Source organism: Argiope bruennichi, chromosome 6 (genome assembly GCF_947563725.1).
Source record: "Argiope bruennichi chromosome 6, qqArgBrue1.1, whole genome shotgun sequence".
In the NCBI taxonomy this organism is placed as follows: domain Eukaryota; kingdom Metazoa; phylum Arthropoda; class Arachnida; order Araneae; family Araneidae; genus Argiope; species Argiope bruennichi.
This window is the reverse complement of record NC_079156.1, coordinates 35,861,253-36,118,579: the sequence shown is the minus strand read 5'-3', so window position 1 is coordinate 36,118,579 and position 257,327 is coordinate 35,861,253. Positions and strand designations below refer to the sequence as shown.

Genomic DNA, 257,327 nt, shown 5'->3' with positions numbered 1-257,327 from the left:
CGACCTAGGTAACGACCTAGCCGATCAATAGTCATTTCATTTCAAAAATTAATCAGCCGATCATTTTAAAAATTAATATACTTGCATCGTATTCTTGCATAAATTTGAAATCGCTAGAGATTTTGCCAAAGTTTCACATTGTAGTTGGAAGAGTATGATTCGGAATCAGGGAAAAAGGCCAGAGAATATGAGCATTATTTGGATACTAAGCTACTAATTAATTGTAAATGTTTAACATTTTTTTCTTAACAGCACATAGCCCATTTCCGTATTATCTATACAAATAAAAATAAAAGAACTGGAACTGGACTCGCCTTTATGAACATGCGTTCGACTGGATGATGGTTGACCATTACATGTTTAATCCTCCAACTCTTATCCTCCAGCTCTTATCTCGCGATTTCCGCGAGTTAGTACTCAATCCAATTTCTGTTGCATCTCGCGTTTTTCGAAGTTTAGAGTGTTTATTTTTATGATTAGAGTCTTTTATTGTACCATATTATTATAGTGTAACATATTGTTACGAACCTGCGATGCGGCTTCCCAGCATAGTGGGTTCCATAGGAGGTCCCTGAGCTTGGCGACAAACTTGGCGGCCATTTGGCGACTTGGCGAAGAATTTGGCGACTTTGGCGCCAAAATGGATTATACCCGAAACATCGAGAATTTTCCCGATCCGTCCAGTAGCAACGGAGATACGCCTCGAACGTTCCTGATTGGTTGAGAGGCTTCTAGCCCCGCCTCCTGAGACCTATAAAAGGAGCAGCCTGTAGCTGCCGGAGTCGAGTCGTGACCCAGCAGTGGTGGGTCGACGGTGAATTGAGTCGTCGTAGTCGGCAGCGACAGAGAAGAGTCGTCGTGAGCCAGTGGAGTGCAAGGAGAGTAGTCGGAATCGACAGAAAGAACTGGCCTTCCAGAGATTAGCGGAGCAGCGACGGTGTCAAGTGAGTGCCGAATTAAGCTGTGCGCTACGGTCTGCATTGGAATCTGTTGTGGGCTGTTGTCTGCACGTCTCGGCTGAAGATAATTGTTTGCTGTATATAGTTGTCGTCTTTGTGTTGTCCTGTGTATCTTCGCGCAAATAAACGTCGTTGTTTTATTTTCTACTGTCGCCTGCTGATTGAGTGTTCTCCACACCATGTAACTCCCACTATCCAAACGAACCCCGGAAATTTCGTAACAATATAGTATCAGTTCACTTTGTTTGATAAATATTTGAACCTGTTTGCAAACCTCGCATCTAAATAGTGACTTTAAAATATTGCGCAGTCGGAGGGTTTAAATTTTCAATTATATATTTTATGTATTTATTTTTCTTGACTGTGACCTAGGTGATGAGCTCGCCCATCTTTTACCACATTGCAAGGTATAGAAATTAATATTAAAACCCTTTATTCTTGCAGGAAATTCAAAATCACTACATATTTTGCTAAATTTGGGAAATATAGGGGGAAGTGCTTGACTCGGAATCAGGAAGAAGCGCTTGGGACACAAAGTTTTTAATTAATAGATTTTTAATTTTTTTTTCTCAACAACGCACTGTCTATTTCCCTATTACCTATACAAATTTTGAAAAATTGGTGCTCTTATGCTCACTTATGCTCATGCGTTCGACTAGGTGATACGTTTAAATGTTTATTTACTAAAGAATTTCATTTGAAAGAGTTTACAGTTCAACACCGTGTTGCCAGGTTTTAAAATAATGTGTATCTAAAACGTCTGAAGGAAAAACTACAGATTCTGTGAGAGTATGTGTAACTGGCTGAGTCAAACCAGAGGTGTTTTAACTTACAGTTCCCGGATGGGAAGTTGTGATTTTGATTCTTTTTGAGTGATTTTGTTTTTAAGGTATTTTTCTAGTACGAGTTGAACGTGGCTGCTTTATGGCCGTTCTTTCACTCTTTTTATATATATTTACACGTCTAAAAAGGTTATATATACTGCACTTCTGGATTTGTATTATATAAAACCAATTTTATTATGATGTTTTACAATTATTTTTAATACATTTCACAAATTTTATACTTTATACATTTTATATTCTAAAAATTTAATAGTACACATTTTGATATAAAAATAAGAATCGCTAAGTCTAGACAATTAAACCTTCTGCCAAAAATGCTAGTATGTCTATTGAGCTGCCCCAAGAAGCTGCTTTTTTGAAAAATCCATCCCTGTATTCAGCTGAATGATACAGAAGCGCAGCGAAAAGCAAAAGGAATTTTTCATGACGATGTTGCGATATCAATCGAACGGCAGATTTTCTGGTAGAGATTTCTACCAGCAGTTGAAAAATAAGATAGGCTTGCTAACACATGTACTTTGTAGCAAGCAAATTCAAAACAGAAGTATCTGCCAACTGAAATTATTAATTATATTCCAACTCTGAAATGTATCTCTAATCTTTTCATCCTTCATGAGATAAGAGAAAATACGTGGATTGAAGCTAAGCAATTTGCTATGATCTATAACTGTATGATTTCCTCCAGATTCTTTAGTAATGTCTTAATGGAATGAAAATTCACTGTGATTAAAATTTTCTTGGTATTTCTCATTTAAAATGAGTGAAATCAGTATATTAAGTTTTCAAAATGAAAATCAAATATTCTCCATCTCAATATCAAAATTCTTTCGTTCTCGTATTTTTCTTTTACTACTGTTGAAGAATCCACTTTATTCTGGTTATCTTTTGAGTCATATTTTTTATATTAAGAATTTCAAATATAAAGACACATAAAAAGTAAAAATTATGTGTTCCTAAAATTAAAATTTTTTTTACGAATAATGATTTATTTCCAGAACCGCAATTTCAAACCAGAGAAATTGGTCTCACCAAAGCATTCTCGCTGTTCTCGAATAAATGTGTCATCCCAATGAACTCCTTGCATAACATTGGGGTATAATAGCTATGAAATATTAATCTTTATCGTGAATTTAACAATTTTATTGAATCTATCGTGTTATCATTGACTAGTATTTTGATGATTAATACATGGTGTGCAGCCAAAAGTATCCGAAATTCAAATTTAGATTGCAGACGCGGTCTTCCCAACCGACTGTAACACAAATTTGACATAAAATTACACTTAATGTCACAAAATCACGTGCAAAATTCGATATATTAATGTATTGTATTTTTGAATAATAGCGTTTAAATATTTCTGAAAGTACAGACCGACAAATGATCAACCCGTGGTTGGATTTCGTTCAAAATTTCATAGCACCTACACTAAAAATGCCGAATTCGTGTACCGAATTTTATCTATCTAGCTCTCTTCGTTTCGTAGTTATCATACTAACGTATATTTGAAAAGTCGGACAGACAGACTTCATCCGAACGAATTTTGCTCAAAATTTGATAGAAATTCACAAATTTCGTTTTAATCTTACATATCAAATTTCATCCGTCTAGCTCAGAGTTTTTGAGTTGTATTTGCCACAGACAAACGGGCATTTTTCCAAAAATGTATTTTTTGATCTCAGGGAGGTCTAAAACGTGAAAATTCGTCGAAATCTCGATTTCGATTTTTCCCCCCTCGATTTCTATACTTTCTCTATACTACATGTACGAGAAAGAAAATTAATAAATGACAAAAAATAAAATAAAAATAAAAAATAATTAAACTAATTTTAAAAAAAAACAAGAGTAATGATGGTTAGAACTTTTCTATTTCTTCTTGATTTATCTTTTCGCTTGTTTGTGGCGTGGTGTGGAGGGGGGGGGGTGTCAGCTCAGGTGTCGTCCTCGTCATCTAACCGCGGTTCAAAATTACGAGGTCCGTCCCAAAATATCCCTTGTGTTGCTTTAAACGGTACGTTATTATAACTAAACCTAAATCATTAATGTGTGGCCCCTCTTTTAGTGGCAACACATTAATGTGGCACATTTTAGTGGCAACACTTCTTTCTTAATATTCTCGGAGTATTAATTGTTCGCAGAATTACTTTCATAGCTAACTATTATCTTCTCACAAGCAAGTGTTAATAAATGCTTTCAAAAGTGAAAATATTTTATTTATTAATATTCCAGTGTTTTCATACATAATTTTTATAAAATTCAGATATCCAATGTAACTAAATGTTTTTTTTCTCTTTTTTTTTTCGTATCAAATTATACAAGCTCACTGTGCCATTAGTAAGCATGCGATCGCTTCAGGCATCGTCACTAAAGAGGTGCAGAAAACCTTGGACAAATCCGTAAATAAAATTATAAAGGCATATCAAATACATAAAAAAAAATCCTTCAGGAAAAGTACACCCCCCTCCCCTCCTCTCCAAAAAAAAAAAAGCAAAGTAGAAAGAAAACGTAAAACAGGTTCAGAGACATCTATGCATTATTTATCTAGCTTCTGTTTATAAACTGCTTGCTACATTTTATGTTATTTTGTATCGTTATTATTTTATTTGTATTTTATTCTTTGAAAAATGATTCTTTTTTTATAAAACTGTATCATAGTAAATGCTTTTTTCCCTTTTTCCTCTTAAATAATACTGATATTAATGCTCTCAGTTCCAAGCCTAAATACCATTTTTGTTTTCTATGTTTTAAGAATTAAGTGTATTATATTAATTTTTGCAACAATAATTGTTAATTTAAAAAAATTTTAATATTTTTTCCTAAAAGCTATCATAACTTAAAGTAAAACTTAATTAATTGAGATAATAAGTACTTAACAGTGATACTTACTTAAATAGAGATAAAAAAATAGTTTATCTTTGTTTATTAGAAATTATTTAATGATTGGAACTATAAATATATTCCCCATAATTTTCTTTTCATTTTTTTTTTGTATGCATGTATGGTGGGGAGTGAAGAACAGTTGTTAGCCAGTGAGACAGAGGGAGAGTCTCACTGGTTCACACACAGAGGGAACAAACAGAAGTTTGTTTTAGATACAAAATTTTTTTAGAGTTTTCTTTGTATCTTTCTTGGAGATCTTTTTCAAAGCTTTTGCAAATCCTTTTTCATTGCATTTTCCAAGCTGATATATTATTTTCAAATTCATTTTGAAACCTTTTTCTAAAAGCACCTACTATTTTCTATATCTGGCATTCTTTTATTTATTTTTTTCTTTATTTAAAATAAATACTGGGCGTGGATTGATATGGCACATAAAATAACTCCAGTTCAAAAAGATTCTGTAGTTAATGTACAAATCTGAACTTTTTTCGTCGGTCAAGTTTCGAATTAATATTTATTTCTAAAAAAAAAGAACGGTCAAGTCATTGTTTTATATTTAATATAAAAATTTTTCATCAGACCTTCAACTTTACAAATACATCAGTGTAATTAACTGATTACCTCTTAAAGATTATAGTAAAATCGCACAATTGAAAAATTTATAATTCCTTCTTCTTAAAAAAGCAGCTGGCTTAATTCCCCCGAAACTTTCCAGCATATTCTCTATAAAAAAGATGTTAACCCCCTACCACTCTCGCATAAAATTGTGGCCTTGGGTAAGGCGATGAATACTGCAAGGGCTCAGTTTTAATACTTTCAGAATTTCGAACATGAAAGTTGTAAACGTATTCGCGGTAAAAAAAAAACAAAAAAAAACAGGTATTTATTTATTATATGCCATTGGCGAACAAATATAATTACAAATATAATGGAAAAGTCTAATGTGTGATTTTAACGGGGTTCTTTTTGGCTGTTAATCTGACATGCGGTCATAAGAACTGAATATGCATCTTTTATATATGTAGTATAAATATATATATAGTATGCGGCATATATTTAGTATAAATATATATTTAATATGCGGAACTGAATATGTATCTTTTTTATGACCTATTAAAAACCAAAATTTAGTATAGCTACGAATGTAATCGCAAGATAACATATTAAATTTCATTTATTTTAGTCATTACATTTGAGTTATCGCGTTTAAGTGCAATTAAAAGTGATCGACAGATGATCAACCTCTTGATGGATTTGATTCTAAATTTTATACAAATCTACATTATAGATAATAACCCTGTATACCAAATTATATCACTCTAACTCTTTTTGTTTCGTTAAATTTGGCTTGCATTCTGAAAGACTTGGCATGCAAATATCTTCTGAATGAATTATGTTCAAAATTTTACACAGAAATCTACGAAGTTAGCATAAATACGAACCAAAGTCCACTAAAGTTATTCTAAATTTTTTCTTTCCAAAGCAACGCATTTTTGAATTATCTTATTCATAATCTGACAGACATGATTCCAAAAAATGTGTTTTGGGGCTGAGGAAGGACCAAAATATTACGATTCATCAAAATCTTGAGTTAGAATTCTTTGAGGATGGCGTCATTTTTGACAATTACAAAATAGAAATGTAGCTGTATATAAATTATGAATTATCATACTAATGCATTATTTGCCCATTATTGTACATAAGCAATCTTTCCCCATATTGTGATTTGCAAAAAAATAATTCACAATAACTTTATAACGACAATACTTGGAACAAGAATATTTTTTAAAAGAAAAGGGACAAAGCAAAAGTAATCACAAATATTAATTTTTCTGTCAAAAATGATTGATTAATTGGCGAATGGAGCATTAAAAATGCACAGAAAGAATGATATACAGATTTCACACAATATTATTTTCGAACTGAAAAGATGGCGTTGAAATGTCAAACGATTTCTTCGTGAGATTATTTTATTCTTCTGTTTGCTATAGTTGAAATAGGGCAATGTAATAATTATTTCGGAAAGCATTATTCGACGAAGTAATTGCTGCAGCCAGAGGAGAAACCTCACAAGGAACAGGGAGAAATGTTCGCGCAGGTGTTATAAGTCATCCGCCAGTTCGTGACAAGAGAAGATTAGTCCTTCATTTTTGACAGAAAAGGATGGAGAGGATCGTGACGAGCCATATTGTTCCGAGTTCCAAACAATATGGCCGACGCTGTTTCTAGCTGTTGCCAAAGCGTATATGTTTAATACAGTTGAAGCTATGATGGTTTCCTTTTTTATTTATATTTACGAACCCACAATTACGAATCATTTCATGTTGCCTTTGAATAATCACAAAATGTAATGAAATAACAACATTCTGTCCTATTTTTAGCTTGTTTTTATTGAAATATGATGTATTCACTATCCTGCGAACAATGAATTGGAAATGACTCATAAATATTTATTTTTTAGTTAAATTATATCTAAATATAATTTGTATTAAATAAAGATGGAATGATAGAAAATTTCATTATGGTAAGTTTCGCTTGTATATTTGCATCTAAAATATTTTATTTGTTCGTTGTTTGTACACAGAAGACTTGTATTCTAATAATAGACTGGATATCAAAACTCGTTTGTAATGAATATATCCAATGCCTGTCTCAGGTAATAATGAAGATGAGTGTATATGTGTTTGTGTGTTGGCGCCTTTAGAAGTCGTACTATTTGATCTGCAGCTACCAAATTTGGCACTTATACTCTTTAGAGAGTGGAAACGTGAACCTCGAAGAGAATTTTTGAAATTTTAATTAATAAAAAGATTAAGCTGAATTTTGGTGTTTTAAGCGATAAGTTCCAAAAATGATTTCAAAGTATGAAAATAAATTTTGTGTCGCTTTAAAATGTAAAAAGTTGTCTTTTAAATGTACCAATTTAATAGTCGTACAAATCTTTCCTAAATTTTGTCAATTTAAAAATATGTATATAATCCAATTTCCAACAAGAGTTAACATCCTTGCTCTGAAATTCAAACATTTTCATTGTTTCATCAAACATTTAAACCTATGAATTTCTTTCACTGTTGAAAACCAAAGAGAAATGATTCCGTTTAATATTTGTGTTGTTTTCATGACGAATAAAAATGTAAAGATTCTATGTAGTGAAATTTAGAAAATAGATGAATTACGTATTTAAACACATTTACGCATTTAAAAACTATGATAATATGGAACTAGTTTGAATTAGAAAGGAATGTATACAAATTGAATAGAACATATGTGTATCATTTAAAAAAACAGGGCTTTAACGTCTGGCAATTTCACGGAATTCTGAAGTTATATGTAAGTAATTGAACTGAAATTAAATATTACAATATCCCCAACGAACAATTTGATCAACAAATGCGATTACTTTATAAGAGCACTCCACTCAACTGTATTATTACTCGGTTCGGTTGCTTTTTTTTTTTTTGGTAATTTTTTTTGATAATTTTATCGAACTGCTTAGGTATTCGGCTTTTTCCTTTTACATTCCTTCACTACAAGGTTATTTATTGTACTTCTGCTTGCGAGCTTCATATATTTAACAATAGATTTTTTTTAAAAACATAGTAAACGTGAAGAGTGTAACAAAATCTCAGTGAAGATACATTTAAAAAACGAAAATTACATTCCTCATGAACGTGGGCATTGTATAAAAAAATACGCTGAAAAAATACTAAAGCCTTAGAATTTAGGTTGGGCAATTTTATATTCTTGGAAGGAAGTTTTTTTTAATTGATTAATTGTTCTTCGACTTGCATAAATGAAGTATAAGTATCGAACCATACGCAAATAGAAAAAAAATTGAGATTTAATGCTGATCAAATTTGAAGGTAAATTTCAATGAACTAAAAATGCCTGAATTTTACAAACTGTTTGGAGGTGAAATAGAAAACGTCCCAAAATTGTGTATAAAATTATTTCCAGCACAGATGTATTTATAATTGATAGCAATTATTTTCACCTAAGGAAGGAAATAAATTTTAGTCAATTCTACAGTTACTGATAATCATTTTAGAACTGTTTGAAAGAGATCTCAAAAAGTAGTCCGACAAGATATCCTCGAAATAGGCAAGACGGTTGTAAAGAAGAAATGTAAGGAAGAAAAAAAATTTCCTTAGTCCTTATTCTTTTTTACTTTCTCATTTAAAAAGAAAAAATATTGCAACTGCCAAAAAATTCGGGCCCAGATTTCGACTAATATTAACATTTCAGATCTTTCCAGGGTCGAAAATTATATTTCCGGAATTATGCCTATTTCAGCCCTATATGTGCGTTTTTGAATACAATAAAAATTCTTTGACTTAAGCGGATGTAGTTTGTTGTATGGTATTTACAACGAATTTGTAGATTTCTCTCCGTCTTTGAATGAAATTCATATAAAGGAAGTCTGTCAGTCTCATTATCCGAATATATGACAACTACACGTCGAAAAGAGACTAATTGATGAAAATGCACAGATTTAACATCTAAAATATAAATATTTATCAAATTTGGAATCTAATCCATCAAAGGGTTAACCACATGTTGATATTTACTTTCGCATGCATGCAACATAATTAAAAAACGTAGCTACTTTGGTAAATTGCTGGTTCACAATCTTAGCATCTAAAGTGTAGATTAAATCTATCAAAGGTTTATGTACGAACCTTTGTGTAGATCAGTGTAGATCAAATCTGTCAAAGGTTTATGTACGAACCTTTGTGTAGATCAGTGTATATCAAATCTGTCAAAGGTTTATGTACGAACCTTTGTGTAGATCAGTGTAGATTAAATCTGTCAAAGATTTATGTACGAACCTTTGTGTGGATCAGTGTAGATTAAATCTGTCAAAGATTTATGTACGAACCTTTGTGTAGATCAGTGTAGATTAAATCTGTCAAAGATTTATGTACGAACCTTTGTGTAGATCAGTGTAGATTAAATCTGTCAAAGATTTATGTACGAACCTTTGTGTAGATCAGTGTAGATTAAATCTGTCAGATTTATGTACGAACCTTTGTGTAGATCAGTGTAGATTAAATCTGTCAAAGATTTATGTACGAACCTTTGTGTAGATCAGTGTAGATCAAATCTGTCAAAGATTTATGTACGAACCTTTGTGTAGATCAGTGTAGATCAAATCTGTCAAAGATTTATGTACGAACCTTTGTGTAGATCAGTGTAGATCAAATCTGTCAAAGATTTATGTACGAACCTTTGTGTAGATCAGTGTAGATTAAATCTGTCAAAGGTTTATGTACGAACCTTTGTGTAGATCAGTGTAGATCAAATCTGTCAAAGGTTTATGTACGAACTTTTGTGTAGATCTAAAGTGTAGATCAATCTTTACTCTCGGATGCATATAAATGCAATAATTTAAAAGAGCAATAACTTAAATAAATCTTGTGGCTTGATATGTAAACTTTATGTGATTTAAAAAAAATAATCTAAAATAATATTTGGTTTTCCGGCTCTTGTGTATTAACTACATGCTGGCGATTAATGGTTAAAAAAAACTTCAAAATTGGCCTGCTAAAAGGCTTTTTTAAAGCCTAGTTCATTAGGGGAATGTGATTAATGCACAAATACCTATTTCCTTAATAATAATAATATAAAGCACGCAACTTTCACCTGCGGGGTTCTGAAGATGAAAGTCTAAACATTAGTGACGTTCTCGGCCTTGCCCCCCAACCCCCAATTTTATGTGGGGAAGAGCAGTATGTGTAACATTTTTACTACGGAGTATACAAGAAAAGTCCCATGGAGACCAATCACTATGTTTTATTTTTAATGTATTTTTTAACCCTTTTTAAGGCCATGGGAAGTATGCTTCCCACCAAATTTATCAATCTATGTAGGTTGGCATAAGTTCTGACAAATTTTTTTAGAAAGACAGAAACTTAGAGGCTTCAGTTCTTTATCCCACACAAAATGATGCGTCTTGGTTTGTCACTTAATTATTAATTAACCAAATTAATTAATTAAATTAAATTAAATTTATCTAATAAGCTAAATGAATCCCTTTTGTTATTCTAATTTCAAGCCTAAAAATATTTTAACATGACTAGAAAAAAATGGCCCTTTAAAGGGTTAAATAAAGCAACATTACTGTGTGTATATATATATATATATATATATATATATAATATATTGCGACCTACGCATATTTTTTAGACCCTACTTAATTTAGTCCGTACTAGTATTTGAATACTACATCTTTATTTCGCTACTTAATTAAATTTAAAATGTGAGTGTACTGTATTGATTGTTGCCAAATACAGAATGAGGATAGTGAAATTGCAAAGAAAAAATATTTCAACTGTCAAAGTTTGCAAATATAAATTCTGACTTTTAAAAAACTAAAATTCTACTTTTTTATGCCCATATTTATCACCATTAATGTAATCTCTTAGTCAATATAATAATGAGGCTGTGATTCTTCTCGTATATAATAATATAAGAGAGCTTTCAAAATCAGCTGGCTCATTCCGAAAATTGATTGCATTTCATTTCATTTGAATCATTTCAGCGTGACTTGATATTTATAATTGTCTCGACAGAATTTCTGTAAACATCAAATTGCGATAGATATTGAAACCATGTTATTTTAATAGTATGCATTTGCTCTTGTGCTTATGAAATATGTTTATAGACTTAAGTTGTGTGACATCTTAGGATCACTATACATCTAAGAGCTTTATGTTACCCATCTTTTATTTGCAAGTTTCCTTTCGTTGTACTGATTACGACATCACTTTCTTTAGAGAATCATTCTGTTTCAATTTTCAGCATTGGAAGAAAATCACATGATTACATTTTGGACTAAATATTGAAAACAATTTGAATTAATTGCAATAAACAAAATTATTGACAATTAACAAAAAATATGTTAGAATTCAAGAAAAATTGTACAACTAAATCGATGTTATATAAAAGACAATTTTCTAGATTTGAAAATAGTGTAAAAAATTTGATACATTCCTGAAAGTAATGCGGAAAAGGACAAACAATTCACTTAATTTTTAATTAATAAAAATTCTAATTGAAATTTTGAAAAATCGATCTGAGGTGCACATGCCTATTCTCCAGATTATATTTATAAAACTTTGTTTCCCAAATCAAACAGGCTTTGTTGTAAAACGCTGAAAGTTTCTATAAATGGAAAGCAAAAAATTGCTATTGATATTAAGAATCGTTGCATATTTTTCTGCAACATATCGTCTGGGTCAGTAAGCTTTGGAAGTAACGCACGTCAATCATTTGTGAGACATGCCGCAAGCATTTCGAAGAGCAGGATATTGCAAAGAGTGAAACTGTTTATGGCATATCACGTCAAGTAAACATCGCATTTTGGAAAAGTGACAATACATTCGTTTCAATTCTTCCTTCATTAAAAATGTTTAATAACATGAAACAAATAAAGCCCAAGCAACTAACATTTCTGTCCTTTGTTTTAAAACAATGAAGAGATTTTAATGCTATTTTGAAATGTAACAGTATTTGGTATAATTCACATAAGATGTCAAAGATAAATTCTTTAAAAAAATTAATTTACTTCAAAAATTCTAAAAAAAAAAAAAAAAAAAATTAAAAAAATCACATGTTTCCGAAAATTCTTTGTTTTATTCAATGGATATTTTATAAAAAGGATAATCGTATTAATTAATTAGATTTTTAAAGGTTTTTGTAAAATTTCATTTTTTACAATGTCGATTTATTTTCGTGAAAAAATATTAAAAATTTTGAAGAAAAATATGATTGATCACTTTTTGCCTTACTTTTCAAAAAATGTAAATTAAAAAATTTTTTGAAAATAATTACGTTTCTAAAAAAATAGTTTTATTGTAATGTGCGATTATATTATTGATTATTATTTTGTATAAAATCTGAATGCATTACATGTTATAAAAAAGAAAACAATCGATTACAAAATTACTTTTTGTCCCATTTAAAATTCATTGATTGCATTGAAAATTAAATGTTTCTAAACAACAACAACAAAAAAATGTTTCTCACAGTTTGAGCCTCAAGACAAAGGTAGCCTTAAAATTTGCTCAAATATGAATGATTGAATGAAACAGACAAAATAATAGCATGAATTACTGGTCAATAGTTATGAGAGGCAGTTAACAGAATCATGACTGATATAAAGCAATTTAATGTATTAAATAGTAAAAAGAAATATTGTTCACTATTTAAAAAAAAATCTTAACTTTAATCATAGTAAAAAATGTTTTCGAATCAAACAAACAAAAGTACAAAAATTCTAGAATTTTGAAATTTTAGAAAAAATATTTTTACAGGACTGCAATTACATTGAAACAACGAAAATTAAAATAATGTAAAGTACTTAAATTGCAAAATTATATTACTTAGACACTTCGAAAGCAATAGTTTTTATGTGATACGGTAGACAAACCAATTAATTACCGAAAAAATAGTATAAAGTGCAACTAATACAAATATTAGAAAATAAAAGGTGGAAATTAATGAATTAAGATGACTTTATTATTATTTGATAAGCTTTTTTTGAGAACAGACGAGAAAATTCTTTGCACAGACCATAAAATTCGAATAAAGTAAAGTAAATAAGCGTATGATTTTTTTATTTTATTTTTAAATGCTTTTATTTAGCCTCTTTATAAATTTTAAGTCATAAATATTAATATTAGATGAATCAACAAACTTTAAAAAGTATAATCTAGAAAGAGAGTTTTTACATATGTATGTACTACTTTTGATCTAGGCGTCCCGGGTTCGAGTCCTGGTTCGGGCATGGTTGTTCTCTTCCTTGTGTTCTTTCTGTGAGGTGCATGAATGAGACCCCCTGTAAAAAGGGGTTGTGCAAGCGAGTGTGTGTGTGCTATCTTCATTTGAGCTAGAAGTCAGACTTCTGGCCTCGGGTGCTCAGAGGTCTTTACCCTCAGTCTCTTCAAGAATTTAATTGAATTATTTTTCTTATGTATGCTAATCTTCAATTTTAATGTAAAAGCCCGAATTCATTGAAAAATAAAATCTTTATCGTTTTTTGTGCAACACAGCATCTGATTTTAACTAGATTTCATTATAATTCTCATGGAATGTTCCATGGGAGATATTTTGTTATTAATCCTTATAAAATATTTAAATAACGTCGGATAACAATTTTTAATTAAGTATGCTATTGCATGGAAAAACTAAATTGAAAGTGAATTGTCATGAAGTGTCTTTCATATTTCATCTGAACTATCAGATTAGTAGTTCAGATTAAAATTCAGTGACTAATATTTAAATAACGATGAACTAGGAGTCGAATTAGTTGCATCTACATTTACAAGGGGATGCTTCGTTTGTGTTGTGTAAAAGATAACAGAAAACCTATCGAACATTTCGACACCAATAACATGAATAATTCTTTCATTATTAATCTGATAGAGCATCTTTTACATGTGTATTAGTAATTAATATCATTAAGATACATTCGAGTTTAATGAATTAAGATACCTATGCTAATTCTCTATATCACAGATTCTTCTGTGAATTCAAGAAAAATTCACTTTTCTATTAGATATAATTTTGTTAAAACTTTCAAACGGCAAAATATTCGCTTGCAAAATTTTAAAAAAAATTCTTTAGATCTTGGCAGCTGTTTTTAATAACCTCAATTTTTCAATGAATAATAAACATTTTTTATAACAACTAGAGAGGTTTTAGATTACACCTTTCGTTAGAAAAGCGAGATGACCATATTTGTCCCTCCAACAATTATCTTGCTCTCAAGAAGTGAACAAATAAAACAAAATTTGTAAAGAATTGTGATGGAACATTCATGGAAGATTTATCTCCGATTTACTTCGTAAGATATAATGGCAAACTTATTAATCAAACGATTCGCACATATAAAAGTAATTGTTTACTCGATAAATATAATAATATATAATGTAATTTCCAAATAATAATTCTTCCAATCGAATGTTGAAAACGAAAGTTCATTCGTCCACACCCGTTGGTTTATCCAAGATGCGAGGCGTTATACACAAACGCTAATCTTCCATAACTCCTACTCAAACATGGAGAAGAAAAAAATCAATTTATGGCAACAAAATATCGCCTTCACCCATCAACCCACTCAGTTTCCCGTTTTTATGATCCGCGAAAACGAGAGAGAGAAAAAAAAAGGACACCACCCGAATGCAAACAATGAACTCGTCTGTTCGTCGATCTCCTCGGCCAATGAGATGGCTGTTCTGCCGCGATCGCGTGCGCTCTCTTGACGCATGGCTGGTTCTGAGACAGGAACGAATTCGCCAATTCCATTTGAGCTTCATTTTCGCGCGAGCTTTCGTACCTCTGACATCTGTCACCTGTATACTCTCGAATTGGATACTGATTATTTTGTTTTGTGTTTGGATTGCTCGTGGAATTACTTAATTCTGGGTTATGCTGCGTCCTTCTCAGGATGGACAGGTAAAATTAATTTGATTTTCGAATCATATTTATAATATTTGTTTGGAATTTTCGATCATTTTTATAGCACTTCCAAATTTTATCGAATTTTATTTTCATATTATCATATATTCCTCTTAAGAATTATATGCAGCGTGGATAATTTTCATAGCATTTCTATTCATGTATTTATAAGATATTTTTTTATGAAATCAATTATCTTATAATTTGGAAATCTGATTTTAATTAAATAGACATTTCACATTATTTAAGTATTTATTTATATATGATCTGCCATGAATTTCAAAATAAATAATCTCAACTGATTTCCATCGCTTATATTTCTGTAGTCGAAATTTTAAACCGATTTAATCATCCTTCAACTATTACAAATTTATACATTTTGATTTATACTTTCACTCATTTTATTTATTTTATGGAAATGTTTCAATCTATTAAATTACCACACATATACTTTGAAGAATTTTTTAATAATTTTATTAAAATTTAAATATAAATAATCTTTATTTAGGAATAATTAACAAAAGTATAATATTTTTCTATTTATTTTTACTTTACAAATATGAACTGCGCTGATTTAAGCAAACGATTTTCGATTATTATAATTCGATTCTTTATAAATATCGATTCGTCAATAAATAAGCCAAAAATAAACAGGTACCACATTTCATAATCAGATCAGAATTTTCCCTGGTTTATGGAAAAAACATGTAAAAACAATCTACTAATTAATTATTTACTTAAAATAAGAAATTTCAGTTTCACACATGTGAAGAAATCATGATATCCAAATCACTGTTTTGGTGCAGAATTCGCGGAAAAGATATCAAGATGCATTCTATATGATAAAACAGGATGCATCAAGTGTTGTTGTCCGTTTTTGTTGTCGTGCTATTGCATAACTGATTGTTTTGCACAGTATTCGTTTTATCCCAAAAGTTACTTAGAATGTATAGAGATTTCTGCGAATTTATTATGAAGCTATGAAGTGCACTTTCAAAAATTTTATTGTAATATTAGAAGTTTTCATTTAAAACTGTAATGAGAAAATTCCAGTTTTTATTTTCTGCGAATTTTTTTTTGCTAATAATATATCAACTGCTCTGATCTCTATTTGTATGGGTCATTTAAGGTAGGTTAAAAAGTCGATTGTTTGTGAAATTATGATTTTTTAAAAATTTAATAATATTAATGTTTGAGCAAGTGTCTTTATAAAACCATTTGAATTTGGTTTCTAAATCTATTTTTGGGGAAGTAAAATTGAATTAATTGACTATTTTCGCAAATTCTGATCTTCCGTAGAAATTTTCGTACGAAAAATCTCATAAATTAAAAAGTAATGCATATTTTTTTTTGTTCAAATTTGTTGTATTAATTTTTCAATATGTTCTGCAATTCCTGAACTAGATAATAAGTAATCTATTCATTTAGAAATATTTTGTAGTTATATTAATTCTTCACAATGTGATAAAAATTGAAAATTTCGTATTATTTGTCAGTTAAATCCCAATATTTAAAAAGTGGATAATACATTACATTACAAAACGAGATAATACATTTCTTAAGCTATCTGCAAATGGTTAAGCAAATCATTTGATAAACCTCTAAACTAGAAGATTTGTATTTTATACCTCTTTTTTCGTAATTGAAAAAAAATTCATCTATTATATTTTGATATAAAATGATATATTTTGGTTTCGTAGATATTTGTCCAATCTTTTTTATGCATAAATTCAAAATTTTAACTGTCTTAAAGCCCAACCCAAACTTAGTCAAATACCTTTAAAAATTCCGTTTTATAACTCTTGCTAGCCATTTCGAATTTTTATGCTTAAATAAAGATTATATGCTGATTAATTTTGTCGGATGTTCTAAAATTACAAATATTGAATATCATAGATATTATAAAGATTTTAATTGGTTGTAACATATTTTCACTACTGCTTTTACATCCTATTATCGATTGCAACGAATCCCTTTCTCTCTTACGAGATTCGTAAACTCTCGTCGAACTAACTTAGATTCTCCCTCAGTTCCTATCATAAAAATCATCTTACCGAATCCTATCCGCCCACCTGACTTCGATCTGTCCTCTCAGCTGCCTCGCATCGATCAATAGATAAGGTAACCGTGACACAGGTGAAAAAGAGGGAGGGGTACCCACTGTGAGAATACACCCCCATCACACGTGCAGTGCCATTTCTTTTGAAGATAAACACAAGAATGGGGTCTTCCACCGGAAAAAAAGGAACGTGAATGCATGAATAAAAATGCATTTGTATGAGAGAAATGGGAGTCTAGGTTTAGAAATATAGATCTGCATACTGTGTATGTATTAACTGCGTACCCAGTATGCATACTGTGTATGTATTAATTTAGAACTTCTTAATCGACTGAAATCCGCTGAATTTTTTGGCGCAGTCTGCTCCTTTATTTCGGTCAAAAAAACCTTGCCCCCCTTTTCAAAAATTAGACAAAAGAAAAAACACCTAAATATTAATACCTGCGTTAAATTCTATTCAAATAGTTATTTTAATAAAACATTTACATTTAACATAACATTACATTTTAACAATACATTAATAAAAAATTTTAACACATTAACAATACATTTTAATAAAATCTTGTAAATTAAGATAATTTTCTTAACTATGTTTATTTAAAGAATCTAAAAGAAGTACAGTTCTTTCAACCCCCAGTGAAGGTACGACCGACAATTGAAGCTGTGCTTTGACCACATGCTGGAAGAGATGAGTCGCAAAATTTAAAAAAATATATTTATTTAATGTACATCCATTGAATTCGCATCTCGTATAGTATATCCGCATCAGATATTCTTCCGGTTTTATTAAGAGTTAAAAAAAAAATACATGATATAAATTTTGACGACTATCTAAATATTTAATTTTTTTCATTCGTTTATTTATTTAGGAAGTTTAAATTACGGTATCTTATTAAAAAATACAAAGCAAATTTTTAAAAATTTCCAAGATTTTCAGAATTTTTCCTCTTTTGAAAACAAACCATCGATTTTTTTGAATTTGTAAAGTGCATAAAAATAAATTGCACTTTAAGCTGATTTGATTATGATTAGTAATTCAATAGGACCGACTGGAATGCAAAAAAAAAAAATCATTTTGTACTTGCTGTTGATATCAAAACAAAAACAAGTCTTTAAAATTATTATCAGATACAAGGATAGTTTAACGCACTATCAGTTATTTACATGCATTTATACAAGTAAATAAGTCTCTGATATGTTTCAGAATTACTGTCAATCACTTGAGCTACATTTTGAAACTTATGAATATTCTTATATTCTTCGATAACAGAAGTATTCTAGGTAAGAAGTAAAATATTCTTCGATAACAGAAGGTGTTACACCTCAGCTAACTAGTTAAAAATGTTAGATACGAAAAATAAAGATTATCATCGTAATTAGATGGAAAAACTATTTTTTCGTCCGTTCCGTATAAAATATTTCTCAATTATTTTATCTTTGTTACATAATTATTTGAATATGATATAATGCATTTAATATCATATTTAAGACTCTGGAAAGTTTCCGTATCTTTTATCTGTTTGACAAACTGTGCAACATCACTAGATGGAATTTGTATTTTTAAATTTTTTTTCTTGAATCATAACTTAGTAATTAAAATATATTTAAATACATATCTGAGATAAATACTTTCTATATGCGCTAAGTAGTCATATATTTCCATTTATCAAGGAACTACATTTCTTTAACCATCTTGTCAATATAGAAATTTTATAAGATGAGTTAATTTGATGGAATGCGCTGCTTTTGTTTTGCACATAACCATTCGATTTTTTTCCACAGGTATTTGGATTTATTCTCAAATACGGCATATAATTAACGATTAAAAATTAGAAAAAAAAACATTATAGGAATTAAAAAAGAGTTTAAAAAGCATATAAGTATTTAATATTAATGAGCAAAATATATTAAACATCTTTAAAATTGCATTTAGTGCTGCAAAATGTTGCGTCATTAAACAGGAACTAAATAAATAAAGGAAAAAAATTACACGATTTTTAATGTTCCCATTCTATGAGAATTTCCCGGAAACTTGACACGTCAAGGCGATAAATGGGAAAGAGAAACCCTCGTTTTTTTTTTTTTTTTTTACATGATTTTTTTTGTGTTTCCGTCTAATAGAGATCTCTCTCTTTCACTTAGTATCATGGGTTTTTTATATCATGGTTTTTCTTTTGTTAATTTGTGCCTTCAGATCATTAACACTTTCTGGTCGAAGTCAATCATCAATGACTAATTCCAGAGATTTCCTATGAAAGATACGTATAGTGTCCTCCAAACTTGTATAATTCGCGCATTATTCCTTGTTGTCTCTTTCCTTTTCGAATTTTCTTTATAACTATTGCTAAATGTATGAGATGCTAACCAGTGTGTTCACATGGGAATGATCAGACTTGTGATTTATTAACATTTTTTGAAAATCTGACATTTCTAATTTAATCAGAAAATTCTTTTTATAAGGCTATTTTGCGTATCGAAATATTATGAAAACCAACGGGAGTGGTCTCCACGAAACTTTCTCGCATGGTCTCTAATTAATTTGTCATGCCAGAGAACGTTTTACATGCATTGGGGTGAAATAGTTACGAAAAATTAACTTTTGGCGGGAAATTAGCATTTTTGCTGAATCTAACGTGTGATACTTGGCGAGTTATTTGGCGATTAATCTCTGGCATGCGTTAATAATATCCAAAATGATAATTCGTATTTTATGCATGTTTTCCTCAATCGATTGAAACAAACATTTGATACAAAATTGAACTTGTAATCACAAATTCCTGTGCCAAACTTGATGTATTTTAGATACTGTTTTTTGAATTTTTGCATTTAATGTTTTTGAAAGTACAGACAGACAGACAGACAGTCTTCGGATTTGACTTGAAATTTGATATATGTCTTATCTATAGATGTTAATCCTATGAATTGAATCTATTTAGCTCTCTTTTATTTGTAGTTGTCGTGCTAAATTGTATTTGAACAGCCTGACAGAAGGACTTCCTCTGAATGGATTTTGCTCAAAATCTGATCGAAATCTACAAATTTGATATAAAGATTGTATATCAAATTTTGACCCTCTAGTCCAGTGTTTTTGTGTTATTTTTGTCACAGACAGACAGACGAACATTTTGAAAAAATGTATTTTTCCAACACAGGGTAGTCTAAAACGTGGAGATCGTCAAACTCTAGAGTTCGAATTTTTAACGATTAATGAATTATTTTAGAAGAATTTTTAAAAAATCCAATTATATATTTGTTAATTGTTGACTGTATAGCTAAGATAGATGCAACGTCCCTCTATTTTATACATAAGGTTTCTTTTTTCTTAACCATTGGATCCCTTGGATTGTTCAAATCGACTCATCATGATTAATAGTAAGATTCTTTTATCCTGGAAATTAAATGTACTTTCATTTGACTTCTTATTTTTGTCATTCCAAGCGTTTTGGCGTTTTTAATGAGTATCGCTTCTTTAAAGAATTAAGAATATGCGACATGTTGTCCCCGTCGGATCTTTTGAGGAGAGGAAATTTGAAAAAATCTCAACTGCTTGAGTTCAGATTTTAGGTGAATTCCCTTTTGAGATTATAGAAAGTCTCCCTTATTGTCCAAAGTTTTACTTCTAATTCATTAGATAATTTATGTTAAAATGATTAGTGATATTGAATGTAATCGTTAAAAAAAATCTGCTTCTTAAAAAAAAATTTTCACCATATTTCTCTTTAAAATGAATTTGGTCGGCCAAAAACGCTATGTGCGAATGAATCCTGCTTCTAGAAAAGTAGTAAGAAAAATGCGTTGTTTCTTTGTCTCGTTTTTTTAAAAATTTGCTCTTAATGTTGAATTACCAATAATTTTAAACGATGTTTATGCTCATTTTTTTAAAAATCAATTTGCTTTTTTTCTCCCTTTTTTTCGGATTTAATTTCTCAACAACTCCTTCACTCTTGCTAGTGCACAACTTTAAAATGTTTCTGTCACAGATTCAGCAGCTTTGCAATTCTCAATTAAACTCCAAACACCATTAAAAAAATTAATAATTCAATGGTGATATCCGCGCTTATTTTCACGGGCCGTTTGAAAACCCTTCGGCTCGTCAAAACATTTATTTGCTTTAACCTAACGTTTATTTCTCTTATTAATTTGCAAATTTATTTCTAACTTTCCTTTTTGAAAAACAGTGTTGATCTAACGAATCAAATTATCATATATTCCTCTTAAGGGTTATATGCAGCGCGAATAAGCGGATGATTCTTCTGGTAACTGTATCTCCACCAAACGGGCAATTAACTCGAAGCATGAATGTGCCTTTTGTCTGGGTGCCTCGACGTTTCACGGCCAAAGGCTCCGAAAGTCACACGGCCGTTTAATTGGGCCCCCACCAACCGTTCACCTGATGCCTTCTCAAACGGTTTTACGGTCCCCGATTGCATATTTATATCGACCACACAGAGAGTGCGCAGCGTCCCGATGGGAGACCCTCTGGAGAGCTGAGACCATTCCACTTGCTGAAAATGCTATAAAAAGGTACTTGATTGAAATCTAAGGGTGAGACGGCACATAGATTGAAATTTTAAAATGTTTCGTTATGTAAAAAAGTTTATTCAAATGAGACATAAAATTGGAGAGAAATTCGTATCGAACTTGTTGCATGTCTGAACATGAAATATGATGGGTCAGAGGGTTGAGGACCTTTTGACTTCTGGTCTCAGAAACGACTTCACCGACATGTGTACATTGTCGCATGTCAGTGTGAAAAAAGCTACAAACTCTTGCGAAGTCAAATCTAATGGAGAATGAGAACTTTTAATATTTCCTGGGGAAAGGATTCGATAACGATTGAGATTGTATGGTATTTCGAAAGTTGATTGAAAAATCGAATTTCTTTAGAAAAAAAATCGTCCCATTGTAATTGCGGGACTGATGAAAAAAAGCATCAGACATTATATTTACTTTTGATTCAAAAACAGCCTAATAGTGAATTTTTTTTTTTTTTTCAAATTATTATAAACCTATGCCGTTAATTTTGGAATTGATATACAGAATAAGATTGGAAAAATAGGAATCAAGGATACTATACAGTATATATTGGTAATTCTTTTGTGTAGTAAAAATTAGTTAATATTTAAGATTTTCAACCGTGTTTTGTATTAGTATTTTTAATTATTTTTGGTTTAAACTATTATCTTATTTTTTACTTTTATTATGTGATCCGTTTTATATTTATATTTTTTTTAATTTAGCTTTGCATTATTAATCTTTTATCTTATTTTTGTTGTTCACATTTCATATTTCCTTTTTCTGTTCTTTAAACTTCGCCGTAACTTTTAAATTTCGTATAATTTAGGTTTCCTAAATTATTTAATAATTGTAAATTTTATACTTTTAAAATGCTTGCTTATATACAAATTTCGTTTATTTTATTGATACTGTTAGAAGATGTAAGACACTACGAGTTTGAATACTATTGTTGAACGTCTGCCTTGTTCTTGTCTGTGCGGACGTTCGCCCGCTTGTTTGAAACCTACCCGCATATCTGCTTTATCCCGCCTGCACGTTCTTTATCTTGTATCTTGGATTTCGAGAATCGGTAATTTTTGCTAATCAGTTTAAAAAAAAAAAGAAAAATTAGTAACAATAAACATTTGATAATGAATAACTTTAAACCATACACGATCATTGAAAATAGCACGCCATAAAAAATAAAATTTCACTTGTGAGTTTTCACATTTCAGTATGTATTCATTGCATATTTTTACAATAAAAAAAGCGAGATTTAATATAAGATGTATCACTTGACCATGTATTCTTATATTGAACTTCAATGTAAAATTTAGTAGCATGCATTATCCAAACATGTATAGGTTCGTACTTTTTAATAAAAAAATTAATTTCTATCTTGACTATTAATAAAGATGTGTGCATTTGCTTTTTACAAATCGGATCATTTGGCCTATATCTACCAAATTTGGTATATATATATATATATATATATATATTGGACGAGAGGGGTATAAATCTACGATTCAGAACAGTTTTAAAAAATTTTAATTAATTAAAAATTAAGCTAAAATATGGCTTTTTTCTAGCAGTTTTATTTAATTTTTCATACCTAGATACCATATTGACAAAAAACAATTTTTCTGATAACTGTATCACGATTTCATTGTGTATATCGCGTTCAATAACTCGCTTCTCATCGAGTTCGGCAGTGCGAGTTTCAGGAAGTAACTATACATGGTCACAGCTGATACATAACTGACCTCCTAGTAATTGGACATCTAAACACTTTCGCGGCTCTATCTTTCATTCTTAATTTCAGAAAACTCCACGATTAATATTTGGCTCTCGCCTCTCGTCTCATGGGAAGAGAGTACGTGAAAATCGAGAATGATTTGAGAATGACGTAAAACAGCACTGAAGGAATCATTTTCGCATGCGCACGTACTGATCTTAAGGTGATCTGTTTTCAAATTCCCCAGAACACATATGATACAAAATTCAGTTTCATCTGAGCTACCAGAAATGTTCTTTCTTCAATTTTCTTGTTTACTAATACAATATGGCGCGCTTTGGAAATGCTTTCTACTTCATAGAGAAACGGTTTTTACTCTTTAGTACCACTAAAGAATTCGCATTTTACCTCTTAGGTCGATTAGATCCAAAGTCTTATGAATTGATTTGATCTATCATTTTGGTTCAAGAACACTTCCAAAATTTTGTCCATTTATGAGTCATTATTTTCATATCACAAGAATAGACAATCAGATCAAATATAAATGTCATATGAAAAAACTCGTCCATTTTTCCAGTTATTCTGAGCTTTCATACTCACATAATTAGGAACAGACGATTAATTGATTGTCGGATTTCAAATTAAAATTTGTTGCCAAACTGCTTTTTTGATAAAACCATATATCAAAATGTATAAGTTTAATTTGAGTTGGTTTTGAATTGTCACGTTTATTTCTTGCACTCGGTCGGGCGTACAAACGAATTTGTTTTGACATATTTAGTTTGTAATTTGATACAGAACTGTAGTTAAGAATGAAAAGGGCACGTACCATATTTAATTCGTCAATCTCTTTCCGTCAGCATGGTCACAGGCAGTAGCCATACTTTTAATGGAGGATTAAAAAGAAATATATCGGTTTATATCGGGTGTCATCGTCACACATCTCATTATTATAATTTAATATTCTATCCTTTTTGATAATGCTGCGCGATAATATTAAATGTAAGGATGGTCCATACTTAATATTACCATTATAGAGTAAAGTGACCTTTTAGCTGATTGGGCAAGTCAACCAACTGACTCTCCGACTCGCCACGAAGGCACACGGATTTAAACCCTAATGCTGAATGACCGGACCGCCGCAACAACAACACTGGCAGGAACTGTGGTTGAGTCCTAAAGGCCATCACCGGCTACGGTACAACCTTTCCCGAAGGAAGTACGTCCCGTCATCGATGGGAGGAGTCAGATCTCCCACCTATTTGTGTACCCTTCAGGGTGGCGAGATCCAACCACCATGCCGGAAGCATCTCATCCTCATTCCGAGATGCCCCCCGGGGTTTTTTTGATGATTGGGCAGGTCATAATATCGAAATCTCGCTTCTTTCTCACCACATATCTTCAGTCTATGTCATTCAAGTTTGGTTTGGTTTTTTGTGGCGCAAAAGCCAAAATGACTATGCTGTGCCAACTTTCAAGATGTCAGTCAAGATTAAGTTAAATATATTCCAGAATAAGTGCTCTGATGTGATAGGTCATTTGGAAAGTGAGACTCTGGATTCAGTGTTAAATATATACCAGAATAAGTGCTCTGATGTGATAGGTCATTTGGAAAGTGAGATTCTGGATTCAGTGTTAAATATATACCAGAATAAGTGCTCTGATGTGATAGGTCATTTGGAAAGTGAGATTCTGGATTCAGTGTTAAATATATACCAGAATAAGTGCTCTGATGTGATAGGTCATTTGGAAAGTGAGATTCTGGATTCAGTGTAAAATTAAGAGAAAAGGGATACAATAATCTTCTTTGAACATCAAAAGGAGATGTGAATCTAGCTAATCAATTCACATATTGTATCGTATCTATTCCTAATAATTCTAAACTTTGTGACGAAACAACTGAACTTTCGGAATCAAAGTTCAAAGTGATTAATTCGAATCCAATTATTTGCCTGATTCATTATTATAAGATCCCTTATGGAAATCTTGCAGTCACTGAAAGGATACCTAATCTAAAAAACGAAATAAAATCTCTGGTTTGCCATCAATCACCCAAAGTATCACAGCCTCTCAACAGCAATCATTCTCAGGCGCTGTCCAATAACCCGTTGCATTTATTCCATACCCATTTTTAATTCCCAAGAAGAGCTAACGTGCTCATGGCCTGAAGGCAAGCCACTTTCTAGTAAGCGGTCTGCAGGGAACCCTATCTCGGCCCAATCTCTCAACTTCAAAATCCAGAAATTAAAGAGATCTTTTTCTTTTATGCAAATCTGCGATTAGTATTTCTCTCTCATTCCTCCATCGTGAGAATCAAGAGGGAGAGTGAATTGTGAATGGCATAAAAGAAGAGTGAATGGATGGCTTCCGAGCGCACACGGGACTGGTCGGACGGGTGTGGTTGTGGGAAAAAGACTTGGGAGAATTAAAAAACCGTATTGTGTTTCTCTGGTGATGCTGCCCAGAGAGGTGTTTAACCGGCTAATTGAAAGAGTGGAGCCTGTTTTAATCAGTAGTGCCTCGAGGCAAACAAATAATGAATGTCTTTAGTGTGTGAAGCTTACTGTGAGTTACTCAGCTCGGTGGAATGTAATTAGAAGTTTTTCTTTTGGGAGGAAGTTAAAATATAAGGGAAAATTATGGGGATTTTAATAGATTTAGTCTTGAAATGTTCTGTTATGAACAAAACATATAAGCAATTGAAAATTTGTTTTTCTGAGTTTATTAGTTTTATGTGAATGTCATTCATATTACAATCAAAAATTAATACCAGATCTTAATTAGCCTTTTTTATTTTTCCGTATTCGTATATATAGTAAAAAGTATAGTTATCAACAAAAAGTTCGAAGTTGAGATTTTGAAAATTCCCCGCGTATTAGACCTTCCTGAGTTCAGAAAACACATTTTTGGAAAATGTCCATCTGTCCAGGGCCGCCGCGATGAACATATATCCTATTAAACAGTTTTATTGATTTCTCGGGAGCCCCGGTCTGTCTCTGTGATAAAGGTAACTCAAAAATGTTTTGAGTTAGACGGTTAAAATTTAGTGTACGATATTTATACCAAATATGTAGATTTCTATCAAATTTTGAGCAAGGGAAGAAGCTCAGAGGAAGTCTATCTGTCCGGCTGTTTATTTATATAATTTAACACGATAACTACTAAACGAAGAGAGCTATATAGATGAAATTTGATACACTGAATTAACATCTATAGTGTGGACACCTATTAAATTTTGAGCCAAATGAATGACAGGTGGACGACCCTTTGTAGATTCTGTATTATCATAAACATATAAACGCGATAGCTCAAAAACTCAATGAGTTAAATATATTAAATTTGGTGTGGGATTTTGTAACTTCAAGTGTGGTTTTTTGTGTCAAATTTTGGTTTCAATCGACCAAGAAAAACGCGCTTAGAACACAAATTCAATTTTCGAATGCTATTAACTGCATGCCAGGGATAAATCACCAAAAAAACTCGCCAAGGATGGCACGATAGATTCAGTAAAATTGCTACATTCACGCCAAAGGTTCATATTTCGTAACTATTATACACCAATGTTATGCAAGACGATCTCTGGGATGACACTTTTATTAGAGTGTACGCGAGAAAGTTTGGGGAGACCACCCCCTCTAGTAATGAATTCAAAAGCAATTTTTTACGGTGAAATTTTGCTTTGATTAATCTCTTTCATAATTGAATTTTATTTAATCAGAAAATATTAAAAAAATGAAAACTTTGGCATGCCTATTTCTAATATATTTTCCCTGGATGAATGAAAAGCAATTTTTATTTGCACTATTGCAATCGTTTTTGGATTTCAATTATATCAATTGGAGCCAAAATCAAGAAAGTCAATCTATCGCTGAATAAAACTTTGCGCCTCGTTATCAGAGTGTTCCGAATTTAAAGCTAGACGTCTCCAAAATTCTAGTATATGTAGGTGTAACATCGATATATAAATCATTGATGACGAAATTTCGAATACATCGAAGATAACTGATAACATCGAAGACGAAATTTCCATCATTAAATGTGACGATATAGCTTAGAGGGAAATGGCGTTTCAGGGGTCGTATTCATCTCCAAATCGTGGCTCAAAAGATCACGGCAACATTTGTACTGATATTAACACCCTTTGTACTCTATCTGTATGTGAAAGGGGGGGGGGGTCGGAGAGGAGAAACATATTAACTTGCACCAGGGCCGTGCGCGTTGTAGATCTTTGTTGAAATTGTGATTAACTCATAAACATTCGGTCCCACATCCGAGACAGGGGCCACGGTGGCCTGGTGGTAAGGTCTCGGCTTCGGAACCGGAGAGTTTCAGGTTCGTGACCCGATTCCACCGTCGTGTAAGGGGGTCTCTTGCACGTTAAATCCGTCATGACCAAACGTCCTCCCGCTGGTGTAGTGTGGTGTGGTGCGGAGAGGGGGGTGCCAGCTCAGGTGTTGTCCTCTTCATCTGACCGCGGTTCAAAATGACGAGGTCCGTCCCAAAATAGCCCTAGTGTTGCTTTAAAACAAGACGTTAATATAACCAAACCAAACCCACATCCGAGACATTGCTATTACTCCGAAGAAATGTCTTGCCTTTAAGCTTTATAGATAATCAGTTTTATGGGTATCTTATTCTTCCCCTTGCTTAGAAAATTCATCGCTATGCTTAAGTAATATTCCACTACATAAATGTCTCGCTTTGCTCCGTGAATAGACCACGTTAGACTATTGGCAGAATTTTGATTTTCGATAGGTTCGAGATCCGGCTGTGTCCATAATCCGATGTTTATGTAAATTTGTGGTTTTGAGCCAAATGTCCCCATGAGGTGCGGGAATTCGATGAGAGGAATGTCGCCAAAGGATCCGCCTTTGTTTGATCTTCATTAGAAAAAGAAATATAAAGTCGTTGTCCTTTTAGTCCTTGGCTCTCTCCAAAATTTGACTATAATTTAACAAGGCAAATAGGATTATTAAGATAATTTCTTTTTGAAATTTTTTAATATATATCGCTATTTATCAGCTCAGCAAATAAATAGTACCTCAAATACATTAAGAAAATAGTTACGCATATTTATATGTAAATGAAAAGAGGTTTAATTACAAATAAATATGTGAAGAGCTTAAAAATTATTTATTCTTGGCTTAATTTTTCCTTTAATTTTTGCTTGGATCTGTTTGTTATGCCTCTTTATGTTTACCTCTTCCACATATTTTGTATTTAACCCTTTCTAGGGCCGTGAAATAACCTTTCTAGTATGCTTCCCACCAAATTTATCTATCTTTGTATAAATTTATGTAGGTTGGCATAAGTCCTGACAAATTTTTTTTAGAAAGACAGAAACTTAAAGGCTTTAGTTCTTTATTTTACACAAAATGATGTGTCTTGATTTGATACTTAATTATTAATTAACCAAATTAATTAATCAAATTAAATTTATCTAATAAGCTAAATGAATCTCTTTTCTTATTCTAATTTCAAGCCTAAAAATAGTTTAACATAATATGACTAGAAAAAAATGGCCCTTTAAAGGGTTAAAATTACACTTTTTACAGTTAAACTGAAAAAGAAAAAAAAAATCAACTTATTTTAATCAAATCATTTCCGAATACTAATTTATATTTTTGGAAACAAGTTTTCACTTTTCGGTAAGTTTGTGAACAACTTGTTAAGAAACATACACGCTGTTTCATTATTGCAGAAATTAACTGTATGTTTATTTTTGTGTGTGTGTGTTTCATTCTACAAGGAAATGTTTCGATTTCTGTTTCTTTTTTTTTTTTCTCGTAACACCTTTCATTCTCTCCTGATGTCTTCTTCTTCAAGGCTATGCCAAGAAAAAAGTAATTATCCATTTTTTATTAGTGTTTTTTCCGATAACGTACGTGACATACGTCTCATAAATCACTTTAGAAGTCACAGTCAATATCAAGTATACAGTGTGCATTGGTGGAGCGCTTAAAAAAGGGGAAAAGTATTTTTAAGGTCATCTTTTATTTATTTTGTCTTTTTAACATTATTCAATGGATCTGATAAAGGAAGTACTGACTAAAAAAAGACAAGGAAATTTTTGGTTTCCGAAATTATAAATTTCATAACATGTCGGTTTATGTTCCGAGATTCACACAATATTTGTTATATTTGTTTTAAATTATCATCTACTTTTAATCGATAGTAAAATCATTTTTAGTCAAATTGTGCGCCTCTGATCAAAAGCGTTGTTATGCAGTCTATGTGTGCAGATAAACCAAAAAAGTTTGAAATTAAAGCGAAATTTGACTGAAGGATGTGGAATAGCTTTAATAATTTTGATGATTTTTTATAAACTCGTTAATAAAATACAGGTCTCAAAATATTTATTCAATGGTATTGTAAGGTATAAGGAGTCTTAGAGAAGTTTCCTAAAAATAGCCAATAAATTATATACTTCTCTTGAAATACACGATAATGACATAAAAAAAAAAGTTAGCTGGTTAAAAGTTTCGGCTCAGTTGGCTGCAATTTGTTAACTTCATTAAAAATGATTTTGATGAAGGAAGTCTTTTATGAATGAATAATGATTCTATGAATGATAATGATGGTATGAATAATTTCTTTATATATAATATGGTAGCTGCACTTCGGGACTTAAGAATTATGACAGTTTTAACCGATTGATAACTATAACCGATTTAGGTAAAATTAGCTAAATTTTTATCATATTAAGGAAAAAGAAAAGTAAAGGAACACTTGCTTCTGGTCTATCTATGATTTATTTTTAAAGTATCAATTAAAAATTAATTGTTGCTTTTAGACAGTTATTCCTTAATTTATATATTGTTCGTATTTGTATTGTTTTTTATTTGCTGAATGATGTAATTATGAAATATCAAGTGCTTGACTCATTTCGGCGTCATTTCTCATTTCAACACATTCATTCTTGTCCGAACAATAAATGTTTACTCCTTAGTTTTGCATATAAAAAAAAAAAAGCTCACGGTTTTCCAAAATTTTACAAACAGGGTTTGGAATTTTGAACCGCACTGCGATATGGCATTGATTAATATGAACAAAATTTTCATACTTATAATGAATTTCTATTTGATCTTTAATATTCAAATTCTCTCTCTTTTCCCCATTCTTCTTTCGTAATTCAGTCATATGCAATGGTTCATAGTTGTTCAATAGATTTCAAGCAGGACTGTCGGTTTAAGTCAATCTAGTTCTTTCTACTTCAGACCAAAGAATATGAAACCCATTCCATGGTGGAAATGACTCATAAATCATTGGCACTGATTGAAAAATGAGGGAGATCACTTCAAACCTGATAACTTTAAACAATGAAGTGATCACATCTCACTAAATTAATATTTTTGTAAACATTTGAATACTTCGGTTCGAAACCAGAATTTTTCGAAAATATTAAGCGAGTGGTAAATTGTATTCTATTAAGAGGCGTCCAATACAATAAACATCTATTAATTATTATTTATTTTGACTTATTCTGTAAGTGAATTTGCTCCATGTGCCATTTCAATAAGTCTTTTTTTTTTATCAAAGATTATTGTTCTTACAAATCACCAATTTCACATTTTTCAATATATATGATCTAATAAGTGCATCCTGGTGAAAATTCAGTTTTTATAAGGCCGTCATATTTATCTCCCCTTTTCTTTTCCATATTCTATCAGCAGGGTCAAGGAAACACAGTACGCCAAATCGACAAGGAAAACTTACTGTTTCCGGAATCAAAGCACTTCGTTACACTTCTTAAATCTATTTATCGCATTTTATAGCCTGTCAGCTTTGCCTAAGAATCTCTTTCAACGTGTTTAGATTCCATTAAAATTCATATCTCGTAGGAGGTTTATTCGATTGGTTTTTATTTTATACCATTTAATTCATTTCATGCGAATGTTGCGATGCAGGATTAGGCTTCGACTTGACTTCTCTTCGTGTCGTTATGGGAGCTAAGTACCTTGATTTTCTGGAGCAGAAATATCAAATTTAGAATATGCTAATTTTATTGGCTCTTATATATTGCATTTCAGAGAGATTTTTTTCCTCCTTTCCTAAATTTCTGGCTAAAGTGGCTAGGTACGCCCTGTTCTATTACTTGAAAAGAAGATATAACTGGTTTATAACCTTCATACAATTCTAGAAGTGACACAAAGGAAACCTTTGGAAAACTCCTTCACCCTCCAGCTGCTTATTGCATGGGTTGGCAACCAGTCCATTTTCTAGCTTTTTTCGCAGTTTAGTATGTTTATTTTCACGGTAACATATATTTTTATCGTGTACCATATCGTATCAGTTCACTTTGTTTGAAAAATATTTGAACTTATTTGCAAACATCGCATCTAAATAGTGATTTTAAAAAATTACGACGTCAGAGGATTAAGAAAATTTTCCATTTTTTTAAGGAATGTAAAGGAAAAATTTTTTTTATAGAGAAAATTATAAAAATTGACTGAAATACGCATTCCATCTAATGATTTTATAAATGAAAAGTACTGCAAAATTCCTACCAGTATGCTTCTAGACCCAGTTGTCTCATTTATTTTAACCTGCACGCTATATTAAAATATCAGTCCTGGACAAAGATTCAAAAACCTTAACTGTTTCAGTTCAGCTTTTCATTTAGCATATATGAATTTTATGAAACAAAAATATATAAAGGAATTTTTATTGTTCCTTAAAATATGATCATATTTATCTACACCGAAACTTTGAGGACTTTTCTGAAACTAATTTTCGAAAATAAATCTTATGATTTTTTTTTTTTTCTTATTTTCTTGAAAGTAATAACGGTACAACCCGAGACATTTTATTAAAATTCATGTTAAACCTGATACAGTTCTCGAGGTGTACAAAGAGTAAATAACGGGTTTCACCAGATTATAGGGAACCTCAAGTCTCTTTTTAAAAATTTGTTATTATTATTATTATTATTTAGTTCATAGATATCGCTTTGAATTTATTTATGTTCTCAGAAATCATCAATCCCTAAAACATTCTGTGCTTTACTTCTTTAAAACTTAACTAAAGACAATACATACGATCAACTATAAAAGAAAAAGTTAATAGTTTTCATTTTTAGAAATTATTTTCCATTATATAGTATTTGCTATATGTTCGTTAAGTGTGTGACCGTTCCGTTAATATATGTGCATGCCCCCTTAGCTTTTGCCGAGAACGGATGGAAAGATACGCATATACATTCACATACTAGGAACATTTGACATCACGTGCCCTGTCGGCAGTGCTCATATGCCAACGTCCTTAAATTTTCTGTTTATTTGAATATTTTACTCATTGATCGGATGGTTTTTAAAGGGATATTTTTTTTTGTGATGATGGTTTATTGCTTTTTTTTGTTAGTACAATTTCTTATTCCTTTTAATGGAAACTAGAAAAAGATTTAAAAAATGATAATAATTTAGTGAATTTTATCTGTGCAAGTAAAAACCCCGGTGGCCTGGTAGTAAGGTCTCTAGGCTTCGAAGCCGGAGGGTTTCAGGTTTGAGACGCGATTCCACAGAAGAACTATCGTGTAAGCGGGCATGTTGCGTGTTAAAACCGTCGGAGTCAAAAATCCTCCCCCTGGTGTATTGTGGAATTTTGGAGAGGGGCAGCAAGTTCAGATGTTGTCCTCGTCATCTGATCGTGGTTTAAAATTACGAGGTCCATCCAAAAATAGCCCTATTGTTGTTTTAAAACGGGACGTTAATATACCTAAACTTGATATCATATATAAACTATATATCAATCGTCTGTGCTCATATGCCTAAGTAATTTAATGAAATATTTAACTTCTTGATCGGATGGTTTAAGAGGGATATTATTTTTGAGATGGTGATTTATTGCCTTTTCTTAATACAATTTCTCACTCTTTTCATCAAAACTAGGAAAAAATTTTAAAATTATAACAAATTTGTATGTGCATACTACAAGAAATTAATTGGTTCTTCATAATACATTTTATTCAAGGTAACTCGAATATTTTTTTTTCATAACTTAATTTTAATATTTTCTCAATCTCCTTTATTTCTGAATGAACAAGTTATCAATCAAATCGATCTCTTCAAAATTCTCACATCGAATAGAAAAGCGTTTTGTGCCTTTTTTCTTTTTTCTTCTTCTTTTTCCTTTTTTCCCCCTACCTTTTCCCTCGGGAGTGATTTGTGTAAATCTGCGCCACTCGAGTGCGCGGAGATGGAGAGTGATTTACGCTATAGTGCCTTTGTGAACACAGATAGGAAACTCAGATAACTGCGATTTATATTTCGTCAAGATGTTATTTAACCATCATAACATGGATAAGAGTCATAAATTGTTTCTTCCTTTCAGTTAGATGAAGCCCGAAATGTATACCAAGAATACTTAGTTTTATGTATGTAGTAGTATACAGAGATTATTAAGAGGGGAAATAAAATGGATTCTGGAATGTAACTTGAATTATTAGCATACATGTGTGTTTCTTATAACGTTAAACAAATATTTCATGCGCTGTAGCGTAATAAAAGTCAGTTCGCATGCATTTATCTTCTTCTTATTTATACATAAATTGTGTTGTTTTACGAAATTGCTATCGATTTATCTTGAGTTAATTATATTGACTAAATGATCCTGTCAACCGAATTGCAAAAACTCTCTGAGATTACAGATTTAAGCTGCAATTTCAATAAAAAATATTTTGATTAAATAATTGATTAATAAAATTCATAATATGGTCTGAATCATTCAGTGTTACTTTTATAAAAAAATTTGTGAATTAAAAAAATTATCTTCTTTCGACTGGGGACCTTCCTTCAGCCAAGGCTCTAGCGAGCGACTAATGCGAGTGACATTTAATCCCCTGGTTCAAAAAATGTATTAATTATTAATATTAGTGCTAAATGTGTGCTGTACAATCTGACTTTGAAAACTGACAAGCTTATCAAATATTTTTAAAACGTTCGTAAATTTTCTTTTTTATTTTTAAATTCATTTTAGTTTAGCTTAAGTTTAAATCGGAATATAATGCGTTTGACTTTTAATACACTAGATCACTGTATTATTGATAAGCATGTAATTATTAGTTCTAGTGATAAATATGAAATGTGTAATATTGCTTTGAAAACTGACTCGCGCGTTATCAATATTAATATATATATATATGTTACGGTGAAACACCGAAATCTGGAGAATGTCGACATTCACCGGTGAATGTCGACAAACACATAGTCGCTTGGTGTATGTCCGAAATATTTGCTAAATACCCTTATTTCTGACTTTCACCATGCACTAATGTTGAATGTTGAACATGTCCGAGATTTATATTTTTTCTCCGTAATTCAGTCACGATAAATTTTTCGCCTCTCTTTCTGAGAGGAATAACTAAGAACTTAAAACACACAGTACTTTCAAAATGAGAAAGGACAATAATAGAAGTAAAAAACTTACTTAATTATACAGTACGTTCTAAATGAGAAAATAAAATAATAGTAATAGAAAACTTACTGAATTATATGAATCAAATCTTATTTATTGCAACAACTTAAACTGTTCGCCAGGATTTGGCGGGAGACTCCACCGGAACAAAGGATTTGGCGGGAAACAGCCAGTCGCCTCTTTGTCGGCTCCTCTCTTTTCGATCTCCACCAGATCATATCTGTGATTGTCGACATAAACCGGTGAGGGTCCGAATGTACAAGAATGTAATGAAATATTCGATCTTTCACCGACGTATTTGGTGTTTGTCGACATTCTCTGATTTCGGTCTTTCACGGTAACATATATACAGGGTGGCCATAATTAAACTGACAGTGCTCACAGTGTTCTGTAGCGCGATCTATTTGCGAGAATGACGCCACATTTTGTAGGAAGATTAAACAAGACGGAGGACGAAGGATTCCGCGAAAACAAAATTAGTTCCAAAAGTCACCACTAGGGAAATATGTGGCGCTGTGTAATAGAAAATAGAGTGTTAACAAATACAAATCAATACGGAAATAAAATCACCTTTTATTTTGCACATTCAAATCATGTTCAATGTGGCTGCCGTGTTTGTGGACCACGTATTGCATTCTGTGCACACTATTCACAACAGCAGAAAGTAACGTGTCTGCAGGAATCTCCCGTACAGTCCGTGATATGCTAGCCAGGTCCTGGACAACTCCTTGATAGACCTTGGACTAAAGGTAACCCCATAGAAATTGAATAAAGAACTTCTTCTGCTCAGCGTTCTCTGTTATCCAGTAAGTGAAATTGCAGATCAGACTCTATATAAATTTTTCGCTTTTTAAAAAGTGTTGCCATATTGCACTTGAACTAAATCAGCAAATGTGCAAAATAAAGGGTAATTTTATTTCCATATTGATTTGCATTTGTTAACACTCTATCTTTTATTACACAGCGCCACATATTCCCCTAGCGGTGACTTTTGGAACTAATTTTCTTTTTTTTTTTCGCGGAATCCTTCGTCCCTCGTCTTGTTTAATCTTCCTACAAAATGTGACGTCATTCTCGCCAATAGATCGCGCTACAGAACACTGAGAGCACTGTCAGTTTAATTATGGCCACCCTGTATATCTTTAGTTGGACTTTTTTTCAGAAGTCCAACTAAAGAAGTTGATTTTAAAGAAGTTGAACGATTTTACACATCCAATTTAATGTGTTGGTTTGTAAGCATGTTTTCCAACAGTGTAATATTAATAAACATGTTAATATTCATACTAGTAATAAATATATACTGCGTAATATTGTTTTAAAAACTGACTTTCTATCAAATTTTACAATGTTTGCGAATTAAAAAAAGGTCTTATATTTGGTGCCTTTTTTGTCAGTCTAGACTTTAACGAGCACCCAATGTGTCTGACTTTTAATCCACTGGTTAAAAAAACATGTACAATTTTGCTTTGATTAACGGATGAGCTATCAAAATAGATGCGTGAAATAGAATTATACAAATAAATGGTAACTAATGAATAAACTTCTTTTTTAACTCTGCATTTTTTTTTAATCTAATGAATTGAGAGAGAAAACAGTTTGACGTTAAGTTTTCAGACATGAATTCGGTGACCTTAGTTTTAGTCTTGGAAAACGTTAACTGCTCTCACATTTGATGTAATCTATGATACACTTGACAGTAATTATTAACAGAAGTTTCATTTTATAATCTGGATGTTTTTTTGATGCAGTTGTTTCAGAGCCTTTCTAATCAGAGTAAGACATCTGAAAACTCCTCACTGACAAAGGTACTTGTTAAGCTAAATCACTTTTCCAAGAAAAAGGAATACGGCAATTTAAAATAAGTTAATGTTTTGTTTTGTGTTTTAATCATACTTTAATGATTTCGATACTATGATATTATCAGTGACGCCAGTTTTTTTTTATATTTCAAATTCGTAGCACTCGTCGCTGGCTTTTTTTAAAGTGTTAATAGTATGCAAGTCTAGACTGAAAGCAACAGACATAATTTTGAATTATATTTCTTATTTTAGAAACTTCTTGTGTTGTTATATGAAGTGTATATAAGAGATTGTTTTAAACTGGCGTCACTGTTTGGATCTGTGAAAATGTTTTTAGTCAATCAAAACTTATGAAGGTCGTGTGAAACTACTGCTATCGCCAGTATTCGGTATAGATAATTTTTAAAATCCATTATTTTTCGCTAGAGGATAGATAAACAAAAAAATTCAAATAAAATACTAAACATCATTTTTTTTTCGTCCCATACATATAAAGTATTACAAATAAGGTATATGAATATTAAGACATACATATATTAAGATATATGTACAATACAATATATCTTACAATATGTACAATAAAGATATATGTGCAGATATATATTAAGATATACAAATAAGATATTCTTAAATAATGAAAATATGGTTCTGATATTTCACTCTGCTTCAGTTTGATCTTTTGATTTTTTTCTCTTTTTTTTTCATTCTTTCATTTATGAAATATACAAAGAGAAAGTACTGTCACACACACAAAATCAACTCTTAAGATTTTGACGAATTTTCTCGTTTTAAATTTTTCTGAGTCCGGGAAACGCATTCTTGGAATTAAGTCTATCTGTGAACGCGATAACTCAAAAATGCTTAGAGCTAGATGGATGAAATTTGGTATGTGTTCTTAACACATCAGTTTTAAATTTCTATAAAATTTCAAGCAAAATGCATTCTTGGGAATAATTTTTTTGGCTATCTGTCCTTCCGACTACAAACGAACGCAATTGTTACAAAACTTAAAAAAAGCCAGATCGATAAAATTTGACACACAATTTTAGCTACGAAAATGTAATTCCAGATCAGATTTTAAACGTAATGAATGATTTAAATTTTTTCATACCTATTGACTGTCTGTTGGTCTGTAGAGTTTCAAGTACATAAACACGATAATTGAAAAATCGCAATGACTTAAATAAATGAAATTTGGTATGTGTTCTTGGTATTAAAATTTTAGACCTGTATAAGATTTTGGTTCCAATTGATCAAAAAAATTCTGTCTGAAGTGCATATGGAGTTCTTTACTGTATTACGAAGCACAAAACTCTCATATTTGCAGTAGTACATCTTACCTTAACATTAGTTCTAAACTGGGCTTTTCATATTTGGCATTAGAATATGTAGAGCACAACTCAATTTTCGATTCGTCTCGTGTTAGTAGCTTTCGTATCAAATGACCAAAATTGTCTATTGTCATTGCCTAGTGCTGACCTTGAACTGCAAACGATTTCGATCCCTATGATTCAGCGTCCGGCTCTATCCGGCCTGCTGTCACGCATTCGAATGAGCAGTTGTTATTCCTGTCAACGCACTCGAGCATTCACATCGTGCGAATTATGGCCCTTTTATTGCGTCCGTCGCCTATTGAACAAACCTGCTCTGTAACACAGTCATGTCTATTGCCCATGTTTGTGTAATGAAAAAAAAGACTCCCAATTTTTTTTTTTTTTTTTTTTTTTTTTTTTTTTTTGCAGATTATGGGGAAACCGAAAAATAGTAAATGGAAAATTTAGAATCTTTATAGATACGTGATCTTCCAGCATTAACGACAAAATAAATCGCGAAATATTTTATCAATATTGATATTTTAATGTTCTAGTTAGTGGTAATTTTTTTCCGATACACATAATTAAAGAATTTCAGTAATGATAGTAATTAATAATTTTATTCAGTAAATTTTCAAATTCCTTCTTTTCTTTAATGCGAGATATTCTTTGCACTTTATTTTGTATAACATATCTGTGCCAAATATAATTATTTAATGTGGGATTCTGCATATTCAGCTGGTATTGCATTTTTGCAACGTATATACTTTGTTGAATGACACTTCATTTCGTTATTTTGTGTAACATTTCTGCGCCAAATATAATTATTTGATATGCGATATTTCATATTCAGTTTTTATATTGTATTTCTGCAAAAGAATGTTCTTCTTTTGAGTACGATACTTCGTCTCTTTAATTTGTAGTATAATATTTCTGCCCCATATTTCCTTGACTTTATTGATATGTGACATTTATTTTGTATAATGTCTAAGCGCCAAATTTACATGGCCCCTTTATTGTTCGAGTTTCATATTTTTTATTTTCTATAACATTTCTGTTCCATATTACCTTGTGAACGACTTATTTTCCAGTTAATGAGTGATTCGTGATGCATATAAAATTTCTTAATTGTGGCCCAATATTTAATTACAACCGTTTAAGATAGGCATAAGAATTAAATTTTATCTTATATGAGTTTAATAAATGTATTGTTGAGAAAATAACAAATTTCTAATATTTCCATAGCCCTTCGGTTCTGTTGGTTCTATTTAAAAAAAAATTCTTGGCACTTTATTATTTTAGGCGGTACAAATTCCACTCTTCTGACACTAAAACCAATAGAGTTATGAATCATTGATTTTTTTTTATTTTAAGCCAGTCAACGGCCGCCTTAGCAAACACTGTCCATTGAGTAGGTGGTCTTCTTCGAAGTGACCATTGAAGTAGTTTAAAACCTTGTAAAATAGTGACATTACAAAACATTTAATTTTATGTTTTCATACATTGTTAATTTTAAAATGTTATAAATTTTTTTGCATAATTTTTAACATTTTTTATCAGTACAAAGATATTTAAATCCTCTTTATTGTTTCGTAAAATGTTTAATCGAACCAATTTTTTTCTATTGTTGAAAGCTGTAGAAGAGCGATACTATTTATTATCTCCGCAATATGCATGCAGAATAAATGAATAAAATTCTTCCATCGCGAACGACAACGAGCTGCAAGAAATTATATTGTGACAGTTATGTTTCTAAATGCCCCATGATATCATAGGAAGTAACTCTATTAGAAAATTCATGTACTCAATATATATAGAACAAGTGTAAGGCTATTAAAATAACGCAGAGTATATCACAATCTGATAATTAGGTATACTTTGTTGAAGGAAATCATGAATATCAGATTATGCCAATCAGATTTTGTAAAAATCAAGCGCAATCAAATACTGTTCGTTTCAGAATTCTGAGACTAACAGATTTGAACGATTGTACTTCGCTAAAAGGTGGAATGTAGAAAGGTGGGCTGATATTATGCAGTTGTTATGCATTTTCCATTTGGCAGTTGTTGCTCAAATGGACAAGCTTGTACAGAGCCAATATGTACACACACATTGATCTTTGTTATTAATAGAGACGAAATAAGTTCCAAAATTTGAAATATTAAAGGCTTATAAAAACAGATTTTCACAGATCATAATAGCGCTTAAAATTGGTTATTAACATAACAATAAAAGCTTTGATGATTACAATTGTATAACATGACGATCATTTTTTCTATCAAAATAGTATGAAATAAGGCATTTTATACATTCTGAAGTTCGTTCATGTTATTTTATGGTTAAATGCGCAGGGGAAATATTTCTCGGTGTAACACTTGTTTTCGATTGTGTAACCTGAACGACTACGGTCAGTTCACGATGGAAAATGATCGTGAGGGATCCTCGTGATCATGCCTCACGAAGCACCGTGCCTCAACTCAAGGTCGCTTTCCAAGGATCCCCGCTTTTTTTTTTTTTTTACACCTCAAAAAAAAAAAACCACTCTGGGTAGCAATCTCAATTTCCGCCACCGCTTTCCTACAAACAATATATCAGAAATCATTGTAAATTGAGGTGCAATTATCAATAGATTCAATTATATGAACATTCAATTTACGGTTGAATAGAGAAAAAGGCGTTATGTCGATGGCGAAAAATGATAAGTGTAAAAACAATCGAGTAAGAAATTGGACTTTCTATAACAGCTATTAACGCCGTACTTGGCGATAATTTTATCCAAAAGCAATTGACGAGGCGAGGTTTTCTTACAGAAATTTTGATACTATTTAAATATTAAAACATAACCAATGATCCCATTCAATCTGTTTTGTACAACGTAATTATCAAAATTCACTCATTTTCAGCACGTATCATTTGAAGATATCTGAGATAAGAAACATTCACATTTGGAAAGTATCAAAATCATCAAACTTGATATTAAAATAATTGTATCTGAGATAATGCTAACCGAGATGTCACTTTCGGGAAACCATTTTGAAAAGGGCCAAGTTAATATGGATGATAATGATTTTGGGGATGATTTGTTTCCTGTTTTCGTAAATCACAGTCGAATCAGGAATAATAAATAATGGCCCAATTAAGAGAAAAAGTTATTTGAGAATTATTGAATATATTACAAAATTGCATTAGAAATGAAAAAGAAAACACGTAGTAATACAATAATTGTACTTTTTAGTAACTCGCCGCATTTGGCAATTATTATTCATTCTCGAACTCCTAAAGATCCTCCGGGCTTTTGTACATGCTGGGGTTGAAAGGAAAGATGAAAAAAGGAGATATTTACATTTCGTAATAGGGTGAACGCAAATTATTCGTGGAATTAGCTGTGAGGTTTGAACCTCGTAGATATATTTTATTTGAAATTTTAATTGAATAAATTTTTATTGAATTTTGGCAATGATCTCTCGATAATTTCCAAGAATACTATAACAAGAGAATAAATTTGGCATCGTTTCAAAATTTAAAAAAATTCTTTTTTAATTATATTAATTTAAAAGTTGGTAAAAAAAAAATTCTGGATTGTGGAAATGTTTTGAAATTTATTTTCCCAATTTCCAACAATAGATCAGGGGTGTTTGTGCTCCGGGGAAACCCCGGAATTCCGGGGATTTTGAACTTCGATACCCGGAAATTCCGGGGATCGTCGTTCAAAAGGAAGTAGGAATAATAATGAATTATTTATTTTGATCTGGGTAATTTTGTTTGCTTTGAAAGCAGAAAACGCAAGGTCAGTGTGTGTGGTGAAAACTTTTCCTTTCTTTCTCCAAAGGCAGTGATAATGCGTGAAAAGGGGGAAAAAACTTCTTTTTTGTTCTTTCCTTATTGCGAGTTATGACTCATTCCTCCGGTTCTCGGACATTCTCTTTTGGATTCTTTTCGGCAAGTAGGCGCGGCAGAAAAAAAATGGAGAGACTTCGTTCGACCAGATGTGCGATCACGTGACCTGGGTTCAAAGGTCTTAATTTTGCAAAAAAAGTAATTCATTGAACTTTTATAATTAGGTCATTCAATACTTCATAACTGTAATTTTTCCTCCCCCCCCCCTTTCTCGAAACTCCAAAATGTCGGTAGTAAGTCCGTAAAAGTTTCAGGGGATTTTTTGGGGTCCCACAAACACCCCTGATAGATTACATTTTTCACCTAAGATTCACCCCGTTTTCCTTGTCCTGTTTAAATCTGTATAGTTTACTTGACAAATAAAAAAAATGAAGTTGCTGTATCTCGAAGGTTCGAAGTTGGATGATCCTGACATTTATATTTTTTTATATAGCTGTGATATCATGGGACTGGTCTCTATTTAAAAGGTTCACATACAAAATGAATAGACCACATATGCGACAATAAAAATAACACCACTATAATGTCTAATAATTTGATGGTATCAAATTGTCAGAATCCATTGAAACACCTGATCGCAAAGGTGACTTATATTTTATGAATAAATGCTTGAATATTCGAGAGGCATTTTTTTCTAGCACCAAAGGGTCATTAAAAAGATTGTTAATTTAAAACAATCTTCATCAGTTTCTTTTCTGTAAAGGAAAAAAAAAATTCACAATATTTGCATACATTTTTGTAAAATTAATGAACGATAAATAAAATTAATAATTGCTGATTAATTCGTAGGAAAGATGACTATATTCATGATTTTAATATAAGCGTCCCTTGCTGCCGCATAATTATTCATTGGATCATGTTCATTTTCTTTATCAAAACGTTGTTTGAAAGAAAGAAATCCGTTACATATATATTCCAGTTTACTATTTCAAAACTGACACTGACTGAATACATCAAATAACATGGTAAAAACCTTGAAAGGGGGGCGTGAGCCGTCATTCTTGATCATAAATGAAAGCGTGTGACTGAAAAATTGAATCTGGATGTCACGATTCGAGAATTTCTGTTGTTTCTTTTCCATTATTTTTAGTTCTGTTAAAATCTATATCCGGTGCTCTGTTCGTATAAAAGCCTGAAACATTTAATTGAATTGGATCTTAGTGAAGGACATTGCACTGAAAAAAAGCCTCTAGGTGACGAAATTTTCAATATCCGGACCCGCCCTTCAATTGTAAAGAAACCCGGGGGGTAGAACATTTTTCTTTGTCTCTTTGGCTAATTTTCTTCGTATTATGAACAAAATGATCTCATACTCGGCATGTTTATTAATTACCATGAAGTCTTTTCTATGTTGATGATTATCTGAGGTAACTTTTGTTCTGTGGGCCATCTAGGATCTCTTTTGTCACTTAAATTCTGTTTTAGATTGTAGCCTACTTTAGGTCTCTTTTAGTGTTGTTGGCCATCTAAGATCTCTTTTGTCACTTACAGTCTATTTCAAATTGTTGGCTAATTTGGTCTCTTTTAGTGTTATTGGCTACTTTGGTCATTTAAGATATCTTTTGAGTTGTTGACTACTTTGGATCTATTCTGTGTTGTTGGTCATCTAAGGTTTCTTCTGTATTGTAAGCCGCTTAAGGTTTCATTTGTATTTTCCACTTCTATTTGTCACTACTTGTATTATAGACCACCTAAAGTTTTTTTTTGTATCGTTGTCATTATCTGTCTCTCATCTGTGTGTGATGGTTTGTATGTACAGAAATCAACAATAAACAAGTAGCGAGTCGCTACCACATAACTGCAGCAACATAAAACGTTCTGGACGAACTGGCTGGAAATCAACAGAGAACTACTTCTTGCATTTTTGCGATTTCGCTCATGTTGCTCCCGTAATAGGACATCGAATGCCTGAGAAGAAACTACGAATCTCGAGTCGTAATAGAGATCTCGCCAAGAATCCCGCATAATAGGGCCAGATTTATCGCCTTTACCTAGCGTCAGTAATCCAGCATCCATTAGTTATCAGCAAGACTATCTTTCTTACTTTGAAACTAACTGCATAGGGAACTAATGTTATAGATTCGTAAAGTTATTGAAAGCATTACACGAATTTAGGAATTCATTGCATATTATTGTCAAATTATGATTTTAATTTAACTAGGGAGATAGAATTTCTCAGACCGGAGTTCGTGTCTGACTTTTAGATCATTACCTTTACGATTTTTTTTTCTAATTAATTATATTTAACATAGAAATATACAATTATAATTTAATAGAAAATGTAATTAAAGCATTTGTATTTGCAAACTTACTTCAACCATATATATTTAGTTTTTCTAATTTTTATTTATTTTCTTCACAAACCAGACACACAATAGATTTGACCAGTGAGAAAAGTCGCGATAATATTTTAATATTGCTCAGTATAACTTGCTTAAAAGATTATATTGTTTTGTTGCGTCGCCAGATAATCTCCATTATCAAATGTTCGTGCACAGTATGGTAAGCAACTATACTATCAAAGTGCAAGTCTAGCCGCCAGTGCGAACGTGGGAACTTAAAATTTCGTTATTATCAGATGCAAACATAGTATTATTTTGGGAGTAAGTTGACGATAAAATCGATGCCGTTTCTGTTTATATGTGTAAAATTAATCTAATTTTCTCATAAATTAAGTTAAAAAATTTTGTAAAAAAAAAAACGCACCTTTTAAGCATTTTTTTTTTTTTTTTTTGAAAATTATGAAAAAAAAATTACTTGTATTTTTTTTTTTTGAATTTTTTAGAATCAAATTAAAGAGATTACTCTGAAAAACTTTACAATAATGAAAGCAAGAAGTGTTCTGTTCTTCTAGAAGCCAAAACTCAGACTTGTAAATCGGAATTTTCCTGGATTGCAATTCATTTCTTTGTACTAGCCGAATTTCTCTGTTTAATTCTTATTTGTTGTCAAGACCAGCTTATAATCTGAAATATAGTCTCTTACGTGTTTGAATGCTGTACTACTTTGAAAACTTCTGTGTCTAAGAAGTTCAGACTTTTTTTACTGTAAATAGTGCTGTCGGTAAAAATCTCATAGGACAAATATAATTTCATTGCAGAACATCACGTAATTATAGTACAAATTAGAGATTTTCATTTTGTATTTTAAATGGGCACATAATGAACTTTAAAAAAATCGTTATTTATGTAAAAATTGATTTAAACAGTAATATACATAAAATAAATGAAGTTAAATTAACTATTAAAAACATTCAAATGAAATTTAAATATTGAGCTTTCCAAATAATATTTTAAAATATTTTATCTGATGTCTCGATTGCAGTGCAAGCTGTTCAAGAAATAATATGTTGTAGCATAGCTAAGCATGGCTGTAGCGCATATAAATAGCTAACTAAAACCGAAATTAACTGCTGTTATATTTGAAAAGTAGCCCAGCATCACAATTTTGATATTTTTACTTTCTCGTAATCATAATATAGAGAAAGTATAGTAGTTGTCAAAAAATTCGAATTCGAGTTCTCTACGTTTTAGACCTCAGAGTTCGAAAACTGCATTTTTGGAAATTGTCCATCTGTCTATGACAAAGATAACTATAAAAAAAAAAAAAAAAAAAAAACGATTTGATCTAGACCGTTTAAATATGTTATACGGTCTTAATACCAAATTTGCAGATTTTTAACAAATGTTGAATGAAATCTGTTTAGAGGAAGTCCATCTGTCTGGCTGTTCGTATATAAGTTAATGCGACAATTACAAAACGAAGAGAGTTAGATTAAATTTGGTGCAAAGATTTTAATTTATAAAATTTTGTATGAGAATTTTGTGACTACACGTGTAGTTTTTGGGTCAACTTTTTTTGTTTTAATCAGTTGGAAAAAAAAACGCATCTAAAATACAAATTTGATTTTCGGATATTAACCACATGCCAGGAATTAATCGCCAAGAAATTCGCCAAGGATGGACACGATAGATTTAGTAAAAACGCGAAATTTACGTCAAAGCTTAATATTTTATAACTATTGTATGCCAATATTATGCATAGCGTTCTTTGTAATAGAGATTTAATAGAGACTTGCGAGAAAGTTTTGAGAAGACCACTCTCGCTGGTATAATTATGAAAAATAATATTCCTCTCTTTAAAACGGCAATTTTACGAGATTCTTAAAGGTATTGTACATTGTTAGATTCAACTTCGTATCTCGTAAGATTTTGCATGAATGTAAGTACTAAAACTTTGCTGTATGTGCAAAAATATAACATAAGAATTCCTTTTTGTGAAATAAATCGCTGATTCCTTTCTTTTTTTAAAGCATATGGCATTTCCGAAGGAGAATTTTCTATCGTTTCATTATGTCTTCTTTTCCAACATCATTTATTTCAAAATGTGTTCTGCATTTTAGAAGAATGGTTAAACACTGTTTCGAAACTTCAAGTGTTGATTCATACAAAGTTTAGCAGAGTAACCATTAGCGTAAGTTATACAAAGCCTCTCTCCAAGCTATTGTCCATTATAGATACATATATTCACGGAGCATATCATTGAGTCCGTCAGGCAACCTGTCGAGAAGATAGATCTGCATCTCGTTTCCACTTCATTGTAAAGGCAAAGGTTCAGGCAAGTTGCGCAAGGCTAGGCCTCGTGTCTTCCAACTCCGGGGACTGTGGATAGGCAGGCGATCGCGGGCGTTTGTTTTATCGACAGCAGGGCGTGTGTGTTTGCACATAAATCGTTTTCCAGTTCAGCACACCGCCCCTACTATCTGCAGGCCGCATCGCAGGGCGCTGCAATGAGAAGGTCATATGGTGACCTGGCTTGGTGATCGCACGCATGTTTTATCTGCCCTTTACTAAAAAGGAAAGTGTTCTTATTTTTTTATTACAAGGGCATCAAATAGGCTCAAAAATGAACCTTATGCCTTATTGAACAGATTGAGATGTGACATGTAGTTTTTATTCTATGTTTTAGAAAGGGGTTGACTAGAATTGACCGATATTAGAGTTTGGAAAAGTGTTTAGCCTTTTATTGCGGAAGAATTCAAACTCAGCAAACAATGCTGGAACAATGGTTCTCTTTTCATTCTTAATAGACTATTTTGCAGGAAAGCATTCACTCTTTAACTCGCAACTAGGTGCTGTTGTGTAACCATAGTGTCTGTTACTTCTCACGCATATATTATGTCTTTTTATTGTGCTCATTAAGTTGTAAAGTCTGAGGGACTTAAAAAAAAACGTTGAAAGTAACTTTAAAATAAATGGACCGTGTATAGCATGTCTAACAATGTAATCAATGCCATGTCATTGGTATTTGAACTGTTTGTTTTCATTAATAGCTGAATTCCCTTCCCATAACTATAACAAAATAAATAAAATAAATAACACTAACATAAACTTCATATTTTTCATTGATTTTTTTTTTTTTTTTTTTTTTTTTTTTTTTTTGCTTTGCAATAATACTTATTCTTAGCGAGTACTTAATCTTGAAGACATGAAAGTGCGAACATTTAGCAGTACTTATATCAAAGTTTGCAACCATTAGTTTGTAAAAATAATTTATTGTCATCAGGTTTTTAAGCTATATTAATTAAAATGACTTAAAGAAATGTACTTGAGTGTATTTCATTGCTGCCATTTAATGTCTCTTTTTATTTAAGTCCACGTTTAAAGTGACAATTTTTTTTATCATTTTTCTTTCTATCATTTATTTACTTAAATAACCATTTTTTTCATGATGAAATCATGATATGAGTGGAAAAAGTTTAAGGAATAAGTTTGAATCCTTCTCAGCTTTAGAGAAGGATTCAAACCACTAATCGAGTTAAATTTGATGAAAAATATCTGACGTTAAGATAAATGAGTGGAAATTAAAATATGCATTTCACTTTAAAACAGCATTACGTACAAAAGACTTGAGAAAAGAATTACTAGGGGTGAATGATCTAGTTTTATAACGTAGTTTAGTGGCAGTTCCATCATAAATTGTGTTTATACAGGGTGGTCGTATAATCTTTTCCTGTTTACAAGAAAAGAAAAATAAGTTGCAGAAAGAACTTTTGAATATAATTTAAATATTTTACTGTGGAATAATCGTATTTTTAATTTTTACTATCTGGTATACGTAGTATAGAGAAGATATAGTAATTGTCAAAAATTCGAACTCGAAATTTTGATGAATCTCCACGCTTTGCTTAGCTATCTTTGTCTATTTGTGACAAAGATAACGCTTTGAGCTAGACAGTTGAAATTTGGTGTGCGATCTTTGCTCTAAATTTGCATATTTCTGTCAAATTTGTAGTAAAATCTGCTCAGAGGAAGTTCATTTGTATGGATATCCAAATATAAATTAACACGATAATCACAAAACGAAGAGAGCTAGATAGATAAAATTCGGTACACAGATTTAACATGTTCAGTATAGATACATCTCAAATTTTGAGTCAAATTCAGCTACAAATTGACTGTCTGTCGGTCTGTATTTTCAGAAATATGTAAACACGATAGTTCATAAACTCAATGACTTAAATATATCAAATTTGGTATGGTATTTTTAACGGTATGGGTAATGTATTGTCAATGCAAAATGCCTGAGTTATTTCTAAAGTCAAAGCTGCTACTGATTAAGAGAGATAAATCGAATCAAAAGGAGATTTCTTTGAATTTATATATCAATTGTATGTTGAAAAAAGAACAAGGAACAGCGTTAATCAAACTGAAAAGAAACGAAATGAAAATATTAAGAATTCATAGTTTTATAACAACTGCTTACATATAAAATCTGTAGACGGAATTCCATTTTTGTTTCCAAACATATCACTTTGTTAGTAGCTGATTGCTCTTTGATTCATACAAAGACTTTCAGTTACCAGTAATTTCTCATTCCATTTTAGATTCGCCCGTTAATATTTCATGCTTTGGCTTCTGTAACGCTTCGATAATGACATTTAATTGTAACTAATTGTTTTTCTGAAATAGCCTTAGTTTGGCCATCTAGAAAACGTGCTTTGTTTACATTATCTCTCTGCATTTTCAAGCAATTTTTCTACAGCCTAAGGCGCGCAGGCTCGGATAATTGAAAGCTTGCGCAGTGTTTACATTGCGACCACAAGTATAATTCGTCCTTGTAATGATTGTTACGCTTCCACGGGTTTCCTTGGTCAGCGACATGGCATTCATAAAACATTTCATTGAAGAAAAAAAATAGAAACATATCTTGCATTCCTGCAGTTACTGGACGTAATTTTTTTATCGCTTCGGGTCTATTCGCTGTTACTTCTGTAGTTCATTCTCGTTTATTATAATGTATTGTAAAAGTTATACTCCGTTTTTCCTGGAAAAAGAGTAAACAAGTGCAAAATAAATACCAAAACGTTTTTCTGTGAAATTCTTTTTTAAAAGAATTGTTTTTGTTTACATGCGGCAGGGTTATTTATATTGTGAATTTTAATCAAACGTAAGATGGTGTAATTGAATTTTGGAGCCAAAGAAAGACTGAAACGAAGTAGTTTGATAAAATTCTTCTTTATTATAAAGCATACTCTGTTTGAAAAACTATTAAAAATATTTAAAGTTTTAATAGTGCTCTTCAATTTTTTATGAAAACATCAATAACATATACTGCTCGATGAATTTACCTTTGATGTTAATTTAACATCCCCTTCTTTATTCGATATCGATGAGCAGTTGCAGATTTGATTTGATGAATCTAAGAATTGCAGTCCAATTAAATATGCTGAATTTTAACCAAAAAGCCTTCGGAACTTTGCTGTTATGATTGACGATCCTTTGATTTGTTGCTTTTTCATAGCGCCAGGATTCAAATTTGACCTAAACAGCAATTTTTTTCAGGATTCGGATGAAATATTATGAAATGAAAATTATTTTTTCATAATCTGTATCAACCTTTTAGTCCTGAACCGAAAATGTCAAAACTATTCTGCTGATTAGTTGCCGAATGTTTTACAAGTATTGGCGATTTGATGCTGTTAATTCTACAAACTGAAGATGGATTGGAAAGGTCTCCAATATTGTTTTTTTTTGGGGGGGGGGGAATGAGCGATATCAAATTGATAAATACTTTTAACGATTTTTTTTTTATCAAATTGATATAGAGGTCTTTTAGCAACGCTTAAATCCTTTAGACGGCTATTGTGACTTTATGTGAACATTGGTTAACTATTAATTTCTACATTAAGTTTAATAAACCTTTCGTGTTTATTAAGCTTAAAGCTTAATGCAGAAATTTTGAACTGATAATACACTCAGTATATCAAACGCACTTAATTTTTATTAAAGAGGGTGGATAGAACAACTGTGACATCAAAATCATGTTTATATTAAATATCATTACTTAATGTGCAAAACGTCGTATATAAAAGTTCCATTTGGCTGAAATCAGTTTGTCAATTATATCTTCATATCGCTAAAGCATATCGAACTTCCTTTATCGAAACATAGGATGATTGCTAAGATAAACAATGTAATGAAGCATCATTGTTTTAATGTATAAATTGGACGACTTGGCATACCTTGGCGATATAAGTTTTGGATTGCAAAATAATGGCTTTCTAAATATGCTATACTTTACACTTCCGATTTAACTCGCCAAATTATCATTAAAACTCCACTTCTCATAGTGTCAAATATTGCTTCATTTGTGTTTGTAATTTCCCTAGGAGCATTTCAGAGCTGAGAAACATTTGTAAATGAAAGTAGGGAGATAAAAAAAAACTCCATCTAGAAAGTTACAGTTACAAAAATCCTATTATGAGTTGACATCAGAAAATATCTTAAGAAAGCTAGTGATGTATTCATTTTTGTTATGCAATCTAATTTCTGCAGTACTTCATTAATTAGTACAACATGATTTGATTGCGTAAAAATTTTTTTCAAGATTTGTGAATGTGTACGTTTTTCATGATATATTTACGAATTGTACTAATAGACTCTCTTATTTTGATACAGAGATATATAATTAACTAATAAATTGTATATATTATTAATTTGCGATTTTGTAAGAAGACATGTTTAAATAAGTAGAAGTAAACTAACTGATAGATACAGAGCACTTGAATTTTATTACTTTTTTTTTGGAGGGGGAGGATTTTTTTTTTTTTTTTATTAATTTGCTTATAAATTGTAACTAAAAATGACAGAATGAGATGATATTATGAAGCGAAAGTTTTTTATATTTTTTTGTTCATGGGTATAAAATGTTCATTTTTATAAATAAATTTTTCCTGAACTATTTATCATTATATTGATGAATATCTCTACAACTAATATATTGAACAAGCTCTTAAAAATTTTTTTCGAGACAATCCACTTCTCCTGAGTGAGCAAAACAAAGCAAAAACATTTTCTTTAGATTATCTGTTTTAAATTTATATATAGCTACAATCTATTATAAGAAAAGAAAGTGCGATTTCTACAGATCGTTTTTTCGTCAACAAATTTAATGTTCTTTCAAACAAAAATCATTTCAAAATTCATATAAATGAAGCATCAAAGAACATTTCCTCTATCGAAATTCTAAATTTAAAAATAACACTTAATTCCATCGTTTCAAAGTGAAAGTGCAATCCGATTTGTTCCTAATTCGCAATCAATCGCAGTTATTTTGGACGCGAAAATAGCGGAGCGCGAGATTCCTGCGCAAGCGTTGACCGCCGCTTTATTGTGTTGCCGAAGCGTGACCAATCAGCGGCGGGCTTTCTTAACCTACATTCGAGCTGGAGATTTGTGTCCCGCAATCCAATTAGCTGCGGAAAAGTGTTTTCGGGCGGGGATTTAAACCTTGGACGTTTTGTGCGCTAATCCCTTCTGATGGTTTGGGGAAGTATTTATGGATGGGGTTGTTTTTGCATATGTTGACAATGCTTCTCGGAATAATATGTTTACAATTGAACTGCTTCCTATTTACGTCACAAAACTATTAAGACCAAAAAGAAAAATATACCAGAAATCCGATGTACTGAATGAAAGTAGTGATAATAAAAATTTAATTGTGAAATAAATAAAAAAAACATTATATTGGTTTATTTTCCTGTTTTAGATTGGAATGGTTATAATTTATTCTCTGAGATTTCGATTTTATCCTTGTACTGATATCATATGAGTTCTATCTACTTCCTAATTCTGTACACTAGTCTGTACCACATTTCTACTTAAGTTTTTCTCACCGATTTTATACTAAGATGCAATCTTAGAAAATTTCAACCATTTTTTTTACCGCCTAAAATAAAATGATTTTTTTATAGTTGTTTAATATCAGGAAGTCTTAAAAAATTTTATTATGGTATATAACTATTTGAAATAGGCTAACAGATTTCTGAAAAATTTTGTCTTTTTTTTCAAATGCTGGCAATAAGATTTATCGAAAGGTAAGCATAATTTTTCCGTCATGTTTTTCTCGTTAAGAGACGTCACTTTGTGAGGAATTTTTCTATATTAATGCTCCACAGATCTTAAAAAGCATATAATAATCTTTTGAATGTAAATAAAGCTGACATTGTGGTTTAGCAGTAGCTGTTGATGTAAATTTTACTTACTTCAAATTCAGTGATGATTTGATTTGGTTTCATTTTATTTATCTTATTATATTTATATCTCGTTTTTAAATTCGATTTATAATTTTATATCTTAGCTGCAAGAACGGTAAATCAGTCAAATGTATGGCCATTTATTAATTAAAAGATATTTTCATAGATTCCAAGATATTTTTTTAAATATGATCGTTGTTACTTAAGATATGACCAACAGATTGTAAATAATTCATTGGTAATTCATTGCTGTACTTCTATCTTAACAAAAGGAACATCGTACTTGCTATTCCCCATCTTCTCTTCAGGGACATCTGATACAAGAACGATAAATATCAGAATGGTAATTGATTCTCGTCGCCCTGGTGAGTGCAGAAATGGTGCGAGGTGGCTACCCTCTACCAATGATGGGCGAGCCGCTTACGGAAGAGGTTGTACCGTAGCTGGTGATGGGCCTAAGAATTCAACCTTAGTTTCAATGCTTTCAATTCGATCATTCAGATTTTTCCGTGAGGTTTCGGGCGTGTTAGAGTAATTAGTTGTGATGATTCGATTCTCCCCTTCTTTTCTGTTTTGTTTATAATGCCATGCAGATGTTGGTATATATTATATATCCATTGTCAACATAAAAATGTCTGTGCTGTGGACAGCTTTTAAAATATTGCCCTTTTTACTTTATAATAAATTCACTGACATCTTAATACACTTTTGAAGTACCGGTATCCTTTTCCCCATCTTTAGCTAGTTGTTATTGACTTCGTATGTGCATGAATCTATTTAATGAGTAAATGCATTTAAAATATTTTGGATGATGATTGCTATAAAATAACTGTAAATAAAATTCTTCCCATAGAGGACACTTAAAATATAGCGGATATATGTTTATCTGATAGTATTAAGCAGCTTTTTCGTTTTTGAATAGTTGTAATCAGCTTTCAAAAAATTCATAAATTAACAGATTCTTAAATTTTTTTAAAAACATGTTTCTAAACTGTTAAACACTTCGACACTTTTCTTATATTTTAACATTTTTAAACATTATGATCATTTACTCTTTATAATATCGAATCTATAAAGAGCTACCTTATCCTTAGTACTTGAAATTTATTTTCGTTTATAAACAGCACATGTTCTGTCTGGCAAAAGTTATTGATTACCATTTATAAAAAATATTTCTAATGTATAGTTAAATATCAATGATGATTTCAAGTCCACATCACAATTTTACAAATTTTGGAAATGTATATTTATTTTCAAAATCTTGTCACGATATATCTGAAATGGACTCGCAACCCACAGTTTGCGAGCCCATGTTTTAAATACTAAGAATGGAATGTTGTATAATTGTATTAATTGCCTATACATATTTCATGTGCTCATCGTATTTAATCATAAGTAATGTATGTGACAAAATAAATTTTTAAATAAAATTTTAAAAAATTCCTCTCGGTAATCGAGAAGGAAAAGATAGATTCCTTTACATCTAAGTTACTATCCAGCAACGTAGATTACTGATGTTAGAAGCAGTCAAAATTAGGGATTGAAAGTCACTTTTCAGCCCCTCGCATCTAAGATATTGCTGCTATTGAAAAACTTTAAATACAAAAATTGTTCGTCTTAATGAGGCACTAATTTGGGTAACTGAATTTATTTTTCTCTCTTCAATATTAAGAAAGCTATAGCGAAATGAAAACTTCAACTCCTCACCATTTCCGCCCCCTTTGAGCTAGATGGGCCATTTACGAACTTGTCCGTGATTTTTACATCCCAAGTCAGTTGAAATCCAAACAATAATTACACTGTTCACAAGATAAAATGGGCAAAGCGTTATACGCATATATATAAACTTTTGAACTAAGGACCATGACTTTTGGGTTCTAAGGACCATGATCGGTGAAGAACTGAAGAAATTTCCCGGAAGTCTTGTCATGAGAACCATTGCAATAGGTAATCTTACTATAGGAATCTACCTAAAATAACTGAGTACTGTCTCTAGAAAGAAATTTCTTATTGAATCTTATCACGTAACACCTTAGCAATATAAAGTAAATAAACACTTGAAAAGTAATAAGCAAAAAAAAAAAAAAAAGTATTTAAAGAGAATATTAATTAAATAAAAAAAAGCGAAAGAAAAATACGAGATTTGGTGCACTAGAAACAAGTTTAATAATACAACTCACGTTTTTAAAAAGAATAAAGAAACGAATAGAAAAAAAATTGCTGTTAATACGTCTATAAATAACCACTTTTAAAATCCTTTACTACCAGCAGTAGTATTACGCATGTTTCCCATGACAAATCTTGATTTAATGCGATTTACTGTCTTTTAAAATATATTTAAGATCTTTTGTCAAGCAAAGAGAAGTCTCTTTCTATCAAAAGAAAACAGTTTTTTTTATTCTTCCGACGGTTTGTCATTTCAATGCCACTTAACTCTCCTCGGCGAAAGTTGAGGAATGAAGGGGGGGGGGGATCGAAACCACCTGACAGCTGAAAAGTCACAATGCGTCTTCCTTGAGTGTAAGGCGGGAAAAATCAAACATCTTCATTGCGTTCATTCATAGTTCAATGTCCCAGACGGTGGCTGCTGAGGATCAAAAGCGCCGATTCGATTTGCAGCTGTTGCGTCCTTAAATATCAATCGATAATAAATACATTTTTTATTCCAAAATTCGAATTCCAAAACTTTCTGTGTCGTCCTTATATATCATTCAAAAATGACTCCGTTTTTTAATTAAATTCTTTTCGGGTTTTCTACGAGTAAACGAAAAGAAATAAAATAAAATAAAATGGAATGCAATAAGGACCATTCTTACATTCTGTAATAAGGGTATTATCTCTTTCCGCCTGCATAAAACTGAAAATATTGGAAAAAGCCCTAAATGTCACGAATTCTAATTTTTTTTTTTTTTTCACATGATAGTTATGTGCCTCACAGCATAGTAAAACAAACTGGTACTTATGTATTAATTACATATCATTGGCTAAAAAGGTTTATTAAAGGACATCTTTGATGTGAATCTAGCGTTTTTACTAAATCTAGCTTGTTTTTTGTTATTGATCGCTGACATGCAGTTAATCCACTAGTACTAGAAAGTCGATTATGTGTTTTTCTATGTCTTTTTTTCTTGATTGAATGAAACTAAGATTTGACAAAGAACTGCATTTGTAGTACCAAGAACAGGTACCACATTTTATTTATATGAGTCATTTCATTTTTGAGTTACGTTCACATGCTTGCGAAAGTACAGATTGGCAGATATTTAACCCTTTAACAGATTTAATTCAAAATTTGATCAGATTCTACACTGGTTAAACTGTGAGCCAAATTTCATTTTCCTAAGTTATTAAGTTTTTAATTATAGCGCTTATTTGTGAGCAAAAGTACAGACAGACAGATGATCAATCCCTTGACGGATTTGGTTCAAATCGGGTGTTGATCTATATTTTAAATGTGTACCGAATTTAATTCATCTGGTTCTTTATATCTGGGAGTTATCGTCCTGACTTGCATTCAGACAGCTGGACAGACAGACTTTCTATGAATGATTTTCCCTCTAAAGTTAATAGAAATCTGTAAATTTGAAATTAAGACCTATACCAAATTTTATTCTTCTAAGTTAAAGTATTTTTTTTTTTTTTTTACTTATCGGTTTTAAAGGCAGGCAGATATAATTCCAAAAATGTGTTTCTCAATCTCTGGGAGGGAATGACTCGTAGAAATTCTTCAGAATCTTGGGTTCGAGTATTTTGACAATTATGGTATTTTCTTAATTTACTTCGTGTACAAAAAAGTAAAAAATGGAATGCAGCTAGGAATTTTTTTCCATTTTCTCAAATAAATGTGTTATTCCGTGTGTCCTCTCCCCACATAAATAATTGTACACCCTCAAAAAGTCCTTGAATGCCAAAAATGCTCAGACTGCCATGCTGAGTGTTTCGTACATCGGAATAATCATTACTTTTAATTAATAACCAGTTAATTAAAAAAGAGGCGTCATAGTGCACTCTGCCATGGATTGAAAACCGTATATCTGTCTCTGGATCCATCTATAAAATTTATATTATTTAATAATCAAGTTTAAGCTATTTTTTTGTTTCTAAAATATTTTCGTTTTTTATATTCTATTGTAAGTTTATTATACGAGATTAATAGATTCCATTAAATCTGGAATAAGTTAATTTTTTAAAAAGAATTTCGATGTTCTTGTAATATTTATCTATGTGTCCAGTTTAGATTGGAGATTATATATCGATTATCAACAATTATGATATCGATGTAATAAAATGTTCATTAAATAAATTTTATTTATTATTGCTATTTTTTTGGATAAAAATAAAGAAAGCAATAATAATAATAAAATTGTGATCAGAATATGAATTATGAACAACTCCACTGCAGGAGAGTTAACAACGACATTTTTTTTTTTTTTTTTAAATATTTCATTTGAAGCACATGGAGTCATGTCGATTTGCAAGCAAAGATCAGCGACAGAGAAACTAGCAATGGCGTATGCTTCAAATGTGAATTAAAAAATAAGGCCTTTCTTTTACAACTAATAATGCAACATTCTCCTGCAATAAATATCGATTTATAAAATCATTTTTTATTAACTTTGCATTCGATAGCTCTTCTCCAAATGATGTAAAACGAATTTAAAATCTTTATTTCATGATCAGCCTGAATTATAATGTTATCAATAAAAAAAAACTCCATTTAATATATGAATTTAGAGTTGTAGGAAAAACATCCTCCTTTCAAAAATTAAAATATTTGTTATGATATATACTAACCTCAATCTTTTTTATCTCAATCATTTTAAAACATCATTTTCCTTAAGACCTTTTATAAGCTTGATGCAAAGTAAAAATGGCGTTTAACTTTTTTTCTTGCATAAAATATAAATGAAATGTTTTATAACAGATGCGAAATAAGAAATATTTATCTTTTGGTGACCATTCTATTATTAGTACAGCTGATATTTTCTTCATTAAAAAAGAAACTGAGATATGATTGAATCAGTTGTCCTATCAATATAAAGGATCAAAATTTCGAATTGTCATTAATATTTATAATGTAATTTCATTTTGTTTGTATTTTTCGGAAATGCTAATCCCGTACTGTTATCATAAATCTTCTTTGCTCTGCTTTTTGATATCTTAATTTAAATGTCAATTTTGTTGATTCAACAAAAGAGGTTGAATTCTGTTCCGTTTCGCGTCTATTTTTATTGTAATAAGTAATTAAGATGATAACTATATTGGAATAGATGATGAATATATGGTGCATTCAGACTCATTCGCAGTTCATCCTCGGTACAAGATCGAAAACGAAACGAATGGTTTGTACCTCTTTATCTGGAGCTGGAATCTTGCCCAGAGAACAATGCTTTTTGGGCAGACATCTGTTACTGGAGTGTCGGTGTAGGCCACTGGGTTAGGAATCATTATCCCCACAATGGACTTCGGCAGACAAGAATAAAAACGTTCTCTATGTGGTTCTATCTTTGCAATCGGAAACTGAACATGACGTTTCAATGGAACAAATAGCACTTTTCTGACATCGTTCTGTAATCCAAAATAACTCGCCACCAAGCACTGACACTGGATGGGGTTTATGGTATGAAAAAATGACCATTTTTCTGAAGAGAGGCTGAGAGTGATTCATTTCTACATGAATGTCACTCCTAACATGTTGGCTCCTAATAAGATGAATTTTCAGAAAAAGCCTTAATTTTAGGTGTGTAACTCAAACTTTAGTTCTATTTAACTGTGTTTTATCAAACACCAGGAAAAAACCGCGTTGATTTGTGTAAAGCCTCGACTTCTGAGCAAGCGAGTTAGAATTGCCAATTTGAGGGGGAGTGTCACGGAGTGCTTGAACTCACAAGTTGTTATTTCTAATGGCACTTATCCTAGACAAGCCCACTGATTTTAAGAAGTCATTTTTAAACCAAGGGTACGTCTCTTGCTTTTTCAGTAGCGCCATTTAGGGCCAAGATAACGACTTAGCTACACACACGTCACAACCTTTTTTACGGGGAGACTTCATTCATTCATGCATTTCATTCATTCAACCACAGACCGTAATTTAGATCTGAATCAGAGAACGATCACCCCTGATCCAGTACTTCCAGTGGTATTACTCTCGACATGGGGGACTTTGTGACCTCGACAGATTTATACGCGCGTCAGTCACCACACACGCTGGAAGTTTTCGGCCGGCGGGGTTCGAACTTTCAACCCAAAGGACGCAAATCCAACGTCCTACCAACCAGGCTATCCCGGCTTAGAACTCAAAAGTTCTTGATTTTTGGACATAATAGGTTGAATAGAGTAAAGACATGACAATGAGAATACATAGTAAGTTGCTATGCTGGATAAATTAAGAATTTCAAAACTCGATTTCAGCAGTGATTTACCACGTATGTTGGTGAGTGCACATTATATCCGACATTGCAGATAAAACATCCTCTCGCTAATGTGATGCAGAAGTTTGTAGAGGTAAAGAGCCAACTATGATGCTGCCCTAGTCACCTTAACTTGGTTCAAAATTAGATTTCCCAAAATAAATTTCAACTCCCCCCACCATTTTTAAATATGGAACATTATTATACTTAAACTAAATTCAAACATCTGGAAAAGATTTTTCTTTAAAATTTTGGAAGAAATATCTTAATTTTGAGGACTTTTTAAGCTAAGAAGGTAGAAATATCTTTAAATTGAGGAAAATTTTCAAAACAAATATAAAAAATTTTCGAAAATATCTTAACATTTTAAGAATACTAAAAGGAAACAAAAGACAATAACTTAAGACTTCTTTTTTATCAATAAAAGAAATTTCAAAAAAAAAAAAAAAAAATCTCACTTTTTTGGGAAATGTTCTAGAACATTCCGAAGTGTGCATCTTTAGTCGCAAGCAACACTTGGTGTCGGTAAGAGATTACTAACTAGGTTCTAGGGAACATTTTAGAATTCATTTATCATCATGAATTCCGTGTGCAATTACTAAACTGTCAGTCTTGAAGGTGGATTGTATTAGTACGAAAATTTACGTTTCACCCTCGTTTATAGATTTAAATTCCATAAACCACGGAACAACTTGCGCTATTTCGTATTATACCATATTGAAATGTGCGCTGTAATAACAATTATTGATGTTCCAAATTTTGCTCATGAAATTTAAATAAAGATTTTGTTACAATTAAATAATTAATTTTCCATTCTTTAAAAACAAAAATAACATAAACCATCACCGCTGTGTATTTAGGCTAATTATTTATTATTGTTATCAATAAAATGTGTTTTAAAAATAAAAGAAATATCATGATAAGCAAATTATGCTTATTTATTTTAATTTTTTCAGCCTCCATCTGAGCAAAACAACAACGTTTGCTATGTAAACAACTCGGCCTGTTTTACTTTACCCCAAAGCGTCATTTCTTATGATACTAGAGGACCAGTTCCTGAATATTACGCACCAGTTCAATCTACAGCTACATCTACAGAGACCGAATCCAACAGATCGTTATGGAACCAGACTGAACCTTTACAGTCCATGGAGACGCAGTCAAGTACTCCACAGACTTCTGAATCCGGCTATGGCGTCTTGAAACGTCGCCATAAGGTAGCCAAAGGAGTACAGACAGAAGAGGTGCGAAAGCGCTGTTGGCGGCATAGGCGCGATTCGCTCCTCGATAAGAGTCGCCAAAATGAAAATGATGGAACTCTGTCCTCACGCCAAGAGTCCAAACTTGATGTTTTATCGCCGAATTCATCATCTAAGTCAGTTTTGCGAAGAGCACTACCTAATGTAAATTTTTCAACATGGTCCAGGGCAAGCAAAGTAAGTGCTGCGATTTTTTTAAAAAAAATAAATCTATAAGCAAACTTTTAAAGGGAAAAAAAAACTGCTAAGTGCTTAGCCAAATTTTGCATTCTTCAAATTTTGTGCAAAATACTATTAATTTATCATGTACTAGTTTTAACACACAAATGTTGTCTGGCAACACTGTATTTCTTAAATGTTTTGACAACTTAGAGAGTTTCAATTTTCTTATAGGGGCACTATGAAATACTGTGTAATTTCCATTATTTTGTTTACTTTTTAATACAATATCATTGGTCGCGATCAGGGTTGTAATAAGATATGCGCAATGCCATGCGCAGTTTTACTTACCACCCCTCTTATCCACCGCCACTTTTTTTAAAAATTAAAGCCAGTCACTCCTTTACCACAGAATTAAGCACTTAATCATAAATCTTTAAGTGCTGAAACCAAAAATTCTGCTTCAACAAATTCCCTTGTAAAACTATATAAGTTCAAAATACTTTTACACTGACATTTTCCCTGATTTCTCCCTTCTTATTCGTATTACGTCTGTACTGGGTCATGTTTCTATTAAAAAACTTTTCAATGCATCTTGGAATGCAAGTCTTTCTTTAATCTTAAAAAAGAAAAATTCTTTACCATTAGAAAAAAAAAATTCAAAATTTATAAGAAAGAAATTCCCCGAATTCCATTAGTAAAGGAGAATTTTATTTATAATTTTTCTTCCAATTATATTCTTATTTATATATACAGTATATTCCCAAGTATCTGGTCTAATGTGGCTGATAGGCAGATTGAATAACAAAACAAATGGGATAGGCCGGAGTTCTGTGAACTTATTTCTTTACCCACCAATATCAGAAGGCAATGTTTTGATACCAAAATTCACTGTTATAATACGTATTTTCCCACTTCTTATTGAATACTAAGCCCTCCATTTATCTCAAGCCACGCAGAATGTGAACGCGGTCGCGGCTCGGTGAATGATAGAAGCAGTTGCTGGTAACGCATCGAGTTAAAATGGAAGGCTCTGTACTGATAGTTTATATACTGCACTGCACGTTTCAACAATTGTTTAGAGAAAAAGGAAGTTAATGAATATAAACTATTCGCATTTTAACATAAATTCTGTAATATATAACTTAAATGCAGGAAACATAAACAACATTGCCAAGGCAACGCCTAGCCGTTCTCATTTAATTATGATGAAAGAAAACTAGGCCAAATAGTACGGAAGCCAGAGAGTCGGGAGTGCGAATCGGATACTCGGGAGTGTAGTATGTATAATTATTGAAATTTATGTATTTAAACAGGAATATTAAATATTCTATCATAGCTTCAAGAAGTGACAAACAGATTTGATTTGTTGGTTAGTATAGGCGACTGAATGGAGACAAATATACATAGATTTAAGAAAAATATATTGCAATTTAAACTTTATCCTTAGCAATAAGGGTATTTACTCTATTTTATAACAAGGTTCCTGACGGCGGACTTCTGTTCACGCTGAAACCTTATTCGTGAATCCGGCTCGCGACTATCCGGCTTCCGTACTTTCCAGCCTAGTTTCATTTCATCTTAATTAAATGAGGAAGACAAGTTGTTGTCGCATTGGCAACATTATTTATGTTTCCTGCATTTTAGTTCGCCGTTACAGAATTTATGTTAAAATGTGAACAGTTTATATCCTTTAACTTACTTTTTCTCTAATAAATTTTAAAAGTTTGCAGTACAGTATTAAACATATACAAATTATCAGTACAAAACCTTCTGCTTCTATGATTTACCGGGCCGCTGCCACGTTCACGGTATATGTGGTTTGAAATAAATGGAGTGCTTAGCATTCAGTAAGAAGTGAGAAAATACGTATTATAACAGTGAGCTTGGGTATGAAAACTTTGCCTTCTAATATTGGTGGGCAATGAAATGAATTCGTAGAACTCCGGCCTATCCGGCTTTTTTCTTATCTGGCCTGCCCTTCCGCCACATTAGGCACGATACTCGGGAGTCCACTGGAATCCTTTGGCATAATAACTGTGCGGCCCATTGTTTATTTGTTTACAAGTTATACCTTCTTATCTAAAAGCATATATATAGTATCGGAAAAACATTTTGGACTGAAAGAGGGTCGCAAACGGAATAAGTTTAAAGAAACCTTGATCTAAATGATTTATTTTTCAATTATAAACTCTATGATTACGGCCATAAATCAGTGTTATCGTTCTTAAAGACAGTCTAATTGTTTTAAATTTTAGTTAAACTTTTTCCTGCTGTCGTATTAGGTAATGATAGATAACAAACTATTGTTATCGTTCCTCAAACATGACAGTTAAAAGTTTGCGTGATCAGGAATTCTTTTTTTTAGTTATGTTTTTACTTTTAATTTTCTCCTTCCTCTCGAATTTGTTGTAACAAATGAAGCATGAAGTGGGTCGGCTTTATTTAGCGAGTAGATTTTAAATTACATTAAGAGTCTTTTTTTTTTTTTTTTTTTTTTGAAAGGATGATTAGTTGTTTGCAAAGCTTTTAAAACTGACAGTTTTGAGAGGTGAACAAAGACATATTCCACATTAAGTTTAAGCTTGAAGAATGTAAATTAAATTTTTGTTTATATTTAATGTCCCCCCCCCAACCCCTAGCAATTGTTTTTTATTATTGAGGTATAAAATGCACGAAGATATATAATTTTTGACATCATCATAATAAAAACTGTTTCGAATATATTTTATGAATTCTAATCACTATATTGATCTGCTTGAAATCCTAATTACCATACTGACCTCTTTCGTTTATTATCTAAGAATTTTACAAAAATATTTCTTACCATTTTCTTATTTAGAAAGATAACCTCTGGTATCGTTTTTATTATGAAAATATGGAATTAATATTAAAATAAGAATTAAATAGTTTCTCAATTTGCTTCTTAAAAGTTTTATCCTTTCATGTATGTCAACCAATAGTTGAGATGCGGTCTATTTTATCTCATACAGATAAGTACAATTTTTTGGAACAAAGTGAATTTACACTTTTTAAAAATATATAAAAAAAATTTATATTATTAAAAATGACATTTTTAATAATGAGATAATTATATTATTATATTACTGTTATATTTATTCAGATTATATTGTAATAATAATATCCTATATATTATCATATTATCTCATATATAATTATATTATTATCTCTGAATTGATTCTTTTTAATGTACCAACTGTGGTTATTACTCGAACTGTAGATGTAAGTCAGTTTTTGGTGATTCTCGACAAGATTTTGAACATATATCTTGCGACAATGTGATTTCTGCTTAAAATCTTTATCAAACCGGTTTTTTCGACCAGTCAGTTTCTCTTTCATTGACGATTGCTAAAATTTTCTTTTATATATTTTATGTAGCTTGCTCTTATTGCCCTCTTCAACAAATTACTTTTAAATTCAAAACGTACAACACACTCCGCTCCTTAGAAAATAGAAAAACACTCAATAAGCAATTTGTGTCGAATGACAAGAAAAGAAAAACAAAACGCTATTTTTTTTTTTAACTTGCAGATGGTATATATAAAGTTCCAACTTTTAGTATCCATCAGTCACGTTGCCCGTGATTCAAATCTATGGCTTCGCTTAAAGTTACGTTTCATGCTGTGCTTCACCCCATCTTTTTCGTTCTAAACTTTCAATCACGTGTGCATGTATTTCTAATTGATTAGTTACCATTTGTGAAAATTTTCATTTTATTTCAGAATGAATGTTTTTTCCCTTCACAAAAGCTTCACTTTATTTATCTATTTTTTTGCCTATCGATTTATACCAAAAGTTTGTTTTTATTTAAAGTTAAATATCCCCAATATACGTACATTATTCTAGAGAATATATGTCATCCTTAAAAGGATGTTAAAATTTAAACAAAATGTGCTGCATTTATTATATATATACGAAACTCATTCTGTATTGCTCTTCTTCGGATTTTTTTTTAAACAGGAAAGCTAAATAAAGTCATTCATTCTTCGAGAATTCTGTGTATATATTGTGTGTATTTATAATAGTTGCTTTTTTAATTTTGGCGGTTTAAAATTCAAATGATTGACTGGTTTTGAAAGCTGAATTATTTTTTCCCAAGAGTAGTTATCTGCTGACTGTTGTCCCATTTAACCCTGTATCCTTAAAACAATCACATAGAAACTGTGGCACACATGAATGAAAAAGATTAACCGTGTCGTAGAAAAAGGTTTCAAATCAGTTATTATCTACATATTTTAAAAATCAGTGATTGTTTATATATCTACATATTTTATTTTAAACAACTTCCATTTATTTTATTTCCTAAAATATAACAAAACCACATGAAAAATATTGCGATTGATATATGATGTTTGGAATTTAATTTGATCTGAAACTAAATATACTATTATTATATCACTATCTATGATAGCAGATCTTCTTCATAAAGTATTTGGTGAAAATAGATAGCTTCACTCTTTCACAGGGCAACGAACTTTCGTTATATCTCAGGATTAATCGATTTCATTGGCGAAAGATTCTTTCGAAGTTAATGATTAGATCACTCATTTAAATATCGATTTATCTTCATCGCATATTTTTGGCATTTTATAAAAGCAGACGATTCTTTTATCTGTTGGTAGACTTTTCTAGTGTCCAATTTAATTTCTCTATTTCTTTCAGATACTATTTAGAAAAATAAAAGCAATTTATTAAATATTGTGAAAATCAAAATATTTTTATGCTCATTGCAATCGCGATTTGTTATTTTCATTGCTATAAAGTTAACAGTTTTTATAAGTATATTCTTCATGGAAAAAGTGCAATATTTTGTGTTATGACGAGTTTATTCAATGACAACAATAATTGTATTATTATTATTATATTTATAATTAATTATTATATTTATATAATATAAATATATATGTTTATGACAATTAGATACGCATTTTCCGAAGAGGTCGAAACAGTTAATTAGTTAAACGTTATACAACGCATAAAAAGGCAACAAGTATAATTGTATTTTGTTTCTCTCTAGTCATTGCATATATTTTATAGAATAATGCCATCATATTCATTATAATTATTTTTCTTCTAATTAAAGTATAAACTAATTAAATTTTCTCTTAAATTATCATGAGCTCTTATGCAGTTTATTTTGTTCCGGCTTGTCTTTCCGATTTCATGTTGGCATTGCTCTAATTTAACATTCTAAAGAACAAGTTTTTCTAAAAATGTGCTTTGTTTTAATTCTTTAATGAGCCAATTCTTTGGAAAGAACAATACTCTGAATTTAATCCATTAAACACATTTACCTCTGTTTTAAAATTGCGCAAGGCCGTTTACATTGAATCAATATATTGCTTTTTTTTAACTTTAAATAAGTTTCTATTTCAACAAACCTATTTTTTCAGTGATTAAAAAGTAAAAACATGAACTAATTGTTACAACCCAGGTTACTTATAATAAGCTTGGAAATCCCCCCTTCTTTCGTTCTTGTTAAAGGAACTTTCGACATTGGAACGATTGTTTGGGAATCTCTTTTTCTAGCAACGCGGTCAAATGAATCGGTGCACGGTAGCAGGTAGCATGTTCAGCATTTTCACTCGTTTTAATTCTTGGATCACTCTTCTTTTCCTTAAAAGAAAAGTAACAATGGCCAATTATCCGGATAAACCCGTCACAGTGATTCCTTGGAGGGCAATTAATATCCCTTGTCCTACGCATCCTACAAAAACATCTGACCGTTGATCAATCGTTTGTCACGGAAAACGCAATGCCACAGGAATTAGAGTGGAATCGTGAGGAGAGAATTGAGTGTAACGGCCAGAAGTAACCGATGGATAATTAAGCCTCTTTAATTAAAGTGGGAATTAACTCTTTCGAACCCTTGTTGACCTCTGGATGGTAGAAGATCTTAAGAGCGAAAAATCATACTCTTTTTCTGATAAGGTGATATTTTTGATTAGATTAGTAGCCACAGTCTTTTAATACTTATGTTTATCGATGGATCAAAAGGCTCAAATGAAAAGCATGAACTGGCAAGTTAAAACCATTAGAAGGGTTTCATTATATAGTTGTATACGTATATAAAAACCTATTATATGTTTACAAATGGACCAAAAAGCTCAATCGTCAAAACATGAACCGATGAGTTAAAACGCCACAAGGTTGTCGTTATAGAACTTTAATAAGGCCACAGCTTTATACTCAACAAATATTGTAGTAATTACTGTATTAAAAATACCTGTATATTTTCCAAATAGATCAAAAGACTCAAATCGAAAGCATAAACTGGCAAGTTAAGACCATTAAAAGGGTTTCCTTAGATAGTTGCATTCATTTAAAAAAGACTCATTATATGTTTGTAGATGGAAAAAGAAGTTCAATTGTTGCCAAAACATGAACTGATGCGTTAAAATATCCCCAGGTTGTCGTTGTAATGCATTAAGAAGATCAAACTTTTTACTCAACAGTTATTGCGGTAGTTACTATATTACAGGGGTGTTTGTGCTCCGGGGATTTTGAACTTCGATACCCGGAAATTCCGGGGATCGTCGTTCAAAAGGAAGTAGGAATAATAATGAATTATTTATTTTGATCTGGGTAATTTTGTTTGCTTTGAAAGCAGAAAACGCAAGGTCAGTGTGTGTGGTGAAAACTTTTCCTTTCTTTCTCCAAAGGCAGTGATAATGCATAAAAAGGGGGAAAAAACTTCTTTTTTGTTCTTTCCTTATTGCGAGTTATGACTCATTCCCCCGGTTCTCGGACATTCTCTTCTGGATTCTTTTCGGCAAGTAGGCGCGGCAGAAAAAAAAGGGAGAGACTTCGTTTGACCAGATGTGCGATCACGTGACCTGGGTTCAAAGGTCTTAATTTTGCAAAAAAAGTAATTCATTGAACTTTTATAATTAGGTCATTCAATACTTCATAATTGTAATTTTTCATTTCCCCCCCCCCTTCTCGAAACTCCAAAATGTCGGTAGTAAGTCCGTAAAAGTTTCAGGGGATTTTTTGGGGTCCTACAAACACCCCTGATATTAACCAATGGGAGTTGTCTTCCCAAAACTTTCTCGCATACATTCTAATGAAGATGTTATTTCAAAAAAAAAAAAAAAAAAAAAAATGCTTTGCATAGCATTGGCGTACAATAGCTACGAAATATCAACCTTTGGAGGGAATTTAGCATTTTTATTGAATGTATCTTGGCGTAGTTTTATGCATCCTTGGCGAGTTTTAGGGCGATTTATCCCTGACATGCGGTTAATAGTATCCGAAAATTGAATTTGTGCTCTTATCGAGTTTCCCACACCAAATTTTATATATTTAACTCATTGAGTTTTTGAGTTATCACGTTTATTTGTTTTTAAGGGACAGACCGACAGACAGTCAATCCCTTCTTGGATTTGGGTCAAAATTTGATATCTACGCTAAAGATGCTAAATCTGTATACCGAATTTTATATGTCTAGTCTCTTCGTTTTGTAGTTATTGTGCAACATATATTAGAACAGCCAGAGAGACAGTCTTTCTCTTAATAGATTTTGCTCAACATTTGATAGAATTCTACAAATTTGGTGTAAAGTCCATATACCAAATTGCATCTGTCTAGCTCAAAGCGTTTTTGAGGTACCGTTGTCACAGACAGACAAGCAGACATTTTCCAAAAATGTGTTTTTCGAATACATGGAGGTCTAAAACATGGAGATTAGTCAAAATCTCGAGATTCGATTTGTTTAATGCTTACTATACTTTCTCTATACTACGTACACGAGAGAGTAAAAGTGCTGTAAAACTGTGCGAAGATATACAGATGTCGATCTTGCATTTTACAAAAGCATTGTTTATTTGGAAATGTATGCAAAACAAAGCAACTAAAGTAAAATGCAATGACGCACTTAATGTTATTTCATTCAATTATCCATAAGAAATTAACCTATTTTCGTAACGAAAAAAAAAAAAAAAAATGTCACTCACTTGTCAGACAGGACCCAGTCCTCGTTAAACACCTGTTAATTGAAACCGGAATTGCGTAATGCCGCTATTTTCAGAAAACAGCAGTCTATTTATCTTTCAGCTTGCACGAATGAAATAGTTTTCAGAAGAGTGATTAGGTTTATTTTCTGCTCCTATATACTATAATCAATCTTTTATATGTTCTAAAATCTTGTGACTTTCAGAAGACAATATTCTGATAGCGATTTCTTCCTACTTCCGTGTATCCATTCATTCGGAAATGGCGTTGTCACCCTGAAGAAATTTTTAATTTATTTGGAATGAATGTAAGTGTGATGGACTTTAAATATCCAGTGGCCCAATTTAATAATTTATTATTTTTATTTCTTAAAAAACAATTATAACTATGAAAATTTTCACAGATCAAGAGTTGTTATGAAATTTGTTACAGGAAGAAAATGTGCAAAATCTTCTTCAGGATATGCAAAATCTTCGTGGTACATTGGACATTTGCAGGGGGATTTTGCACAAAAGTTGCGAGTTTTCAACGGATCGTCTGACTTCTAGTTTACAATCGGTACAATCCTTTTTAGCTGATGTTTAATAACGAACTCCTGTTCACTTTGGCTGCTAAGCATCATCAAAATAGTGCAGAAACTCTCTAATGGAAGAAATTACCTCATTAATTTTATCAAATATGGATATTTTGTAAATGAAATTGATCTTATTCTATTCTTTTTTCGTGATTGTTTACTACCTTTTCAAAGTATCTATTTTCCTTAAGCGAAGTTTTAGATACCAGAATTCGTGAAGAATGTAGAAAACACAGGCATCAATAATTATTCTTTTCTACAATAACTTTACATGCTTCTGATCTTCATTTTATTGTAAAACAAGAGAGATTAAGAGTAAGAAAATCCTCTCTCCTTCTGCTTCCAATAACAGCCGATGATCAGATTTTTTTCTTTTCCAGTGCATGAAATCGGAACAGATTTATTGACAGAGAATGCTGTGACTTTCACTCGTATTTGTTTCTCTTTTCTCGCAATATAAATAGATGACAGCTTCCGTTTCGGGTCCATTTTATTAATTCAATTAAGAATACATTGGATATATGAAGTGTTTTTGCGTTACACGACATTTTTTATCTTTGCGTCTTTATATAGCATCTTTGAATGATTTAATTTCAACTTATAAATTTGCGAAGCGGTGGTTCAATGCCCGTATGACGCACATGCACGACGATTAAAGAGTTATTAAAGCAGCCATCCCAGTAACTTGATCACCAAATGAGAACAAATTGGCCATTTTTTATTACTAAGATTATGCTCTCAGGTATTTTTTTTTCCAAATTCATTTTTTCAGGCCCGCTAAAAAGAAAGGAAATTCCTTGAGCTGCGCCCAAGCAAGGGACTCGACGTCCTGGATAAGGCAATGGGAGGGGATATTAATATTTTGAATGTGCGTGGGAAGTACGTTAGGATTTTGTTTCGGCTGTATGTGACTAGTTTCAACAGAATTTGATCGTCATTAATTAAAATAATCTAAACTAAAACATTAAATAATTACTCCGGAAATGTATTCGAATAACATACATATTATAATTGCACCATATATCCTGGAACGACAACTTCGATCCACTTTAAGGCACATGGAAAATTCTGATTGATTGCATAGCCGCGACAGCAACACTGGCAGGAACTTTGATTGAGTCCTAAGGACCATCACCGGCCACGGTACAACCTTTCCCGTGGGAAGCACGTTCTATCATCGATAAGAGGCATTCGACCCCCACTATTTTTGTACCCCACCAGAATGGCGAGCACCTACCACCATGCCAGAAGCATTTCATCCTCATTTCTGAGATGCCCCCGGTGTAAGAATAACAGCAGATATGATTTTTGAAGTATATTTTACTTGGTTGCCCCTTAATGATATCTAAAAATAGAAAGGTATTTTCAAAAGGGAAGTTTAGATAACACTTTATTTATTAAAGATCATCATGAATAAAATCATTATTGAAATTCTTGACTGATTAGATATTATTTTATTATTAATATTATTTTTATGTGCTACTTTATAATTGTTTGATTTCCATCCTAGCTATATTTGGTTCTTTGAGAAAATTTTTATTTTCCCTTGAACCAGTTATATTCGTCTTATTTTCTTTTCTCCAAATCATCAAAGTTATAATTTCCGTTATGTTGGGTTCTAAGAAAACTTAGACTGCAAAATTCCACCTATAAGGTCTAGAAGCATATAGTTCAGCAACGGATTGTAAAACCCTCTGCGTTTTTGCGCATGCGTTAGGATGGGTTTAATTATTCAAAATAGGGGTGAAAGGAAAGATGAAAGGAGGAGATGTTTACATTTACTAGTATGTAATAGGAAAAATCCATGGCCAAAGGGAATACCGGAAATGCCCTCATCGTTCCGCGTCTCAGCCCTTAATGAGATGGAGTCGTCGAAATGGGGTCTTCTCAGGATCCGTTGACGAACTATAATAACTTTTTTGCTTATGCTAAAACTGCTAATTTTAATAAATCCCAGTATGATATCCTTTAATTGTGCATGTATGTTCAAGCGATACTCACTTTCATGTTATGCATATACGAGCACTTGAGGAGTTACAGATTGAATTGAATAACAGCTGTGATATAATGTTTTAAAATGGACCTTTTCAGATACACATAAATTTTTCATGTTTCCTGATGGAAAAAAAAAATCTAAGAAAAACAATTTTGAAAATCGCATGATGTGATTACTAAATGAATTTTTCTCATTAAATCATCATCAGGCAATACATAGCGACATCTATTGGGCTGAAAATAGAAATATTGTGAAATTAAGTTTTATGAACCATTTTAGTCATGTGTAGTAAAGAAGAAACACTATTACTCCTAATAATTCTTTTAAATAACATTGTAATATGTTAATAATTAATTATAAGAGTTCTTGGCCATCCTGTACTTGAAAACTAACACTCAATGGATATTAGTCGATTCTCGATGGGATCTGACAGATATGAAGTTTTCCGGACTGTGAAAAACAGGAAATCAACTCGAATTAACGCTGCAGGAGGGAATTAGGAAACCGAGCCATTTTATGTCATAATATACTTCCCCCCTCCCTTTGTAAGGGGAGGAGGGCACATCTGGAGGAGGAGTGGGAGATGTAGAGCAACTGCCTCCCCATATTTAACTCAACAAGCAGGAAACAGCCGATTAACTGTTATTCCATCATACCCTTGCTTGTACAGAACTTGCAGAAGTTAACTCAGAGAGCTGATTTTTCCCTGCATTCATTTAAACAGACGACACGTTGTTTTGATAAGATCTGAACAGTTCAAATCCTGCTCAAGATTTGTTAATTCATTTCCTCGGCTATTTATCGCTTTCATACATAATAACGGTTGTTAGTTTCTTTTTAGAATAGCAAATATATTGTGAATAGTCAGGATGAATCATTCACAAGGCTTTATCGATACATTTATTTTTTATTTTTGTTAACGTTTTCGTTATTAAATTGATTGCTCGTTTATTTTGGATTTGGAGTAATTCAGAAGAATGAGAAATTTTGCTGTTAAAATCTTGTGTGGTTAATTCTTAAGATAGAGAAAACCACTTCTAGGTTGTTTTTTTTTAAAGTTAAAGCCAAAATGATCATTACATTTAAAAAATAATTACATCCAAAATGCCTTAAATATAATATAAATATATACGTACACAAGGATAGCATAAAAAGCAATCAATCATTTTTATGTATTCATTCATGTTAATAAAAAAAAAATGAAATGCTCTGAATTAAAAAAAAAAAAAACATGATTTAAGTTCTTTAACCAGATAACTGTTTCGCCTTCTTCGGTATCTAAACTATATCACAAATTTAGCGATGACCAGTCGATACTCGTCAAATATAGAGTATGTGTAATATGAAATTATGTTGTAATGAAATGACTTTTATTTTTTAATTTCAATAATCACATTTATTTATTTACTTAAACTAACATACATTATTTTTTGTGTATGAACGAAAAGAAACATAAAAAATTAATTTATTATTTTAATTTGCTGTTAGAATTGAGCAAAGTACGGTACAACGCATAATAATCTTTTATTTGTTCCTTTGATTTCAACTTAATCTCAAAATATTTTAAACATTTTGAAATTTACGATTATGTTTGAATTTTTACTAAAATTGTAATTCAAACTGCAAGTTGTTACTATTTATTACTCCTGACGAATAAACTCGTCACAACGCAAAAAGTTGTACTTTTTCCATGACGAGTATACTCGTAAAAAAACAATTGACTGATTAAAAAAGTTATCCAGCGTCATCTGATGTTTAGAGTTTTCTTAAATATTCGATGGATAAACCATTTCATATAAATAATGCTCATCAAAAGATTCAAGATGGTATTGAATTGAACTTTTAAAGTATGATAGGTTTGTTCGAGGGACTTTTAATCCATCTGCCAACCTTGTACTTTTCCCATCCGAACTATTAAAATCTATCTTTACAAGCAAATCATCTTTAGAACACTGCTGATTTTCTAGGTGCACTGTATTTTAATCAATACAGCCAATTGAACATTTCACATACGATCACTGCAAGCGACAGCTATTGCACATTTAAAATTAAATCATGTAATAGCATCTAGAGTTAAAATATTAAAAATATTGGACTTTTTTTTTTCAATTCTGATTAAGAATCCTTCTCATTTTTCAGGCATCAGCTTTGTATTAGTTAAAATAATTAATTCTTATAAATTCTTAAAATTAATAAATATGAAGTAATAGTTCGCATTCATAATCTGTTTAGTTATAAATCATTAATGCCTCATCTCAAAATGTTGACATATATATGTAATATGTGAAGAACAAAAAGATTGCGAAACTTCTCTAAAGGATGTAAATTTTACAAATTTCCGAAACTTTCTCTCATAAAATAAAGGTTTTGTTTCCCTTTTTCTGAATACAATTGCGAACCTTGAATAAGATCACTTGCATGGCATTGGAGAATGATAGATACGAAAATGCAGTTGAAAAATTTAATGCGTGAATCTAGAGTTTTTGCTGAATCTATCGCAAGAATATGCGTTTTGCGTGCACTTTGGCCTATCGATTGGGTACTTAACACGAAACTGACATTGTAGTCACAAGATATACCGAATTTCATAGATTCAAGTCATCGCTTGTATGAGTTATTGCTTTTACATGCGTGTGAAAGTATAGACTGGCAGCAGTATGACAGATTTAGTTCAAATTTTGTAAATATCTATATTTTAGGTGCTAAATCTGTGCATAGTTCGTCAACGGATTCTGAGACGACAACATTTCGACGACCCCATCGCATTAAGGGGTGAGACGCGAAACGATGCGTGCATTTCCGGTATTCCCTTTGACCTTGGATTTTCCCTATTACATACTAGTAAATGTAAACATCTCCTCCTTTCATCTTTCCTTTCACCCCTATTTTGAAGAATTAAACCCATCCTAACGCATGCGCAAAAACGCAGAGGGTTTTACAATCCGTTGCTGAACTATACCAAATTCTATGTATCTAGCTCTTTGTGCTTTGTAATTATCTACTTCACTTACATCATTCAAACTGCCGAATGGATACATTTCCTGGATTTCCTACAGAATTTTATAGAAATCTTCAAATTTAGTCATAATTCCATATACGGAATTTCAGTAGTGTAACTCAAAGGGTTTTTGAATTATTGTGTTTACAGACAGACACATATAATGCCAAAAATATGTTTTTCGGACTCGGTGGAAAATATGTTTTTAGGAAACATGGAGATTCATCAAAATCCAGTCCTAAATTTTTGACGGTTACGATATTTTCTCTATACTTCATATATGAAGGAGTAAAGAGCAGATAAATCTTTAAAGCTTGCATTATTTATCTTATTCTTTAGCCTCATTTTGAAAGTATAACTCTAGACTTTTCCTAATGACTTTTGCGAGGAAGGAATCTCATAATCTCGCATGCATCGTGGGGGCGCCATTTTATGGTTGTCGCGTGTGAAGTATAAGGACACCTGGTTACACGCGCCTTTGCTTTCGGGTGGAGAAAAATGATATTATAAAAAAAAAGGAAAGAAAAAAAAAAGCTCCGTTTGCTGTTGCTTTTCGGCAAACCCGGTCGCAGCTGGTTTCCATTACTTCAGCTGTCCTCAAGCGTCGCGCGTGCCAGCTGTTTTGGACGTAGTGGCTGATTTAAAGTTGGCTAATCCACAGAGACTAAGATGGCATTTCTGTCACCAAATCTTTCGTTTTCTTGACGCTCCTGCTAAATGAATGTGAGTTTCATCTGTTTCGTTAAAATTTTGTCAAGGAGAGGGAAAACCCATAATATTTAGAAGAAAATATGGTAAATACAACATATCGAACATATTATTACAATTTATACTTATTAAGCATACGCATATAATTATAATATTCATATATTACGCATGTAAATTCAATGTATTATGCATATATTTACAATACATTACGAAAAGAATAATTTTTTATTTATGCATAAATGAAAAATTAAGTGCAAACAGTAGCTATATAAAATAGTTATACACTGTCAGAGAATAGGGTGATTCAATTCCTATAGACAATATGTATGAAACGGTAAAATTGTGTGTAGCATTTGCAAATGGAAAAAGTCAGCAATTTGAAATATTTTTCAAAATACAGAAAAATAATAATTCAAAAAATGCACAATACATTGTATTTATCAGTTTAGCGCATTTTTTTTCTCGCTACGTTAATCTTTTCTACGAAATAGGTTTAATTATCGATTAATTTAGCTCGCAATCATTTAATTTTTTAAAAAAATTAGGCTGAAAGAAATATGGTATGTCACAGTATAATCATTGAATGAGTCTTATGCCAATAAATCAAATTAAACTAACCCAAAATATCTATAAATGTGTTTCTTTTTACCAATAGATTCTTCAAATAGGATAATATAAGACAATTACTGGTATTCTTTCCGAAATAATATTCTTTCCTGCATCTAATTTTCAGTATTATCAGTATTCAAAAATAATGTATACTGATGATAACCAAGTTGAAGTTCACCTAAACTTTATTTAAATATTTTTTTTAAAGCTGAACAAATGGTTTTTGATGAACATTTATTCCCCTAAAAAAAGAATCTTGAAAAATTTTGTATAATTAATGTCTAAATCTAGTTATTGACACTTTTGATTGGGTATTTAACACCACAGTTATTGACACCCCCTTCATTCATATTTGTTATTTTTAAAGCTGAAGAGAAAAATCTGATAAGGGGGGGGGATCCAGATTAGGATGTCATTAAGATTGTATCAACAATTGATTTGTTTATTTTATCTAACATAACAGTAATTGATAAAAGGTACAAAAAAAAAAGCTTTGGCTTTTGAAAGTTTTACCTATTTTTTTAACATGTCATATTGCCGGCAGTTTCCGCTTGTTGGATTATCTGCTTCATTCTGGGTTTAGATCTTGTAATTAATTTATGAAAACGGACTTCTTTAATTTTGGCTCCAAGTGAGGTAGCGTAGAATAATATTAAGTACACGCAAACATTTCATTTATTTATTTGTTTCCTGAGAAAGGACACTAAGGCGGTTTTTGTAATATTTGCAAGCTAAACTTTTTGAAGATATCACTTTGAATTTAAAGATTTCCTCAAACTTGCGAATTTGTTTTTTATTTCAATACTCTTTTAAACTACCTTTTACTAATATTTCATTTTCTTATTTATTTTACAGTCTTAAAGTCCTGTAAAACTATTCTAACGAAATAAGAGATGCAAAAACTGTTTTCATTAAAAAAAAGAGGTGAAAATGAAAAAAAATCGGGGAAAAAAAACTTGCTGTTAATCATATTTTATGTTCAGGCTTCTTCAGATTTTCCCATCATTCTTTTTATTGAATGGCAATAATATTGGCGACATTATTTTTTGCTAATTTTGTTACACCTAAAAAAACATCATTATTAAGCTTTAATGAATAAAAAATGGAAAATTTATTTCAAATTGATCCTTTAGCAACTTTTAGGGAAATGTTCGTTATTAGAATAATTTTGTTAGAAATCGATGTTTTAAAATATTGAAGAATTCCACGGAAGCTCTCCCTATAGACAAGGCTGGATTAACCGTTGTAAGTGCTTAGACAATGTAAGCATTTACTTCAGTTTGTCGTAAAATAGCGAATATTACGACAAACTGAAATAACGAATTACTTCATTGCAGTTCACCTTCCAAAGAGTTGGTTATTCTATGGCACGAATAAAAAAATTAAAATTTAAAAATGGTTCCAAACAAAAATGTAAAAATTTTTGAATTAGCTTTAAACATTTTGCAAATGCAAAACTTTTTAACGCGTTCTAAATATTCAAATGCAAATTTTTTTCAAGGTTATCGAATTGCTGGTCATTTGGCCAACTGAACAAATCAATGGTCTAACATGATCTGCATGTGAATTTTAAAACTTAACAAAATCATAAACATAATATTTTGAAATTCAAAGGATGGTGAATAAGAATGTGGTTAAAGCGCATTTTACATCAGCGTGAAAGCCTCTCAAAAATATATCTAGGTTTAAAGGTGTATAGTTTTGGAACTTCCTAGGTAGCTGCCTACTTTGACTGCTTGATAGCTTCCCCAATTAAAGTTTACTTAAAAATAGAACAAGAAAGAAAAGAAAGAAATTAAAGAAATCGTTTAAGAATTTAAAGAAATCGTTTCTGCATATTTCTTCTTGGAACTTCATTAGTAACATTTCATCAGTTCAAATTTTCAAAACTTTTTCACTTTTAAAATATTGCCAAATAGAGCTGAGCACCTGTTGATGAATGAACAGAATTAAGTGATAGTTTCCATTTGGTCTTTTTGGTGACATGCGAGTTATTAATGTACCCTGCTGTTGAACAGATCAATTTCCTGCCAGTCTGCCATCATGTCCGCATGGATTTATCTAAGACGGAATACAATTCTATATATTCTGTAATTAAGGGGAAAAAATTAAGTACACAAATAAATAACTGCGCGGATGCCTTATCTGCGTTAAATTATTTCATAATAAAAGGTCCCTCTCTTCTTGTTAAGAGAGCACCGCACTCAATACAAAACACCACTGAATTATTCACTAAAGAATAGCATTATTAGCTAAATCGAATGACTTCTCGTGACTGCAATCATTTTAATAACCACCAACCAATAATCCTTTCATCCCATCCGGATGCAAAGAGCTGTCATCAAGGACCGGACCTGAGTCCATGTGTGTCATTAGTGCAGTTCCAAAAAAGACTGATGCAGAAGAAGGAGGGGGGTGGGGAAGAAGGTCGATCGCCGCTTTCTCAGGACCCGATGAGTCGTCCGTCGAGTAATCGATGATCGGAGGTACGAATCGATAATGGGGATTAACATCCTTTACACGCACTGAATGCTACTGGAAAGAAAGAAACACATTGAAACATTTTTTATTCGTGTGATCATTGTCAAGTGTAGTGAAAATTGCGTCCATCTACATGTAACTATTCAATCATGCCTTGAAAGATACAATTTTTATGGACGCATATCTTTTCAATGGGGTCAATTCTTGTGATGTCATAGCTCGATGTCAAGCAGGATTGTCACAGAATATGTGACCTTAAATATCTAACTGGACATTGTCCAAGAGTCATCAAGTTAGCATAAGTTGACAATTTTTACTCCGTGGTAAATTTTGATGAAGTAGTATTGAAGATACTGGACTGATACCCACTGAAAGCAGTTATTTTCCGAATTATATGGAATTACATGGCATGCATTTGTGAAATTTATTATAAAAGGTTTTGGTACAAGTCACTCAATTCTTCTTTGAAAACGATTATTTATAATTTTATTTATTTTTTTAATTAATTTCTGCCCTGTTCTTGCTGATGAAAAATATTTTTCTTTGAACTGACTTCAGCTAATTACTTTTATATTATTATTTTTTTGTACGCCAAGAGAAAATCTTATTTTCATCAAGAAAAATTCGGCCTCGAGATTTCAATGGATCTTCACATCTCAAAAGTTTTTTTTTTTTTTAGTTTTTAAAAATTATGTTTTGCATTGTATCCTATCTGTGAATACAATAATTCAAAAACTCTTTGAGCTAGATGGTTGGAATTTGATATATGGCCTCCAGACCAAATTTATTGATTATTTTCATATTTTAAAAAAGATGCATTCAGAGAAAATCTGTTTGTTCTACTGTTTGAGTACAACTAAACAAAATAACTACAAAACATATAGAGCTAAATGGATAAAATTTGGGTGGAAGTTTAAAAATCGAACATGCAATCCATATCAGATTTTGAAACAAACTCTTCTAGAGGTTGACCGTCTTTCATTTTGTACTTTCGCATGCATATGAACACTTAAAAATGTTGTAATTAATGCTCAAAAATGCTGTATAAAACATGTAAATGTTGTAATTCACCCTCAAAAATGCTGTAATGTAAAAAATTCAAAAATGTTGTAATTTGTACACATTATGGTAAACAACCTCGTACTGAAATCCCAATTTATTTAGTATATAAGTACTTAAAATTTGCGAAAATAGATATTTTGCTATTAATAAATATTTATGATGGATATTTTTTTTGAGGATGTAGATCTCAATAATAACTAACTTATGATGGATATTTTTCAGAGGATGTAGATCTCAATAACAACTAACTTATGATGGATATTTTTTCAGAGAATGTAGATCTCAATAACAACTAACTTATGATGGATATTTTTCAGAGGATGTAGATCTCAATAACAACTAACTTATGATGGATATTTTTTCAGAGGATGTAGGTCTCAATAACAACTAACTTATGATGGATATTTTTTCAGAGGATGTAGATCTCAATAACAAGTAACTTATGGTGGATATTTTTTTTGAGAATGAAGATCTCAATAACAACTAACTTCCCTAGCATTCAAAATTATTTGCCATCTAATTAATCGTTTCACGAAAAAGAAATATAAGAAGAAAAAAAAAGATATTTAAAGTAAAATATTTCATAATTAATCGATTTTTAATTTTACGAGAAGTTTCTTATCTGCATCAATATAAACATCTGCATTTGCATATCTCAAAACGACCTTATTAAAAACTTTTATTCTAATGCTTTATGAAGTGGTAATGAACATTCCTGAAGCCATTTGATGTTTATTTCATTGCATCTACCCCCCTCCCCCTCCAAAAAACAACAACAACGAACTGCATTGTTTCCAATACATAATCGGTCATTTGCCTTTCCGAATATCCTATAATTTCTCAATCGCTGGTGATTTACGAAAACAAATTAAAATACCTAAACTGTCCTGTTGAGCAGAGTGGTTCCTCTTCACATCCGTCTTCTCAGTCTTGTCCTCGTCATTTCTTTCTTTCTTTCTTTCTGCATGCTATGTATAGATTCCATTGTTAATTGGACTGTGTTTTTCTAATGCCACTATCGGCACTCAGAGTATGATGGATTACATGGAGTGAATCTCTATGGAGATGACTCAGTCCTGCTGCGCCGGCAGCATTTCCATACATAACAATGGAAGCTTTCGGAATTGTTCCAGATTCCAGAGCGAGTAAGATGTTATGGGAAATATCTAGAACAAACAGTGACTTTACAGTACGATATGAATCTTTGCAGTTCAACACTTTAATCTGGTTATCATGACCATTTTGGGTTCAAAAATTTAAATGGTTGTATTTATTTTAAATTTCAGGGTGATTAAAATTCGAAATGATTCGTTCTCTTAAATGTCCTGATGCCCTCAATTAGATTCAAAAATCCCCCCCCCCTCCCTTTTTTTAAATAATTTTGTTTCATTCCGGAAAATTTTCTGTTTTTTGTCTAAAACTCTGTAGCTCGTATTTAATATTCATTAAGTACAATGATTAAATTAAGAGAACAAATTTGCTTTCTTAATATTTTTTCAGCGCACTGTAGTATGTAAAATATAATTTCTCTGTTTTAGTATATCCCTTGTAATTTCTTTAGAATATCTTAATTTTCCTTTTTGTTGTTGTTGATTCGCTTTACATTTGTGTCAATGTAAAGTGACAAGACTCCTAAGATTAGACAAAGTACTGTTTTTGAATCTTTATCCCAACTACCAATAGTGTCAAATTTAAAAAAGCCAGACCAACCCCAGTTTTTGAATCGGTCCTCTACTTAATACCCTCTATATTTAAACAATTCTAATTTGAAATTAGAGAAAGCTGACTTTTAATGCTTTAAACCAGTGTTTCAACCATATGAATAACGTCTTATTAACGGAAGTGAATTGATTCATTCAAAGTTTTGTTCTATTTTAGAAAAAAACTTCAAATGCTTTTGCTTGCGCTGATTTTTTGAGTCAATGACAAATTTTTAGATAATAAAAATAAGTCCAAACACTAAGCAAAATTTTTCAGCTGTGATAATGTCAAGAAGAATTTGGCCGTGAAGACTCCTATAAATATTCGACTTTTTATATTCTGTAAAAAAAAAAAAAAATGTTAGTTAATTAAATTTCCGATAGAATCGAATATCTACGAATAAATTTCTCTCTTGAGTGATAGACATTCCAAATGACAGTTCATCTGCAATGTCTATCCAGATGTAGTGTCATCTGGATGGATCCAGATGACAGGATTTTAGACGTTGCAATTTTGACTACTAAAATTAAATATTGACTCTCTTTGTTGTTTTAACTTTCTTATATAAGTAGTATAGAGAACGTAAAGTAATCGACAAAAAATTCAAACTCGAAGCTTTGAAGAATGCCCACCTTTTAGACCGCCTTGTATTCGAAAAACAAATTTTTGAAAAATGTCCGTCTGTCTGTGAGAAAGATAATTCAAAAAAGCTTTGAGTTTCATGGATGAAATTTGGTATAAGGTTTTTATATCAAATTTGCCGATTTCTATCAAATGTTAAACAAAATCTGCTCAGAGGAAGTCTCTCCGTCCGGATATTCGAATATGACTTAACACGATAACTACAGAGAACTAGACAGACAAAATTCAGTACAGAGAATTAACATTCTAAAGTCTAGACACCTTTCAAATTTTGAACCAAATCCAACAAAGGGTTGACCATCTGTCGGTCTGTACTTTCATGTAAACATGACAATTCAATGAATGAACGATTTAAATATAGCAAATTCGTTATGGGATTTTGTTATTACATTTATGATGTAGTAACAAATGTATGTTCTGTGACAAGATTTTGTTTCGGTTGACTGGGAAAAAAGCGACTAAAACACTAATTCCATTTTCCTATCTATTAATCGCATGCCAGGAAGTAATCGTCAAAACACTCGCCAAGGTCACATGATAAATTCAGTAAATTTGCTATACTCATACGAAAGGTTAATATTTCGTAACTATTGTACTTCAATGCCATGTGGGGCGTTCTCTCGGATTAATCCTTTATTGAAGAATATGCGAGAAAGTTTGAGGAAGACCATTCCCGCTGGTTTCAATTAGAATCGCAATACATGCACGGAAACAATAATATAGTTTCAGGAAATTAAATGGGCGCGTTTGTTCAATATAAAGAAGCGGTATATAACTGTATTTTAAGAACAATAAGAACAGCTGCATTTTAGTATCGCAGACTATTCATATTAACTTTTAAGTGTTACATAATTTATCCTGGCGTTAAACATCAATCCTGAAAGTCTGACCCTCCAGTTTTTATCGCATAAACGCCGTATCTGGAATACAAACTATATTTTTGCTGCAGGTGGTATAAATCAGCTGTACTATCTTTCTAAAAATGGTCGGGGCCTCTGAGCTGTCTAAAATCCAAGGGGGCCCCCTCAGCGGTTATTTTTTAAAGGCATATATAAATTGAAAGGCGGCGGCCACCGGTGTGCTTATCGATAAGATGTCTCGTTTTCTCAGACTGTGACTCGAAACGGAACTGGATAACGCAATTTATATTCTTGAGGAACCTTATCGCTCCGCGCACGTGAAACGAATACCCAGAATAATTGTTTTACTGAGGGGTCCAAAAGTGAAGAGATAAGTCTGGTAAGAGAGATTCGATCGAAAAAGCTGTTTAATTTAATGGAATTATAAGAAATATCATTTGTGCAATTATATTTTGTAATACATTTCTTCAAGAAGAATATAATAATATCTATATTTCGCATTGCAGTATGCCTTTAAAAGAATGTGCCACCATCTACAGAGTAAACAACTAAGTGAAATTAAAAAAAAAACAAAAAAAAAACGCAATTTACATGAAGCAACCATGCGCTTTGAATTTTTTAAAAAAAATAGATAATAAATTGAGTTAAATTTTAAGTAAAATTTGTTATTCAAATGAAAAATTTTTTTAAAACAATATTTTCCATTATAAAAAAAATTGAAATTTTATCATTATTTTTACTTTTTATATACTATAAAGATCGAATAAAGATCTATTATTGTATGGAACAAAGACATTTAATAATGCCCTAAAGAATTTGTTTTTTTTAACAGCTGAAATGATTTCAAAATGTGATATACCAAAACTGGAATTGTTTAACATTTTCATAATACTTTTTTACTCTATCTGTTGTTGAAATTTATTGACGAATTGATATTTTAATGGAGTTGTATATGAACCGTGACAAAATTCAGTATAGATATAATTTTTTCTTAATTATGATTATTTTACGAATTATTCATGCGATTTTTATTCAGGTTTTTAAAATTAACTCTTGAAATCAAAATTAATATTTCCGTATGTTATTTCATGTTTGATTGATGGAAAATTAATGACTCTTTGCTAATTCAGGCCTTTATTTCAAAAAGTTTAACAATTATAATATTAAAAAAACTAAGGGAAAAAAAGCATTACAACCTTTAAGGCCTTGTGCTCATTTGTGATTTTCATTGATCTTTTATTCTTTTTTTTTTTTTCAAATGGGCTCTGCGTTCACGCGGAGCGTGTGCGTTCGGCAAAAGGGGGCTCAACCCATTATATGCTTTTGGGGTGGTCTGGACATTCATTGTGTATGCAAAAAAGTGAACTCCCACAAATATTAGCTGATTAAACAGTCCACTTCCTGCCACGTTACTGTAGAATGCACGCATGGGCGCAAATGAAACGATAGGGTTATGCTCCCTTTATGTTATTTTGTTGTATTTTTTTATATTCTAATTCCTACCGCATTTTGCACTTAGTTAAATCATATGCTGCTACAGATTAGTCATTACATTTTAAATCTAAATGACTGAGGACGGTAATTAACTGAGAGAGTAAGTTTGTACTAAATGTTTATCATACACATCAATCTGAACTGAATGATTATCTGCTCCCTCATCGCTGGGACTGACATAACGAATAGTTTGAACTCACTCTAGTTTTAGATGAATCAAAGTTGAGATTTTATGATTTGCTATTCAAAATGGCATGAACTTTAAATTTAGGATGGAATGACTTATTACTTTCCCTGTTAAAAAGTGTTATTATGAAGCATAAATAGTGTTTTCTCATCATGCTTTAACTTAAAAATTTAAAGAAAAAAAATATTTAAAAATTACCAACAAAAGAATATTTTCAGTGCAATTTAGAAAGCTGACATCCAAACGTAGAGAAAGATGCCAAAATTGTCGCAAATTTGTTGTTAAGACGGGACGTTAATATAACTAAACTAAACCTAAACAAAAGTTTCTTTTTGCCTCCCTCCCTCCTAAAAAAAACCACCTCTTTCGGAGAGAACGTGCGCTGTTTGTCTCTGAAACTATTCAATGCGCCGAAGATAAAGTGAATCGCTACTGATTTTGTTCCAAAGAATTTGTTTGCACTGTTTAAAAGTTTGGAAATACAAGAACTTTTATTATTTTATGAAACTAATTAGTGCAGTATTTGAAAAAGGGATGCAAATTAATCAATAAATTTAATATTTTTGATGCAAATTCTCCCAATAGTAAGCTATTGGGTGAAAAATAATTGTTCTTTTGAATTATATCTATCGTGTAATTAAAATTGTGAATGATTGAAGCGATGCCGCTGTGAACAATAGAGGTGTCAGAACTACTTACTTTATAGAACTTATATATAATATTTGTAAGCATAATTTTGCAAATGCATGACCGAGAAGAAGAAACTTCTGAAATTAACTTCAATTTATTTTACACGAGAGTCATATTATGTAAAAAAAAAAAAAAAAAAACGATGATAAAATTATGTCTGTTTACATGTGATACAAGTGCAAAAGAGACATAAATTTTTCCTTTCAGTAATTTTACTGTGAGATTTTGATAGGGTTTTCTTTGGCACGTGTCGACATAGGCAAAGGAATCTTGGGTGTCTTTGAAAAGTATGTGTAAATGGTAAGGATTTAAATCCCTTCTTTCTTAAGATGCGAACCACGGAGTCACCAATTTTGTTAAACGCATGTTAGAAATAATTAAATAAGAATTGGGGATTGGATCAGGAGATAAGAGAACATTTTAGAATGAAGTTAACAGGGAATAATTTAGGATAAAAATTAAAACATTAAGAGATTTAAATTAGATTTTAAAATATCATTATGTGTGTATGTAATGATATCTCTTAATCTAATTTAAATTTTAAATTCTAATTAATTTCCTAATTTTTATTTCAATTTAGCACATATTAATTTCATTCTAAAATAGTCTTTTTTCCTGATCCACTTCCTTCTTTTTATTTGATTGATTCTACACGCTCTCTATAAAACTGCTGAATTCAGCAGTTTCTGAATGCATAAAAGTAAAGTAAATGCATAAAAATCCCTAATGCTTGCAACATTTTTTTTTTAAATACCAACATTTCCCTTTCCTAAAACAACACGTGTCCAAGTAATCCCTATCAAAATCTCATTGTAAATGTACTGAAGGGAAAAATTTGTCTTTTTTGAATTTGTGTAACGATGTAAACGGACGTCAATTTTGTCATCGCTTCATCACTTGTACATAAAATGTCTTCCGTGATGAAATATCGAAGTTTTAAAATTTCAAAAGTTTCTTCTATTTGACCATAGAATAACCATACACTTTGTATGATCAAATATCATCGTAAAAAATAATTGATGCATAACCTTTTTTCGCAAGATTTATTATAATAATTTCCAGTTTCTCTTAATGCAATTTTGATATTTGCCATGCGCTCTCTCTAAGGTTTAATTAACTAACTACATTAATCAAGATTTTCCCCTACTGCTCTTAGGATTAAAGCAGGTAGCAATTGAAGAGTGAGATGATTTTGTCTGACCTCCAATCTGCATTCGAACGAAGGTCGACCACACAGGCTGAGGTTTTTCCATGGCGAGGGTGGTCCTTTTTTCTCCGACAATGTCTCGGACTCTGGGTGTGCGATAGATGCAAAATTGTATACATGCAATTAGGATTTTATTATGCTCGAAACTTGTCTCAATCCCAAGTGATTGTTTTGTCTCTGGAACATAATTAATGTCCCATAAACCACTTAAGGGTGCGTCGTGCAGGAAACCGTCTGTTATTTTACATATGCGTCGTGGCCCACCTGCTGTGTTACGCTCTTGTGCTTCTATAAATTATTCGCTTTATTTAATTGCGGCTCATTCACAGCGTGTTGCCGGAATTGAATTCTGAACATCAATTTTAGATAATACTAAAAAATTTTCAGAGCATTTACTTTCTGGTTTGATGTGACTGGAGTTGGATATTTGCATTTCTATTCATGCTATTTGTATGTAGAGCTTTTTTGTGTCCTTTTATTTGAAAGTCAAAGAAGAAGTTGTTTTTTAGTTAGTGCCTTTTAATTAATTCTTTTGAAGTAATTTTTTTTAATTATCAGAATTGCAGAGAGAACCTAACTTTTTCTCAATTGTCCATTTTCTGAGTTTTGAAAGGCTGACTCATTAGGTGTTTTTATATCTAAATAGAGCAGGGCGTTTTTTAGCGAAAAAAGTAATTTATTTTTTAGCTTTTTTGTGTGACGAAAAAAGTGGGGCATACTTTATTCTTTATGCTATTTAATTTTTACTTTAAAAAAGACGACGATCAAATTGAATTTTTGATTATGATCTTCATCTTCACAGAATGCAGAAATAATATTTTTTTAAGCACATTTGCATTTATTATCAGTATCAGTATTTATTCAGCTACTTTTTAAACAATGATAAAACTATTAAATAATAAATAAAAGTAATACTATTATTATATTAATAATAATATTATTTAAATAATAAATAAAATTTTCTTAAATAATAAATCAAAGAGAAAACTTTTCCTTCATTTTTTATTTAAAAAACTTTGATGAAACTGATACAAAAACTAAAAAAATTAAATGCATAGTGATATATCAATAAGTTAACATTTAAGAATTTTCATAGAATCATTCCATAAAAGACTTTCAAAATACTTACAATTCTAAATATATATAAATAAAAGTTCCCAATAATCTATTCCGAGTTTTCAAAATTATTTTTTTTATTAAAAAATCTTTTTTGAATCATTTAGTGATGATTACTGTCAATTATAATTGTGATAAGAAAAATACATACTAAAATATTAATTAAAATTAAAGATGTAAAAATTTTTAATGCAATCAAGCATTTGTAAGATTTAGCTTGCTAAATAACAACTTTGTACAGTTAATTTAAAGGACATAATTTTAATAAATATTATGTTTAGAAATTATTTAAAATCATTATGAAAACAGCTTGAACATCCTGTACTGCTTCGAACTCTTATAAACTGTTATCATTGAAATAGCTGTCACTAGTATTGAAAAGAAATTATACGGCAATTTTTATTTAGTTTCTTATGTAATATAATTGATTTAAAATGGCTTTCCAAATTGAGTATGCATTTTGTTTCTTAATTGTGAAGTTCTTGTTTGCTATGTGATCCATTATAAAAAGAGGAATATGTCGATGGAAGATTTGGGAATAATTTACTTCATATTTAAAGTACCATATTAAGTAAGTGGACCCAGTTTTAATGTTTTGACAATTTTTGCAGCTCTAAATTAGCGATGAACTCTTTAAATATTTAATTTTATTATTTAATTCGCGGCATCTGCTTTTTTGCAAATGATTCGTCATATTGATTCAAGCAAGAGTCCATTGAATGCTTGCTTTGTTTATCGTTTCACATCCTTTTTGCAATAAGTTATTACGCCTATGAGTAACAATATTTTAGTTAATAATTCCAAAAAAACTGTAAATCGGTGCACGTGACAAGAAGTGTGTACCCTATATGACAAGTAGTTATAAAAGGAAGGTGGGTCATGGCGGTCATGACCCCCCACCCCCCGCCAAACCTTAGACAATACTTATAGTCGGAAGAAATGTTGCATATGGTTGATCGTTTAGTAGTTGATCGGGCTGTATATGATTAATTGATTGTTTGAGATCTGACATATCCAATCTTTTTAAAAAAAATTTTTTAAGAACTATTATGAACAATCAGTTCGCTGTCGGGGTCTGACGTATAAAGTCATTATTAGAAATACTAGGCATAATACATTCTGAACAGTCGGAACAAGATAATATATTAAGGAATGCCCATTAAGGGATATTATCAAAGAAGATTAAATATACACTATATATTATAGAGTTTTATATGTTCGAAACTAGGGTAAATTTAATGCTAAATGTTGGCAATCATGGAAGCTTTAAGTAACGATTTGCTCTAATAGTTCTTTTTATTTCTTATGAAATTAATTAACTAAAATTTGAAAATATCATCTCTAATCTTGCATTTTAAATGAGTTCGTATTGTTTAATCCCAAATATCTTATTCTCTGTCGATTTGATACTTTTTATTCAATCAAACCCGTCCAAAAAAATTCCGTATCTAAGATTTCCTTGAAATAATACTCCTCCCCTAAAGTGTCAATCTATTTCCGCTCTGCCTATGTATGAGACATTTAAGGGGTAAATAATGCGCATTCACGTTACATAGGTAAGTCATAAACGGAATTGTAATATTGGATCATGTGTGAAAGCGCCATAAAAATCGTTTTATGTCAAATGTTCCGGAACTTCGGACCACCTCGGCTTACCTGCAGGTGTCAGGTGAAAACGAAATCGTTTCGCCTCTTCTCATTCACCTCAGGAAAATCAACCAACTATTAACCTAGAGGCACTATTAAAAAAGTACATAGGATGGTCGAGAGAAACGAGCAGACGATCTTTTTGTCTTGAGCCAGGTGGGGGCCAGATAGCATCCCTCGAGACATGACACACAGGAATGTCTTCAGAGATTAAGGCGGAAGTTTTATGCAGCAGCAGTGCCTTAACTTTTCTCGTAATGAGGTCTTTTGTTTGAGCGGAAGAATGCGCCCCCACTTGTTGATCTTATCAGAGAGTGTCATCGTCGGTCGATGGATCGATTGGCGATTCGCTTTTCTTTTTGCTGCCGGACACAATTTTCTTTTCATGAAAAGAATGCTGAAGTGAAACTAGCTTGTTAGCTATCGTGCCGTTGACATTTATAAGTAGGTGTCATTCTTGTAATTGCATACAATATGTTCTAATGAAGAAATTTTTGAAGAGTCATTTTCAAACGAATCTGGCTTGTTTTTCAAGGTTTTTCAAAGCCTTGGCATTTATTAAAAATGTAAAATTTGTTTTTTTTATATCATATGTAAATGTTTATTAGGAAGAAAAAAATCGGTCATTAGCGGATTGTAACGCGAAATTAAGAAAAATAAAAGTAGGTGAAATCTTAACAAACTCAGAAAAGATTTTAAATTTCTTGGTATTTTTGGACTGGCAATTGTGGTAAGATGACTTGCAATTTTAAATTTCGTAAATGTTTACCAGATGTGAAATACAAATTTAATCAGTTAATTACAAATGAGATACAAGCAGTTTTTTAAGTTTACAACATACCCTTATTAATGAAGCATAGTTAAAAACAACTTTAGAAATTAAGATTGCTTTTACAGATACTTGAAGATTACTTTTACAGATTTAATACTTGAAGCATAATATATTTTCGAATTTACGAACCTTGATTCAGTGGCGTTCGAATTTGAAGAATGAAACGTGATTAACGTTGTCACACTTGATTAACATTTTTTCGTCCTTATGCGCAGTAGTTAAAAGAGAAATATAACAGCCAATAATTAAAATAATTAGAATGTAATGAAAAAACAACAGAAATAAGAATAAATGAAATGCAATAAATTATTAAAATGAGCAGGAAACCGGTAATAATGTAATAATCTAATTAAAATACAATCATTAGAAACAGTTGAATGAAAATTTTCTAAAGTATTTCGAGAACATATTTTTTATCTTTATGATTAATGTGGTATATACATTTTTTAAGTCCCAATTTTTAAATTTAACATCCCATTTTAAATTTTGTCCGCAGCAATATTCAGCATTTAATAGATTTTCGATTTCCTGAACATGTTTTCTCTCCAATCAGTCCTTTAAATTAAGAGTTTACTGCAAAAGAATTTACTAGTACTTAGCAGAAAAAGGATTTTTTTTGTTGTTGTTGTTGTTTTGATTTTAAGAAGTCTTTGACATTTTAAAACCTGATATTCAAAATAGGAAATTATTCCCTTTAAAAAACTGAAACTCCACTTCTTCCGTAATTTTTGTGTATTATTGTTTGATTTGTAATTTTCTGATTTTTTTTTTGCTGTTATTTATTTATTATTATTAATGTACCATCTTCGAACAATAATTTTTAGAAGCACACTCTTTAAAACAAAGTTTTTACTAAACTGAAAGGATTTTTTTCACATCCACTTTCACATGAAATGCAGGTGATCACGAAATATTTCCCTGATTACCAAAAAATATTGTAAAAAAGCTATTATAATTTAACATATGGTTATTTCGAAATGGTGTAAAGACGTTTATAAAGTTTGTAATAAAACCACTACAGCAATAAATTTCATTGCGTGCTCCCTTGGTAGCTCTATAAGGAGAAAGTAATATTTCAGTTCTCGCCAAACATTATCTAACATTTTGATTGTCATACTAAATATGGCATTCATTTACATCCTGTTTCTGTGACTTTAAGAGTATCCGTATCTTAAACTGGCGTGTCAAACACTGCGTCCTTCATGCAACCCCAAAATTGATATTGTATAGTACTGGCCGATTTGAATTAACGGAACCAAAAAACATATTGAGTGTTTTCATTCGTTATTTATTAATGTTTTGCGCTTTTGTTGGACTAAAAGAAATATATGAGCATTACTATACCATAGTAAAAATTTTACTGTATTATATACAATGATTCTTCTGTAGTAATTTTTTGTAATCTGTGAAAGAATTTATAACCAAGCTGTATATATCATTATTTGTGAAATAGAGTAGGAAATTTTATTCAATTGAAAATTAAATATTTAATCTTCATCTCTATGTTGTTTCAGTTAAATATTATTTTATTAATTATTATAGTAATCAGTGGCAAAATAGGCTGCTCCATAGGGCCACTAGGTCAATAGAGACTGTAAATAAACTTATTTTCATATGATGACTGTAAATAAACTTATTTTCATATGATGACTGTAAATAAACTTATTTTCATAGTTATTAAATAAATAAGTTTGTAAAAAATATTATGATAATATTAACACTTTAACGAATATAATAGATATTGTTCTTTCTAGTTGTATTATCTTCCCTTAATAATTAGGATATTCATTAACATTGAACATTTACTTCTATAATTTTGTCTACATACATGGAATGTCGGACAATGGGAAGTGATAACAGATAAATAAAAACTAGTGAATTTTACTTATGTTAATAAAATAAAAAGAGATTAACCTAGAATACAACATTACTAAAAATATTATGAAACATGGAAGTAAATCGGCCAGTTTATAAAATAAAACAGGCGCCTTATAATGGGTATTGCTTAGGACAGCGAAATACCCAAATCTCACTTACAAAAAAGAAGACCTAGCAAAATGGAAAATGCCGTAGATACTTATCTTAAAGGAAAAATTGGCAAAATTGTAATACGTTTATTTCACTTTATAAGTTCTAACAAATGGCGAATAAAGCATTAAAAAAATATGCCGTGTTCGCCACGTATAATTGCTGAGTTACTGAATTGTTACTCTTGCTTTTAATGCCGAGATATTTCCCCCTACCAGTTCAAAAACATATCTGATTGGAAACAAACATTTCTCTCGTGCCGAAAGTGACTTGATAAGGTATGGATCTTTTAATGATGTGTTGGATTGTTTATATCAATTCAATTCTTCCGTCCAAAGAACCCGATTGTCGGAGGGTCAGTGTCCAAATAATCCCGAGAGGGGATCGCGTGCCCCTAACAATGGCCAAACGATGTGGGTCGGTTGAATGGCACGCGAGGACTTTTACTGCCGCATTTTGTTTCTCATTTTCGCCCGTCATTAAAAGACTTCGCGTGGAGCGTGTCTAGACAATGATCTGCCATCGAGCATCTTCGGTTCGAGGACTTCCCCTTTCAAGATTCGAAATGGAACGTTGCAAGGCTACCCGCCTCTTCTTGAACAACACTTCGACTTCTGATTGAATCGCCCATGCAGTTTGTCACAATCTAAGATTGGATCCAGAGATCATTCGATTTTCAGATAGCCAAGACCTTCATGACTCACCGTTTCATTTTGTAACCGTCATTTATTTTTGTGACTTCACAATCAGAACTATTTGTGATGGGTTCTAAAGTGATTTGGTGATTGATAACCTCTTTGATTGACAGGTGGCAAACTTTCTCGAATTCAGAATGCATCAGAGGAGCTGTAGGATGTTATTATAATGATATTTTGACCCTGGACCACTTTCAAATGCACTTTTTTATTGTTGTAAGTCCAGAAACATTGACAGATTAAAGTTTCTATAACTTTAGTGTGTCGATTCAGTGACGATGACCCATTTTGATCAAAATCTCATGGACAATAGGCATAATTTTAGTTTGTAACAAATTACTCTAAAAACATAATCGATTTTGTGATACAGGATGACCAGTTCATTCTTTCTATGTATTTCAAATTTTGCTTATTCTTTAATGAAAGAGTTCAACCATTTTTATTCATTAATGTCTTTTCCTTTCCCGCCGCTCCTCTCCCAGGAAAAACTGACCAGAGAAGTCGCTATTTTATTGTATAATTTTTATTTCGCCTTGAAAATTGTGAAACTTTAAATATATATTCTACATTTTTTTCTCATAGGTTTTAGGAAAGGAAAAATAAAATTTTAAATCAGTAAAACTAAGTTGCAATCGTGTTATATTGAAAGTCAAGACCAACTTTCAAAATTTTACTCAAAATCGTAAAATAAATAAAACCATTATGGACCCTTTAAAATTATTTTTATCACAATTGTCAAGCTACATTTTACCAAGGATCTTCCTTCTTGTGGTCTGTTTCAACTTTAAAATCATTTAAGTAGTTGAATTGGAATGGGTATTTGAGAAAAAAAATACACAAAAACTCGAATTTTGGTTATTATGGCGTCGAAAATCTGCCCATTATTTATCAGATATTCAGTAATAGTTTTTGAACTCAGCCATTACCAGTTGATATAGCTTAATTCGCCATCTTGCCACGGCGATGTTATGAGCATATGTGGGATTTTTTTAACCATATATAATACATCTACAATAATTTCACTTTAACTTATATGAAACGTGCACATATTATTCAAGAATTCACATTTTTTCCTACACTACCAATATCAGTCAAGCCTTTCCTTTTCTCTTCTCACTCATCCGTCAGTCACTGCCAAAACCAAAACCCCCAGCTTATCTTCATCAATACTTCTTCCGAAAAAGAGAAATCCCAATTTGAAATCACATTCGTCACTCAGTTACCAATCTCGGTGCAAGTACGGGAATCTATACCCTAAAGTACCCGGTTTTATACTGATGGAGGGGGGATGAATTACTATATGTATTAGGCGCAAAGATATCATATACAAAAATATAAGATAAAATTGACTATCAGTATCAATCTGATGGAGTAAAATCTGGTATCAACCAATTCTACTAAAAGTTGGAAACTTAGTAATTATGCTTAAACATTGTTACACAAGCCTAACACCGAAAATGTTAATCTTTTCTTGTTAATGTTAGTCTAATCTTTAATGTTAATCTAAATCTTTTCCATTAGAATTTAAAACAGCAAGAATATTGCTTATGTTCTAAATAATTTTAATAATGCGAGATCCATTGCACTAAAACTATTTTAATCGCCCTAAATTTCTTGAAGCAATTAACAGTGCAATAAAACTTCTCTAACGAGATCTGCTGTATTTTTAAATCAAACAAAATTATGTCAAGAGCTCTGCATAGGAAAGTTCAAGCACAGTTGGGAGTTTTATCAACTCTGAACACACCTTAATCTCAGGAATGCGCGGGATTATTGGCGCGGTAACGAAAGACACAGGTCCGCACCAGAGAAGCTTTGGGAAAAATAGTTTCTGGGGAACGAAAATATGGGGAACAAGTGGTAATGTCAAGAGGAGGAGACGACAAAGGGTAACTAGGTCTTGGGAAAAGCCTTATTGGTGTCGATCTCTTTCAATACATCGCGCATACCTTCCACCTGACACTGCTTTGACCCGCAGGACCATTTTCCCTTTGTGCAGATTGTTTTATTTTTATATGCGCCCATTATGTGGAGTAGTTATCCACATTTCAATAGCACTGGGATTGTTTTTTTTGCGGCAGTTGACCTTAACATCTTCGAAAGTTCTGAAAGAAAAATTATGTGCTTCCTACGAGAGTCATTTCACATATTGCTGTTTAAATTATTCATGTTTTTTTGTTAATATCTCGGAAGATGCCCAGTCTGTTCCGTGTCACGATCCCTTTTTTAAGATTTGAATGGAGCAGGGAATGACCAATATCTTCTATTTAATTATCATTTCCGTCCCATGTAAAAATGATTATTAACGCCTGTTTATCTAAATATGGAACCGGTTTCGGATAATTTGAATCCTTTGGTTGTTGTAGGTTTGTCTTGATAACACTTCGAATATTCAAAATCCGACCTTGGAATTCTTAACCAGTTAAAAATGACATTGAAGACTCTTTATCATTTGTTTACGGTTTTTAAGATATGTACTGAAAACAGTAAGTTTCGAATTAGATGAATTACCTGGGATGAGTTTGTGAAATTTAGAGTAAAAGGTTTAGGTACAAGTCACTCGAATCTTATTTGAAAAAATTACTGATAATTTTAAATATCATTATTCTTTTATTATTATTATTATTATTTTGCATATGTTGATGAAAAACATTTATCGTCGAACTGACTGCACTATCTATATTTGACATCATTATATTTAAATAATTTATATTTGTTTTTAACAGAAGTCAGCTCGTATCTGTTTTCATAAGATATTTTTAAGACATTTAACAAAATAATTTGAAACCATTGAGATCTGATTAGTTGGCGAAATGGGTCCAATGGATGCGGTTTTATTTTATGATTTATTTGGGAAAGTGGGAGCAGTTTATAACAGACGGCCATTAATACAATGCGATCAGAATGTAATTTTACAAGAAATAAAAATTACCGAAATCTGTAAAAAGTTGTGGCTGGGGGATTTTGACCCTGCTTATGCCAAGATTTCGCTGAATGGACGTCAGTTTATTTTCTAATGCATCTCGCAATTTTCGCAGGTTAATATGCATTTTTTTTTTTTTTTTTTTTTTACTGTGCCAAAAATGAATTATATCATACTAACGAGGGGACTATATTTTAACGAATATCAGACTCCTCACAGTAAAATATCCCTGGTTTGAATCTCTGCCTGAGGACCCTTTTAAGGATGACCCTTGAAAAAGTCTTCAGGCCGAATTCATCATTTCATTTTTTTTTTGTTCCATTTTTACATTTAAACTTAATATTTATTTCTGATTTAGTTAAGTTTAATTCTAATTTGCATAAGTTCATTTGTGTTGTAGATGTAGCCGCATTAGTGCTTTCTAAATATAATGTATGTTTTATTACTTTTGATTAAGGAAATATTTACTTTTAATTTAATTTCATAACGACTGTTTTTTTTGGTTGATAGTTTCATACAATTATCGAGTTGCTTATAATAAAAGCTCGCTTCATTTAAATATATTTAACTTGTTTATAAACATTGCATTTAAATATGATTATAAAAAATAAATCGGCAGTCATAAGTTTATAAGATGAAATCTGTTTTACATTATGTATATAATATGAAAAAAAAATCATTGTCAGACAGTTAAACATCTGCTATTTGTTTTTTATTTATCTTTTTGTATATGTTAAGTGATTTAAAAAAAAAAAAGAAATTAGCAACAATTTTTTTATTTATATTTTTATATATTGTATGGATAAATTTTTTATTTCTTTGAATAAAAATCTCGGATAAAAAAATATTATAATATTTTATTAAATTGTTTCGGTTGACTTGTATCGCCTGACAAGGTGAAAATACTTCTGGAAATGTCCATCAGATCATTTCATTGATAGAATCGCCATTTATGAACTCCTAAAGCCAATTTTGCCAGAAAAAAAAAATAAACATGTACTCTTCCGTCATTAGGTTGCGCACGCGAGGATTTCCGGTAATCATCCATTGTGATCCGACATCCGGGATTATCATTCTCACGGACTATGAAAGTTTTATTGGACCAAAAAGTGAAATGGATAGTTTTCGTTTTCATTTTGGATCTCTTTTCCAACATTTATGATGTCTCCGAATGTTTTATATATATCCCACTTACATTTTATTTTTTAAAAAAAGGGTTTTACAATTTAAAAATAATATACAGTTTTAAATAACTTTCAAATTCTGTTACTTTCCTAGTGGCGTGTTTTCAAGTAGGCAGACGTTTCTAGGGTTTCTCGACTAATAAGTATCACAATCAGGTTTGTTAAAAAGATGTTAATAGCCTAATTGCTAAATTAGTAGATTTCTAAAAAAATTACATATTCTATTAATTATAAAATTATGGTGACGATTTTATTATATTTTGTTACATCTTCATTACATTTTAATTTTAATTGTTAAAAATACCTAAAAAAGGGCAAGAAGATGTGAAAAATAATGCGGGAAAATATAAATTATAGTGGGTGCGTTGTGGTTTTTTAATGAACTGCCCGGTTTTAAATATACTATTTTTAATCTACAAACACAGCTACACTACAAAATTTACAAACACTTATTACTATAGACACACATATAATATTAGGTTAAAGAACAGAATGGTAGAGGGATTCCACGGTTACCAGCCGAAAGCATTCGACGTTAGCGCAAGGGTTGCGCATAGGGAAAAAGTCGACTTCAGGATGCAGGTCTGCGGTACAACTGCTTGTCTTTTGTAAAACGCTACATGGGGACGCTCTTTGCTCAAGGGGACAAAGAATTGCTACAAAATTAAAACAATTATATAAATATTTATTTTTCGAGCAATGAACAAGTCCTTAATTAATATGCGAGCGAATTAATATGCATCAAATTACTTTCCCGAGCGCAAAGGGTTAATATATAAAAAAAATTATGCATATTCCTAAATAAAAGTTTTTAATGATCATTTTCTGACATGCCATTATAAAAATATTAAATGGCCATTTTCTGAAGGACTTAAGTAAATTATTAATATATATTTAAAAATAAAATGAAATATGAAACCAAATTGGTCATTAGTCTTTGGACAAAATTATTAAAAGAGGAGTCTCTTAGTATGTACGTCCTGTGTTCATAAATTCGCCACTGCGTTCTCTTTGCTCACCATGTTTATATAGTATTAATTTAATCATGTCTGCTAATATTTATGCACTATATCTTATTACAATAATTGAAAATATATTTTAAATTAAATTTGCACAATAAACAATTTAATAGATCAAATGCATTTCCTTATTAGAGAAATTAATTGTCGAAATCGGCCCAATTGCTGAGGCTAGTGGTTCTGCTATATTTTTATTGTGATATTTCTTGAAATTGAGGGCAGTGTGAAGTGGACGGCTCAATGGACTTCAATGAAAATTTTCGAAAAATTATAAAAATCGATATCCAGTATACTTGGTTCATTATATTCGATTTATTATATTGAGTTTAATATTGACAAAAAATTAGGGCATGTGGCTATGAGTTAATTTTTATTATTATTTTTATTAAACGCTTACCTGCATACGTAAAAATCGTATAAAATAATAAAAATTACGTTAGTACACTCTACCAGTGATTCTCTGAGAAGAAAATAGGCCGCGGTTTCCTGGTGGTAAGGTCTCGGCTTGTGAGCCGTAGGGTTTCAGGTTCGAGACCCGATTCCACCGAAGAACCGTCGTGTAAGGGGGTCTGTTGCACGTTAAATCCGTTAGACCATACGTCCTCCCGCTGGTGTGGTGTGGAGAGAGGGGTGCCAGCTCAGGTGTCGTCTTCGTCATCTGTCCGAGGTTCAAAATTACGAGGTCCGTGCCAAAATAACCATAGTGTTGCTTTAAAAAACAGGACGTTAAAATAACTAAACTAAGCTGAGAAGAAAATATGGAAAAAAAGAATAAATTTACTGCTTGATTTTTCTTATTTATATTTTTGTTGAGAGTTATGTTATTCATATTGTTATGAAGATGCAAAAGATCTTTGAACACAGTTTAGCAATAAAGTAAATTCACTAGCTCGAAGCAACTCGTAACATCATAAGAATTGGAATTGTGCTCAAAACTTTTGAGATTCAACAATTATACAGTTAATGAATATTCTAAAATGATTCCCCAGAGCATTAAAGAAAATTTTAAATTGTCTAGAATATATATAGACAACAAATATTTAGAATTATGTTGACAGATCTTAGATTTTGTTGATAATTCTTAGATTATATGGCCCAAATTTGAACAGAAACGAGCAAATTAATAGGTCGATTCCAACTGATAGTCGGGAATGGTTGGCAGGACTTTCTTTATGTATTAATATATTCATATTTGTTTTAAAATAAAAATATTTTTTGCATTACAGTCCTTGATTTATATGATTCAATTGCTTTACATATTTGAAATATTTTGTTTGTTGAAATTGTTCCAAATTTTAAACTACTTTCCATGATATTATGATTTCAACGGTTCCGTTTTATTGTAAAGGAAAGGGTCAAAAATAATTCTGAGATATTAAACAATAAAACGCCATTATTATAAATCATGAAAGAATCGAATCATAAATTTTTATGGAAAGCAATTTAACATTCGACTTGAACAATCCCTCAGACCCCATTTAGTTGACCAAAAACTCGACCACTCGGTACAACAGAGATTTGCACCGAAAGCCATATCATATCGAATTGAATAAATATCATTCTAGCCGGTCATAAACATAATAAGAATTAGATTACATCAAAATTAGAGTGTCTTTCTCAGTTTATTCAGCAACCGGCTTGAGATGGGTGTTTCGCAAGAACGTTTGAAAGTTCAATCTTTGAGGGGATCACTTTGTTTGCAAATAACCCTGGCAAAAAAAGAAAAGGAAAAAAAAAAAAAAAAAAAGTTAGTATCAGTTTTTCACAAACCGTTTGCTTGCTATTGTGTTCCGTGCTCTCTCCCATTAGGGGGTCAACCACAGGGATTGTGTCATTTCAATTGTTCATCGGTCAGAGATATTAACCTGGCCTCGTACAGAAAATGATATAGAAAACTGAATTATCGCAGAAGCAAAAGAATGAGGTTAAATTATTAGACTTGGCTGATGGAGATGAAAAGCGAAATAGTTAATGTTAGTTATGTTTCTCTAGGTGATTTAAAATGGGCTGGGGACCTTTCTAGGCAAGATTATTAAGTTAACTGTTGCTATCAGTAATCATCGCTATCTTATGCTGAACTCTTGTGTTAGAAATGCGACAAGTGAAAAATATTGCATAATTTTTGTGATATTTTTCTTATACACTTTTATCAAACTTCATTTTCTGTATGTTTTCTCAGCTAGAATTCCGTACTATATTTTTCACTCTCTTCTAGATATGTTAGATTTTATATTATGAAATTATATGCTACTATGACAGTTCATTTTAATATGTTCAGAATTATAATTAAGTAAATGAATTGGATTGAAATTTTTATTATGTATGAGTGGTGCCATCTGGTAATGAACTTAAGAAACTATCACTTTCATGACTCCATTAATATTTTAATAATATATTATAAATTAAAAACTAAAACGTGAAAATAATGGTTTAAAAATGATATTTTTTTAATGCGCTGATAAAAATGTAAGCTTTAAAAAACCTTTGTTTTTTTATATTTATTATTTGATGTCTCCTATTGATGAATTCCTTTGATTACATTCCCTCCCAACATATTATTAATAATATGTTTCATAATATCATCCGTCAGTAAAATAATATAATATAAAATCATAATTATCTAATTATTGTTGCAGATGTTTTCATATGCGCGTTTACTAAAAATTTAATAGTCATCGCAAACAGTTTTTCATTTTGTATGTTCTTAAAAATATGAATTATTTTGTGATATGGGGAGTTGACGTAGTTTCTATAGTTCCAGGAACTCACTTCAACTGAAATATAAGTAATATAACAAATATATTTAATATTTTTTTCAAAAATTAAAAAGTCACTCTAATTAATTAAAATTTTATTTAATTTTTTGCAACAAATCCATTCTTAAATATAATAGAAGGTTAGGAAATTCTTTGAACCTTCTGAGAGGCCATTTAAGGTACATAATATCAAATCCATGATATTTTTATAACTTGTTTTTAAATATCACAAACTCAAATCCCATTAATTAAGTTAAAGAAGACCTCATTAATAATTTAAATTGACAAAATCGCCGAACGTAGAGGTTCCCACAATTTTTACCGTTTGTGTATTCATTAGAGATGAAATATAGCAAAAAGTATGACAAATAGATAGAATTGTGGTAACATGATCGTTAGTTTGAAAATCCCACTTTTAAAAAGATTAAATTGCTAATTTGCCGAATAATAACTATGAGAGTTGCATACAGTACGTTTGAATTGATAATGTTTCATGTATATATTCTTGTATATATTTTCTCCCCATTTGGAATTGTAGTAATCCAAAAAAGGGGATTCCTATAGGCTAGTGGATAAAATAAAATGGATTTTACTAATGTTGCCATTTTAAAAACTGGGCGAGAATTATTTTCACTCTAGCCTTGTTATTTTGAAACGAAACCAGTTAATGAGAATAGTATCTGAGCTGGGATCAACTCTCACCAAACTTCTACTCCACACTAACTGGAGAACAGTTCACCTTGATATCAGATTTAACTTTCACCAGATCCATACACATGGCAGATGATAAATGCAATTGGATTTTAAACTCACGATCATCTAGTTTTGAAGCCAAGACCACCAAATTATTGTCTACCTCTATTGTTCTATGTTATTTTAATACATAGAATAATAGATTCTATGTTGTTCTATGTTATTTTAATACATAGAATAATAGATTCTATGTTGTTCTATGTTATTTTAATACATAGAATAATAGATTCTATGTTGTTCTATGTTATTTTAATACATAGAATAATAGATTCTATGTTGTTCTATGTTATTTTAATACATAGAATAATAGATTCTATGTTGTTCTATGTTATTTTAATACATAGAATAATAGATTCTATGTTGTTCTATGTTATTTTAATACATAGAATAATAGATACATAGAATAATACATAGGAAGATATTCTTTCTTTGTAAAAGTTACTGAGTACTTGATATATTTCTTCAAAAAATGTTCTCCTTCTTTTTATTGTGAATAACTTTTAACACTAGAATTACCGATGTTAAATATATTCCTAATTTTACCACACCCGTCAAATTGACGGGGTTTTGAATCTTCATAGCTTTCATTGTAACTTTTGACTCTGTTTAAGTAAATAAAAGAATATAATTTCACAGAAACAACATTTAATATAATAATACATTAATTATTAATAAAAAAAACAAGAAAAACAGTTTGTATTTGCATTTATAAGATATCCAAGTAGAACTTTTAGTTCTAAATTGAATCATAATCGGAATAAAATAGATTCCATTATAACGCCTATCGAATACTTTGGATCAATCAATATAATTTCATATAAAAAATGTAATTCAGTTTTTTTCAGGAAATATCCTAAAGCGATGTATAAATGAATGTAAATACGTATCGATATCCATCATAGCATAGATGATCCACAGAATATTATAAACTTTGAAATTTCTAAAGCCGTCACTTTGACGGGTCTTGGTATAAATAGGTATAGGTTATACTGATTAGAAGTTAAAATGGCCGAGTGGAAATTGAATAGGAATATGTAATTGTTCTTATATTTCATTAAAAGTCGTTATGGAGTTCTAGAACAATGCATGAATTATATCAAAATTGTTAAGCATGAAATCTGAAAACCGTCAAAATGACGGTCTTGGTAGTTCTAGTGTTGATATATCAATGAGCTACCAGCAATGATTCACGGCAGTCGTCTCTAATTATTGCATTTAGTTGACAGTCTTCAAATAAAGAGAAGATCTCAATCTTCCTCTCCTACTAGATCTTCCCCCTGATAGCCTAATCCTTCCTGCTCTTTCTCGTGTCGCGATTTTTCTTTCTCATGTTCTCGGGTCGTAAAATCCATCTCCAAAAAGGAAAAAACAAAAATCGTAAATCAGCGTCCTCGTTTTGGAGTGCTTAAATGCTGCTATTTCGGGCTGATTAATTCCCAAGAGGGGGGCAGCACCCTCTCGCCCAGCATTTTTTCTGTTTTAAGAAGAGAGATCTTGAGAGCACTTCGAATATTAACTGGATCTGTGACCTTTGACGGGCCAACTCCCAGAGGAAGTTTTCCATTCACTTTATTACCCCTCCCTCATGTGTGTTTATGTGAGCTCTTACATGAGTATGGATGGCTCCTGTTGAGTAGAACATTAACCCCGCTTATGTACACAAGGCTTCCTCTCCGTAAAGACTGCGGCAATAAATCCATTTGGAAAAACTGTTGCTAGTAGCGAGTCGCACCCTCTAACTGAGGTTAAACTTTCACAGTCGGCTTCCTCTGAAGATGAGAATTTCCGAACTCTAAATTCAGATCACATTGATAGGTATTTCTATTTTTAAGGATGAGATGTCAGATGGTAAACTGAGATTTACTGTCGGTTCATAAGAACTATCATCGACAATGAGTCTGCTCACGTCTGCTACCGTAGAAACGGGCCTAGCCCATTTGGCGTAGGTGATACTTGGAAGAAATTCATTAAATATCAATGTACTAAGCGATAGATTAAGGAAGTCATTTAACTACTTATCTCTCCTACTTACCATAATGGAAAGATACCCATTTCTGTAACACCCTTCTCAATTCAGTTATTTATGTCTATGCATTTTCTTGCAGATATACCTAGATTTACAGATATGTAATATATATTCTGATATACTTGATATCTGCAAATCCCGAAATATTAGACATGTGGCTATATCTAGTGTGCGTGTATATATATATATATATATATATATATATATATATATATATATATATATATATATATATAATATAATATGTATGTATGTATGTATGTAATGATATTTTAATTCTAATTTCAATTTAATTAATTTCCAAGATTTTATCTTAATTTAGCCCATAGTAACTTCATTCTAAAAAATATTCTCTTATTTCGTGATCCGATTCCACTTCCGGTTTAATTAATTCCTTTGTAAAAATAATGCGCCATCGATACTACGTATCAAATGAAAGTGATCCCTTCGGTGCCCTTGCAAGGTGTCAAACGTCAACACATGTATTGAATTGGCGCGTGGTCGGAAATCCCATGTTATATGAGACTAGTGATCATTTGTTTCGGCCCTTTTTTGCCTTTTTTCTTACTTCTGCTTTTGTGTCGTGCTGCGTCTGCTTGTAAATAAATTGCTTTCCCGGAATGGATATTAAAATGAAATTAAAAATACAACATCTCGTCTATGTCTTCAAACCTGCCTTCTGTTGATACCAAAAATAATGTTACATATATATATAAATAAATTTATTTCGTGTATCTCGGAGATGTCTCTTACGATTTGGATCAAATTTTATATTTAGATAAGGTTTTGCTTTTGAAATTTATCTATACAGGTGTCTTTCTTGAAAAACCGCGAATTTACAGAAAAAAAATATTTTTATAACTAACTATTAGAACCTTTTTCTATCTCCTGTCATGCTGACAATGTCATAGCGCTATCCCGTAAATTTTTGTGGTACTTACATTGTTGCCATAGGAGATGGTAACCTCAAAACTTTGTGAAATGGCGCTATATGATATTATTCGAACATGAATACATTCGACTCACATCCAGTATCAACAATGCAATTATTGTATTAACCAATTCCAGTCACAAGTTAAACTAAGTGCATTCATGATTTTTTTTTTAAATTTAAATGACCAGTTCGTATGTAGGTGAGATTGAAAAATATTCATATGTAATCAGTACGTGATTGGTATCTAAATATTTTCTTCCAAAAATACACAATTTTACAAAATAATAATAATAATAAAACATTTTGAATGAAGCTCGATTTCCCAAATATTTAAGGATATATGTGAAAGATATCGCCAAAATTAACAACAATGCTGAAAAATTGATTGAAAACTTCTAACACTGTATATTCCTTCACGTGAAAAACATCCAATGCTGTCTGTTACAACTCTTGCTAGCGTATGATTTTGTTTAGGCATTTCATGTGCTGTAGGCAGCAAATAGTGGTGAATTTCAAAATGTTACTATTTTTTATTTTAGTATTACATTATAATGAAATACATTAATTTAATGTAATTAGCTTTCCTTTGACAATTAGAAAATGCTGAAGATTTCTTTAAAAATATAATTTGATCAAATGCTGAAGATTTCTTTAAATATATAACTTGATCAAAACAAAGCAATGTATTTTTATTTTTAAATACGAGATTTATATTTACAAAATTGACTTATTTTATGAAAATAAAAATAAAAAAGATATTGATTTCTTAAATTTTGTCTTATTTTGAAAGTACATATAACCTCTTCAGAATTTTTTTTTTTTAAATTTTATTTTATTTTGCTGGTGTCCTGGCTTAGACACAGCGCGTCTTCCCCGTGATCTGGGAATCCCGGGTTCGAGTCCTGGTTCGGACATGGTTGTTCTTTACCCTGTGTTCTCTCTGTGAGGTGTGTGAATGTGCCCCCCTGTAAAAAGGGATTGTGCTAGCGAATGAGTGAGTGCCATCGTCATATGAGCTAGAAGTCAGACTTCTGCCCTCGGGTGCTCAGGGGTCTTTACCCTCAGAAGCTACTGCACCCCTCTTTCGCCGATCTCTTCTCTTAATTTGAATTGGTGTTCAATCCATGGGGGGAGGGGATAAGCAATAACAATAACATGATCTGTAAACAGTATTAATGGCAATAAATTTAACAATGAAGTCATTCGATATTTGTCCCCCGATATCTTGAAAGTGTTTGATTTTTTTTTTTCCCAAACATGTTTTCAGAGTAATTTTATACTTAACACTCTATCTAATCTTCATATCGAAAGGTCGCTTTTCATCTTAGCATAAACTCAACAATACAGCATATTCTCCCGTCTGCTTATACCAGTTAACCGAATTTCTTCGAACGGCGAGGCCAGAGTTCAGTCCTTGCAACAGGTGGATGCGCAGTCACGGAGCCGCTGAACGTGTCAATTAATAATTCGTTCTTTTGTTCCGCGTGATGCCACGCGGGCAGGTGCTCATGTGCATGCATGCATGCATTAATGGCTCTCTTACTCGAATCCAGTATCGTGATACCTGTTGAACGGTTGACGCGACAAAGTTTACAGCGATTCGTTTGCGGAAACACTCCTCAAGAAAAAATAAACCTAGTCGAGTTCGAAAGAAAACATTCAGAAGGTAACTAGTTGCCGAGATTAATGGAGCTACTGCGAACTGATATCGAAATTAAAGAATGTGATTGACAAATTATTAGATTTTAAAAAAAATTAGAGCAATTAAGTTTAAGAAAAGCGAGTGTGTCCGATTTGATCAATTATCGATACCCGAATTCATGACAGGATGTTATTATAAATATTTGTTCCAGAAAAATGGAACAACGCAATATACTAAATCGTTTATCATCGGTTCATTTTTCCCTTTTTTTGCTAAGGAATGTCAGCCTTTTTTTGACCTAGTGAGCAATGATTAACCAATTCGTAAATTTGTTTACTGTGAGTTTATACTAAATTAGGAAAATCAACATTAGCCTTTCACCTTATAGTTTTACTACGACTTCTTAGTTTTAAATAATACATATCTCGATAATTGTAAACAAATTATATTAAAAAGCATAGATAATTGCATAAAAATGTTGTAAAAAGTCTTCTTTTATATATTTTTTTTTATATTTTCGTATTTTGCATCGAAAACTTGTATATCTCTAATTTTTCCATATTACTGTTTTCTATTGTGTGGGTTATAATTTCTCTGTGATGCTCTCTTCCCTTGGAGATCGCAGGTAAATAGTTCTAAAAAGTAAAATGTGTATGCTTTTATTATTTTTTGAGATCTTCATGCATTCATAGTAGAAAACTTTAAATATTATTGAAGAAACTTTTTATTATTGAAATATTAGATGAAAATATGAATGGTTCTTCTATATTGAATTCTCCTGAGAAAACCTTTATTATTTTTTTAAGTATTATTTATATGTTGATCAAAGAAGTGTTTTTCTGTATTATTAATACAGGATCAGAATTTTAATTTGAGGGCAACGCATATTAAGTTAACCGAAGTTAATTTAGTGATTATATATTGTGCATGTTACTGTGAGGACAAATATCGATATTCTCCGATGAATCTTAACATTCTCATAGTCCGAAGTGTCTTCTAAATATCATTATTTCTTACCTACGCCGACAAGTGTCGATATGCATTCACTAATGGTGAATTCTGAATTTTTTTTTTTTTTTTTTTTTGATTAAGACAAAACTGCAACTTTTTAAGTCATACTTTATTATTGTGACATATTTCAGTGTGCATCAAAATAAGATAATTCTTAAATAACAGAACATGTAAATAAACTATTATACCTAAAAAGAACAATGCATTCTAAATTAGGAAAAAAATCCAATTATTAAATTAAAAAATATCATTTGATTGTTGTTGTACAGTATTTATTGCAACAACTTAAACTGTTATGTTTGCTCCTCTGGCTGTGTCTTCTCGGAATCTTATTTCACCTCTCACCAGTGCTTATCTGCGCTTTTTAACATAAACCGACGATGATAATAATGTATAAGAAAATATCCAAATGTTCTGCCTTTCATCTATCGATTTAGCATGTGTCGACATTCACATCAGAACACCCACCTTCTTTAATTTCAAGCTTTTGTGGTAGCGCATACTTGTGATATAAAAGATAGTGATATTAAAACGACATTTCTTTGTCTTTATTAAAACACCTGCTCATGTAGTCTTCCCGAAATTTTCCCGTATCTCGTTTAATAAAGGTGTCATTCCCCCCCCCATAAAATTATAGACCTTGGACCGAGTCGTGAATGCAACAAGTGATTCTTTATTTTCTAACAGGAGAGTAGTGTGCTTCGTAGTATAGAAAAATAAACGGTATTTGTGTATTAAATACATGCCATTTGCAAACAATAGCTATCTTTAGCATGAAGCTAGTTTGCAAATTTTGGTGATTTATCTTTGGGATGCGATTAATACACAAGTGCCAGAAAATCGAATATGTATTTTTGACGATATTGCCTCCAACTTTTCCGATTAAAACCAAATTTTAGCATAGAACTACAACTATAGGCATAAAATCGCATGCCAAATTTCATTGATTTAAGTCATTGCGTTTACATGCATGTGAAAGTACTGACCGGTTAAACGGTTAATACTTTGTCTGATTTGGTTCGGATTTAATAAGAATCCTCTGTGAACCAAATTTTATCAGTGTAGCTCTTATTGTTTTGTAGTCATCGTGTTCACTTGTAATGGGATGAGCAGTGTGAACGGATTTCGTTCGGAATTTAGCAGATATCTACAAAATTTGCGTTAAGATCTATACCAAAATTCATCTGTCTAGCTGGAAGAGTCTTTGGGTTATCGTATTCACAGACAGAGAGGCATAAGGGTAAAAATTTGTTTTTCGGTCTCAGAAATGTTTGAAACGTAGAAATTTCTCAAAATCTTTGGTTGAAATTTTTTGACTATTATAACAGTTTCTGTTTTTATGCTTATCCCCCTTTGGATTGAACTCTAATTCAAGCCAAGTAAGAGATCAAAGAAAGAGGGAGGCAGTAGCTTCTGAGGGTAAAGACCGCTGAGGACCCGAGGTCAGAAGTCTGACTCTATCTCATACGATGGCACTCGCACACTCGTCTGCACAACCACTTTTCACAGGGGGGTGGGGCTCTTTCACACACCTCACAGACAGAACACGACCATGCCCGAACCAGGACTCGAACCCGGGACGCCTAGGTTCCGGGGAAGACGCGCTACATCTAGGCCAGGACGCCGGCTTTCTCTTTTTATAATTCCTATATGTGAAAGTAAAAAAGCACTACTGTTTGTTTTTTTTAAAAAAAAATAAGTTTTTAAAAAGTTGCTGGGTATTATCAAAGGACAAATTTTGCGTCAGTCAACTCCCTAATAACGTGGTGTGTTTTTTTTTAACTGTCATTTTTAATGAAGTTCTCCGTCTGTCTAAATAATTGCAAGTGTTCAGGTCTCATCACCGAAACCACCATCGTACTTTTATTTTTCTCGAGAATTTATCATGTCTCGTTCCCCAAACATGTTCTTGACCTGAAACAGGTTCTTGGTATATTTTTTTTGTTTAAAGAGATAACTCATGCTAAAATACGAGTGGCATTTTATCACCTCATACTGACTGAATAAAAAATAAATCGGGCTGTTAAAATTGCTTGGATCTTGTTGTAACTAAACGATTGCGAAACCTCAGCGACTACTAATAATGATCAAAAAGAGCTGGTCTGGTAATTTATATTCCTGATTCTCGCGTGATAAAGTCATTGTGTCTGAATAAAAAGGTTATTAGTCATGTCACGAGATAAGTGTGCTGAAACTTTTACTGACTAAATTTCACTTAAAAATTATTAAAGTGTGTTTTAACTGGTTTTTATCTTTAAACTCCTACACGTTTGAAAAGGTAGAAGTGTTAGTGAATTTAGACATATAAGTTGGTAATGCAATTCAATTCCTTATTTGTGTTATTTACTCTATCTAACTAGATGTGATTTTTTTTTTGTTATGTAAATTTGTAATTATTTGAATCAACTGTCCACTGAACACTTAAATTGGTCATTTTTTATTTGAATTATAACGTATGTTAATGACTTTATTTTAGATTATAAATGTGAAAATTCGATGTACAAGTTACACTGGGACACTGCAGATAAGGGTTAAGAACAAAATTTTAATTTAGTAACCGGCTTTAGCGACCAGTTGGTTGGCCGTGGATATTGGCTGCTTTTCCATTAAATATTCACATAATTTTGATGTTCATGATTTCTTCAAATACGTATTTTTAACCCTCTGGCTGCGTAATTTTTAAAAATCTCCATTTAGATGCGATGTCTGCAAATAAGTTTAAATATTTTTCAATCAAAGTGAACTAATACTATGTGTTACATGATAATAATATGATATTATGAAAATCTGTTATCGTAAAAATAAATACTCTAAACTGCGAAAAACGCAGGAATGGACTGATTGCCAACCCTCTGAAATTGCGGGATAAGCAGCTGGAGGGTTAAGCAAAGAATTGTGATATATATTAGAGTTGTATTATTTTAATAGCCTTACACTTATTCTGTTTATTGTGTAGATGAACCTTCCTAAAGAGCTCAAATCCCATGACTTCCCAAAATATATATATCATCAAAAGACACAGTTATTCTCTTTAATTGTTAGTAAGAGAACAAGACTTTTTGAACTTATTTCATTTACGACCACTTTTGAGACAAAAATTTCGCGAGCATTAAATTGAAAATAAGTTAACATGTTTGAAGATAAAAGAAGAAAACATAGGGGAAACCAAATGAGAATACTTATTGGATCCATCAGCGGTTATTTTAAATTGGAAAATAATTTCAGAAAACTTCGGAATATATATTTGAAAGCAAGATAACCATGGCTTTTTAACTTGAGAGCGGTTACAACTTTTATATTATTTTGAAATGAATGTTATGAAGTTCATTCACTTTCGCGTACATGTTTTAAGAAAATGCAACATTAATTAGAGAAAGTGAAGGCAATAAACGAAAACATGTTATGCCATTAAATGTTAAAGAATCTGGAAGAATTCAGTGCAATTTCTCAGCCAATTTTGAGACCATTATTATTACAAGCTACTCTCTTTTAAGTTATAATATGCAGTATAAATCTTTGTGTATAAGTATTCTAAAAAGATTCGATATTTTTTCTTTAACTTAGACTTTGAAATTGTATAAGTATATTATCTACGTCAAAAAGTGTAGAGCAAAATTAATCTAAAAACAAAGATTTTTTAAAAAATATTTTCATCGTGAGTTACTGAACAAATTTGGCATGAGAAAAATCTATTAAATAGTAACGGCAAAAACTCTTTAGCCTTACCACTGATTTAATTCCATAATACTAGTGTTGAACTGTATTCATAAATTATGGTAAGGGCCGTGGTGGCCTGGTGGTAAGGTCTCGGCTTGTGAGCCTTAGGGCTTCAGATTCGAGACCCCATTCCATCAAAGAACCGCCGTGTAAGGGGATCAGTTGCACGATAAATCCGTCAGGGCCAAACGTCCTTCTGTTGGTGTGGTGTAGGGAGGGGGTGCCAGCTCAAGTGTCGTCCTCGTCATCTGATCGCGGTTCAAAATTACGAGGTCCGTCCCAAAATAAACCTAGTGTTGCTTTAAAACGGGACGTTAATATAACTAAACCAAACTAAATTATGGTATTGTTATTATTCCCATTTTAGATCCACATTTTATGAATATACTTTAAACTTCTAAGTAGAAATGCTGCAAATATTGTTTTGAGAACTTCTTAAAAATGTATCGTATCCTCAAATATTTCGTTCAAATTTTTTGGTATAATTTTGATTTATTCATAGCTATTCTTTTTCTTGACGCACTGGATTTTAAAATCTTATCATTGCCACTAATTATTACTTATAAAAATGTTTTAAGCGTTTTATGTGTTGTTCCACTCTGGCTTTTAAAAAAACACTAATATTATTAATTATTTTTAAAAATTTTAAATCCATTTTAAAGTTCCGAAATATAAGGAATTGTATTTCTACCATACAACACTAACACTTGTTTCTAGGCAGTACAAATGACTTTCAGGAAAAAGATGAGGATGCCGGATCCTTATTTAATGACCATTATTTCTATAAAAGGCTTGATTCATAAAAATTTTAATGGCGCTGTGCGTTTTTAAGTAACAGTATCTGTTACATTCAACCTCCTGTATCATGACTAATTCCTTTTATGCTGTGTCAAAATCGGGCCTAGCAAATTGGTAATAAAACAAATTAAGAAGGAAATTTCATAAACATTAAAATCGTTTTATGATATTGTAAATGCTGTATTAGAATCGTGTAGTGGGCAGTTTGATAGTAATACCGAGTAGGTAATGTGTTTTGCACTATACAGAAAAAAAAAACGGTTAAACTGTTATGGTATCCGAGTGAAGATAAAGTCCCGTGCACAAAAGATAAAAATAAAATTATCGCGAAATTTTTAATGATTTCATATTTAAAATTAACAGAATGATGATGATGATGATGTCGTGTCCGCGTTACCACGGAAAGAGGGTGCAGTAACTTTTGAGGGTAAAGACCCCTCAGCACCCGAGGGCAGAAGTCTGACTTCTAGCTCATATGAAGATGAAACACACACATTCGCTTGCACAACCCCTTTTTACAGGGGGGCACATTCACACACCTCACAGATAGAACACAGATGAAGAACAACCCTACCCGAACCGGGATTCGAACCCGGGACGCCTAGATCATGGAAGATGCGCTACCCCTAATTAACAGAATGGTAAAATTAAATTAATTCATGTGAAAATTAATCTCTAAAAATACCAAGTGGAAGGATTAATTATAAAATACCAGATTTTTTTTTTTTTGTTTGCATCAGACACTTTTATTAAAAAAAAAAAACCAAATCAATAACTTGTAGAAGAATTTGCCAGAACATCTTGGTAGTGTGTAAAACGTATACAGAACATTTTCAATTTCATTCTAAGGCAAACTCTACAATTGTCTATAGATAACTGCTTGTAGATTTTACTATCAAATCCTTTGACTCTTAATTTATTACTTTCTATTCAAAGTTATTGCTTATATCAGAATTTCATTTTTTTTTTTTTTTTTTTTGAATGCATGATGAATGAAGTTATTTGGTTATCTGATTGTTATGTAACAACCGTCATGTCTGTTCTTTACAGAAGGCTTCGGGCGTGGGCCTGCTTGTGGAGAGCTACCTGGGAGGCCTGTACACGCCTTTTTCATCAGTGCGGCGGCAGCTGACAGAGCAGGCCTTGCTTAGGTGCAGGGACATTGGACAGGAGCATTTTGAGGCCCATCATCTGAGTCCCACGGCAGGAATGCTCAAGACAGTCAGGGACTATGTGAGTATTTTTTTCCCCCTCTTTTACCTTGAGTGCAATTTGGACATAGATAAGTGACATGTCTCTGTGAATTTTCGGATACACCCTTTCAAGCTTTATTTGGTGCGGTTTTGTATATCAGATTAGACATGAACATATCCCTTGTAAAAACTTATTTCAGAAAAATTAGATATTTTTATGGAGCTAATGTCCTTGCATTTACTCCTAATGTTCGATGAAAATGGCTATATCTCAAAATAAGCAATGATTTTAAGCAACCGACTTTTTGTTAAATGAAAAAAAAAATGTTTTACAGGGCATTGTCAGACATCGATTAAATTGCTGGGAAGCTTAAAATTTAATTGCATTTCATTTCTTAATAGAGTTTTATATAAAGATTTCAAAGGGTTGAAAACGATATAGAATTCACTGGCAGAATTCTGAAGGGCAAAAAAATTGTGGCAGTAAATAAGAGCAATAATCTTAAGTAAAATATCTCTTGAAGCAATATGTATGCGATTTGAAATTTTGCATCTATTCGGTAGATGGGTCCTTAGTTCTACGTTGGAAGTCGTATATGGAAATCTATTTAAAATTCCGTTACCCATCAGTTAAGCGTGTTCAACTTATTATTTGAAAGCTATTCGATAAAAGTATATAATAGATAAGTCAGCCATCTGATTCTCCGACCCGCCACGAAGGCACACGGATTTAAACCATAAAACGGAATGACCGGACCGCCGCAACAGCAACACTGGCGGAAACTGTGGTTGAGTCCTAAGGGTCATCACCGGCCACGGTACAACCCTTCCCGAAGGAAGTACGTCCCGTCATCGATGGGAGAAGTCAGATCCCCCACCTATTTGTGTACCTTCCAGGGTGGCGAGATCCAACCACCATGCCGGAAGCAGCTCACCCTCATTCCGAGGTGCCCCCCGGGGGTTATATATAATAGATAAACATAATTATGTATGTATAATAAAAAAAATCCTCTCGGCAAGCTGGAAGGCAAAGATAGATTCCTTTACATCTCAGTTACTATCTGGCAACATAAATTGTTGATGTTAGGAACAGTTAAAATTAGGGCGTGAAAATCACTTTTCAGCCCCTAACTTATACGATATTGCAATTATCGACAAACTTGTTGCAACTAACAACTAATGCAAAAGTTGTTCGTCTTAATGAGGCACTCATTTGGCTAACTGAATTTTTCTATCTTCAATACCAAAAAAATTATAGCGAAAGGAAAATTTCCATCCCTTTTGAACTAGATGGGCCATTTACGAACTCGTCGGAAAATTTTACATTTCTGACAATATATTTCAAGCCAGTTAAAATCCAAATGAAATTACTCTAATTATTCTATTCACGGACAAAGCGTTATAATCATATATATAAACTTTTCAACGGAAGGCGGTTTTGGGTTCTAGGTATCATGAACGTTGAAGAAATTTCAGTAGGTAATCTTCCTATAAGAATCTGCATAAATCATATCTGAGGGACCGCGGTGGCCTGGTAGTAAGATCTCGGCTTCGGAACCGGAGGATTTCAAGTTCGAGATTTGATTCCTCCGAAGAACCGTCATGTAAGGGGGCCTGATCTATCTAAATCTATCGGGCCAAACGTCCTCCCGCTGGCATGATGTAGGAGTTTAGAGCGGGAGGAGGTGCCAGCCTAGGTGTCCTTCTGTTGGTGTGGTGTAGGGAGGGGGGTGCCAGCTCAAGTGTCGTCCTCGTCATCTGATCGCGGTTTAAAATTACAAGGTCCGTCCCAAAATAACCCTAGTGTTTGTTGCTTTAAAACGGGATGTTAATATAACTAAATTTACCTTAAATAAATCATATCTGTCATTATAATTACCGAATTTATCGGGTAATGTTTTGCTTACGACCAGATTAGAAGCAATGCCTGTTTTGTGCAATGAACTGTGTTTCTGAATTACAGGAAAAACTTCCAGATGTCAATCGTATATGATGCTATAATTATCAAGGTATGGAATTCAAATTTCGCATTCATTACGAATATCTACATCTTCTATCTCTCTGAAGACCCCGCCACCACATTTTCATAAATCATAATGGGAACATTGAACTAAGACCCATGTCGTTTCTTAAACTTACCCATAGGTTTTTATGGGGTCTTCGTAATTTACACCATTACCAGAATAGCATGTTCCAATCACACTCAGACCCATTTTTGAACATTGCTTCTGGAAGAATCATCTTGAAATCTTTTCTTCCTCCTCTGGGCAATTAAGCCATCGAAGCCTCCCCCATCTTCCTCCTGCAGCCGATTCGTAAATTTTATTCCACCCTTTTTCGCCCCCCCCCCCCTCTGGCGGCAGGAAGCAAGTTCGTATTTATTTAACGAGTTGGGTGGGATATGTTATTCGAAATGGAAATGAAAACACTTTCTCTGTTTCTGAATAAAGTTATTTTTTCTTTTTTTTAAAACCTTTTTCTTTTTGTAATAAATGTCACAGCAAGAGACGGCGGCAAAAGAAAAGAACGAGGCGTGACGGTGGGGAGCAGCTCATAGTTTTTTATTTTATTTATTTATTTTTCCTGGAGACCCGCTGTTCCGTTCAGGTGGACAGGTGTATGAAGTTCGCAACCAATATGCTGTACAAGCATATTGGATATATTACAGTTCTCTGAAGTCCTCATATTTTGTGGAGTATTTTTATAAACCTAATATTGCGAAAGTTACCCCATTATAGTCTTTATTGCTTTCCGTTAGGCACTTTTTTTATTTGTCTAAAAATCTGTCCATGTACTTTTTATAAAATGTGAGCTTCGCGCATGCTATAAAGGGATGTTGTAACAATGTCACTCTATGTTTGTAGTGTTTTTGCTTCCCTGCTTTTTTTATGAAAGCTAGTCACTTAATATATACGGTTAATTCGTACCATAGAAATGCAACCCGTTACATTTTCTTCGGATCTGCAATCTGTACAGCACCAGAGGATTGGCGGGGAAGAAAAGAAAATGTTGCTACCAAACATAAAGAAGTGTAAAAATTACTATTTAGTATAAAATATAAATTCAATCTTGTATCTCTATCTAAAAAGTCTTTTGGTATCTAAAAATGAGGGGGACCAAAATTTAAGCGTATTGAGTGTCTGAAAAAAGACTTGAAAACTATTAAGATGACAAATTGGGAAACCTAAGCCAAGACCAGAACGTCATGAAATGGAATTCTGAGAAAGGCCAGGGTCTGTCCGAGAATTGTCGTGCTATTGAAGAAAATAAAATACATGTTTAGGCATCAGACACCTTATGATTATAATTAGGATTATCTGATATATAATTCTTACTATCGGGATTAGGTGACAAAAGGTTTGAGACCAAATTTTACCAATCTTGTAAATGTATATGGATCAGATGCAAGTAAAATCTGTTATCATGGATAAAAGGTTTTCACTCTGTTGTTAATGATTTCTTTCAAAACAAATAGAAGGAGCAACAAAGGGCATTATAGTTTTGAACCATGATTAGAAGAAGAGTGTAAGTGCTGAGCTATTACCTTACTTTTCAATCATGCCCCTTGATGATAAATTTTCTTAGAGCCGTGAAAATTACGGCCATGTCAAAAAGAAATTGCACCTGAGGAAATCTGTCGTTGAAAATTATTTTTTTATCAATTCATTTACATTTAAATTAACTTAATCGTATTTTGAAATCGATATAGATATACCAAATTAATAGTTTATTATTATTTATCTTCATATACCTATGTTCCAGAAGTTGCATTTATATCAGTTACCCATTCTATTAAGCAATCGATTCTTCCACTATTACACTGTGATATGATTCTTCTTTCTGTTCGACATATGACTCTTCCATTTAACTACTCTGTAATTTGCAGATCTCTGTCTTATTCGACATGCAATTCCTCCATTCAACTGCTCTGTGATAAACAAAGATAAAAAATTTAACAGCGGCAACATATTATTACATCCATTACAAAATTTGCATTGGCTACTTTTTATGTCTTTCCATGTTGTCACCGGCTTTGTATGCGCCTTGTTTTCAATGACGTGGAAGCCATAGAATAAATAAAACAGCATCAGTTTTGTCGATGGTTCGGATGGGACGGCCTATCGCTTTAATTATCTCTGTGACATCTCCAGAACAAATGCCTCTAAATGGTTCTTTATTTTTCTAAATTAAAAAATAAACACGGGGCTTAAATTCTCTTAACCCGAACGAATAAAGAAATTGTACTATTGTTACTTTTTAATTGCGAATCTGTATCATTGCTTCTCTGTACAATTAATCTCATAGTAAGAAAGAGAATTTTGAAGATATTTTAATGAATGTTGAATGGATGCTAGGCCAATGACTCTCGACACCTTTGCGACGAATTTGGCTGGCGAACTTTGGCAACAAAAATGGAGGTTCTCGAAAATACAGTATTTATTACAGTATTATTATATCTATTAGGACTCGAAATGCAGAGTTATTTTCAGAAAGGTATGTGGCTTATTCAAATAATCTATCGAAACTCAAAGGGATAAAGCGAGTGAATCAAATGCATTCTCTCTTTAAAATGTTGATTGCAGAACAAACTCGCCTGTTGTTTCCACTGAACTGTTTTCTATTTAACGGTCTGTTATCTGCGTGTGAGTTGTGGATTTTTTTAAGTGCTGTTTTATATAGGCTCGGCCGATATTTTCTTGCGGAATAAAATGTCATTATTCGTTATCGAGCTCGGAGGACTTCTTCCCGTGCATTCACCGATTTTTTGTAACTGTTTTAGTAATTTTTTTTTTTTTTTTTTTTTTTTTTTTTTGATCGCTTCATCGAAACCATAAACGGAACTGATGCTGATTTAAGTGTGATTTTCATATCGCTGGAAAGAAGTTGCATAAAGCGATGATTATACCAATGTTGTCTCAGTGGTAATTATACGATTGCTGTTAATATATGTCTAACCTTTGTAGCTTGTTTGATTTTAATGATTTCTTCTATATTTAGGAGGATGTGAAAGCGAATTGTTATTTTTGTAAACTATTTACTTTAAATTGTAATTTTTTTAAAAAATATATATTAGATTATAAATACGTCATAGATCTTTAAAAAAAACTTCAAAAACAAAACACACTGCTCTTGAAAATATATTACAAGTTTTAATTTTTTGCTTAAAATATTTTATTTTTTTAATATATATATACAGAAAAATGTTTGTAAATATATATAAACACAATATAAAAACACATTTGAAACAATACTAAGTATTATTTCGCGATTCCATTTAAAAGATAATTCTTTTAGACATATTGTTACAGGAAGACACTGAGTTTTCATTAGAATTCTATCCTTTTCTGACAAAGATTAAAAAAAAAATCATATTAATCAAAGCAAATTGATATTAAATTTGCTTTAAAATAATATCAAAATAAAAAAATTAATGTTATTAAAAATTGATATTATTTAATAAATAAATAAATTGATGAAATTGATTGATATTATTTAAAAACTTTTGTTACATAAAATGCATTCCCATTAATTTAATATTTGGCATGAATCTTTATTAAAAATTTTGTTATTCCTACAAAAATTAAGACATCTAGCACGCTTTAAAGATATTTAGGAAAAAGGAGAATCACTTTGAGAAGAAGAATCGTTTCGAGAACAAAAAATAGATTTGCTCCTCTAAAACCATTAAATATTAATTTTACTTAACTATAATTTTGTATTGCATATTTAGTCATTTATTTGCATATATTTTCAAGATGTGATGTTTTAAAAAAAATTTCACATTTCACTTTTTTTTTTTTTTTTGCTAATTGCAAAGTCTACAGTCCCTTTAATCGGAATAATGTTAAGGATCATTGTCGCGCACCCTTTCATCCGTCGATTAGGGTCAAATTCATTCTTGAACCATTTTTGTTCTCTGAGACCCTCCCCTTGACCGAGGAAACTCCCTCCCCACCCATATGAAGGGTGAATCACTCTTTGCTTTCACCTTCCGTGGGTGTGGACGCTCTCCAAAAATCTCTCCGTTTCGGCAGATATTTTTTTTAACCGATGAAAGATTTTCTTACACCCCTCATACCTGCAAAAGATGACAAATGGGTGAAAAAAACAGAAGTTGCAGTTCAAGGCCGGCTCATAAATCTGAAATAAGCTGATTTTAAATGAGTAAAACACATGCACTATTGGATAATAACAACAATGGGAAAACAAATATGTGCTAGGGCGTGATCCCTCAAAAAGATAACTGGTAACTTATGATTATTTTATTACCCTCTTTTACACCCATTCTTTCGTGAAATGGAATAAACGTTTCTGACGTATTTCGCCATACTTCCCTTCGTAGGTGTTAATAGCGCCTAATCGTGAATAGAAGCCAAGATGCTCATGTATGCGAATTTTTTCACATTTTGCAATACACGTTTTCTACATTTAATTCTCGTAACCTTGTACACACGAAGGAAAATGAAAATACGGAAGAATCTTGATTATTTTAATAAGTTGGGCCAAAAAATTTTGAAAAAAAAAAGCCTGAATTTTTTTATATACTTTTTATTATCAGGGCCTGACTAAGGCAGTTCTCCGGGCCCCCGCATCAGAGTGGACCCCCAAATCGAATAGAAAGTTTACTTTACGTTTCCTTCTTTAATGAACTTGCTTCATTACTGAAGTAGTGAAGCAGAGGGGGCCCCCGAAGATGCTTTTGCCCCGGGCCCCAATTAGGCTAAATCGGTCCCTTTCTATTATACTCCCTAATAAAGATGCTACCTCCCCATACTCGAATAAAAGCTCTGTTTATTCCCCCCCCCCCTCACTCTAACAATCCTCTGACAAGGCCATGAACACTATAAGTTCTCAGGTTTTTATTTTCAGAAGCACATGAGCGTTTTATGCTTAGTAGCATAGTGAAGAAAAATGAATATTAACTTTGGACGTAGCTTTATTGACCGATCGAAGCAAAAATTTAACATAGAATTGGATGCTAACGTACCAAATTTCATTTATCTAAATCGTTGCGTTTTTGAGTTATAGCATTTATATGAATGCGAATGTATAGACTGACAGACTTTGCTAAAACAGTGCAAAAAATTTTATTCATCTTGTTCTTTGTATTGTGATATTACTCTATTCACTTGTTTGCAGACAATCAGACGGACAAACCTTCTGTGATTGGATTTTACTCAAAACTTAATGGAAATCTACAAACTTTGCATAAAGACCATATAACAAATTTTATTCTTCTAGCTGAAAGCGTTCTTGGATTATCTTGTTCACAGACAGACAGGCGTAATTTAAAAAAATTTTCAGACTCGATGATGATGTCGTGTCCGCGGTACCACGGAAAGGAGGGTGCAGTAGCTTCTGAGGGTAAAGACCCCTGAGCACCCGAGGGCAGAAGTCTGACTTCTAGCTCAAATGAAGATGAAACACACACACATTCGCTTGCACAACCACTTTTTACAGGGGGGCACATTCACACACCTCACAGATAGAACACAGTAACAACCATGCCCGAACCGGGACTCGAACCCAGGACGCCCAGGTCAACGGGAAGACGCGCTACCCCTATGCAAGGACGCCGGCTTTCGGACTCAATTAAGTCTAAAATTGGGAGATTTATCAATATATGGTTGTCAAATTTTTGGACAATTTCAATACTTTTTCTCTGTAAATTTCGCAGAAAAGGTTAAAAATTTTTTTATTATATATCTTGTATGTGAAATTGTCCTAGTTAAAAAAAATTGTACATGTATTAACTCGTATTTCTTTCATAAATTTCTTTCAAATCTCTCTGTTATCTCATGTATATGAGAAAGCCAGAAACAAGTCTCGAGGAAGAATGGTACAGGAGAATTGCATCGAATACCCTTTCACGTGGCAAGATCCACTCCATAGTAAACCATATTCATAAATACCAAGACCTCTTCAAGACTACACAATAGCTGAGACCAAAATGCCACTTGTCAAAATTAGCCGAAATTATAACTTCAAAAGTCCCTCAAAAGTGCAGTTCCCACAAAGGAAATCAAAACCACAGGATTCAGACGGACGCTACAGATTTCTGACTCTTTAGTGATTACTTATATGCTTATACATGTCATACAGATGTTGTCAATGTAATTTATCAATTTTTCAGTTAGTAATCTCATTTCCCTGTAAGTTCAACTCAAAGTCACCATTTGTTTAAGTATTCTTGTCCCATCTATCCAGTTATTACATCACCAAAAAATTGAATATAGTCATGTAGGATTTGACACCAATGGGATTCTCTCTGGAGAACCCTGGATGGTCTGTCGTCTCTTTCTTTCTATCAACAATTTTCTTTCTTTTTTTTTTTTTTTCCTTCCATCTTGTGCTTATCCAACTGGTTAGATAACTTAGTGTTATAGGCACCGGAGGCACAGGATGGCGTTATGTTATGTTATCTCATGTATTATATTTGCACATGATCGCATTGCACTAATGACTTAATAAGTAAATAATAACAATACATGAAATATTCTAGAAACATCACAAATGATCTTAAATTATACAAAAAACAAGTCATTTATGTAGTTAATATGTAAACTACAGGGACTTTTTCATTTCATATGTTTATCACATTCAGTATGTAAAAGAATTACAAAAGTAGACAAAATCATTATATTTAAAGAAGTATAGTTAATATGCGCACTTCTAATTCATATACTTATAATAAACAATATGTATAAATATTTCAAAAATTGTCCAAATTCATTGATCATTTTCTTTTAAAATTCAATATCTTTCTCTAAATCAAAATTCAATTTAAAATTTCTTTAAAATTCAAGATTTTTCCTTCTGTGCTCGAGGACTTCAAACTGATAACCCGATTTTTGTCGTATATGTGAATTTGGTGTATATTAAATCAGACATCGTGGGTCAAACATTTTTCCATAAGTGTGGTGTGGAAGTTTGGAGAATGGGAGGTGATACTAACCAGATGTCATCCGGCCGCTGTTCAAAATGGCAAAATAGTCCACGAATTGCTTCAAAACTGAGTGTTAATAGGGCGAGACACAATTGACCCTTCTTTAAAAAATGAAATAGAAAGAAATCTTATATTTTATACTATATCAATCCATCCCTTATACTTCTTTAATTCTAAAGATGCCTGAATAATTAAAAGTCGGTATTTGATTGAAATGCCGAATTTTTCGAATTAAAAGGCAGATGACCCCTAACATCCTGTTTACTGATTTCAGAATTAATTTTTTTTTCTGTTCGTAAACAATCATAATCAACCATTTGTAATATTTTCTTAATAATCAAGTCCGTGCCCTCAGATTACTATAATTCTTTTAGACATAATATTTTATAACTTACTGAAACTTCCGTTTCACGCCAATCTTCGTGTATGTCTCTCCTAAATGTAGTTAGCTTTTTCTTAGTAGCTTAACGCTTTCTTTTTTATGTATTAGTGAATGAATCTGTAATGATTTTCCAACAGTCCATTGTCTGCCAATGAGTCGACAGATATAAAGTCTTGCAGACAAAAAAAAGAATGGCATAAACTGAAAATGATGATAGCTTTTTCGTGATGGATATCTTTGGCGACTTTCCATCACGTAACAATTGCAAATGAACATTGGATCATTAGTTAATCGGCTTAACTATCTAATCTAGCATTAGACTTTCTGTTGCTCTGCGTTGTGTCAGATGGTTTTTCTTAAATCGAACTTCAATGATAGCTACTTTTTACGAATAAGGAAAAGAGTTTAAATAAAGTATAAGAATATATACAGGGAAGAAAATGCTTCATTAATTGGTGAGATTTTCATTTCAATATCTTAAAATTCCTTTCAATGATTCTTAATAAATTTTACAATGACGGTTTTCATATCCTATTAATTTTGCTTATGGAAAATTTTATGAGGATCACAGTTAACATTTTTCTCTGTTCTTAAATATTTTGTAATCCTTATTATTATTAAATAACATAACTACATAATTCTGTGCCAATATTTTGGAATTAACAATGTGATTTGATAGATTTTACTGAAATAATTTAAATTAAAAATAAGAGTTGGGGAATTAAGTTGAATATTTCGGAAATTTGGTATTATTTATCAAATACAGATGGCACCACCATCGCAAGTTCACCCAAAGCATTTCGTTTTAAAAATGCATCAAACATAAAATGTTTGTTCATTTACTCAGGAGTTAACACTTCTTGTTCCTACATATCCCATTCTTTTTAATTTCAAATAGTGTTTGTTCTCTTTTAAGATGATCTATAATGTGTTCTTGCATTAAAAATTTTTAAGTAGCATAAGTAATTTAAAATAACTTTATTTAAATATCTTTTTAAAATTTCAAAATTGTACATTTTTTTAAAAAAAATGTCAATTTTTAAAATTATAAATTTTATTTGACTAAATAAATAATTATTGATATCCAAACTGTATTAGATTAGATATGTTTTTTTTTTTTTAAATATATACTTTTTGAAAAAGAAGCAAGGCTTTTGAAAAAAATTCCCTATATCATTTTATTTTAATGTGAAGTAAAACTTTTTTTAACTATTAAAATAATTTCGAAGAATATTTTGATATTGTTTTAGCTAAATTAATATTCAAAATCACCCGGATTAAATTTTGAGAAGCTATTTTTTATAAGACAGATATATTAATAATAGATATTTATAATAGATATACTTAATAATAGATGTTAATAATAATAGATTTAATAATAGATAATAAACACTGTGCAGTGGAATATTCTTTACTATATTTTTAATTAATGTATCTTGATTAAGCGTTGGTGTTGAAAAATATTGAATAAATATTACTATAAATTCCATGTTTCGCGACTCTTTTTATTTTATTACTGTTTTTTTACTTTGTCATATACAAAGAGAAAATATTGTAATAATAAAATTCAAGCTCGAGATTTAATGAATTTCGTTTGTCTATTCGAGTTCAAGTGAGCAGAAACACCACAAAATGCATAAATTAGGTAGGTAAAATCTCGTACGCAATTTTATCGTTTAAAGTGCAGATATGTATCAAATGTTGAACCAAATTCGTCAAAGAGTTGACTGTCTGTCAGTCTGTACATTCGCATGCGTGTAAATACCATGACTCAAAAACACAACGACTTTAGTTAATCAAAGAGGATATATAATACTGTGATTTAAAATCATTATTATGTGTCAAATTTTGATGTCAATAAAATCGACAACAAGACATCCAAAATGTATATCCAGTTTTCTTTATACTATTTTGAATACTATTATTACTTTATACTATTATTCACAAAATAATTCTCTAGGTCACTGAAAATAAAAATCTGAGCACTCATGGCGTCCTCTGACTTGTTTAATATCCAGAATTTTTATATTGGTGTGGGGGGAATTATCCATTTATTAGGGATTTGCTAAAATATTTTAGAGAACTTCCTTATGTTTATTAGTACTATTACCATCATAGAGGGGAGCGGTAGGTTGGTGGTAAGGTCTCGGTTTCGGAACCGAGAGCTTCAGATATGGGGCCCGATTCCACCAAAGAACCGTAAGTGAGGCTGGGGCACATTAAATCCGTCGGGGCCAAACGTTCTCCCGCAAGTGTGGCGTGGAAGTTTGGAGAAGAAGGATGCCAGCTCATGTGTCGCCCTCGTCATTTGACCGCAGTTCAAAATTACGAGGTCCGTCCCAAAATAACCATAGTGTTGCTTTAAAAAACGGGACGTTAATATAACTAAAATAAACTTAATTTATATAATTTTAGATGTGTAAGTTCACAGCAGTAAATCTTGGTCGACAAAATAGCCTGCCCTTTTTAAATTACCTAAAAAAAAAACATATAATCTGTTTTGAAAAATAGACTTTGCATGATAATGAGTCTTGTGAGTGGAGCTCAGGTTTCTGTTACATGCAAATTTGGCTCCATTTTCAAACCCTGTTGTTGGAATACAGCGGAACATCGACCTCAGTGTGTTTTATCCTCCATAGGTACCCAGGGTGGAGTGTCTGAAAAGCTATACCTTGCTAAAGGTCACAGCGCGTTCGATTCTTGAGAGCGAGCAGCCCTCTTCATCCTGCTCCGTCAGCTGACGAAGACGGATGCGTGGCTGCTCCCAGAAATGTTTGAAGAGCTCAGTAACGCGATACCCGAGACTGTGTATACGATGTTTCATATCAAATGGTCGATGACTTTCGGTCGTGAACTCCGACCCTGGACGTGAAAAGTAATTAAATTCAACAAGAATTGAGATTGCAATGATTCCATTTCGAAGCACGTTCGACGCCGAGTGAGATGTAGAGAATTCAGACAAAGCTTCCTTTCTTATCAAACTCGTAAAATCGTTGTTATTTTTCGCTTTTAGCTTGAATGAAATACATTCAAGTCGAATCGTTTTTAGATAGCTGGAATAGGGAAATATTCTGATTGTAAATAAACTATTAAATTTTCTTGAAGTGTTTAGTGGCGGCAGCTCTTCATACTTTTATACTTTTCTAGGATTAAAAGCAAATATGATCTTTTTTAATCCATCATGGCAAAGCTCATTTCCTTTTATTTTGTTGAAAATATTCTATACTAAATATATTTTTAATGTTCCATTATTTAACACTTTTTTAACTTTCTCGTATACTTAATATAGAGAACGTATACGAACGTTTGACGAATCTCCACGTCTTAATATAGAAACGTATACGAACGTTTGACGAATCTCCACGTCTTAATATAGAAACGTATACGAACGTTTGACGAATCTCCACGTCTTAGATCACCCTGAGTTCGAAAATAACATTTTTGGAAAATATTCGTCTGTCTGTGACAAAAAGAACACAAACTGTTTGAGCTAAATGATTGAAATTTGGTATCCGGTCTTTACACCATATTTGTAGATTTCTATCAAATGTTGAGCAAAATCTATTGAGAGGAAGTCCGTCTGCCCAACTGTTCGAATTTAAATTAACACGATAATTACAAAACGAAGAGAGCTAGATAAATAAAATTCGGTACATAGATTTAACATCTATAGTGCAGATACCTGCCAAACTTTGAGCCAAATCCAACAACGAGTTGAGTTGTTGGATTGTCGGTCTGTATACTATCAGAAGTAAGTAAACGCGATAATTCGAAAACCTAATGACATTAATATATCAAATTTTTTATGGGAATTTGTGGCAACACTGCAGTTTTGTGTCAATTTTTTTGTTTCAATTGGTTGAGAAAAACGTGTCTAAAGCATAAGTTCTGTTTCCTAATACTATAAATTGCATGCCAGGGATTAATCGCCAAATAATTCGCCAAGGATGACGTGATTCACTAAAATGCTAAATTCACACCAAAAGTTAATATTTCGTAACTATTTTACGCCAAAGCCATTTATTAGAGAATATGCGAGAAAGTTTTGGAGAAACCACTCCCACTAGTTTTTTTTTTTTTTTTTTAAGATTTGATCTGAGTGAAAAATCATAATTTTTTTTTTTTTTTTTTTTTAAGCAGATCTCCTTATTTTCGATTCCTATGCTTTGCAGAGTATGTCTGCTTTTATTAGCTTAAATCGAGATACAGACGCGATGTTCCATTTAGTATTGTAAAATTTATTCTTAATCGGGGTTCCTCGATTTTTTTTTCCCTTTCCTTAATTAACTACGCAATTGATATTAAAATGCGATGATTAAACTAAAAAATGAAGCATTAAGGATAAATAATAAAATTAATTTAATTATTAATGACAAATAATAATAAATAATAAACGGCTTTTGATCTGGATTTCATTGAAAATTTCGTAGATTTTACGTATAATTATATTTACTGATAATGAAAATTATGAGAAATGTATGGCGCTTTACAATTCTTTTGCAAAGGCCCCTAGCTTCGCATTAAGATCTGTTGTTTAGAAGTTCCAGTCTAGATAGCAATTTTTTGAACCCTGATATGATCATATTAAAAGTCAGTGCATAATGTTTTCGAATCTACCCCAAAAAGTTTCTTCAGAATTTGTTTTAAATTTTCATGAAAGTTGGTATTTATTTTAGGAGTAATTAAACGAAACTTTTATTAAAAAATTCCTCCAAGAGAAAAATGTGACACATCGGCATGTGTACCAGTGAAACATCAATGGTTAATGTTGTGGCTATTTATATAATTGAAATTTCTGTACAGAATTTGTAAAAATCGGCTATTTTAAATTATAGCGACTCAAAAAATGCATTTTGAAGGAAAGGAACAAAATTTAATTGATGCCAAACTTGAGAAAGAAGTTTGCATATTTTGATATCGAATATCTGCTACTGTCAAACATCTTGGTCGAGCTAATAATAAATAACTAATAAAAATCTTTGAGATCAGAATTATATTTCTTTTGTCATTTATCTCGGTCAAAACTCCAGATTCACAAATAAAGAAAAATTGTATACAAGCATTTTAAACTAGAGTTTCGTAAATTATGGATTGAGTTTCTGAAACTATTAATCTCGCGGAAATTTCCATTGTACCGTACATTGTCAGATTGCTCAAAATTTATTAACGGAAATAACTTATAAAACATTTTGTTGAAAGTGATATAAATAGGATTTGCTGAGTAACGATTTTAAATTGTTCTTTCTCTCCTTTTTTCATATTTAGGTTGGTTACATACAGTTACAGTTACGATTCTTTCTTTTGTCTTAAAAGAAAGCATGGATTAATTTAGTATAAATTATGGAAAAAATATTCTTTATATTTTAAAATGCCTGTATGTATATTTACGTCTTAACATTCTGCGAGATATGTATATTCACATATCTCGCTTCTGTATGTATATTTACTTCTTAACATTCTGTCATTAAATTGAAGTGCAATCTAGTTTCTTTTCAATTTATCTCCTCTATAAATGAAAACAGCGGTGACTTGGTGGTAAGGGCGCTGATTTGGAACCGGAGAATTTCAAAACCAACACTAGAATCTACCGAACGTTTAAGCAGAGCTGGAATAGCTAAAATCCATCTAGATTGAATGTTTTTCTGCTACTGAAATGCTAGCACAGATGTCGTCCTCGTCATCTGATTCAAAATTACGAAGTCCGTCCCAAGATAACATCCGTGTTATTTCAAAACGGGATGTTAATATAATTAAAAACTGCTCGATAAATGAGTATTTTTCTTTAAAAAATTATATTTTTATATAGAAAAAAAGTCCAAGACTTAAAACAATTTTTGGACGGTATTCTTTACATAGAAAAATCCTTGGACAATTTTCTCTATCCTTAGTATAAAACTTTTTGCCCTCTGTTGATCAGAATTTGGGGAAAACATTTTATAACTAAAGTTAAAACTTCCTTCTGAAGTGAAAATAAATCTCCACTTTAAATAAGCTGACCACTAAGATGATAAATACGTCAGAAATAAACAAGAACTTCCGGGAGGAAATTCCGTGACTGTAAGTCTCGTCTCTTCTTCACTCCTTGATTTAAATCTTCGTGATATTTTCATTTCGTGCCTTAAAAGCACAATTTCTGAGTTTCAGAGAAATGTTTCTTATTTTAATGAGTTAATGAAAGTCGGACCTTTCGGGAATGTTCTGGCCGAAGTAGTGGAGCATGAAATGTTTTGTACGTGTTTGGATTAAGGTCAAGGTCAACAAACCCTTCTGTTCGAATGTTATTAATATCATATTTTGAAGAAGAGGATTATTGTAATCTTAATTTAAAACTCTATGGCACGCGAACATCGTACTTTCTTCATTTAATAACGAATGCGAGTCATTAAAATTGTTTCTGTTATTAAAGAGATAGCATTTCGTTAACAATCCTTCGCTATTTAAAAATGTAAGGTATCTTTTCATATTAAATCATAGCTACAGTTTACCTGAAAGTTGTTAATATTATACAATTATTTTATTGCGGAAAATTAAAATTTAACTTCCTTATAAATTATTTTTAAGAGAAAGAATTTTTTATATTATTTCTGTTATTAAAAATTAATAAATTTGCGATTTATTGAGCTAAATAATTAACTAAATAATCAGCAGCAAGTATATTAAATTCTAAAATTATTAAGTTCTTTCATTTTTTACCTGATGTAGTGCGGAAGTTTGAAGAAGAGGGTGCCAACTCAGGTGTCGTCCTCGTCATCTGACCGCCGTTCAAAATTACGATGTCTGTCCCAAAGTAACTCTAGTATTGCTTTAAAACGGGACGTTAATATAACTAAACTAAATTAAACTTTCATTTTTTAATTTTGTCTGTCTGTCTCTCTCGAGCTCTCTCTCTCTTTTTTACTAAGAATTTCAATTATGCTTCTCTTTATTAATTTGAATTTCGATGCGCTTGTGTCGATCGTGCTAACTACACCTGAAACCGATAAATGGATTTCCTTGAAAATCAAACAAGGGACTCTGCTCAAAGTTATCCTGAATTTAGTCGTGCTTTTGAAATCGTATCGTTTTTATTAAATACAGATATTAACAAATTATATTGTAAACATAATAAAATATATTATTTCATATTTCAATTATTTCTTCAATATCACTGCTTAATTTTCTACTCTAATAAATAAAGTACACAAAAAAGACTAGAATTAAACGCGGAACGAGCAAACAACACACACATAGATACGCGAACGCCCACAAAACAAACAAGCATTGGCATTGTCTTTGGAAGTGAATGAAAAAGCCCGCTTATAATTATTCCAGTCGATGTAACTGTGGGTTGCCATTCCCATCCAAATAATATATTGTATTTATTTTTAATTTATACATTTATTAAGTACTGGTTGTTTTTCCATTTAATCAAATTATTTATCAAATCATAAATCATGCTCGATTAAATATAAATAAGTTTTGAGTTGACGTCGCGCTGAACAGTTCTTAGTTTTGTTTTTTCACTACGGAGGTGTTTTTTTAATTCCGTAATTCCATCAATTCAATAAGTAATGTGCAATTTTATTTTTGTCACACAAGGTTATTATATTTGATTAAATAATCATTTATCCTCTTTTTGATTTAATTTTAAATATACTACAATAAAAAATTAATAATATTTATTATTATTAAAGACGGTACTATATTTTATTGGTGGAATATATAGAAAGTCGAAGGAAAAATTCTCTCAGTTTTAAAAATTCGTTTAAAATCTATTACGTAGGTTTAGATTCAACAAATTGTATTTTATTTTTATTTTCTCGTATACGAAGTAAGTCAACCATCTAACTCTCCGACCCGCCACGAAGGCACACGGATTTAAATCATAAGACTGAATGACCGGACAGCCGCAACAGCAACATTGGCGGGAACTGTGGTTGAGTCCTAACGGCCGCCACCGGCCACGGTACAACCCTTCCCGAAGGAAGTACGTCCCGTCATCGATGGAAATAGAAAGTATTGTAATTGTCAAAAAATTTGAACTCGAGATTTTGACGAATCTTCATATTTTAGATTTCTCTGAGATCGAAAAACGCATTTTTATTACTATGACTATCTGCCTGCCTAAGATATCTCAAAAACGCTCTGATCTAGACGGGTGAAATTTGGTATATGTTTATACGAAATTTGTAGATTTCTATCAAATTTTGAGCAAAATTCATTTTGGCGAAATTTGTGTGTCCATCTATCAGAATAAGAGTTAACACGACAACTTCGAATTGAAATGAACTATATGGATAAAATTCAGTATATGAAGGTCGGTCTAAAACCCAAATCCGGATACTACTGACTGCATGTAATGGATTTATCGCCAAAATATTCGCCAAAAATCCTACGATAGATATATTAATATGCTATGTTCGCACCAAAGTTTAATATTTCATAACTATTGTACGCCACAGCCATGCAAGGCTCATAATTATTTGCGGTGGGTGTGTATGTGAAATAATACCTAAATTAGAGAGTATGCGCGAAAATTTTAGGGAGACCACCACTCCAGCTGCTTTTACATATAATAAATATTTTTCTAAACAGTATAATTCTCTCTAATACCCTAATTGTATCTAACCCCTGAAACCATTGCTATCAACTGCCATTAAAAGAACTCTTGAAACCATGTTGTGAGTTACAAGGGTATAGAGAAATAAATTATACGCGCCAAATCAAAGACAGAGAGAAATGCATGTTTAGTTGACTCGTTTTCATATAAGAGGGTATCATTTATAAGGTTGACTGAAGTAATCAATAATCCTTTCTAAAGCTGGACAACTGCAACAGTCATCACTGAAATATTATTTCAAGTGCTGATTGTTGTACATCGAAAATGAATAGCACCTATCGAGTTTCTGTAGCCTTGAAATGTCTGCTAACATTTTTAGCGTCATAAATAGTGGCATTCAAGTCGATTCTTGAAATGGATTAGCAACTTCGTAGTTTTGTTCAGTAAGTCATTTATCTTTCTGTGTCTCTTTCGAAATTCTCAAAATTAATGTTGGCTTGTTTCTGAATACGAAAACGTTTGGGTAACATTTCATTAAATAAGAAAATATTATTATTCATAAAGAAATAATTTCTTTCTAGCCAGACCTGTCGAAATAGCTGATTAAAGAAAAGAATAATTTATATGTATCTCTATTTTTAATTTTATAGTGATCTCCAAGAATATAAAGTAAAATAAGAAATCACCTTAAATAAAATTATTAAATACTTTGATATCTTTGTTATATTATGACTTAGAGGTTTTAAATCAAAACTGTGTAAAGAAAAATTTGCTAACAGAAAATTTTGCACAATGAATAAAAATATATTCTCATATAAATGATATTCCTTTTAAGGAAAATATATTTAAATGTGTTGCAATTATGTAATTACAAATATTAATTTTATTTCTTTTTAAAGCATTTTTTTTTCTTTTTCCTTTCTCTCTCTCTCTATCTCTCTCTCTTTTTTTTAGAAAAATGAGCCAATCATGAATTGATTTCTTCTCTTTTGCTTTCTTTTTTTTTCTCAGATGATTATTTAACTTAGAAATATTATTGTTTATTTGTTATAAGATTTATGTTTGAAAAAGGCCTATGCTATAAAAAAAATTCTGCATATTCCACAGTTGCTTGCATTAAAATTAATTTAAAATGCTCTGATAATATTTGGATTTCATAAACGGACTTGAGGATGAAAATTTTTTCATCTTACTCTAATCGTATCTACGGGTTTAAATTTAGAACTGAGCCGCGGTGGCCTGGTGGTAAGTTCTTGGCTTCGGAACTGGAGAGTTTCAGGTTCGAGACCCGATTCCGCCGAAATGTCATATAAACGGATCTGGTGCGTGTTAAATCCCTCGAGGCCAAACGTCCCCGCTGGTGTGATGTGGAAGTTTGGAGAAGGGCGTACCAGCACAGGGGTCGTACTCTTCATTTGATCACGGTTCCAAATTACGAGATTGGTCCCAAAATAACCTTAGTATTGCTCTAAAATGCAACGTTAATATAACTAAACTAAACTTAAATTTAAAATTATCACAATTTATAAATTAATTATCGTCCAGCTTAGATCGAAAATCTCAGAACTTAGGGATATAATGATTGTATTAATTAAGTCCTTATCATGATATTTTCAATTAGTAAATAAATAATATATTCCTGTTAATATATATATATATATATAATAATTTGTGTGTAGATGTTTATAAATCAAAACATATTTCATTCCTTTAAATTCAAATTCATTTATGTTATTGTCAATAAGGCAAAGTAGAGAATTAATAATTAATGTGTGTGCACTGGCGCTTATATATCGGTTTTTTTATTACCATAAACACTTGCAACATTCCGTAGCTCGTAAGTTCGTGAAATATTTTACTGCAGTGCACATTACAAGAACATTTGATCTTTTGTCAGCTCTTGCAGCTAGATTCTAGAGTCACGTATCAAAGGATTTTCGGCCCACTTACACCCAACACTTAAGTGGTTTGTTACATTTTTAAATTGTGTGGTTTTAACTGTGTGGTTATGAATTGTGCGGTTTCTGAATCTGCCTGCAGCGAATATTTTTAAACTATCCTATGACTTCGCAATATATCTGTCTCGCCTGTAATCTCAGAAAGGTAAAATCGAAATGAAATGAGCAGATAATTGCTTCAAAAGTTCATTAATCTAATGGATCCATTTGTGGGTAAGGTATCTTCAAAAGCCCAAGAGAAGCAAGTGCATATATCTTATATCATTTAGTACATCTGAAAAAAAAAATCTTCAAAATAAGATTGAGGTTTGCTTTTCATTTTGCTGGTCTCAATTGTCTAGTCTTCATTTTATTTATTTACTTTGCAGAAAATTTAAATGACCCATCAAAAATAATAACATAAAATAGTAAACTAATCATTAGCAGTGATATTTTTCTAATAAAATCGTTCAAGATATTATTATTAGTGATATTGATATGTGATAAAATCAGATACAATTGATTAAAAATAAAAATATAATTATCTAAAATATTATAAAAATGATCTTGAACAATTAACATTCCGATCATTTGTTGTGAAACTAAATGGAATTCGCTGACTTTCATTATCAAAAACCATGTTAAAACCAACTGGAGTAGTCTCCCCGAAACTTTCTCGCATATTCTCCAGTTTAACCTTTCTAGGGCCGTGGGAAGTATGCTTCCCACCAAATTTATCAATCTTTGTATGAAATTATGTAGGTTGGCGTAAGTTCTGACACATTTTTTTAGTAAGACAGAAACTTAGAGGCTTCAGTTCTTTATCTCAGACAAAATGATGTGTCTTGGTTTGTCACTTAGTTATTAATGAACCAAATGAATTAATGAATCAAATTAAATTTATCTAATAAGCTAAATGAATCCCTTTTCTTATTCTAATTTCAAGCCTAAAAATATTTTAACATAATATGACTAGAAAATAAGGGCCCTTTAAAGGGTTAAATCTTATCCCCTTTTCCTGCATAAAATTATAAACCTTGAATATGGCCTCAAATGCTTTGTATTAGCGAACAGTATTTACGGAATTCAGATCTTTGGCATGAATCTAAAAATTTTACTGAATCTATCTCTCAAATATGAATTTTGTGCGCCTTTTGCCTAATGAAACCAAAATTTGACACGAAATTACTGTTTCAATCACAAGATACAAAACCCAATTTCCTTGATTAAGTCATTCCATTTGTGAGCTATTGCGTTTATATGCATGCGGAAGTACAGACCGACAAACAGTCAACTTTGTTCGTGTGTACCAAATTTTATGTATGTAGCACTGTTCGTTTTGGAGTTATTGAGTTCTTTTATAATCGGACAGCCAGACAACAGACTTCAACGGAATGGATTTCGTTCAAAATTTGAGAGAAATTTACATATTTAGTGTAAGTCTATATACCAACACACCGTCAGACTCAAAGAGTTTTTGAATTATCATGCTCAAATGCAGACAAGCTGACAGGCATAATTCCAAAAAAATGTGTGTTTTTTAACTCGGTGATGTCTGGGACATAAAGATCCATCAAAATCTCGAGTTTGAATTTTTTGAAAATTGCAGTATTTCCTGCATACTTCGTGTACGAGACTTCCAAATAAAATTTCCAAAATGTAAAGTATAAATCAAAATGAACATTTTACAATAAAGCTATATTGGGACCAAACAACTAAACCTCTCGTTATATAAGAAATAAGGTTATGACCATGCATTTTGAGTAATCACGCCAAAAAATGCTCCGCAACCCAGTATACCTTTACTTTTTGAGTTTGAAAACGTTTTCAATCTCGAGAATCGGAAAAACACACTAAGAAAACTGAATAATGTAATACTAATATTACATTTGACGTATGAAACGTTTTAGCATAAGAAGCTCGTTAAGACTTAAAATGATCATAGAATACATGCAGTTTTTAATTATTACTATATAGGAGAAATAATCAATTAACAATTTTTAGCTCTTAGCATTTGGAAGTGTTTACCAGTTTCGTACCCCCACAAAAATGGTTTTTATTTATTATATATATATATATATATATATATATATATATATATATATATATATATATATATATATATATATATATATATTATATAAAATATTAAATTCTTTTCTTTGTTCAGACGTATTCCCTTATTACTACAAGACTTACAGTGAAAGGACAACATATGTGCTTAATTCTTCGAAATTGAATTGTTCAATTCCATTATAGCATGTTTTCTTGCTATTGAAGTAATTTAGCATTTTTATACATTTTTATTTAATTTCACATACAGTACACTCCCGATTATCCGCGGAATTGGGTGGCGCGGCCACCGCGGATAACAAAAATCGCGGATAATCCGAAAAAAGCTAAAAACGGGTATAGCGAAAGAGAAAACAGTCATTCCAACTTTGAAAAATCGTTTTATGTACAATAAAACGTAAAATAAACAGCAGGAAATGTTTAACTAACGCTTCATATTTTAGTATATCACTCAAAACTAAACATAAAATGCATTTTGTTAATGAAAACAAAAAAGTGCTTTGTACTTACGAGAGGCGTCAAGGATACACAGAAAAATGAATACATATGTACTGTTTTAATACTGTAATGTATTATGTAATTACAAAAGCATAACTGTAAAACTACATCTTTTTAAAGAAATCAGTCATTTGAGTTTGCTTCTTGCTTTGGAAGCATTTTCTCTTTGCTTGGAAGCAAAAAATAAATAAAAAAAAAAAATACTTAGTGCGGCAGGCGCGGATAACCCGCTCGCGGATAATCGGGAGTCTACTGTATTTCATGTTTGTAAAGAAATGATTTGGCAATCAATTTTATATTCTCTTCGTCATGAAATGGAGTTTTGAAATTTTGTATTCTAATATATTCTGAATGAAAATTATTTTTATTATTTTATTATTTATTTTTACTCTTTTTTATTATTTTCAAAACGTATATATCGATCAATGCATTAACTGAATCAAAGTTTGATTCATTGACGCCATTTGGCGGTGAATTTCAGAAAGAAAAAGTGATTGCAAGAATCCATAGCAATTAAAATAATAACGTTGATTAAATGAAAGAATGATTATCTTAAATTTCGTTATTTAATTAAAGACTAAAGAGTATACAAAATAATTTTTTAAGAATTCATCTTTTGAAGAAATAATTTAAAAAAATATTTTAAGTGTATTTTTTAACTTTAGATATTTTTTCCCGATTTTCCTTTTCTTCGAAGCAATAGTTTTTTGTTTTTTTTTAATAATTTGATTTTAAAGAAAATGCTTCATATTCTAAAAAGCATAAAATTAATTATTTCTAAAAAAAAAAAAAAAAAAAAACCAAGCTGCTATTTCTTTTGATTTGCGATGAAATCGAATTCAATTATTACTTGGGAAATAATGCTTATTACATGAGAATTGTTGTTAATTGGGAAACAATAAAGTTAATTACAAAACTTTTGACTAACAAGTTGAGCATTAGTATTATCACAAATACTAATACTAATAATGCTCAATTACATGGGAATAGTTGTTAATTGGGAACACTTACAACACTTTTACTAAGAGGTTAAGCATTAGTATTATGTACAAATAAATCCTTCTTCCGGCCAAATAAAGAAAGAACAGTAAAATATTCTTTTAAGACACGTGCGATTTAAACCGTTAAATGTCATCCGGTTAAAACATCATTTTTCTATTTGAAAGGTCAGCGTTCAACCAAGTCAAGAACACTCGGGTGGTGCCGGAAAAGATCGGTAGGGGTCGGGGGCCCAAATAGGTAAATGAAATGAATCGTCGCGGGATCAAAGGGCCCGCCCGCGTAAATTGACCTTGAGATTTCCGTGTTCCTTTCTTCTCTTGGAAAAGGAAAGTGCGCAAGTGGGGGCGCGACCTCTCGATTTTTTTCCATTGAGAAGAATCGAATGTGAAAAGAAAAGAAGGAAAAAAAAAAAAAAAAAAAAAAAAGATTCGTTATTACGAAAATTGGACATCTTTTTCATCTGAAGTGAAATGGTTGCCAATAGAATAATTGTAGATAGGAGTGTTGCCCTTGGGTCGCTCGGAAAAGTTTAGTTCTATTATCAGTAAGAGAAACACCGCAATTCGAATAAGGCTTTAGTTGTGTGTAGTTTGGATGTTTCGTTTCAATTCATCATTAATATATACTTTTATTCAACTTGATTTGTTTCATGTTTCAATGAAAATTTGTCATCGATTGTTCATCCACTTCCTGTTGTCTTAGAATTTTGAAATTTTGTGCACATGAAGGTTTTCTGTAACAGCTCATTTGTTAATGCTTATGGAATTTAATTATCAGTTAATCTATTAATTTAATTAAATTTTAATTTCATAGTAGTGACGCCGTCAAATAGTGAATTTGGGAAAATTTTTATGATAAAATGTCATAATATTTATGTTAATGGACTATAGATTAAAAAAAAAAAAAACCTTTAAAAATGGAAAAAAAATGCCTTTTAGTTTACCTATAATACTGTGTTTAAAAAAAAAAAATTATATGTATTAAATTTATTTTATATTCAATTTTGCCTATTGTGTGTTTTTCGACATTTGAATATCTAAAAAGCCATTTTTTCCCACTTTTCAGTTATGTATTTAGTTATAGGTTGTTATTCATTAATTCTAGTTATCTCATGATTGTCACGAAAAGAGTCTCATTCAATAATTATTTTCATGTACTAAGTATTTATAATCTATGTAGAAAAATTCGAGTTATGAAATGAGCCATTCGTCTTATTTTTTGCTCCCCCACTATTATCCATTGGAAATAGGAGAAATGGGATGCCAATTAAGTCAGTATCTTCTTCTACTTCCTAGCCATGGTTCAGTTTTGCTAGACCCCAAATAACCACTGTGTTTCTTAAAATGGGACCTTGAAAGAACTAAGCCAAACCCTTTTAATTTTCATCTTATATTGGCGACGCAGAAGAATATTCCTTTAGTACGGATGTCCTGAATGTAATGAAACTATATATTATTTCTCTGGAGGCAATAATGGGAACCTCGACTCTGTCGAATAAGTTGCCCCCAAAGTTGAAGAATAAGTTGATCTAGAGAGGACGACAAAGTATTTAGCTTAGTTCTTTACTAGGCATGATATTTTATAAATATTGAGAGTAAACTACCTGACAAAAGTAGCCCTGTTACCATCCTGTTTTTGAAAGAATTGGGGGGAAAAAAACATTGTATTTCCCATTTAATATAGGCAACGTCGTGATGTTTTCAGAATTCCGCGGTGTGATTATATTGCATCTGTATTCAGTGGAGATGCTTAATGAATTCCAAAATCGGTGCCTTTTTAGATATTATTAAAGATGACATAGGTTTATATATATAATATGTAACATTGTTTTGGTTGAAGCAGAATGCAGGTTTGAAAACATAGACGAGACGTTATATTTTTTAATTTCGTTTTATTCTCTTCCGGATGGCAGGCATGATTTATTTACAAGAAGGCGCAGCGCGCCACAAAAGCAGAAGTAAGAAAAAAGGGCCGAAGCAAATGATCACTAGTCTTATATAACATGGGATTTCCGGCCACGCGCCAAATGAATACACGTGTTGACCTTTGACACCTTGGCAAGGGCACCGAAGGGATCACTTTTATTTGATACGTAGATTGATTGCGCAGTAATTTTTACACAGCTTCATACGTGGAATGAGATCAGGAAATAAGAGAATGAAATTACTGTGGGCTAAATTAAGATAAAGCTTTGGAAATTAATTTGGTTTAAATTAAGAGTTTAAAATATCATTACACACACACACACACACACATATATATATTAACCAAACTATTTAAAAGCTTAACGTTCATGGCACTTCTTCCAAATTCCATGTATTGGGTTCCTTGCATACCACGCAAGTCCCCATTCTCGGGGGTGGGTGTAGACAAACACTATGTAAACAAGGCGCCATCTGTGCACCATCCGCAACAGACTGCATAATCACGACCACCTCCACGTCATAATTTGGAAGAATTTATAAGTTTAAGGGAAAGATTAAAATGAATTGAACGAGTAAAGACTAGTGCATAAAGCTATAACGTCATGAAAGGTAACTTTTTTTATTTATGTTAAGTGATCAAATTAATGCCATATAATCAAATCCATTCAATATGATATTAATGTGGTTTAGCATAAGTCTAAAAGAGGGTAGCCTAAATTGTTCCACTATAGCTTTGGAGTCTCACATTATTTTGAACGTGTTTTAAATAACGCGAAAAGATTTTAAATATTATTTTTAACAAGATAATTATTATATTAAAAAAAAACATATTTGAGCAATAAAGGAGCGAAGCTTTACGATTTTAGTTGTTATCGTTCTTGTAATTTTATTGATTTTAGTTTAGTTTAGTTATGTTTACGTCCCGATTTAAAGCAACATTAGGGCTATTTTGGGATGGACCTCATAATTTTGAACCGTGGTCAAATGACGAGGGCGACACTTGAGCTGGCCCCTCCATCTCCAAACTTTCATACCACACCAGCAGAAAGACGTTTGGCCACGACGGATTTAACGTGCACCAGACCCGCTTACATGACGGCTCTTCGGTGGAATCGTGCCTCGAACTTGAAACCCGGTTTCGAAGTCGAGATCTTGCCACCAGGCCACAGCGGCCCTGCAATTTTATTAATTGATTTAATATATTTTAGTTTTCAAAAATCCTTTCGCAGTGTTTTCAAAAACATTATTATCGGATGACCCAGCATGTGTTTTATTTTATTATGATTTTCATATTAAATATTCTTATCTTGTTAAATTAATTTAATAAGAGAAACCTTATATAACGATCGAAAGAAATCATTCTGGGATGGTCTGCCATGAGCCCATAAATATAAATTGTTTGTGCAAACCAGACAACAAACAACGCCACTCATGTCCCACTACCTGCTGCACCCATCCTTCGAGTGCATCTCTTCCGCCTTCGAGGACGATAAATAAAGCTCGGATCCGAAACCCTTCTCACGGGTGCTACGTGAGGTGATGCCAAGAGTGAGAAACGCGAGCGAGGGCGCATTCCTCACCCCGAAAAGAGAGGAGGTGGGGCGCCCACAACCTCGGCTTGACCCTCCTCAGGACGTCTCAAGCGGCCGTTTCTCATCGGAAAAGATGAGCTCTGCACCTTTTGTCTCTGCGTCGTCCTGTTCAGCTTGGCAATTGGTTAAGGTCAATTCTTTTCTTTAGGGGGGGAGGGCTGCTTTTCTTAATGGAATGGTAATTAACTTGTTGAATATGGACTTTAAAGAAACTTTTCAAATTATTTGAAAACGGTTTGCTAGGTGCGTCATCATGTCTAACGTAGGAGTGAGAATTTGCAGTTGTCATTATCTGTCCAAATAGCTTACATCCTGTTTCGAATTGATTAATTCTATTTTAGCTCTCGTGAGTTGCATATTCTGATACTGACAAAACTCAGTATTAAAAGCAAGAAATGGGCCAAGTGTAAGATACCGGTTGGGAAAGATAATTTTGTGGGGAAATTTTTCTGACAATTTGCATGTGTGATTACAGAAAAACGCTCTCACTTAGCGTGAGGATTCATCAGTGGCGTAGGAGGATAACAGGTGTCCGAGGCTTAATATAATTTTTTCGCCCTCAGTCCTGACCAGTGGTTTCGAAGATATAGATGGCACAAGGCGCATGGAATTATTTTTTCGCTGCTCTGTTATATTTCATTTTATAAAATGATATAAATGCACAACTGTTTTGTCCCATTGCACCCCCATGACACACTGGCACTCAAGACATCAGTTTACCGTCGCATCCCTTATCGCTATGAAACTAATTATAATTCAGCCTCTTCGTGCTGTTTTAACTCGTTCATTGCTGTAACTCATACCTGGGATTCGAATCATCTATCTAATTAGATTATCTCTTTGCTATCTGTCAACTGTAGTAAAGAAAAATCAAAGATACAGTGTAAAGTAAAGGATTAGATAAAAGGTTCAGAGTTGGTGTGAACGACAGGCGAGTCACGCGCCAGCCAGCGTGTTAAAGTATACTTGTTTAAAAAACGGTCAAAAAATCAAGTGCCTTGTCCATCTAAATTCTCCTAAGTTAAATTCGATGTTTTTCAATTATTTTGAAATGTATTGAAAACATGTTGCAATTCATTGTAAATTTGGTTTCCATAAACTAATTATCTTGCAAAACTTAATTGGCACTATCTGTTGTATGCTAAATTTGAATCAGAATTATATAGAAAATATCATACAATATAGCTTTTCTTTCTCTATTACAGCAGATTTCTAAAACTTTTCCATTCAAAGGCCTGGATCTCGATATTTTTCGAAATATTTTGTTGTGATCTTAAGTTGCAATAAAATTTTAAAAAAATCCAAGCATTATGAATAGGAATGATTAAAATAGAGTTTAAAGCTTTATAATGAAAAATTTATTAAAATAATGCAAAAGATTTATCTTAACTATCCTTTCATGCCAATTTTAAAAAATTTAATTGTAGATATTGCAAAAATGTTCTCAATTCTTCAATTGTTTTGTGAAATTCCACATGGGGGCACGAACTATAAGTTAACAAACTTCGCTTTAAAGTATGGGTTTCTAACAGGAACCGTCTTTGTAGGACGCCGAGGCCATCCATAGGGGTGACATCGGATCCAAAAACAATAATATTTTATTATTTGATAAAATTGAATAGTGGTTGTTGGAATCGTTGTGCAAATGAGGTCAGAGACCTCTGCAAAGGATAAACTTTAATGAAATCCACAAAGTTGAAGTGTCCTTAATAATAAATAAATATATATTTTGTATTGTATTTGTGGAGGAAAATAATAATATCATAGGTAATAATAGTAATTCAAAAATATGAACCCATTTTTCCCGCATTTTTCTTCGTTTTTCGTAAACAAGTCATCTAGTTCATGTTTAAAGCGATACACAAAGGTTTTTGTCATTTTCTTTAGGTAGTAATTTTTGCTTGAAACCACCTTGAGTTTAAACAGCATATTCGAGTATTGATTAATCATGTCATTTCACGTGTATCGATGTCATCCATGCAAATCTGGTTGATTCTGCTGACCATGACCCGGTCATCTAAGTCGGTTAGATTACTAATAGCAGGATCTCCCTCCTCTAATGGCTCTCTCGAAAATCGTCCCGATCCATCACTCCGTCCCCGCAGGTGTTCGCGAAAATGCAAATGTCGTTTGCTGCTTCCATCAAGAAAACAAAACAGTGACCAGAGAAAATGTAGTAAATGGACGCCATGCTGAGGCGATTAAATGAGAAAATTTTTGGACTTTTAAAGAGCTAAGCCATCTTTGAAATCCTATGTCATGGAAAAGAATGGGCTGGGTGATATAATGGGAAATATGATAATGATGTGGTAAATTCTTTCACTTAAGGGACTGCTAATAAGCTGATAAGTCATAAACTACCCTTGTGAAGTATGTCCACTCTTTTGATTCAGCATGAGTCTTAAGGAACAACGAACGGGAAGATGGGATCATAAAGTTATAACTTTGTAAGAAGTCATTAGTGTACAACAGTAGCTCTCATTATTTTTCATATTTTTCTGCCAAGAATTATGTTTTTTCTTTAAAAGATTAACATTCTGTTTAAGGCGGGAAAATTTGGATTGGCAATTAAATAGTAAATATAGTAATAATTATGAATGGTGGTGTATATCCACTTCAAGAGACGGCTGGAATACTGACATGACCGAATTCAAGCCATTCTGGCTATCGTCCTTGTAAATCAGCAGGATTTTTCAGACGGAAAGGTGGGATTATGAAATTACCTAAAACCTCTCTAAGAAGACAATGGTTTCATTAATTTTTATATTTCGGTGCCAAAATTTATTATCTTATTCCCCCCCCCCTTCATCATATTTTGCATTAAAAATTTAGATAAAATCACTATTTTTTGGAGGAAGTGAGTGGTGTCCGGGACATCTATGCATTCCCATGCTCTCATTTTCACAATTAATTATAAAGATTACGCTTTATAATTAATGGCAAAAATATTATGAAAAGTAAATTGATTTGGCAATTTCAAATAAACTTTATATGCAGTCGCAACTCGCTTGCAATATTTAATTAAAATATTATTAAAAACATTCATATCATCCATTTTTTTTATAGTTGCAAACATGAATATGAAGAAATAATAACTATTACTTGGCAAAATTTGGATAATCAATTCATTCACATCTATAATGTTTACAGTTTATTGTATCTTGATATCATTCATAGGCTGACATATTATCTATAAATTGCAATCGATGCAAAATTTATTCAAAATGCTTTGCAATGCCATCCGTTCGTCCAAAAACTAGCAAATTGGACATGTGCCTATTTCACCATCATTGTATGCTTATTAAGATAAAATTCGTAAAGTATAAAAAAAATTTAAAATTAATCAATTTTACTTAAATTATTTTGCTTTACTTTAAAATTTTAAAAATAATCTTTTCGGTAATATCAATTTTTTTCACTGTTTTATTTAATTTTAAATTTTTAAAAACATTTTTAAGTATATGCCACAATAAAAATTTAGTTTTTGTTTTAACTATCAGAATTATATATACACTAGTGGGACGATGTAAATACATTTTTTGTGTATGTATGTTATCATTGCTGTGTAATCAAAAGCAAATTTAAAAAATAAAAATATACAAATCAATCCTAAACATTATTGCCTTTCGATGTTCTGCGCTTGATGCTCGAATATCTTCTTTATTTCATTTATTTATTTTTTTTAATTTTATATCTAATTTAGATTCGCCAGATCTTAAGAAATCTATTGTATCGAAATCGAAAAACTATATATTGTTTAATCAGTTTATATTGACTATTTAAATTGCGCGTTTAATTAATTTTCTCTTCCCCTGATAATGAGTTTCGAGTTGCATTACGATATCATTTAAACTATTATGTCTATTTACTTACATAATATACGATAGATGGCAGCACGCTTCACCAGTTTCCGGATCCACTATCAACAATGAGTAAACGTCAATTTGTCACTAGTGTCGCCGGAAGTGGTTATTTCAAACAGAGGAATCCGAGTGGTTGCTGAAACCACAGCGGCAGAAACAATCCTCTGTTTCAGTCTGTTGGATATTAGATTAGTGGAAGGAGCTTAGTGTCTGTTTTCGCCCCATAATCGCTAATGGAATAATCACGTGTTGGATTTTTAGTTGATATTTAATCGTTTTCTACTTTTACCATTTGACGGTGAGTTATTTCTGAGCTAATATTAGTTAGTGAGTTATTTCTGAGCTATCGTTAAATATTTACCATGAATGAAATATTTTTTATCCATTCGACAGGAAATCCATTCAAACGCGTTTATATGTTATTGTCTGCTTGTTATTTCAATAATTTTTCACGTTGATTATTCTATTGTGTACATACAATTGATAAGTCAAATGTCTAAAAACCGCGTGTAATTTTTGTGCAAATCAGCTTGTGATTTTTTTCATTTATATTTCTCTTTAATGCTTTTAAATAATAGATTATGTGAAATTTGGATTACATATCTTTAATTGGTTTAAAGATTACATATCTTTAATTAATTTTTTTCAAATTATTGTATAATGTGTAAAGAAATTTCACGAACTTCATGAAGTAGTGTTCAGGGTTAAATATTCGTAAGTTCCCTGCTTCCCAACGAAAATTAGTATTACTGAATCATATGCAATTTTATTTAGGAAATTGCAGAAGATGGGCATAATTACTATTTCTGCATATATATATTAATGTAGATAATTCAGATTTTCATAAAATGTAGTTCCATAATAATTTCCATTTTGCGTGTAATATGTTTACTAGTCACGTAATAATTAATCCATCTGGAAATCCATTGAACTTGAAATTTTTATATAAAAGTAACACTAAGAAAAATTATATTGGAGTAAACTTTTTAAATGTAACTCCAGAGTTTTGTTGTGAACATATAAATTGCTTAATATATAAAGTGAAAAGAAATCAAAGCATTATTATTAATTTGCCAAGATGATGCAATATAAATATTTTAGTTGAAGAATTCTGTAATTGAATATTTCCCTTTTGTTTGTCTTGTCTCAGAATGTATTTAATATATTCATCTGATTTTTAACCTTCCATAAAAGCTTTGATTCTCTTTTAAATTGAGATTTTCTCCAAAATTATTGAATGACAAAATCTTTATTTGCTTGTGTTATATGAAATTTATTTTGATGGTATACAACCAATAAAATGCAAATAGGTATCATTATATTTTTGATAATCTCAATTAAGAGATATAAACTAATTAACTAGCATAAAATGCAATTGTATGTAACACTTAAATAGTATTTTTTGTGGAATTTTTTACAAGTCAGAAGAATGTATAAAGAATAATAAACAAAAATATAAATTGTTCATTAGTATCAAACCATAAGAATAGAATTGAGAATGATGTGATTTGATATACTTTAAATATGAATTAATTTACAATGAAGTGTCTTTCAGCTTTGTATAATTGTTTAAGTTTTGAAAATTAAAAAATTATGCGAGTATTCCAATTCATTTAAATAGCTACCACATTAGTCTCGATTTAAAAAAGAATGGTGAAATTTAATTGCATAACAACTTATTTAAAACAAGTTATAATTTTAGCCCAGCATATTGTCAGTTTTGTAGATTCACTTTAGAATAAACTGTTCTATATAATTTTGGGCATATTTTCTAAAGATATGTTCATTACATATTAAATAAATATTCAGTTTACTGGTTTTGTTATAATAAATATATCTATCCACATGCTATTAAAAAAAAATTTTTTTTTTACTGAAATGTTCAGCATAGAACTCCAAATTTTGTTGCAAACATTAAATAATGAATGACAAATATTAAGATGAATTCATCTGATTGTTTTATTCTTATAATCCCTATAGATATAGATTAGGAAGAAGTAAAGAACCCCTTGCCTTCTTTTTATTTTTTAGCTGGAGGTATTAAATATTCTATACTCGTGCAATAGATTGCATTTTGAGTGAGAAATGGAATGCATTTTGCTATTTGCTGTTATCACATAAAAAAGTCAATTATTTTTTCCTCCCATTTTAAAACAAGCATTCTCTAAATTTATTTTGAAAATTTTCTTGTATTATGTATTGATTCTTCTGTATTCACTGTTTATTCCTTCAGTCTTTGTTTAAATTTGTATCAACATATTTTGACACCGAACAAATATTATATATTACATTTATTATTTCAGTCTTTGTTTAAACTTGGATCAACATGCGATACTAAACAAATATATTTTACAATGCAATATTTATATAACAATGGTTGAAATTGCATTTTTAAGTTGAGTGTATTAAGTAATAATTTTTCAATCTAACATTATAGGCGCATAAATATTTTCATATCTAGTAAGTTTACAAATGTTAAGTTCAGAATATTTAATCAATGATTTCTGTAAAAAGCAAGTGTGCGTAGTTTAATTTTTTTTTAAACCATAAACCAAACTTTTAATCTTTTTCATAATTATTAATCCAGTCAAGCTATTAGAATTTGCTTTCTTTGTTCTTCCAAATGTGTAAAAGATTTTTTGATAAGATGCTGAAATCCATATTTGATATCAAACTCAAACATGTGGCTTGACATCACAGTATGGGTACACTTCATTTATACAGATATTACATTTAATTATAAAATTTTCCCTTAATAAGCAGTTAATGAGTGAGATATTATCTCTTTTTCAAACATATTAACATTTTTTAGGTGCTTTTAACTTGTATTTTATGTCTAAAAACAACAAGACATTTTTTTTTTATGTTGTTGAAAATTCATCGTGTAACAAGTATCATATTATCTTTGCATTTAAATTTTTCATTTAATATAGGTATTACATTTAATTACAAAAATTATAATAAGTAATTAGTGATAAGTAATAAGTGATTATCCCTTTTTCAAATGTATTAGCATTGTTTTTGATGCTTTTAACTAGTGTTGAATGTCCAAAAATATCAAATAAATTTTTTTATATGTGATTGAAAATTTATTGCCTAACAAGCATCATATTAACTTTGGATTTCAACTTTTTTAATTGTCTTTCTTTTAATTACTAAAATGAAACACTTTCTCTCCCCCTTGAACTGAAATGGAAAGAGCTGAACATCTACCCATGTGATGTTTCGAAAAATACTAATTGCCTTATTATTGATGACTTTTTTTTATTATATTCATTTATCAACAAGGATTATACAGTAATATATTTTTATGACACGGTTTACTGGCTGAGATCAAAGAAAAAGCCCTCTACGCTCCTCCTCGTAGACTGCAGCATCTTTTTGTCAAGAGGGCGGCTTCCTTCTGTTCATAGGAGTAAACAAGTTTCTTTTTCTTTCTCTTAATGAATTCAGCCTTTTCAATGAACACCCTCCACGGCGTGTCTTCCAACCAATATTGTTTCACCAGAACTCTGACCTCCGGTAGAGAACTTTTTTCACAGTAGATATTCCATTTGGTTCAGTGGATCACTTTTGTTTTGTTTTGGCTGCAAAAAAAAAAAAAAAAAAGAAAAGAAAAGAAAAAGTTCCGCTTTGAAAGAAATGTTTGCGTAGAAAATTTACGTTGAAGTAAGTCGGGAGAAACAGCTTTTTATTTTACAGGCCGGCATTTGCGTAGAACTTAAAAAGACAGTAAATGTAAACACGAGGTACCATAACAAGAACCAAAATAAGGATAGATCAGAAAGAAAGCGTGGTTCTTTGTGAAAGATGAGAGACTGGGCCGAGTTTATTTTTCTTAAAGAAAAATAACGAGTAAATCATTAGTTCTATGATTTCTATACTTTAGTCGAATTGCTAGAAAAGTATAGAAATCATTACTTTTCAGTAACAAGGGGGGGGGTAATAGATGTATTTTTCAATAAAACAAAAACCAATGAATTATTTGTTTTCAAAAATATTTAGGATCGTTATTTCAGTTATTGCCTTATTGGGTATGGCTTTTTTTTTTAATACTTTGCAGTTTTTCTCCATTGTATTCAATTGAAATTTTTTGAGAAACTGTTTAAAATATATTTTCCCGCGAAAAGATTTTTAGAAATCGGGTGAATCTTGTGCAATTTCATTGCTTTGTCCAAATTATTATAATAAAACAGGTCAGTTAAAATAAATCACAATCGCACAGAACTCGAGATCCAATTTTTTTGTTTATTCACACTGTTGCCACTCACATAAAAACATAAATCGTCTTTTTCGATACAAAAATCGTTTCAATGTGAAGTTGAGTTGTTTTATTTAATATTATAAACTTTTTAGAACTTTTAAATTATTTTAGTTTAAATATATATTTTTTAAATACGTCTCTTGGTAATGATATGAATATATATTAAAGTCGCGACATTCATTGTTAATTCTGGGGATTAAAACGCTGAATATGAGTACCATAACAAAGCGGATGCCAGGTGCGAATACACAAGGCCTTGAATAAAAGAGGGCCGCGAAAATATCATTTCCTGTAAAAGCTGGCGTTAAATTAGGACACACTGCATATCATTCGTAAAGATTTTCCCTGTGATATTATAATCTTTAGCATTATGCATAAGCTGGACTGGCATATGGGTACCTTAGTACGCTTAAAGCAAATAAAAATTTAAGCTCTGTTTACTATATCCACATGTATCGTTAGCCATAACATAGATAAATTTGATATCAGATCAATAAAGGTATCTGACTAGTTTCAGAGGGGATTTAAAAAAATTAATGTTTATGTGATGGTTTTTTTATTAATATAAGGATAAATAATGAATAAAAATGAAATTATGTAAATATGTATGTAGCTTTTAAAGAAAAAGCATATTTTGATGTAAATTGTAGCATTTATTTACAAAAACTAGAATTGTTCTAAAGAAGAAAAAAATTGTTATGTAGTTTTTCATTTTTCTTTGCAACATCACATGTGTAACATATCTTAAGATTCTAACTATCTATTATTTAAGAATTTTAACAAAGAAAATAAAACTTTTGTTTGTAATATATGGAATTATCTATGAAATTTTGGAATTTTTTTCAACAATATTTACATTAAAAAAAATCATAAATCCACTTCCAGAATATTCAACACCAAATCTATAGTTCAACACCAAATCCATAGTTTAAAGTTTTTAAATGCTTATAAATTAGCATTATTTACGTATCAATAGTTTACTATAACAGCTTGGCTTCTAATTGACATAGAGACAAAATAAAGATATCCCTGGAAATAGAAACGTACCCATTTTTTTGAATCTGGAAATACATAAATAAAAATGCGAATTTTCAACTAAATTCAGGTTTCCAACCTAGTCGGATACCTTAAAAAAGCATCATAAAAATTCTACTGAAAAAAATTCAGTAATATTTGTGCAGTATTCTATTAAGCTTCAATAATTTATTAGCATTTTTAGTACAATTAGTTAAATATAAGTTGCTATTCAGTATTTATCATCATGGCAGAAATTCTGGAGAACAAAAGACAGTACCATTTCATGGACTTGTAGCTCTACATTTTAATTGTATCCTTAAGCAATCACTTATCAGCCTTGCATTTTTGATTATTTCAGTGTGACGTAATAAAATTAGGAGTATTTGCTTTGACTTTCTCTTAACAAAAAAGTGGAAGATTAATATTAAACTTTATCGGTTATGTGGATCTTAAAAATGATTCAAAATTGCTTTTCTATTTGACGTTTTTTCAGCATTTGATTTTTGTTATTGTATTGTTTACTGGCAATAACTTCAGAGACTGTTTACCAAAAGTAAAAGAATTGTGTACCATTTAGAAGTTTTAAACAACTATTTTTATGGCATCCCACTTTAATGGCCGTCCTATTTTATCACCCTTTAATCGCAATTTCTTGAAAATATTTATATTTCTAACCTGCATAACAACTCAGAATGTATTCTATGCATGGTTTCATTTTGAAGGATTAGCAATTCATGTATAAAGACTTGCATTTTTTTTTTTTAAATCTGAATAGCCGCTCGCAAATAAATTAAAAGACTGAAATGTTTATAAATTTTCCACCTCTGCGTGGTTATAAATAGATTTGTTTCCCACGAACGAATCTATTTATATTGATTTTTATTTAATTATTTATTGTAATTTCGACTTATGGTGAAAAAAGGTAAATATTTCTTCGGAAAATACACATCTTCCTTGTGAAAAAATTCCAAATTTGTTAGTTTAAAAATCACTACCATATTCCTTCTGTCTTAGAATTATCGTATTCACGGACATAAAGCAAAATTTCAAATAATTATTTAAATAAAAGATTTTTAGTGTACCATGTTTTTAAAACGAACTAAAAAGCATTAAATAATGTCTCTTTGCTCCATGCATATTCCTAATTCCACACAGATTGTCCTGAAATTTGTGATCGTGAATTTAATCGATCGCAAATTTCGTGAATTTAATCGATCGTAATCACAAATTTTCAGAACAATCTATATGTTATAAATCAGTATGAGTTTAGGAGAAATTGTTTTATACTTTTTAGGTTTAAAAAATGTGTTGTATTAAAAAGAATTATTGTAATAATTGTTTTCTGTTGTGTTTTTTGTTTTGCATTTGTAAAATTTTGTAATCGATTTTAAATTAACTTCCCGATGACAAAATTTATACCGAACAGAGAAGAAAGTGAATGATTATAGCGTTGTCAGTCATTGATGAACTATGTTTAATGTTTGTCTTGTTAGACGATTGCAAAATTTATACCGAATAGACTGATATGAAGGCAAGTTAGTAAAATGGTCTTTTTCGTGCTTTTTCTGGAAATCTTATCAAAATCACAAAGTTGAATTTTTTTTACAATTGCATTATTTTATTTTTATTTTAGTTGCCTTTTTCAGCATGAAGCTTTTGTAAATACTTGACGACTACTATCGCCGCCGTGAAATTTTAATTTTTTAAAAAATCGTAGCAATTACAAGCAAAGTCTTTTTAAGTAATTTATATTGCAATTTATGTAATTCTGTATGCAGTTTCTGTGTAATATTATGAAGATGAAGATTGGATTTTTATTTGGTCTTGAGAGATGATTTCCAAGATTTAGATTCATGGTCCAAGATTTAGATTCATTAGATTCAAGGTTTATAATGCAAAATTTTAAAATCACAATAGATTTGTAGTTCCGTTTTCAAAATGCGTCGTTTAAACTCTTTAAAAATCGAAATAATTAAAATTGATTTTTTTTTTTTTGAAGATAATAAGCATAAAAAAATATCTTCATATAAAGAGACCAAAAAGCTGGGCGATGTTGTTTAATTTAACCACTTACTGATTTTTAAAATAAATCTTATTTTATTATATTAGTATATAGTAACATTGTTATTTCTTTTTACTTCACCATTTTCGCCCTTGAATCTTGGATTGTTGAATTGTATTTGTAACTTATTCATTGTGTAAGGTACATTGGGTAAGGCCCAAAGTCATCTGCATCGTGATGAAAAGAGCTTAAATTGCTGATCTTATGGAGCTACTTACCTCCTCCTTCTGATTTCAAGCATTTCCACAAGCATCCAGAACATAATTCTAATGTTGCCGGACATAACATATTTTTAAATGTTACGCGCAAGATTTATCCGTTTTCTAAACACCAGCAGGAGGTGAATCCTGATCCATCTAATCTGTGTCCTAGTCACTAATTTGAATTTCATTGTTAAGGGTTATTCTTCAAAGATTAGCATCTATGGAACCCTGAAACAGAAGGAACTTTAATTACAACGCATCATTAGAAACTACACAGTGGTCATTTGTGTCTTTGGTAGACAATACCTGGACATGCCCAGATTCGCATCCGGGCGAGAAGTCATGGAAATGAGAGGTCTAATTATCCTGTCACAATTTAAGATCCCTGCTCTCGGACATTCTAAAGACCACCAGCGATGAAAACGGTGCGGTACCGACGTACATTTTGTTCCAGTTCGGTGACATTTTCTAGTTTTGAAGGGCAAGTGAGGAGGGCGCTTTGTATTCAGTGTTCTGTATAAGCATTCGAAGAACTTGTTTTGTTGCTTGAATCTGTTTTCGGGTAAGATGTTTATTTTCGTTTATCGTTCTTTGTATAATACCGGTGACTGACACTCCTTCTAGTGAAATCGACCAGTTGGCCCTTGGCCACATCATAAATTTACGAGAAAATAGGTAAAGGTGACAGCTGGTTAAACTTTTCAGGTAAATGCTCTATTCACTCTCTTTTTTTCCTGTCATAGTACAGTAGTATAGTAACCGCTAGAAATCAGAGACACGAATCTTCTTTCCTTGACACTTTACAACTTTATTTCACTACTTAAAAATGTAAGGTGTTATTTTCAAGTATTTCATGAATGAGTTGTTACATAGCATGGTCAACGTTAACTGTTTTTGACGAGTTTATCCGTCAATAGTAGTGACAATTTGCAGTTTGAATTACAATTTTAGTAAAAACTCAAACATATTCGTAAGTTTCAAGATGTTTAAAATATTTTGAGGCCAAATCGAAACCATAAGAACAAATAAAAAATTATTGTGCATTGTACCATGCTTTGTTCAATACCATTTTCTAACAGCAAATTAAAAGAATAAATTAATTTTTTTTTGTTTCTTTTCTTTCGTATGCAAAAAAAAATTTATGTTAGTTTAAGTAAATAAATGTAATATAGAAAAACATTTTTAAAAAAGTCATTTCATTGCAACATAATTTCGTATTACACATATTTTGTGTTTGACTAGTCATCGCTAAATTTTTGCGACATAATTTAGATACGCATTTTCTAAAAAGAGGTCGAAACAGTTAACCGGTAAATCAAATCTAAATGCTATCAAATCGAATGCTATTTTCGAACCTTTTAAATTGAATTCGTATTTAGAATTATTATGAATTATAATTCCACACTTGAATAACTTCCAAACTTTACTGGTCTAAATAATTTTAACAACATTATTCACTAAATAATAATAATCCTACAGTCTTGAGCTCGTTCATTTGAAACCAAAGGTTTTACATAGATCTTGCTGTTACATCTCTGACAAGACATTTGAACAGCGTGTTTCTTCTCTGATTTTCTTGCTGAAATTTGAAACTTGATTATTCACTTGATGGTTGATATGGACAGCGGAAGCGTTCTGACATGATTCTTGCATCCGGCTGGCTGCACACCCTGTTGCTTTTCCTTATTTCCTACTCCCCCGCACATTATCGCTGGCTACTAGATAGAGGGGTCGTCCTCACACTCCTTGTGTGTCAAGGTCCTGTAGACATCCCGAGTTGACCGATGCTTATCTATATTACCGGATATGACACGAACCCTTGTGCCCCACTGTCTCCTCACTTATTTATTTTTTTTCTATAGTTTGTGAACCCTTGCTTTTTTAAAAGTATGAGGAAATTGATTATTTTAAATTCACATTAAATTTCTCGCCAACTCGGCTATTGTTTGGACCCGTCTTATTAAATTACCGCAATATTATTTGTATGTATCGGTTCGCTGGTTTTCATTTTGCCATCTTTCTCTTCCTATTTTTGTCTTGAAGAAGTTTGTTGCTGTATCAATTCCGTTTTGCGTTAACCTTCGAAAACCAACGGAAATCGGTGAACTTGATCAAATGGAGTGAGTTCATCGCAGTTCGCACTTCCGGTCATTAGTCATTTGTCATTTTGATCGCAATTTGAGAAACAAAAGTTTCAGCTGAAGTGAAATTTAATTAGATTTTACTAAGGGACTATATTACTCTGTTCATTGTCAAAAACTGAATGGAGAAATGTTTCTCCTGGTAGATTTCAATGGAAAAGAAACATGAAAAAAGTGATAATCTGATGTTTGGAAACACTATAATCCAGATAACTATTTTATTTAATATTTTTTTGCTTCTTCACCCCGAGATATGGAATTTTTCCTGTTCGAGATTTAATTAAAGGATCACTGTGTACACATAATGAACTTCAAATCTGCTGGGGTCAAATGATCTTATGCTAATATCTGAAAATTCAGTGAGGTCAGTCATTCTGGTGCTATTTGCTCATCTGATCATGTCTCAAAATGACGTGATTTGTTCTGAATAACATTCGTTGCTTCTAAATTAGATTAAACTTGTGCATCGTTAAGATTTAGTTGTTATATTTCACAAACAACGTATATATTACATACTAGATTTAAAGCTTATACTTTGTAATACATATTTGATGTACCCCCTTAACTGATTTTTTAAAAATTAGTATTGTCTAGTAGATAAATATCTTCAATTTGGTAAAATGTTCTGTCTTACTCATTCGGCCTATTGAATACTTGTTCTCAGTTTGTGGATTATGTATAACTTAAATATTGAATTAAAGCACCTTTCATTATGACGCACGGACACGACGACTAAGGGGTTAATAGAGCTGCAGTGGGAAGTTGAAACGTGTGCTTATAAAATTTGAAATTTTGAATCGTATTGGGATGGCGTATGCCGTGTGCTTGACATTCTCGCTTCTAATTATTTTTTCATTCCTTTGATTCACGAGAAGATAGTGTATATCAATCTCAGATACTCGATAATTGTTGGTATATTCGGAATTGGCGTTTATAGTGTGCAGCATTGGTGATTATATGGTCAGGTAAGAAATGTGATTTTGATAGATATATTCAGACATAAATAAAAATGCTAGAATCCAAAGAAAATACCGATTATTGATTGTAATCATGTGGTTTAATTGTTCGTACAGTACACTCCCGATTATCCGCGGAATTGGGTGGCGCGGCCGCCTCGGATAATAAAAATCGCGGATAATCCGAAAAAAAGCTAAAAACGGGTATTGCAAAAGAGAAAACAGTCATTCCAACTTTGAAAAATCGTTTTATGTACAATAAAACGTAAAATAAACAGCAGGAAATGTTTCACTAACGCTTAATATTTTAGTATATCACTCAAAACGAACCTAAAATGCATTTTGTTAATGAAAACAGAAAAGTGCTTTGTACTTACGAGAGGCGTCAAGGATACACAGAAAAATTAATACATATGTACTGTTTTAATACTGTAATGTATTATGTAATTACAAAAGCATAACTGTAAAACTGCACCTTTTTGAAACAATCAGTCAAAAAAAAAAAAAAAAAAAAAAAAACTTTGTGCGGCAGGCGCGGATAATCGGGAGTCTACTGTATTTCCAATTGTTGCCAGTCTGCCAAAAAAAGATAATTGCAATAAAGTGAAAACGCTGTAATTTCTGTGATAGGTCGTTTCGAAAGGATTTTTAATCGAAGTTAGTCATAAAGAAATGTCTAACAATAATTTGAACCTTACGTCTTTTTCTTCTGCTATCGTTTCAAAATAAGAAATGTATGCTATGAATTCGCAAATGCAGAAAGCTTTGTTGAATTTAATTAGGCCTAGCATGGTCTTATTTAAGTATAAATTTAGTTCCGGATGGTCAGTTTGATTTTGTTGATGTAAGGTAGACATAAACAGAGTTAACGTAAACGCTGAACTTAATTCATTTTTAGATATAACGATGTATTATTTTTCTGATGTAAGTGGATGGTCCCCATCCACTGTTCCGTTGCTCTGACGTCATATTTGCGGATGTTCCACGTGGCCGTGTTTATATTTTGGAGTCCATCTTTTTTCCGCTACATGATTCATTGGACGACCTGGAAAACTTCTTGTGATGTATTTTTATTCTCTTTTCATGGGTATTCCCGAAGGAATCGTCACCACCACACGTATACACTTGTAGTTACTGGCAAAGAATCGGATACATAAATATTTCAAGTTGCAGAAAGAGAGGAAACACGGCCTTAATGTTAGTTTTTTTAAACTCTTGTTAAAACAGTGTTCTCATTTGTAAAAGATTGTTCAAGCAACATGTATTTAAACAGTTTTTACTCTCTTGAAGTTTGTTTCCTTTGGATCTTCTCCCCTGCACTAAGTAGCATCCAAAAATTTTAAAATTTTCAATGCCGTATATTTTTAATTGCATAGCATAGAACATTTTATAAATAGGAAAAATCACTTAATTGTAAACAGATGTTGCTTAACCTTTTTGTTTTAATAATTTTCAATAATCATTTGCTTTCTGATTTAAAGAAAGTTGTTAAGTTGGATTTTCTCCTCATTTATGAAACGCTTTTCATTCGATATTGCTCATATTTGAACTTTTTTACAGTCATGATCGGTTAGAGTTGCAGAGAGTATTTCGATAAATTTCTTTAATTTCTGAAAAAACTGGCTAGGCGATTTTAGATATGACGAAATAACTACTGTTTTTCTAGCCCAAATATCTTAAAAAAATTAGTAGGTTACTGCTATGGAGAAATATAATTTCATCTTCTTTTTTTGCGAAAACTGCTTACTCTATCTAGCCATCGAATTATTGAACTTTTCAATATGATCACGAATAAAGCCTGTTGTTCTCTTGCGAAATCGTTTCGAGAATCATTCTTGTCCCCAAATAGGAATAATAACTAACTGCCTTTGCAATGGATGCTTTTTCACTAACTGAATAAACTATGTCATTTGCAAAGGTTTGAAACGTGCTGTTAAGTCAACATCTTCTGAAAGTTGCCAATACGAAAAAAGCAATATTTCGTTATATTTACACTTTGAATGTATTATCTTTTCAGAATAATGGTTATTATTTGTTGGTTTTCTACTGGAAGATCAGGTTCCATTCCTGTTTTGATATCAATTTAGTTGGCTGAACTTGTGCCACTTGTCCAACTTAACCGTTTGAAAGGGTATTTAATGTTTGCATGCGTTTGAAAAGAATCGATCGCTAGAAAGTGTGTGCCACACGCCACCGTGGCCGGAAAAGGCGTATCCAAGTGTCAGTATTAGCACTGGCTAATGTGTTATTGACCTTGATGCTTTCTTAATGACTACAGGTTGGACCATCGCGTGTGCACCCCTTTCGCTCATCCCCATTCGAATGCCGTTCTCCCTTTTAATGGCCCGTTATCGACATTCCGCATCGTCCAGCAGACTAGTTTTCTTCTGCGCTGAAAATGAGTAAGTGGCCGGGCGATTTCTTCTCCCTCCCCCCTTCTCCTCATTGAGGTCACTCACATCGGAGGCTACCAGATTCACGAAGATAGGTTGGGCATCCTTTCCGGTAAAGATGGCTCATCGCCCTGGCACGTCGTAGGTGACAGAGGTGTGGGGCTGACGGCGGAGACAGCCTTTGTCTTGATTTCACTCGAGGCATTAAGTTCAAGACCCTAAATGTCACAGATGTACGATTATCTAACCTTGTATGCCCTTAGGGGGACTCAGTTTTCTGACTGTGTTTTGAATTTGGGACCATTCTCTTCCTGTCCATAAAAGTAAACATGTAACATTCTTACTAGGAATTTCAGAAACTCTTTATCTTCCACTTCAGCAGTGGGACTAAATATTTCAGATCAGATTTAATCGCATCTCTGTCAATGACTTTGAGTGAAATTTGGCACCTCTTTTAGTTAAGAAATTTCACATCATTAATGTCAAAATTCCTTTTGTGTTAATTATGTATATGTGTCTGTTTTTAAGGGTGTTGTTTTACTTCTGTAATAACGAATTGCATCTTTTCTTATTTTGATTTATAATATTTACATCATTTTCGTTTCTCACATAGAAAATGTCCTTCACAAGTTGCGAATCTATATTGGGATTATTTCTGTGTTATTTCACTAATTTTTAATCTGATTTTATTATCCTGGAAGTTTTATTATGATTTATTACTTTCATAAAGCATTTGAAATATTAATTTCGAAAAAATATTTTACTAATTTCCAATTTTCCTGTGTGCCATGTCAATTTTGTTTTATAGATATTGATTCAGTTGCATTTTTATTTTAAGATGATGTTTACATAATAAACACTAACCTTTTTCCCATCTAAAAATGAAAATTGGAGCTATTTTCAATTGTGTTAATAAACCGAATGGAAACACGTGCAACTTAATTCCTGTATGATTCAGTTCCTTCCTTTCCAAAAAGCTATTGCTTTTAACAAATCATTATTCGAAATTTGCGGTTTTCGGTGTATATTTATGATGAAATTACGTTCTAATTATATATATTTCTCTTTCTAAACTAGTGAAATGAGCAAAATATTGACGAATTTTTAATGCGTACGAAAATATAACATCCTTTAAACAAAGTGTATTATTTAAAGAAGCTCTTTATGTGTCACTGAATGAATTTTACTTTTTATTTTAATCATTCTCTATCCCTGTTAATTTTGCGATTTTGAACTAATTTTTAAGCTTTATTTAATTTTGTACTGAGATTTATTACATATTTTTGTGAGTTTTATTTTTAAAAAATAAAACTACAACCTAATGAAGCTGAAAACTCAATTTCATATCAACGCATTTTCAATTTAAATGGGTGATGAATTTATGGGAGTGTGTATTTATATATATTAACTTTGAACTAAATACTAAATTTCATTACGTTCTCATGCTGTTGATAGTTACGTATTTGTATTTATTGAGCTTACAAAAAATTTCAAATGCATTCATTTTTTCAATTAAAAAGACGTAAATTAGCGGAGTGTGCCCTAAAAAACTAATTAAAATTTTTAAGTTCAATAGGTTACATTAAAATGGATTGGTCCAGAAAGGTGAATTAACTCATTGACTGCTGCATTACGTGCCTGTGCGTTACAGTAAAGATGTAACTGTACCAAACCATCTATCTATTTACAAGTAAGATGTAACTGTACCAAACCATCTATCTATTTACAAGTAAGATGTAACTGTACCAAACCATCTATCTATTTACAAGTAAGATGTAACTGTACCAAACCATCTATCTGTTTACAAGTAAGATGTAACTGTACCAAACCATCTATCTATTTACAAGTAAGATGTAACTGTACCAAACCATCTATCTATTTACAGTTAAGGTGTACGTACACACTAGAAGATTTTTTTTTTTAAATTTTAACTTTAAAAATCCAGTTTTTTAATAGTAGGTCATTGATATATGTTTAAACTCATTTCAGTGAGAAAAAACCATATTACACTAATTATTAATTAATTAAATAATATTTAATGAGCTAATTAGCATGATTTTTGAAACATGATATCTTAAATTCTAATTTGTACAGACACACAATTGTAGTTGGAAATTATGCCTAATATTAATCTTCATGTTGTCTGCCACAATCAAGTTGTAAAAATACATAATTTTTTTAACAATTTTTTCCTCAACGATGAATAGAAAAAGCCAGATTTTTTCAGTAATTTTAACTTTTAGATAGCAATTTTTTTTAAATAGTAATTTTAACTTTTAAAATTTATTTCTATAAATATAATTTTGATTGAGGCACAAAACATCCACTGTTTCATACAGATTATTTTGATATATAAATAATTGTATTTGGTTAATTTCTTGTTGATTTATGATTGTTTGAATGAAGCAACATAGTGGGAAAATATCATTCTTCATAAAATGGGTGTTAAAAAAAACCGTAACTAGAGTTCTTAAAGAAAGCACATCAAGAAAAATAATTATAACTCGAGAAATATTTCGAATAATGACAACATCTTGGTATCGTTTGAAAACTAAAGGATCGGAGAACATTATTAAGCAATAAAAAATATTCGATATTTTGAACGATTTTCGAAGTTTCAAGTGTGTACATACACCTTAAGCTGTAATTGTACCAAACCATCTTATCTTATTTGATTACCCATTCTGTACCATAAGACATAGCAAAGAAGGGGGTCGTCGAACTAGATAGATTGCCCGAATATAAGCCGTGGCAGCTAACACGTTAAAATGGTTCGATCCAGAAAATGGAATTAAAAAAAGTAAGTTTAGAAAATTGAATTAAAATGGTTAGGTCCAGAAAATTAAATTGAAACTTGGATAAATCACCCTGCTGCACTAATATTTATGTTTGAAGCCATTCTTGATGAAATGCCATATCCTCTGTGTGACAGCAAGTGCCTGTCATTCGTTTGTTTATCTATCTTTAATGGAGCATCTTGCCCATGAGGTAATCGTCACTTATCTCCTCGTAATGAATAGATCGCCCGGAGTTCACGAAAAGGCCTTCTGAGTTGATGACGAGGCCCGGCGCCCAAGGTCCGCTGGCTGATTCATGCACATCAGGGAGTGTTTTGTTTGCATTGTTTTTCTTGATCCCACACGTCGCGACTTGTTTATAAATACTCCAGATTTCGGCCATGTGTAAATAGCGCGCTCTGTTTTCGCTTTCTGCTGGATTCTGGGGAATTTTTCGTTGTGCTGAAAGGCTTGCCTCGGCTGAGGGATTGACCTTAATTTAAGTGACGATAGCTGATAAATCTAGATTGAAAACTAGAATGATGGTTTCCGGTCGATGAAATGGAATGTCACTAAGCTTACTAACTCTGCTTGATTTCTTTGAAAGATTAACGTTTTACGTGAATTTTATTTCAAGTATCAATCAGATAAGAGAATTTGTTTATTTTGAATGGAATACCAGAGGAAGTAATCTCTTATAACCTTTCTCAGATTTTCTCAAATGATGGTGTTATGCCCCCTCTCCTTCCACCACTAAAATTGTGAACCTTGGGCAAGACCTGGAATATCACCAGTCTTCAGATTTATATTTTCAAAGTACCATATATGTGAGTTTTATACTTCGTTGATTAGTATAAAACACTGTGTCCACATTGGAATTCGTGAAACCGACATTTGTGTATTAATTACATGGCACTGGCGAACAATAATTGCACTGCTTACACTTGACTCTAGCTTTTTTTCTGAACTCACTAATCCATCTTGCAATTGATCGCTGTCGCGTGGTTAATGCACAAGAACCAGAAACACCCTTTTTCCCCCCAATCGATTGAAACCAAGATTTGATATAAAATTGCAGTGTAGTCATAAGATCACGTACCAAATTTCAATTGTTTAAGTTGTTGCGTTTACGTACATGCGAAAGTCATAAACGGGTCGACAAATTTGGCTCAAAATTTGATACAGGTCTATATTTAAGATGCTAAATCAGCATACCAAATTTTCTCTCTTTTAATTATCGTGTTCTCTTGTATAGTCGGATATACACCTTCTGAATGGATTTCGCTTAAAATTTATGCTATTAAGTTTTAAGTTTTTTGTAGTTATAAATTCAGTGCTAAGATCATAAACCAAAGATCCAAGACCAAATTGTTCTTCTAGCTCAAAACAATTCCTGGAAAACCAGCGTATTTCTAGACACAGACATAATTCCAAAAATGTATTTTTCGGACTCGGGGTGTCTGAAATGTAGAAATTCATTAAAATGTTAAATTCGTTTTTATGATTATTATATTTTATGTACTTCATTTATAACAAAGTAAAAAAAAAATGAATACATTTCTTATTGAGAACTTCAGTTTTTCTTTTAAGATATTTGAATTATATTTTAAATTTTTCTTGTTTTGTCCTTTAAAATTGTCTCTTAATTGCTCTCCCCCCCCCAAAAAAAAAGAATCTAAAAATATATATATGACGTCGAAATAAAAGTAGAATATTTTCAAAATGCTGGCATTTTCATGATCTCCAGGAATAAATTTGTCTTAATCAAATATTATCGAAGCATTTCTATCAGCATATTTTGAAGTTTAATATGACGAATGGTGGCAACAGTGCATTGTAGAAAGGGTTCCCCATCCCTATTTTCGATAGTATGGAGAGGGGGGTGTAGGATTTGATAAACGCTTTCTATGTATTTAAAAATTCTTTTTTAAATTTAAATAATTCTTTATGATTTGTTTACTATTATTATTTTGGGTAAATTTCACCATAGATTTTTTTATGTATCCTATAAAATATAAATTACTATCGGAAATATTTAAAAACTTTAAAAAAATAGAAAAAAAATATTGAATATTTTTGGAAAATATTTATCTTATAAACTTGGCTTTCATTTATTATTTCCGGAATTTAAATGAAAATTTATCAGTCTTCAATTGAAAGGCTCTTAAATCTCTTTACTTAATTCATCTGTTTATTTAAAAATTTCATAATTATTTTATTTTTTATTGTATTTTAAGTTTTTATTTAGTCATTTATTCTTAAAAATATTGGCTATGATTTTACGTAGAGAGGGGGGAGGGGGTATGTGAGACAACATTCTGAATTAGATGACTTCTGCTTAAATCAAAAAATCTGGCTGCTTTTTATGCATAGATTCGTCATTTGATTTTAATTTTACTGTTCTAATCATGTCTGCGAAGCAGCAGAAACTCCAAAAAAGAAACCAATGTTTCCAGAGCATTCACTTCTTATGCTTGTTTGCTTTGAAATATTACTTGTCTGACCTAACCTTTCTCCCACGCTTCGTCCTTTTTATCTTCAAATGTATCAGATTTATACTAAGTTGTCCAGACGGAAAAAACCACTTTGTTAAGCCTGTCGCCATTGTCGACTTTTACCAAGATGACACTTCTTTTATCAAAATGCAATACAAATTTAAATATTGGATGTATCCCCGCCAACTTCCTTATGAACTTTGAACTGGATGAATTTATTCTGCGTATAAACTGCCTCCACTTCTTTCAAAGAAACGTCTTTTAATTGTGGGAAAAAGGTACCTTGTATTCCCCATTTTTAATTGCAAGCCGTTTAACTTTGTGAATGAAATGCTCTCACCTACCCTGGGGTAACTGAAACGTAATCCCTTTTCATCGAACATATTTTGAATCGGATTTTTTTTTATTATCTTCATAATACTGTCCTTATTCTTTTGACTGATTTCTTTTCATTGCTGTTTTTAAACACAGCTTATTTTACATTGATTTGAGTTGACGCCTATTCAAAGCGTTGAGAGGAATTAAAAAGAAAAAGCATTTAATTGCCCATTGATTCCTTGTGTGGGTCAGTTATTAAACTTTATTTGTTCCGAAACGAAACTTTGTTTGTGGTATGCTTTCGTTCCGTATGGAAAAGTTTCAAAAATAATTGCACTTATGGCATTAATATCAATTATGTTGTTGTCGTAATAGCCTGGAAAAGCGAGTCTTGGAAGCGTTAACTATCTCGATTCCAGTTTCAACTGAACCAGTTGCTTTTTAATTGAGTTTGATTGAATTCGAACTTGCTACTTCGGAATGTTTCCCAAATCGAATTGTCAGTTTGAGATTGCCCTACTTCTGAAATAAAATAAAAAATTATTCGTGAGAAACATTGTCATTAAATTTTACTTATAATTCAATGTATAACAAATTGAAATTGGAAAGTATTAAAAAAAATTGTTGTTCCTTAAAGCTATTTCCTTCATTTTAACAACTAGTGTACAATTCAGTTGTATTCATATTTCAACTAGTATATAAATGATTCTCAGACTGTGGGTTGCTACTCAGTTTTTACGTGGGTCTCAACCAGGTCTTCAATGTATGTTTATCTTTCTGTAATTAGCAAAAAATCAGCTTAAAATCTTCATTTAGTCGCACGTTAGAAATATTAAATAACCTGCCAATTTTGGCGACCTGCTTGCTTCTCCATGATCGATGGTTATTTAAATTTTCAACTAAATGTTTTATATAGTTTACACTTAATGGCCTTCTCAACAAAGCATTTTTAAACTTGAAAATTTTTATGATATGCGAAACATATTATATTTGATGTTTTATTTATTTAGCTCTGTGCCCCATTATTTTTTCTATCATTTCATCTAAAATTTGAGCTTTAATTTGAAACAGAAATTTTTAAATTTCCATTCATTTTCTTGCTAAACTTATCTATGAATGGATGCACTATGAATTTTTCATCATAGTTTACTTATGAAAATAAATTTTAATTGCAAATATTACAAATTTTCAAAGGTTGCTCATTATGAAAAAATAATATATATCTGCATCATTAACAGTGGAAGATAAATTCGAGACAAATATTGATAACAACAATAAAAACGATTTGAGAACGTTCACAACAGTGAAATATATTGTTGTAAAATAAGCTTAAAAGAAGTTTTAAAATTAATTAAAAATAGACGAGAAAAAAAATGTACTGCAATTAAGTGTTATTGAGAAGATAGTTTTTAGAATTTTAAGATGACGAAAAATAATTTTTGTACTTGAATATATTTAGCACGATGAAAGAATATCAAAAATTCGCTTGGTTTTTAATTTACTAAACTTGTAATTAAAATTTCACACACCTCTGCTTAATAATTCTGTATATTTAGAGATTATTAGATATAACCTGTATATTCAGAGATTGTATTTCAAACCGCTAATGTTCACATTAACAATATTGATAACAGTTAGATCCTGCGCGCATACCTTTGTTCTGATCCTATTTCTTTCCAATCTTTAGAAAAAATATTGCTAAATAACTGGCATCATAAATTGGCGAGAAATGTGTGTTATACTTTGATTTTACTCTTAATTGATATTACTGTTCATATTCATATATTCATTATTAATTAGTTTTTGTATTTATAAATCCTAGCTTATAAGATGTGTCTTTGCTTTTATTTCAAAACCAAACCTGTTTCCTTCTATATTTAAATAATTTTGGTACAGATTTTTTTTTTAAAAAATTTACCAATGAATGCAATGAACTATTGAAGTATACAAAGAAATAATTTCGTATACCGGGCACTGTAATGAATATATTAAACAAATTGAATATTCTATATTCAGGTCAAACTATCAATTGATTGAACTAATTAAAAAAACTGCAGATGAGTGTGGCGAATTGTGATGAGCGAGGATAGAACCTGGGACCGTGTAGTTCGCAGCCGAGTAACATGACCACAATACAAAAGCAATTGCCCGTGTAGCGTAGCTGTTATCTGGCTGATAAGCTTTCACCAAATTAATACTTCCTTTTTTTTTAACAGAATAAAGAGTTGAAAAGCTTTAAAAAAAGTCTCCTTTTAAATAAAATAGTAGAGTAGAGCTTTATATATATATATATAATATGTGTGTAATGATATTTTAAACTCTTAATTTAAACCAAATTAATTTCCAAAACTTTATCTAAATTTAGCCCATAGTAAAATATTCTCTTATTTCCTGATATTATTCCACTTTCGGTTTAATTAATTCCTTTGTAATAATTACTGCGCGATCAATCTACGTCTCGAGGGAAAGTGATCCTTTCGGTGCCCTTGAAAAGGTGTCAAAGGTCACCACGTGTATTGAATTGACACGTGGCCGGAAATCCTATTTTACATAAGACTAGTGATCATTTGTTTCGTCCCTTCTTTCTTACTTCTGCTTTTGTGCGCGCTGCGTTTGCTTGTAAATAAATTGCTTTCCTGGATGGATATTAAAGAGAGAATAAAACGAAATTAAAAATGCAACGTCTCATCTATGTCTTCAAACCCGCACTCTGCTTCAACCAAAAATAATATTATATATATATATATATATATATATTTATATATATATATTAGTGTCTCGTTTTAAAGTGAGCAAGATTATCGCAACTACTAAATTTAGGGGGGGGGGGTAAGTTAAAGTATTAATAAAGACTGTGACGAGATTAAGTTGTAGTCGAGAACTGCGTAAGAATTTTTTGAATCGCGCTTTATATTGTAAGACTTGGCAGATTAACAATTGCCGATTAAGGCATATTTGCAGTACGCATAATATAACTATTCTTTTTATAAACTGATCAGTTTAGTTTCACATTTCAATACATTTCTAATTTAGTTAATACGTTAATAATTTATTCAAAGTTTATTTTATTAATTTTGTGTATACATATTTATTTTTTTATCTTTTACGATTCCAAACTGACCGATGTCCACAATTGTACACGATGTTATTGAAGCAGATGCTCGGTTTTGTGAATAATCTAATAACCAAGTAAATGCAATGCATCATACATCATTGTGTGATGCAATTGTATTTGATAAAGAGTTAATATTACCCTGTAGCGGTTACATAACTCTACTACCTTCTCTTTGGTACTGTAGATGGCGTTACCTTATAAACATCAAGGTATATTTCCCATGATCCTTCATGGGGGTCATTATTAGATTGTATTCTAAATGAGTGTCGTGTCTTTTGGTGTTTGTTTTGTGAAATGTGGAACTCGGAAAATAATTAAATACCTAAACTCGTCTTTCGTTTCGTTTAAATACCTAAACTCGTCTTTCATCCGCCTCTCGTTTCTCTACAATCCTAATAATGTATCAGTCATAGAATTTGTAATTTTTACAAATCTGTTTATTTGACAAGTAATAGAATAATTCTTAAATCGCTTTCCTTGCGCCCTTTCTGCCTAGCATTCCTGAGCCGCTGCATATTAGAAAATCTGCTGCTGCTGTAAAAATATTTCTATTCAACTTGATGAATCAAGCAGACGACTTCGGCATAGAGGAAAGAACTCGCATCATGGGAAAGTTTTTCTCATCGACTCCATTTCACAAGAGAAAGCAGCGGGAAAAGAAAAGACCAGTTTAATTCCACAGCATCAGCGTTTTTATCAGCGGCCATTTCTCTCTATCACAAAAAAGTACTCAAGGGCTCATTAACAAACAAAACTCGAAAGACGCCAATTAAAACGCCATCTTCGCTTTTCTACTGCCGATCGGGAAGATGTTGGGAGTTTTTGTTCACTTTCGTAGAACGAGAAGCGATTTAAAAAAAAAGGCTAGAAAAACGCTACTGATCGCTCATTAATTATTAATGAGCATTTATCTGTACAGGTTGATTGCGAGTGGAAAATTTTCTGGCAGTTTTTTTCCTCGAAGGAATTATCGCCTCTTCGGGAATGAAAAACAACAACATGGCATATCGATAGATGCTCAGAAAGTGTGCATTACAAATAACATGGCATATCGATAGATGCTCAGAAACTGTGCGTTAAAAATAACATGGTATATCGATAAATGTTCAGAAACACTGTGCGTTAAAAATAACATGGTATATCGATAAATGTTCAGAAACACTGTGCGTTAAAAATAACATGGTATATCGATAAATGCTCAGAAAGGGTGCGTTAAAAATAACATGGTATATCGATAAATGCTCAGAAACACTGTGCGTTAAAAATAACATGGTATATCGATAAATGCTCAGAAAATGTGCGTTAAAAATAACATGGTATATCGATAAATGCTCAGAAAATGTGCGTTAAAAATAACATGGTATATCGATAAATGCTCAGAAACACTGGGCGTTAAAAATAACATAGTATATCGATAAATGCTCAGAAACACTGGGCGTTAAAAATAACATAGTATATCGATAAATGCTCAGAAAGTGTACGTTTAAAATAACATTTATTTATTTTCCCCACGAAACTGAAATATTTTGTAACCACTCAACTATAGAGGGAAAAAGGAAAAAGTTAATTATAAATAAAAGTAATTAATTCGATTTAAAATGATAAAAATCAATAAATTTTATTGAAATATTTTTAGTCGAGATAAATTTACTTATTTTTGATTGCAAACATTGAAAAAAAAAAAAAAAAACAAAGTTTTCACGACCACCAATTTAAGAAGCTAAAATATACCTTATATTTTATGAAGATTAAAGATTTTTTTATAGTAATTGAAAATCTTAATTCTAACCAAACACATCTGCTCATTTGTATGGGGAGAAATGTACACGGACATATTCTGGATACTAATATGATTCCACTGTGAATATCGAACGATAAAATAGATTTATTTTTTTCACTACTTTTTTGTTTGTTTTTCATTAAATAATTATGAGCTAGAAGAACTTCTTACCTTGTTCTGTACTAATATATTATGATTATTGCTCCATCAGCTTGCTGAGCATGACTCCCCCCCCCCCCCGGCTTCGGAACCGGAGGGTTTCAGGTTCGAGACCCGGTTCCACCGAAGAACCATCGTGTAAGCGGGTTTGGTACACGTTAAATTCGTAAGGGACAAACGTCCTCCCACTGGTATGGTGTGGAAGTTTGGAGAGGGGGTGCTAGCTCAGGTGTTGTCCTCGTCACCGGTTCAAAATTACGAGGTCCATCCCAAAATAGCCCTACTGTTGCTTTAAAACGGGGAATTAATATAACTCCACCCTACCCCCCTCCTCCTTTTTGATCAAGTTGTTCATATCCAGGATTCTTACCTTAAGAGTAGAAGCTACTCCTAAATGTTCCGAAAAATTTCGTTGGTTCAAAAATTAAAAATTTTACTTGTAAATTCAAGGAACGCATAGCCATTAAAAATTCGTGGTCATTTTTCCAATCTATTCACTGTCGCTTATTTCAAAGAATCGTGTCAGTTGTCTAGAATTGTGGCTTTTATTAATGCTTTTGTGGTTGAGTTACAGTCACCGTTATGCTGGAAACGACTGGCATTATTTTCGTCTTTCAACTGCTGTGTTAAATCTTAATTGTGGAGGTGGACATGAAATTCCTGACAGCTAAATATTTATGGAGAAATTTTATTTATTTTTTTATATTTGCCCTATAAATTAAATTACATTGAAATTCTTGTTGGTTAGCCACTTTAGAATGTCTTATATTTGTGTAAAATAAGTTATCGTGATGAAAAACTAAAGAGAATGCAATACCACTTCCGCCAATGAACTTTCAACCTGCATCTTTTTAACCGCACAATTGCCACAACAAGGCATGAATCTAAAACAAAAATAATCTTTTCCTAAATAGGATTTTTAGATCTCTGTTTGCAGTCGAATCTAACTAACTGGAAGTGAATATTTTTAATAACGGGTCATTATTAATAATTAGCTGGTAATAGCTATCTTGTTTAATTAGGAGTGATAAAATGAATTTTATTTCTTTGTCGAAAATGAATACACTCATTGAAATTTAATGATATATAAAGGAGAAATATAAATAATATATTTTTTTTAAACTTTATTATTCGAGTATACTTTAGGATAGACCCTATTTTTGTTTTTCCGTCTTCAGCAAAAATAAATTTCTCGGCCGTCCGACTCATGAGCATGCAACATACAACTGGCCATGTGAAAAACTTGGATTTTCTAGGTTCAAAGCAATTAATTGGCAAAGTTTTATCGCATTCGGATGAACACTGCGGCAGCGCATAAAATACGAACAAACAAATATTCATTTTTAAATATTAGATATAATAATTGTACTATGGATATAGCCTTCGTGCAAGTGCAGGCAATAAGTTGGCAAAGTTTTATCGCATTCAGATGAACAGTACGGCAGCGCATAAAATACGAACAAACAAGCATTAATTTTTATATATTAGATATGATCATATAACCTTCGCGCAAGTGCAAACAATAAATTGGCAAAGTTTTATCGCAATCGGATGAACGGTACGGCAGCGCATAAAATACGATTAAGCAAAAATTAATTTTTATATTTTAGATAATATTAAATATTTTAAGTGGAGCGTTAAAGAGGTTGCTCCGAATATTGAGAAAATAAAGTTGCAGGCTATTAGATGTCGTTTTAAAATTACCACAAGATTTAGCCGTGAAGATAATTTCTTTAACAATATTAATAGAAGTCGAGACAAATTTTCTATTTCATTAAAATTTCCCTTATATGGTTTAATAATCTTCTTTTGTTATCTATTAGACTTAAATAAATATTTTCCTAGTGTAGCGTATAATGAAGTTTGTTAATTCTCTCGGATAAAGATCGTTGAATTTTGTTGACGCGTTGTTTTGTTTGACAAAGCGCGAAGTCTCGCGTGTGGAAATAGCTTAAAAATCTCTGCTGTGCAGCTTTATATTTCTTTAACTAAAAATCTTAATCTTTCATCAAAATTTAGAAATAAAAAGAGAAGGGCATAAACTCATTTACCATCCTTTTTTTTTTCTTTTGTGTTCTCAACTATTGTTTTAATGGTTATTACTTAGCTAATGGGCCTTCAAAGAATGCGTAGGCTATTAAGACAAAAGTCTTCTGAACTAAACGCTTGCAGATGTTGGCATATCCCGTTGACATCCGATGATGGACGACTCCAGGGCCTGACAAATCGCCCGAAATCAGGAAACTGCTGTCAAAATAAAATATTACATAATTGCGGGAAAGAAACTCTTGCTTCGTATTTATAACCAACTGGAAAAACATAATTGCATGAGAGCTACTAGAGGTTTCGCTTTGCCACTTCTCTCTCTTATCCGGTGCTGAGTGGAGAATTGATGTTAAAAATAACCCTCGACTCCTTTCCTTTCTCTCTTTCTCGCCATCGTTTTATGATCCTAACATTGTTTTGCAAAAAATGCTCAAGTTTTGGCAAGATATCTGTCGACAGGCTGTTGTGCTTCAAGATGTTCTGCTTTCAGAACTTATCGTGAGTGAGGGTGAACGCACTCTTGTTTTCAAGATATTTTATTTTCTGCACCACGAATCGAACATACCCACAGATACACACAAATAATGTATGTTTTCTCACGTTCATTTTTGTGCTTTCAAATCTTTCTCTGTTGAATATTAAATGAGAACAGTTTAACTTGAGTTCACTTTAATAATTAATGTGAAAATTAAAGAACTACATAAATAGAGCATTAGAACTTCCACCATTCAAATTTGTGAAGTCTGAACCATTCCCTTAAAAGTTTTCCTTGATAAATCCTTCTTTCAACTAGCCGCCTTTGACTACTAGTTGTTTGCCTACTATAATATTAATTGAAGAAATAACATCTAATCATAACTGAAGAAATATTTATTTTAATTTTTTAAATATATATCAGAATGTATGATAAGTTTTTTTTATTAGATATTCTGATTGGAAAGCTGTTTGCCAAGTTGCGAAATCGCTCTAGTTCTTGAGAACGGGATCTCTGCCAAAGTTCTTTTTCTGAAACTAGAGTTTCGTTGGTTGGTTGCAAGTCATTAATGGTGACATTTAAGAGTGATTAGCTTTCATATGAAATAAAAATTAACGAAAAGTTAGTGTTTAGAACTGGGCTACTGTCTTTTTTTTTTTTTCTTTCTTTCTTTAGGAGGTAATGTTTTTGAGACATTTTTCTTCAGAAAAAAGCAGGGGTGAGGGGTGAAGACGATTTCTGATGGCATATCTAGGAACCATAAGCTTTCTTATGAAATAAAAATTGATAAAATTGCACCTGTGGTTTCGGCTGGGGAATCGGCTTTTGTTTCATTAATTATTTTAAATATATAAATTGCTTAACCCTTTAAAGGGCCATTTTTTTCTAGTCGTATAATGTTTAAATATTTTTAGGCTTGAAATTAGAATAAGAAAAGGGATTCATTTAGCTTATTAGATAAATTTAACTTGATTCATTAATTAATTTGGTTAATTAATAATTAAGTAACAAATAAAGACACATTATTTTGTGTGAGATAAAGAACTGAAGCATCTAAGTTTCTGTTTTTCTAAAAAAAATTATCAGAACTTATGCCAACCTACATAATTTCATACGAAGATTGATAAATTAGGTAGGAAGCATGCTTCCCACGGCCCTAGAAAGGGTTAATTTATCTGCTCAGCGACTGATCCAAATATATGTCGAGGTGACTAGTTTTATGCTGTTATGTAAAAAGATACGAGTAAATATTGGACAAAACACAAAATTGCATTTTTCCAAAATATCTCCACCTTGTAATTAATAGTGCGTTTTATGTTGAATTTCTTTTTATGAAATACAATACTGATTAACATTGCTGTTCCATATGCGAGACCCATACAATAACCGCAATCTTAAGTGCTGTTAAATTCTCTATTCTATTTACAAGATTACATTTCTATTACATTTCTTTGCAATATTTTTGGCTAAGATCAAGACATACACTATAAATAAAAATTTTACAAAATTACAGTTTTATTAATTTTACTAATCCAGTGTGCGCAATTGCAAATTAACTACGAATTACCGAAGTGCGCAATGTAGCGCAAATTCACTGTAGATTGGTGAGATTGTAAATTAGATATTAAGTGTGCAATATACAATGTGGAATAAACTATCAGGATTTATTTGAAAAGAAAAATATTTTCTAACTACATTGATCCCCCCCCCCCTTCTTCTATTTAATTCTTCATAATAAGTATAAAAATAAAGACTGTTTATCAGGCAGGGGAAACATTAATTTTCGGATTATTCTCTAATTTCTTTCCTTTTTACAGCACCAAAGCAGAATTAAACCGTTCAAAGAAAGCTATTAGAACAATCCTGGGAAACAATTTCTAATAAAAGGGTTAAAGAAATAAAATACGAACAAGTACATTGCTAATCGTTCTGGTACTTTCTGTCAGGTGTCTTGCAAATTAAATCCGCCCTTTTAAAACTGAATCACACAGAGAATATTTCCTTTGAGTTGTCGGTCATCCTTCCAAGCAAGTCGGTCGGTCGGATTCCCCGCGTTTTTCTGGCTGACGTCATCCTCGACACTGTTCCTTTCATTCATTTATTTTTATTTTTCCACCCAGCGTCGCTTCGAAGAATGCATTCTTTGAGCGTGCGAACTTCTCGGGTGTCCGTTTTGCATTTCTTCTCTGTTACAAAACGGAGCTGGACAAACATGACGCGTATCAGTTGGACGGAAATATTAACGCGGAACAGTTTAGCTCGCTTTTTTTTCTTTGCAAATTATGTAGTAGTCATAATTTCTTGCTACTTTAAAAGCCACGGTTTTTTCCCCCCTCTCCTGTGGAATATATTTTGAAGATGAATGAGAAAGTTAACACTAGAACTACCAAGACTGTCATTTTGACGGTTTTCAAATTTCATACTTAAAAAATTTTGATATAATTTATGTATTGTTCTAGAACTTTAGGGGGGGGGGGGCTATAAGAACGATTACATATTCCTATTCAATTTCCACTCTGTGATTTTAACTTCCATAATCAGTTTGACCTATACCTATTTTTACCATCAAAATGGCGGTTTTAGCCATTTCAGAGTTTATACTTTATGGATCACCTATGCAGTAATGGAATCAGTACGTATTTACATTCATTTATACATCGCTTTCAGACATTCACTGGAAAATTTTGAATTAAATTTTTCATGTGAAATTGTATTGATTGATCCAAAGTATTCGGCAGCCGTTATAATGGGATCTATTTTATTCCGATTATGATTCAATTTAGAACTAAAAGCTCTACCTGGATATCCTATAAATGCAAATACAAACTTTTTCCCTTAGATTTTTATTAACAATCAATGAATTATTATATTAAATGTTGTTTTTGCTAAATTATATTCTTTTATTTAAATAAATTAAGCCAAAAGTTACAGTGAATGCCATGACGATCAAAAACCCATAAATTTGACGGGTGTGGTAAAACTAGGTATATATATAAAATCGGTAATTCTAGTGTTAAAAATAAAATGCGAAAATAATCATTCTGTTGTAATGGTAAAAATTATTTGGAAAAACTGTATTGGTTATTCTTAAGAAAGTGTAAAATTTTGTTAAGCACTGTTAAATCAATTATAAACGGATTATGAAAATGAATATTTAAAATGTAGAATCTTTTATTTAGTGGAGTTTTGTTAGCTTGTAATGCAATAGTATTGACTACTGACAGATATTTTTCAAAGGCAGAAATGCATCGAAAAAGACTGTCGATTTGTATTAAAACATTATATTGAGCTTAAAAATTTTGAACTTTTGCAGCTGAGTTCATCATTTGAAAATTTCAATCTAGTAATATTTTAAGATTACTAATTTATCGAGAGTACTTCGAGTAGTGAACTGCCAGAATTGGAACCCGTCACAAACTCTTGTAGATAAAAATAGTTTTTATAGATATGAAATTATAAGATTATTTAATTGCAGAATCTGCATATACCGGAATTTAAATTGATAAGAAACACTAATCCGATCTTTCATTTTAGAGACACTATTTTTCTAAATTATTTTACCACTATAGGATCCACTCGTGAAAAATCATTAACTTTGTCATTTAATTAATTAGAAAAACCAGTTTGTTTGGAATCTTTTTAGAATTGTATTGCAATTACTGCTGACTGTAGATTGCAATCGGCATTCTCAGAAACATGGGATGAGTCATCATTTTTTTGTTGACTTTCCTCCCATTGATGAGTGGATATCCTGCCCTTTTGTAATCGTCTCGTAAATGTTTCGCAACTCTCCAAGTTCAAAAAACGATTCATTCAACTTTGGATGGCGTTCCCTTTGTGGTTTCCTGGATTCGTTAAATTCCAAGTTCTCTTCCTAGAACTTTTTATTATTATTATTATAAAACTGATTATGTCAGACCTCAAGAGTAGAAGGATCTTGATATGTTGATTCAATATTGATTGAAAACATAACTGCATCAAAATTATCTCTAGAGGATTGCTGTTTGTCAGAATAGTATTTATTGGCCCGAATGTATTTTATTGCTGTTGTTGTTTGGTTGTGGTAGGTGTTGTCGTATGCAGTTGCTAGTGGTAGATATTGTTGTAGGTAGCTGCGTAAGTCCGCTAGATTGAGGGGGGAAGGGGGGCTGCATGCAGAAAGATTAGAAAAATGTTAATTGTATAGAATAAATGTGTGACAAATGCTAATTTTGTGAATTATAAAAGAATGTAATGGCTTATTAATAAATATCTTTGTCAAATATATTTTGGTCAGGCTCCTGTCTATTTTATTATATTCATTTAATTATTATAATACTTATAAATGTAGGACTGGGTGGGACAAAATGCCCATTCAATCCCATTTGGATCAGTGTCTAGGGTGCTGATTAAGAAACTTTTAAAGAAAAACAAATAGTTTATTTACAGTAAACAAAATTAAAAGAACATTAACAATTAGGACGGGAAACATTATTTACATTAAAGTTAGAAGTAAAATATTTAGATGGCACCAAGAGCGAAGCCTTACAAGATGTCTGCTCATAGCTAAGCTATGTAACACCCCTCTCCTTCTCTGCTCTCGAGCGTATGCCAACAGCTCGCTTTATTAAAATTTATGGTCACGTGACCTAGCACTTTCGATTAGTAGAACCCATGGTGCCATCTATTACAATACAATAAAACTAAATTGAATTGGATGCATTCAGTATAACAATGGAATGGTAATGGCCACTAATTAAAACTCTACATAAATATATGTCTCTTATTGGATATTATATACTAAAGTGAATGCTGCATATTCGTGAATCTTAATAATAATTTTTAAAAAGCCGTGCATTTTTACAATGTTAGTAAAAGAAAAAAAAACTAAAATAAAAATGTGTTTAACTGCAAAACTAATTTAATATCTAGTTTATTACTCAAATCATTAAAAAAAGGCCCTCATAATGTAGCCACAAAATGCCGAATTCCGCCTCTGCTTGATCAAAAGCGGCATTATAAGAAAAGAGGCTTGTATTGTCAAAAACCAATATAAAGATATCAAAGATCAATTAATTTTTTTTCCAATAAAGGGGTTATAATGGCTGCAGTGATTGCATTTAATATTTAGAACTGGTATTTAAAACTAACGTATCGGTTCAAATATATTCTTTCGATTAAGCTCAGAAAAATTATGTACGTTCCAAAATATCTTTCGTTGTGGTTTTAAAATGGAATTTTAATTCTTGTAAATGAATCAAGAAAACTAATATTATTATTACTAAAAAAAGCCATTTAGTGAGATGATAAAAAATGTTACGAAGTCTTGTAATAAAATTATGGAAACGTCAGTTTAACAATGTTTGTTGGTAACCGAAATGATGCATAAGTCATTAAGGTATGGAATTGGAGTGATGGTTACCACTAAACCAATAAGAACCTTGTGCCACCTTTTCATAATTACATGGATTTAAATATAGTTTTACTTAAGGAAAGACCAAGAAGAAATTTTTGTTATAAAACGAAAAGTTTTTAACTCAGTGAAAGGAAAGGATCCTCACCTCAATGCCAAAAGGAAAACTTTCTTTAATATGCTGGGGGATTAATGGAATGATAATAGTTAAGAGTTAACATAAGTGATCGTGATGCTCCACAACGCAGGGCCTTTCGGGTAAAAATTAAAAATATTTTTTTTTAATTATTAGAACTAAACATTTAAAAAGAATACTTGTTAACTTGGAAAGAAATGGCATGTCTTCTCTTAACGGATGGGACTAAATTCTTATATTTTTTCTCGTGAAATCCCGACTGTCTTCATAATTAAAATATTATTTTGCCATTTGTCAAAATGAATAATTCAGAAATAGCATTAATGAAAGTAATGTTTAAGTTTAGTTATTAAATATGTGATTAAATTGCTGCTACAAGAAATATTATCCCTTGTCTTGACATTAATATCGCTTCTAAAAACTAATTTATTTTAGATGTTTGTATAATGTTTCTTATAGTATCTGATGCTATTATATTGATTCCCTTGTTAGTTGAATTAATTAAAATAGTTGAACGGTTTGTTTTCTTGGAATAATTTCATTTTTGAAGTACAGTACACTCCCGAGTATCCGACTCGCGACTATTCGGCTTCTGTACTATCAGCCTAGTTTTCTTTATCGTAATTAATTGATTTAGGCAAGGCATTGCATTGGCAACATTGCCAAGACATTGGAAGTGGTCCTCCTAAGTGTCGTGTGCAAAATATAAGTGGTACAGGAAAAGAGCAGCGTTCTGCTCGTTGTTCATTATTTGCTACTGCTGTTCCTAATTATAACTTTACAGTACATACAGGATTCGTAGATTATTCATGAAGTATGTTTAAGGAGTATGTTTGGAGTACATAATGTTTTTAAAGTATACCACAGTGAAGTGTACAGAATTCATGCTAAAACGTGGACAGTTTATATCCTTTAACTTACTTTTTCTTTGATAAACTCTTGTAATGCAGTATATAAACAAATATAAACTACCAGTACAGAGACTTTTATTTTAACTTGACATATTACCGGCAACTGCTTCTTTGTTTCAAGGCCGCGATCGCGTTCACATTTTATATGGCTGGAGATGAATGAAGGGCTTAGTACTCAAATAAGAAGTGTGGAAATACGTATTATAACAGTGAGTTTTGGTATAAAAACTTTGTCTTGGTGGGCAAAGAAATGAGTTCATAGAACTCCCGCCTATCCGGCTTTTTTTGTTATCTGGCCTACCTTTCCGTTATATTAGGCCGGATACTCGGGAGTGTACTGTATACAAGATATAAATTCGAAACCTCTTCATAACTTTGAAAGATGATTCATTTAACATTCGAATCATTCGATGCATCATTCGAATTCGAATCTCACTACACGTGTAAGGTTTGACTTCCGATCGTGTTTATTAGCTGGGAACCACCTAAGTTAATTATAATGACGATTTTTTTTTTCATGTACCATTAATTCAAGCACTCTGCATCCGTGAGTAGTTGTGATTAGTGCAAGCCTCCTTTTCTTTCCCAGTGTATTTGTAAAATAAATCGTGAAACACGTGTTAGAGAATCATGGCCATAGGATAAGAATGATTATACGATGGTTGTGGGAAACCAGTTATTTTAATACTGGCCTGAAGCGTTATGGATGTATCTGAAAGAAAAAAATATAGTAAACTGAATTATTGTCATCAAGTTAAATCTCTATTAAGCAAGAGTTGCAAGGGCAGGGAAAATACATTCCCTCACTTTTTCCTACTTCTGATGAAACATGCTCGAATGACGTAGATGCTGGAAATATTGTTGCGAATATTTAACCATTTCATAGTTTTATAGTATATTCTAGATTTCCGTTGTGAAATATTTTCGTGGAGCATAAGAGAAAGGAAACTTTTGGAAATATAATTAAAAAATGTTTCCAAGTATTTTGAAATATCCTTCGTTTTCTTGAATACTGTGCTGAGCAAGGAATAACAGTAATATCGAAAGCTGTGGCAGATTTTTTTAAACATTTTATGTAATTGAATTATTGGGAAAGGAAGCAGACAATGGGCTTTTTAAAAACCATTCTTCCCCCCCCCCCCGAATTATGACAGTGCAATACCCCAGTCCGAAGAGAAGAGAGGAAAGCTGTGTCGGGGAATGTGGGTGGGGGGCTGCATGAGAAAATATTCTGAACTTAAAATAGCTTTTGAAGAGAATTTAGCTGAGATGGCGTTTTGGTTTCGGCTCGTGTAGCTTCAGTGTCGGAAAACAAAAGCAAGCCCAAATCAGAATTAATACATATATATTTTAGAATATTGATTAAATTGTATTTATTATATATAATATCGGAATGTTTATATCTACAAATATGTGCATATTGTTTCAAAAGTAATTTATAGCGAATTCAATACAAAGAAATAAATTAAATCGATGGGGAAAGAAAGTACTTTCCTCATAAAGATAGAATAGTTGAACTTGGTTTCAGAATGATTTTCAAGGAATTAGTTGGTTGATCTTCAAGGAAATGTAGACATATTTAATGGTCAGCAAAAAATTCAATACAAAGAAGGTTCATAAGCATAAAAGACAAATTCATATTCTGGCACTATTAGAAATATTGTACTTTTTTATAGCAATGTTATGAGCTCTAAATTTACATTGGTCTACAAAAAGCGATCCGCGATAATTATTAAGCACTTATTTAATTAAATAAGATTCGAACTATTTTTATAATAAAATTAAGAGTCCTCCTGTTAAATAATTTTGAAGCTAGAAATTAATCATAATTTCGCTTTCACTGCCTACCTTTTTATGAGTGAATATTTTCATTTTGTCTATTGAATTCAGAATTAAATTCTCTTTAAAATGAGGAGTAGGAAAAGTGGTAAAGGATAAAGCACAATATCATTCCCAAAATTTCTGTCATATGAAATATCTAAAATCTGATCTTTTCCTTAAACTGAAGCTTAGGCTTCTATGACCTTCGTCGTTGGCACAAATATGTCGGAAAATATATAAAATAATGTAATCTGCGTAGTTAATATAAGATTCAAGGTTGTTGAAAAAGCACTATTTTACATTCTTTCTGAACTTTCAAGTCTAATACACTAAGAATAATATAAAGCATATTATGATGCCGCTTTTTTTTTAATAAACTGGTCAATTTATATACACATTTCACATATTTTTAATTTAATCAACACTTAATAACTTATTTTAAGCTAATTAGTTTATTGAATTTTTAAATTTGCAATTAAGCGACAGAATAAAGTATTTAAAAATGCAAAAAATCACTTAGAAGCCCTTCAATATCTCAAATGGTTCTTATATTATCAAAATAATAATAAATGCTCAAAATAGCATGTGTCATCTAATTAAGAATTTAAATAATTTGGTATGTCAAGGGGTTAATGGTACTTTTGATATTTGACTGAAGGCTTGGTTTTTTTATTCTTTCAGTGGCGATTTAGACATTTTCTATTCCTAGGAGATGCGCGTATTAAATTCCCTCTCTAATAAGATGGTCAGTTTAGTTTCATATTTTAGCTCATTTTTAACATGCTAATGATTTATTTTTGGTTGATATCTTTTTATTTTATTAACTTTACGAATATGTATTTGTTTTTATTTGTCTATTAAGATTTCCGACTGCTGGCTTCTACGTTTTTGACAAATATTATTGAAACATGTGTTCGATTTTATAAATATTCTTATAGCTAAATGAACATGATGAAACATAGGAAACCGATCCATTACACTTGATTAAGTGTTAATATTATTCCTATACTTCATCATTTACTGACTTTGTTAATATTATTCTTATATTTTACCCATCCACTGACTTTGTTAATATTATTCTTATACTTTATCATTCACCGAATTTTTTTTAATATTAGTCTTATATTTTATCATTCACTGAATTTGTTAATATTATTCTTACATTTTATCATTCACCGATTTTTTTTAAATATTAGTCTTATATTTTATCAGTTACTGAATTTGTTAATATTATTCTTACATTTTATCCATTCACTGACTTTTTAAAAAAATATTATTCTTATACTTTATCATTCACCGAATTTTTTTTAATATTAGTCTTATATTTTATCATTCACTGAATTTGTTAATATTATTCTTACATTTTATCCATTCACTGACTTTTTAAAAAAATATTATTCTTATACTTTATCATTCACCGAATTTTTTTTAATATTAGTCTTATATTTTATCATTCACTGAATTTGTTAATATTATTCTTACATTTTATCATTCACCGATTTTTTTTAAATATTAGTCTTATATTTTATCAGTTACTGAATTTGTTAATATTATTCTTACATTTTATCCATTCACTGACTTTTTAAAAAAATATTATTCTTATACTTTATCATTCACCGAATTTTTTTTAATATTAGTCTTATATTTTATCATTCACTGAATTTGTTAATATTATTCTTACATTTTATCATTCACCGATTTTTTTTTAATATTAGTCTTATATTTTATCAGTTACTGAATTTGTTAATATTATTCTTACATTTTATCCATTCACTGACTTTTTAAAAAAATATTATTCTTATACTTTATCATTCACCGAATTTTTTTTAATATTAGTCTTATATTTTATCATTCACTGAATTTGTTAATATTATTCTTACATTTTATCCATTCACTGACTTTTTAAAAAAATATTATTCTTATACTTTATCATTCACCGAATTTTTTTTAATATTAGTCTTATATTTTATCATTCACTGAATTTGTTAATATTATTCTTACATTTTATCATTCACCGATTTTTTTTAAATATTAGTCTTATATTTTATCAGTTACTGAATTTGTTAATATTATTCTTACATTTTATCCATTCACTGACTTTTTTAAAAAATATTATTCTTATACTTTATCATTCACCGAATTTTTTTTAATATTAGTCTTATATTTTATCATTCACTGAATTTGTTAATATTATTCTTACATTTTATCATTCACCGATTTTTTTTTAATATTAGTCTTATATTTTATCAGTTACTGAATTTGTTAATATTATTCTTACATTTTATCCATTCACTGACTTTTTAAAAAAATATTATTCTTATACTTTATCATTCACCGAATTTTTTTTAATATTAGTCTTATATTTTATCATTCACTGAATTTGTTAATATTATTCTTACATTTTATCCATTCACTGACTTTTTAAAAAAATATTATTCTTATACTTTATCATTCACCGAATTTTTTTTAATATTAGTCTTATATTTTATCATTCACTGAATTTGTTAATATTATTCTTACATTTTATCATTCACCGATTTTTTTTTAATATTAGTCTTATATTTTATCAGTTACTGAATTTGTTAATATTATTCTTACATTTTATCCATTCACTGACTTTTTAAAAAAATATTATTCTTATACTTTATCATTCACCGAATTTTTTTTAATATTAGTCTTATATTTTATCATTCACTGAATTTGTTAATATTATTCTTACATTTTATCCATTCACTGACTTTTTAAAAAAATATTATTCTTATACTTTATCATTCACCGAATTTTTTTTAATATTAGTCTTATATTTTATCATTCACTGAATTTGTTAATATTATTCTTACATTTTATCATTCACCGATTTTTTTTTAATATTAGTCTTATATTTTATCAGTTACTGAATTTGTTAATATTATTCTTACATTTTATCCATTCACTGACTTTTTCAAAAAATATTATTCTTATACTTTATCATTCACCGAATTTTTTTTAATATTAGTCTTATATTTTATCATTCACTGAATTTGTTAATATTATTCTTACATTTTATCATTCACCGATTTTTTTTTAATATTAGTCTTATATTTTATGAGTTACTGAATTTGTTAATATTATTCTTACATTTTATCCATTCACTGACTTTTTAAAAAAATATTATTCTTATACTTTATCATTCACCGAATTTTTTTTAATATTAGTCTTATATTTTATCATTCACTGAATTTGTTAATATTATTCTTACATTTTATCATTCACCGATTTTTTTTTAATATTAGTCTTATATTTTATCAGTTACTGAATTTGTTAATATTATTCTTACATTTTATCCATTCACTGACTTTTTAAAAAAATATTATTCTTATACTTTATCATTCACCGAATTTTTTTTAATATTAGTCTTATATTTTATCATTCACTGAATTTGTTAATATTATTCTTACATTTTATCATTCACCGATTTTTTTTTAATATTAGTCTTATATTTTATCATTCACTGAATTTGTTAATATTATTCTTACTTTTTATCCATTCACTGACTTTTTAAAAAAATATTATTCTTATACTTTATCATTCACCGAATTTTTTTTAATATTAGTCTTATATTTTATCATTCACTGAATTTGTTAATATTATTCTTACATTTTATCATTCACCGATTTTTTTTTTAATATTAGTCTTATATTTTATCAGTTACTGAATTTGTTAATATTATTCTTACATTTTATCCATTCACTGACTTTTTAAAAAAATATTATTCTTATACTTTATCATTCACCGAATTTTTTTTAATATTAGTCTTATATTTTATCATTCACTGAATTTGTTAATATTATTCTTACATTTTATCATTCACCGAATTTTTTTTAATATTAGTCTTATATTTTATCATTCACTGAATTTGTTAATATTATTCTTACATTTTATCATTCACCGATATTTTTTTAATATTAGTCTTATATTTTATCAGTTACTGAATTTGTTAATATTATTCTTACATTTTATCCATTCACTGACTTTTTAAAAAAATATTATTCTTATACTTTATCATTCACCGAATTTTTTTTAATATTAGTCTTATATTTTATCATTCACTAAATTTGTTAATATTATTCTTACATTTTATCATTCACCGATTTTTTTTTAATATTAGTCTTATATTTTATCATTCACTGAATTTGTTAATATTATTCTTACTTTTTATCCATTCACTGACTTTTTAAAAAAATATTATTCTTATACTTTATCATTCACCGAATTTTTTTTAATATTAGTCTTATATTTTATCATTCACTGAATTTGTTAATATTATTCTTACATTTTATCATTCACCGATTTTTTTTTTAATATTAGTCTTATATTTTATCAGTTACTGAATTTGTTAATATTATTCTTACATTTTATCCATTCACTGACTTTTTAAAAAAATATTATTCTTATACTTTATCATTCACCGAATTTTTTTTAATATTAGTCTTATATTTTATCATTCACTGAATTTGTTAATATTATTCTTACATTTTATCATTCACCGATTTTTTTTTAATATTAGTCTTATATTTTATCATTCACTGAATTTGTTAATATTATTCTTACTTTTTATCCATTCACTGACTTTTTAAAAAAATATTATTCTTATACTTTATCATTCACCGAATTTTTTTTAATATTAGTCTTATATTTTATCATTCACTGAATTTGTTAATATTATTCTTACATTTTATCATTCACCGATTTTTTTTTTAATATTAGTCTTATATTTTATCAGTTACTGAATTTGTTAATATTATTCTTACATTTTATCCATTCACTGACTTTTTAAAAAAATATTATTCTTATACTTTATCATTCACCGAATTTTTTTTAATATTAGTCTTATATTTTATCATTCACTGAATTTGTTAATATTATTCTTACATTTTATCATTCACCGAATTTTTTTTAATATTAGTCTTATATTTTATCATTCACTGAATTTGTTAATATTATTCTTACATTTTATCATTCACCGATATTTTTTTAATATTAGTCTTATATTTTATCAGTTACTGAATTTGTTAATATTATTCTTACATTTTATCCATTCACTGACTTTTTAAAAAAATATTATTCTTATACTTTATCATTCACCGAATTTTTTTTAATATTAGTCTTATATTTTATCATTCACTAAATTTGTTAATATTATTCTTACATTTTATCATTCACCGATTTTTTTTTAATATTAGTCTTATATTTTATCATTCACTGAATTTGTTAATATTATTCTTACTTTTTATCCATTCACTGACTTTTTAAAAAAATATTATTCTTATACTTTATCATTCACCGAATTTTTTTTAATATTAGTCTTATATTTTATCATTCACTGAATTTGTTAATATTATTCTTACATTTTATCATTCACCGATTTTTTTTTTAATATTAGTCTTATATTTTATCAGTTACTGAATTTGTTAATATTATTCTTACATTTTATCCATTCACTGACTTTTTAAAAAAATATTATTCTTATACTTTATCATTCACCGAATTTTTTTTAATATTAGTCTTATATTTTATCATTCACTGAATTTGTTAATATTATTCTTACATTTTATCATTCACCGAATTTTTTTTAATATTAGTCTTATATTTTATCATTCACTGAATTTGTTAATATTATTCTTACATTTTATCATTCACCGATTTTTTTTAAATATTAGTCTTATATTTTATCAGTTACTGAATTTGTTAATATTATTCTTACATTTTATCCATTCACTGACTTTTTAAAAAAATATTATTCTTATACTTTATCATTCACCGAATTTTTTTTAATATTAGTCTTATATTTTATCATTCACTGAATTTGTTAATATTATTCTTACATTTTATCATTCACCGATTTTTTTTTAATATTAGTCTTATATTTTATCAGTTACTGAATTTGTTAATATTATTCTTACATTTTATCCATTCACTGACTTTTTAAAAAAATATTATTCTTATACTTTATCATTCACCGAATTTTTTTTAATATTAGTCTTATATTTTATCATTCACTGAATTTGTTAATATTATTCTTACATTTTATCCATTCACTGACTTTTTAAAAAAATATTATTCTTATACTTTATCATTCACCGAATTTTTTTTAATATTAGTCTTATATTTTATCATTCACTGAATTTGTTAATATTATTCTTACATTTTATCATTCACCGATTTTTTTTTAATATTAGTCTTATATTTTATCAGTTACTGAATTTGTTAATATTATTCTTACATTTTATCCATTCACTGACTTTTTAAAAAAATATTATTCTTATACTTTATCATTCACCGAATTTTTTTTAATATTAGTCTTATATTTTATCATTCACTGAATTTGTTAATATTATTCTTACATTTTATCATTCACCGATTTTTTTTTAATATTAGTCTTATATTTTATCAGTTACTGAATTTGTTAATATTATTCTTACATTTTATCCATTCACTGACTTTTTAAAAAAATATTATTCTTATACTTTATCATTCACCGAATTTTTTTTTAATATTAGTCTTATATTTTATCATTCACTGAATTTGTTAATATTATTCTTACATTTTATCATTCACCGATTTTTTTTTAATATTAGTCTTATATTTTATCAGTTACTGAATTTGTTAATATTATTCTTACATTTTATCCATTCACTGACTTTTTAAAAAAATATTATTCTTATACTTTATCATTCACCGAATTTTTTTTAATATTAGTCTTATATTTTATCATTTACTGAATTTGTTAATATTATTCTTACATTTTATCCATTCACTGACTTTTTAAAAAAATATTATTCTTATACTTTATCATTCACCGAATTTTTTTTAATATTAGTCTTATATTTTATCATTCACTGAATTTGTTAATATTATTCTTATACTTTATCATTCACCGAATTTTTTTTAATATTAGTCTTATATTTTATCATTCACTGAATTTGTTAATATTATTCTTACATTTTATCATTCACCGATTTTTTTTAAATATTAGTCTTATATTTTATCAGTTACTGAATTTGTTAATATTATTCTTACATTTTATCCATTCACTGACTTTTTAAAAAAATATTATTCTTATACTTTATCATTCACCGAATTTTTTTTAATATTAGTCTTATATTTTATCATTCACTGAATTTGTTAATATTATTCTTACATTTTATCATTCACCGATTTTTTTTTAATATTAGTCTTATATTTTATCATTCACTGAATTTGTTAATATTATTCTTACATTTTATCCATTCACTGACTTTTTAAAAAAATATTATTCTTATACTTTATCATTCACCGAATTTTTTTTAATATTAGTCTTATATTTTATCATTCACTGAATTTGTTAATATTATTCTTACATTTTATCATTCACCGATTTTTTTTAATATTAGTCTTATATTTTATCATTCACTGAATTTGTTAATATTATTCTTACATTTTATCCATTCACTGACTTTTTAAAAAAATATTATTCTTATACTTTATCATTCACCGAATTTTTTTTAATATTAGTCTTATATTTTATCATTCACTGAATTTGTTAATATTATTCTTACATTTTATCATTCACCGATTTTTTTTTAATATTAGTCTTATATTTTATCAGTTACTGAATTTGTTAATATTATTCTTACATTTTATCCATTCACTGACTTTTTAAAAAAATATTATTCTTATACTTTATCATTCACCGAATTTTTTTTAATATTAGTCTTATATTTTATCATTCACTGAATTTGTTAATATTATTCTTACATTTTATCATTCACCGATTTTTTTTTAATATTAGTCTTATATTTTATCATTCACTGAATTTGTTAATATTATTCTTACATTTTATCCATTCACTGACTTTTTAAAAAAATATTATTCTTATACTTTATCATTCACCGAATTTTTTTTAATATTAGTCTTATATTTTATCATTCACTGAATTTGTTAATATTATTCTTACATTTTATCATTCACCGATTTTTTTTTAATATTAGTCTTATATTTTATCATTCACTGAATTTGTTAATATTATTCTTACATTTTATCCATTCACTGACTTTTTAAAAAAATATTATTCTTATACTTTATCATTCACCGAATTTTTTTTAATATTAGTCTTATATTTTATCATTCACTGAATTTGTTAATATTATTCTTACATTTTATCATTCACCGATTTTTTTTTAATATTAGTCTTATATTTTATCAGTTACTGAATTTGTTAATATTATTCTTACATTTTATCCATTCACTGACTTTTTAAAAAAATATTATTCTTATACTTTATCATTCACCGAATTTTTTTTAATATTAGTCTTATATTTTATCATTCACTGAATTTGTTAATATTATTCTTACATTTTATCATTCACCGATTTTTTTTTAATATTAGTCTTATATTTTATCATTCACTGAATTTGTTAATATTATTCTTACATTTTATCATTCACCGATTTTTTTTTAATATTAGTCTTAAATTTTATCAGTTACTGAATTTGTTAATAATATTCTTACATTTTATCCATTCACTGACTTTTTAAAAAAATATTATTCTTATACTTTATCATTCACCGAATTTTTTTTAATATTAGTCTTATATTTTATCATTCACTGAATTTGTTAATATTATTCTTACATTTTATCATTCACCGATTTTTTTTTAATATTAGTCTTATATTTTATCAGTTACTGAATTTGTTAATATTATTCTTACATTTTATCCATTCACTGACTTTTTAAAAAAATATTATTCTTATACTTTATCATTCACCGAATTTTTTTTAATATTAGTCTTATATTTTATCATTCACTGAATTTGTTAATATTATTCTTACATTTTATCCATTCACTGACTTTTTTTTTAATATTATTCTTATATTTTATCATTCACCGAATTTTTTTTTAATATTAGTCTTATATTTTATTTTACTGAATTTGTATTTTTTCAAATTTATTTGACAAATCAGAAAATAAAAATTTGTAATCGCTTTGCCTACGGCTCCTTCTCAGCCTATAGCGACTTTAGGTAGCTGCCTATTTAAAACTCCGCCACTAGGTCCGTTCAACACTTTCCATGTGGTAGCGTTTCAGTCCAAAGTAGAGAAAAAGGAAGGAGAGGGGGAAAAAAATCTCGCCGACAACTTTTGAAAGCGAGAGTTAGTCTTATCCGTCGACGCCTTTTTGACTGAGTATACACGTACTTGCGAAGGCTGAAAATGAATGAAATGAAAGAGAGAGAAAAAAAAATTTATTATGCTTTCTCTTGGTATAACAAAAAAAAAAAAAAAAAAAGTGCAGAAGTGGGCCCGAGTGAATCGGGTGGGGAAATGTTGCTGCGGATGTGGGTTCGACCTCAAACGGGACGAAAGAGGGCTGTTGCCAGCGAGCAAGAGTCTTTCGAAATGCTTCATTTTTAATTATTTCTAAAAGGACGCGCACACATTCCTAGAAATCTCTTCATTTTACTTATTATTAAAAAAAAAGTAAGAAAGAAACTCGTGTTTAAAAATGAAGCACGCGTTGTTCGAAATGTTTAATGAAGCGTGGGTGTGCCTGCTGAAAGTGTTTCACTGTTCGTGCTTCGAACTAAAAACTTGATATCTCAGTTAAAATGGATTTTAAAATTCTGCCTTAGAAGAAATGAGATAGTGTGTGGCACTCAAAAGTGTTCGTAGAATTTATTGCATTACTGCTTGCGTTTGACGGCAAACAGATTTGCTGGTAATATTAGTTGTTTGCTTTCGTTTAATACCAATGTTCATAATTTAATGCTCATAATTCGTCCAAGAAAATGGGGTTTTTTTACTGCATTGGATTTTGCCAGGCACCAAAACCATGCTATTTCACACAAATTTTATTCATTTTTATATGAACCATCCTAATGAAGTCCCATGACAACATAATGCAATAAAAAGAACATGACTATATGGATAAACTTTTAAATTTCTTGATACTGTGACGTCACTCACTTATTCCTCGTGTTTCTTGATGCTGTGACGTCACTCACTTATTCCTCATGTTTCTTGATACCGTGACGTCACTCACTTATTCCTCATGTTTCTTGATACTGTGACGTCACTCACTTATTCCTCGTGTTTCTTGATACTGTGACGTCACTCACTTATTCCTCGTGTTTCTTGATACTGTGACGTCACTCACTTATTCCTCGTGTTTCTTGATACTGTGACTTCACTCACTTATTCCTCATGTTTCTTGATACTGTGACGTCACTCACTTATTCCTCATGTAAACTAAACAAATATTAAACAGAATTTTCCCTTAAGTTTCATGTAAGAAAATCACGCGATTAAACTTTTGGTAGGATAATGCAAATAAATTGAATTTAGGAAGATGATAACGAAATGTAAATGAAATGGAGATGACAATAAGATTTTAAATATTGAAATCGATTGTCGAAAATTATGCATTTTTTTTTAATTAGTAAAATTCCGGAAAAATTTCCTGAACAATTCAATATCTATCGTTAAAAAGGCATTTTTTAAATATTTAAATGATATCTAAATCAGTTTTTCGCAACAATAGATGTGGGAGTTATCATGAAAGAACTCCAAAATCTCGCTCAATTTTTAATATACTGAATTTTTTAACAAAAAAATTATACGGAGGCATTCTCGCCGTTCAAAGTACATTTGTGTCAGATTTGATTGTTCTAAGCCATGAAATCTACAGTTCGTTTTAGTATCCTGAGACGACCGATTTTCGACGATTTTATCTCACTAAGGGACGGGACGATGTGCGCATTTCTGGAATTTACTTGATTGTTAAATGTAAACTTCTCTTCCTTTCATCTTTCTGCTCATCCCTATTTTGTCGTATTAAACTCATCCTAACGCATGCGCAAAAACGCGGAGGGTTTTACAATCCGTTGGTAAACAATGTCTTATAGAATTCCAACACACAAACTTTCTCCTTTATTAATAGCAGATATATTACATTGGAATCTAATCACGTGACACACAACAAACGAACCTTGCAAATTTTATTTTAGAGCCCATTGTAGATCTTGCTGCCAAATCGCGACATAAAATAATTTGCTTTCAAATGACATGTAAAGCCTTAATTGTCATTTGAATGGAAACTTTATATTTGAATGCTGATTAAAATTTAACTTTCATCTTAAATGATTTTAACTGGCAATTGGCATTCAGATCGCTTTCCTCAACTTTTGCAAATTATTCAACTTTAATGTTTTTCTAAAATTTAGTGCCAATTATTTAATGTTACATTGTTTCGTAAAAAAAAAAAAAAAAAAAAAACATTTCAAATTGTCAAAATTTCGATTCTCTCTTATCTGTTATTAGCCAGATAATGTGTTATTTAAATGATGCAAGGCCGTAATCTTATTCTTAGTAATGATTAAAATATTTACTTAAAGTCCCGTTGGTATTTTAGTAGTGAGTATTCTAGTATACAACTGGCTCATTTAGTATGGTAGTAAATTGTTATCTGTTACCTTGAAATCAAGATAACTAATGTTTGCATACAAAACAGCATTTGCATTTAATCTCCGATCAAAGTGTACCGAGTATGGAGAAATTCTCTGCAATTTTACTTTCCTAGCATGCGTTTTGTTTATTTCGCTTAATCTTTGTATTTCTTCGAAAAATAAAGGAGGTTTGAAATAAGATTAACTACAGTCCTTCAAATTTTTTACATAGTTTACTTCATGATCTTGGTATGATTTGATAATTTTTTAATAAAAATTTAGTATAAAAATAAATATTTAGAATAATATTTATATCTTCCGAATTTTTAACGTACTCAAAGTACTTTCTCTTTGGATTCTAGACTTATTGCCACTGCATTTGCGATAGCGGACTGTCAAGACATGTTTAACTGTCTGCAAAATTGTATGAATTCTATTATAATGTATGTAAACTTGACTATTATAGACTATAAAAACAAATTGACCTTTAAACCTTTAAATAAACTCAGTATACGGATATGTAAACTATGTTGTTAAATTTGTTTATAGGCAGTGAAAATTTGATATACTTTTGGATTAAAGTATTGTATTAAAGTATAATATTAAAGTATTGTATTGTCATCTGAAACACATCATATTATCAAAATTTCTAAACTCTACACATCAGGAAATGAGTTTAAAAAATAATAGAAAACTCAATCTTTATAAACATGAAACAATTTTACCCGGCGAATCAAAGTGTGTTTTAAAAATCTTAAACCTAAATTAAAGAACGTACAAAAACTGTCACAGATATTATAGATTTTATTTGTGCAGATTGAAGTGATACTTTCAAAAATAGTCCCTTCCGTTTTATGTTTATTGTTTATTGCAGATTATCATATCCTCTGTGATACTAATTATATAGATAATCTGTTTGGTACAACTTACCTATAACTTAACTTTCATACTTTCTCTCTTTTATGCACTTTGGTTTTAACTTGTCAAGGTTATGTAAACATATAATGAATCAGCATCACTACATGTGGCCCTAATTCAAATGGCGGGTTGGTTACAAAAAAAAGCTACTGAAGGTTTGCATCATTACTCAACCTACCCATGCATTGTTTTTATTTATACTTTACCCTTGGATTATCTTTTTTTTAACAACCTTGATCTCTTATGTTACAGGAACGGAATCGCCCGTCGAACCGTCGCAAAAAGTCCCGTGGTCGCAAGTCCCGAACGAGGAAAGCTCCCACTGGCTGGCCCTTGTGTTCTAGAGGCTGCCTCATTGTCCACCTGTCGGATCCCGAAGCATCCACTCTCCGCCCCGGTGATTTCTATTTTGTGGCATCACCTGTCGGAATTTCTCTTAAGTGGAAGGCTTCCACTTCTGTTCTTGAAAGATCTCTCGACGCCCCAGAATTCTCTGCAGAGATGGCCGCCCTGGTTGCGTCCAAGAGTGGTACGGATGATGATGAAGAAGGCGAAAGTGAGAGGCTCGCACGCAACCACTTGTTGGTGGCCGGAGAAGAAGGCATCAGCCGGATAGCTGTGGGGCGGCTCCTGGAGGAACTGTTTGAAGGTAGCTGGAGGAGAAACCGGCTGCGCTGCACCCGAGACAGCTGGGTGCAAACGGAGCAAGAGGGGTCCACCATTAAGATCTCCACCACGTCTGCAGCTGAAGAACCTTCTGAGGACAAAGAGGCTCTTCAGTCGCTTGCGCCACTCGCAAGTGAAGAGGAATTTTGCTCTGGTGAGTTGGGAGATTTAAATTATTTGGGGGGGGGTGATCTTTTCAGTTTGTTGACTGCATGAAGTAAGACTGATCAATCACTTATTTAGTGACCAGGGCGCAAGAGAGATATTGATGGTCCTGGGTCAATCTTAAGAGGCGTCACAAAAACAAAATGTTAATGAATTTGTCATCTTTTGAAATAAAAACGACGGGGATCGAAAAATCATATATCTCCCGAATCACTTACTGTCGCTACGTTATTGCGTTTACTATTATATCTTTTTAATAGATATATGCATCGGAATTTTGAGTATCATTGAAGCTTCTTGGTGAATAATTTAAGGAGATTGGATCGCCTGCAAGCTAAGCAGCTGTAGTGCCCCTTGGGAACCTTTTGTAAGGTCTCTGTTTCAGGATCAGAGGGTTCCAGGTTCGACACCTGATTCCATAGAACCGTTTTGACAAGGACACTTTAATTCCTTCGAGACAAAATATTCTCTCACTAGTGTGGTATCGAATCTTAGTTACCAGTTCATCTGACTGCGGTTTAGAATTACGAGGTCTTTCTTTAATGTTGCTATGAAATGGGACTAATATTAACAAGGATAAACTGTTGGTCCTGCGAATTCTTATTTGAATCAAATAAATAAAACATATCCTAAATAGAATACACGATCGAATATAAAGTTAAGAAAAATTTAGTAATATATAGTAGATCAACATTTCCATTAGTTCGACGCACCGGTTGGAATTTGGTATTTAATGAGAAACCATTCTTTCTTGTTAAAACATGAAACCTTCCCTCTTTCAGTATATGATTTGTCTATTTAACATGCTCCTACTCAACACCCTAACATAGTATTGTTTTTTCTTTCTCTTAAACGTATTGTTGGCTCATTTCCCACGCGTAGGAAAAAATGCATCATTGTATCATTCAGTGATGTCTGTATGGTTCTCTTTATTCTAAACATTCTCCAATAAGTGTCTGGTTCCACATATTTCGAATTAGAATATACTATATAGTTTGAAATAAGATGTCTCATAATTAAAAAGCAGTGACTCCCAAACGAATGAAAGTAGAGAGATAGAATGTTTGCTCAAAAGGTTGGAAATGAAGTAGATTTTATCGTCATTCTATTGGAATTATTGGCGCATAGTTTTCAGTTTATATCGCCAAATAATTCTGGCGTGATGTATTGCATAGAATCGAAGTAATAATTTTCAGATTTTTAATGCATCGTCCTCGATATAGGAGTTTGTTGTTAGATGAGAATCCAATCTTCTTAACAACAGTACAATTTCTGATGGCTTGACAGAACATATAGCAATAGAAGCAAACTCCTCCTCCTCCCCACTTATTACCGCAAACACTTCTGATATTGACTCATATATTTAGAATACTACTAATGAATATTACATCTCCTGAGAATCGCTGTCTTCGTAACAGCGGGCTTGTCCATGACAAGTGCCATAAGAAACAAACGACAACAACAAACATCTCCTGAGAAATTAAAATCCAGTTCTATCTCTACTACTCATTAATATTTTTGGAAAATTAACAGTTTCCAAAGAAATTTCTAATTATATGATTGCTATTGGATTGATTTATTGGAGAATGAATGATATCTGATTCAGTATGTTAATATCGATATCATGGAAAAAACTGAAATAGTATAATCAGTAACAGCTGAAATGAACTAAACGTAGAAACCTATTGATTACCTAAACATATTTGAATTATTTAATACACATTTCGATGCTTCTTATGCCTTAGCGAGAAAAAAAATGAAAGGCCATGAAATTAAAGGACTTTGATTTTTAATGTACAATTTTATTAAATAACTGCTAAAATACGTCGATTATTTTTTTTTATGCATTTAGATTGCTTTTAGAACTATCGTCCTGGTCTTGATATTTTCTCACACTATATCAAATTGTCACTGTCTATAGTACTAGACATGCCTCTAAAAGCCTTTAATGGGCTCGACTTACAATTGAATTAACTATTATATTTAATATGCATCTCTTGTAATTAAACATCAGCACTAAAATATGGGTCACTTCCTCATTCGTAATGGCATCTCATGAAAGAATCAAAACTGAAACTTGGAAATTGAAATCAGTTAAGCTGCCTGTATCGCAAAAATTATATGTTTGCAGTGTTTGGATTATAATTAGCACTGAAGCACTTTGAAACAACCTTTTTATGACATTTTTATATTACTTTCAATGCAACTGTTGTTGGATCATTGCCAAGGACACCGATTTTTTAAAAATAGGACTTCTTCCTACTCAGAAAATGCGAGCGTTGGCTTTGTTTTTGCTTTGGATGGGATAATGCGATAAAGAATAAATAACTAAAATAAATTCATCTCCATTCCAGATGTCGCCCTCATCTTCTGACTACATTTCAAAAATATGTGCCCGTATAATTTTAGAACGGGACATAAAGCTGGATAAGATAAGCTAATATTTCATCCCTGCTAATCAGTTTGATATGCAAATGATATATGAAGACTGTAACGGGAAATTTGTAATCACTTTAAAGTTTTATTTGAAAAGTTTTATTTTTAAAATATATGCTTTAGGTTTTGATACATAAGGTTTTTTGCGAGAAAATGTTAGACAAATTTAGAATTAAAAAAAAAAGGCGCAGAAACAGCATTAAACTTTAATTTATGCAATTATAAAAGCGAATATGACTTCCCAAAGAATATAATAATAAAATTCAATCGACTTTTTAAAGGAAATTGCTTATAAATTAGGAATATTAAAGAAAAGAAAAAATTCAATGTTTGTTTGTTTGTTTTCCCGAAAATCGATTTATATATATATATATATATATATATATATATATATATATATATATATATATATATATATATATATATATATAGCGTAATCGCCTTTTTTAAAATTCTGACTTTCTCTTGCATTGACTTCTTGTTGGGTAAAAAAATTCCAACAATCCTTTTTATGTAGGAAATTGCCAACTGCAGAAAAATAAACAATTCTGTGAAGTACTAATTCACTCTTAATCACAATCATCCTCTTCTTTAAATGATCATCTCGATATCTCGAGGATATGAAGTCAATTGTATGCTATAATCATCCGGTTTTGATAATTTTTCCCCATTTACAAGAATTTTAATGCAACAGTTAATAAATACAGATTGTACGCATATATCTGTTAGATTATGAATCCAATAATAGTTCGGACATACAAAAGATATCTAAAATACCTATTTCGAAAAATATCTGTCTTCGCGAAAAAATTACAAAAAGAAATTTTAATGTTGCAATTCCACTAAATTAATTATATTTTTAAAAATCGTTTGGTTTGCCTCAAGTTACAACTAATTCGATTTTTGCATGGCAGATAGGGCATAATTAGGAGTAACTTCGAGACCCAGTTAAGTTAACCCAGAATCCATAAAATGATTGATTTTGTAGTGCACAGACGCCACCGCATTAGCCATTGGCTGCCGCTTGATTCAATTGTGATTCGCATTTACTTTCCCATCAGAAGGCCTCCTCTTCTCGACTGCATTTAAGAGACAACAAAGAAAGGTCCTCTAATGAGATTATTTGATCACATATGCTAATGATTAACGAAAATAAATTTGTGAATTATTTTTCACTTTAGAATCGATTTTTACCCACAGGAAGTGAGAAATCTGATAGAATCGCTTGCTTTCAAAATTTTCAAGGATTAAAAGTTGGCTTGAAAGATTAACTGATGCACAGCGCTCTTACCTTAAAAGAACAATGAAACTTCTTTGTTTTTGTCTTCTTTCTGAAATGCTCTGATCTGTTTTGAAATACCTTAATTCAAAAGTGGCTGAACTTGTTTTCTATAATTGAGATTCAGGAATTAATAGAAAAGCCCTCTGGGAGTTGTCATGTGTCGCAGCTGGTACGATAAATGCCTACGGGATTTCGGAAACATGACTCGATTGTCGTGTATGTTATCATCATATCGCGATGTATCGGACATCAGAAATGTCTGTAGAATGGTACGGTTATGTTATTATCGTCGAGTTCAAAATGTTTTGGATGTTTTAACTGATACTGTCGTGGTTAGATATGTGATGATGTCAACATGTTTTGATGAACAAGTCAAAAAAAAACTTAACGACAGCATCAGCTAAATCACTGTTCTCAATCCTGGCTTTTACCAATGTAACCTGGTGATTATGAGGAACTCGGTTGTTTTTATGCTTCGACGATTTCCCTTTTCTTAAGTTAATTGCGCGACCAATTTTATTTATTTATTCACTTGAATTAATAAATATCTTTGTAAGTATTATATGATAGAAAAAAGCTTAAAAAATCCTTGAAAATGTCGTTGATGTGAGACAGAAATAAGCCGTATTAATCATAAAATTCGTTATATAACCTTTTTTGGCATTTGACAAGAATGATCGAATTCAAAAAAATGAAGGCAAGATATATTCATAAATAAATTTGTAATTGAAAATTTAATTTATAAAACTTTTAATTTGTATTTTTATTTTACATACTATTATAATTTTTCATAAATTTGAGGAATCCTAATTAACGTTTCAAGGTCAAAAGTAGTATCTCTTTTCGATTTGAGTAACTTTTTTTAAAGCTTTTCAACATTTTTTAAAAAATCACGGGTTTTTTTTTCGCCCCTAACTGCTTTTGAATTGGAGTACAGTGATTATAAATTGTACATTTGATCAGTATCTATACTTTAGATGCTAAAATTATGTACCAAATTTGATCCTCCTAATATTTTTTGTTTTATTTATTGTATACATTTCTTCTCGGGCGTACAGACATAAAATTTCCTGTGTTATGATTTCCTTCAAAATTTTATAGTTATCTTTAAATTTGGTATAAAGACTGCTTATTAAATTTAATCCATCTAGTTCAAAGTGTTTTGAGTTTTCGTATTCCAAACAGAATGACAGACAGACATAATCCAAGAAATGTGTTTTTCGGGCTCAATGTGGTCTGAAACGCGGAAATTTATTAAAATCTCAGGTCCAAATTTTTTTGAAGATAATGTGGTGATTAAAAAAGCACTCTTTGTATACTTCGTTTGCAAGAAAATATTAAAAAATAATTTAAAAAAAATAGCTTCGTAAAATTTTCCCGCATACTCTGTAATAAAGATATTCGAATTCTTTGACGATTACTATACTTTATACTATGTATCCGAAAAAGATGGGGGGGGGGAGGGAGGAAGAACAACAACAAAAAAAAGTGTTTAATCATTACCATACTGTTTTTGTAGAAATATTTAGCTCCAGCTTATAACGTATGAAATTAATGTAATTAGGAAAAATATATTGTCAATATGCAGTATTATCGAGCCCATGATAAAGCATTAAAAAAGCTTTTAACTCCCTAAGGATTCTAGTAGCATTTAAATGCAATTTGCTTGTCATTTATTTTACCGAATAAATGAAAGTTAAGAAACGAAATGCATTAGCATTAAAAATTCATCATTCTCCGCGATTCAGATGACTCAATTCTGTCTTACATTCCAAGCTAAAAACTTTGTGGGCGAGAGGACACAAATGCGAAGAAGAAAAACAGCATTTTTAACTTGACTTGCCTACAAATGCATAAACATCAGTTTTTCTTATCATTTCCTATCGGTTTAAGAGACCGCTTCCATCATCAGGCCGAAAACACGACTTGCTTGACATGTCACTTGATGCGCAGAGTTGTGTATTTTCTTGTAAAAATAGCCTTTTCTTGTTATATTTTTAATGGCGGGATTTCTTTATGTTTAATATAATAAAATGCATCTATTGCGCTTGTTCTATATGAAGGAAATATATGGAAATTTTTAAATATTCTCTTCATGTCTGAAATTCTGTATTCGTGACAAAACTTATTCATCCCTCTTTCTAAAAATAGAAATGATTCATTTGTTTAAATTGCCATAGCTTGCAGCAGTGTATTTTCTGAATTTTTTTGAAATTCATTTGCTGTTTGTAATACTTTTTAATAGACTAGCTAAATTTCTCCATTAATAAAACTTCTTTTCTGTCATAGTTTGAAATTATTGAGTCATTTTTCAACTTTCTAATTATGCTGAGCACTAGAGCAGTCGATAATACGATATAAATTATTATTTTAACAATCGATATTCTTCAATCGATATAATTATATTTGTTGTAAAGCCTAAGATTTGTATAGTGAATTTGTGCTAAAGAACAGATAAATATAGGCTGTCTAATGTTGTACCTAGTCATTAACATATTGACTGCCGAGTTACTCACATTCGTGTGACAGCAAAAGTTTTCAGTCAATGCAGAATTTGATACAAGTAGAACAAGCTTATTGTAATCTATATCTCCTTTTTTTAACACGTTGCTCAGCATGTGAATCGCCTGTGATTCATACATATCATCTAATTAGATATTTTCTTCTCTACTACAGTTAAGAGAGCAAATAATTAAGCATCTTATTAGATAATAGTCCAAATCACAGACATCAGTCGTGGCAGTGAACTTGTTAATAGTGCATGTACTACGTTTTCAACTTATTTTTTTACATAAAATTCATTTACACAATGAATCCATAGATTTTGTAATCGAATGAAACATTTAATAACATTATTTTACAGTAAATTTGTGACAGTTAAATTAATGTCTAATTTTCAAATGATTTAAGAGCTGTTTTGGAACAAACCTCTTAATTATGAACCGAGAACAGATGATATTGCCATAACAAGGTAAGGTCTTAGTAAACATTGAAGCACTTAGTAAATTAACATCTTTCATCAACAGGCCTCAGTAATAAACGACGACTTTTATTAACACAAAGACAAAACTACACAGAAAACAAATACACAGCCGAGACGTACACAAGCAACACACAGGAAGAACCCATTAAATATTGATAATAAACTTTCCTTATTTCTTGTAAATGACAAATATATCAAATTTTTCAAAGTGGATTCTACAGAGAATTTTCGTAAAATCCATGATAAAATGTAAACTAGTCCAGCATTAATTGGATTTTAATGCTAGTTCAAAACTGCCACACCGCTACAACTGGAATGTTGAATTGATATTGAAAAACCGCCACCTTAAACTGGGCCTCCTGTTCTGGATGCATTGATAAGAATAGGGACCTCTTAACTCTGCACTCGAAGTTTCAAGTGCTGCTGTGATGACTGGAGGTTTGAGGCACTATTTTATTATCACACTTTTAACGGACGGATGTCGACAATTTCGCCATCTGTAGGAATATTTGTAAAGCTTGAGTATGAACCTATAATCTCTATTCCAGTAATGATAAAGGATAATACAGATATTATAACAAAATAAATACTGTCACTAATAGGATTAAAGAATAAAGGATAATGAAGGTTTGAATTCTTGTATATATTCAAGGATTATTAGGACGAAAAATTTTTGTTGTGGGAAAAAAAAGTAAATAACAAATACAGCCAAGGAATATTTCATAATTTTTGAGTAACGGATACAAAATCTCTTTTTAAAAATTTAATGTTTTTTAGGTAGAAAGTTTTTCGATTTCCTGTTACGTTTATGTAGTTAGGTAAATATCAGAAAACAAATAAGAAAAGTTTACTTTTTTTTTTCTGATAATTCTTTGTTGTAAATAATATTCAGAAAATTTTATATTCTAAATAATTGGAAAAATAAAACTAGGATATGCAAGTTGCAAACGATTTTTTCCTCATTGAGAATCGTTGATTTGCGTCCATTCTCTCCATATTACAGTGACTTTTGAAACAGCTTTTAAATAATAAGAAAATGTTTTTTTTTTAATAGACGAGTTTGTTTAATGAACTTCAATTACAATTTTTTTTTAAATTTAAATGTACGTTAAACATGTCGGAATGAAAAGGCCTTCGTTAGTGAGACGTGAAAATTAGAAGAGATGGAAGTAGGATTAAATTATTTTCTTGCTTTCTAATTATAGTTTAAACCAAAACCATCTTAATGAGTTGAGTTAATAGACTAGATTAGTGTTGTGAATAGAACCAATTAATGGAATAAGTAAACGATAATAGTTATTCTCATAAATTAGATCTAGTCATTAAAAGCTATGTACTATGTATTCTTAAGAACTGTTCCCACACGACGTTATCTGAAAATCTGAATTCTTCGAGAATATTCTCGTTCATTTTTTTTTTTTTCTTTCTTTCTTTTTTAATCTCAAAGAGAAGCAAAGAAATTAAGTTAGCATTTCCTTCTTCCTTTTCGCGAAGAAAAAAAAAATGTTGAATAACCTTTGCTGATTGTATCTGAATTTTTTAAAAAAAATCATAATGTATGTTTTTAATGTGGCAGTATTGCTTGCATGAAGGTAAATGAATTCTAATTGAAAATTTGCTTCTGTCATTCTATATTTAATTAATAATGTATATATTTTTTTAATTCAAGGTTAGTATTTTTAATGGAAAATACTGTCCCTTTAATGTTAGTATTATTATTATTATTCAAGGCAAATTTTATTTTCCGAATTTAGAGGAACTAGAGAGTTAGGGGCAAGAGCAATAGATGATTATGAAGCTCCTTCTAAATTATTTCTCCCAACCTCAGCCATTTTTTTTCTGGTTGTAATCTATTGTTTTCTCAATAATTAAAGGAACTTATAAACTTTATCGAATGAAAAAATTCACTAAATAAAATCAATATGTTATTTTTTTTTTTTATTCCTATTAAATTCTGTAAGTCAAAAAGAATTCAACCTACTGCGTAGTGTAATATGAAATCTATGCAATTTAATTAAGTAAAATGATTACTTCTATATTATTCGGTTTTCTTTAATTAAATGTGATAAAAAATCTGTATCTAAATATTAAGGAAGTAAATTTAAATATTTTATCGAAGTTAATTTGTGTTGAGTATTGCGCTTTTATTTATGTATTTATTAAGAATAAATTTTTTAACCAGATAATTTAACTACTGATCATAGAAAAATATTCTTAGTGGTATTGAAATTTTCTATTTTAAAAAAATAAAATCACCAGTATGATTAAAATTTAAAAAAAAGAAAACATATTTAAATATATTTACTTTTCCCCATTTCTGGGTTTTCCAGATATCTGCCCGTTGATTATTATGACTTTGTTTTGTATTCTGTTTTCGTGTCTTTCTCGAAATAAAACGAGCATGATTTTGTTGCGGGTTTCTATGCAATTTAATTCCCATAAATTAAAAAAAAAAAAATCTCATAATACTTGTAATAAATATAATAAAACAAACTTGTTTATTCTTCATATATTGACTCTATATTTCAATACATTTGTTTTGGTGGCATATAGCTAAATGAAAGAGTGCATCATCATGTTATGAAATTTTTTGAAATTGTTATCATGTGAGAACATGATGTTGTTTTGGTTTGGGAGTTTTGAAGCTCGAAATCGCGTAGGCAGTGAATAAAGCATAAATGGCAATTTTCATCTTCATCTTTTAATCGCATATATTTTTTACCTGCTTTTACCAGTATTGCATTATTATTACGTATACTTCTTTGACAGTAGATGCGATTTTAAAAGGTTGACGTAGAACTATGACATCCTAGCTATTATTTCATCTCAAAATCGGTCGAGCTCCAAAACTATGTTTGCCAGCTAGAAAAATTGAAAATGAAAATTTAAAAAAATTATTATGTATAGAAACCGATAGAGAAATCTTGTGATTGTTCCAAACCGGTTTAAACTGGTTAATGACTTAAATAAGACAAATAATGACTTAAAAAATAATAATGTTCTCGCATGTTAACTTGAAATTTGCGATCGTAGATTTAATTTTAATTTTTTTTAATTTTGTTTTATCTTCATAATGATTATAGGATGCAATAATTTCATATTTTAAGAACTCATTATGGTCTATTATAGATCTTACATGAATTATTTTATTTGTAAAAGAATTTTCATTACCAATTTCAGAAATGCTATTTCGTGTAAAATGATATTGATATAGAAATTTTATTTATTTATTAGGCACATGAACAGTAATAGGATTAAATATTCACTCTACATTTGAGCCATAATTTTCAGGCGCGGAAGTTTAGATTTTGTCAACTGTTCGAAATAATTAACTTATTCGAAATTTTATAAACTATCCTTTATGATGTTTAAATAGAGTCGCCAAATATTGTAGAATTCAGTATGAGACTCTAGAGATTGCAGAAGAGAAACTGAAACTAGGAAAAAAAAATAAGAATAAGGGAATATTTCGACTAATTCTTGTCTTAATGCTTCACTACCCACCTTACTGAAAGAGCGAGTCTACACGTAAGTTAATAATTTTGAATAAAATTATAATATTGTACTTCCATTTTTCATGGATACGTATTCTATATATAGTAAAAATAAGATCTTTAAATTTTTAAAAATTTAATCTTGGCGAAATTTTAAATATTTTTAATGAATTTGATTTGTTTCTTATGTATAAGGATGCTTGCAATTAAGGATGGTTTTTAAAAATGCAATTTAAAATAATTTTTTAATAAATTTTAATGAAATCCTGCTTTCTAAATCGTTTGTCATTTATTAACTAATGTATGTTACATTTTAACCTATTTAGAATCGCGACCTTTAATTTAAGAACCTTGCTTCAAATCATTTATCCCATCGTCAAGAATTGTCAATTTCCGTCGGCTTCGTTGGCAAGCTCACGTGTCTAATGGCGTGTCTTTGAACCCTCGCGCAGATGGGTTTATGTCATTTGTTATCTTATCAGAAAGACAAAACAGATACTCGACCCTGCGCTCTGTGTAAAATAAGATTATTAAAGTTAGAAAAGATATTTCCTGGAAAGCATTTTTCTCGTAAGTTGCGGAGATGGGTGGGCGCTGAAACTTCGAATAATTGGCAATGGTGAATTCTAGCATTTTGCTATTCTAGGCAGGTCAAGGCCAATATATGGCTACTTTTTTTATAAACTAGACATTTTAGCTTAAAATTTCAACACGTGTTTAAGATAACTTAATTAGTAAATTGATTTATTTCGGGTTAATTTTTTTTTATTTTATTATTTTTGTAGAAATGCTTTTTTAAATTTTATTAAGATTCGAGATAAGCATCCACATTTATACACTATATTACTGAAGCAGACATCTTTGTTTTAAAAAACACTGTAATAAATTACTAAACGTAATGAAACATATAGCAATTTAAGCAGTTATACTTGATAAGAACTGAACATTAATATTTTATAATTTATTCATTTCATATTTTTTTATAAGTTTTTGTTCAAGTATTAGAACAAAAAGCTTTTTAATTGACCTGCCTGTGACCTCCTCACAGTTTAGCGATCCTAGGCAGTCGCCTAGAAAAAAACATGCGCTACAGACAGCATCTAGAAATGGGGAGGGGGAGAGAAAATCAGTAATAAATATTTTTTAGCAAAAAATTAATTGCTATTTTTTTTGTAAATAGCAATTCATAGATAGTGTTATAAAAGAACTCTCATAACAGAATGATTTCAATGTGACCTGATGTTCCAACATAACATGATGATCACGTTTACTGTGCACTAAAAAAAGTTTTAACATTGCGTTTGGTGCGCACCCCACACACCGATCTAGCTTACCCAAATGTTAAAGCTGTCAGGAGTCGATAGGAAACTTCAGTGGTACAAACTATTCTCTTCAAGGGCAGATAGAAATGAAATATATATATATACATGGAAAAATATTATGAAAATATAAATAATATCTGCATGATGCAATATAGAAACAATGAATCGATAAACATACCTGTGAGTAAATAAAAATTATGAATAAAAAAAAATCTTTAAAAAATTTTATATGGTTGCAGTGCAAAGTTTTTTATGGTTGCAAAATGGCAAAATGTTTTTAACTTCACCCAGCACGAACGAGGAACAAAAAGTACCAAGTATCTAAAAAAGAAGAAACCTGTAAAGCCTGGGGAGTGGGAGGCGACACCTGCAATCCAGTTTGGGAAGGCGTCTTATGCGTGTTATAAAATTTAGAAAAGGAGAAAAAAAAATTACTTTTATTCCACTAACGCCATTTACATATTCACAGCATCCAAATGTTTTTTTGTTTTTTAATCGCATATAGTATTGTCAGGGCTTCTACATAGTGCTATTATCTAACTATTTTGCTTTTTGTTCTGGAATAATACATTCCACAATAATTCTTCACAAGCTTTTAGTTCTCGACTTTCTTGGTGATTGTAAATCCTATCCCTCCCCAAAGGTATCTTAAAATCTCCAATTAATAACTTCATAAAATATTCATTAAAATTTAGATTAAAAAAAATAAAACACATTTAGTTTTTAATAATACAGTACTTAGTGAGATGGATTAACTGTTGATTGTTAAATATTCATACATGGAATTAGTTTGAAACGTTTATATTCCTTTCCTTTTCAGCCTTCGTTTCGTTTAATACTCTAATTTTACCATAACAATTATTGAAAACTCAGTTTTAGCTAGTAACAAATAGCAAATGAAATTAAAATTCTCTGAGATTTAATTTCTTGATACATATCTTACGATTCCCTGTAAAGAAGGCACAACTTTTCAAGACGCATTTTTAAATAATTCCTAGTTAAGCATTCAAATGATTCACCAGACCCTCTTTGATGTTTTTAACCCTTTAATTGTGTAATTTTTCCGCTATTTAATTAGATAACATCTTTCGGATCGTATTGATTCAACTAAGAGTCTCTGAAATTCTTGAAATGCGTAGAGTTTCTGCATGATTTATGTATAAAATTATAATAACACTGAAATACCTCATTTTAGTTTATTTTTAAAAAAAAAATAGTTATTCAAAGTACTAACTGCATTCAGGGCATTGAATCTATGATTAGTATTGTAATAATTGAAGAATTTAATAGTTGAATCGAACAAAATTCTTGTAGCAAATTTATTTTCAAAGGCTAAGGTTGCATAATAAGTTAAAGGTTTTAAAACTGAAATAAATCTTGTTAGTGCTTTGTGGTATCAAATCGTTATTTATGCATAACGTAAAATTCCAACTCGTAATAAACACGAAAGAAATACTAAGCATAAAAATATTGTGAAACCATTTCTGATGATGATAAACACTTAAAGAATGTTTGAAAAATAAATGAAAGTTGGGACGTTTCCTATGTTGATAAAATAAATATTTTAGAAAAGTCCATTCATCTATTTAAATTTTTTTTCTGAATTCTTTCTCCTAATTATTTTAGTTATAACAGTTTCACTTTTAAAATTACTCCAAACAATTTTTCTCCTTTTTGCTATTTTAACATTATTATCCTAAAATGCATGTTCTTTTACAGATTCTGAATTGAAGCCCAAATTGGAGGAGCCTCAGACAAATGGAGAGTCTCACTGCACCCCTCCAAAGAGCCCCTTGCCAGAAGTGAGGCAATTGAGTGCTGTAGCCAGCCTTGGAGAGAATGCCCTTCAATCAAAAGTAGCTGTCATGCCAGGTAATTGCTATCAGATACTGTTAAAATCGACTTATTTGTTATGATTTGTTTATTGAACACGGTTTAATTTATATCCAGTATTCATTGTTTACTGCAAGTAGTACAAGTCTCATTGGTGTCTTTTACAGGTAGCAGAGATATGTGTTGTAGGAGTGTGGTTTACATTTCTCTCAAAAATATGCAAGAACATAAAATCGATGCTGTTCATTTGGCTGAAATATTGCTTTATTTTCAAAGTATTCCCAAGTAAGTGTTTTCATATTTTTCTTTCCTTTGGCAGGGGGGAGGGGTGGCAGAGAGAAAATCAAACAAGTGTTTGTGGATATTTTTTATAAGAAATACACACTTTGTGTTTATCTTTGCAACTCATATATTCGATTGTTATACTTCCAAATGTGTATTTATTGAAAATTATAGGAGACAATAGAAGTTAATTTTATTATTAATCATAATCATATTTAAATAATATATCTTTGGAAGAATTTATTCAAATGAGATGCAATTACAACAGTTTCCAGTAATTATAGATTCCTCCATTAATTTATTAACTGTTGTATGTTTGAGTAAATAAATTTTTTTAAAAACAGCTACAGAGAAGAAAAAAAATGACACTACACAAATGTTTGTGTTTTTTTTCCACTAAAATCATGTTTTTTTTAAATATTTTATTAATTCTGCAATTTTTTTTAATATTTAATGCTTGTTTTAGTTAATGATTTGTATGTGAATTTTAACTGTCCCAAAAAACTTTGTCCCCCTAATTTCTGCATTACTAACAGCATAAGCTTATTTAATTATACCAAATTTCTGAATGATGGAATTATATTCTTCAATTCATTAATGACTGTTGAATACCTTTTCAGACTTTTTAAGTAGAATATAACTGTTCTGCATGTAGTTTCATAGCTAAAATGTATATTGTTTTTGAAAAAGGTTTTAAATGGATTGATCACATTTCAAATTTGTTTCATTTTAATTTTTTAGAAGAGAAACCATGTGCCTAGGCTTCCTTGTTGTTGTAGATGGTCGGAATATGGATGCAGATAAATGGAGTGATCTACATAAAGCACTTGCATTGGTGGAGGTTGTTTATTTATCTGTGGTTAATGTAGCATTCTTTATCTCGTATCTGTTGCTTATTACTTATTTTAATTGTCTTTATTTTTCTGTTTTAGGAATCAGTTCCTGGTACTGTCAGCTTAGTACTTGCATTGCAAAACCATAAAATTGAGGCATTGTCATCTAAGTACCCGATTTTTCACATTAAGGTAAAAGTTGTGGTCAACTAATTTTTTGGAATGTTTACTTTTTCATTAAGTTTTAACTGGTTTATTTTTATTGTTTTCATATATTTTTGTGGATGTGTATGCACTCACTTCAGATAACAATTTTTCATAGTTACAAATTTAATTTTGAGATTTTAAAAATTATTAGGTTATTTTTTATAAGCATTCATGGAAAGGTCAGTCTTGTATTTTTGAGTTTTTTTACTCATTGTAGAATATTTATTTAGTAAAAATCTTGTATGTAGGAAACTTCTTTTAGATTTAAATATTTTGTAAGATTGTCATTTATAATAAATATTTAATTGAATAATTCATGTATTTTTATTGATTCTTATTTAATTCATATTTTTGTTATTTCTAGTGTTAAAATTGAACTGAATCATTTTTATTTTACATTAGGATTATTATTAAAATGGATTTAAAGTATATTTTTAAAATTATATGAATTATGATTAGCTGTATTTTTCATACTTTAATAATAACAAATAAAATTATTTTTAAAGAACTGTGCATTGTGTATGGAAGCTTATTTTAATTTCCTTTGTTTCAGTTTGAACCTATTGTTAATGAGAATCAGTTGTTAAAATATGTTGCTAAAGATCAGCTATTGCCAGAATTTGGTGGAACTTATGAATATGATCACCAAGAATGGATTAAATTTCATGAGGTAGTATGACTTCTGTCGTAGAATGGCTTAATACTTATTTAATTGTTGGCTAAAATTTTGATAATCATGGAATATCTGCTGTGTATGAATTTAAGCATTATAATTTTTGAAAGAACAGATATAGTTAAATTTCTTTGAAAGTTGACCATAGAACATCTAATTTCAGAAAATAACATGCTGTGAAACAAGAAACAATATATTATATATATTTAATTAATTAATGTTAGAAAATGATAAAATTACTGATCATCTTTTAAATTAACATCGATAAACAACAAAAAAGCCCACCTTAGTAATTTTATTTATTAGAAAAGAAAATTTATAACTTTGTGTAAATACTAGGTTTTTTTAAACTCATTATTTAGCATAAGTTATTAAATATTGAGACAACAAATTCTTCTAATTCTTTAGTTCTGCTCTACTAAATATTATTTTTGATCCAATTTTGTAGGCTTCAATAAGTAGTTAAAGTAATTTTAGTACTAACATATATAATTTGGTAAGTATTATAAAACAATATTTCATGAAAAATAATGTGTTATGTAATGTAAAACTCTTCAAAAACTGTTTCAGTTGTGAACATGCTTAAATCTTCTGATAATTGTAGTATTTAAAAATGTGGTATTGTTCTACTAAATTAAATATTTTTATAAATTTTTCGACTTCCTTTTGATTTATGGTTAATTTTTTGCAGTTCTTGGATCCTTTTATTGTAAGCTGTCAACAAATGGGCTGCCGGCTGGTACAGCTTATTCAAGATCTGCGTTATGGCCAACTACCCAGTGTACTCACCCACCAACTGATTGAAGAGCAGAAGAAACAGATCATGGAAGTGTTAGAAAATGAGCAGCTACGCTATTTAGAAGAAGAAGGAACAACATTCTTGAAAAAGCTAGAAGAATATCACAAAATCTTCCAAAACAATCTTGATTATGAGTGAGTTTCTAAGATCAAGGTCATATGAAAGAATTTAAATATTATTGCATTTCTTCTGTTGAACTAAATAAAATAATTACTCAACCTCTTTACGTTTATAAAATGCATTTTAACTACATAAATTATGTTCTTATGCATGATGTGTACAAATAGTTTTTATGTTTTTAATTTAATGTACTAAATTAAATAATTCATGGATGATTTGATTTGAAACAAAAATTCATAAATATAAATAGTAATTGCAAATTGTAGTAATATGTTTTTAAATTTGAAAGTATCATCTAATGAGATAGAAAAGACAACAGTTAAGGGATTAAACAATATCTGCATTATAAATTAAAGAGGATTGAGAACAGGGAAATGTAATTTTTCTCTTGTAGAAAATTTTTAAAAAATTAGTGTTTCAAAATTTCATATATATAAATGAAAAAATGTTTTTTCTAAAGGGAAAAAAATTATATATTCCTGCTATATACATATATATTGTTAAGATTTCAGTTAACCGCATGGTCTTCCTGGGCGGAGCTAGCTGCCAATCATATAAATATCACATGGTCTCACTGTTGTTGTTTGTATATATTTTTTTTCCAGTTGAAACGAATTTGACTTCTGTACTAGGAGAAGTGTGATCTCCGCTGTCTCCCGAGAAATTTTATGTATAGTTCTCTAGGCCTACTACACTATGGCGTATTCATGTGCCTTTTGTTGTTGATGTTACCAATAAACAACATAAAAGACAACATGTGTCTTCAAGTCATTTCACCCAGGACACAATCTTCACTATCAAATAAATTATTGTGTAATCGAGAAAAGCAACGATAATTTATTTACATATATAATGTAATTTGAAATGCCTAATTAACTGAAAAAATAGATACCTAACAGTTTAAATTACTATTGAGCACTGAAATTGTGATAAATTTTAATTGCCCCCTTGATTTTGAGCATTTTATTTTCTAGAATACAGTTCGAATGAAAAATTTTAAATAAAAGAAACAATATACATATTTTTTTTCTATCAGTGAAAAAAAAATTTATTTATTGATGTGTTTTTTTTTTTTCAAACTGATTTAAAGCTAAACTGTAAAGTTTCAACTTCTCATCAAAGTTGAAATTTTATTCTAATATAACAGTTGAGTAATTGTTGAGTTGCTTTTTTAAAAAAGTATTTGAATAAATAGAACAATTTTTTTAGCTTTTATTTGGTTTGAAAACTAAACTGAATTTTACATTTTGTTATGCAGGGAAGCTGTGGAGAAGAGCAATATGTTGTATAAGCAGTTGAAAAAAGTAGTGCAAAGATTGGCAAGGCTAGCTGACAAACGCTTGAATAAATTGCAAGAGTGTATGATGTTAAAGATGTTTGAAGAAGAATCTAGTCAGGTATTTTTCTTTTTTTTTCTATCGTGCTTCCTAGTTGTTTATGTGAAATTATAAAGCTTAGCTATGCAATTTTAAAATTTCATTTAATGCTTTCCATTATCTTTTTACCTTTGTATTTTTACCTCTGAAAAAGATTTAAAAATCATTACAAGCCTCATTTTAGAATTGTGTTAGCTCAGCAAATTAAATTTATTTAAGGATGCCAGTATGTAATTTGCATTGTTGATATCTGAACAATTCTTAATTCAAAAGACTGGAACATTCTGAATCTCCTTGAGAATTTTGAAAAAAGTCATTAACATTTATTGATCAAGAATATTAACTTATATATATATTAATCTAAGGACAGCATTAGAAAAAGATAATGGGTAATATGAATTTAAAGTTTCATTTTTAATAAATGACCTATTGTTGCTATAATTTCAATTAAAGTTTAGTTTCCTTAAACTGAATCTTTAATTAATTTATGTATGCAAACTGTTATAACTAAATATCACTTGCAATGCATGCATTTTGTTTGTAATACATAGTTCATTTCAATAAATTAAGATAAACTGAAAGATTGCCATCATAGCCTGTTGTAAATTTACTGAGCATTTGTAAAACTTAAAATTATAAAAAATTGGCATTCAACTAATTTTGCCTTTTAGAATTGTCTGTTGCCTTTTAAGACTTTAATCGAATTGTCTTCTATCAGGTATTATCATGGTTGCATCGAAAGGGAGAAGAGACTCTTAAGAAGCACAAGACACTGGCTGAAACTCTAAATGCAATTCGAGAGCAAGAGAGTGAATTTGAGAAATTTTATTTTTTAGCTATGGTAAGATTTTATTGTTTCTAAGACATTATTTTAGATTCTTGCAACTAATATGTTAAAAATGTATTAAGTTTTTGCTATTAATAACTTATGTGTACTAGAAATGTGTAGTTTTAGAATCAATTGCTGCATAATATGAATATAATTTAGTAATGTTTTATAATTCAGTAATGTATTCTGCTTGAGATTTGTTTTTATTCGTGATTTTATTGTGTATTAAAAACTGTTTATAACCCATTCTAAGAATGAAGAAAATATGTCTCACATTTTAAATGTCATAAATCTTCATCCTTACATTTCTTTCCCCTTTGTTGTGAATTCTTCAGTATATTTTGTAAAAAAAAAAAAAAAAAAAAAAAAAGTCTTATTATTTCAATGCTTTGCAAAATTGAAATTTTATGTACTTATTCATTTAAACTCATATGTTTATGTTTTTGATGCATGTAATGAAACAAATATTTCCTTATAATTATTTATTCATTTTTGAATTTATTTATTGCAATTTCTACATCTGTCTTCAATTCTCCTTCATTCAGCGCCAAATCGAGAGGGGCAATGATCTGCTTGAAGAGATTCCAAAATTGCGTCCTTCAGACAAAGAGAATGGGATCAGTGCTAATCTAAAGAAACAATTAGATGACTTCACTGATCGTTTGGAAGATGCCAGGGAGACTTTGGAGGATACCAGTCGCTGCTATCAACTATTGGACAAAGTATATTTTAAATTTCTAAAACTATTGTTTGTTTGTTGTTGTTTTTTCTTCCCCATTTAACCGCATGCATTTATGGAGTTCTCTTAACTTATTTTTCTACATTTTTGTAGAGAGTATGTGTACAGTGAAATCAGCATAGTTTAATTCGGTTCTTTTCAAGGGGATATGGAGTTAGCTATTTTTCATATATCCAATTAAAATCAAAATGCTCAGAGAAATTATACAATATAAACTTTACATATCTGCTAATATAATAATTCATTTCAATTTTATTGGGTATGTTCAATTCCTTATAATTATAGATGATCAAGATATGATGATAGATTACAGGTTATGGATATTAAACTTTCCTTTACAAATTAGCATAGTATGGTAATTTCAAATTGAATCAGAATAATATATAATCACTTCAAATTTTTAACCAAGGAAAATTAAATAGAAGGCAAAGAGAAAGCATTATTTACAGTTGATTTGATTACATATTGAGATGAATATATCAAGTGGTTGATTTTAGATTTAATCACTTTTGGATCACAAAAGACACATGGATTGAGAATCTGTCTGCTTTGCCATAATGATACAATATCTGCTGCTTAATATGATCATTGTAAAACTGAATGGTGACATAACATTAACTGATTGATAACAATAATTGAATTGGGTGAAATCAACTGTATTTTTAATCCATCAAGAAAAAAAAACATTTACTACAGGGCTACATCATTTATATTTTTAAAATAACATCTAAAAAAATAAATGTTGTTCCTTATTGGAAATGAAATTGAATGATGTTGCATTTTAAAATATCAAGTGCTTGATTTCATTCATTAATTCATTTTGGCATTCATTGGAAGATTTTTTTTCTAAACATTTGTTCCTATCATAGTCATTGATATATTACATAGTCCTGATTGCCAAAAACTTAAGAAACTTTTACTGTGAAGAGACTGTGAAATATTCATCTACTTTGCAGCCTTGCGTTGGCTTATTTTAGATAGACTAACTGTTAGGAATTTCAATTTTGTATTTAATACTCAAATCAGTTCTTTTCAGTCCATTTTACATTCATAATTCAGTTGCAAATAGTACTGGTTTATGGCAATTTAACAGATTTTCTAGCCAACTCTTACAGCTGTCATTTAAATCAATCTAGATCCTTCTAGTATAAACAAAAGAATGTGAACCTCTCCCAAGGGAAATAACGATTCACAGATATTTCCTTTTAAATGCAGCAAGAGTTCCCATGAGCATCGAACGTTTATATTGATTGAGAATGAAAAATTCGTTAATTCTTTACTTTGAACTTGATCATGTTAAACGATGTAGTGATCGTATTAAATGAGTATTTTTGCGTACAGTGGCTCAGGATAGAGTATTTTGAAAGCATAAAGCACATGATGACGTTAAATACAATTACATTAAACAGCATCCACTGGATAAGTTTTTTTTAAAACTGTGTGCATCAGATTCTATCCTTATCAAACCCTAAGAGGAAATGGGAACACCCTTTATAATGATCTGACAGTAATATATATATGGAATATCGGCGCTCAAAGTATTGCTGTCATTCAAAAAAAAAGTTTCATTCAAGGAGTTATACCTTAGTTTTTTTTTATTTTTTTATTCCTATGTATATTGTAAAAGCATGATATTTCATAACTTGTGATTAGAGGTTTGTTTTAAATGCATGCATTTGCTTGATATTAGTTATCTCCCTTGTGTAGACCTATGAATGGGCCTTGGAAACAATGCGCTTTGTTTCTCACATGAAAGTGGATTCAACTACTTCTGTGAATGCCCTGGTGACCATTATGAAGAGACTGGAGACCTATCTTCAGACCCATCCTTACCTAGAAGATGGGATCTTTGAGGAAATGGCTCAACTCACCACCAAGCTCAATAATCCTACACTTACCAGCCAATGCCAGGTAACCTTTCCCTTTGCAATGAACTAAATGGTTAAGGTTACCATGGAAGCAGTTGTATGCATGAGTTGTGTGCTGTTATTATATGAGTGCTTTATTGCAGAATGTGTTGATACCATCAAATTCAGTGAGAAGATTTATTCAGTATGTTATTATCAACAAATTATCTTTCTTGAAATATATAAAGATCTTCTGAATAAGTTCTTCATTTAAAAAAATGTTGGTTAAGAAAGTTACTAAATTCACATCAAATTAAAAATAAGATATACATTTGAAAATTTAAAACTATGGAATTCATATATCAGGATCAAATTATACTTCTCCCATCTTCAACCCTCTGAACCTGACATACTAATGATTTTCTTGATTGTGTGTTTGTTTTGCTTGCAATTATTCCTTTTTGATTGTTGGTTACTTTCTTTGATATTTTGATAATATTGATTTGAAAGATCAAGTATTCATTCTGCAAGTTCTTTTTCAGAATCAGCATTATCTATAATATGTGTGATTTAACTCGTAATTTTAAAATATTATAAAAACAATTTTTGCATTAAAAATTTAATTTTATGAAGCATTAACTTTAATTAATAGAGATTTTGATAAATTAAAAATTTTAATAATTTAAATATTTATTTTTAAATTTTCATCATTTTTTTCCTTTATTATTAGGACTTTACATCATCTTTTTCATTTTCTTATACTTCAGGTTGCCAAAACAAAGTATGAAGAAACTGTGAACCTCGTTCAAGCTCGCCTTGCAACTCTAATCAAGGCCAAAGATCGCTTGAGTTATGAAGAAAGACCAAACATAAATGAAAGTTTGGACAATCTGAAAATAAAACCTTGCCTCTGGAACCCATTGTCTTCAGGTGGGACTTATCGATCCTCATCACAATCGCACCTTAATGGTTTTAATGGAAGCCATTCATCTCCTGGCTTCAGAAAAGAAACTGTGGGTTCTTACACCGCATTTCCAAGCAGCTATTACCCAGCTTCTGGCTTCCGAGAGCGACTTCTGGGCCTCTCTCAGCGTAAGAAGCGAACGGACTATTTCAGTAAGAGGGGTTCTCTAACTGATGAACTTGTGCTTGGAAACATAAACACTTCAGAAATTGATTCATCTCGTATACCACATGGCAGAAAATCGTATCCGTTTTCCAGTGATAGTTTAACCAATCTCAATGTGCAAACTAGTTCCGTGGATTCTAAAATTCTTCAGAGTACGTCAAGCTTATCTTCAAAAAGTAGATTAGAGGATGACAGTAACTGGCAAATGTTTGAGTCTGAACTTAAAAAGTACACTGAAGAAGTAAAAGAGCAAAATAGGATGTTGGAGCAAAATCGACTTCTTGTGCATCAAGAATCGGTGAATTTAAGAAATAGGTAATCTGATATTATAGAACTTAACTTCATGTCTTACTTTTATACCTGAGAAGGTGGTTGATATTTGTAAACCTGTGGTTTTGGTGACTTAAAAAAATATTATTAATCAATAATTTTATATGTGTATTGATTATTGGCATTTAAAATAATTGGATATTTATTTATTGATACAAATCTATAATTTCTTAAAGAATGATTTCTGAAAAATACTTCTCAAAAAATGTTACATTGCAGTAATTATATATCTCCATTATAAATTAATTTTTCATGTACCTAACATATTTTTTACTCATGAAGGTAGTTAAACTTTAATTATATTAAATTCTAACCATCTCAGTGAACCAACTGGTGTGCCAGAAATATTATTTATATTTGGTTTTGGATAAATCGGATATGATTTTGCAAAATTGTCTGGCATTAAAGCCCAATTGTTTTAATTGTCTTATTTAAATTTTGCTTATTGTGTAGTTGACCCATTTTAATGAGGACCGATAATAATTTTAAAAATGTAAATGCCCTATTCATATATCTTCTAATTTTAGCAATACTGTAACTTCATTTTTCCATTTGTCTCGTAAACTACTTGGACATTGAAAAGAATCCTTCCTTAGATTTCAACAATGGGAAAAAAGACCATGCTATTAAACATTTGATGGAAAAAATTTAAATGGTGTAAATTTCAGAGCAATAATATAACATGTTGAAAAATAAAAAATATATATATTATTAAAAAACTGCCAAAGTTTGGAAAAAAAATTCACACAACTTTTAAATTGATATCATGAAAAAGGTAATTTTTTACATTTTAAAATGGTATAAAATGTATTTTTTTGTGCAATAATATTTTGAGAATGTAATGTCAAAATTTCATTTAATTTTAATTAAATTTCTGATTAAAATTTCAAGAACATCACTAAAGTGCACATTTCCACTCTTCCTAGTATATATACTAAATTTGGTAATTGTAAGACAAGTAGTCTTACCTGTAGAGCACCAACAGATACACACACATTCATCTTTATTATGAGTAGAGATTTATGTATCTGTCTAAATATTTGACTTTTGTTATTCAGATGGACAGCAAACAGTTAGTAACTTTAGAGGTTTTCTCTTTATATATTATTAATTTCTAGATGGTTTTTAATCTATCACTCCCTCTTATCAACTATGCAGTTCATAATTATTTCATATTAGATTATTTACTAGTAAGAGATCAGTTTAATAATATTTCAGAGTATGATATTTCCTCTATTTATAAAATTATTAAAATGATAAAATAATCTTGTTTTATTGAAACAGATCTCTTCAAGAGAGCAGTCGACCCATGAGTGCTAATTACACATCTTCTAATCCAGAAGAGCATACAAAGCCTGCTCCTGTTAACTCTCATCTCATGCGATGTGCTTCTTGCTCAGATTTTGAAGAACTACTTTCTGGAAAAACATCAGAGATGGAAAATCTCAAAATTGTAAATAAGTAAGTGAATTCTGAGACTTGCCACCCACCACTTTGATTATGAAGATTCTTCATTTTTATTTCCCACTCACAAAATCATCTTGATTCCTTACATATGGGCCTTTGACAATTTGAAGAGAGATTATTCATTCTTGTTTGTTTATATTTTGTTTTTATGTAGTTATGTTTCCCCTATATCCATTCCACTGTTTTAATTAATTGGCCTATGCATCATCATTTAGGAGTTTCTTCATCATACTTTTTTGAATTTTTACATTGGAGTATATACCAGTTTTGAATGGTTTTATTTCAATATTAGATTGCATAGTATCTATAAATATCTCATTTGCTCTATGGAATTTTATTTGAAGCAAACTACTGCATATTCTTAAAATGGAGAGTGTCATCTAATATATAGTACAGAAATTTATAAACAATTCCCTGGCAAATCTAAAAAAAAATGCATGCAATATTTTTATTATTAAAACAACACATCTACTTAATACAAAACAAATCTATCAATAAAGGTATTTAAATGTTCCTATTAATTTAATTTTAATTTAAAGTATTTATGATATTTTAATTATAAACAATTTGATTTCGGTAAATCGTAGCTTTAGAAAACATTCATTATAAAAAAGGAACAGTTGCAACCATCATTTTAATGTTTTGGATTTTCATTGAATGATATTGAAGGTTGAGTTGTTTATATATAAATATTTTAGTGGCTCTTCCTGTATAATTTCTGAAATTATGTTAAATTATTAATTTATGCTAATGTTAATGTTTTCTCCTTTTTCTGCAGTCGAACTCTAAAATTAGTTATGATGGAAATGATCCAGACAGAAAGAGACTATGTCAAATCTCTTAATTATATCATAGAGGTAGGTATAATTTAAAATTTTTCCTCAGTTATTTTTGAGCAACGTTTGTATTCTGATATAAATATTGCATGAAATAAATTAAACCTGTTTTTTGATCTTTTAGAATTATGTACCTCTCCTTCAAAACAGTAATGTGAGCCAAGTTTTGAGGAGTCAAAGAAATGTCATATTTGGCAACATTGAAAAGATATACGAATTTCACAACTGCTATTTCTTGCAAGAGCTGGAACAATGTGAATCCATGCCTTATTCTGTGGGGCAGTGTTTTCTCAAATATGTATGATATCTTCCTGTCTTATATTCCATTTTTAATCTTTTTATTGTCAGTTTTTTAAACAGACTTTGAAGGAATTGATTTTAGAGTGATATATATAGTTCTGTTAATATACATTTTTCTAATAATTGCCAAGATTACAGAACTTCTATAACTTACTCACAAATCATGTTTAGAGAGTGTATATTTATTTGCTCTGGAAAAATGTACCTTATTAATAGATTGCTTTGCTTCTTGTTTGTTTATAATTTTATAGTGATTTGTGTACTTTCAAATTCAGTTCTATGCTCACTGAAAAATTTTCTGAATTGTAACTGATCATTCAATTCAGATGCTATTTTATTATAACATAAAAATATTGCCTTATGTATTTCGAATGAAAGAAAGTGTTTTATAATGATTTTACCCAAATACAAAATTTAATTATATTATTAATAATAATAATTTAGCTAATTATTATTACTATTAGCATTTATTGTAAAGCATTAGTAATGTGTTGTTTCTTGAGTAATAAAATCAAAGCAGTAACCATGAAAATTAAGAAAGTTATTTTTTTATAAGTTGCCTACAGTTCTTTACTGAATGGCTCTTTTGCGGTTTTTAATAAAGTTAAAATCTGAAAAAGATATTATGTTGCAAATAGCTTAACTTGCAACACTTTCTAAATTATAGTGAATAAATCAACCAATTAAAAAAGTAATTCAGGATGGAATGCAATAAAGGTTCCCTACACCTGAGTATCTGTAGCATGATTCTTAACTTTTTTTTTTTCAATTGTGTAACTTATCCATCTGGCAATAGTTAAATATTTTTTCAGTCAATTAAATTTTCTGTTTGAAGTATATTTAATTTCTTTTTTGTAAATTGACTTGGTTACATGGTGAATCCTCCACAGAGCATTTTTAATAACATTTTACTATGTTAATTAGCTAAGTAAAATACATAATTCATTACAACCGTAAAAATGTTTTAATGAAGCAGTTTGAAATTTGCTTGATAGTTTATTTTATATTTGACTGTTGCCATTCGACAATGAATAATAAGACTAATTTCTATGCCACGTGCATAGTATTTAATATCTATAATTTATAAATCTACTTTATTAAGAATGTATAATTGAATTTCTATTAAATTTGTCAAAAGTGCATTAAATCAAATAAATATGTAAATAAATAATAGTTCTAAATTTTGTTGTGAAAGTTGATAAATTTGCTTTTAATAGAATTTTTATTGTTTACTTCTAGGAGAGTCAATTTTATTTATACGCATTGTACAATAAAAACAAACCCAAGTCTGATAGCTTGATGGCCGAATATGGCAATAGCTTTTTCAAGGTATTGTTTTTATTTTGTTTATTATTATAATTAATAATTTAATGTAGATTTATTCTATTCCAAAATATTTTTATGAAATTGAATCTCATTTTTAATTGTTTATTGATTTAATAACTGATTTTTATAAAATTAATTTTCAGAAAAAGCAACATGAGCTTGGAGACAAAATGGATTTAGCCAGCTACTTACTGAAGCCTGTCCAGCGCATGGGAAAATATGCTCTGTTGCTCAAGCAGCTGCTCAAAGAATGCCCAGAAACCAATAGTGAATACTACAATAATTTAAAGGCATAATATTTATTTTATTCATTTGTACTGATTAATTTTGCTTAACATGAAAGAAGGATTTAAAGAAAATAAAAAAAAAAAAATCAGCTTTAGTATAAAAGATGTTCATAATTGAGATTAATATGAATCTTTTTCAGTTACAGCAGCTTTCATCAAGCTGCAAAAGCTTTATAAACAAAATTTCTCCTTAATTTTCTTATTAGCTTAGAAGTTATCAAATATATGTTAAGAACAAATACAGCATCTTTATAACACGAAGCTAGCAAAAAAATTACACGTTTTGCAACAATTCTTAATGTATATTTTTATTTACTGTTGGGCTAAAAGAAAAGCACCTAAATATAAAATGTGTATTTTTTTATTATTTTGGAACTTCTTAATTTTTTAAAATTGAAAGGTGATTTAAATGGTAAGCAAAATTTTATCTTATTTAAAAATTCTTACTAAATTTATATCAAATGAAATATTATCAGCTTGAAAATACCTCTCTGCATTGATCATATTTACCCAAAATCTGAAATATAAAATGCTTTAATTTTCATCAAAAAGAATATATATTATTACTTCATTGTTAATGAATTGCCTTCATTTCTAAAATAACTTAATCAATTTATCATATAATTCTACTATTTTTAAACGATATATAAATTATTTTGATCATTTTTCATGTTAACTGCCATGTTACTTGCATTCAACTTGTTTATCTTTTTATTTCCTTGGAATTATTTTTTATCAAAAAAATTTATAATGGAAAAATTAATGTATTAAATTGTCTTGGCCTTTCTTTCTTCTATATCATATCTTTAAATTATAAAATTTATTGTTATTTTTTAACAGGCGGCAGAAGAAATGGTTCGCTTCCAGCTGAGACATGGCAATGACCTGTTAGCAATGGATGCTCTTCGTGAATGTGATGTAAGTATTTTCTTTGATCAGATGTTAATTGAATAAGCTTTGAAATTCTATGTGTATTTGCAATGCCTCCTCTTTTGCAGGTAAATATAAAAGAGCAAGGTCGTCTATTGAGACAAGATGAATTCCTAGTGTGTCAAGGAGGGAAATCTCGTAAAGCTCTGCGCCATGTGTTCCTTTTCGAAGATCTTATCCTTTTCAGCAAGGCCAGAAGGGACCCTTCTTGTAAGGGCAGTGATTATTACCAGTACAAAAGCAGCATAAAGGTATTTCTTTTTATAGAGTCTACAAACTTAATACATTAAATAAATTCATTTTAAGTCATTTGTTTTCTGTTACATTATCATTTCAGTCCCCTACCCCACCTTTATATCTCCCAAACAGATATTTTTAAACATGTATATTTCAGTAAGTTTTTTGGTTATTGTTTTTTAGAATTTTGAAAGATATAATCTCCTACCTTTTATTTGTTCATTTCGCTTTGTATTATAATTACAATCTCAAAAAATTTGATATCGCTGGACTTGATGTCGAATTCATTAGAATCTCCATAAAATAAATGAATATTTATTGATAATGAACAAATATCAATAAATAATACAAACATAAATGAATTTTTATATACATTTTGTTCTTGTTTCTCTTTTATAGATCATAGGTGCAAGAAAACCAGATGAGCATTTTTATTGAAAGAAGATCAATTATCAATTTTAAAATGCATCTTTGAATAAAATAATTAGATCTTTTAAATTCAATAAACTAGCACGCTTTTTAAAATAAAAAGTTTAAAATCACTAAATAAATTTAAAAAAGGGTTTTTTTTTTTTTTTTTTTCATACATGCTTTATCTATAATATATCAATTTCAATGATTAAATCTGAAAACAAGAAACCTATTAATGAATGAAGAGACAATGCATAGTTTCTTGTAACAAAGTTCTTGTAATGACTATGCATAGTTTCTTGTTAACGAATTTAATTTTTATATCCTTAGATAACTACCTTCAATTCAGTTAATAGTGATTACATGATTATTTATATGAAAAAGAAGAATTCATTAACATTTTTCTAGTTTTGAGGAAAACATCTTAAGAAGAACTTGGTGTATATCAAAACTCTAATATATATTACTGTTTAATTGTGTATTATTCACAGCTTTTACATTTAAAAATTGGATATGATATTTTATTATCATTTTAGCTTTCAAAAAGATTTGAATTATTAATGAAATATAATACTCATTACATAATAGTTATTTTTTATATATTTTACCCATCTAATCAATGATATTGAATATTTCTTTTTATTCCAGACATCTGACCTGGGTCTGACGGCACAGGTAGGTGAAAGTGCCACTAAGTTCGAGATTTGGTTCCGCAAGTGCAAGACACAGGACTTGTGGTTGTTGCAAGCTCCCTCGGCTGACATCAAAAATGCTTGGGTGGAAGAAATCAGTGGTTTGCTTTGGAAACAAGCAGAAAGAAATAGAAGTAAGTATGATTTATTTAAAAACAAGATTTATTGTAGTAGAATTTTGCACTAGCATTCTGTCTCATTTCTAATTTCTAAATAGCTTTATGCCCACTTTGACTTGTATGTACGCAAGTTTGCTAAGTGTCAACTAAAATATGATTTTGTATTAAATTGGCCATTATGATTTTAACACTATTGTTGTATAAAAGTTGGATAAGGTACCGCTGGTTAGAGTGTTGTCCTGCTTGTTAGACCATATTTCAAAATAAGTTTATCCCTAAAAGCCCTCATAAACTTCTACATTTTGTATTAATCAAATTCAGCTAAACTAATATTTACATCTATCCACATTTTAAGAAATAATACACTTTGTGGTTATGTATTTTTCATATATTTGGGAAATTTAAAAAAAAATTTCTCTTAATTTGCTCTTGTAAATAAGCTGACAGAATAATAATAATTATGTATTTCATTCATGTTGTCAACTTGTATTTCAATATTTATAGAAATCAGTTTTATTAAAAATCTCATTTAATGTCTTTATATCCTCTTTAGCCATGGTTTGGTTTGAATATTTTAATGGATATTCAAATGAAGGACATATTTTTGAAGTAAAATTAAGGAATAGTCTGCTGGAAATCTGAAATTCCAAGTAGTATATTACATAGATTCTTAAAATAATTAACAATTTAAGTTTTGAAAATGCCTCCATTAATTATTATAAATTATTTGTTGCACCTTTTAACACACAACTTTTTAAAAAAATTCATCCTCCCTAATTATGTCAATCTCCCTTAATGAATGAAATAAATTTGTGCTTTTAATTAACCTTGTAAACTCATTTTGGTAATAGCTTCTCATCACCATTTATTCCTGAACTGTGATACAGACTACTTTTAAAGTTTATAACACACATAATTAAATTTAAAATGTTTAGCTCAGCATGGTCTAGAATTGGCTTTTGCATTTTATAATGTAAACCAACTCGCTTAACAAGTAACATTTTGAAGATTGAGCTGCTAGGTGATACCATGACATCACATGCTGTATCAATCTGTATTGAGCACTTGAGTTGTGAAGAAAATTTTTTGTAAATGAGTGGCACTGCATGATGCCACATTTGTGTAACTGTGACGTCGATATGTTCTAGATATAAATAGAGTGAAGCAGTCACAAGTGTATGCATGGCAGTTGTTCTAAGTACTTCTGTTCTGAATATACTTTAATTTACTGGTTGAAGACTGAATTATTTCCAACAGCGCCCAACATCTGGTTGATGTAGTTTGCATAAATTAAATTTGTTTTTGTTCTTTACAACATATTTGAAGAAAGCATTTGTATTTATATGGAAGAAGTTTTGGCTATAAAACAGTGTCGAACATGGAAAAGAAGAGTTTCAGCAAGTGCTTGTGGAACTTTAATAAAATGAGATTAAGTGCCTGGCCAAGATTATGAGACTAGATGTTTATAACAATGACATCAATGAACAAGTGGAAGAATAACTAGAACTACCAAATAGATTATGGAGCTGCATTCTGTGTCTCAGCAAAAAGTTGTGGTAGAGCATAGATCAAGAATGAAGAAAATAATAGCCACAACAGAGCAGCAACTTACCATCAAAATGAGGGAGAATACTTAAAGTATAGGGAATTATTGCATCGTAGGCTCAGAGCTCCTGCCTTAACATCCTTATAAGGCAATAGTTATGTGAACTACAAATTCATTTAACAGTGAATGTATAATGTGTCAAATATCTTAAATAATTTTCTTGTGAAAAAAGCATGCATTATAAATTTATTTTAATTTTTTTCAATGGAACACATTGTTCTATTATATGGATTTTTGTGGAAAAAATTATTTTGCTTAACAAGTATTTTGCAATGCAAATGAGATTCAGCAACAAATTATGCTCATTAAGTGTAACAAAATTCTATTGTACTTCATTCAAAAATTGTTTCCCTTGTTGTTTAAACAGCTGAGTGTGTAAGCTTTATGTTTTGTGTTTATTTCATATTTTTTCCTTCCCCTAGATTTAAGGTTGGAAGAAATGTCCTCAATGGGAATTGGAAACAAACCCTGTCTTGATATTACTCCCAGCCAAGATCAAATCTGTGACCGTTCAATAAGTCTGCAACAGCTCAATAAAGGTAACAAGTCTATTTTTGGTTCTTTTGTAAAATTTTTGAACATTGCTTCAACAATGTTAAAAGCTAACATTTTCTTACTGCATTGTGGGATTATTCATTAAAAAAATTTTATTAATGCATTAATTTTCTACCTTACAATAGTAATTTATGTTTTGGATATTTTTAGCTAATAATGTCAAATTAACCATCTTTACACTTGTATTATTTTGTTATTTTTGGAAGGGAAAAAATTTTTTAATTCTTATAGTATCATTTTCAAAACTACACTAAACAATGCACAAAATACTTAATTATAAGTTTCTTTAATGAAATCAGATATAAAATTCTCATTTAAATTTAATAAGATTATATGCATTCACATTATTTTAATAGTTAAAAAATGAAACAAATTTATATAGTTAATTTTATTAGAAATTTTTTCAAATAGCTGATTTTGAAGACGTTAAATATAATTGCTACTGTTTTTTAAGAAACAATTATAAAAAAAATACAAGGTATAACAACTTAAGGTCAATTGTACTCAAAGTATTATCAAAATACTTTGTATTTTTGATAATATTTGTTTCTTAAAAAAAAACAATAGCAATTATACTTAATGTCTTCAAAATTAACTATTTTTGTTTGTTAAAATACATTCAATTTTTTAAAACATTTCTATTGAATAATATAATATCAACATATTCCATTTATTTCTATATTTCATTCCAGTGCCTCGTTTTCGTAACTCTATAGCAGTGTCCAGTTCTGATAATTTTAATAACAACCCTGAACCTCGGCGCCGCCCTCTTTCCATCATCTCCCTGGGAGGATCTTCCTCTTCAGGAGATGGTCAAGGAACTTCTATTTTCTATGACACTTCCAATCCATTACAGGAAGTTGAGGAAACAGAAACTGATAAAAGGAGATCAGTTGCACAACAGTCTCAATGCTCAGCTGGTAAGCACTCTGCTAAATATCTAATTAAACCTATATTCATTAAAATATATTTAACATCTTTAATAAAAATAGTTTTTAAATAATGAATTTTTTTCATGATTTTATTTTGATTTATCATTAACATTCATCTGAGTATATGGTTAACTAACGATGCTGTCAGGATTTTAAATGCTCTATTGCATTATATTGTGCATTTTTAATCATATTTTCTAATAAAATATTATATATGAAAGGTGGTTTCTTATAGCTGTATATTATATACCAGCCTAATTCATTAAAAAGTATTTAGATCTTGGAATGATATTCTATGCAGATTTGTTCCAGCCACTTTTATTCTAAAAATTACCAATAGTCTCATCCTAGAAAAAATAAAATAGATAATGATATAGACATGTCATCTAAGTAACCTGACAGAGCTTTTCATTCAAATTATAGTCAGCATTCAAACACTTCTGAAATTAGGCAGGAAAAAGTAACAATATAGTTACAAACAAAACTGACTTATATAATGAAGTTTATAAACTATAAAAAAAATCAAAGCAAGGTGTAGTTTAAATACAGACAAAATTTTGAGTTTAATTTAGGGGCAATTGATAAACCATGTTACAATGCATGATGCCTTAAGTGTTCTTTCTATTTACAATATTTAATTTATTATTATTATTTCTTGTAATATATAGATTATTATTTTGCTTTATTTCATATTTGTTTAAATGGAATGCTTCGATTCATATTGAGCATGACACAGGCATGTGTTTATAATAAATTAATGATGTAATTTTTGTTTCCCCCAGTTTTATTTTGATTTTGCATGAGTTAAAAGTATGTGTTGCATGTTTCTCTTTTATTATCCCTTAAAGAAAGTGGCATCTTCACGGATTTGAGTACCTCTGGAGACAGCTATATAGAGAATGTGAACCGCTTCAAGACAGTTGAGAGGAGCGACAGTCTTCTCTCTCGAGCCTCCTATGCCAGCCTAGAAGCTGCACCAGCAGAGGTGATAACTTGCTGCATTCAAATGTTTTGTTTCATCTAGAATCTTTTCAAAACCTGTTTTAAATTTTTTAAAGTTATATACATATTTTGTATACCAAGTATAAAATATAAATTTTACTTGGAAAGAAAAATAGATCTTCCTCTTTTCTTTTTTTTTAAATGTTTGGCAAATGAACTGTAATTCTGCTTAGTATGAATTTAAAAATAGATATTTATTGCATATTTTCATTCATATTCCTTGAAATTGATTTATAATTAAAAAAAATATTAAATTTGAATCCAATGGGATAATTTACACAAATAGTTCCTAAAATCTTATATTTGATTTGAGATACAGCTGTATAATTTTTATTTTTTTCCTCTGCAGACTTCAACTCTAACTTCATCTCCATCTGGGCTCGCAGTCTGAACAATCTCAACTGTATTTTTTAACAGAAGTAGCAAGTGCCATAGCATTAGTGCAGAGACAATCCTTTTCTACTTTGAATTCATAAGTGGTTCATTTCATTGTGTAGGACAAGAGGAATGGGGAAAAAGCTCCCTCTAATCATGTATTGGACTCTTTGCAGTTATTCTTGTACATTTTTTTTTCAAACTTCTTAATATATTTATAACTACTTTTTGTAAGTATATAATTTTGTACTTTTGATACAGCTGTACATGCAAATATGAAATTTCTATATTTGTGACCGCTTGTGTGTTTTTGTTATATAAAGATGTTATTCTTACTGTAGCCTTGTATTCTGGGCATTCTTTTGTGTCAGTTTTCAAAATTTCACACTAGCCTAAAAGAAACATTATAGAAATACTACATTTTTCTTTTATTTTAAAAAGTTACATGTGTTTTTACATCCTCAGAAATAGAATATTTAGTATGTACACCAGGAAACAGTACAATTCTGTAATACTTATTCATTTCTTATTTTTTGCTAGTAAATTAGGTGGGTATTCGTGTGGCTGTAGTCCTCTGACTTTCCACAGTCTCTGGGCTCTGTCAAAAATAGTGCCTCCACACTTTAGTCCTCGAGTCATCAGTGCTACTTTCAATCTGTCTAACCCTAATTGCTCCAATTCAGAAGCACTCTCATAGGACATAAGATCCACATCCTGAAATTTAAAAAAGCATTAAAATTTACTATAGAAAAAAATGTTTGACATAATAGATCAAGTTACAAAATCCCATTCAACAATTTGAAAGACAATCTCTGTAAATAAAAACTTTCAGTGTGGTTTTCAAGATCTGATTGGAACAACAAAATATAGAAATGAGCATTCTGTTTGGTAATTATTTTACAATTTTTAAAAAAGCATATCAAAGAAAATAATATATATATATATATTAATAATGAAAAATTATTTCTTTGAATAGTTTAAAATTCTGGCCAGTATTTGAAATAATTTACCTCTATTTGTGTTTCTCCAGCCAGTTGAGAATCAATAGTACTTTTTACTTCCCCAGTTGAATCTATTGCTTTTTCATCAACATTTATTGTAGAACTACAGCTGGCTTCTGCATTTGATATCTCCTGCTTTGTCAATGATGAACTAGAGGATGCTTGTGAGGCCTCTATTTCTTGTATTGTCTGATCTGATTTTGCATCGACATTAGAAGAGATTTGATTTTCCTCAGTAGCATTCACTTTCTCTTCTGTACACACTGCCATTGGTACATCTTTTTCAATAACAGCATCACATTTTGGTTCTGACAAAAGGCTGTCATTAGAGGATTCACTTCCACTTGCTTCAGATCTGAAAGAAAATGTAAAATTAAGAATTCAGCAAATAAGTTTCTTGCTCATGAATGAAAGTTGATGTGCACGGTTTGAAAATACATATAATAATGAGAGTCAAGATGATTTTAAGAAATGTTTCTATAATTTTCAACAAAAAGTTAAGAATTGGACAAAAGAAGTCTCCACTTGAATATTTTAGTAATTAATGCAGATATAGTGTGGTTAATGCACAACAGGTTTTTAATCCGGAGCTCCCAAATTTGACACATTCATACTTTGGAGAATGAGAATGTGCACCACATAGCTATATTTTTAATTAAAATTTAAGCCAGATTGATGAGGAAAAAATAACCATTTTCACTGCTGCATTAAATATTTTCCACTGTAAAAAGCTGAGGAAGTAAAGGTGTTTTTTAGCACAATTTACATTTTTAACGATACTACAATGTCTAATTTTGAATCAATTGAGAAGGTTATTTAAACAATAAACAGAACAACTATTAAAATTACACAACTGTATTATATATCACAATTAAGTCCTAGAAAAAACTTTAAAAAGATCATAAATATCAATTTGTATTGAATTTTATTCAAAATTTTTGTAAATTCAATGGGTTACATCAAAGGAGGGTTAAACTGAAATTCTAAATACTGTAAAAACATACCTTGATGAGTTGGCATTATCTGTATGAGAAGTTGCATTTATAGAAGAACTAGATGCTTCTTGGGAGTCGGAATCACTTGAGCCCGAAAGATCCTCATCTAACCTGAAGGGTAAAAAATTATTAAATGATTATATAAAACTAAATGCTCTAGAACAATTATTATAGAAAGGCACAAATAAAATTGATATTTAGAAGTTATTTAAGCATCTGAATATATTTAAATTGTATTTGCCCCACTCTTTTTTTTTCTCTATTTTTGCAGAGGAAAAAAAAAAACATTGATTGGAAGGATCAAACACAAGTACAGATTTTTCAAGAAATTAGTGATTCCAGCAGAAGGTTTGAAAATCAGGCTAGTGAATAAAAATTTAAGGCAATAAGGAAGATTTTCCTTTACTTCCCATTCAAAAACAATAAATATTTTCTATAAAGAGCAAGCTTATTGACAAGACTAATCTGCATAACTTTTGTAAGCATGTTATTAGCAACTATAATTATAAACTTAAAACCATGTAAGAAAACTAAAATTATCAGTATAATTTTAAAATTTAGCATTTGCTAATAATGAGAAAATTAATAATTTTTACAGTAAAAAATTTTTATCTTCTATTCTCAACCAGATTTTGAAAAGACACGATCTAAGATTTAATGTCATAAATAAGATGCTAATTCGTACTTTTCTTAATATCACAAACTGACAGATTTACATGGAAAATAAATGACAGAAATATTCATTAGTCAATTTATTCTTTAAAAATTTATCCGATTGTTTATATTGTAGCATGGTAACTATTAAGTCGATTTCATTATAATTAAATTAAAAACAATAGATAAAACTGCAACTTTAATTTTAAATAAAAATGAAAGAAAATTTGATTATGTACAATGGAGCTAACATTACCAGAGTTTCTTCTTCTTAGTTGGAGGTGCAGAACACGCTTCTATTGTCTTGGGTCTTTTGCTGGCTTTTTCCATTCCTAAATTACATAAATAAAATATGACAGAAAAACAGAATAATACTAAAATGGTTCACTAAATATATGGAATACACTTTTCTTTAAAATACCAAAATCATAATTTCCAAAATAAGTAATTTATTTTATATGATTATTACATTTATATTGCTATAATGATACCTTTTTCTCATATCAGAAAAGTAAAATAAAAAAAGTATTTACATTTAACCCTTAATGCTCCTTAACTATCCAAAATCTTATCAGAGACTTATAATACTTTGCTGGTTATATTCCACAGTTAAATTCATTAAAAAGCAATGTGTTTCTTTTGATTAGCAAACAAAATTAGTAATTATAATCTCAAAACTGTCCATACTCTTTGAAGTTTTAAAAAATGAATTTATGTCTTAAGCCTAATATGAATGCATTCTAATGTTCTATATGAAGCCAGTGAACTACTATGGGGGTAAATAAGAAAATTAAATGGTGCTGGGTGTCTTGGTTAATGAAATAAAAAAAATGCTAATAAAAGTTCACTTCCAGGGGGGTTGGACTTTCTAGTTGTATTGTAATGCTACTTTTATTTAGTCTTCTTTGGAAAATTATTTTTAATGAAGACGCAACTAATCAATTTTAAAATTACAATCAAGATGGGAGTTCATTCTCATATTAATCCCTTCCTCCATTACATTTTTTTAAAAAAACTTCATACTTTTTAGCCCTTATTAGAATTTATTCTAAAAGTATTAAATATAAGATAATATCTTATAGAAAACTTTATATTTTCTTTTAAATAAAAATAATATAGAAAAGAAAAAAGACGAAGCAAATATCTCATATTGTATGTAGTTACTATCTTTTGCATTACAAATAAAACATAATCTGTGACTTATAAGAAATATTTAGCAGTATAATAAGTAACATTTTACGAGTATAAAAAGTATCATAATATATATTTTTAAAGCCATTTCCTGATAAAGTAAACAACAATTGATTATCATCTATACTACTTTCTGATATACAAAATACAGTAAGAAAAAGTCTGGTAATCTTCAAAAAAATTCAAGATTTCCATGAATCTCCATATTTTAAATTTCTCCTTCAAAAAAGATACTTTTAGAATAAAAGCTGCTGCTCAACAAAATTATTCAAAAATGCTTTGAGCTAAGTGGATGGAATTTCATACATGGTCTTTACATTAAATTTATAGATTTCTGTCACATTTTGAAGAAAATTCATGTTATTAAACAAAGTTGTTATTCAATTATAAAACAAAGGAAGACAAATGGATAAAATTAGGTACACGGTTTCAACATCTAATGTGTAGATTCTTATAAGATTTTAAGTCACAACCACGAAGGGGTTGATTGTCTATTGGTCTGTACTTTTGCAAGTATGTAAACAAAGTAATTCAAAAAAAAAAAATTGATTCGACTAGTATGAGATTTTGTGATTACAATTGCAGTCCTGTGCCAAATTTTAGTCTTAATTGATTGGAAAAAAGAAGTGCAAAATACACATTCAATTTTCTGGTATCTATGTAAGCAATTAATTAACAAAAAGAAACCCTAAATGCACATTCAGTTTTCTGGTACCTATGTAAGCAATTAATTAACAAAAAGAGGGAGGAATAGAACAAAATGATAGGCTGTTTTGAAATCATTGTTTCCTAATGATATGCAGATAAACAAGTACTTTTATTAGAGAATATGCGAGAAAGTTTCGGAGAGACCACACCACTGATTTTGCAGAGAACGATATGGTCCTTCCCCTTAGAAACCGGTTTAATTCATCGACAAGGTAAAAGCATGCAAGGCAATAATCCGGATTGTACATCATTTTTGTGCAATTAAATATATTTGCAGAATATAAAAGGAAAATTTCTATTACTAGCAATTTACTAGAAAATTTGTCCATGTAATTAAAACAGTAAAAAGTGCAACTTTTCTTGCCTATAATCATAGTTATCTGCATAATAGCTAAATTTTGATAAAGTAATAAAGTTATTTTATTTACATTTTCAGCCATAATTATCTAATAATTAGAATTCATTATCACATACAGTAATGAAGAACATAGAAAGAAAAAAAAAAGAATGAACATACCTGCATGCAAAGCCTCATCAACGCGTTCAGGCAATTGTGAAATCTCTTTTTCATATTCAAAATCTACAAAGTTATGTTTTGGTTTCGATTTGAGGCGTTCTATTCTTGCTTGACGTCTCCGAGCTTTCTCAGCTTCTCGTTCAGACTCTTTAGCTATCCATTTCTTTAATCTATTCCCAACGTAAACATAATTTCAAAGAAAGAATTAGAAATTTTTATCAATTTACAAAATAAGAGAAAAATTTCTATTTATTTTATTATATTCTTAAACATTTTATTACAATGTTTTTCAATCAATAACAGAATTAGCTAGATGCAACATATTTTCAGGATGAAAAATTTAATCCTATTTTAAGATCCACAGAAATTAAAAATAGTAGCACAATATAAAGTATTCCCTATAATATTTTCAATCTATACACATTTTTTAAAGCACATTTATGTTATTAATAATAAATCTGTAGTAAAATGCATATTTAGAAAAAAACAAAATTATAAATAACTTCAAGAGTTAAAAATTTAAATTCTAAAATTCTTAATCAATCACACACACACCTCTGTTCTTCATTAATATCTCTAAGTCGTCGGCCACTCAAGTCTCGACAAGCTTCTCTATTGGTTGTCTTCTCAATCTGGGCACCAATAGCTCGCAGCATGGAGCCAAATCCTAGAAGAAAAGAAATTCCTGAGTGACCTTCACCAAATTCAATTTTGAAGTTATAGCAATTGAAAATCAGTTGACACACAATAACTCATTTAATATAAAAATACAATAAAAAAAAGAAAAGTTAAAAATGCTACAGATTGTAATGTGCACAGGAAACAAATACTACAATATTCAGATTGTGATTTAAGGCACATTTATGGTAAAAGTATAGTATAGTGTGCCCCTTCCTGCATCAAGGGTGCTAAGTCGCCATTAAAGATGGTGGACAAAATAAATGCTTCTGCGAAACAGTTACGGTTAACACTTTCCACATTAAAATTATGATTTTTTTTTATAAGTATTGTAATTTTTATTTTAATCTGAGATTTATTTAATCTGTATCTGAGATTTTTATTTAATTTATTTTAACCTTTGGGATCACCATTGCTGCTTATCCTAACAATTTTGAAATAAAGAATTTTTCAAACCAGCTGCACCGGTCTGTTGTGTAAAGAGCAAAATTTAGAGCATGCAACACCTTTCGGCACCTGAAGAAGACACAACAGCTATCAAAAATACATATAATGTATTATGATCCAAACTCAAGTACGTAATATTTATTTTAAAAAAATCTAGAACTTTATATACGATTTAATACAAAAGAATTTTGCTGCTTTATAAGAAACTTCTTTTTAAAACTAAGGTATTCATTAATTAATTCACAAAATACATATATTGTAAAAAACAGAATGCAAGTGTGAGTGATTCTTATAATTTATTCAGAATATTTATTAATATATTGAAACTGTTATAAAAAAAATTATAAAATACTTGCCTCCTTTGCCCCCTTGTAATGAAAAAACAGCTTCCAATGTAGAGTTGTTAGGGACAGTATCATGTTCTTCCACAACTTTTCCATTGTAATAAAGTTTAAAATCATTAAAACCCTGAAAATTTAAAAATATATATTCATTCTTAAAAATAAATAATACAGAAAAATTTAACAAATGCTTGCATAAAGCTTGAAGTATAATTAAGCCCAAAAATATTTTCTTTTTGTTCAAATTTAATAATTTGATATGATTTTTTTCCAAAATATTTTTAAAAAATTAAGAAAATTACATAATCTATTTAGAAATAAATATTAATTTATAACTACATTTATTAAGTCTTAATTACTTATTAAACTTGATAATAACATGTCTTCAGCAATATTAAATAATGCATGTAATATAAACTTAATATTATATACATAAATACATAACATCATATAATCCTATAACTTGAAATCTCAAAATTTTGCTGAGAGGAATTAATTATTCCTTTTTTCATATGAAGCCTTAATGATTATTTCTATCAATCTTCATTATTTAAAATCATTTTCGTTGTTTGTACATATAACATTAACAAATTTTTAGTATCTGGGGGGGGGGGGGGGGAATGTTAGAAAATCAGGAAAATATTTTTCCCATTAGCTCATTATGAATTTTTATCAAAGGCAAATACTGGTGTTAAAATAGTAAAACGGAAATATTTTCTTAAAGTCAATATTAAATTGTATGTTTTGTGGTGTAAGGTTACTATCTTCAACAAATTGTCACAAAATTTGAGTTATGAAAATAATGGAAAAATACTTTAAAATAGATATAATTTCATATAAATTATATCTACATGAAAATGAAATAAAATATTAAAATATTCTATGCTCAAGAATTTACACTAATATGCTGAAATTAAAATAATAAGATTAACTGCATGACAGCAATTAATTGCCAAAAAAATTTCTAAATATTTCATGGCATATGGCAACTAACTGTATAACAGTAATAAATTGTTAATTAAACTATTCTTTCAAGTTTTTTGTAATTATTATTTAATTAAAGATAGTAAAAAAAGTTTTAAAAAAGCTTAAAAAGAATAAAGAAAAAAACTATTTCAAAATTAAAATTAATTGCTTATCAAAACATATCATTTAGCAATGTAGAACAATAAGAAGTTACTGTGAAAGAATAGTAATTATTTCATATATTAAATATAATTTATTACTAAATACATTGTGAATTATATATGTCAACAAATCAAAATTATAGATAAAAATTCCTGCAATTAATTATGAAGTTATTATCAAAGTTGTATATTTATTCTAATAGATTGCCAACCAGGAAATTATTTTTTTTATATATCAATTTGCATGGATTAAGAGATTCTGTAAAATATAGAATTAATTTGAAAATCTCCAAGCAAATAAGGTACTCAATGAAAGTTAAAAATCGTATAATGAATAGATTAATAAATAAAACATTTACAGAATTTATATTTGCAGTTGAAATTTAGTTTGAGATGCCCCTTCACTGTGCCAAATCAAGATGGCTGACCAGGTAAACAATTCTGTAAAACAGTTATTGTCAATCATCTTGATTTTTGACTTTGCATTGTTGATATACTTAGAAAGGTTAAAAAAAAAAAATCTAGATTTAGACTATATTTACAATTATCTTCTATGATATATTCAGTTGGGTCATCATCATCATCAATGGAGAGAGAGAAATTTTACTGTAAAATTCTCATTTCAATTAAGTACACTTATAATTAAATATCTTCAAACTATTAAACATTCATGTCTAAGTGTAATAATTTATAAGTGAACATTTAATATGTTCAGTTGCAGTGATTAAGATACTAGATTTACCTGGATTTTGATAAAAAGAAATAAAAAATCCATACATAAACACATACAGAGATAAATACCATTTCATGACTAAGATTTTTTTTATATCCTTAACAATAAGGATAGTCTACAATTAATGATTAGAAATCGTATTGTATTATCATATTCATATCTATTTTTCAACAGATACAAAGTGTCACATATATTGGAAAACAATATGTAGTGCACACATATATGTAGTGTACACATATATGTAGTGTAATCTAATTTTATTTCTGTATTTTGCTTCTTAATTTTATTTCCCATCCTTCTTATCATTATTTTGTATTATTTTTTATTCCTGCTTTTCTGAACAAGGAAGGTTATCCAAAAGCTGTAAAAGAGATACTGAAAAACTAAAAATTTCTACTTTTTTGAATGCACAGACGAAAAATAAAGCCACTAACAGAGAATATATGCTTTCTCAATAAAGTAGTCCTATGCTTAATCTCAAATAAAAATAAACTGTATCATCTTGTTATTAAAATGCTTTAAGATTCATTGTCATCCAATTTCATTACTATCAACTGCTTGATTGTCTTAAAAATCCCTATAACATATTTAGAATTTTAATTGCCTTAATTTTAATTAAAACACCTTAAACCATAAAATAAACACAAAATGCCACTTAAAAAATTGAATAATTACATCGAAAATTAGATCAGTATTTGCTGAAAAATGGTTCAAGTACAATTTTAGAATAAAAAAACTAGGATTCTCAATTAGTTAAGAACGTTACATACAGTGTCTCACAAAAAAGATGGGACACTTGTGCTTTACCAAAGGAAACTGTAATAAAATAAATAAATATGTACAAAAAATTTTTGGGTGTGTTTCATATTTAAAGTTAGTAACAATTATTACATAACATACATTTTGTGAAAATATTAAAATATTAATTTAATAAAAATACAATTGTTTAGAACGGAGCAAAAAATGGCTCACATAAGTGATGGGACACTTACTTTTCTATCAAATATTTATCCAAAAATTTTACTTTTTAAAAGGTTTTAATATTTTTTGGATTTCCTTTTACTTTTAAAACATGACTTAATCTTCTTGGAATTGTTTCAACTAATTTTTTTTTTTTTTTTTTTTTTTTTTTGTGATTTCTGGAGTGATTTTACCCCATTCTTCTTGTGGTGGTGTTTTTATTATTTCAGGACAGTTATACAGCAGCCAGAGTCTAAAGTTCAAAGCAGTGTGCTTGGGGTCATTGTCCTGGTAGAATTTAAAATCGTTATGAAGGTTCAATTTTCGTGCGGAAGATTTCAAATTTTGCTTTAAAATGTCAATATATTTGTACTGAACCATTATACTGTCAATAAAAACAATATTACCAACTCCAGCGGACGACATACACCCTCATACCATAACTCCTCCTCCACCATGTTTTACTGTTGGCACCAAGTTCTGTTTGCGAAATTCTTCCCTGGGTTTTCTCCACACCAAGATTCTACCGTCAGAACCAAATATATTAAATTTACTCTCATCAGCAAATATAACTTTATTCCAGTAATCAGAATTCTTATTTATGTTGGATTTTGCGAAAACTAGTCTCAGTTTTCTATTTTTTTCACTTACGAAGAATTTTTTCCTGGCTACTCTACCGTGATATCCAGCAGACCGAATTACCCTTCTAATAGTCTCATGATTAACAATTAATCCATATAATGCTTGTAAATCAGCAGCAACTTTAGGAGCACTCTTTCTTGGATTTTTTTTAATATTTCGAACGATAATTTGCTTTATTCCATTGGATAGCTCAGATGGTCAGCCAGGTCTTTTTTTTATCCTGAATAATACGATTCTTTTTATATCGTTTAATGATATTGAAAACTGTTGAATGACTAAAGTTAACTGTTTCAGCAGTTTTTCTAATAGATTTTCCACGTTCAATATGCAAGTTAATAACTAATTTTCGAATTTCAGGCGAAGGTTCTTTTCGTTTAGCATTCATGGCTGCACAGAGCTAAAAACTCAAAAATTCCAAAACAAACTGGAGAGAAATACTGCAGACAATTTTAAAAATTATTGCCAATTGCTTTTGAGTAAAAATAAAACCACCAAAAATATTTTTATTGCTTATTTCAGACAATTTTTGTTGAATATCTAATGGTGTCCCATCACTTATGTGAGCTATTTTTTGCTCCGTTCTAAACAATTGTATTTTTATTAAATTAATATTTTAATATTTTGACAAAATGTATGTTATGTAATAATTGATACTAAATTTAAGTACGAAACACACCCACAAAAAATTTGTACATGTTTTTTAATTTATTTTATTACAGTTTCCTTTTGTAAAGCACACGTGTCCCATCACTTTTGTGAGACACTGTATAAAATTTAACAGAAAGAAATTTGCACCTAATTAATCTACGTCTTTTCAAGTCTGTTCTTGTTTGAAATATTTCTATTTAAGTTAAACTAAACTAAAGAAAAAGTACCTAGTTGTCAACACAATTAAAAACCAAAGTGATATAATTATTGCAGTTGTATTATGTTCTACATAATTTAATACACATGCTGAAAAATAAACGAAAATACTGAAATTAACTTACCCAACCCGAAGAAATATAATAAATAATCTCGTCAACACTCACTTCATCATTTTCAGCTGACATGCAGCAAATTCTTTTCTCGAAAGGTAACCTTAAAAAAATCATTTTTGTCCCTGCAAGTGATTTAGATAAACGATATATATATTAAATAAAGTATAACAACAACAAGATGTCAATTATGTTTCCTTCTCGTTGTAATTAAAATAAAATGACTTCACTTGATTTCATTTGATCAGCCACCATAACATTGCCAGATTTTAAATAAATTACAACTCTTCTAGCAGTGTCTTTTAACTCCAAATTTAAACAAAGTTTCGTTTTTTGAGAAAGAAATTATGATTTGATCAAAAAAAAAAAAAACAGTAAAACTTAATAAGTGTGCCTTGATGATTTTCATTCAATGCTTTATTCTGTTATAAAATGGAAACTTCTAGAATCTTTCAGAAACATTGACGATCGGGCACGACAATAAAAATATTGAATTTTAATGGTTTCAAGTATATAAAAAGTGCTTTTTTAACATTCATAAGGGATTGATTAATCTGATTCCAGATTTTTTTTTTCTTTTTTTTTTTTTTATGTTTGGAATTATTCGAGTAAGACAACAATATTAGTTTCTGAAATCCTTCGTGCTGCCATCTATGAATGATAAATGTAAAAATTATATAATTTTCAAATTTTGATTTATGTTTTAAAAAGGCAATATTTTAAATTGCAATTGCATTATATTAGATTTCAATAAATTTTGAAAAAAAATCATTCCGTCAATCATGATGTATAATAACCTTCCTTATATTAGTCTATACTATTTCTTGAAAATAAATTTTCTATTTTTAAAAGAGACAAATGGCGGAGAAAAAGATTTGCTTCGAATCGCCTTCTATGTGTTAGAAGCACAAACATTGAATACTTTGCAGATGTGTATTTATAATTTCACAAGATAGTAGCATTTTTAAATTTCTAACTATATTGCACCAAAAATTATTAGAAAAAAAATATGCATGAATACGAAAAGAATACTGAAATAATTATGTGTGGAATTTTTTTTCTATATGTAAAAAACGAGTGGCACCTCTTGTGTAAATTCTATCAACAGCAGAGCATCCAATATTTTCAATCGATAAATTTATAATAAATCTATTTAAATAGTTCTTATTATTTAAATTCTTCAATAATCTAATCTAATTCTTTTCTTTCAGTTTTTAAAAGAAAATCATTCTTCTTTCAGTTCTTCACCAATTCTTTTTTTTTTTTTTTTTTTTCAGTTGCAGGAAAACATCATACATCTCTTCAAGGGAAAAAAATTCTCTAAGGAATTCATTTTACATCAGTTCTAGCAGTTATATTTCTTATATTATTACCTTATTTTTGTAAGTTTGTCTATCTCGACATGATATAGTTTCGCTTCATTTTAATTTGAAATATAATCTGCATTAATCATTCCGGAAATATAATCCCTTGTAATAACCGATCTTTACGAGTTGTACATAACTGCGCTACACAGTCACAAATTTCTTTTGCTACATTTGGACTGTAACAGTTTTTTATAACATAATCTGAAGAACAAAGAGGGCTATGGAAAAAGAAGAGACACAGAGAAGTTAGAATCGGTTTTTTTTTTTCAAATGTAGCGATAAAGATAAAATAACTAAAAATTATTGCATCTTCAAAATTTTTCTGGTAAAGAAGTACACAGATTATGTTCTTACATGTGCATTTATTTTAACCTTACATTTCATATTTTTTTTATTGTTCAAAAACAGTTCCTTAAAAACTATCAATTTTTAATAGAAATGAATTGAAAAATATTAAAAGCATAGCTAAAACTTCTTTATTAAAAAATTTGCCAATCAAGTTTTTATTATATAATAATTAAATTATTTAAAATTTATATTATGCAGAAAATGTATTATAAATATGCAATATAAATGTAGTGATGCATATAAGTTATGACATGCTTGTGGCTGCAACGCATTGAATGCAGTAAGCGAACACCTATTTCTGATTTACTTCCAAGTAGAGTTTTTAATTCTTTCGTCAATAGAATTATTGGATTAAATAAAAAGAATTGGTCCTATGCTTCTAAATGAAATTAAGAAAAATCACCTGATTGTCTATCATACTTATAGTATTTATTTAAGCATGTCAACCCATTTAAACCACATTTTACCAAAAAATATTTCAAATTACATTTGCACAATAATTATAAAGCAATCTGAATGGTTATTTACGTTTGGTAAATGCAAAATCGCAGTAGTTGCGTTCGAGAGTCGACCAAAGTTTTATTTTGCAGAATTTTAGATTGATGAGGAACAAGCGACTATTGATGACGAATTTAGAGATTATGACCTTTCATCCATTGGTAAAATCATCACAATAGTTATGGCTGGAAGATACCATCAAGGGTTTTCTCCGTAGAGATTGTGTAGTGAAATAATGTCTTTGAGATTTCTTTCGAAAATGGAGATGCAAGGGGCAGGCGACCATTGATGGTATATTTAGAAGTCATGTACATATGAAATAACAACTGGTGAAGTCGCATCAGTGCTTGGGATGGGGAGTTGGCTCTTTGATTTTTGATTTGATTATTCAATCGGTTTATAGATATTATATATATTACAAGAATTATTGCGGTGTAGATATGGCTGAAGTTCTGGATTTTTAACATGAAACTGATAGGCTCGCATACTATTGATAAATTGCATCTTCAGACATGTTTTAAGTAAAATTTGTTCAAAATGTTTTGTAGGATAGATTGATTGATTTATAGCTATTAAATTTGGCATTCTTTTTTCTTTACTAAATTCTGACTAGAAAAAGGTTGTTCAAAAGATTAATTAAAGCTTAAATAAATTAAAAATTAAGCAAACTTTTTTTTTTTAATTAGGCCCTTTTCAAAGTTATAAAATTAGCTTTTTCAGTCGTTACTAGTTTTATTTCCCTGCAGTTTCGATTCTCTAACTTTAATAAATTTTTAAATATATTTTATGCGCATTTTATATCAATATATTTTCCTATTTTAATACTGTGTTTATTTACAGACACGTTACAACAATATAAAATACAGTATTTGCATGCCCATTATCGCCACTAAACAGTTCAGAATAATATTTTTCAAAAATAGCATACTGCTGCAAAAAAAAAAAAAAAAAAGAATAGAAATCAAATTATTATTACTGAAAAAAGAATTTCTCAAATTTTAACGCCAGAAAATATTTTTTTAGCGTTATATTACTTTTTGGCTGGCCATTTTTTCTGAAAATTACGTGATGTAATAAATGATACAAACAGAATGCAACGGTTGTTGGAATAAAGCCAGACGAAATAACAGAGACAAAAAAGAACGCAAATACTATTAAGCTTTAATATTTTTTTAATAAAGGACTGACTCTCATTTAATTTTTATTTATTTATTATTACGTTTTGAAATATCCAGTCTTCGAATTTCAGAAACAATATTCGTCATCTTTCACAAATTTTATTTAAGAGTATAATAATCCTTCAGTGACTAATTGTATAGGCGAAATTATGAAAGAATATATAAAACATACACACTTACAACATAGACGCATCGAATATCATCTATTATCAACTAATTTTTTTTTTTCCTCTTGAATTTCTCACTGAGTTGTGTTTGGATTTCAGTTTCGCGTTATAAAGAAGAGAATTAAATTTGCATTTTAGATCTAAAATAAATAAAAATCAAAGATTCGATCAATTTTGATCACAAAAATCCTATGGAAATCTTTTAAGCCATATCAAGATTATATATATATTATATTATATCATATATATATATATCATATCAGATTATGTATCATATTATATATATATATATATATATATATATATATATATATATACACAAGCCAAGCAGTATATATATAATATGTGTTGATCTGCTCTAATAGTTTTTGAAAGTCGTAGTAGTTTGAATAAATAATTGATATTAAAGAATCAGTAAAGTATATCAATAATGTTTGGGCATGGTTGTTCTTCTTCTGTTCTATCTGTGAGATGTGTGATTGTGCCCCCCTGTAAAAAGGGGTTGTGCAAGCGAATGAGTGACGTGTGAGTAGCTAAGACGTACTCCTGGCCCTAGTTGGCGCTACTAAAAATAAGAGGCGCTCTTTTGCTTAAAATCGTTGACTTCATCAGCGAGCTTGTCCATGGCAAGTGCCCTTAGAAGCAACAACAACAGCAATAAGCGAACAGTAAGTATTATTTTGAGTTCAAGAATTGCGCAAGAAATCTTTAAAATAAACAGTGCATCCTACTTATTCCAATTTACTTCTAAAATGAGAAAAGAATTTTGCTGATTATTACTTTTGTCTTTGAATACACTGCTACGTATAATTAAAACTGCCATAACGTATGTTAAATACGGACTATTTAACGAATAAATACAGTTAAACCAGCGGAATAGTCTCCCCAAAACTTTCTCGCATACTCTCTAATAAACTTATCTTGCCAGATAATGCCTTGTATGGCATTGGCGTACAATAGTTACGGCATGAATTTAGCATCTCTACTATCGTCATCTTTGGCTCATCATTTGGTGATTAATCCATGGCATGCGTTAATAGTATATCCTATCATCGAATTTGTGTTTTAAACCCGCTTTTCTCAACCGATTGAAATAAAAATTTGACACACAAAATTGTACTTGTAATCACAAACTCCTTTAACAAATTCGACATAATTAAGTCATTGCAGTTTTGAATTATCCCGTGGATATGTTTCTGAAAGTACAGAGACACAGATAGTCACCCTGTCTTTGGATTTGGCTCAAAAATTGAAAGGTGTCTACAGTATAGATGTAAAATCTGTGTGCCGAATTTTATTTATCTAACTCTCTCCGTTTTGTAATTATCGTGTTAACTTATATTCGAACAAACAGACAGACAGACTTCTATAAATAGATTTTACTAAAAATTTGACAGAAATCTGAAAGTTTGATTTAAGACCGTATATCAAATTTCAACCGTCTAGCTCAAAGGTTAAATTTTTAAGATACACTAATAGATAATATTATATCAACAGAAACTTCAAGGGGTTATCGTCAAATTTCATAGGATATTATAAATTTTTCCCTTTCATTCATATGTAAGAATACGGTTAGCTGGTTAAATATCATATGCACCTCGCGACATTATTTCTTCCCTCAAAACCTACTGCTTAGTTCCTATTTGGGCGGGAAGTACTCATGGCTCGAAGTTGGACGCATCGAGTGCTAGCTGTGCATGACAACCGGAACAGACGAGAGCTCAACGTCACCCACCGACCCCACGGTAACCGGAAGTGGCCTAAAAACAATGCTCAAATATCGCAAATCCATCCCAACTGCTCTGCAGTCGGAATAAAGCTACTGTATAAAACAGCTGCCAATTCAAAAGCATGAACTTGTCAACTAATTATTAAGTCGTCATATGCAGAAGTTCGTGATTGCAAATCTCGAACAGGTTTCATATAAAATAAGAAGGGTGTCGGAATAAATGATAAAAAAAAATAATGCGTATTCAGTTTTCTAGAGATATTGTGACTTTTAGTGGTATTGATTTAGGAAAAGATTTCACGATTTTTTCCCCCTACTTAAATATTGTGGCAAAATATAATAGAATATATGGCATCTGGCATCCAGTTCACAGATAATCTAAATTTAAAATTTAGTTTTATGACATGAATTTCAGGGAGAAATTTCTTTCCGAAACTTTCTTGCATTCGCTCTTTAAAAGTGTTATGCCCCCCCCCTCACTCAACCTTCACACACTTACACGCTCATGCACATTAAAGATGTGAACTTTAGTAAAGCCCTGAACACATGAATGCTCAGAATTTTAGCCCGTCAAAGTTTTATCTCCGTAATATATTGAAGAAAACCCAGTGTGCATTTTGAATGTTCTTTTTTTTAAGAGCGACTGAAAAAGAGAAATTAAATACAGAATTTCTATTTCATTAACCAAATTTCATTTATTTAAATCATTGCATTTTTTAATCATCACTTTTACTTGCCCACAAATGCACAGAACAATAGATGGTCAATTTGTAAACAGATATGGTTCACAATTTATCATTAAACTTTAAATTCTAAAACTGTGTTCCAAAACCTTTCTATGTAGTTCTTTATATTTTATAGTTATGGTGTTTATTATATATTTAGGCAGACAGACAAACATTCTCTGAATGAATTTCCTTCAAAATTTGACAGAAATCTACAAATTTCGTACAATAATCACATACCAAATTTCATTCACCTATCTCAAAGCGTTTTTGTATCGTGTTGTTCACAAACAGAAAGACATAACTCAAAAACATATATTTTGGACTCAGGATCGTCTTAAACATGGAGGTTTTTCAAAATCTCAAGTTCGAATTTTTTGAGCCGGCGTCCTGGCATAGGGATAGCGCATCTTCCCCGTGATCTGGACGTCTCGGTTTGGGCAGGGTTGTTCTCTACCCTGTGTTCTATCTGTGAGATGTGTGAATGTGCCCTCCTGTAAAAAGGGGTTGTGAAAGCAAATGAGTGATGCGTGAGTAGCAGTCGTACTCTTGGCCCTAGTTGGTGTTACTATAAAAACAAGAGACGCTCCCCCTTCGGCTTAAATCGCTGTCTTCGTAACAGTGCCATAAGAAACAACAACAACATTTTGATAATTACAATACTTTCTCTTTGGATATTTCGTATCTGGAAAAGAAAAAATAAATCCCGTTGAAGCATTGAGCAATATCTTAATTATAAGAGTATTGGTTACATAGAAGAGGGAAAGAATAAAAATCTTTGTTTTCATGACTTTTATTTTATAGAAATGAGAAGGAATCGTTATTTTTACTTTCTCGTATACGTAGTATGCAGAAAGCATAGTAATCGTCAAAAAATTTGAATTTGAGATTTTGGCGAATTTCTACATTTTACACTCCCTGAGTTCAAAAAATATATTGTTTTTGAAAATGTTCGTTTGCTTGTCTGTGACAAAGATAACTCAAAAGCACTTTGAGCGAGATGGTTGAAATTTGGTATATTATCTTTGCACCAAATTTGCAGATTTCTGTCAAATTTTGAGAAAAATCTGTTCTGAGGAAGTCCGTCTCTACGGCTGTTCGAATATAAATAAACACAATAACTAAAAAATGAAGATTGCTAGAAAGATAAAATTCGGTACACATATTTAATATCTAAGTGTGGATGCCTAACAAATTTTGAACCAAATCCATCTACGGGTTGACTGTCTGTCGGTCTGTACTTTCAGAAACATGGAAGAGCGATCATTCAAAAGGAATGACTTAAATATATCAAATTTAGAATGGGGTTTTGTGACCACAAGGGAAGTTTAGGGTCAAATTTTTGTTTCAATCGGGAGCAAAAAAACGCATCTGAAATACAAATTCGATTTTTGAATACTTTTCTTGCATGCCAGGGATTAATCGCCAAATGCCTCGCCAAGGACGATAATTTCAATAAAAATGCTATTTTCACGCGAAAAGTTATTATTTCGTAATTATTATATGTAATTATATTCGTAACTATGTCATATAATGAATTCTTTGGCATGCTGAGTTTATTAGAGAATATACGAGAAAGTTTTGAAGAGACCATTCCCGCTAGTTTGATCATGAGAAACTAAATGCTCTTCGGATTACTTGAGGGTTCTATTTTTCGATAGACATTATTCATATTCTTAATCTGAGGGGATTGGAAATGAAAAATGGATCGATCCTTTTGGTTATAAGCAACATACATGTATTTACACTTTAAAAATGGACACTATATTTTTGTATTTACCAAATACAACTTTTGTTAGGTTTTGTTTCAATAATATTTCAATTTTGTCTTTGTATTTTTTTTTTCGTGTATTTTCAAGATTTTTTTTTTTATTATTATTATTTTATACTTTTTTAGGCAACAATTCTTAGGCAACAATTCCAATTTTACTATTCCACAAAAAAGAGAGAGAGAGATTGTTGAAAGGTACCAAAAGTGTGTAATACAAAAAGGGCATACAAAACTGCTAAACTAGAATAGAATTTAAAGAAACATTCCAAGAATCAAACCGGTAAACCTCTACTTTCTAACGCGTTTAAGTGCTTAGGATTATGGGCACGTGCATTCTTAATCCTCCCTATTTCTTTCTTCTTTCCCCGTGTCTTGCATTGAACCGTTCTCTTTCAGCACAAAGATACTTTTCCAAGGTATTCAGCGAAAGGGAATGATGAATCACTTTTTTTAGGTAGGGTTATTTTCAAAGCAAGGTAAATGACTCATAGTTGATCTATCTATGAGTCATTCTATCTCACTTGCCAATGGAAAGCTAACTTAAAAACTTTAATAAATGAGTAGTAATTAAAAGTAGAATAAATTCTACTTTTAAAAAATTTATTTTAAATGATTAAAAGATTTAATCTTTTTTTGATCTGAAGCAGAGTTGGTTGCCTAATTTTTCCTAAAGAATTTCCCCAGAGTCCTTAAAAGAAACAGGGATTATTTGAACAAATGTTTGAGTATTCAAATCAGTTCTACTTTGAATTTCTCCAAGATGTATCTGTTAAATATTTTCCAAGGGCAATGAAATCTCAAGTTCATTCAATCTTTTGGCTAAATTATTGACATGATGGATGTATAAATTAATATTCATACACATCATGGATAAGAATAAAACTTCTGCATTTATTTCTTTTCAACACATTAAGAATGATTAGTTGCACGTGGAATAAAATTTAATAGCTTTAAGAAAACTAATTAAATAAAAAAATGAAGGTACAGAAAACTTTATTGGCAACTTTATGTAAAAATTATCAGCTTTTAAAAAGTCCACAATCTGCTACGTACAATGTAAATTCAAGCGAATATTTTCATTCTTTTAGGTGTTTTTTTTTTAATTATTATAATCGTTATCGTTAAAGCGAGAGTATGTGCACATTTTATATCCTTTTTTATTTTATACTAATCGCTTTTGAAAATCAGCAGATTCTAATATATATTATTTCTATTAAATCTGCTACGTGCTATGTAAATTTAAGCGAATATTTTAATTCTTTTGAATTCTTTTTTTAATTATTATAATCGTTATCGTTAAAGTGAGAGTATGTGCACTTTTTATATCCTTTTTTTATTTTATACTAATCGCTTTTGAAAACCAACTGATTCTATTATATAATATTTCTGTTAATCGTTCTGTTGTATTTTATTTCTATTAAATCGTTTAGATATGCTATATGTCCACGATTCCGTCAAATCATAGATCATCTTATTTTAATCGTTCGACTTAAGTTGTGTTTAATGTGCTCATAAATTTTTCTAATGGAGACCAGCAATCATGATACTTGCTGCGATTATTTTTTTAGCATGATTATGCACTTCACGTAAATTTTGTTCCATTATTTCACCCACAAACAGTGAAGTAAGGAAGGTATAGAACCACTTGAATACCCTGATGTGATTTATTTTCAAAAGCATTTTGATTCATTTTAAGACCCATTAATTGAATTCTGCGTGATACAGTTCTAAATTTTGATTAAAACGATTCTTTCTAAGTCTTGAAGCATGCCGTAACATGTGAGACATCATTCACAGTAATACGGCTGCTCGCTTATTGTCCAATTCAGTTGTCACTGACTACATAAAACATTTCTTATCGTTGTTGAGCCCCAGGAAAGTAATTCTGTCGAATATTTCGTTGAAAATCAAAACATACCTGCAGCATGACTGTTTCATTTGTTGTCATCTTGCTTCCATTCTCCGAACGCTCTCCAACCTCCATTTAAGTGCTACCACATCTTGCTTTAAAAGAACATGGGGTGGGGGTGGAAATACTACGGATTAGTTCATCTTCCACCTTTGAGATTTATACTTTTATCTGTTGCCTAAAGAAAAAGGAAATCCTTGTTTCAAGTAACCGCTTGAGGTAAATAGGGCATCACAGGAGGCTTTACATGGATCTATAGGAGTGGCCTTAAGAAGTGTTTGAAGGCCACTGCTGACACAAAGCGTACAATGCTATACAAATTTTGCTAATAATCAGAGTGTCGTTGTTTGAAAGGATTATGTGAAATATGTAGCATGTATTTTAGACTTTTCAGGGATTGGAATTTTATCTTGTGGATTCTTACTTATCGTTAGACTTGTAGATTCTTACTCGTGTGAATCAGGTTCAATGCATTGAAGAGACTTTGAACAGATATTAGTAAGCTTTTTTCACTCCTGATCTCAAGTTAAAAGCAAATACAGGGCTCATACAAGTGCACATACAGAGTTTTTTCATATCTAATATTTTTCAAATAAAGTACAACTAAAAGAAAATACAGAATGAAACACAAATCATATGTTTTCAAAATGATAATTTTTACAACGGGAATGATTTCTGTAAATTTTGTGATACTTCATGCGATATGTATGATATAAAAATCTATCAAATGTTGTGCAGGCCAAAGCGTTGAATTTAAAAATATTGCATGCATTTATCGCATGTGTAAGAAGTGATAATTAAAAAAGAACTTTTTAAAGAATATTTAGAATTTTAATAAATTGAAAATGAATCAAAATTTTTAATATTCTTCTTCAATGATTTCTAAGCATATTATTACATAAAGTCCATTTTTTAAGCCATTTTGAAATTTATGAAGTTAGCTTTTGAGGGTATCAATGTATCACTACCCACTATGCAATCTGGCCGGCAAGAACTTAATATTTCTTTCTTAACTCGAGAGTGAGATACTTCAACTTATTCTGTTAATCTTTTTATTTCTTTTTTTTACTGTATGAATAAATATATTTTTGTTCCTTGTTGAACATGCCGTTGCGTCGTTTCTTGAAGCTCTGAACAATTTTAAGTGGAGGAATCATTCCATTTTCCCACACTTTCAAATGCTACTGTTTAGTTCAAATTTTATTTCTGTGTAAGTTTTAACTTTTGCTATGAGAAGCATACAAAGAGAAAAAAAAAATAGGAACATCAAAATTTTAACCTCCGACGTTTTGACAAATTTTCAAATTTCAGGCCTCATTGATTTCGAAAAAATACATTTTTTCCCTACTTATATTTATCTGTCCTTAAACAAGATAATTCAAAAGCGCTTTGAGCGAGATAGATGAAATTTGGTATATGGATTTTACACCAAATGTGTAGATTTCTATGAAAATTGAATGAAATCCATTCAAAAGAAGTTTGTATCTCTGGCTGTCCGTGTCCAAGTGAACACTGCAACTACAAAACGGAAACAGCTTGATCGATAAAAATTTACCACACAAGTTTAGTATCTAAAATGTAGATCTATATCAAATTTTGAACCAAACTATACAAAGATTGATTATCTATCTCTCTGTACTTTCAATGCATATAGACGAAATTTCTAAAAAACGCAATGACTTAATTAAATGAAATTTTATATATGATGTTGGGATTACAATTATAGCTCTATGATATGTTTTGCTTCCATTCGGTCAAAAAAATTGGCATCCAAACTAAGATGTTCCATATTCTAGTATTTTTATACTAATCTATGCTACTGAAAAATAGCCAAATATAGCACTCTAGATTCATATATAAAATGGATTTTTCATAAGTAATGTTCTTCAAAGTTATCCAATTAAAAAGCAGTTTTCTACAAAGCATAAAACTTTTTTGTGTGAAAATGAAAATCTGAACATTCGTGTCCTTGCTCAAGGTCAGCAATTTTATGCTAGAGGGAAGGGAGGATAGTACCTTTATTAGAGAATATGCGAGAAAGTTTCGAGGAAACCACTCTGGTTTAAACCAGATTTTTACCTATATTTTACAGAAATACTCTTCATTATTTTAATTACCACCTTTGTATATGTATGACCTTGCGGCAATAATAATACAATGTGTGTATGCTGTGTCAAGTCAGCAAAAGAAAAAAAATAATAATTCTTTGATATTTTATTCATTGCTTTGTATCGTTGACTTTGTATCATTTTAAAAAAAGGGGAGGATGAAATCTGCTTTAAAAAATGGATTAAATTAATTAAAAAAAGGGATGTTAATGGAAGCGAAGTTTCATGAACATACCTTATAATGAATTTTTTTTTTAAAAAAGGAAGAAACATCACTTTCATCAATATCCCTTTTAATCAGTTAAAAAAAAAAAAAAAAAAAAAGAAGAAATCAGTTTTTACAAAAAGGGATGTTGAAGAAAGCTAAGTTTCTTCAACATCCCTTTTAATCAGTTTTTTAAAAAAGGGATGTTGATGACAGGGAAGTTCGAATGAGGACTTCTGTGAAATAATATATTTTATTCAGGAAGATAAAATTCTGCATTTTTAGAAACAAAATGTTGAATCCACATCGAAAGTATAACATAAAGTATTATCTTGTTATTAAATACAAGGTGTCCATAAATTTTCCCCAGGTAACAAAAGTAATTTTATAAATTATGAGGAAATTATTTGTAATGATACAATCTTTAATTTAAGAAATTTTATTTGGTCTCATTTTTACAAATAATTGAAATACAGAAATTTAGTTTGTTTGCATACAAAATTATACTCTGAAATGAAAAGCTTAAGTGAAAAAGCAATGTGGGTTCCTTGGTTGTGACAATCGAAATCTCCAAACACAGTTTAGAAACGATTTGAATCTGAATTTAACCGCCAGCCTCCAACAATGAAATAATCAATGAAAAATGGTTAAAACAATCTCAAGAAACCAAATTTTTTTTTTCCTTTCCCTTCAAAGTTATGTGTGCATAATTTGCTCGCTGAAACATTTTCAGATTGATGATTTGGTAGTAATGAGCCAATTCATGGCCTTCACGCTCTCTCGTTATCACACTACTCGATTTATTTATTTTGGGGAATAACTGAATAACCCAGTTTAAGCAGCATGGATTCACAGAGTCGAAGATTCAAGAAATCAAATCACTGCAGAAACAGCTACTGTGACTATAAATGCTTAACAACATCTGAAGAAAAATAGAAATAATAGATTTGATATTCGTCGAGCAACTAAGGTGCTCGTTTTGAAATGTATCAGTGTACATTTTTTAGAATTGTTAAACACATTCATTAAAACTTTTTTCCTTATCCCTTATTCTCCATTATTTACAACAAATCTTTATTATATGATTATCTCTGTATTATAGATGCTCCATTATACAGATATTATATTACTCTATCTATATCCATTATAGATACTTTCTGCATTATAGATACTCCATGAAATAGATTATTACTTAGATTATTAACAGAATGTTAGCTCAATCAATTAAATATTTCAACAAAGTTTTATTATAGTGTATTGGGCTCACATCCATAATATCTATTATCGCGTGAGCAATAGAAACGGCGTTTGTATATTCGGACACGCGCCGCACCGCATCCGGCACGCGACTGGATGTAAATACTATATCGGCACCTGTTGGAGAACCCCCAATATCCGTGTGGGACCTGGAAAGTGATGCATGTGGCAAAGGCTGGGATTAGAATGCAATTAAAAAGCATCGACTTTTACACTGCTCCGGCAGTTGTGTGAATTTGACTATTCAGTTCCTGGTCATAATTAAAAGTTACTGTTTTTTATTTCATCCAAATTAATAGCAGTGACGGAGCCAAGGCAGTGCACATTATGAGAACCCTCTTTTAATAAAATGTAACTTAATTTCAGCTTTAATTTGACTTAATTTTTTATTTCAATAACATGCTGATAATTTATTTTAGATTAAATTTTTATTTTAGTAAATTTCTGAAAATGTATAAGTTTTTATTTATTTATTAATTAAGACTCATGACTCGCAACATTCACTTTTATACCTAATATTTTATAAATTTATAATTTACGTAAATTTATTTCATAAATTTACGTAATATTTTAAATTGGTCTTTATTATTTAAAACCATAATAAATTAAATGGTCGTAATGACAAACAGAGAGAATCATGGTCAGGTCCGCTTGACAAAAAACTGAATTTATCCTATTATTTTATAATTCAGGAAATATGAATAATTTCAAAGTAATTTATTTGGTAGCTCGGCTAATAACATATTTTAATATTGTGCCCACACCTCTCAAGCTAGTGGCTTTAGGAAGTTGCACAATCTGCCTGGGCAGAAGTTCGCCAATGGTTATGGGGAAATCATTTTAATTATAAATAATTTGATACAAATGGACATTGCTAGTAGCATTTATGTAAAGCGGATTATTTACATGATAAAGATTTAGTGAATATTTAATTTAATTGGTGACTAAGAAGGAAACTGGATTTTATTTTAGATTAGAGTCACACCCCTTTATAATGTTCATGAAGCTATTTTGGACCTGCTCATTTTCAACCACAAGCAGAAAATGGCCACATTAGCCTGCATATCATATCTCCATGCCACACTAACCTTAGATGACATATTCAAAGTATACCAGAAAACATAGACAGCTAGTCTTTAGTAAAATCCATGAAATAGATTACAATGAATGAGTTCAACTCACTTGCCGTCGCAGTCACGTAAAAACATACTGAACGTGCTATCAAGCTGCGTGATATAAAATGAATATATAACTTTAGGTGTTTATTTTCCGAAAGATTCGTAATAAACTCCAAAATGAAACTGCAGCGACGTATTTGACGTTTGTCATGTGATCATAAATTTATCAACATATATTTATATTAAGGATTAAGGGAAAGAAAACTTTCAAATCTTAAAAGCTGTAAAATGAATTTATTTATTTACTTTGCTCGACTTTTCTCAGAATAAAATACTTTTATGTTTAATTTTTAAGTGAATAAGTAATTTTAAATAAACTATTTTTATACATACAGTCACTTTATTACTTCACATTACGTGACTGATTACCCTTGGCACTTGGCAGTTAAAGCTAAAAGATGCAAGAATTCGTTCTTTCAATTTTTAAAGGCATCGTTAAATAACTATATTTAACCAAGAAAAAATTATCGAAAGATATGAAACAAAAATTTTAAAAAATTAGTGGTAAATCAAATTAAAGTCTTATTGCTACTGTTCTACAAAATCGTCTGCATTAATTTTTTTTTAAAAAATGATTCATAATTGAAGAAAAAGTTTCACATAAAGGAATTAGGTATCATTGAATAAATGAAATTTTGTATTTAAAGATGATATTAAAAAATGTCATTTTAAATAATTTACTCTGAAATTATGACAGAAAATAGGACAAAATCCCAATTAATTTCTATTTAATTGAATATTTAATTATCTTTTTGCATTTTGAAAGGTTGATGGTATTCTTTCTCTTACTTTAAAGAATGAGTGCGTAGAATTTGGTTTAAATCGGCCCAGTCATTTAGGAGATGATGGGGAATACACATATATACATACACAGCGACAATGACTTCTATTTATATTAAGATTTGGGGAATATTTATTACAACTGGCTGGGGTCCCTTTGTTGAATTTTTAACCCACGGCATCATAGTCCTTTATTTAGGCAAGCTCAAAAATTAGTCTACGGCATCTCGCAATTTTGCGATTTTGCGTGTTTGTTTATTCCTATTATTGTATAACATAAAATTATATTATGCTATAATAGGATTGCATTAAAAAATATGCATTTTCTGTCAGAAACATTTGAATTTCTTTACAAATATTGCATCTTAAAAGCATTTTTTTCAAAATTCTAGAGTTGGTGAAATAATATCTATTGAAATTTCAAAGGAATATCTATTGGGATTATGGATTTCAAAACCAAATAACAGTAGTGATATTATTTATTCATATTGACTCTCACAATCGAGTTATCTATGCACGATTATTCAATAACATTTTTTTTTAGATTTGCAGAATCTATTTCCTCTAATTTATTAATTCGGCGTTTTGTTCTATCATTTGCTCCCCGGTCCTAAGCTCATAAACTTTTCTTCTAATTTATTAGCTCCGTGTAGTTAGGCAACAGAACGGAATACTACTGAGGTTATAATCGAATTGCCATCAGGGTGTAATACAATTGGGGGGATTTCCTTCACCCCGGTTACCTCGAAAAAGCAGAGAGGGCTCTGATTTGGTCGGGGGGTTCTGTCACCCCCTCAGGGGTGTGTATATTCCTCATTGTCTTCGATTGACGCCCAATTTTTTCTTATCACGCTCGATGCCGAATAACATGGCCTCCAGAAACTTTCTGCTACATAAATGTGAGCGTTGAGTTGTAGATTTCCTTCTTGCGAACGTTATTGAATTTCGGAAGTTGTGCTTCGTGTTTCATCGTTCGGAGATGTGTCCTTTGTGTTTGTTTTATGGATGGATTTTAAAGTTTTCGATTAGAATTCGAAAGGAATATGAGTTTGCACAGGGAATTGGAATGAATTGGAACTTCAAACACAAGCGACGTGCTTCACGTCGGTTATTTTCTACTTCGAATCGATTTTAAATTTAGCTGAACCCTCTTTATCATCTAGGACTTTTTCTCTTCCTTTCAGCACTTCCTCTTCTTTAAAAAAATTTTTTTTTTTATTGCTTTAATATTTTTGTGTGAATCGAATGCAGAAATTGGGAAAAGAACATTTAAAACCTTTTATTTTCCATTGTTTTCTTTTTACTTTAAGAATGATGAATTTACTAGTCCAGGACTTCTTAAAACGTGACTTACGACATTCTATGAGGGTTGAAAACTTTCAGACGAGTCGCCATTCAAAATTTTCAGCATGTTTAAACAAGAGGTGAGAACTGCAACGGCTTAGAGTTAAGTTCTAAGCTTCAAGTTCAGAAAAATATAGGCCCCAAAACTTGTTCTACAGAAAATCCGTCGTGCACGAGAGTCTATAGCATGATAAATCTCGAGGGTTAAACATTTTTGTGGTAGTCTGAGAACTTAAAAAAATAAAGCTGGAGTGAATATGACAGCATCATATGATCGTTGCTTGAACTTCCGAGGTTCGTTTTAAAGGAGCCCTCTTGTAGCTTCAAATCAATATGTAAGCAAAAGAAGTAACAAAACTCATCGCTAAATGAGTGGATTTAAATGTATAAAATCTTTATAAGCTGATTTTTTTTTAATTACCATTATTTTCTGATAGGCAATAAGATTTAAATACAATGTCGAATGAAACACTTTCTTCCCCCACTTTGGAAAGGGATTAACTTCAAAAATGTGAGTGAAGCATTACAATTTTTCTTGTGCCTGTAGTTTTTCTTATGCCATTTAAATACCTCTCTTCATTGAAATTCCTTTAATGCTTCTTATTCTTTATATATTTTTTTAATTGCATGCTCTTTTTCAAGACCATTATTTTCATGAAATATTTTTTTAAATTATTTGTGTTTTTTAAATAGTTACTTATTTCAATGTGTGTGCCTCTTTTCATACGTATACTTTTTTTTTTTTCTTTTTCCAGGCAATTGCTGCCCACGTTTTTTCCCCACATTTCCCAATGTCTTTTTCAAACTATTTAAATTTTAGTAAAGGAAATTCAGATCTTCTTATGAGTCGACACTCAGTAAAGCTCCGTTCCGACTGTCATCTTCAGAACAGGTACATTTTGCCCACTTTCCCCTCTCTTGTGGTTTTCCGGGGTTCTTTGATGTCTTTGCATTTTACCGACAGTTTGCGGGAAGCTCCCGACTAAAGTGCACAGGCGGGGGTGGTCCTACAATGGGTCAGTTGGCAGATTTACGACCATATTCATAGAGGCAATAGGCCGACGAAACGAGGTTTAAGAATCATAAGGATCACAGATGTTTCCAAAGTTCTTACTTCTTTAAACCTGAATAACTAAAGTTCAAGTCGATATAACTAATCATTCAATTCACAATTTACGAATTGAAAGCAAATGTATTTTTATATTTCCTTTATCTATTACGTATAAATTAATGTAATTTAACAAAATAAGGCTGTTGTTTCTTATGGCACTTGCCATGAAAAAGTCCGCTGTTACGAAGACAGCGATTTAAACCGGTAGGGGAGCCTCTCTTGTTTTTATAGTAGAGCCAACTAGGGCCTAGAGTACTCACGCATCACTCATTCGCTTGCGCAACCCCTTTTCACAGGAAGGCATATTCACACATCTCACAGATAGAACAACAACCATGCCCAAACCGGCACTCGAACCCAGGACGCCCAGATCACGGGAAACACGTGCTACTCCTATGCCAAGACGCCGGCAACAAAATAATATAATATTTCAATTAAAAAGAAAAGAAAAATTTCGAAAAAAAAATAGAAAAGTGATAAAGCTTAGCGTTTGCCCTTTTGGCAGATTTTAAAAAGTGTAAATAGCCTTGTTGAAATTATTACAGGTGCACTTGCTTTTCTTAGGTGAGAAAAAAGAATAAATTCTGCCTTTGATTGATTTTTGTTCGAATCCACTTTTCATTAAATAATATTTAGCATTCTAGCAAAATACATAAAAATTGCAAATATAATCATAATGATGCTTATATTTGCAATCATAATGTGCTTATCAACTTCGGTTAACTCATTTTAATAATTATAATAGTATTGAGAGTAAATTGGTATGAACATAAGGGGAACATCTTCAATTTACAACATTGGCAGGGGTAGGTAACGGATTTTGATATTTAATTATCTCGGATTAGGATTAATATTTGTACGCAAATAAATTAATTAATTAAATTAAATTTATATAAAAAAAACTGCTCTGAAAACATTTATTTTAAACTGACCGAATAACTGCTTTCGATCAAAATCCTTTCACATATCCACTATGAATGCTTTGTTTTATGATTTTTGTGAGTCATTTTCCAATTCAGGAAACGTTTTAAAATATAGTATATAAAATCCTATTCAAAATTTTTTTTACCATTAGCGAAGGCTCTGTAAGAGGTGGAAAAAAATTCAGTACTTATAGAAAGTAGGCAGATGAAATAGTTCAGTCGTTCATATTTGTAGTAGAATCAACGGATACTGCAAGTTCCCAGAATAAAACAGACACGCTCAATCAAGCATGGAATTGCTCCATTCAGAAACTTGTTAATCTGTTGGACTGATAGGTAGATTTCTAACAGCTAAATTCAAAAGGTGAAAGCAGCGCTCAAATTTTAAAGATAAGTTAACAGCTTTTCTGAAACACTTTCAGAAACAAGTGATGATGAAATCTTTTGATTGAAGGCTGAACAATACAACAACCCTTTAGGATCTATTCTTGTCATGTCTTCTTGTCTATCATGACAAAGAAGGGTGGGGCTGAAGATAAATGGCTGAGTCCCCCTCCCTCCCTGAAGGCTGCAGGTGACCTTTTCTTGCCGATCTCCCCTCTTTCTTTCTCTCTCTCTTGAAAGTTTCAGTTTCTTGTCTCTTTCCCCCTCCCTCGAGGAGCTACTTTCTTTTACAATTTCTAACATTCCTGCTTGACACCGTTCCTTATGTGTTCCTTATTTCCAATTTTCCTTATGTGTTGGCCGACTTATGACTGTTTAAGATAAAGATAATTTTGTTTATATTTTTGTCGAAATTTGAGAATGGATGGAAAATAATTCTAAAACACCTGTGAAATTTTGAGCAGCGGATCCATCGAATAGAAGAATCTTCATAGAACATATGGTCGATCCCAAATTCTTCTAAATTTCTTGCATGTTAAAGAAAAATAGTTTTTCTACGTTCGCAAAAGAAGGTTTAAAAAAATTCTTAACAGTGACATAGATAAATTGAATAATCTAACATCGCAAACATTCTATCAGGAAAATATTATTACTTGTCAGCTTATGTTTAAAATAAATATAGTAAATGCCAAATTATCGAACCAGCTGCTTTTTTTTTTGACTTAATTAAATTCTGGTATAAATTTGATGCAGATGTACAATTTTTTTTATAAAAAAACCAGCGAGAGTGGTCTTTTCATATACTTCCTAATAGAGTTGTTACAATTCCTCAATCTCGCAAAAAAAAAAAAAAAAAAAAAAAAGGAAATTTGGGCAAGGTTATGGACCTCACGGGAGCTCCAGATTTCTATTTTTAGAGTCCCGCATATGAGCATTTTGTGCCTTGCAGAAAAATATTGAATATACATTTTGGGCACCTTTTTGTCTGGCGATTGAAACTAAAATTTGACACAGAACTGGTTTTATTATCAAGATCACATGCTAAATTTTTTAATCTCTAGATCATTACGTTTTTGAGAAATTGCTTTCACGTGCGTACTAATGAACAGACAGACTGACAGTTTATTCTTTAATGGTTTTAATTTAAAATTGATATGAATCTACAGATTCTAAAACTGTGTGCTAAATTCTATCTATCTTGCTCTTTATGTTTTGTGTTTATTGAATTCACTTATACCCAGACTGTTAGTCACAGACTTTTTATGTGTTTTGTTCAAAATTGGACATATATATATTGTTACGGATCACCGGGTTCTCTTATAGTGGGTGCATGGTGGGAAAACACAATCAGCAGGCCTCAGTAGAGAACAACAACGACGTTTATTTAACACGAAGAGGTACTAACACAAAGACGATAAATATTTACAGAAGAGACCAAGACAGGACAGCACACTATAGGAAACAGTAGCCCACAAGTAGAAATCGACCACAACACACGAAGCGGCCAGACAGAATTCAGCAGGAGAGGAGATCCTCTGAGCTTCACTCTATGGTCTTTCCAGAAGGCTGAAACACTCCTCTGTCTCTTCGTTTTAGCTGTATCCAACTACCGACTCACTACTAAACGACTGGCTATTCCACACACGAGACGGCGCTGCTTCCACAGTAGACAACAGGACTCGGCACACTGCTCGGTTCAGCACTAGCTTGAGCTCCACTCAACGCTGGCACTCCGCCGTTGCTTCGCTATCCTCTCGAAGACTCGTTGCTTGTCTATGACTCCGACACCTTGAAGCTTGAGGCTGCCGTCTTTTTATAGTTCTCGGGAGGCAGGCTGAGTACCTTCTAGGCCAATCAGGTGTATCACGGTTCCTACTGGATGGCTCGTTAAGATTCTCGAAGTTTCCAGCATTATCTATTTTGTTGCCAAAGTTGCCCAAATCTATCGCCAAGTCGCCAAGCTCTGAGATTACTGGCTTGGCACCCAAACAGCATCCAATGCAGATGATTGAAAATCAGTCTTTCCGGTGATAGAACTAATCGTGCTGGGAAGCAACTTTACAGGCTTTTAATAATATATTCATTTAGTGGAATTTCATTTGTTCAATGTAAATTTTTTTTCATGTATGTGTTTACAGAGAGACCTAATATCACAAATTTAATGAGTTCTGAAACGTGGAGATACATCGAAGTCTTGAGTTTGAATTTTTTGGCGATTACAATATATTATATACATTTTGTGTACGAGATAGTAAAAATATCAGGATTTCGAGCTTGAATACTGTTTTATGATTTGTGTTATCTTTTTGTATTAATAATTAAATAAAATATTAAGTTTATAAGTCTTAATGGATAAAATAACTTTTCATATGTTGATGAGTGAATTTAATTTTATCATTAATCAACAATTATTTATCATGTTTACATAACCATTTCAGAGTTTCATTATTACTTAATTATTCAAAATATACTGAATACTTACATTAAGTGATTTTGTTAAACAAAGCATTTAAAAATTATTTGGGGAAGAAAATTTTATAAATATTTTGGTGTTGCTTGATTTTTTTTAAAATTTTTTTTAAAAAATTTTTCCCCTATTTAAGCTTTCATACAGTTTTCGAATTAATGCTGTAAAACTGGACCAAATATAAAATAACTGCTATTTTTTATTTTTCTTTTTCTTACATTTTCACATCATTTTATAGTTCGGAAATATATTTTAAAATGTCCAAGAACTGAAAAATGTCGACTTCATGCTTTTCTTTATTCAAACGAAATCGATATATATAAATTGTAACAATGATGACATTTGGAAAAGGATTTGATAACTCACTTATTATTATATTCATGCACTACCACGCCCACCTAGAGATAAGAACTCAAATAATTTTGTTATTATAAGTTATGCCTTTTTTCATAAGAACTGCCACTGTGTCCTGTTATTGGTCCAGTTTATACTTATCAGCATATAGCTTCTGATTCTGGAAGAGCTAAGGTACATGGAAACAGATAATGTCAGGTAAGGTTACTGTCAGAATCCTTTGAGTGAAATAAGACGAAAAGACTTTCGATTGGTTGACTTCAGTATATAAAAAGAATTTTACGAATATTATAAAACCAAATAGAGTTCCAGTGTGCAGCACAGCCGGGGAAAGAAGTTTTAGAAAGATTTTCCATAGGATTATTTTTACATTCATCCTATTTCAAGATTTTAGAAATAGCCGAAGAATCAATTTGACATTTCTATAATTCGCATTTTACATAAAATTAACTTTTTAAATAAATCTTAAAAAATATGAATTAATTAGATTTCTGTTAATTTTTTTATTCCATATAAGTTTTATCAAAATAAGTAAAGATATTTTAATTTCAATACCCTCCAATAAATCCTTTTTATACTTACAGAAAGAAAAAAAAATTTCTAATTAAGAATAGAATTTTATTAACTTACCTTTTCAATCCCAAATATAATTCTCTTTGTCACTTTAACACTATATATTAATAATTGTGAAAATCGTTTCTTCAATTCCCAACTCACTTAAGAAAAGGTCAAAAAGTAGAATGATTTGCAATTTAATTCCTGATCCATCTTTTTTCTAGAATAAATCAAGACAATTCAAAGATGGTGGTAATAGATGATTAAGAAAAATTGAAAAAGAAATATTATGTTCTGCTATGCA

At 30.5% G+C, this 257,327-nt stretch overlaps 2 protein-coding genes across 4 annotated transcripts; one reads left to right on the top strand and one right to left on the bottom strand.

Moving 5' to 3' along the window:
- The first annotated feature begins 14,997 nt into the window (after positions 1-14,997).
- On the top strand, positions 14,998-224,034 carry LOC129971586 (guanine nucleotide exchange factor DBS-like). Of its 2 annotated transcripts, XM_056085487.1 has the most exons (27): positions 14,998-15,139; positions 59,758-60,237; positions 111,534-111,716; positions 189,527-190,094; positions 203,342-203,494; positions 203,623-203,740; positions 204,479-204,578; positions 204,670-204,762; positions 205,331-205,447; positions 206,142-206,383; positions 207,628-207,766; positions 208,464-208,586; positions 209,120-209,296; positions 211,021-211,224; positions 211,928-212,604; positions 213,904-214,080; positions 214,865-214,943; positions 215,047-215,220; positions 216,462-216,551; positions 216,692-216,838; positions 217,676-217,753; positions 217,834-218,016; positions 219,062-219,239; positions 221,253-221,369; positions 222,078-222,305; positions 223,166-223,302; positions 223,669-224,034. In XM_056085487.1, the coding sequence occupies exons 1-27, from the start codon at positions 15,113-15,115 to the stop codon at positions 223,708-223,710; spliced, it is 5,031 nt and encodes a 1,676-aa protein (XP_055941462.1). In that variant the 5' UTR covers positions 14,998-15,112; the 3' UTR covers positions 223,711-224,034. The 2 variants fall into 2 exon arrangements, with proteins under 2 accessions (XP_055941462.1, XP_055941464.1); XM_056085489.1 differs by lacking the exons at positions 14,998-15,139; positions 59,758-60,237; positions 111,534-111,716 and adding an exon at positions 142,543-142,732.
- Positions 224,035-224,120: 86 nt separating this feature from the next.
- Positions 224,121-234,888, bottom strand: LOC129972931 (splicing regulator SDE2-like). Of its 2 annotated transcripts, none has more exons than XM_056087253.1 (8): positions 234,678-234,888; positions 230,242-230,353; positions 229,316-229,427; positions 228,761-228,930; positions 226,601-226,676; positions 225,700-225,801; positions 224,705-225,050; positions 224,121-224,408 (listed from the first exon to the last, which is right to left on the bottom strand). In XM_056087253.1, exons 1-8 carry the CDS (start codon positions 234,780-234,782, stop codon positions 224,214-224,216), a joined length of 1,218 nt encoding a protein of 405 aa, XP_055943228.1. In that variant the 5' UTR covers positions 234,783-234,888; the 3' UTR covers positions 224,121-224,213. The 2 variants fall into 2 exon arrangements, with proteins under 2 accessions (XP_055943228.1, XP_055943229.1); XM_056087254.1 differs by having other exon boundaries at positions 234,720-234,888.
- Between the last annotated feature and the right edge of the window lie 22,439 nt (positions 234,889-257,327).

What these genes read in the sequence shown, in the direction of transcription:
- LOC129971586 (XM_056085487.1), top strand. Translation starts at nt 15,113, where the DNA reads ATGCTGCGTCCTTCTCAGGATGGACAG. An exon ending in AGTACAAAAGCAGCATAAAG is followed by an intron (nt 218,017 to 219,061) that starts GTATTTCTTTTT and finishes TTTTTATTCCAG; the next exon opens with ACATCTGACCTGGGTCTGAC. An exon ending in ACAAGCAGAAAGAAATAGAA is followed by an intron (nt 219,240 to 221,252) that starts GTAAGTATGATT and finishes TCCTTCCCCTAG; the next exon opens with ATTTAAGGTTGGAAGAAATG.
- LOC129972931 (XM_056087253.1), bottom strand. Translation starts at nt 234,782, where the DNA reads ATGATTTTTTTAAGGTTACCTTTCGAGAAAAGAATTTGCTGCATGTCA. An exon ending in ATTACAAGGGGGCAAAGGAG is followed by an intron (nt 229,428 to 230,241) that starts GCAAGTATTTTA and finishes CTTTTCTTCTAG; the next exon opens with GATTTGGCTCCATGCTGCGA. An exon ending in TGATGAGGCTTTGCATGCAG is followed by an intron (nt 226,677 to 228,760) that starts GTATGTTCATTC and finishes TATGTAATTTAG; the next exon opens with GAATGGAAAAAGCCAGCAAA.